General features: G+C 27.9%; 69 protein-coding genes across 77 annotated transcripts in view; 33 read left to right on the top strand and 36 right to left on the bottom strand.

Moving 5' to 3' along the window:
* OCT59_021777 (uncharacterized protein) overlaps positions 1-78 on the bottom strand; it is a gene marked incomplete at both ends in the record, with an annotated part of 1,054 nt that extends 976 nt beyond the window's left edge. Inside the window, one exon of the mRNA XM_066146733.1 lies at positions 1-78. This exon is cut by the window's left edge and continues 324 nt beyond it. Within this exon, the coding sequence (XP_066005841.1) occupies positions 1-78 (78 nt within the window).
* A 4,271-nt stretch (positions 79-4,349) lies between these two features.
* On the bottom strand, positions 4,350-5,829 carry OCT59_021776 (uncharacterized protein; the record flags this gene model as incomplete). Its single annotated transcript, XM_025326022.1, has 3 exons — positions 4,350-4,391; positions 4,483-4,530; positions 4,621-5,829. The coding sequence occupies 3 exons, from the start codon at positions 5,827-5,829 to the stop codon at positions 4,350-4,352; spliced, it is 1,299 nt and encodes a 432-aa protein (XP_025178305.1).
* Positions 5,830-22,666: 16,837 nt separating this feature from the next.
* On the top strand, positions 22,667-22,876 carry OCT59_021775 (uncharacterized protein; the record flags this gene model as incomplete). Its single annotated transcript, XM_066146732.1, has 1 exon — positions 22,667-22,876. One exon carries the CDS (start codon positions 22,667-22,669, stop codon positions 22,874-22,876), a length of 210 nt encoding a protein of 69 aa, XP_066005840.1.
* A 66-nt stretch (positions 22,877-22,942) lies between these two features.
* On the top strand, positions 22,943-23,280 carry OCT59_021774 (uncharacterized protein; the record flags this gene model as incomplete). The annotated part of the gene is made up of 2 exons (XM_066146731.1): positions 22,943-23,102; positions 23,171-23,280. The coding sequence occupies 2 exons, from the start codon at positions 22,943-22,945 to the stop codon at positions 23,278-23,280; spliced, it is 270 nt and encodes an 89-aa protein (XP_066005839.1).
* A 6,259-nt stretch (positions 23,281-29,539) lies between these two features.
* Positions 29,540-33,465, top strand: OCT59_021773 (uncharacterized protein; the record flags this gene model as incomplete). The annotated part of the gene is made up of 11 exons (XM_025317451.2): positions 29,540-29,838; positions 30,110-30,228; positions 30,324-31,655; positions 31,741-31,793; positions 31,871-32,004; positions 32,082-32,237; positions 32,306-32,351; positions 32,448-32,526; positions 32,599-32,678; positions 32,742-32,861; positions 32,934-33,465. The coding sequence occupies 11 exons, from the start codon at positions 29,540-29,542 to the stop codon at positions 33,276-33,278; spliced, it is 2,763 nt and encodes a 920-aa protein (XP_025178299.2). The 3' UTR covers positions 33,279-33,465.
* A 333-nt stretch (positions 33,466-33,798) lies between these two features.
* OCT59_021772 (uncharacterized protein) lies at positions 33,799-37,125 on the bottom strand (the record flags this gene model as incomplete). The annotated part of the gene is made up of 5 exons (XM_025317450.2): positions 33,799-34,999; positions 35,085-35,983; positions 36,099-36,371; positions 36,557-36,649; positions 36,953-37,125. 5 exons carry the CDS (start codon positions 37,123-37,125, stop codon positions 34,551-34,553), a joined length of 1,887 nt encoding a protein of 628 aa, XP_025178298.1. The 3' UTR covers positions 33,799-34,550.
* A 386-nt stretch (positions 37,126-37,511) lies between these two features.
* Positions 37,512-39,139, bottom strand: OCT59_021771 (uncharacterized protein; the record flags this gene model as incomplete). The annotated part of the gene is made up of 5 exons (XM_066146730.1): positions 37,512-38,317; positions 38,401-38,736; positions 38,800-38,937; positions 39,007-39,047; positions 39,137-39,139. 5 exons carry the CDS (start codon positions 39,137-39,139, stop codon positions 38,050-38,052), a joined length of 786 nt encoding a protein of 261 aa, XP_066005838.1. The 3' UTR covers positions 37,512-38,049.
* A 354-nt stretch (positions 39,140-39,493) lies between these two features.
* Positions 39,494-39,974, bottom strand: OCT59_021770 (uncharacterized protein). The gene is made up of 2 exons (XM_066146729.1): positions 39,769-39,974; positions 39,494-39,683 (listed from the first exon to the last, which is right to left on the bottom strand). The coding sequence occupies exons 1-2, from the start codon at positions 39,961-39,963 to the stop codon at positions 39,609-39,611; spliced, it is 270 nt and encodes an 89-aa protein (XP_066005837.1). The 5' UTR covers positions 39,964-39,974; the 3' UTR covers positions 39,494-39,608.
* Positions 39,975-44,274: 4,300 nt separating this feature from the next.
* On the top strand, positions 44,275-46,102 carry OCT59_021769 (uncharacterized protein; the record flags this gene model as incomplete). Its single annotated transcript, XM_066146728.1, has 9 exons — positions 44,275-44,477; positions 44,552-44,575; positions 44,641-44,698; positions 44,778-44,898; positions 44,991-45,184; positions 45,269-45,442; positions 45,528-45,597; positions 45,693-45,947; positions 46,026-46,102. The coding sequence occupies 9 exons, from the start codon at positions 44,275-44,277 to the stop codon at positions 46,100-46,102; spliced, it is 1,176 nt and encodes a 391-aa protein (XP_066005836.1).
* A 1,598-nt stretch (positions 46,103-47,700) lies between these two features.
* Positions 47,701-53,806, top strand: OCT59_021768 (uncharacterized protein). Its single transcript, XM_066146727.1, has 15 exons — positions 47,701-47,836; positions 47,910-48,830; positions 48,898-48,953; positions 49,026-49,099; positions 49,173-49,452; positions 49,520-51,189; positions 51,250-51,378; positions 51,463-51,591; positions 51,673-51,753; positions 51,830-51,961; positions 52,032-52,717; positions 52,784-52,916; positions 53,000-53,182; positions 53,250-53,429; positions 53,503-53,806. Exons 1-15 carry the CDS (start codon positions 47,790-47,792, stop codon positions 53,608-53,610), a joined length of 4,809 nt encoding a protein of 1,602 aa, XP_066005835.1. The 5' UTR covers positions 47,701-47,789; the 3' UTR covers positions 53,611-53,806.
* Positions 53,807-60,410: 6,604 nt separating this feature from the next.
* OCT59_021767 (uncharacterized protein) lies at positions 60,411-60,959 on the top strand (the record flags this gene model as incomplete). Its single annotated transcript, XM_066146726.1, has 2 exons — positions 60,411-60,487; positions 60,662-60,959. 2 exons carry the CDS (start codon positions 60,411-60,413, stop codon positions 60,957-60,959), a joined length of 375 nt encoding a protein of 124 aa, XP_066005834.1.
* Positions 60,960-62,738: 1,779 nt separating this feature from the next.
* On the bottom strand, positions 62,739-63,517 carry OCT59_021766 (uncharacterized protein; the record flags this gene model as incomplete). The annotated part of the gene is made up of 2 exons (XM_025317446.2): positions 62,739-63,208; positions 63,286-63,517. The coding sequence occupies 2 exons, from the start codon at positions 63,515-63,517 to the stop codon at positions 62,889-62,891; spliced, it is 552 nt and encodes a 183-aa protein (XP_025178292.1). The 3' UTR covers positions 62,739-62,888.
* Positions 63,518-76,466: 12,949 nt separating this feature from the next.
* Positions 76,467-76,790, top strand: OCT59_021765 (uncharacterized protein; the record flags this gene model as incomplete). Its single annotated transcript, XM_025330372.2, has 1 exon — positions 76,467-76,790. The coding sequence occupies one exon, from the start codon at positions 76,467-76,469 to the stop codon at positions 76,788-76,790; it is 324 nt and encodes a 107-aa protein (XP_025178291.2).
* A 1,385-nt stretch (positions 76,791-78,175) lies between these two features.
* OCT59_021764 (uncharacterized protein) lies at positions 78,176-81,725 on the top strand (the record flags this gene model as incomplete). The annotated part of the gene is made up of 11 exons (XM_025317445.2): positions 78,176-78,368; positions 78,585-78,718; positions 78,787-79,032; positions 79,098-79,532; positions 79,604-79,756; positions 79,835-79,990; positions 80,073-80,177; positions 80,248-80,377; positions 80,446-81,025; positions 81,107-81,233; positions 81,319-81,725. 11 exons carry the CDS (start codon positions 78,176-78,178, stop codon positions 81,418-81,420), a joined length of 2,361 nt encoding a protein of 786 aa, XP_025178290.1. The 3' UTR covers positions 81,421-81,725.
* Positions 81,478-83,074, bottom strand: OCT59_021763 (uncharacterized protein). Its single transcript, XM_025317444.2, has 4 exons — positions 82,883-83,074; positions 82,502-82,767; positions 82,259-82,431; positions 81,478-82,192 (listed from the first exon to the last, which is right to left on the bottom strand). The coding sequence occupies exons 1-4, from the start codon at positions 82,923-82,925 to the stop codon at positions 81,820-81,822; spliced, it is 855 nt and encodes a 284-aa protein (XP_025178289.1). The 5' UTR covers positions 82,926-83,074; the 3' UTR covers positions 81,478-81,819.
* A 433-nt stretch (positions 83,075-83,507) lies between these two features.
* On the bottom strand, positions 83,508-86,972 carry OCT59_021762 (uncharacterized protein; the record flags this gene model as incomplete). Its single annotated transcript, XM_066146725.1, has 2 exons — positions 83,611-86,972; positions 83,508-83,510 (listed from the first exon to the last, which is right to left on the bottom strand). Exons 1-2 carry the CDS (start codon positions 86,764-86,766, stop codon positions 83,508-83,510), a joined length of 3,159 nt encoding a protein of 1,052 aa, XP_066005833.1. The 5' UTR covers positions 86,767-86,972.
* Positions 86,973-87,058: 86 nt separating this feature from the next.
* On the top strand, positions 87,059-88,165 carry OCT59_021761 (uncharacterized protein; the record flags this gene model as incomplete). The annotated part of the gene is made up of 6 exons (XM_066146724.1): positions 87,059-87,088; positions 87,524-87,551; positions 87,612-87,690; positions 87,851-87,908; positions 87,972-88,059; positions 88,128-88,165. The coding sequence occupies 6 exons, from the start codon at positions 87,059-87,061 to the stop codon at positions 88,163-88,165; spliced, it is 321 nt and encodes a 106-aa protein (XP_066005832.1).
* Positions 88,166-89,576: 1,411 nt separating this feature from the next.
* Positions 89,577-90,454, bottom strand: OCT59_021760 (uncharacterized protein; the record flags this gene model as incomplete). Its single annotated transcript, XM_025329139.1, has 2 exons — positions 89,577-89,647; positions 89,767-90,454. The coding sequence occupies 2 exons, from the start codon at positions 90,452-90,454 to the stop codon at positions 89,577-89,579; spliced, it is 759 nt and encodes a 252-aa protein (XP_025178287.1).
* A 31,873-nt stretch (positions 90,455-122,327) lies between these two features.
* OCT59_021759 (uncharacterized protein) lies at positions 122,328-122,885 on the bottom strand (the record flags this gene model as incomplete). The annotated part of the gene is made up of 1 exon (XM_025310824.1): positions 122,328-122,885. The coding sequence occupies one exon, from the start codon at positions 122,883-122,885 to the stop codon at positions 122,328-122,330; it is 558 nt and encodes a 185-aa protein (XP_025178286.1).
* Positions 122,886-129,831: 6,946 nt separating this feature from the next.
* OCT59_021758 (uncharacterized protein) lies at positions 129,832-131,179 on the bottom strand. 2 transcript variants are annotated; one of them, XM_066146723.1, is made up of 5 exons: positions 131,063-131,179; positions 130,841-130,934; positions 130,469-130,760; positions 130,332-130,399; positions 129,833-130,252 (listed from the first exon to the last, which is right to left on the bottom strand). In XM_066146723.1, the coding sequence occupies exons 1-5, from the start codon at positions 131,079-131,081 to the stop codon at positions 130,159-130,161; spliced, it is 567 nt and encodes a 188-aa protein (XP_066005831.1). In that variant the 5' UTR covers positions 131,082-131,179; the 3' UTR covers positions 129,833-130,158. The 2 variants fall into 2 exon arrangements, with proteins under 2 accessions (XP_066005830.1, XP_066005831.1); XM_066146722.1 differs by having other exon boundaries at positions 129,832-130,252; positions 130,841-131,179.
* An 841-nt stretch (positions 131,180-132,020) lies between these two features.
* On the bottom strand, positions 132,021-133,394 carry OCT59_021757 (uncharacterized protein; the record flags this gene model as incomplete). The annotated part of the gene is made up of 8 exons (XM_025317441.2): positions 132,021-132,103; positions 132,166-132,183; positions 132,257-132,305; positions 132,368-132,729; positions 132,802-132,920; positions 132,996-133,122; positions 133,202-133,281; positions 133,369-133,394. The coding sequence occupies 8 exons, from the start codon at positions 133,392-133,394 to the stop codon at positions 132,021-132,023; spliced, it is 864 nt and encodes a 287-aa protein (XP_025178284.1).
* Positions 133,395-133,618: 224 nt separating this feature from the next.
* Positions 133,619-137,293, top strand: OCT59_021756 (uncharacterized protein; the record flags this gene model as incomplete). Its single annotated transcript, XM_066146721.1, has 16 exons — positions 133,619-133,724; positions 133,818-133,948; positions 134,029-134,114; positions 134,214-134,263; positions 134,338-134,636; positions 134,713-134,760; positions 134,830-134,881; positions 134,955-135,045; positions 135,120-135,288; positions 135,362-135,475; positions 135,547-135,683; positions 135,755-136,030; positions 136,093-136,413; positions 136,485-136,560; positions 136,634-136,902; positions 136,978-137,293. The coding sequence occupies 16 exons, from the start codon at positions 133,619-133,621 to the stop codon at positions 137,078-137,080; spliced, it is 2,328 nt and encodes a 775-aa protein (XP_066005829.1). The 3' UTR covers positions 137,081-137,293.
* Positions 136,735-137,889, bottom strand: OCT59_021755 (H(+)-transporting V0 sector ATPase subunit e). Its single transcript, XM_025317438.2, has 3 exons — positions 137,722-137,889; positions 137,595-137,642; positions 136,735-137,450 (listed from the first exon to the last, which is right to left on the bottom strand). The coding sequence occupies exons 1-3, from the start codon at positions 137,811-137,813 to the stop codon at positions 137,378-137,380; spliced, it is 213 nt and encodes a 70-aa protein (XP_025178281.1). The 5' UTR covers positions 137,814-137,889; the 3' UTR covers positions 136,735-137,377.
* A 93-nt stretch (positions 137,890-137,982) lies between these two features.
* Positions 137,983-139,321, bottom strand: OCT59_021754 (40S ribosomal protein eS8). The gene is made up of 4 exons (XM_025317437.2): positions 139,248-139,321; positions 138,630-139,015; positions 138,326-138,449; positions 137,983-138,246 (listed from the first exon to the last, which is right to left on the bottom strand). The coding sequence occupies exons 1-4, from the start codon at positions 139,249-139,251 to the stop codon at positions 138,143-138,145; spliced, it is 618 nt and encodes a 205-aa protein (XP_025178280.1). The 5' UTR covers positions 139,252-139,321; the 3' UTR covers positions 137,983-138,142.
* Positions 139,322-139,423: 102 nt separating this feature from the next.
* Positions 139,424-144,057, top strand: OCT59_021753 (uncharacterized protein). Its single transcript, XM_025317436.2, has 8 exons — positions 139,424-139,576; positions 139,845-140,059; positions 140,208-140,474; positions 140,558-141,145; positions 141,215-142,051; positions 142,128-142,623; positions 142,695-142,746; positions 142,816-144,057. Exons 1-8 carry the CDS (start codon positions 139,528-139,530, stop codon positions 143,804-143,806), a joined length of 3,495 nt encoding a protein of 1,164 aa, XP_025178279.1. The 5' UTR covers positions 139,424-139,527; the 3' UTR covers positions 143,807-144,057.
* Positions 144,058-144,317: 260 nt separating this feature from the next.
* On the top strand, positions 144,318-146,259 carry OCT59_021752 (uncharacterized protein; the record flags this gene model as incomplete). The annotated part of the gene is made up of 6 exons (XM_025326019.2): positions 144,318-144,386; positions 144,453-144,571; positions 144,657-144,857; positions 144,943-145,571; positions 145,640-145,983; positions 146,049-146,259. The coding sequence occupies 6 exons, from the start codon at positions 144,318-144,320 to the stop codon at positions 146,064-146,066; spliced, it is 1,380 nt and encodes a 459-aa protein (XP_025178278.1). The 3' UTR covers positions 146,067-146,259.
* A 3,386-nt stretch (positions 146,260-149,645) lies between these two features.
* On the top strand, positions 149,646-152,695 carry OCT59_021751 (uncharacterized protein; the record flags this gene model as incomplete). Its single annotated transcript, XM_025317435.2, has 11 exons — positions 149,646-149,761; positions 150,379-150,501; positions 150,571-150,690; positions 150,765-150,956; positions 151,033-151,141; positions 151,206-151,274; positions 151,403-151,486; positions 151,567-151,741; positions 151,824-151,954; positions 152,024-152,150; positions 152,217-152,695. 11 exons carry the CDS (start codon positions 149,646-149,648, stop codon positions 152,456-152,458), a joined length of 1,488 nt encoding a protein of 495 aa, XP_025178277.1. The 3' UTR covers positions 152,459-152,695.
* Positions 152,696-153,163: 468 nt separating this feature from the next.
* OCT59_021750 (uncharacterized protein) lies at positions 153,164-153,812 on the top strand. Its single transcript, XM_066146720.1, has 4 exons — positions 153,164-153,328; positions 153,398-153,472; positions 153,539-153,581; positions 153,644-153,812. The coding sequence occupies exons 1-4, from the start codon at positions 153,203-153,205 to the stop codon at positions 153,751-153,753; spliced, it is 354 nt and encodes a 117-aa protein (XP_066005828.1). The 5' UTR covers positions 153,164-153,202; the 3' UTR covers positions 153,754-153,812.
* On the bottom strand, positions 153,203-154,347 carry OCT59_021749 (uncharacterized protein). Its single transcript, XM_025317433.2, has 2 exons — positions 154,063-154,347; positions 153,203-153,991 (listed from the first exon to the last, which is right to left on the bottom strand). Exons 1-2 carry the CDS (start codon positions 154,309-154,311, stop codon positions 153,827-153,829), a joined length of 414 nt encoding a protein of 137 aa, XP_025178275.1. The 5' UTR covers positions 154,312-154,347; the 3' UTR covers positions 153,203-153,826.
* Positions 154,348-154,448: 101 nt separating this feature from the next.
* OCT59_021748 (uncharacterized protein) lies at positions 154,449-159,185 on the top strand (the record flags this gene model as incomplete). Its single annotated transcript, XM_025317432.2, has 21 exons — positions 154,449-154,562; positions 154,631-154,817; positions 154,892-155,040; positions 155,157-155,318; positions 155,396-155,591; positions 155,663-155,776; positions 155,854-155,935; positions 156,032-156,188; positions 156,269-156,436; positions 156,517-156,714; positions 156,785-156,958; positions 157,035-157,196; positions 157,286-157,447; positions 157,522-157,662; positions 157,737-157,865; positions 157,927-158,048; positions 158,127-158,217; positions 158,282-158,403; positions 158,476-158,593; positions 158,668-158,829; positions 158,896-159,185. The coding sequence occupies 21 exons, from the start codon at positions 154,449-154,451 to the stop codon at positions 159,016-159,018; spliced, it is 3,033 nt and encodes a 1,010-aa protein (XP_025178274.1). The 3' UTR covers positions 159,019-159,185.
* Positions 159,186-172,884: 13,699 nt separating this feature from the next.
* Positions 172,885-174,232, bottom strand: OCT59_021747 (uncharacterized protein). 4 transcript variants are annotated; one of them, XM_066146717.1, is made up of 5 exons: positions 174,084-174,232; positions 173,925-174,007; positions 173,729-173,847; positions 173,170-173,629; positions 172,886-173,087 (listed from the first exon to the last, which is right to left on the bottom strand). In XM_066146717.1, exons 1-5 carry the CDS (start codon positions 174,201-174,203, stop codon positions 173,057-173,059), a joined length of 813 nt encoding a protein of 270 aa, XP_066005825.1. In that variant the 5' UTR covers positions 174,204-174,232; the 3' UTR covers positions 172,886-173,056. The 4 variants fall into 4 exon arrangements, with proteins under 4 accessions (XP_025178272.1, XP_066005827.1, XP_066005825.1 ...); XM_025317430.2 differs by having other exon boundaries at positions 172,885-173,629; XM_066146719.1 differs by having other exon boundaries at positions 172,885-173,629; positions 173,925-174,003.
* A 584-nt stretch (positions 174,233-174,816) lies between these two features.
* OCT59_021746 (uncharacterized protein) lies at positions 174,817-177,129 on the bottom strand (the record flags this gene model as incomplete). 2 transcript variants are annotated; one of them, XM_066146715.1, is made up of 6 exons in its annotated part: positions 174,817-175,036; positions 175,106-175,570; positions 175,658-176,014; positions 176,134-176,810; positions 176,884-176,967; positions 177,042-177,129. In XM_066146715.1, the coding sequence occupies 6 exons, from the start codon at positions 177,127-177,129 to the stop codon at positions 174,938-174,940; spliced, it is 1,770 nt and encodes a 589-aa protein (XP_066005823.1). In that variant the 3' UTR covers positions 174,817-174,937. The 2 variants fall into 2 exon arrangements, with proteins under 2 accessions (XP_066005823.1, XP_066005824.1); XM_066146716.1 differs by having other exon boundaries at positions 175,106-176,014.
* Positions 177,130-177,190: 61 nt separating this feature from the next.
* On the bottom strand, positions 177,191-177,397 carry OCT59_021745 (uncharacterized protein; the record flags this gene model as incomplete). The annotated part of the gene is made up of 1 exon (XM_066146714.1): positions 177,191-177,397. The coding sequence occupies one exon, from the start codon at positions 177,395-177,397 to the stop codon at positions 177,191-177,193; it is 207 nt and encodes a 68-aa protein (XP_066005822.1).
* A 175-nt stretch (positions 177,398-177,572) lies between these two features.
* On the top strand, positions 177,573-178,800 carry OCT59_021744 (dolichyl-phosphate-mannose-protein mannosyltransferase pmt3). Its single transcript, XM_025317429.2, has 4 exons — positions 177,573-177,865; positions 178,055-178,204; positions 178,287-178,335; positions 178,419-178,800. The coding sequence occupies exons 1-4, from the start codon at positions 177,785-177,787 to the stop codon at positions 178,439-178,441; spliced, it is 303 nt and encodes a 100-aa protein (XP_025178270.1). The 5' UTR covers positions 177,573-177,784; the 3' UTR covers positions 178,442-178,800.
* Positions 178,801-186,303: 7,503 nt separating this feature from the next.
* Positions 186,304-187,965, bottom strand: OCT59_021743 (uncharacterized protein; the record flags this gene model as incomplete). Its single annotated transcript, XM_066146713.1, has 4 exons — positions 186,304-186,854; positions 186,999-187,110; positions 187,201-187,578; positions 187,816-187,965. 4 exons carry the CDS (start codon positions 187,963-187,965, stop codon positions 186,304-186,306), a joined length of 1,191 nt encoding a protein of 396 aa, XP_066005821.1.
* Positions 187,966-188,215: 250 nt separating this feature from the next.
* Positions 188,216-188,845, bottom strand: OCT59_021742 (uncharacterized protein; the record flags this gene model as incomplete). The annotated part of the gene is made up of 1 exon (XM_066146712.1): positions 188,216-188,845. One exon carries the CDS (start codon positions 188,843-188,845, stop codon positions 188,216-188,218), a length of 630 nt encoding a protein of 209 aa, XP_066005820.1.
* Positions 188,846-199,568: 10,723 nt separating this feature from the next.
* Positions 199,569-201,691, bottom strand: OCT59_021741 (uncharacterized protein; the record flags this gene model as incomplete). Its single annotated transcript, XM_066146711.1, has 4 exons — positions 199,569-199,775; positions 200,039-200,541; positions 200,643-201,371; positions 201,430-201,691. The coding sequence occupies 4 exons, from the start codon at positions 201,689-201,691 to the stop codon at positions 199,569-199,571; spliced, it is 1,701 nt and encodes a 566-aa protein (XP_066005819.1).
* Positions 201,692-202,549: 858 nt separating this feature from the next.
* OCT59_021740 (uncharacterized protein) lies at positions 202,550-203,294 on the top strand. The gene has a single exon (XM_025317428.2). It carries the CDS (start codon positions 202,681-202,683, stop codon positions 203,275-203,277), a length of 597 nt encoding a protein of 198 aa, XP_025178268.1. The 5' UTR covers positions 202,550-202,680; the 3' UTR covers positions 203,278-203,294.
* A 644-nt stretch (positions 203,295-203,938) lies between these two features.
* Positions 203,939-204,987, bottom strand: OCT59_021739 (uncharacterized protein; the record flags this gene model as incomplete). The annotated part of the gene is made up of 6 exons (XM_025317427.2): positions 203,939-204,077; positions 204,146-204,399; positions 204,472-204,573; positions 204,633-204,711; positions 204,779-204,886; positions 204,956-204,987. 6 exons carry the CDS (start codon positions 204,985-204,987, stop codon positions 203,939-203,941), a joined length of 714 nt encoding a protein of 237 aa, XP_025178267.1.
* Positions 204,988-205,335: 348 nt separating this feature from the next.
* Positions 205,336-206,695, top strand: OCT59_021738 (uncharacterized protein). Its single transcript, XM_025317426.2, has 6 exons — positions 205,336-205,541; positions 205,603-205,722; positions 205,791-205,893; positions 205,970-206,107; positions 206,181-206,263; positions 206,329-206,695. The coding sequence occupies exons 1-6, from the start codon at positions 205,378-205,380 to the stop codon at positions 206,552-206,554; spliced, it is 834 nt and encodes a 277-aa protein (XP_025178266.1). The 5' UTR covers positions 205,336-205,377; the 3' UTR covers positions 206,555-206,695.
* Positions 206,696-207,104: 409 nt separating this feature from the next.
* OCT59_021737 (uncharacterized protein) lies at positions 207,105-208,512 on the top strand (the record flags this gene model as incomplete). The annotated part of the gene is made up of 4 exons (XM_025333696.2): positions 207,105-207,848; positions 207,940-207,993; positions 208,059-208,136; positions 208,222-208,512. The coding sequence occupies 4 exons, from the start codon at positions 207,105-207,107 to the stop codon at positions 208,510-208,512; spliced, it is 1,167 nt and encodes a 388-aa protein (XP_025178265.1).
* Positions 208,199-209,041, bottom strand: OCT59_021736 (uncharacterized protein). Its single transcript, XM_025326018.2, has 3 exons — positions 208,877-209,041; positions 208,692-208,804; positions 208,199-208,619 (listed from the first exon to the last, which is right to left on the bottom strand). The coding sequence occupies exons 1-3, from the start codon at positions 209,026-209,028 to the stop codon at positions 208,516-208,518; spliced, it is 369 nt and encodes a 122-aa protein (XP_025178264.2). The 5' UTR covers positions 209,029-209,041; the 3' UTR covers positions 208,199-208,515.
* Positions 209,042-209,140: 99 nt separating this feature from the next.
* OCT59_021735 (uncharacterized protein) lies at positions 209,141-210,489 on the top strand. The gene is made up of 3 exons (XM_025323282.2): positions 209,141-209,238; positions 209,314-209,535; positions 209,620-210,489. Exons 1-3 carry the CDS (start codon positions 209,192-209,194, stop codon positions 210,368-210,370), a joined length of 1,020 nt encoding a protein of 339 aa, XP_025178263.1. The 5' UTR covers positions 209,141-209,191; the 3' UTR covers positions 210,371-210,489.
* A 167-nt stretch (positions 210,490-210,656) lies between these two features.
* Positions 210,657-211,709, top strand: OCT59_021734 (uncharacterized protein). Of its 2 annotated transcripts, XM_025317425.2 has the most exons (4): positions 210,658-210,769; positions 210,844-210,924; positions 210,994-211,115; positions 211,200-211,709. In XM_025317425.2, the coding sequence occupies exons 1-4, from the start codon at positions 210,700-210,702 to the stop codon at positions 211,545-211,547; spliced, it is 621 nt and encodes a 206-aa protein (XP_025178262.2). In that variant the 5' UTR covers positions 210,658-210,699; the 3' UTR covers positions 211,548-211,709. The 2 variants fall into 2 exon arrangements, with proteins under 2 accessions (XP_066005818.1, XP_025178262.2); XM_066146710.1 differs by having other exon boundaries at positions 210,657-210,769; positions 210,844-211,709.
* Positions 211,698-213,330, bottom strand: OCT59_021733 (uncharacterized protein; the record flags this gene model as incomplete). The annotated part of the gene is made up of 9 exons (XM_066146709.1): positions 211,698-211,957; positions 212,029-212,087; positions 212,160-212,204; positions 212,272-212,299; positions 212,365-212,574; positions 212,650-212,772; positions 212,839-213,051; positions 213,119-213,244; positions 213,328-213,330. The coding sequence occupies 9 exons, from the start codon at positions 213,328-213,330 to the stop codon at positions 211,718-211,720; spliced, it is 1,047 nt and encodes a 348-aa protein (XP_066005817.1). The 3' UTR covers positions 211,698-211,717.
* Positions 213,331-213,456: 126 nt separating this feature from the next.
* OCT59_021732 (uncharacterized protein) lies at positions 213,457-215,087 on the bottom strand. Its single transcript, XM_025317424.2, has 8 exons — positions 214,905-215,087; positions 214,711-214,834; positions 214,538-214,642; positions 214,413-214,464; positions 214,178-214,338; positions 214,037-214,114; positions 213,869-213,952; positions 213,457-213,788 (listed from the first exon to the last, which is right to left on the bottom strand). The coding sequence occupies exons 1-8, from the start codon at positions 215,043-215,045 to the stop codon at positions 213,592-213,594; spliced, it is 942 nt and encodes a 313-aa protein (XP_025178260.1). The 5' UTR covers positions 215,046-215,087; the 3' UTR covers positions 213,457-213,591.
* A 111-nt stretch (positions 215,088-215,198) lies between these two features.
* Positions 215,199-215,767, top strand: OCT59_021731 (uncharacterized protein; the record flags this gene model as incomplete). The annotated part of the gene is made up of 3 exons (XM_066146708.1): positions 215,199-215,447; positions 215,535-215,678; positions 215,763-215,767. Exons 1-3 carry the CDS (start codon positions 215,204-215,206, stop codon positions 215,765-215,767), a joined length of 393 nt encoding a protein of 130 aa, XP_066005816.1. The 5' UTR covers positions 215,199-215,203.
* Positions 215,768-215,827: 60 nt separating this feature from the next.
* OCT59_021730 (chaperone ATPase hsp78) lies at positions 215,828-219,182 on the top strand (the record flags this gene model as incomplete). The annotated part of the gene is made up of 8 exons (XM_025317423.2): positions 215,828-217,173; positions 217,251-217,306; positions 217,397-217,474; positions 217,554-217,618; positions 217,691-217,861; positions 217,948-218,104; positions 218,172-218,239; positions 218,319-219,182. The coding sequence occupies 8 exons, from the start codon at positions 215,828-215,830 to the stop codon at positions 218,457-218,459; spliced, it is 2,082 nt and encodes a 693-aa protein (XP_025178259.2). The 3' UTR covers positions 218,460-219,182.
* A 3,399-nt stretch (positions 219,183-222,581) lies between these two features.
* Positions 222,582-224,334, top strand: OCT59_021729 (NEDD8-conjugating protein ubc12; the record flags this gene model as incomplete). The annotated part of the gene is made up of 8 exons (XM_025326017.2): positions 222,582-222,629; positions 222,767-222,804; positions 222,882-223,024; positions 223,253-223,348; positions 223,419-223,507; positions 223,582-223,729; positions 223,834-223,952; positions 224,281-224,334. The coding sequence occupies 7 exons, from the start codon at positions 222,582-222,584 to the stop codon at positions 223,941-223,943; spliced, it is 672 nt and encodes a 223-aa protein (XP_025178258.2). The 3' UTR covers positions 223,944-223,952; positions 224,281-224,334.
* OCT59_021728 (uncharacterized protein) lies at positions 224,172-225,726 on the bottom strand. The gene is made up of 8 exons (XM_025323281.2): positions 225,647-225,726; positions 225,511-225,586; positions 225,376-225,435; positions 225,215-225,315; positions 224,965-225,143; positions 224,842-224,886; positions 224,630-224,773; positions 224,172-224,559 (listed from the first exon to the last, which is right to left on the bottom strand). Exons 1-8 carry the CDS (start codon positions 225,708-225,710, stop codon positions 224,374-224,376), a joined length of 855 nt encoding a protein of 284 aa, XP_025178257.1. The 5' UTR covers positions 225,711-225,726; the 3' UTR covers positions 224,172-224,373.
* Positions 225,727-225,905: 179 nt separating this feature from the next.
* Positions 225,906-227,592, top strand: OCT59_021727 (uncharacterized protein). The gene is made up of 8 exons (XM_025317422.2): positions 225,906-225,949; positions 226,028-226,136; positions 226,211-226,292; positions 226,360-226,439; positions 226,510-226,750; positions 226,824-226,917; positions 226,987-227,115; positions 227,189-227,592. The coding sequence occupies exons 1-8, from the start codon at positions 225,926-225,928 to the stop codon at positions 227,216-227,218; spliced, it is 789 nt and encodes a 262-aa protein (XP_025178256.1). The 5' UTR covers positions 225,906-225,925; the 3' UTR covers positions 227,219-227,592.
* Positions 227,250-228,558, bottom strand: OCT59_021726 (uncharacterized protein). The gene is made up of 5 exons (XM_025317421.2): positions 228,282-228,558; positions 228,063-228,203; positions 227,880-227,998; positions 227,682-227,808; positions 227,250-227,603 (listed from the first exon to the last, which is right to left on the bottom strand). Exons 1-5 carry the CDS (start codon positions 228,536-228,538, stop codon positions 227,303-227,305), a joined length of 945 nt encoding a protein of 314 aa, XP_025178255.1. The 5' UTR covers positions 228,539-228,558; the 3' UTR covers positions 227,250-227,302.
* A 7,221-nt stretch (positions 228,559-235,779) lies between these two features.
* Positions 235,780-237,754, bottom strand: OCT59_021724 (uncharacterized protein; the record flags this gene model as incomplete). The annotated part of the gene is made up of 3 exons (XM_025333688.2): positions 235,780-237,107; positions 237,201-237,266; positions 237,379-237,754. The coding sequence occupies 3 exons, from the start codon at positions 237,752-237,754 to the stop codon at positions 235,780-235,782; spliced, it is 1,770 nt and encodes a 589-aa protein (XP_025178254.2).
* Positions 237,014-237,668, top strand: OCT59_021725 (uncharacterized protein; the record flags this gene model as incomplete). The annotated part of the gene is made up of 5 exons (XM_066146706.1): positions 237,014-237,065; positions 237,151-237,185; positions 237,276-237,310; positions 237,385-237,464; positions 237,547-237,668. 5 exons carry the CDS (start codon positions 237,014-237,016, stop codon positions 237,666-237,668), a joined length of 324 nt encoding a protein of 107 aa, XP_066005815.1.
* Positions 237,755-240,356: 2,602 nt separating the features above from the next.
* Positions 240,357-242,233, top strand: OCT59_021723 (uncharacterized protein). Its single transcript, XM_025326016.2, has 9 exons — positions 240,357-240,447; positions 240,518-240,684; positions 240,752-240,832; positions 240,938-241,019; positions 241,096-241,269; positions 241,343-241,413; positions 241,485-241,601; positions 241,675-241,718; positions 241,779-242,233. The coding sequence occupies exons 1-9, from the start codon at positions 240,396-240,398 to the stop codon at positions 241,912-241,914; spliced, it is 924 nt and encodes a 307-aa protein (XP_025178253.1). The 5' UTR covers positions 240,357-240,395; the 3' UTR covers positions 241,915-242,233.
* On the bottom strand, positions 242,208-243,588 carry OCT59_021722 (uncharacterized protein; the record flags this gene model as incomplete). The annotated part of the gene is made up of 8 exons (XM_025317420.2): positions 242,208-242,326; positions 242,405-242,720; positions 242,794-242,948; positions 243,033-243,083; positions 243,155-243,241; positions 243,311-243,363; positions 243,431-243,503; positions 243,579-243,588. 8 exons carry the CDS (start codon positions 243,586-243,588, stop codon positions 242,208-242,210), a joined length of 864 nt encoding a protein of 287 aa, XP_025178252.1.
* A 59-nt stretch (positions 243,589-243,647) lies between these two features.
* Positions 243,648-245,779, bottom strand: OCT59_021721 (uncharacterized protein). 2 transcript variants are annotated; one of them, XM_066146705.1, is made up of 9 exons: positions 245,612-245,779; positions 245,421-245,538; positions 245,226-245,323; positions 244,903-245,139; positions 244,650-244,795; positions 244,424-244,566; positions 244,226-244,348; positions 244,058-244,144; positions 243,648-243,997 (listed from the first exon to the last, which is right to left on the bottom strand). In XM_066146705.1, the coding sequence occupies exons 1-8, from the start codon at positions 245,672-245,674 to the stop codon at positions 244,098-244,100; spliced, it is 975 nt and encodes a 324-aa protein (XP_066005814.1). In that variant the 5' UTR covers positions 245,675-245,779; the 3' UTR covers positions 243,648-243,997; positions 244,058-244,097. The 2 variants fall into 2 exon arrangements, with proteins under 2 accessions (XP_066005814.1, XP_025178251.1); XM_025317419.2 differs by having other exon boundaries at positions 245,421-245,779.
* Positions 245,780-245,876: 97 nt separating this feature from the next.
* OCT59_021720 (uncharacterized protein) lies at positions 245,877-248,858 on the bottom strand (the record flags this gene model as incomplete). The annotated part of the gene is made up of 9 exons (XM_066146704.1): positions 245,877-247,083; positions 247,157-247,269; positions 247,350-247,511; positions 247,580-247,601; positions 247,670-247,959; positions 248,054-248,080; positions 248,156-248,365; positions 248,440-248,448; positions 248,543-248,858. 9 exons carry the CDS (start codon positions 248,856-248,858, stop codon positions 246,769-246,771), a joined length of 1,464 nt encoding a protein of 487 aa, XP_066005813.1. The 3' UTR covers positions 245,877-246,768.
* A 310-nt stretch (positions 248,859-249,168) lies between these two features.
* OCT59_021719 (uncharacterized protein) lies at positions 249,169-250,263 on the top strand. The gene is made up of 3 exons (XM_025309296.2): positions 249,169-249,296; positions 249,386-249,706; positions 249,799-250,263. The coding sequence occupies exons 1-3, from the start codon at positions 249,174-249,176 to the stop codon at positions 250,099-250,101; spliced, it is 747 nt and encodes a 248-aa protein (XP_025178249.2). The 5' UTR covers positions 249,169-249,173; the 3' UTR covers positions 250,102-250,263.
* Positions 250,264-250,905: 642 nt separating this feature from the next.
* OCT59_021718 (uncharacterized protein) lies at positions 250,906-252,327 on the top strand. Its single transcript, XM_066146703.1, has 3 exons — positions 250,906-251,419; positions 251,546-251,851; positions 251,988-252,327. The coding sequence occupies exon 1, from the start codon at positions 250,911-250,913 to the stop codon at positions 251,337-251,339; it is 429 nt and encodes a 142-aa protein (XP_066005812.1). The 5' UTR covers positions 250,906-250,910; the 3' UTR covers positions 251,340-251,419; positions 251,546-251,851; positions 251,988-252,327.
* OCT59_021717 (uncharacterized protein) lies at positions 251,467-252,701 on the bottom strand. Its single transcript, XM_066146702.1, has 5 exons — positions 252,543-252,701; positions 252,322-252,468; positions 252,069-252,256; positions 251,686-251,999; positions 251,467-251,600 (listed from the first exon to the last, which is right to left on the bottom strand). The coding sequence occupies exons 1-4, from the start codon at positions 252,694-252,696 to the stop codon at positions 251,700-251,702; spliced, it is 789 nt and encodes a 262-aa protein (XP_066005811.1). The 5' UTR covers positions 252,697-252,701; the 3' UTR covers positions 251,467-251,600; positions 251,686-251,699.
* Positions 252,702-253,292: 591 nt separating this feature from the next.
* On the top strand, positions 253,293-254,170 carry OCT59_021716 (uncharacterized protein). The gene is made up of 4 exons (XM_025317416.2): positions 253,293-253,487; positions 253,570-253,611; positions 253,683-253,781; positions 253,869-254,170. The coding sequence occupies exons 1-4, from the start codon at positions 253,305-253,307 to the stop codon at positions 254,034-254,036; spliced, it is 492 nt and encodes a 163-aa protein (XP_025178247.1). The 5' UTR covers positions 253,293-253,304; the 3' UTR covers positions 254,037-254,170.
* OCT59_021715 (uncharacterized protein) lies at positions 254,137-258,312 on the bottom strand (the record flags this gene model as incomplete). Its single annotated transcript, XM_066146701.1, has 21 exons — positions 254,137-254,446; positions 254,521-254,626; positions 254,687-254,783; positions 254,864-254,906; positions 254,968-255,169; positions 255,230-255,392; positions 255,463-255,584; positions 255,650-255,725; positions 255,797-255,935; positions 256,004-256,120; positions 256,198-256,316; positions 256,398-256,475; positions 256,542-256,601; positions 256,682-256,755; positions 257,032-257,179; positions 257,245-257,430; positions 257,499-257,610; positions 257,677-257,787; positions 257,870-257,987; positions 258,055-258,094; positions 258,169-258,312. 21 exons carry the CDS (start codon positions 258,310-258,312, stop codon positions 254,257-254,259), a joined length of 2,445 nt encoding a protein of 814 aa, XP_066005810.1. The 3' UTR covers positions 254,137-254,256.
* Positions 258,313-260,762: 2,450 nt separating this feature from the next.
* Positions 260,763-262,978, top strand: OCT59_021714 (uncharacterized protein; the record flags this gene model as incomplete). Its single annotated transcript, XM_025317414.2, has 11 exons — positions 260,763-260,805; positions 260,917-261,026; positions 261,109-261,262; positions 261,379-261,473; positions 261,548-261,639; positions 261,718-261,816; positions 261,897-261,965; positions 262,044-262,136; positions 262,225-262,318; positions 262,402-262,539; positions 262,619-262,978. The coding sequence occupies 11 exons, from the start codon at positions 260,763-260,765 to the stop codon at positions 262,796-262,798; spliced, it is 1,167 nt and encodes a 388-aa protein (XP_025178245.1). The 3' UTR covers positions 262,799-262,978.
* On the bottom strand, positions 262,805-263,767 carry OCT59_021713 (uncharacterized protein; the record flags this gene model as incomplete). 2 transcript variants are annotated; one of them, XM_066146699.1, is made up of 3 exons in its annotated part: positions 262,805-263,225; positions 263,295-263,494; positions 263,602-263,767. In XM_066146699.1, 3 exons carry the CDS (start codon positions 263,708-263,710, stop codon positions 263,199-263,201), a joined length of 336 nt encoding a protein of 111 aa, XP_066005808.1. In that variant the 3' UTR covers positions 262,805-263,198. The 2 variants fall into 2 exon arrangements, with proteins under 2 accessions (XP_066005808.1, XP_066005809.1); XM_066146700.1 differs by having other exon boundaries at positions 262,805-263,198; positions 263,602-263,707.
* A 968-nt stretch (positions 263,768-264,735) lies between these two features.
* Positions 264,736-266,310, top strand: OCT59_021712 (uncharacterized protein). Its single transcript, XM_025333944.2, has one exon. It carries the CDS (start codon positions 264,953-264,955, stop codon positions 266,216-266,218), a length of 1,266 nt encoding a protein of 421 aa, XP_025168081.2. The 5' UTR covers positions 264,736-264,952; the 3' UTR covers positions 266,219-266,310.
* Positions 266,311-268,578: 2,268 nt separating this feature from the next.
* Positions 268,579-269,535, top strand: OCT59_021711 (uncharacterized protein; the record flags this gene model as incomplete). The annotated part of the gene is made up of 4 exons (XM_066146698.1): positions 268,579-268,969; positions 269,066-269,077; positions 269,224-269,367; positions 269,521-269,535. Exons 1-4 carry the CDS (start codon positions 268,865-268,867, stop codon positions 269,533-269,535), a joined length of 276 nt encoding a protein of 91 aa, XP_066005807.1. The 5' UTR covers positions 268,579-268,864.
* Positions 269,536-272,288: 2,753 nt separating this feature from the next.
* OCT59_021710 (uncharacterized protein) lies at positions 272,289-273,985 on the bottom strand (the record flags this gene model as incomplete). The annotated part of the gene is made up of 7 exons (XM_025321744.2): positions 272,289-272,449; positions 272,538-272,921; positions 273,038-273,143; positions 273,248-273,366; positions 273,536-273,648; positions 273,764-273,833; positions 273,946-273,985. 7 exons carry the CDS (start codon positions 273,983-273,985, stop codon positions 272,289-272,291), a joined length of 993 nt encoding a protein of 330 aa, XP_025168080.1.
* A 1,279-nt stretch (positions 273,986-275,264) lies between these two features.
* On the bottom strand, positions 275,265-278,775 carry OCT59_021709 (uncharacterized protein; the record flags this gene model as incomplete). Its single annotated transcript, XM_066146697.1, has 6 exons — positions 275,265-275,377; positions 275,460-275,553; positions 275,655-275,951; positions 276,037-277,217; positions 277,904-278,382; positions 278,603-278,775. The coding sequence occupies 6 exons, from the start codon at positions 278,773-278,775 to the stop codon at positions 275,265-275,267; spliced, it is 2,337 nt and encodes a 778-aa protein (XP_066005806.1).
* Positions 278,776-279,548: the final 773 nt, after the last annotated feature.

Below are 279,548 nucleotides of genomic sequence, written 5' to 3'. Positions count from 1 at the left end.
ACTATTAGAACAAAGTAAATCTAGTTCCATATTGTCTTCTTGAAATGTTAAAATTGGGTGCAAATCAAAGATATCCATTGCTAATAAAAGAAAGATTTTTCTTTAAAGAAAGAGCACGAAAAAACAAAAAAAGAAAAATGGCGTTTTTGATTTTACTAGGGTAAATTACACTAAATCACGTGTTATGTAATCAGGTGAATTTCACCAAATGATGAATATCACCATAAAATATTTAATTACGAAATTTTAAATTTTAAATGCAATATGAAAATCATGGTAAAACATACCATATGGTGAAATTCACCACTTGGTGAATTTTACCGACGGTTATTTTCAAATTAATCCTTTATTTTAAATTATATAATTGCAGCTATAATTTTTTTTTATTTTTATAACAATTCAGTTTAATCTATTTTTTTAATAATTTTAAACTTTTTAATTAATTTAATTTATAATTTATATAAGAATCAAAAACTAATTATAAAGCATTTAATTATAATATACTATATATATTATAGTTTTTTAAACTTTCTAAATTACTAGATAAATATAATGTTCTGCACAAATCAATTCATGATATAGTGTGACCTTAATTATTCTTAAAAAATAAAAACGTATTTTGTGAATAACTTTTGATTTAATAGTTTGATTTTAATGATCTTTTTTATTTTGATCAGAATAACAAGAGCTATCGATTAAAAAAAAAATCATTGAAATTGGATCATTAAATCCTAAGATAATTATTTTTGAAAGTCAAATTAAGTTTAAATCAAATTGAATTTTAGAGGAAAAATTTGATTCATATGGATTGCAGAATATTAAATAAATATATATTTATTAAAAAATATAAAATTAATAAAATATAAAAATATAAAAAAAAATATTTTTTACTCAGATAATTTCTTATGTTTCTTTTAAATTTAATATATAAAAATAATATTATACTAATTATTTGCCATTCATTTTTAAAAAAAGAATAATAATTTTTAATGAAAATTTTTTTTTAAAAAAATAAAATTTAATATAATTTTTAAAATTATAATTTATAAGTAATTTAACCTGTTTTACAAATCTATTTAATATTTTAATAAAAAAGGTTATAAATATTAAATACTATTTTTATTAATATTTTTGATAATTTATGATTTAAGAATTAAAAAATATTAATCTTACTTTAGGTAAGAAATAAATTCACTCTATTATTTTAATATTTTTTAAAAGTATAAAAAAAATATTCTATATAAGATAAAAATAGTAAAATATATAAATTTTATTTTTTTATTTTTAATTTTCTAGATTTTACTAATTAAATTTTTCAATTAAATAACAAAAAGATTTCTTGTAAAACTAAAAAAGTTTTTTAATTTTAAAATTTTTTTATGTATTAGATTTCTGGAAAATTTTACTAATATTAATAAAATTTATTAGTTTTAGTTTTATTTCTATTATTTTAAATTTTTCTGAATTTCTTTTGAAATTTTTTAATTTCTTAGAAATTTTTTATAGTATTTTCTTTATATATAAATATTTAATATATATAATAATACTTAATTATTATAATAATAAAAAAGTGGTATAATGTGATCTACTAAATAAAGATATCAGAACTATATATTAAAATAATGCATTTTATATGTTGCCTATCTGATTAGTTATTATGACCACCTAAAAGTGCATATGTAAGATTCTATAGAGAAATAACAAATGGTTTATAAATTAATAATATTAGTATAGTTTATAATTTTTTACCTTTGTATAATTGCTAATATTATACTAATAAATTTGTAAATGTACTGCAATTATCAAAAAAAAAAAAAGTAGTATAAAGTAAAATTAGTGACTAATTCAATATGATTAATCTTAAAAATAACTAATTTAAAATTTGCTAATGATTGTTTAATTAATTTATTTTCTTTCTCATCTTTAACTATAATTATGAGTTTTTAATATAATTTTCATGTTCAAGAAAAAAGCCAGGAATAGAATAAGTTAAAATTTTATTATATCTGTAATATTATTATTTATTATACAGTAAATAATTAAAAATAAAATTATTTAATTTTAAAATTTTAAACTTCTTTTTGTATTATTATTTATTTTAAAAATTTTAAAATATAATTAATTATTAAAAGTAAAAGGGTATTTTTTTCTTTTTTTTAGAAAATTACATTATTTTAGTTATTTTAAAATAATTAGTAAATGTTTTTATATTAATCTTTAATTGATACTATTTTTTAACTTTTTAATAAGCTTTTTTAGTATAAAAAACTTGTTTTTTTTATTTTTATTAAATGATTATTTATTATTATTTAGTCAAATTAAAAAAATAAAGTCTATTTTTAGAATTTTTTTTTTGCATATTAATTAAAATTAATTAAACCAAAATTTCAAATAAAAAATTTCAAATTTTTAGATTATAAATGAAAAAATATAATTTGTATAAATTATTAATAAAATATAATAGACAAATATACAATATATTTTAAATAATAAATAAAATATAACTTATTTGAAAATTTTAATATAATTTTCTTTATTTTGGTTTAATAATATACTGCATTTTTATCATACCTTTTAATATTTATTAATAGAATTAAAAATGAATCTTTAATACTTTTTTACTTTTTCACAAATAATAATTTTTAAGCCAATTAATCTAATTAATTTTGCACCATTTATATTAATAATACTTAATAATATACTTTATTATAAATTTTATTTATTTCTTTAATTATTTTTTTCATGTTTTTTATATAAATCTAACAATTTTTTCATAATTTCATTATAAATTTTTGTATACCAATACTTTTACCAATTATAATTATAATAATATTAGATTTAAATCCTATCATATCAACTTATAAGAACAATTAATGATATTACATGTTATATTAAAAGCTTTTAAACAGATTCAAAGCCAGTATTAGTTAATACAGCTATTCATATTTTTCCAATAATACTTTGCTTCTATTATTTCTATTATTTTTTTATTTATGGATACATTAAATATAAAATTATTTGGAGTAGTATAAGTTAAAATATTATTAATATATTAAAATTATATACCATTTATATTGAATGTTATGATTTAAAATACTTAAAGTATTGAATCATTTTTATCATAAGTTTCAAATATTTCAAATAATCATATATTTTTCCTAAAAAAAATTTTCTAATTCAGTAAAATTCCTAAAAATTAGGAATTTTTTTTAGGAAAAATACATGATTATATTTAGAATTGTGTAGAATTCCTAAAAATTGGGATTTTTTTTTAGGAAAAATACATGATTATATATTTCAATCAATTTAGATAAAAGAAATACTACCTTAGTTATTAAAATTAAATGGCAGTAGGGCACTATGGTAAATACCTTACTCATATAAACTTTATATATAGAATTTAAATAAACTACACAAATAAATAAAGTAATATTCTTAAACATCTAAACATCTTTATTTAAAAATAATTATAAAAAGGATAATTTTTTAACTTTTCTGAAGTGTAATGTTATATTCAAATTTAGTAAAGTTCATATTAGCATTATACCTGTCAAATAATATAAGGATAATATTCTAATTACTGTAATTTGAATTTTAAAATCTCTAATTTTTACGGCAATAAAAGACTACTAATACTTTAAATTCATTTCAAATTACTTTGTTTAAGGATCTAATTATAATAAAGTTTTATTTAACAAAATATTCCCCAATAAAGTAAACATTTCTACAGCGAATTCATTAATTTGCAATATCATTCATTATTGTCAATGTTCCAATATTACGAGTTGACAACCTTTCGAAAGTTTCTTTCATGAAAACACGGTGATGTTGAATACACTGATTTTAGTGAAATGTTTTTTTATTTCTCTTACTTCGATCGTAACGATATTTTCCTATGTCCATGATTTATTCCTTCATAGTAATCTTAACTGTCATTCATTGGCTCGGAAAAAAGAGGTGTTAATTAAACTTCAATTCCGCGTAACCATAGGAATACACCCGCGTTCAACCCTTTGTTTATGATTATATAATTTACCGAGTTTTTTTTTTATTTGTTACACCACTTAATTAAAAGACAAATTTGATAATTTAAACTTATTTTATTAAACTGTTACCGTCTCAGCCTATTATTTCAATTACCGAAACCCGCGGAAAAATTTTTTGTGGCAAGAGTTTATTAACATTTACACTACATAAATCTTTTCTCTCGCGTATTTTATGTATACAGTAACTCGTAATTAATAAAATTTATTCTAAATCTATGTAAATTACTATAATTTATATTTGTATTCAATTATTATTACAATATTTTATATTAAGTGTAAAAATTTAACCTCATTTATCCATGGTCAGCTGTTATTTTTGGAGGGTTTTTTACCATCTAATGGACACTAGAAAAAAGTGAAAAATTTTAGTATATAAATGATTATATATATATATTCTTTTTTTTTAAAAAAAAAAAATAAAAGATTTAATAATTACAAATGGAAGACAAGTAAAACAACCGTCAAGTCCTATACATAAAGTTTGCTATTATCAAGTAAGACAATTACATATTAATAAAAGGTAAAATTAATTATAAAAAAGTATTGAAAATAAATTATAATAATAAAACGTTACCGATTTCCCACAATCTGGAGGAACATTACAATTTTCATTATTTGTTTCATTACTTCCTACAAGTCCGCTGGATCCAATACCCAAATTGTTCAGAGTTAATTTTATTGATACACCAATACTTGAACATGAAAGAATTAATAAAATAATAAAAATTTTGCAAAACCAAAATTTCCAAGTTGGTTTTCCATCATTAACTAAAGGCATATCCCACACTTGTTCTAGACTAGTAAGTTGCGTTAAACTTCTCTCAACTGAAGGAATAGAATGATCAACTTGACCTTGAATTTTATCATCATTTTTTTCATTTTGTTGTGGTGTAATCGGCGAAGGATTCGGTATCGGATTTGGAGACGGATTATGTAGGTTTATTGGTGGATTTGGAGAAAATCTATCGTTAGGATTTAACGTTGTTATTCCTGGCGATGGTGTCACCATTTGATTATATGACGGGGGTTGAATTTTCGATTGCGGGGGTATTTGGTTATTTGGAAAATTTGACGATGGTATTTGATTATATGACGGTGATGGATAATATTTATTTTGTGATGGTTGTGATGGCCTCATTTGCATTTGATTATATGATAGTGGTGGAGAATATTTAGAGAATTCTCCTTTATTTTGTCTTTCATTATTACTTGATGAAGGAAAATTTGACGATGGTTTCAGTTGATTATACGACGGTGGTGGAGGAAATTTAGAGAATTCTCCTTTATTTTGTAATGGTTGGGATGGTCTTTCATTAATCATTTTATTTGTCGGAGGAAAATTTGGTGATGGCATTAAATGATTATATGGTGTTGATGGGGAAATATTTCCGTTAATCGGATAATTTGATGATGGAGGAAATTCATTATAAGGCCTATTCGATGATGGAGGATATTCTTTATAAGGTTTATTTGAGGATGGAGGAAATTGATGATTTTGCATCATATTCATTTGTGATGATTTGTGAATATTATGTTGATCTTGTAACGATGGAGGAGGATAAATTGAGGGTTGATTACCAGGAGAGAGATGAGAAACATAATTATAGACACCATTATTGTTGTTATTGTTTTTATTATTACGTAACTGACTTTCTTGAAACAATTGATGTTCTTTAGATAGATTTGGCCTTTCATACGAATATTGTTGCTGTTGTTGATATCTATTGTCATTTCTTCGACCACTATTCATTCCTCCAGGTGCATAATAATTTGAACCTTCCATCGTGATTGAATTTTTATTATTTTGCGTTTACTCTTTATATGTGTATATATTTTTATATAAATGAATGCAATAAATATAAATAACGCGGAATTTTCTTTAAAAGAAAAAAAAAATTATAAATTTCAATCATATTTATAACCTTTTGTTGTTTATATTAATTAAAAAAAAAAGAAAAAAAGAATAAAATAAAAGAAAATTCTAACAACATGATTCATTTCGCGTAACAAATACATGAGTAACAACATTAAAGTCAGTTTTAAGAATTTAACGTAAGATTGAATAAGCACACTAGATTACTTGTGTAAAATGTTAATTTTTTTTTAGAAGACAAAGAATTTTATCAATCTAGGTTATTAATTTAATTTTTGTTACACCATTGTTAACCACTTATGTTGATCATTTTTCTAAAGATTCACCATATTTGTATAAAAATTATATTATTTATACTAATTGAAAAGAAAGAAAAAAAAGCCAATTATTCAGGAACTTTCTTTTATGTACCTTATTTAAATTATCTATTCAGTTGCATATTAATTGAGATTAAAAAGTCCGATAAATATCGGAATGTGGGTTAGGGTTAGGAGTTAGCCATTTAAGGGGTTAGGTAAATTAAATACAGTACATATATGGACATTGATGATTGGGATGATCAAACTCAATGAAAAATATAATAATTAGGATCAAACTCAAGTGTAACTGCAAGACAAAGAATAAGGATTAGTGTGATGGATTGCGCCATAAATTTCTGCAAATAATATGCAACGTCCATAGTTAACTACTGAATTGTTTTTGATATAAATATTTATTTCATTGTGATAAAGAAAATATTACTACGGAATATAATTTCCACTTTCATTACAAGAAAAACATACCTTTAATAATATGCTCTCATAAGATACTCCTCGTTTCGTTGCTTACGTTTTTTATTATAATTGCCATGTCAAATAATCTTTTTTTTTTTCGGTAATTAATATCTTTGAATTTCTCAGATGGGAATATATATTGAATGATTTCAAATAGTTACATAATGTAATTACATAATGTCAAAGGCACACCCGGATATTTCGGCCACATTATTTATGAAACTGTCATTCCATAAAATAAGTTATATGATCGGTTTCAATTTTTCATGAACAAGGATTAATCATTTAAGAATATTCTAAATAAATTAATTTGTGAAAACTATCATTTTATTCATTTTATTTTAAAAAATTATATAGCTATTTGATTTCTTGTATATATCCCAATTCTCCGATTTCCCATGACATAAACTGATGCTTTAACTCAAAGCAAGGTAAAGGCATCCACAGACCACAGATAAGCCAATACGTTACAACCGATCATTTCAGCATTTTCGGCACGAGTGTTTGTAGGATGTCTGTAATCAAATGATTATTAACTTCCGTAAATTTTGTTGACATATCGGGTTGTTACGCCTCCCCAATTTCACTTTTCCTATTTTGGAAGTAAAGAAATCTAGTTGTAAGTGGCGGAGCAGAAAAAAAACAGTTACAAACGCACATTTGGAAATCATTACTCTTCATAAAAATATATTATGACTCCTATCTACACATAACATTTCATTTTAAGAAAAAAAAAAAATTTTTTTTTTATTTTGATTTGTAGTTTATTCTCGGATGGACATTTATTTTTGCTTACCCGTCCACCTGTGGCTAAGCTAATTAAAATTAGTCATATTCTAACAAAAATATTTAAAGTATTATCTATTTTTATATCTGTTTTTCAATCTTAATATGTTAATTCGTGGCTTAATGAGGCTTTTGCAATTCTTATTGAACATTACCGATTGAAATTTTTTTTATTTAAAATTTACAAATAGGTTAAATTTTTAACATCTTACCTATTTCGCCATGTTTAGTGTAACAGGTTTCATTAGACGTTCTGGATTAGGTAGTATAAGTTGTTTTATAAAAATTAGAACTATTTCGAAATAATATCTTTTTCTTCCTCAAATATTTATCATAACGACATTGCAATTACTCCAGTTTTGAGTAGTAAAGTTTTTATGCAGCATATGATTATTTTGGAGATGTATGGCCTGTATTTGATGGTCTTAGAAATATTTTTACTGTTGAACAGTTTCCTTTTAGTGTTGCGGCTACTTTATATGTAACTCAATCAGAATTAAGAAGTCACTGAATTGATCAATAGCTTCCTTGACGGAAATTATTCTATATCACCAAATATTTTGACATATTAAAGTTATACTCATCATTATAGCTTTCCTTTTGCAATATTAGTTCTCCTTTACATAAAATTTAATTTTAACGTTAATTAGGCTCTTATTGTATATACCATCAACGACGCTTAAAGGCAGGGAGAGTATTTTGTACTAATCAGGGTTTATGACCTCTCAATGAGGAAGTAGAGGCTTGGCAAGGTTATTCTCAATCTATTAGGTAAACACCTATTAGAGGAATGATAAATATTGATAGTTTAATTACTTTAATATAAATAGTCTTAAAATTACTAAATAAAAGGTCCATTGAAGATTTTAGATACAGATCACCTAAAGCTTAAGAATTTTTTTTTATACCACACATGTTGAAAATTTATACCGCCAATTTAGAATTTTTATATTAACAAATACTTCAGCTTTTAATACTAATAATTATACCAATGTTACTTCATACTTTCAAAGGACATATAACATACATTACAATATCCGTTTCTTCTTTGCATTGTCATTCATTTACCAATGGAAGTATGTAATGTAGTTAGGTGTGTAAAACTAATCTTTACTCACTTAAGCTAACAGTTCACAGGGACAACATCATATGCGGCTGAATGATGGAATTTACTCGACAATCATCAATTATACGTGCTTATAAAATTAGACAAGGTATCAATGTTCTTATTTATCAACAAAACGAATATTTGGGTTGCGGATTTCTCGTGAAATGACACATTTCTAAAGAGGACACTTTCATTTCAAAGAATGGTTCATGGAATTTAAAGAATAAAAAAGATGCCAATGGTGCACCCTTGGTTCATATGCTGTTTTTGGAAATAAATTAATTTTCTGATTGTAGCTGTATAATTATTTATTAGAAAATTATTACAATATGTTCAAGATTCTGAAATGAATATTCTAAATAGGAATCCATATACAACACTGTAATCCTCAAAGTGACATTGTAAATTCTTCAAAGCAAGTTTGGCTTAAGACTAGGAAATACGGCTAGAGCACAGCCTCAATCAATTTTATGTATTCTTCCTAATACTGGTGTACCATTGTATGTCGAAATTAAGCGATACAGTAATTGATATCGCTATCAATGTATTCAGAGCAGGCGCATGTATAAGCCCTAATGCTTGTCTTAAACTAAATGTTAAACTTTGTGATACGAATTCATTCATTAATCCAAATCAAATATTCTAATTACACGTTCAACTATAATAATGGGTTACTAGTTCGTCTATCTATTGTTGCTTTACGATATATACATATATATAGTATATGTGCAAAAGAATCTAGATGTGTTGCTTCAATTCGCGTTCAAACTGCCAGTCAGAATACTATTAGTGATTGATTTGACCGAAATGGCTAAGGAACTATTAAAAATTTCTCTGAGACCAGAAAAATCGTATTTTGTTCTATCGAGCTCAAGCCAATTCCCTCAAGTGCTAAATAAATAATGAGGTAAATGCAATGAAAGGTATATTTATATTTTGTAAATAATTGATACTTCAAACACTATTAACATTTTTTAAATAAATATTTAGCTGCGTGGTCATTCGCTTGATGTAAATTACAGATCATTTACTATGAGCTTTTGTAGTTGTACAAAAATGCCATCACGCTCGTTTTTTCCCAATAAATAAAGAAAATTCTGATAAAATAGAAACTGACCTGGTACGGTAGGTGAAACAATAGTAGTGCATCCTTTGAACTTGACTTTTGTCTTCTAAGTCACCCAGGGATTTCACGTCCAACACATTATCACGTGTTATTTGATGAAATGAGTTCACTCACTTCAAATATTAACATACAATTTGTGCTATTCCTTTACTCGTGCTGTTTTTATTTTTCTACCAGTATCTTATACTCATTTAGTTTGTTGTAGGGCAAAACTTCACTTAAATGTTAAAAATTGAAGCGACCCAGTAGTCAATTATGCTGCGGTAAAATCTCAGCTATGTATTTTATATTTTATTTTATATATAAATAAATATATATATTACTTATTAATACTAGTCTAGTTACAGGAAAATCATAAATATGAAAATCTCATTATTATATATTGGGAATCTTTAAAATAATGTTATATAATCCGCAAGTTTAGTTCGTGGCTTAAAAGGCTTTGCGTTTTCTTATCGATTGAATTTTTTAATACTATTTAAACATGCAAATCGATTGAATTTATTTTTTAATATCTTAACCCATTTCCCCAATCGTCCAAATAATGTTTAATGTAACTGAATTCGGCAAACGTCCTGGTTTTGGTCGTTTAGGTCGTCCTATAAGAATTAGAACAAACTATTTCGAAATAACAAATTTTCCTGACTCCAATATTCATCATTACGACATTGTAATTTCCCCAGAAGTTCCTCCAACTTTGAATAGAAAAATTTTTCAAATAGCTACTGAAAATTCTTTTTATGGTATAAAAGCTATATTTGATGGTCGTAGAAATGTTTATACTATCAGACCGTTTCCTTTTGGTGATGCACAAGCATTAGATGTGACTATACCAGAGGATAATGCGAGTAGAAGAATTCCACGTATTTTTAAAATGAAGATTAAGAAAGTCAATGAAATTAATATGGAAGAGGTCTATAGATTTCTTGACGGACGTAGTTCTATATCATCAAATATTTTAACAGGTTAAAATAATTTCTTTTCACAATTAATTGAAATATTTCCTTTACTTAAAATTTATTTTAATGTTAAATAGGCATTATGGTTCTTAATGTATTGATTCATCATAAACCATCAAGGGAGTATTTAAAAGTAGGGAGAGTATTTTACACTAATCAAGGTTCACAATCTCTTAGTGGAGGGGTGGAGGTTTGGCAAGGATATTTTCAATCTATTAGACCAACACCTAGGAAATTGATGATAAATATTGATTTACATGCTACTGCTTTTTATGAAAGTGATAGTTTAGTACAATTAGTTGTAAAAATACTCAATAAGAGGTCCGTTGAAGATCTTAGAGAGATTCAAGAAAGAGATCGTGTAAAGCTTGAAAAATGTTTAAAGAACCTAAAGATTTATGTCACTCATCGTGGTGAAAGTGCTCCGAGACGCCGATTTAAAATTACTAAATTAACTAATACTCCAGCTTCTAGTACTATGTTTGAAGTTAATGGTCAACGTATCGATGTTGTTACTTACTTTAATAATACATATGGTAGAAGTCTACAATATCCGTTCCTTCCTTGCGTTATTGTACGAATGAATTCTTATTTACCAATGGAAATATGTAATGTAGTGGGGGTATGTAAAACTAATATACTAATCAATATGGATTAAAATTATTTTTTAATGTAACTTGTGTAATATTTGTTAGGGACAACGTTATATGCACAAATTGAACAAAAGACAAATAGCGGAAATGATTAAATTTACTCGTCAACCACCTTCATCACGTGCTGATAAAATTAACCAAGGTCTCCAAATTCTTGATTATCGACAAAACGAGTATATGCAACAATTTGATTTTCGGGTATCTACTGAAATGACAATAACTCAAGCAAGGGTATTACCTGCTCCAACATTACATTACCATTCTGCTTCTAAAGAGGATACTTTCATTCCAAAAGATGGCTTATGGAATTTAAGGAATAAGAAAGTTGCCATTGGTGCAACACTTAGTTCATGGGCATGTGCTGTTTTTGGAAGTGAAAGAGATTATCCAATAGGCACTATACAAAATTTCATTAGAGAATTGGTTAACACGTGTCAAGATGCTGGAATGAATATTCCAAATAGAAATCCACCTATATTACACTGTAATCCTCAAGGCGGTATTGAAAATTCTTTAAGACAAGTTTGGGTTAGGGCTGGAAACTCGGCTAAATCTAAGCCTCAATTAATTTTATGTATTCTTCCCAATATTGGTGGTATATTGTATGCCGAAATTAAACGCGTTTGCGATACATTAATTGGGGTTGCTACGCAATGTATTCAGAGCAGACACATAATGCGCGCAATAAGAATATATTGCGCCAATGTTTGTCTTAAAATAAATGTTAAACTTGGTGGCGAGAATTCATTCATTGATCCAAGCCAAATTCCCTTCATTACACAACGTCCAACCATCATAATGGGTGCAGATGTTACTCACCCTGCTCCTGGAGAACAGAATACCCCATCCATTGCTGCTGTGACTGCTTCAATGGACGCAAAAGCATCTCGATATGCTGCTTCAATTCGTATTCGATCTGGCAGACAGGAAGTTATTGGTGATTTAGCAGAAATGGTTAAAGAATTATTAAAAACATTTTATCAGACCTGTGGAAGAAAACCAGAACGTATTTTATTCTATCGAGACGGCGTTTCAGAAGGTCAATTTTCTATAGTATTAAATGAGGAAATCAGGGCAATAAAAGGTATGTATTTATTATTATTATGAATCATTTTATAGTAATATTTCACTTAAATTGTCAACAAACATTTAGACGCATGCATGTCACTTGACGGGAGATATAAACCAACAATAACTTTTGTAGTTGTGCAAAAACGTCATCACACTCGTTTTTTTCCAATTGATACTGGAATAGATGGAGATAGAACAGGAAATTGTCCTTCTGGTACAGTAGTTGATTCAACAATAGTACATCCTTTTGAGTTTGACTTTTATCTTCAAAGCCACCCTAGTTTACAAGGGATTTCACGTCCGGCTCATTATCACGTATTACTCGATGAAAACGGTTTCAATGCAGACTCACTTCAAACATTAACATACAATTTGTGCTATAATTTTGCTCGATGCACTCGTGCAGTTTCTATTGTTCCACCAGTGCATTATGCTAGTTTAGTTTGTCGTAGAGCAAGATTTTATGCAAGTGGTGAAAATTGGAGCAATCCAGATACTCCAGAAGGTGTAGGAAGTGCCAGTTATGGTGTTGTAAAATCTGAATTACTAAAAACTATGTATTTTATATAAAGTTAATAAAGTACTAAAATTATTTATATTTGCAGTACTTATTAATAGTATAGCTGCAAAAGTCTTATAACAATTATAGATGTATTTTAAATACAATTTGACAACATATAAAAAAAATGTTAGTTGAACAATTTGTGGAAATCTTTTAAAAAAAAATACTCATTGTGCCTCAGGGTTTGGTTCGTGGCTTAATAAGGCTTTGCAATTTCTTATCATTGATATTTTAATATTTAAACAATAAACATACCAATTGATTGAATTTTTTTTAATATCTTATTCTTCTGATCGTCTAAATGATGGCTAATATAACTGAATTCGTCAAACGTCCTGGTTTAGGTCGTTTAGGTCGTCCTATAAGAATTAGAACAAACTATTTCGAAATAACAAATCTTCCTGCCTCCAATATTCATCATTACGACATTGATATTTCACCAGAAGTTCCTCCAACTTTGAATAGAAAAATTTTTCAAATAGCGGAAAATTCTTTTTATGGTATAAGAGCTGTATTTGATGGTCGTAGAAATGTTTATACTATCAGACCGTTGGATGTACATACATTAGATGTGACCTTACCAGAGGATAATACGATTAGAAGACCTCCACGTATTTTTAGAATAAGAATTAAGAAAGTCAATGAAATTCATATGGAAGAGATCAATAGATTTCTTAACGGACGTGGTTCTATATCATCAAATATTTTAACAGGTTAATATTTATTTATTATAACATCATTTTTGTAATATCACCTTACTTAATTAAATTTCTAATTAGGCATTATGGCTCTTAATATATTGATCCGTCATGTTCCATCAACGACACTTAATAGTGTAGGGAGAATATTTTATACTAATCAAGATTCACGACCTCTTAGTGGAGGGGTAGAGGCTTTGCAAGGATATTTTCAATCTATTAGACCAACACCTAAGAAATTGATGATAAATGTTGATTTACATGCTACTGCTTTTTACGAAAGTGATAGTTTAGTACAATTAGTTGTAAAAATACTCAATAAGAGGTCCGCTGATGATCTTAGAAGGATTCACGATAGAGACCGTACAAAGCTTGAAAAATGTTTAAAAAATTTAAAAATTTATGCTACTCATGATGAAAATGCTTTAAACCGCCGATTTAGAATTTTTAAAGTAACTAATACTTCAGCTAGTAATACTATATTTGATGATAATGGTAATCAAACTGATGTTGCTTCATACTTCCAAAGAAAATATAATATACAATTATTATATCCATTCTTTCCTTGCATTGTTATTCGAAGTGGAACTTATTTACCAATGGAAGTATGTAATGTAGTTGAGGTATGCATGTAAAACTAATATACTAATCAATATGGAACAAAATTATTTTTTTAACGCATTGTGTATTTGTTAGGGACAACGTTATATGCGCAAATTGAATGAAAGACAAACGGCAAATATGTCTAAACTTACTCGTCCACCTCAATCACATGCTAGTAAAATTAACCAAGGTATCCAAATTCTTAATTACCAACAAAATCAGTATATGCAACAATTTGATTTTCGGGTATCTAATGAGATGGCCATAACTCAAGCAAGAATATTGCCTGCTCCAAAACTACAGTATCATCCTACTTCAAGAGAGAGTATTTTCACTCCAAGAAATGGTTTATGGAATTTGAGGGATAAGAAAGTTGCCACTGGTGCAACGCTTGGTTCATGGGCATGCGCTGTTTTTGGAAATGAAAGAGATTATCCTATGAGCGCTATACAAATATTCATTAGAGAATTGGTTACCACATGTCAAGACACTGGAATGAATATTCCAAATAAGAATCCACCTATTCAACATTGTAACCCTCAGGGTCCAATTGAAACTTCTTTGAGACAAGTTTGGGTTAAGGCTGGAAACTTGGCTAAATCAAAACCTCAGCTGATTCTTTGTATTCTCCCCAACACTGGTGTACCGTTATATGCCGAAATTAAGCGTGTTAGCGATACCGTAATTGGCGTCGCTTCTCAATGTGTTCAGGGAAAACATATGTTTGCAGCAAAGAAACTATATTGTGCCAACGTTTGTCTAAAAATGAACGTTAAACTTGGCGGCATGAATTCATTTATTGACCCAATTCAAGTACCTTTCATCACACAGCGCCCGACTATCCTTATGGGTGCTAGCGTTACTCATCATGCTCCAGGCGCAGAAAATTCGGGTCGTCCATCTATTGCTGCTGTGACCGCTTCAATGGACGCAAAGGCATCTCGATATGCTGCTTCAATTCGTGTTCAAACTGGTAGACAGGAAGTTATTAGTGATTTAGCAGAAATGGTTAAAGAATTATTAAAAACATTTTATATGACCTGTGGAAGAAAACCGGATCGTATTCTATTCTATCGAGACGGCGTTTCAGAAAGCCAATTTTCTATAGTATTAAAGGATGAAATCAAGGCAATAAAAGGTATATATTTATTATTCTTTTAAGTCATTATAATAATATTTTACTTAAATTGTCAATAAATATTTAGAAGCATGCAAGTCTCTTGACGAGAAGTATAAACCAACAATAACTTTTGTAGTTATACAAAAACGTCATCACACTCGTTTTTTCCCAATTAATGCGAGAGATGGCGATAGAATAGGAAATTGTCCTTCTGGTACAGTAGTTGAAACAACAATAGTACATCCTTTTGAATTTGACTTTTATCTTCTAAGTCACCCTAGTTTGCAAGGGACTTCACGTCCGACTCATTATCACGTGTTACTTGATGAAAACGGATTCAATGCAGACTCACTTCAAACATTAACATACAATTTGTGCTATGTTTTTGCTCGATGCACTCGTGCAGTTTCTATTGTTCCACCAGTGTATTATGCTCATTTAGTTTGTGCTAGAGCAAGATTTCATGCAAGTGGTGAAAATTGGAGCGATCCAGATACTTCAGAAGGTGCGGGGGGAGTAGCCAGATATGCTGCTGTAAAAGCTGAATTACTAAAAGTTATGTATTTTATGTAAAGCCAATAAATCACCAAATTAATAATCTATCTACAAAATAAAAATCATAGTTATGAATATCTTACTATTATAATTTGACATAGAAATAAAATAAAATAAATAAATAAATATTATAATTTGACAAACATACATACTGTATATTAACCGATTTGTTAGAAAATTTTTAAAGTACTATTATATAATCCATTGTGCCTCAAGGTTTGGTTTTTGGCTTAAAAAGGCTTTGCAATTTCTTATCTATTGGAACTTTTTGTATTTAACATACGATTGATCGAATTTTTTTGATATCTTAGCTCATTTTTCAATTGTCCAAATAATGGCTAGTATAACAGAATTCGTTAAACGTCCTGATTTTGGTCGTGTAGGTCATCCTATAAGACTTAGAACAAACTATTTCGAAGTAATAGCTTTTCCTTCCTCAAATATTTACCATTACGACATTGTAATTATACCAGAAGTTCCTCCAACTTTGAATAGAAAAATTTTTCAAGTAGCAGAAAATTCTTTTCCCGGTATAAGAGCTGTATTTGATGGTCGTAGAAATGTTTATACCATCAGACCGTTTCCTTTTGGGGATGCACAAGCATTAGATGTGACTATGCCAGAGGATAATGCGGGTGGAAGAACTCCACGTACTTTTAAAATAATGATTAGAAGGGTCGCTGTAATTAATATGGAAGAGATCAACAGATTTCTTAACGGACGTGGGTCTATATCATCAAATATTTTAACAGGTTTAAATTTATTCATTATAATTTTCTTTCTACAATTAGTTGCAATATTTCCTTTACTTAAAATTTATTTTAATGTTAATTAGGCATTATGGTTCTTAATATATTGATTCATAACAAACCATCAAAGGAGCATATAAAAGTAGGGAGAGTATTTTACACTAATCAAGGTTCACGATCTCTTAGTGGAGGGGTAGAGGTTTGGCAAGGATATTTTCAATCTATTAGACCAACACCTAGGAAACTGATGATAAATGTTGATTTACATGCTACTGCTTTTTATGAAAGTGATAGTTTAGTACAATTAGTTGCAAAAAAACTCAATAAGAAGTCCGTTGATGATCTTAGAGGGATTCACAATAGAGATCGTACAAAGCTTGAAAAATGTTTAAAGAATCTAAAAATTTTCGACACTCACCGTGGTGAAGTTGCTTCAAGACGTCGATTTAGAATTTCTAAATTAACTAATACTCCAGCTTCTAGTACTAAATTTGAAGTTAATGGTCAACAAATTGATATCGCTACATACTTTTTTAATACGTATAATAAAAGACTACAATATCCGTTCCTTCCTTGCATTGTCATCCGAAGGGAAACTTATTTACCAATGGAAGTATGTAATGTAGTTGAGGTATGTAAAACTAACTGAATATACTAATCAAATATGAAAAAAAATTATTTTAATGTAACTTGTGTATTATTTGTTAGGGGCAACATTATATGCGCAAATTGAATGAAAGACAAACGGAAAATATGATTAAATTTACTTGTCAGCCCCCTTCATCACGTGCTAATAAAATTAGCCAATGTATCGAAGTTCTTAATTATAGACTAAATGAATATATGCAACAATTTGGTTTCCGAGTATCCAATGAAATGGCCATAATTCAAGCAAGGGTATTACCCACTCCAACATTACATTATCATCCTGCTTCTAAAGAGGATACTTTCATTCCAAAGGATGGTTTATGGAATTTAAGGAATAAAAAATTTGCCACTGGTGCAACGCTTGGTTCATGGTCATGTGCTGTTTTTGGAAGTGAAAGATATTATCCAATGGGTGCTATACAAAAATTCATTAGAGAATTGATTACCACATGTCAAGATACTGGAATGAATATTCCAAATAAGAATCCACCTATTCAACATTGTAACCCTCAAGGCGGTATTGAAACTGCTTTGAGACAAGTTTGGGTTAAGGCTGGAAACTTGGCTAAATCTAAACCTCAATTAATTTTATGTATTCTCCCTAATACTGGTGTATCATTGTATGCCGAAATTAAACGTGTTGGCGATACCGTAATTGGCGTCGCTTCTCAATGTGTTCAGGGAAAACATATGTTTACAGTAAAAAAGCAATATTGTGCTAATGTTTGTCTTAAAATAAATGTTAAACTTGGTGGCATGAATTCATTCATTAATCCAAGCCAAATGCCCTTTATTACACAGCGCCCGACTATCCTTATGGGTGCTAGCGTTACTCATCCTGCTCCAGGTGCAGAGAATATGGGTCGTCCGTCCATTGCTGCTGTGACTGCTTCAATGGACGCAAAAGCATATCGATATGCTGCTTCAATTCGTGTTCAAACTGGCAGACAGGAAGTTATTAGTGATTTAGCAGAAATGGTTAAAGAATTATTAAAAACATTTTATATGACCTGTGGAAGAAAACCGGAACGTATTTTATTTTATCGAGACGGCGTTTCAGAAGGTCAATTTTCTATAGTGTTAAAGGATGAAACCAAGTCAATAAAAGGTATATATTTATTAATATTTTAAGTCATTTTATAATAATATTTCACTTAAATTGTCAATAAATATTTAGAAGCATGTAGGTCTCTTGACGAGAAGTATAAACCAACAATAACTTTTGTAGTTGTACAAAAACGTCATCACACTCGTTTTTTCCCAACTAATGCGAGAGATGGCGATAGAACAGGAAATTGTTCTTCTGGTACAGTAGTTGATTCAACAATAGTACATCCTTTTGAATTTGACTTTTATCTTCAAAGTCACCCTAATTTGCAAGGGACTTCACGTCCGATGCATTATCACGTGTTACTTGATGAAAATGTATTCAATGCAGACTCACTTCAAACATTAACATACAATTTATGCTATAATTTTGCTCGATGTACTCGTGCAGTTTCTATTGTTCCACCAGTGTATTATGCTCATTTAGTTTGCGCTAGAGCAAGATTTCATGCAAGTGGTGAAAATTGGAGCGATCCAGATACTCCAGATACTCCAGAAGGTGCGGGAGTAGCCAGATACGCTGCTGTAAAAACTGAATTACTAAAGACTATGTATTTTATGTAAAGCTAATGAAGCACCAAAATTATTTATAATAGTACTTATTAATAATAGCCTATCCAAAAATTAAAAAATTATAGTTGTGAATATCTTACTAGTATATAGTATATTTTGGCATCAATAAAAAAATTTTATTTTAAACGATTTGTTGGAAATTTTTTTAAAAATACTATTATATAATCCATTGTGCCTCAAGGTTCGGTTCGTGGCTTAATAAGGCTTTGAATTTCTTATTAATACTATCGATTAATATTTTTTAAAAATTGAATTTTTTATCTTAACTCACTTTTATCATTCAATTCATGGATAGTAGTATAGCAGAATTCGTTAGACGTCCTGATTTAGGTCGTGTTGGTCATTCTATAAAAGTTCGAACAAATTATTTCGAAATAACGGATCTTCCTTTTCCAAAAATTTATCATTATGACATTGTAATTATACCAGAAGTTTCTCCAACTTCGAATAGAAGAATTATTCAAGAAGCAGAAAATTCTTTTTCTGGTGTAAAAGCTGTATTTGATGGTCGTAGAAATGTTTATGCCGTCAGACCGTTTCCTTTTGGTGATGCACATAATTTAGAAGTGACTATGCCAGAGAATGATATGAATAATGTGGGTATAATGCTTCCACGTGTTTATAAAGTTATAATTAGGAAAGTCGCTGAAATTGATATGAGAGAGATCAACAGATTTCTTAACGGAGATTGTTCTATATCATCAAATATTTTAACAGGTTAAAATTTATTCATTATAGTTTCTCTTTTTATAATTAGTTAAAATGTTTCCTTAAAATTTATTCTATTGTTAATTAGGCATTATGGCTCTTAATGTATTGATTCATCATAAACCATCAAAGGAGCATATAAAAGTAGGGAGAATATTTTATACTAATCAGGGTTCACAACTCCTTGATGGAGGGATGGAGGTTTGGCAAGGATATTTTCAATCTATTAGACCAAAACCTAGGAAAATGATGATAAATATTGATTTACATGCTACTGCTTTTTATGAAAGAGGCAGCTTAATACAATTAGTTGTAAGAATACTCGGTAAGAGTACCGTTGAAGATCTATGGAGGATTCAAGAAAGAGATCGTACAAAGCTTGAAAAATGTTTAAAGAATCTAAAAATTTTTGTCGTTCTTCGTTTTTCAAGACACCGATTTAGAATTTCTAAATTAACTAATACTTCAGCTTCTAGTACTACATTTGAAGTTAATGGTCAACAAATCGATATTGCTACATACTTTTTTAGTACGTATGGTAGAAGACTACAATATCCGTTCCTTCCTTGCGTTGTTGTACGAAATGAAACTTATTTACCAATAGAAATATGTAATGTAGTTGAGGTATATAAAACTGTCATATGTTCAATTACAGAGTATAAGAAAATTTTTTTTCTTTTTAACCGTATTTTATATTTACTAGGGGCAACGTTATATGCGCAAATTAAATGAAAGACAAATGGCGGATATGATTGAATTTACTTGTCAACCACCTCAAATACGTACTAATACAATTAACCAAGGTATCGAAATTCTTAATTATCGACAAAATGAGTATATATATCAATTTGGTTTTCAGATATCAAATGATATGGTTATAACTCAAGCAAGAGTATTACCTACTCCAACATTATATTACCATCCTGCCTCTAAAGAGGATACTTTCATTCCAAAAGATGGTTTATGGAATTTAAAGAATAAAAAAGTTGCCACTGGTGCAACGCTTGGTTCATGGGCATGTGCTGTTTTTGGAAGTGAAAGAGATTATCCAATAGGCACTATACAAAATTTTATTAGAGAATTGGTTAACACGTGTCAAGTTGCTGGAATGAATATTCCAAATAGAAATCCACCTATTCAACATTGTAACCCTCAAGGCGGTATTGAAAATTCTTTAAAACAAGTTTGGGTTAGGGCTGGAAACTCGGCTAAATCTAACCCTCAATTAATTTTATGTATTCTCCCTAATACTGGTGCACCATTGTATGCCGAAATTAAACGCGTTTGCGATACAGTAATTGGTGTTGCTACTCAGTGTATCCAAGGAAAGCATATGTTTTCAGCAAAAAAGCAATATTGTGCTAATGTTTGTCTTAAAATAAATGTTAAACTTGGTGGTATGAATTCATTCATTGATCCAAGCCAAATGCCCTTTATTACACAACGTCCAACTATCATAATGGGCGCATCTGTTATTCACCCTGCTCCTGGGGAACAGAATACCGGTCGCTCATCTATTGCTGCTGTCACTGCCTCAGTAGATGCAAAAGCATTTCGATATTTTGCCGCAATTCGTATTCAACACGGCAAACAGGTAGTTATTGATGACCTAGCCGAAATTATTAAGGAATTATTAAAAGCATTTTATCAGACTTGTGGAAGAAAACCAGAACGTATCTTATTCTACCGAGATGGTATTTCTGAAAACCAATTTTTAATAGTGCGAGAGAATGTAATCAAGGCAATAAATGGTATATATTCATTTTATATTTGATATTTCAAATACGCTTTACTTAATAAAACTATCTTACTAAATATTCAGCCGCATGCAAGTCACTTGACGAGAAGTATAAACCAACGATAACTTTTGTAGTTGTGCAAAAACGTCATCACACTCGCTTTTTCCCAATTGACACTAGAAGAGATGGCGATAGAACAGGAAACTGTCCTTCTGGTACAGTAGTTGATACAACAGTAGTGCATCCTTTTGAATTTGATTTTTATCTTCTAAGTCACCCTAGTTTACAAGGGATTTCACGTCCGGCTCATTATCACGTGTTATATGATGAAAACGGGTTCAATGCTGACTCACTTCAAACATTAACATATAATTTATGCTATAATTTTGCTCGATGCACTCGTGCAGTTTCTATTGTTCCACCAGTGTATTATGCTCGTTTAGTTTGTCGTAGAGCAAGATTTCATGTAAGTGGTGAAAATTGGAGCAATCGAGATACTTTAGAAGGTATAGGAAGTGCAAGTTATGCCGTTGTAAAGTCTGAATTACTAAATTTTATGTATTTTGCGTAAAGATGACAAAGTATTTTGTGAATATATTTGAATTTAACATAGTTTACTATATCATGTTTTGTAAATTTCAACTTTCTTGACACATACTTTAGTTCAATAAAGTTACAGAATTATAATAAATATTTCGAATTTTCGATTATAAACTTCAGCGTCATACTAAAAATTAGTTAAAAAATAACCAAATACTATAAAATAAGAAAAAAACGAAATTTTTTTATCTAATCTTAGTTAAAATATTTTAATCGCGTTGAAATAATCAAAATAGAATTACTGAGCAAAAAAAAAAAATTTTTGGTTTTTTAAAACTGACGTTTAATTAGGCCAAATCCGGTGACAATATAAAAAGTATGCTTAACTTATTTAAGTAAATAAATGCTGATTCAAGTACACAGTCACAAAAAATTAAAATTCAATATCCTGTTTTCATTCCTTATTTTATGTCAATATCCCAATATTTATTTATGGCTTAGTGAGGCTTTGCTATTTACTATCGAATATAACTGAAACTTTTTGGACGTGAAATTTATAAATTTATAAAATGATTGAATTATCGATGTCTTACTTACTATATTTGTGTTCATAACCATAAAATCTGAATAAATCATATCACGAAACCATTTCGCCAAATCGCTGAACTTATGGAAGTAATATCTTTGTTTACAGAATTTGTTAAACGTCCTGGTTTAGATAAATTAGGACGTCCTATAAGGCTTAGAATAAACTATTTCGAAATAACAGATTTTCCTTTCAATAATGTTTACCATTATGAGATTGTAATTTTACCAGAAGTTCCTCCAACTTTAAATAGAAAAATTTTTCGAGTAGCAGAAGATTCTTTTTTGGGGTAAAAGTTGTATTTGATGGAAATATTTATACTTCTAGACAGTTTACTTTTGGTGATATACATACTCTAGATGTCAGATGTGACTATGCCAGAGGATAATACGAATAATGTGGATAGAAGACCTCCACGTATTTTTAAAATAAGAATTAAGAAAGTCGCTGAAATTCATATGGAAGAGATCAATATGTTTCTTGACAGACGTGGACTTATGACATTAAATGTTTTAACAGGTTAATATTTATAATTTTTCTTTTCACAATTAAAATAGTACTTAAAATTTAATTTTAACGTCAATTAGGTATTATGGCTCTTAATGTATTGATTCATCATATGCCATCAATGATGCTTAAAAGACGGGGTGAATATTTTGTACTAATCAGGGTTCACAATCTCTTAATGAGGGAGTAGAGGCTTGGCAAGGTTATTTTCAATCTATTAGACCAACGGCTAATAGAATATGATGATAAATATTGATTTTCATGCTACCGCTTTTTATGAAAGTAGCAGTTTAACACGGATAGTGAAAAAAGTGCTTAATAAAAGGACCATTGAAGAACTTAGAGATATTTCAGAGAGAGATCGACTAAAGATTGAAAATTTTTTAAAGAATTTAAAAATTTATGCCACTCATGATGAAAATGCTTTAAACCGCCGATTTAGAATTTCTAAAGTAACTAATACTTCAGATAGTAATACTACTACATTTGATGATAATGGTAATCAAACTGATGTTGCTTCATACTTTCAAAGAAAATATAATATGCAATTACAACATCCATTCCTTCCTTGCATTGTCATCCGAGAGGAAACTTATTTACCATTGGAAGTATGTAATGTAGTTGAGGTATGTAAAACAACATATTAATCAATATGGAATAAAATTATTTTTAACGCATTGTGTATTGTTAGGGACAACTTTTTATGCGCAAATTGAATGAAAGACACGGCAAATACAGTATGATTGTCAACCATCTCAATCACGTGCTAATAAAATTAACCAAGGTATCGGAATTCTTAATTATCAACAAAATGAGTACTATATGCAGCGATTTGATTTTCGGGTATCTAATGAGGTGGCTATAACTCAAGCAAGAATATTTCCTGCTCCAAATTACAGTATAACCTTACTTCTAGAGATAGTCCAAGAAATGGTTTATGGAATTTGAGGGATAAGAAAGTTGCCACTGGTGCAACAACTTGGTTCATGGGCATGTACTGTTTTTGGAAGTGAAAATGATTTTCCTATGAGCGCTATACAAAAATTTATTAGAGAATTGGTTACCACATGTCAAGATGCTGGAATGAATATTCTAAATAGGAAACCACCTATATAATACTTTAATCTTCTGGGTGATATTGAAAATTCTTTAAAGCAAGTTTGGCTTAAGGCTGGAAACGATGCTAAAGCACAGCCTCAATTAATTTTATGTATTCTTCCTAACACTGGTGTATCATTATATGATGCCGAAATTAAACGCGTCGGCGATACAGTAACTGGTGTTGTTACTCTATGTATTCAGAGCAGGAATATGTTTGCAATAAAAAAGCAATATTGTGTTAATGTTTATCTTAAAATAAATGCTAAACTTGGTGGTATGAATTCGTTCATTAATCCAAGCCAATTGCTCTTCGTTTCAGAGAGTCCAACCATCATATTGGGTGCATCTGTTATTCACCCTGTTCCTGGTGATACCAGTCGTCCATCTATTGCAGCTGTGGCTGCTTCAATAGATGCAATGGCATCTCGATATGTTGCTTCAATTCGTGTTCAACAAGAAGTTATTAGTCATTTAGCAGACATGACTAAATAATTATTAAAAACATTTTATCAGACTTGTGAAAGAAAAGCGGAACGTATTTTATTTTATCGAAACGGTGTTTCCGAAGGCCAATTCCTTGCAATGCTATAGTATGAAATCAAGGCAATAAAAGGTACAGTATATATTTATTATTTCGTCATTTTATAATGAGATTTCAAATACGCTTTACTTAAATTGTCTTAATAAACATTTAGTTGTATGCAAATCACTTGAAGTGACCTTTGTGGTTGCGCAAAAACGTCATCACACTCGCTTTTTTCCAATTGATAAAAAAGATGGTGACAGAGCAGGCAACTGCCTCCCTGGTACGGTAGTCGAATAAACAATAACTCAAGATTTGATTTTTATCTTCAAAGCCACACTAGTTTGCAAGGGACTTCACGTCCGACTCATTATCGCGTGTTGTTTGATGAAAATGGATTCAGTTCTGATGCACTTCAAATCTTAACATATAATTTGTGCTATTCTTTTGCTCGATGCACTCGTGCAGTTTCTATTGTTCCATCAGTGTATTATGCTCGTTTAGTTTGTCGTAGAACAAGATTTCATTGCAAATGCAAGAGGTACCAGTTATGCTACTGTAAAACCTGAACTACTAAGGGTTATGTATTTTATGTAATAATAACCAGATACTGTATTTCGTGAATATATTCCAGAATTATCATTAGTTTATATCATGTTTATAGAATTCAACTTTTTGTAGCATATATTTTTTCAATAAAGCTGTAGAATTACAAAATTTTTTTCGATTGTAAGATTTTTGATGATATACCGAATAAAAAAAGGTTAAAGAATAATCTCAAAATAATTAGAATAGACTAAAAAATTTGATTAGAAAATTTGCTAAAACTTAACCAATCAAAATTTTACTTATTTTATTTAGTTTTAAGTAAATTTTCTTATCCAAATTATTAATTAGACCGGATCAAATTAAATATTGAAGGGACAACATTTAATAGAGAGAAAAAAAAATGTGAATTCATTATACTTTTTGATTTTCGTTGTCTTAAATCGTAAAAATTCATATCTTATTTTGTGTCAATGCCTCAATGTTTGTTCGTGGATTGACAACTTCGTACTGAATATAACTGAATTATTACAGTTTAATCTTTAAATTTACAAAATGATTGAATTTCAATGACACACATTATGATTATAACCATAAAATTATAATATTTTGAGATGAATTATACATCAAGGAACGAAAAAAATGTCTAATATAATATGTCAGAATTTGTTAAACGTCCTAGTTTAAGTCGTATAGACCGTCCTATAAAAGTTATAATAAATTGTTTCGAAGTAACGGCTCTTCTTTACCCTAAAATTGTATAACTTTGTAGTTATACCACTTGTTTCATTAACTTTAATAGAAAACTTTCAAATAGCAGAAAAATCATTTTATGGCGTAAGAGCTGTATTTGGTGGGCGTTGTAAAGTTATACTGCCAAACAGTTTCCATTCGGTTATACACATACATATTTTAGATGTAATTATTTCAGAGGATGATGCAAATAATGAGTAGAAGATTTCCGCGTTCTTTTAAATTCAATTAAGAAGGTTCGCTGAAAATTTATATAAAAGATATCGTAAGCTTAATTAATGAAAATTGTTCACTAACATAAAAAAACTAGTAAAAAAACATAAAAACTTTTAACAAGTTAAATTAAATTAATATCCCTCTTACTTAAATCTAATTTTGATGTTAATTAGGTATTATGGCTCTTAATGCATTAACCCTATGAAGCTTAAAAGAGTAGGAGAATATTTTGTACTAATCAGGGTTCACGACCTCTTAGTGGAAAGTAGAGGTTTATTTTCAATCTATTAAGCCAACACCTAGGAAAATGATAATAAATATTTATATTCATGATACTGGTTTTTATGAATGTGGTAATTTAATAAATATAGGATTAAAATTGCTCAATAAAAGATCAATTAAAGATCTTAAAATTAAAAGTTTAAAGAATTTAAAAATTTATGTCATACATGATGAAAAGGCTTTAAACCGTTAATTTATTAACTAATACTCCAGTCTCCATATTACATTCGATGATAGTGATTGGTAATCAAACCGATGCTGCTTTATGAACGTATAATGTACAATTACAATATCCATTTCTTCCTTGCATTGTTATCCGAGGAGAGACATATTCACCAATGGAAGTACTATGTAATGTAGTAGAGTATGTAAAACTAATATATAATATATATGTGCAGATTTATCAATTACCTCAATCACGTGCTAATAAAATTGACAATATCATATTTGCAACAATTTGGTTCTCGAGTATCTAATAACTGAAGATGGCTCCAAAATCACATTATCATCCTTCTTCTCCAAGATATTGGTTTCATGAAATTTGAGGGATAAAACAGTTGCCAACTAGTGCAACATTTGTTGCACAGACATGTGTTGTTTTTGGAAATGAAGAAGAAATACAAGAATTCATTAGAGAATTAGCCACCACATGTTAAGATACTAAAATGAATATTTCAAACATACAAAGCAGTAATCCTCAAGGCTCAAGGTTAGACTTGACTAGATCAAAGTCTGTGTTTCCTGGTATTGGTGTGCGTGAACAATACAGTAATTGATGTTGCTACCCAAATAATGTATTCAGGGCAGGCATATGTTTTAATATATATATATATATATATCAGAAAAAAAAAACAATATTTTGCTAATATCCTGAGTGTATCTGTTTCTCACCCTGCTCCTGGTATACTCATCTATTGTTGCTGTGAACTACTTCAATGAATACAAAGCATCTCGGTATGCTGCTTCAATTCGTGTTCAAATTGGTTATTGTTGAAATGATTAAGGAATTATTAAAAACATTTTATCAGACTACTGGAAGAAACCGTATTTATTCTATCGTTGTTTCAGAGAGTAAATTCTAGCAAAATTCTTCAATCCATCATCGGAATGATCAAAATAGAATTATTGAGACGAAAAAATTTGGATAAAAAAAATGACTACTCAAATATTAATCGGCTTTCAGCTTAAATTTTTATATTATTTGTATATCATAATAAATAAATGTTGTGAGTGCATTAAAACATCTGCAATACTCCAATTTAAATACATTCTCAGCTCAAGAAAATTTTGTTATCTCTGATCAAATTGTCAATATAATTATATACGTATGAAACAATTGAATAAAAATTTCTATTGGTCATTTACTTGCTCATGAGTATTTGTTGTTTTCGAAAACCTTAATAATTGATTAAGATATTGGAGTAAATAGAGTAAATACTCTAACTTAATAATCGTCTGCTGCTTAGTTCGTGAATTATATTATATTCAGCTAGCTTACGATTATTACTATTGATACATAATAACTTTTTCCTTTTAAAATAAGAATTTTTATATTGTTTATAGAAAACGGTGATTGATACCATCGTTCTTATTCGAAAAGAATTGAAAATAAGAATGTGAAATTTGGAAATTTTTATTCTCATGTAACATTAATGTAAAGAACTTCTCATCATTATGATCATATAAAAGCAAATATTAGGTCAAAGGTATAAAACAACTATATTATACATTCATCTATTGAATACGGAAAATTGAAAAATTAAATATCGAGGAATGAAAAGGTTTAGAAGAGTTTTCTTTTTGGTGTGAAAAAAAAAGAGTTACAGCACCCAGTATTCCCACGTTGTCCCCAACCGTAGTACTGACTGGGCCATCAGTGGCTTAACTTCGGAGATCGGACGGGTTCCGGTGCTTTTCACTGTGTATGGCCGTAACTTGAAAGTTAATTTAAATTCTAATCATTTAAAAAAATCAAATCTTGAAATTTATTCAAATTTTATTGCGTGATTAATTAATTTTCGAATATTTGATGAGGAGTTAATAACAATTCAATTAAATATATATATTTTTTTTGTATATGTACAGTATATATTTACATATTTATTGAATATTTATACAATTATACATCATTTTTCTACAACGGTTCCTCAATTTATAATATATACATACATATTCGGCCCGGTAATTTGACAGCATTTTGACAGCTACGCTATCTAATCGCACTTGTTTTTATCTATTAATGAGACATTGTGATACGAAAATAGAGAAATCTTCGTCACGTGCCAACAATCCGCTAAACCACCGGTATGCCGTTTAGAGGAATATCCTTTTTTGTTAAAAATCATGATTTTCTTTGTGTTGTTATTAGGAATAGCCGTAATCCAAATTTGTCATTTGAAACGATAGAAGAATGATATTCATCTCAATCTCCTATAATCTTTGAAACCATTTAGCCCATTGAGGGGACTATGGAAACAAAATGTCCTTTAATGATATCATCAATAATAAGGATCGTTGTATAATACTTATTATGTCATTGGGCGTTAATAAATAAATTCTCCCAAATTTTATATTTTTTTGTGGCTTTATTCCGTTTTTTTTATACGTTTTTACACTTGATCTATCTAATAGGTATTAAATTTAAAAAATTTATTATTTCCGAATTAATATAAACATTTCCAAAAACACACTTTCGTTGTGCAAAATTTTTTATGCATTTGGATTTACTTATTGATTCGGTTAATAAAATTAACTAATTTGATCACATGTTACTCATATTAAAAAAAATTTATTATTTCAAAGCCACCCTCAATTTTCATTTATAGAATTGATAATGATAATTATAAAATAAAAAATTTTTTGAAAAAAAAAAGAAATGATGAAAAGTTTGTTAATATCCTTTTTTTTTCTTTTCTTTAAGAAAACCTTTTTTTTTTAACCTAATTTCAAAACCCATATTTTTTTTTATATTTTGTTTTGTTTATTATTAGTATATTACTGGTTACATAATTTACAACAAAAGTTAACAATGTCACCAATACAACCAAATAATAATACTACTCCCTCAATAAAAATTTTTACTCCCCCATCGTCACCAACAACAATGGCAACAACGACAACGACAACGACAACAGGGCAAACGGAAGAATGGGATAGTGTTGACGATTTTTCTGTAGATTCTTTACCTGCTGAAGAATCTTCTTCTTCTTCAACTAATCAAAGCCCTTTTACACCCGGCTCACCACCAGAAGAAATAAATGGGGAAGAAATAAATGAATATGATATGCCAAAGAATAATTCTTCTGCAGAACTTTTACAAAAAGTTGGGTTAGTTGATAATGATTTGATTCGACCTTTTATATATCTGAAATATTAGAAAAAAATTTTTTAAGGTTTGACTTGATTCCTAAAACGGAAAATTAAACAATAGATACGGATAATAATTAAAAAAAAATTTTTTTTTCTTTCCAAAAATTATTAATTGTGTTAATATAATAAAAAAAAAAAAAAAAAAAAAGATTCGGAAAAATTTCTCATTTGCTGTTTTATTCACCGTTATGCATTTTTTTTCCATTCATTTATATATATATATGAAAAGTCATTGGTTCTATAATTCGCGATTAATTCAATACATGAAATCAGATGAAAGATCTAGAGTGAAACATAATTATTCGACGGAATCAATATGGATGCTTGGAGTAGAATATAAATTTACAGGTAAAATTAAAGATCTCCTGATATAATGTTCCCAATTCTTGACTTTATGTATAATTGGATCAAGTCAATTCTGTAAATGCGTGTGTGCCACTTAGAGGACGGTGGAACGGTTAACCTCCCGAAACCCGATAGGGGAGAACATGCTCGAGGCGGACGGGCATCATCCTTATTGAATTATATGTTTGGTTCATCGGAAGAAGATGAGGATTATAATGATATACAGAGTAATCATGAACGCCATCATAGCGATGATTTTATACGTACTCATAAATTGGGCAAGTCGCGTTCTTTTTCACAAGCTCCTCATGAAATTGATTTTCAGCAACAACAACAGCAGCAGCAGCAACAACAAATAGGATTATTTTTATTACCAAAACCAAAACCTAATTCACCCCCTGGAGTGATTAGACGGTTAAGATCGCTTTCACTTTCTCGTAGATCACCACCACCAGATCAAAAATCACAAACTCCAGAATCTTCACCTCCAAAAAATGATAGTCGTATTTTACCTGGTAAAAAAATAAGGTCATTGTCTTCTAATAGAAAACAAGATATATCTGATTCATTAAATTACGAAATAAGATCATCATCATCATCATCCAATTTGCAAAAGGAGATATTTTCAGAGTCACTAACGAACAATTCTGATCAATCGAAACGATTATCTCTGGGTCCAAATCTTTTACGTAAATATTCTTCATATGATAATCAAGAATTTTTGGGATCTAATTCTCAAGATAAAAAGCCTCGAAGAAGGACTTTTAGCATCTTTTCTGGTAGAGAGAAACCTAAATCTTCACCTTCAACACGACTTTATCCACACATGGAAACAGAAACAGATTATGATCCAAAGTATCTACATGATGATTCAAAACGATCAAGTTTTGGAGATATATGTTTTAGTTCAGAAGATGAAAATGAAAGTAACAGTAGTGATACAATATCGAGACCTTCTGAAGACATAGATGTAGGAGGTCTATCCGGTGATAATATATCTGCTGAAACTGTGACACGTGAATCGACGAATTCATCGGATTATCCTGGAGTTTCTATTCCCAAAAATAACTTTCCTAAGGACATTGAAGTTTCTAATTATTCTAATGATAAACAAAAAGATCGATCAATAATATCGATTCAAACAGATATGTGGGTTCCTCAAAAAACAACGGAAACAGGTTCAGTAAGGTCTTTACCCCCAACTCCAACAAGTTTATATTGGCCTGATTCACTTGGACAATTAAATTCCAATCAACAAAAACTGTTGGATTTTTTATTGGATTTTCAGTCAAGGATATTTTGTTGCTATCGAAAAGAATTTCCTCCAATTGAACCTGCATTTCACACTACAGATACAGGATGGGGCTGTATGCATAGAACAGGTCAAAGTTTATTAGCACAAGGATTTTTATGGGTATTGCTAGGAAGAGGTAAATAGTCGTTTGATGATTAAATAAATTATTTGTGTATATATTATTAAAGTTATTTTTTTTAAAAAAAAAAAAATTATTTTAGATTGGCGGTTACATAAGTTACAAACGGAACATGATGTATTAATATATAGAAAGGTATTTGGAAAGGAGGAATTAACTTAGCTATTATTCTCCTTTTAAATTTAACGAGAAATATGATTGATTTCTATTAGATTTTGCGTTGGTTTATGGACGGGCCTGAGCCAGAACAGTATTATTCAATCCATAATATTGCCCGTGTAGGAATGTCATTGGATAAGAAAATTGGCGATTGGTTTGGACCGGCTACTGTTGCTCATGCATTGAAGTGAGTTTCTGATCTTCTATGCGTGATTGATTTAAAAGTGATTTAATTAATTTATTATTACTTTCTTTATTTGTTAGGCGATTGTCGTTGACTCATAAAGAATGTCCTTTAGCCATTTATGTACCAACAGACAATACTATTTACCGTAGTGAAATAATCGATGCTGCAACAGGAGAACATGATATCGGTGATCAGAAACCATGGAAGCCGGTTCTTATTTTACTTTCTGTGAGGTTGGTTTAAATATTTATAATTGGCAACAAAAAAAAAAATTCTTATTAATGTATTTATTACAAAATAGGTTGGGCACAGATAAGCTTAATCCAAGTTATTCAGATAACTTAAAGGTATAATTTTAATGACCATATACGAGTTGAAAATAGATGAAAAAGGAAGTTTGAAATTTATAATGAACGATCTTTCATTTTTGAAAAAATTAATAGGCATTGTTTACTTTCCCTCAATTTTTGGGGATTGCTGGCGGTAGACCTGGTAGATCATTATATTTTGTAGCGGTTCAGGGTAAGCTATCATATTGTAATATTGAACTTTGGTAATTTTTATATTTACACGGGTTCATTCCTTCTATTCAAGATGACGATCTACTGTATCTTGATCCTCACTTCGTACGGCCGGCTATAAATCTCAGTAAAACTCCGGAATTTCCGATTGAGGTAAATATCAAAAATATATAAAAATCTGTTAGTATATTAAAATATTTTTTTTTCATTTTACAGGACTACCACTCTACTATTGTTAGGATGATGGATATATCAGAAATGGACCCTTCTATGTTGTTGGGATTCTTATGTCAAAGCTCTCAAGATTTTGATAATTTTTGCATTCGAATTGAAAAAGTAGATATAAAAATTTTTAAGTTACGATTAAAATTTTTAAAACATATATTTACATTTTTTTTTCCCTTCTAGTTAAATTCACAATTTCCGTTGTTCACTATATTGAACGCGTGTCCTATCCCAAAATTATGGCCAAGGAAAAAATCCTTTAGTGATGTTTCACTTAGTGAATTTAGTGATAGATCGCCATCTATAATTATTGAGACAGTTGATGATGTGGATGATGATGATTTAGAAGACTTAGAAGATATTGTAACACATGAAGAAGATGAGGATGATTGTTTTATAAGTACTAAAGGAGATGATGATGAGATCCTTGGCAATGATGATAATATTAACATAATTAATAAAAACGAAACTAATAATAATAATAATAGATCATCACATGTAGTAGTTGAAAATTTTGAACTTTTGTAAATTTACTTATATATAATTCAATTACATACAATACATTTACAATTATTACACAAAAAATTCGATTTGTTTAAAAATTTGCTTGTATTTTTACTATATATTGCCATATAGCTTATCATTTTGAAATTTGTAATTTCACTAATAATATGATACAAATACTAATAATTGATTTGTATTTTTTATGAAATTTAAAATAATTTGAGCAGTTAATGTAATACAAAAAATTTTGCATATAATAATATAATTTCTATATTATTTTAAAATAATTATTAATATATTATATATACCAAAAGTTTGCTAATAAACTAATAGTAAACCTATATATATATTATGTAATATTTCTCTAATATATATTATAATCAATAATTTACTTTCAATAAGTTATTTTTTTATTTAACAAATTATATTAATTTTTTATATTTTAAATTTAATGGTGAACAAATTTTTTTACCTGGTAATACCATTTTAATATTTTGGGAAATCCTAATTTTTGATATAAAATATGTAAAATATGTAAAAAAAATAGGTTTAAAATAACATATTATTACTTTATTTTTATATATTTATAGTTTAATAAGATGGTTAAAACGAGAATCAGATTTTAATAATTTGCGATAAATTTTTTAAGATGAATAAATATAATTTTATATATCCTTTTTTTTTCTTAGATCGTTGATTGACACTTAAAAAGAATACTAGAAACTTAAACTAAATGCCTAAGAAAAAAAACTAATCAAATGGTTAATATATCGTAATATATAATAATAATAAAAAAAGGATAAATAATATAATAATAATTAAAAAAGATTGGAAAAGAGATTATTTATATGATAATGCAAAAAAAAGAAGTGTTGAAAAAATCTTAACAAAACAATTTCTTTCTTTTTTTTTATAATTTTTTCTATCTCTAATTGAAAAAGCGCACGAATCCCAAACCCCTTTATTTCTAAAACCCAAAATATAAACATATTCGATTTATGAATATTTTTTTTTTTTAAAGCCGGCCTTTCATAAATCAACTTTACATTGTAGAGTTTCATCACTCCACAACAGGACCTGATTTCAGATCCAATTAAAAAACATCATTCATAAACAGACAAGTAATCATCAAACAATCGATTCAACAAAAACAAAAAAAAAAAAAGAAATAGTAAGATATAATCACTCTAGATCTTAAAGAATCGAGATAAAGATAAGTAAGCAAATCACTATTCAATATACTCATATACTCATTCTTTTTATGTCATTTTATCTTCATCCATCCTCTCGTTACAATTATTTTGATCTTGCATTGGACTTTGCGGTATTTTCTCCATTCATTGATACAGGTGACTTAGAATCTCTATCATTCATACTTGTATTGTTGGTTTGGATATTCTTATCACCACCATTTACCTGTGAACTAGATTGGTTTTGTTGAGCATTCTCAGAATTTTGTTCAGTATCATCCTTTTGTTTATTTGATCCATTGCGTTCATTATCTGAATGATAACCTCCACTATGTGTGGTAGTTGCATGTGCATTGTTGTTGTTATACATTCCAAAACTTTCCACATACTCCTGAGAATGAAAAACTGGAGATGTGAGTGGATGATTCGTATGATGAGATGATTGCGGAATCTCGATTTTCATATATGGTTTTGCACCACTCGCTGCAGGAGAATTTGAAGCTGACGATCGTGCCTCAAAATTTGTAAATGTTGTAGGTGCCGCTGATGTAGATACTAAAAAATAAAATAAATTTAATATCAGATAAGAAAATAATGCATTTCATTAACGAAAAAATTTCACCTGAATAATAATACGAACCTTCTAAGTTATTTGGGTCCATATTATTATTATACATTTCTGGATTGGGAGTTTCTCCCGTTTCTGGAATATTTTGAACCATATAATGTGGAGGATGTTGTGGGGGATAGTGAGAAGCTGTAGGATTTGGCGCGCCAGTCGACATCATTAAGGATATAGCATCATTGCGCATTGGACCGTTAGGGGGATATCCTTGGAATGGAGGATACTGGCCATAAGGTCCCGGGAAAGGAGCACCATTGAAATCAGGTGGCATCATACCGGGAGCACCATTTGGTCCAGGAAAAGTAATATGTTGACGATTATCGTTGGGAAATGCTGGATGCATTCCAATCGGATTAAAGCGCTCGTGACTATCAGCATAATGTCCGGGACTACGCCCACGAACTACCAAGGGCGCTGATGTTGCTGTCGCGACTCTATAAGGTTCACCATTTTCAACATGGCCATATAAGTCTACCATAACTACATAATATTGTTGAGCAGCACGACGTTTACCATTATTTGCAGTAGCTGTTTTAAACTGAATACGTTCAAAAGTAACAATATTTGTATTTGCTCCCACAGAACTAAGATTTAGGTTACCACCCGCTCGAATAGGTTTTGGTGTAGGAGTCATCTGTGGCCCTTTGTCGCGTTTCGGAGTATGTTGCACCAACTCGATTTTTTTATCGCTGTTGGAAACACGAGCAGAAATTCCTAACGTGAATTGAGTAACTGTATGAAATTGACCTTCTACTTCTATCAAACACGGTATTTCCGGTTCATTAACAGGATGATTTGTTCCTGTTAAAGAAAACGCACTACTAATTTGGAAATAATTTCTTCGATAACACGTCCAATCATTTTCAGCCAAGAAGAATCCACGGTCAACTTTTGAATTGATACGAAGTTTATAACTGTTAAATCACGAATAACAGAATATTCAAAGGAAAGAATAATAAATTTAGAAAAATAAGTTTGTAAAGAACTTAAATAAATCAATGACTTTACTTATTGGCAAATTTATCGCACCTATTAGTTCTATCCATATTATACAAATTATAATGCTGTTGTGTTTGGGAGAAGAATGGACCAGCATCTGGAGGAAACCCTAATGAGTTGTCTCTACGTTTCCTAATAGCTTGTTGTTGAAATGGTGTGGCGTGAAATGAGTTTGTTGTAAACGTTGGCCTGTTATCATTTTTACGTTCTGGTGGTGCGGAAACAGGTGTTATAGGTGTACCATTTGGAGAAGTATTCTGACGGGGAGTAGTAGGAGTCACAGGAGCAGACATTGAAACAAAACTAAACAATCACCAATTAATAAATTAAATGTTTAGTAATAGCATGTATTCATACGATAAATTAAATGTAAATTTTGCCATCAACTAAATCAAATCAACATCATATTGATCGAATGAAAGATTAAAACCATAATACACTACAACATTTTAATATATACTCTTATTAAAATCTTAAATGATAATTACTTTTGATATTGGCTTTGCGATCTATTTGGCGTCGTATCAATCTCTTGTTTTGGTGGTATGAACATTGCACCGTTGTTACCGTCATGGACAGGCCTACGATATCAATATTAAATTAGTTTAGTGTATATATATGATATCAAAAAATTAAGTCAAGGACACGTTAGAAATGTTCAACAAGAGAAGAGACGCAGTTTCGAAAAAAATAAACGAGTGTGTGTAAGGTAACACGCGGCGACAAGAAACATCAACTTGCATAACCAAAACCAGTTTGTACGAAGCACAAAATAAAACGCGGGTTCTATGTGGAAACTGATAACTGAAAAACGTGCGCGGCACAAAACTACGAGTGTTTTATTTTTTTTTATTTTAAGAGGTTTAGATATTAACATAACTTACATTTGTTGATGAATTTGACCTTGAGGTGCTTGACCGTCATATGTGAAAGATTGAATAAAGTTTTCAGTTTGCATACCGTTCATTTGCGGAGACAAATCGGAGTGTGGATGGTGAGGAGAAGGGGGGACTTGAGATGATTGATGAATAGGCCACTTATCCTCGGTAATATTCATAGTATTGCTAAAAAGCTAATACCGTGAGAATCCTTATGAAAAACGTTAAAAAGAGTTTATAAACCGAGATGAACTGAAAGAATCTCCAAGTATTCAGGTATATTAACTGTTCAGTATATATATTGATGGTAGAAGTCGTCCCAAGTAGTTGGGTTTTTTGAAAAAAAAACTACTGGGTAAAAAAAGTTTACAAAAAAAGTTTCTAAGGCCAGTTGAAATTATCAAAAACAAAATGAATGCGTCAAGTGAGAATTCCTACCCTGTGTATTTTTAGTAATATTTTTATTGATTGATCACGTGGATAGCTTAGTTTTAAAATCTGGCATAATATTAAATTTCCTGATTGTGGAACTTAAAAGGACGAACTTTTCCCTATTTTATAGAATGAAAAATTTCACAACTTTAACTTCATAAAAAAACAGAGCTATAAAGTAACATATTACATGAAATTTTGCAAATGCTCGAACTTTTCCGTAAAATAAACGTGGCTTGAAATATTAACGAATCATGGCAATTATAATAATGTTATTTGTTATGTTTATCCTATCAAATTTAATTTTTTTCATTCCAAAATACCTTGAAGTTATCTTAATGATCATATTTTATATACTTACGAATTTTTAAAAATTGAAGAATCGTACTAAAATAAAGTAAAATTACTTAGTTGCTAATCCTTTCAATCTTGATCCAATTTGAACGATTTATTAATGAGCTGAAGAGACTCTGATTATGGGGAACTTGCTATAATTATTTTATTTATTATAAATAAATATTTTTATTAGAAATATTTAAAAGTACAAACTATATTAAATTAATTAATAAATACTTAACATTCAAGGAAATTTATATTATAATACTTCATTTTTACATCAAACTGTTTACGCCAACTCCCTGAATTAGGATTTCATCTCCTTGACTATTTAGTCAAAATAATTTACTCATTTTCTCTACTACACAGTCAAAACCTACCTGAGCGCATTTTCTACCAGCTAATTCGCAAGCAAATTTTAAACACCCTTCAGTTGTCATACCTTGAGTTAGTCCATAAATTACTCCTGCTGTAAATGTATCACCCGCTCCGACTGTATCAACTACACTTGGTATTGGTAATGCTGGTTCCGTAGATAATTTACGCGTTTGATTATTATAACACATAGCTCCTGAACTTCCCCATGTACAAAAAAGAAGTGCTCTTAAATATCCCAATAAAAAAATTATTTTTTTTAGCGAGAATTTTTTTTTTTTTTTTAAAAAAAAAACCTGATAATTACTTACGTATTTTTACAATGTGGACTCATAATTTGTAAGAAATCGCCAGCGTGATTGTATCCTTTACCTTCAGCAAATACTTTAGAAAAGAATACAACATCAGCTCTACTCATCAAAGTTTCTAATCCTCTACGATAAGGTTTTTCTAATTCAACACTAATCTTAGTTCTAGGACGCCAAACTTTTGTACCAATATAATCTATCATTTTCGCTACTTCTACAACATTACGTCCTTCAAAATGTATCCAATTAAATGGTAAATCGTTATTTAATGTATCTACTTCTTCTACACATGCTGCTTCGAATTTACGTTTAAACTCTTCAAACGTTAATTCATCTATACTATAATCAGGAATCATTAATTTCATAATTTATTTCATATATAAAATTAAATTAGATATTTACCTATTGTAATTTATAATTGTTCGTGAACTTGTATTATCGGCATATATAATATAAGCTACTGGTGCAAGTTCAGCATTGGATCTAAATATACACGTCGAGGTCTTTATATTATGAGTCTCAAAATCATGGAGTAAAAATCTGTAAATGGTTATCACGTTACGATTAGTTCTTTTCGAGATTGTGAATTTTTAAGAAAAGCACACTTACGCCGAAGCATCTTTAGAGGCCATAGAAGCCATGAAATATCCCTGAGTTAGAGGGAATTGAGATAAAACAGTTAAAGTATTTCCCGCATTTCCACCTCTCCTTTTTTCAACTCTTTGTGCTCTTTGTTTACCATCTTCAGGCGGAAACTTATCAACATAAAGGATCGTGTCTTCATATGCCGATCCTATAGCAAGGACTTTTAAAGGTACCTGTTGGTGATTCCCTGGAATTGTACTTTTTTCTTGTGACATAAAGAAACAAAAATCAAAATTATTTTTATATAAGAAATTGAACCAAGATTTTTTTATCAACCATTATGCAGATTTGTTGTGTTCGTGGTAATGTGAATGTATTAATGTATTACGAGTTTGATCAAAATTTCTTATTATGTAAATCCATTAAAATCACTCGCGTTTTTATGTCAATATTCTCTCAAATCTCGAAATCTCGAGTTATAAAATTTGACAAGCAAAGTAGTAATTATTTTAAAAACGTTCTTTGGTCGATATTCTTTTATTGTAACGCGTTGATACACTATTAATGAATATAATAAATCAATCCATCAAATATTTTTGCATTTTTGAACTTTAGTTAATAAAAACTCATCTTTCTGATGATTCTGTAATTTGTATATTATTTATTGTTTTAGAGCTAGTAACAAGTCTAACATATGGAACCTATAAGATACCAACACAATTAACACAATTAGTTTATTTAACTACTTCGTTTAAGTGATCCAAAAAAAGTTTCCTTTATATTTACCTCTACATCATCATTATGATCGTTTACAACCATCTCTAAAGTTAAAGTTTTAACATATGGCAGAATAGGTTTCTTAACAATCGATTTCATTAATTCTGATAATCTATACGTATTGAGATCAAATAATTCCATAAACATTATATATAAGAACGGATGTGATATATTATTACGCTCTCTCTCGCAGAAAGAATACATATAACATACTTGCACTGCATGATAACATTGTCACTTCCAGTAATCCAAGAATTCTTGAAGTCTTCAATATCAAATCTCCCTTCTATTTCGTAATTCAGATAATAAATTAGGTTTAATAGAATATATAAAATGGTAAAAAAAAGCTAAATCTACAAAACTAAAATAAGTTTAAATTCTAAACATACTAACCCAGTTACCAATGATGTAGTTTACCGGCAATGAATTTAGTCTCGTGACGATCCGCTGGTTGTTCAAAGCAGCGATGAAATCAATATGAAAATGTGTATCATCAACTTTTTTCGAATTCCACAGGATTCAATCAAAATTCAGGAAATTGATGCTGGGTCGAATAACTTAAAATAATATCATATAACTTTTTCCCATAAGATAACTGCGTTTTTACACCAGAATTTGGATGAAATTCAGGTACAATATCTTTACTAACAAATTTTAATGTAGATAAGTAAAATCCCTCGAATATATTACAATAAATTTTATATGCTCATTTTAGTAAAAATTTGATTGTTAATAATTGAAGATGTAGTATATTAAATATATACATACATTATTATACATTATTAACACCAAAGACAATTAATTGGTCAGGTGCTCTCTTTTAGCCAGACCAGTGGACGTAACCTAAGTAAAAAAAGCAGACCATGGACTTCATTACATATGACAACAGATTCAACCATCCGTTTGTGACTGGGTAAGATAATTCTTTAATATATGACTTAATAAACATAGTAAATAACTATTTGGTTGTGGCAATTTATTGTATCTTTTGGGTAACTAAATAGCAGCTGTTGGATGTTATTGTTAAAATTCTTCAAATTTCATAAATTTCATGCACTATTCGAACGTTAATAATTACCCATTGCTTTGTTGTTGCTTAAATAAGAATTGGAGTTGACATATGATTTACCTTTCAATTCACGTGCACATTAGATTTTCGGGTGGATCTTGAGATGATGAATAGAATTCAGGAATAGCAACTTGTGTATTACCTTTGTGCCTATACTCTAATATTTGCCATAATTAAAATTCTCAACATCACATCCTAATAAGCTGCTTACGAGCATCATGCATTGGATACTACATTCCAAATTTTCAAAGAAATAATCATTATAGATATTTAGTTTCTACACCAACACGATCTTGATGAGCAATAAATTTTAGTATAGTTGAGTGTTTTTTGATGAAAATTTTTATCCCATTAAATTAATATACATCAACGGGAATAAGAATAATTTATTTTTTTTTTCAATTGTATCCATATCTGTAACATGCATGGATCAGTACCCAATCCCATCATAGCACGGTTCTTTTAGCGTTTTTATTTTAGCATCAACCTAACCAAAAAAAAGTATTAATTATAAAAAAAATTAATTATATAGTAATTCTCGTTATAATGGACAAATAACTGAACAGTATTTGGCAAAGATTTTCAACATAAAATTAAAATCAAAAATTGTTTAAGAGGCTTATCATTATAAATAATAAATATTTATTATACAAATATTATTATGTTAATAATGATTTGAACTGATTCATTTGATAATCAGATTAAGTAATATTAAAAAAAAACCTGATTTTTTTTTAAAAAAGGTAAAATTATATATAATAAAATATTTAGTCTAATATTTTTTTTAACTTTACCCTTATAGGAAGTAGTAAAAATTTATTTTTCTATTTTTATAATAATATATAGGATTTTATTTTTTATTGCACTTATAAAATATTGCATTCCACATATAAAAGTCAAAAACAGTATTCTAAATTCTTTTTGATATATTAAATAAAATTGTAAAGCAAGCAAAAATATCCATACTATATAGATTTTAAAAGTGGTACAATAAGTACATAAAGGTTTACACCAAAAATGTAAAAAAATCAAAAAAAATTGAGAATTAGAAAATTTGGTAAAGATTAGCAAATTATTATATAAAATTTGCTGTGATATATTACATATGCAAAAAATATTAAATCCTATTAAATATAATAACTAACATATACTAATATTTAAACTATATTATTATTATTTAACTAGTATTTTAATAAAGTAGAATTCTAACCCATTTACTTTATAACAAATTTTGATTAAAAAACTTTTTAATAGAGTATTATACTAATTTTATCATAAAAAATCTTATTATATCAAAAATTACTAATAAAATACTATATATTATTTAATAAAATAAATTTTTCTGTAAAAAAAGTCAATCCATTTTTTATATTCCATTTTTTTTCTGTAAAAAGCTTAAATTTTTAGAATTAATACTATATATTATTTATATTTTTCATAAATAAAATTGTAAAAAGCTTGAGTTTTTTGCAGAAATAATAGATAGAATTTATATAAACCAGTAGATATAAAATACATATAAAATAATTTTATTATAATAAATTTTCATATTATATTAAATTTTATTATAACAAAGATCTGATTAACTAAATTATCTATTTTATTATAAAACAAATAAACTGCATATATAAATTACATTTAAAGTTTATTTATTAATTATATAAAATTTTCCAAAAATTAATATTTATTTTAAAAGTATTTTTAAAAAATTTTAAACTATATACTTCTATTTTAATCTATAACTAATAATTTAAATTCAATAAAATTTATACCTTTAATAAAAGAAATCTAATAATTTTTCTAAATTTAATATTTACTGAAATATAATACAAAGTAATTTTTTATTCAATATAAATAAAAAATATTTAAAATCTTTTAAAGTCTTAAAATTTAAATTTTTTTAAATTTTTTATTATTTTAATTTGTTAAAATTAAATTTTAGTTTAATACAATATTACAATTTATAAAATATATTTTAATAGTAATTTAAACTAAAAAACTGTGTAATATTAATTATAAAAATACAATATTAAAATAATTAAATTAATTGAAATTTAAAAAATGTAATATAAATAAATTACTTTTATATTCAAATTAATTATACTTTACTAATTACTTTTTATTATTATATTTAATAAAATATCAATTCATTTAAGTAATATTAAAGATATATTTGCTTAATGTATTTAGTGATAAAGGTTTTTAATAATAAAATGTAAAAAAATATTTTTCTTAAAATTTTATTAATATAAAATAACTTAAAATTAAATTAAAAGCTATATTTATTTATTTGAATTACAAAAAGTGCAATTGGAATTTGCAATTTTGTTTATGCAATAATAAAAACTTACTATTATTTGTTTGTTGTTAAGAAAATTGAAATCAAAATTTATTTATCATAATGGTTGAAAAAATTCAAATTCAAATTTAAATTATTGAAATCTTATTATAAATATTTTAGTGTTTATAAAATATGCCAAATCAAATTTACTGAAAATTTGATGGCAGCCAGGTTTATTTTTAGAATAAAAAACAAAAAGCCTAAAATTTTTTATATATCATAACATCCATATATTTAACAACAAAAATTGCAAAATCTGAAGCAATCCAGATCACCGGTTTTTTGTTTTTTGCTGTATCTCTGGAATCTAGAACGTAAGTCTAAAGATTGCTTAATTGTTATTAATAAAGATGAAGATTGAATTACAGTAGGTGAAGAGCAAAAAATAGTGAACTTCATACAATAGCAAAATATAAAAAAACCCTATAAAATTCTAGAGGTCGTAGAAGAGGGAGGTAGAATTAAAATAAAGAGAGCAAAATGAATCGACCATCAAATTTAATTACAAAACAACATTCTTTCAATCATCTTCTAACCTCATTATAAAAATATTAATACTATAAATTATACTTTACATAATATTTGTTGGTAAGGAAAAAAGCGAGAACGAAATAATAAATAATCAGCTTTATTAATTGCAATATTAATTATAAAAAAAAGACCGTTTTCAATAAAGGATTACAAATTTAGACATTTCTCAGCACGTATATATAAACTACTAACCAAATTTAACAATACATCTTTATTAACGACTCATCGTAAAAAACTTTTGGGAAGAATTATTATCAGGAGTATTTCAGTTTAAAGGTCAAAAGTCGTATAAAAGCGTTATGTAAAATATAGAATATTATTGAAAGTTCATATTCATAATAAAAAATTAGCCTATAAGAAGATAGGCTAATTTACGTAGTACAAAATTTTTAATTAGTAATTGGCGTTGCGTTGAAATGTCCCAGTGACTGTTATACTAAAACAAGCAATAAGAGAGCTCCATGTAAATTTAACAATATACTAGATCAAGTAAAACAGAAAGTAAAAAAATTTTCTTTTAATTATATTGTTCATTTTCCCGGAACGTACCTTTTTGCAGTAATCAATATTAAGAATGGCTAACTTAAACCCCGCGGCATATGCTAACGGGGGTATTACTATTCCAAACGGCTTGGTTGGTATGCCAAATAACCCTAGAGCGATGCACTTGGCAATGACACAAAACCCAATTGGGTTTCCTACTATGTTAACAGCAAATATGAATAACCAAAGACTACAACAAATGCCAATGGGTCAAAATCCTTCCCCCCCGATCACGTAAATATGCCTTTATTTTGTGCTCTTTTGAAAACTTTCACTTTGCAAGTTTAATTTACACTATTTTTTTTTAGTCGGAATCCAGTCTCTTACCTGAGGTTAGTTCATAAAAAAATATTTCTTTCATTTTTTTCCAAATTTAACAAAAAAGCTACAAAAGCAGGCCATCTGGAAGAAGCATTTTACGAGTGTTATTGTTTGGTGAATATTTGGCTGGCGAGGTATAGCTTTACCATTTTTTTACTGACACTTTTTATATTTAAAACAAATTAATTTTGATTTTCTATTTAAATATCATAGAATGCAGTAAACAAGAAGGACATAGCTTATTGGAAAAGAATAGTAATGGAATTCTTTTCAGAAGAAGGAAGAATGATATATGGATTATGGAATCCTGAGGCTGGAGGAAGTAGAAGTTTTGGTTAGAATTACTTATTATTTTCTTCCATTATCTTTTTTAAATTCAAAATTTGTTAAATTTGTTATATTAATTAATATTTTTCGTAATAAAAGATATACCGAATCCTGTAATTTCAAGGTTTTTCCAAGTAAATTTTGAATCAGGCGTTACGTCAATACAACTAACAATGAATAGCATAAAGGAGAATTTTACTACTCCCGTTAGTATAGCAAATAATTGCATGGCATATAATAGTACAGTTGAAGCAAAAGCTTCATTGATATATAATTATGAAGATGGATCAAGGGTATAATAAATTACTTTGTAATAATTATTTACAGTTTCGATTTATTATACAATCATTAATATGTTATAACTTTTGTTATGTCAGGTTGTAGCGTCAGGGCGATTAAAGGTCAGACTAAATCATCATTTAAAAATAGACTGTTTTGAATTTAATACAGAGAAGCATATGGAATATGTTCCTCGACAACAACAAACGATGTTACCTGAGAGTCCTATTGGACCGATGGGTATACCAATAAAAACTTTAAGATGCTTAGAGGTATGTATAAAATAAGTCAATTTAACAGAATATAAAACTGGTAATTAACGTAATTAACGTATGATTAATATTAACTTTATCATAGTTAGCAGAAGGTGTAGTGACATTGCACGACTTAATAGAAAAAAGTATATCTTCAAATAAGGGTCCACTTTGTAAGTAATATTTTTTATTACTTATTTATTTATTTATTTTTAATTAAACTAATTATAATTATAATTTTCAATTTTATACGTGTAAATACATATAGTAACTTTATATGCCTTAGCAAACCCTGAACAGCAATCACAGACAATTATAAATCAATCAAATCATACTCCCCCAACACCAGGTCCTTCTCCACCTGAACCTCCTGCTAAAACACCTAAAGAGAAAAACGAAAATTTAAATATGGAACAACAGCATTATACTGATATTCCAGCACCATCGCCATCAACATCCAATGCTAATATAAAAGATTCACCGACGTCAAAAACCTCTGTTAAATCATCTCCTGTATTTAGCAGTATGTAGTTATTAAATATTTCCTATATAAAAAAGTTTTTGTATGTTTGATTTCATTTATTGATAATTTGCATCATAGAAATGGATACGCCTAAGCAAAAAAGGCGAAAACCACAATATACAAGAAAAAATAGTCGTCAGGAAACAGGTTCATGAAATTAGATATTTTGTATTTATATAATTTAACCTACCATATCCTTTTAAGTTATATATATTTTTTATACTTTTTCCTTGCATTTAAATTGTATTCAGTATTATCCTTGTACCACCAAATTTATTTCTATTTGATTTTACTATATTGTTTTCAAAGAGAAAAAAAAAAAAAAAAAAAAAAAAAAAAAAAAAAAAAAAAAAAAAGAAAAAAAAAAAGTTTATCATAACATTTAAATCAGAAACCGACCCTTATGTTAATTCAAAGAAATATTAGAGGTTGGTTGATTTTTCGGGTTATAAATTTTTATGATATATTTTATTATTTTGAATATTGAATTGAAATATTGGAATAGAGTATACTATGATTTCTCTAATTATTTGGTATGTGATAAAAATAAAAGAGGTGTGTTTGTGGTATGCTGTATGTGGATTCAAATTTACTGTGACATCGACGTCATTCAATAGCATTAGTACTAATTGTATATAAGATACAACCGCACATCTATCATTCTATCTAATTGCTTATTAATATTATTTATTAGTTAATTATTAATATTTCTCTTTTCTTTTTAATTTTAATTTTTTAATTTAGAAATAAATCTTATTTAAAGAATTTAATTATCTTTTTAAATAAAAAAGTTTAGACAATCATTATTTACGTTTCTTTGAAGCTTTAATAAAGAACTATGTAGAACTATGAAAGTAAAAAATTTATCAATCAAAAATATTATAACTGGTAATGTTCTTTGATTGATCCAAAATATTTACTAAGCAAAAATGGATGGCTTGAATCAAATTTAAATGCACAACTTTAAATATCACATAATTCGGGCGTAATTACAAAAAAAAAACGAGACAATGCAATTAAAAATTGTATGTAATCAGGGTAGAGTTAAAGATTTTCCGCACTAGATAATGATCGTAAATATTCTGGCCCACATTATGACGGTATTATATCTTGGGTATAATTTAAAAATTAGTTTGGGCAGAGGAAATTATTGTCTAAATTTTTGAGCTTTAAAAGCATCTCCATGTCCATAAAACTTTCGCATATGCCTAAATTATCTATCTTTGTTTGTTAATTATTTATAATATGATTTGATCGTAATTAGACATTCTTAAAAACTAAATCATACTGTAATTTTCACTTATTAATTCGCAAGGAGACGTATTGCTACTATTGCTTGCTTTGAATAAAATTCATTGAGTATAAAAACAATGAGAAAAGTACAACTTGGGTTTCTTTTAATATCTCTCATTAATGGATACATCCACTATAAATGTTTGATGTTTCAATATTTCAATCTTCTTTGTATATTAATCTCAAATAATAATCACATCATCTGTTTTACTCATAAAGTGATGGAACAAAAAACTTCCAAGGTAAAAAAAAATAAGTAAGTAACTGGTAATGACCGAATAGACACGATCAACACTTTTCATATTTGTAATTTTTGTAGATAAACATAAAAATATTTTTTCTTTTACATCATTTCCTATACGAACTAGTTGATAGCTACAATTGCGCTTCATTATATTAGTAATTAATGTTACACAAAATTATTCAATTTTTTGTCCAATAAAATTTGAAATCATTTATGTATAACATCTTTTGAGATCCTTTTTTTCAATTCTTGATCGTGCCGTTGATATTGATTTTTGCGTCTGACGAAGTTCTTTGAATATAACAATGGCTAAAAAGGACAAGAAAGGAAAAAAGAAGGCCGACGATAATCGGTTTGTACAAGACAGCGCGAGTGAGAATTTGTTAGTTTCTTGTATTTAATACTAAAGAAATTTGCTATCTCAGGGAAGATCAAACCAAATCGGAGTCTCTACCAGAGTCTCTACCAGAGCCTACCAAGAAAGATGACGCTGCTGATGTAACTGAACTGCAAGATCCAAAAGACGAGGATTATGGAGATTTAATGTCGCAGATCTCTAAAGTCTCAAAAAAAAATAAGAAAAAGAAAAATAAAAATGCTGTAACGGATGATGATTATGCCGATTCTCAAATATTAGGAGAAGAAGGGGCTTCTTCAGAGGCGACCCCCGTTGTTTTAACTGAAGTTCAAGCAGTTCAACCTGATGATTGGGCTGAAGAAGAATTTGGCGCGTCTAATAAAGATAAAAAGAAGAAAAAAGGTGGAAAGAACAATAGAACCGAAAGCCTTGTTAAAAATGATGAATCAATAGAAAAAGAGAAACAAGATGAAGATGCGATCCCTGTTGTTTCAACTGAAGTTCAAGCAGTTCAACCTGATGATTGGGCTGAAGAAGAATTTGGCGCGTCCAATAAAGACAAAAAGAAGAAAAAGGGTGGAAAGGACAATAAGGCTGAAAACCTTGTTAAAAATGATGAATCAATAGAAAAGGAGAAACAAAATGAAGATAGCGGAGAGATAAAAATATTAAGTAAAAAAGAAAAGGAAAAATTAAAGAAGCAGAAAGAAAGAGAAAAGAAAAAAGCTGATGCGGAAAAGAAAAAGACTCAAAAAACCGAAGAAGTAGATAAGCAAGAAGGAATTATAGAAGTGAAGGAGGAATCTAAATCAACACCTTCTGAAGAACCGCCAGAGATAGCAGAAGATGATGAAGATGATACGAAAGATGATACAAAATCAAAAAGTAAAAAGAAGAAGAAAAAGAAGCCGGCAGAGGAAGAAAAAAAACCTGCTGGTAAAAAGAAACCACCAGTAGCTGCGCTTAGAAAAATGCTGGAGGCTCAACGGTTTGTATCTAGTAATTTTTTATTTACATAGAACTCGTTCTTTTTAACATTATTGATTTCCATTTAGTGCCGAGGAAGAAGCGAGAAAAAGAGAGGAAGAAGAGCTACAAAGGAAACTTGAAGGTAGGATAAGTTAAATTAAATAATAACCTGAAGTTAATATCTGTAATTTTTAACTTATGAAATGTTGTTTAGAGGAACGTAAACGTATTGAAGAAGAAGAGCAGCAGAAGGAAGAAGCGAAGAGAAAGAAGAAAGAAAAAGAAAAGGCAAGTACTAACAAATATTATGGGGATCTCTTATCCATTGTATTAAATAAAATATCCGGTGTTTCTCTGATAGGCGAAGAAAGAACAGGCGAAAAAAGAAGGAAAATTATTGACCAAAGCTCAAAAAATTAGGAAACAACAAGATCAGCTACGGTTACAACAGATGGTTGAAGCTGGCCACCTTAAGATCGAAGGTCTCAGTCAATATAGTGAACAAAGACCAAAGAGAGTTGTATATTCTAACAAAAAGAAACAGCCAAATAAACAACGAATGGCACAAACTGAAGTTGAACGGTCAGCCACCGAAGTGAAAGATTCCATCGAGCCTGTGGAAGAAAAATTAGAAATTAAAGGTCTGTCTTGAGTAATTAATTACTATATTAAGGTGTTCAATTTGTTAAATTATTTAATCTCTTGTAGAAAAAGAAAGCGAGGAACAAGGATCAGAGTCAGAAAAGGTGGAAATTGCCACAAAAGTTAAAGAAAGATGGGAAGAGAGTGATGATGAAGAAATTCAGAATAAAGAAGAAAAGGAGTCTGTTAAAGACCAATGGGATGAAAGTACGGAAGATGAAGCTCCGTCAACTCCAGTTAAGAAACAAGAACAAGTTAAGAAGTCTGATGAAACAACAACGAAAGTTGATAAAACAACGACTAAGGCTAAACCTCTTGTTGAATCCCCTGTTAAAAAACCTGCAAAAGAGGAAGAATCTGAAGAGGAATCTGAAGAGGAGTCTGAAGAAACTGAAACAGGAAGCGAAGAAGATAGTGAAGATGCTACAGAAAGTGAAGAAGAATTAACTGAACATAAAAAGCAGCAGCTAAAACGTAAACAAGAAGCTGCTGAACGTCGAAGGAAACGTCATGAAGAAGCTCTTGCTTCTCGAAGTAAAGATGATCTTCGTTCTCCAATATGTTGTATTTTAGGACATGTCGATACTGGTAAATGTTTCGGAAAAGGTACTCCTATCTTGATGTATGATGGCAGCGTTCATGCTGTTGAAACAATTCAGACGGGTGATCAGGTAATGGGTGATGATAGTACTCCTCGAAACGTTAGTGGTGTTACAAGCGGGAAGGGATTACTTTACAAGATTATTCCAATAAACAATTCTTCCGCTCAACCATTTGTGTGTAATGATGCACATATTCTTGTTCTTAGGATTACATCATCACCATATATACAGCATCAAAAAAGAAAGGGCCAATTTTGTCTTAATTATTTTATTTACAACAATAATACAAATTTAGTTAAAAAAACAAATATATTTTATAAATATCCGACAAGTCAATTTCAAACCAAATATCATGCAAAAAGGGCTGCAATTAAGAGCTTAGAAATGTTAAATTCAGATAAGATTCCGAATCTATTTTATCAAAGTGTTAATAGTAATGCAGATTTGAAAATTATTCGCGGAGATTTCATTTGGCAACCTTCTGTTACACAATTCTTAAATTGTTCTTCAGAAGTTCAATCTGCTGCCAACATGTTCACACCAAATAAAGTCCGCTTTTCGGTTCGGGAAGGAACATTTGCAAAAATTATTGAACGTATTATTGGATCACCTATAACTAATAATATCATCAAATTTTATGCCTGGTTAATTGGTTATTGGATTGGTACAGACTTTGTTATGTCTAATGATAATCATGATATTGTGGCTTCCTTATTTGGTGAACTTGGAATTTTACGAAGGAAGGATATTCCTGAGATTATGATGTATGAAGATATTGATTTAGTTCGCCTTCCATTGTTAGCTGGCATAATTGATAGTAAAGGATTATGTATTCCCCAGGAAGATGTTATAGAGTTGACACTAACGGATGTTTGCAATGCCAAAAACTTTGTTAAAATCTCTCGCTCATGTGGATTGCAAGCTAGCATTTCTGATCCTCAAAATAAATGCATTTTACATAAAGCTTCTATTATTCCTTCAGTTTTATTTCGATCGAATTGTAAAATAAATGATCATAAACATGACCAGCTTTGGGGATTTCAAATTAAAGAGCTTGGCGTTGGGGAATATTTTGGTTTTGTAGTTGATGGGAACCATCGCTTTTTACTAGGTGATTTTACGGTAACACATAATGTAAGTACAAATGATTTTTCGGTTTATATTATTATTTACTTATTCTAAAATTTTATGCAGACCAAATTATTGGATAAAATCCGGCAGACAAATGTTCAGGAAGGAGAAGCTGGTGGTATTACGCAACAGATTGGTGCAACATATTTTCCTATGGAAACTATCAAAACTAAAACTGCACCTTTAAATAAGGTATTTAAATAATAGAATTATTTGTTGGAAGAGTATTATTATGGATAATCCTTAATTGATCAAATTTATTAATTGCTTTTTTAGGATGGTAAACAAGAATACAAACTTCCAGGTCTGTTAATTATCGACACACCTGGTCACGAGTCATTCACAAATTTACGTTCTAGGGGTTCCTCATTATGTAATATAGCTATTCTTGTTGTTGATATTATGGTAAATGAATATATTTAAATCTTATTAATGTTGACTATTTTAATTGAATATTTTCTATATTAATGAATATTTTATTAACAGCATGGTTTAGAACCACAGACATTAGAATCGTTAAGATTATTGCGAGATCGTAAAACTCCGTTTATAGTAGCATTAAATAAGGTTAGTCAAATTGATCAAATTTTTTTTTAAAAAAAAGAATTATTTAACTATTTACATAATTATTTCTTTTGATTAGATTGACCGTATGTATGATTGGAAGCCTATACCGGATAATTCTTTCCTTGACTCTCTTTCAAAACAATCAGAAAGCGTCAAACGTGAATTCCAAGATCGTGTTGAACAAACTATATTGGCTTTTGCTGAACAGGTAACTTAAACACATCAATGTCTTTTAACATCAATTCGCGTTATTTAAAAATTTTTTTTTATTGTAATAGGGACTTAACTCCGTTTTGTATTATGAGAATAAGAATTTTGCCAAATACGTTTCTCTTGTTCCCACATCAGCTATTACCGGAGAGGGTATTCCTGATATGCTCATGTTACTTGTCAATTTAACACAATCAAGAATGAGCGATGCGTTAATGTATTTATCAGAACTAGAGTGTACTGTGCTAGAAGTCAAAGTTATTGAAGGTCTTGGTACGACAATTGATGTTGTCTTATCAAATGGTGTATTAAATGAGGGAGATAAGATCGTATTATGCGGTCTAAATGGTCCCATAGTTACAACAGTCCGTGCTTTATTAACACCACAACCACTGAAAGAACTTCGAATCAAGTCTGCTTATATTCATAATAAAAGTGTTAAAGCAGCTCTTGGGGTTAAGATCTCTGCCCAAGATCTTGAAAAAGCAATTGCCGGTTCACGTCTTATGGTAGTTGGACCAGATGATGACGAAGACGACCTCAAAGATGAGATTATGTCTGACTTGAAGAGCTTATTAAGTTCTATTGATAAGTCTGGTAAAGGTGTATGTGTACAGGCTTCTACTTTGGGTTCCCTGGAAGCTCTTTTAGAATTCTTGAGAACATCTAAGATTCCAGTATCTGGAATTAATATTGGACCAGTACACAAAAAGGATATTATGCGAGCTGGTATTATGTTGGAAAAGGCAAAAGAGTAAGTGATTTTCAATACATTCATTAATTATATATTAGGTTAACTAATTTTATTGATTATGTATAGGTTTGCTGTTATTTTATGTTTTGATGTTAAAGTAGACAAAGAGGCACAAGATTTAGCTGATGATTTAGGTATCAAAATTTTTAAGGCTGATATTATTTATCATTTGTTTGATCAATTTATCGCTTACAATAAGGTAATGTTCTTTTTCGATATATTTTTTTTTTCATTGGTGATAGAATATGTTGATGATTAAGTGTCTTTAAATTTTAATAATAGGAAATCGTTGAGCAGAAACGTAAAGATCAAGCACCTCAAGCAATATTTCCTTGTATTTTAAAAATAGTTCCTGGTGCTATATTCAACAAGAAAGAACCTATTATTATTGGTGTAGATGTTGTTGAAGGAATTTTACGAACTGGAACACCACTATGTGTTGTTAAGACAGATCCCGTAACTAATGTAAAATAAAATTTTATTGTTTTTTTTGGTATTTATTATATATAATAACTAATTTATATTTTTATAGCAACGTGAGATAATTACTCTTGGCAAAGTGACCAGTATGGAACAAAATCATAAAGCAACTGAAATTGCAAAAAAAGGTCATACCGGTGCAGGTATTGCCATTAAAATTGAATGTGCTGTTTATGAAAGCTCAAAAACGTTTGGAAGACATTTTGTAGAAACTGATGAATTATATAGCAAGGTAATGTGACATTGTTTATTTTTTACTTTTTTTCTAATGTTTGCTTTATTCATTTTCTATTATTTTCTGTTAGATTTCACGTGTTTCTATTGATGTATTGAAAGAATCATTTAGGGATGATTTAAGCAAAGATGAATGGCAATTAATTATCAAATTGAAGAAAATTTTAGATATTAATTAAACATAAAAAGTTATAAATTATAAACTTTTTTATTTATAAAAAAAAAACTTTATTTCTATTTAATTATGATTCTTTTAAATTTTCAAAAATAAATTTTTAAAATATTTTCTTTTAAATAATTTTCATCTTTAATTGACATTATATATTAATTAAATTTACTAATAAAAAAATTATATTGAAATTAGATGCATTATATAAAATTTAATTTAAAAGAATTTGAAAATGAAATCAAAAAGAAGAGAAAAAAAATCATAAAAGAATAATAATTACATTTTTGTATTTTTTTTCAAATTTGATTTTTGCAAATATTTTACAATCTAATAGTATAAATAAATTACTACTATGGGTAAACCTATTATTATAAGAACTATTTAAATCTAAACTAAATTTTGCAAGCTTATTTGCTGTATTATTTCTAATGTTTCCACTTTGTAAAAAAAGTCAATCTGTTTTTTTATTTCAATTTTTTTCTGTAAAAGGCTCATATTTCTGGAATTAATAACTTTATATTACAGAATTTATCAAATTATTTGCATTTTTCATAAATGGATTTGTGAAAAGCTCATTTTCATAGAGTTTTTATAGAAATAATAGATAAAATTTTTTATATTTAATTATTATTATTTTATATAAATAACATAATTAAGAAAATTTCTTAATTTACATTAGGTATTTATACATATATTATGTAACTTTATTAGAAAGTTATAAAAAAAAATTTTTTAATAAATATAATTTTTAAAAAAATATACAATATGTATTTTTATTTATTCTGCAAATTATTTAAAATATCAAAATTAATTCTAAAAAATTTTTATTTTTTATTTTTTGTTAAATTTAATTCTACCCAACATTAAATAATTAATATAAAAAATTTACTTTTTTAGAAATTCATATTTGAATATCTATGTATAGATAGAAATCATTTATAATTAATAATTATAATACAGTCAACTCTCTATAAATGCATCCCCCTTAAAACTAGATAAAAATATGTGGTGATTATCAAGTATAGACTTCTGATACTATAAAAAAACTTTTTCTGCCTATTTTTAGAGTGACTGAATAATTTAATTAAAGTAACTTCTTTAATTTAAACTATAATTTTCATGAAAACACACTATTATTATACTATTATAGCATAGTGGATATCCTCATTTTATCACAATTTTGATAATTATTTATCAATCATTTATTCAATCTTATCACATAGAATAATGCATGCTGTTATTTATAAATTTTACATAATAATACATGCTTAAATTTTGCAAATAAACTTACTTTTAATACACAAGTTTGTGTATTATTATTTAATATTTTTTAGATTTAAATTTATATTCAACAAATAAAGCTCTACACAAGTCAGCTCACAAGCTAAAAGTACTTTAAAAATATATTAGCTTGCGAGCCAGCTTGTGAGCCAATATATTTTTAAAAGTACTTTTATTTCATGAAGGAGTTCATATAGAACTTTATTAACAAACATAAATTAATAGTATGGTGCAAGTAAACTATACTCAACAATAAAATTGTAGTATTAAAAAATTTTATAAAATTTTAAAAAATAAATTTTAAAGAAAATAAACTGGTAATTTTATTCTTCAAGACAAGTACTATCAAATTACCGGTCAGATATTTGAAAAAATATCTGTATAAAAAGTTATAGGCAATTAAAACTAACTGATTTTTATATGATCAGCCTAAATTTAAAACAAATTGAATCACACGTGCCCTATCTTATTGGTCAAAAATTTTTATAATTCAGGCCAAAATTATGATATTTCAATACTGGTCTGAATTATCACATTCATTTGATCATGAGAAAATTCCTTTAACGATGAAAAAACCTTCTGATTCATAAGAAAATCATCACACGTGAATGAGAAAATTTTGATCTGGCTTTACTGATGCCACGTAAAACAAAATGATAACAAGTTAGTAAGATACCTAGGAAAAAAGGTCACTATATATTACAATACCATATAAAGAGTTTCAATGAATAAATTTTTCATTTTATTATGTACAAAACAGTGTAACTAAGGTTGCTTGTCTAAACCTCTTCAAAATCCTACGATTAGTTTCGTTAAAATTTTACTATAGATTTATTATAGTTTCGGTAGAGTTTTGGCAGTTTCGGCATTTATAATAAGTTTCGGCAGTTTCACCTTTCTCCAAAGTTTCACCAGTTTTTTAATATAACTTTAATATAGTTTCGGCAGAATTTCGCTTTTCGGCGAAACGCCATCTTGCCTAAACCCCTAGGTTTCGGCAAGCAACCTTAAGTGTAACATATAAAAATTCTTATTTTTTATTGGACAATGTCTGATCACGTGATATGAAACTTGCACCAGAAAATTGAAACATCATTATGTGATTGTCAAATATAGTTTACTTGCATTATAGTATATATTTATTAAATTTTATGCATTTATGATATTGATTTAATTTTGTGGTTTAAGCTTTGTGGTATTTATTTAATTTCATAGCATTAGATAATTAAATTTTGTGGCATTAAATCATTAAAGTTTGTGATATTACTGATAAAATTTCTGCATTATGGGTTATATAATTGCATTATTTTTGTTATAAATTATACATAATATAAAAAGTAATTTTGCAAATTTTTAATTTTCTGTCATGAATATTCACCTTCTGCCATCAATTTTAAGTTGATAATTCCAAATAATTACAAATCAATAATCTATAACGTAAAAATTAAAAAATGATGCAAATCGTCATATAATTCAAAGCTATATAACAATATGACGCTTTTCATTTTGTCTAGTTATTTATTTTGTCATATTTCTTTTAAAAATTAAGTTTTTTTAACAAAATACAAATATATGATTGATAAATGATTGGTAAGATGATATAAGAATGTCCACTATACTTACTATCACAGGTCGAAAAGTGAAAAATCAGGCACCAATCGGAAATGTATCGATGATCGCCAATCAGGTGACTGATTGATGTCTGATTTTTTACTTTTTGACCTGTGTATTATAGTATTAAATATCAGTAGTATAATTTAGTAAAGTTAAAAATTAATATTAAAAATTTTAAATTTTAAATTATAAAATTATAAATTTAAGTAGGGTATTGCTAAATATCACCAGTGGTGATCATCACCATACCACTTAATTCTAGCCGAAAATTATAATTTTGGTCAGAGTTAAAAAACACATCATAAATTTTTTTTCAAAAATTTCAATTTAAATAATAAATGTGTAAAATAAACCTGAGTAGATACTAATCATACTAAAATTTTGAAATTTTGACTAAAAAAAATCTTTTTTAAAACAAAAAATTATATTTTGCTTATAAAATCAAACTTTCCTATTTTTCTCAAAAACTATCTAAATAACAATAATCTAAGGTAAACTTGTTCTACCTATAAATTTACATATAATAATGATATTTATATTATAATTAGAATAATATCACAGTTAAAAATTTTTGAAAATTTAAAAAATATTTTACATATGATGACGATCACCACTGGTGATATTTAACAATATCCATTTAAGTAATATAAATAATTTATAATAATTTATTTGACTATAACTATTTATATTTAATTATTAATATTAAAAATATGTGAATCCTAATATAAAAAATAGACTTTTAGGTTAAAAATAATTCATTCTAAATGATATATATAATATCTACTTATTAAGTCAAATTTTTAACAATACATATGTAAAGTACAATTATATATAATAAATAGTTTGTAATTTAATAATATTAGATAATCTTTATAAATAATTATTTTATTTGATATATATTTCTTTTACATTTAATAAAATTGCAAATGCACTGCAAAATAAAAAAAAATATTATTAAAAATGTAATTTATTATTATTAAACTAACCATTAACCTATTATTTTGCATATATAATTCATTATTTCATTATAAAAAAGCATAATGTAATTAAGCTATATATAATAGGTAATACTAGAGTTACGATCTGAAGATCATCTGTCATCTGTCATCTGACCAGATTTTATTTGCCATCTGATCTTGTCAGATGATGGATGATAGATTATCTAACCAGATGATCTGTTCATCTGACAGATTAACTTTTTTGAATTTTTAGTTTGGAACTAGTTTATTAATTCTGGTCAGTATAATATAACTCTGGCCACCATTAAAACTTGTCCAGAATTAACATTTGCGAAACATAATTCCGGCTGGCATTAAAATTTGACCAGAATTAACTTATTTAAATCTAACTAAATTCCATGAAATTTCTACACTTAACCCAAGTTCAGATGATTCAGATTATCTGTTTCATTTGCAGATAAATCTGTTATCTGATCTGTCAAATCAGATCCATCTGATTCATCCGACAGATGACAGATATCTGATCCATCTAACAGATGACAGATATGACAGATATCTGACTCATCTAACAGATGACGGATGATAGATCATAACTCTAGGTAATACAAGTAATACAATACAAAAATATTTATACAAATTAGTCTAAATGTTATAATTACTGTCAACTCTTGTTATAACGATCCCTAGGTTCCAGACCTCAACTTCGCTATAGGGCTATAGTGAAGATTTTAAGAGATTTGATTGGTTAATTCATTATAGCAAGGGGAAATTTATTATAGTTGTCTGAAAAATTCACTATATCAAGAGTTCGCTATATTAAGGTTTGACTGTATATACAAAAATAATTATTATATAAAAAGATTTTTTTTTAATATACTATACATAATAATATATATTTTATCAAAATTTAACTATTAAATATTTATAAAAAAAACAATATAATTTTATATTATTATATAAAATAAAATATTACTAATTTTTATCAGTAGTAATTATCACTATCTGTGATTATTATTATTTAATTTAGCCAAAATTATAGTTTAACTAAAATTTAAAATACTAATTTATAATTTAATCAAAGTTAAAAATATTAATCACAAAAGTTTTAACTTAAATAATAAATATTTTAATAAATATTAATTTGATATTAACTATAACAAAATTTTAAAATTTTGTCAATAAAAATTTTATTAAAGTAAAAAAATTAAAAAATTAAAATTTTGTAATTTTCTTAAAAATTATTTAAAAACCTTTTAATCTTAAATAAATCTCTTCTTTTTATAAATTTACATATAAAATAATTATTTAATATATATAATTAATTATTGTCTAATGCAAAGCAAAAAACTATATATATTTATGAATATTAACTACATATTGAATTATATGGAATCTTTGCAGTAGAAAAGGATAAAATTACTAAAAAAAATAAAAATGAATTAATACCAAATTTGGATTTATTTGAGTTTAAAAATTATAATTGACATATAAATATAAATTTGATTTTTTCTGACAAATTTTATTTAAAACATTCTATTTATATTATATCCCTATAAAGTAATGAAATTTTTCTAAAAGGTCATCACATTTATTGCTAATTTTATTGGTTTAAAATTATAGATTATCATGTATTTCAGTAAATTGAATCATTTTTTTTATAACTGATTTGTTATTTATTTTATTATAACTATTATTAAGATTTTACTAATAAATTCTAAAAGTTCTGATATAAATGATATAAAAACAGGTTCAGTTTATTAAATAAAATTTCACTGTATATATGAAACTAGCATTTTTATAGTTATTGAAATGTAAAAATTAATTTTAGCAGGCAACTTTACTTATAACCTATAATTTATATATTAAAGAAAAGATTCCATTTTTTTTACCAGAATAAACTAAAACATATAAAATAATGATTTAATAGACCATTTTAATTTGTAATAGTAGTTCTTTAAAAATAATAAATTTTAAATTTATTATTATTATTATTATTGTTTATAAAAAACTTTGTAATATATTTAATACTTTTAAAATAAAATTGCTATGTATAAGAAATTCATTTACAATAAAAGAATAATTAGAAATTATGCAAATCAAGAAGTTTTTGCCTTTGAAATTTTACCAAGCTTGTACAAATATTAATTTTTAGTTTGAAAAAGAATTATCAACTGTCAAATCTAAAGAAAGTGATAATAACAAATCAACATTACTTTTTAAATCTACAATATCACGATATCACGCTACTAATTAATCAATTGGCAATGCATGACGGAGATTTTCCCCATTATAGATTTTGAAATATACTATTTTCGTAAATTATATAAACTGAAAAGTGTAGAATAATTTATCTTTATTTATTTGCAAGAAAAGATAGCTTTAATACTACATAATAACGAATGCAATGAATAATGTAATTAAAGATCCTTTTTTTTCGTTACATTTGTGTTATAGAAAGTAAAAATCTCCCAAATCCCTAACTATTACAATTTTACCATAATTACGCCATACAGAAATTTAAATTATTAGAATAAATATTTGTTATTTTGAAAAAAAAACAAAATTAAAGATTTGAAGGAAGCAATGATAACAATTTTTTTAAACCGCACTTTATAACTTGATCCTATCGGAGGTAGGTTTATTAGAAAAGGAATGGAACAAGATCATTTATCATCATTAATTTCTTTCTTTTAATCCACGTTTATTTCCATAGTTTGATGTCAGCAATTTTTTTAACGATCCATCTATCATAATTCTACTCCACAGGGAATTAGTTAACCTAAAATAGCCATTTTTGAACTCCACAAAAGTGGTGCAATATCAATCTGCATAATTTACTCGAGATTATCTTTGATGGCGTTACATTTAATGCATTTTAAATGAAGCAAAGTTTCACTCTTTAGAATTATTCTTTTCGATAATAAGAATAAAAAGTCAATATATAAAATTATCAAAAATGGCTTTACCAGACTTAACTCGTAGCCGTCGACTTCAATCTTTGTCTTTGAGTGACGCTGAACTTGTTGAAATTAGGTATGCTATTAAATATTAATTTTTGAATAAACGAAACAGAAAATTAATGTTATAATCACTTTTCACTCATAACATTTATAATCCGATTTTAATAGAGGTAAGAATCAAAAGTTACTAAATAATTATTATTACATTTTTAATAATAATCTCTCTGTTATAAAAAGCACGACAAAGAACATTCGAAGGGGCATATTGGAGAACATGTCTATCATCTTTCGGGTTCGCCCTAATTATTTTACGGATATTTGAGAAAGATTTTTATGGTATTGGACTTGTTTTTGTGGCATTTGGAGGAGCAATGTTAACCATTTCAGCTTTGAGAAGACGAAATAATCTAGACATTTTTGATAAAAATAAGCCATTTGTTACAAGCGGAGGTTATGTTGTATTAACCAGTGTTATAGCTTTGATTACATATTTGGCTTTATTGATAATGGTTTTCAGGTTGGGCGAACCTAAAATCAAATCATAAGAAAGGAAATTATATATTATTATATTATTACCACTTACAATTTCGTTCCACTCAATTTGTAATTTTTCATCAATTGTCTTATTTAAACAATGATTCATGAGTCATAACAAGAACATTAAGAAATATTATATAATATTTTGCAGATTTCAATAATTTAGTAATTTAAACCATTAACCAATATAATGCATTGCCAAGTTAATTCTCTACAATTTGGATAATTTGGATTTACTATTTACTGACTTTTTTTTTTCCAAATATCATACTTTCTAAAATAAGATTACTAAAAAAGTGCATGCAATATTAAATAAAAAATGTAGAGTCTTTAATTAAAATATTAATTCTATTGTTTTTTTAATATATAATTATTTGAAAAGTTAACAGAAATAGAAATAAATAATTATTCAGATATTATAACAAATAAAAATATTTTTTTTAAAGATCTTAATTATAAGAAAATACTATTTATCTATCCAGCCAGCTAAATATAATATTAATAATTATAAAAGAAAAAATTATTAATAACTTTTATATAAATAATTAATACATTAATTTTAAATATATACAGTACTTTAATATTTTATTAATATATTTAATTAAAAATTTAATTTAATACAATTTTAAAAATTTTAATTTTATGCTTAAATTTTATGGTTTTTTTTTTATTTTTGCAAATTATTTAATATAACAGATGACCTTAAAATTTATATTATAATTTTAATTAATTATAGATTATTAAAACCAATCAATTAATTGATTAAGATTTTTTTTTTATTTTTTTTATTAGATGCTAATACAAGGTAAATAAAGGAAAAAAGAGTTTTTTTTATTAGAAAAATGTTTTTAATGAAACATATCTTTCTTTTTCCTTTATAAAAATACAATTAATATAAATACAAGATAAATGGAAAAGAAAAAATATTTTTAATAAACCATTTTTTCTTCTTTTTATAAACATACTGGCTTATTTAAATATAGATATAATTTATAATATACTGAAATTGCTAAAACTATACTAAATATATTGTTTTTCTTATATTTTATTATACCTTTTAATCTTTTAATTCTTGGTGATTTATTTTCACAGTGATATTTTTTGTTTCATTTTATTGATATTAATTATAGTGTTAATAAAATTTTAAACTCATGTAAAGTAAAAAAATTAACATTAAAATAATTAAAATATAATAAGATGTCTTTAAAGCAATACAGTAATCAAGGGAAATAGCCAATCAAAACTAACTAAAATCGCGTAATCATTGATTGAGTCAAAAGCATATTAAATCGGTATGTTCAATTATTCCAGAGAAAAAACAATTCTACTGATAATTTTAATGTAGATTTTATCTGTCTATTCTATTTATATTTATTGGCACCATCTTTTAAATAATAATCACACAAGATTATAAAATTACTTGAAACTGGAAGTGTGAGAAATGGGAAACAATAAATATTACTTTAAAAACTAATTTTACAAGAAAAAGGTTTTAAGCATATTATCCCAGAGATCCGGATTACCCGTTATTCCGTTAATAGGATATCCGAATATTATTAATAGATTTATTCCGTTAGTAAGATCTCCTCAGAAAGACTTTATCATTAAAGTATATCTTTTTAAAGAGATAATACCAAAGTACAAACAATCGATACAATCATTTGATTCTCTTATGAAATCATATTTGTTACAGGGATATGTAAAATAAACAATACTCTTTTACATATACCTGGGTATAGAAATATTCTTTGACGATTCATTGTGATACCCCTGAAGTTATTAATATGAATGAATTTAATTTATTTATTAATAATGTAACATATGAAAAATAAATAAAAAATTTGACAATGAAAAAAAGGAAATAAAAAATGTATGTATTGAAATAATCTATATGTACAATATATTATAATTTCGTGAAAAAAAATATTCCAAGGGGGTTAACAAATGACACATCTGGATTCAAATAAAGATTCCAACCAAGATAAATTAGGTTTATGACCAAATTCCACGTATAGACAACCAACAGTTGGCTTATTTGGAATACATCGAAACTGATATTTTTCCATAAGATGCTCAATTGCAGGTTTTAATTTTGCGATACCATTTAAAGAATGTTTACCGCGACCTACAATAATTACTAAATGATCAATTTTATTTTCTTTACAATATTGTATTCTTGATTCAGTTTTTAATAAAGCTTCTTTAACATATAATCCATGAAGATCAAGTTCATTAAGTGGTCTGTTTTTATTATTTTCTAAGAAAAATGGAAATGCATAAGAAATTATTTTTATTATTAAAAAAAAAAATAATTTTTTAAGATATAATAAATACCTTTAAAGATTACTTCGACAGCTTTCATATTATATTGTTCCATCTTCTTTGTATGTTCTTTACCTTTCTGTGATAATTCCTTGGCTTCTTTACCTCGACGAGATTTATATGCAATTTGTGATTGAGCAAAACAATCATTACGAAGTTGTGCTTCTTCACTAGCAAGTTTTCGATATTTTTGATAAGTTGTTTCTGCATCTTCAGTAGGTAAATAAGATACTTGCTGTCCCATTATTAAAAAATATTATTCCAATTTTTTTTATAACAAAAAAACGATGAATTTTTGTAAAAAAGATGAATTTTTGTAAGAAAAAACGATGAATTTTTTATAAGAAAATTTTTGTAAAAACGATGTAAAAAAAAAGACGATGAATTTTTTGTAAAAAAAAAGACGATGATGTATTTTTTTGTTTGAATTTTTGTAAAAAAACGTTTTTTTTTCTCAAAAAAAAAACGAAAATTTTGTTTTAACGAAATATTTTTTTTAAAAAAAAAGGAAGATAATTTTTTTTTTTTTTTTTGAAAAAAGAAGTCTCAGTTTTTTTTTGTTTTTTTTTATCAAAATATTAACTAATGTATTTATTATTTATATTTTTTTTTTACTCCCCCGCCATCATACCTTTTTTATCAATAATTATTATATTTTAAAACCTGTATTTCATTACATATATACTTATTCACATTATGAACTATAAATAAAATACTCCAACGTCTCGGATTTCTGAAACTTGAAATTTTTTTAATTTTTTTATTGTTTTCTCTACAAGGAAATGATGATTTTCTCACTAGGAAAAAACAAATCACACCTGGATTAACGATAATTGTTAATCCTTATCATTACGCAAGCATTAAGGTGAGATCATAATCCTAAACTGAAGAAAGTTTAATTAAATCAAATATAGAAAATTAATACTTGACACAAAAATATGTGTGTTCGCACAGATGCCTCCTGTTCGGTCGTCGGTTTTGTACTACCGATGTATTACCGAAATTCGGCTATTCATGTTTTCGTATAGCATCATTTCGTATCGTGTTTGTTTTTTTTAAAGCAACCTCTTTTTAAAAGATTTTTTTTAAAAAATATCCTTAAAAAGATGTTTAATTTACGTATTATGTAATTTTGCAGTTTTTGATTGGTGTATATGCATTTCATTGTTCAAATATGACTGTCATATGAAGTATGAATCATAAGTCATAACATCAACTTTTTAAAACACAAAACACAAAGAATCAACTTTAAATAAAAAATGGGCAAAAAACCTCTTCTATGATTTCGTTGAAAATCACTTCATTGATCCTCATTTTGAACCCTGTTTCATGTTTCATCTATGAATCTTTATTTTTTTCGTTGTGAACTGAAATTATCTAAATTAAAACAAACTTGTAACGCGGAAACCTTAATACCAAAATTATCATTTACCCATTTAAAATCGTTACAGAATGAAAGTAAATAAAGGGGTTTTAATTTATTTTTTCTTTATCAGTTATAGCAAACAAAGAATATATTTATTACAAAAGGCTTGGCTATTTATCCAATTATATTGTACGGATTGGCAGATTAGCATTTAGCAGTATGTATTAGGTATGTCGATCTTTATTTTATTTGATCACGCGAAAAAAAATTACGGGGGGAGGGTTTAATTATACATCCTTATTTAGGCTTGTATTGTAGTATATGGAATTAGAATATAAAATTAAAATATACAATCTTATTAAACAACGATTTTCAGACAGGATTTTTAGTTTTAATCAATCTTTTATTTCTAATTGATAATCTGACTTTTTAATTATATTTTAAATATTACTAAACTTTACTACATTAATATTTTTTAAAATCTTTAAGTAAAAATACAATTTAATCCTTTTATTTTAAATCAATTAAAAAACAAATTTTTAAAAATTTAAAAATATTACTGTTAATTGGCACTCATTAGGCTCTACAATTTAAAGGAAAAATTGGACTACTAAATGCTGAAAAATTGCAAAAAACAATTTTTTAAGTTTTAATAAAAAGAGGTAATACTAAGATATGTAATAAAATGTATTTTTTTTAATTTTAAAAAAATGTTTTCAAATGAACTCTTAAAAACTTCACAAACAAAAAAATTTTTATTAAAAAATATTTCAAATGTTATTTAAAACAAATAAAAAAACTCTTTATTAAAAGTATCTTAAAAATTTTTTAAATAAAATAAAAAACTTTAAAAATTTCAAATATTTTAAATATATATAAAAAAAAAATCTAATATAAAATGAAAATCTTATAGTAAAAATTATTATTATTATTAGGGATGTCAAAAGTTCGGTTATAACCGATTATAACCAGTTTTTATTGGTTCGGTTACGGTTCAGTTTCAGTCCACAGACCGACCGGTTAACCGTCGGTTTTATATATAAAAAAACCCGACAAAAAAACTGATCAGTTGATCATATATTCTAAAAGAAAAAAATGTTTCTTTCGTTAATTATATTGAGAATACTATTAAAAATTATGATTTTGGTGTTTATTTATATATATAGTATTCTTATTTTTGAAATAATAAGAAAATTTTTTATGCGTCGATCACGTGATTTTTTGTTCTGCTGAAAAAAATCGCAAAATTGACATTATTATCGTAAAAAAAAAATTATAATTTTAAGGAATATTATCAAATAAAATTATAATTAACACTTTCTAACATTAGTTCATTCAATTTTGCAGTAATTTTGCAATCGGTTTTGCAATTCGGTTTTATCGGTCGGTTTTGCAGTCAGTTCGGTTTCAGCTGAAAACTGCAGTTTTAAAACCGAAACCGAACCAAACTGACCGTTGGCATCCCTAATTATTATACAAATAAAAATCTGACTTTTTACATAACTGCTATTTAATTATACAATTTTAATTATATAATATATTAAGAAATTATATAATAAATTTATATAAAATTGGATTCCAGTATTATATATATTCTTCAGAATTCTATAAAATCATATTCTATCTAAAAAAATAGAAGAATTTAAATAATCTAATGAATAGAAAGTTTAATATTAAAAATAAGTTATATAATTGATATATATATTGTCCAAATTATTCTAGACTGCTATAATTATAAGTAAAATCCCAAATTTAATTATGGCATTCCAAATTATTTTGGCACTTTATATAGTAAATTACATATAAACTGAATGAATTATGGCATCTCAAATTATAATTATGGCATTTCAAAATAATTTGGGCAGTATGTATAAATTGATATTATTACATTTCCTTAAAATTCAACAAAAGATCTAAGAATAAAGCAAGAATAATAACACTTTCAAAAGTTTTGTGAAATTCTCCAAGAAGAATCTTAGTATTACAGATGTTAATTAAATTTCTTTAAATATATGCAAATAAGATATAAAATGTAAAATAAAAAAAATAATAGTACAAGAAGACCTTTCAATCAGAAAGTTAAATAAATAAAAAGAAGAACTTTTAGTGAAAATTGTACCAAAATTAATGGACAGATTATAAACAATCAGAAAACTGTTAGTTTGATTAAATTAAAAGTTTAATTTCTTTTATTTTATTTTATTTTTATTTATAATAGTAGATAGAAATTTAGTTTTTAGAATTTTTCTTTACTTATTAATTAGTTTTTTTTTACAGAGTTTTTTGTTGCTAAAAATTCTTTATAGCCAAAATATTACCTAAATCTTAAGATAATTAAATAGGACCCCGGATATCTCCAAAACAAGTCATAAGTCACACTTTCGGCAGATTGGCCCATTTTTCAGGGGCTCAAAAAATCGTTTTTTGTAAATATCTCGGCATCCAGTGGTCCAATTTTGATGAACTTTTTTTTAAATTGTAGAGCTAAATGAGGGCTACAAAATAATAAAAAAAAGTTCATTAAAATTGAATTACTGGATGCTGAGATATTTACAAAAAACGATTTTTTGAGTTTCAGCAAAAAGGGGTGTTTTTGGCCAAAAGTCCATTATGACCTTTATATTAGATATCCGGGGTCCTAATTAAATATTTAAATTTGGATCTATTTGAAAGGGATATTATAGATAACAATTTTGCAGATATTATTTCTTGAACATAAGCTTATATTCAGTAATAATTGTTAAAATCATCTTTTCTAATACATATTGCTGAAATTTAAGTTTATTAATAGACTTGCTAAACTTATTACTACCACTATTTGGATTCTTTGAAGTGATGTTATTTTGTAATCATTTATGTCTAATAGGAATAGGCAAATTAAGCTGGCTATCTTCAGGTATTCATAGCAAAAGTTATCATGTAGTTCTTTTCTTTTGAAATAAATAGTATAGCCTTATTTTGTTTGTATTTTAACAAACTTATTCTGTAATTAATGCGTGTTATTTTCAAAAATTTCCATATTGATTGGAAATGAATATGAAGAAACTAATTTCTAATTAGCTAAATTTATTGACATATTGGAGTTAGGTGACTTTTTTTTTAAAGTTATAAATTTCTTACTTAAAAAAAGTCTAAGAATTCTAGCAAAATAAATATAAAGTTTATATATTTGTCACCATTGGTAAGTCTCAATTTTACATGTCTATTTTCAAATTTACTATAAAGACTTATATTAAAGTGTTTTAGTATCTCTAATTTCAAAACGTTCTGCTAAAGTCTGATATATATTTATTATAATTGACTTTTTAAAATTTTAGAACCAATTTCTATTAAACTAAAAAACTTTTTTTCTGGTAATAATTTCTTGTATTTTTTTCAAATTTATTTGAGTGTTGTTATTATCATTATAAGCCATATTTTTTAAAAAAAATAAAATTTTTTCTTTTATAAAAAAATGTTTTATATAATCAGTAATCAGAGTTTCCAATTTGAAAGGTTATATATATATATATATATATAATATAAAATAAATATATTATCCCTTAAACGGTAAAATATTGCAAGCAAATTTATCTGCAATTTTACTGAAAATTCAGTTCTCATCTAATTTTATGAAAAATAAAGCTATTTTAATAAAATTTTTTTTCGCAAAGAGCTTAAATTATAATTTATGTGACAATAATCATTATTTATTAATTACATATTATAAGATTGAAGATTGACCATTGGTCAAAAGTTGTATTTTTTAAATGACAAAAAATTTTGAAAAATTTTGCATTTAACTTTGACAATCTTATTGGAATTTGATTGCAGCTATATTAAAGTTTAATAGAATATGTAAAATTTTCTATGAAGAACAACTTTTGTTATGATGATTTTTAATGTTTAGAAGTGGCATTTTGACTTTACATAGAACTCTAAAAATAGAATTATTTTTGTGAACTTGTAAAAAATACATAAAATTAAATTTTATCATCACTATTTTGTTCATTAAAGTATGAAGTTTCATAATAAAAATAAAAAAATATATTAAAATGCTTTGTAATGAAGCAGAATATTATGTTAAAGAAAATCAATTTATTATATAAAAATTCTGATATTATTTTTTTGAGATTAATTTGTAACTAATTTTGGTGATTAGCGGTCATTAACCACCTATCAAAACTATACAATTGATACTAAAAATGTAGATCAATATAGCTGCAAAATTATAGGATAATCCAAATCATATTGACAAACTTTATATTTGGATATAAATTTATTTTAAAAAATTGCAGGCAAATTTGCTGGCAAAACTATTTAAGGGATAAACATTTGTATAACTCATTTTTTTTTGATTGATCCAAAAAAAAAAATTTACTTATTTTTTGTGTTATAATACTTAAAATTTCTTAACTTTTAAAAAAATAATTAAATTTTAAAAGCTTCAGAACTATTTAAAGTAAAAATTATAAACTTATAATAAATAGATATTATATAATAAATATTACAGCCTTTATTTAAATTAAAAAATTAAAAATCTAAATGAATAATTTATATAATCCTTTTGATAATCATCTTATATAAATTTATTTTGAATGTTATTTAATTAATACCAATTAAATACCTTTTATAATATAATAATATTATATAAATAAATAAAAAAAGCAATAAAAAAGTAATAGTTAAAATTTATATTACACTTAATAAAATTATGTAATTTATAAATATAATAATTTAATTGGTGGTTAAATCTAATAGAAAAAAAATAGCTTATATTAAATATAATATAATATATATTATTACCTATAATATATATTAAACTAATTGCAAAATAATCTATTTGTTTATTTATTTTCTAATAATAATAAATGCAATATTATTGAAAATATATCACTATTTTTATATTTATATTTAAAAAAATCTATAAAAATTTAATAGGTATTAAAATTAAGTAAAAAATACTAATTATTTTATAAGAAATTTTTATATATTTAAAATAGTTTATTTGTAAATAATTTTTATTACTATTAAATACAAGAAAATTTCTTAAAATACACTAGTGTGCGAAACACGGGTCACGTGACTTTAATCTGTCACCCATGTCACACCCTTCTAGTTTTCCATTTTTACTATTTATTTTAGGGACTTGAATTTTTTCAGTAAGAAAAACCTTATTTGTCACATATTATATGTCGCGCCCTATAATTTCGGCCAAATTTATAATTCCAGCCAAAATTTACCCGAATTTCCATTTTTGGATACTGGAGTAACGTTACACAACCCAAAAAAGGCAATTTTGATTCTCAGTAAAAATGAAAATTCGTTACACAAAATTCCAAAAAAGGAAATTTTATGTAGATCACCGGAAAAGTATGATAAACACGTGATCCGTGTTTCGCACACTAGTGTACAAATAGTCTAAATACAATTATTTAAAAATATTTATAAACTTAAGAATATTAATAGAATCTTAAATAATAGTTATTAAATATAGATAATATTAGTATCAAATTAAATCTTTATAATAGATATTTAAAATATATAAAAAGTTAAAGTTATAAATTAATTAATTAAAAAAAATATTAGTAGTACTTTTTTATTATATAATTTATATCATATTTGCCAATCTGCAGAATTAACAAAATTGATAATAATTTAATAAAAATTAGGTAAATTAAGTTTTGCAAAAGTAATTACACTTGTACTACATGATCATATGACAGATATTAAAAAATTATTTCAACAAAAAGTAGCATTAAAAATTTTTTTTTCTTTCGTAAACTTCCTATTAAACTTTTCATCAACTCCCCCATCAACTTTTCAAACAGTTTTTACATCAAGTAAATTGAGAATTTTTGCGAGTATATTTGTAATTATTTTATATTAGATACAACTTGGAGCTGTTTTTTTTTTTATAGTTTATAGAAAAAATTTATTTAGAAAGCAAAATTATTCAAAAAAATCTTTCAATAAATAAATAACTCTAAATATTAATAATGATAATGTTTTAGCGAATTTAGATTATATATTGATTAGTTGTTTAATTAAAATCTATTTGATATTTATTATTAATTATTTTTCAGTTATTTTTTTTTCATTAAATCATTAAATATTCTGAATTTTGTAAAGTTTTTCTTTTGTTTTTTTAATAAACTAACTTTTATAATATTTTTTTCCTTTTTTTTCTAGAAACTCCTTCTACAGTCCCCTCTCGATATAATGAACCCTAGGTTCCAGCTGATCAGTACTTCGTTATAAGCAACTTTGTTAACACTATAACGAATTATTCGGTATTGTATAATGAATTCTTCGGTATAGGAATATCGGTTATACAGATCATGTGACTTGTTGATCTGATTACCGATAATTTAACATTTTTTTTAATCTTTTTTTTATAGGGGTGCTTTCTAAACTTCAAAATAGATGCCTAGAATGAGAAGTAAGTGGGAACTGGGGGTTTTTTATATTAATTTCGTTTAAAAACATTTACTAACGTTCTTTTTTTATTTTTTTATTGTAGAAAACTTCCTGGACTTCGAAATGGACGCTTGAGACAAGAAGTAAGTGGGGAACTCGATTTTTTTTATTAATTTCGTTTAAGAACATTTACTAATGTTCTTTTTTATTTTTTTTATTGTAGGAAACTTCCTGGACTTCGAAATGGACGGCTCGAGATGAAGTAAGTGGGGAACTCGATTTTTTTTATTAATTTCGTTTAAGAACATTTACTAATGTTCTTTTTTATTTTTTTTATTGTAGGGACTTCGAAATGACGCTTGGGAATGAAGTAAGTGGGACAACTCAATTTTTTTCTTTTAATTTCGTTTAAAAACATTTACTAATGTTCTTTTTTATTTTTTTATTGTATTCGAAATGGATGCTTGATAATGGAAGTAAGTGGGACAACTCAATTTTTTTCTTTTAATTTCGTTTAAGAACATTTACTAATATTCTTTTTTATTTTTTTTTATTGTAGGGACTTGAAATGAACGAACGTCGAAGTAAGTGGGACAACTCAATTTTTTCTTTTAATTTCGTTTAAGAACATTTACTAATGTTCTTTTTTTATTTTTTTATTATAGTAACGTCTTCCCGGTTGTTCTATATAAAAATGTTTATTATAATTCCTTATAGCTCGCGTTTAACAATAACTGACTATATAATAAATAAATTATTAATGATATATTAATTTAACTAGAAAGTGTCCTTACCCCCTGCGATAAATATAAATTAATAACAATTCACATCGAATCCTAATACAACCGAATTAATGTAAATTAATGTAATTCTGCCTAAATATTAAATAAAATAGCCAGAATTATTAATCCCGATACGATCCCGATACAATCCCTGATCCATAATTTAAATATAAAACACAGGGGTGATATTTAATGTCATAATGCATCAATATTTATTAATAATTACATTTAATTATAAAGAAATTCTTCGTTATAACTGAAAAAAATTCGTTATAAAAAAAATCCGTTATATTGAGAGGCATTTTTATATAAGAAATTCACACACTTTACTTCATACTACGTTATACGGTAAATAAATAGTAAACTTCGTTATATCAAGGTTTTTTTCATATTTAAAATCGGTACCACACTGTATGATCCGTTATATCATGTTATTCGCTATATCGAGGTTCGCTGTAGAGAGGGGTGTACTGTTTCTAGCATTGAGAAGAATATTTTGGGGAGTGTCTTAAAAGTTTTTTTATATATTTTTTGACATTTTTTCTTATGTAGGAACAGGTTTTGATTGATTTTAATCAGTACTGCGCCACATAACTGATGATTGGCAAATTCCACAAATCGGCAGATATGTATATAAATTCAAAAGTTATTAATAACTGAAATAATAAAATATAATATATTTAATATAAGGTTTTTACTTCAAATCACCAGAGGTGATCATCACTGTTGGCCAGAATTATCAAATTTTATCAGCACTATATTTTTTTAATACTGGCCGATTGTAATAATTTCAGTTACTGGTAATCATCACCCCTGGTGATGGTTAGAAAAATTCTTAATATAATATATATTTTCAAAATTTTTAATAAATCAAATTAAAATTATTAAAAATATTAAAGATTTTGGCAAATTGCATTGGTGAGATGCTAAAATAGTTAAAGTTTTATTGGAAAGTTGATAAAAACTTTAAGAAAGTAAAATTTAATAAAATCTATTATAATTGCTAAAATTACTAAAATTTTACTGAAACTATAATAAAACCATAATAAAATTTTAATAAAATTAAATATAGAATTCTGAAGAAATTTAGATAAGTAACTTTAAATCAAATACTATTAATTATTAAATTTATATAATATTATTAAACTAATAAAAAAATATTTAACTTTAATTTATAAATATTTTTATATACATTTCATTAGTTTAATAATAACAAATATTGTTATTTTTTTTATTATATTATATTAAAACTATTTTTAAAAATTTAATTAAAATAATTAAAATATTAAATTATAATTTAATTTAAAAGTTTATTTTTTATTGTATTTACATTATATCACATCCTTATAATATATTATATATAAAATCAAAAATGATATTCTAAATCTTTTTTGATATATTAAGAAAATTTGTAAAGCAGTTAAAAATATGTATAGTATAAAAGTTTCTTATAATATATAATAAATACATAAAGTCTCATACCAGGATTTTTTAAAAAATGAAAAATTTTAATGAAATAAATGCATCATCTATCAATAAGTTTAAGGCAAGCATTATTTTTGTTTATATTAATAAAGTTTTATTCTTATTTATATAATTTATTTTTTTTAAAAAAAAATTTGTATTATAATTTTTTAAATAAACATAAAAACTTACTATATTTGCATTTATAAATCATACAAAATAAAGTTCAACTCTTTAACTAAACCAATTACAGTAAAATAAATACAAAATTCTAATAGTTTAGCTAACAATAAAATTATATTTCAAATTTCATGAAAATTGAGTTAGTAGTTATCAAGAAATTTAATAATTAAAGATCAACAATTTATATATATGAAAATTATTATTTATGCTAGATCTTATATATAAAAAAACTTATATAAATAGAAATAAAACTTTATTAATATAAATAAGAATAAGGTAGTCCTAAACTTATTGTGCAGAAGTATATAATCAAAAATAATTGATATAATTAATATATAAAAATTACCAAAAAAGAAAAATATAATACATTGCAGATGTAAAAAAAAATATATTTAGTGTTGTTAATGATTTAATTTAGTCTGATTTAAAGTTAAAGTCAAACTAAACTAATTGATTTAAACCTTCAAGTCAAACTGATGGAATCATTAATATTGGTCTCATCAACTTTTTATCAGTTCTATTAACTTGCTTATTAATTCTATCAACTTTATATATGCTGTCCAAATTATTTTGAAATGTTATAATTATAATTTGAAATGTTATAAATGCTATAATTCATTCAGTTTATATGTAATTTACTATGTAAAGTGCCAAAATAATTTGGAGTGCTATAATTAAATTTGGAATTTTACTTATAATTATAGCAGCCTAAAATAATTTGAGCAATATGTATAATCAATCCTATCAGTTTGATTCCATCAATTTAATAGTTAAGTTGAATTGAATCAGATCATGATTTAAAAATCTTTTAGTCAAATCAAATTGATCTTATCAGTTCAATTTGGTTTGACTTGTATTTAATAATACTAAATATATTTTTTATATTATTAGTTTTATTAATTAAATTAAAAATAAAATTTATGTGTAATTATATATATGCATACTTTTTCATTTTTAGTAATTTTTATATAGTAAATTTATTGATTATTAATTATTATATAATTTTATTAAAATTCTGTTTTTTTTAAATATTTATATCACAATTCTTATATATTATAGAGTCTTAAAATTATTTATTATATATATTTTTACCTATTTTATAACTTTATGCGTTTTGCAGTAAAAAAGGATAAAACTGCTGAAAAAATTTAAATTTTCTTTTATATGCCAAAAATATTCTAAATGCTATAATTTGTTCAAACTTTATATATGTTTTATTGATATTAAGTTTATATACCATACAAACAAACTATTATTAATATATTAATTTATATTAATTATTTATTTATTTAACTAGTAAATATATAGTATATATTAAAAAATTTATTTATTTAATGAAATTTAATGTAATTTTTATTAAATTAATAAAATAGTAAAATATTATTAAAGGTTGATCACCCTTGGTTTATTATTTAGTTTATGAATCCTCTCGTAAAGTCTAATTATGATAAGGATACAAGTTCAATTCTGGTTGATCACAGAATCTGCACTGAATTTTATTGCATATGAACATACCATATCATTGAAATGGAGTCATAGGATTAATATGAATTGTATCATGGTATATTAGTATGTACAGTTAAGCTATACATTTTAATAGAGAATCACAGTGTTCTCTGTTCTGAGATTGAAGTAATGGTAAGCCAATTGTTCTATCTAGGTAGTCATTGCTTGTATATTACTTGAGTGGATTTTTGTCTTAGTGATCACTCTACGATACCACTAAAGGTGTATTGAACTTTACTGTGAGATTCGCATACTAGATGGAGTTCATAAATAGTAAAGTCTTAGGTGCAATGTCTTTACAGTAATTTATCTTCTAATAGATTTAGGCTGACTATGATGTTTATTGGCTTACAGATATATAAGGTTCTGAAGTGAGGTTCGATTCCTTAACATATTTGGTATATTGGCTGATAAATCTTGTGTGACTAAGGTAAGTCACTTATAATAAAGGGAGATTCTATACCCTTAGAGCTTACTGTTCCAATAGTCACTACTATATTATTAGTAGGGAGTTGACAATTATAATAGGCTGAAATGATAATCGTGGTCTGTAGTAAGCTTTAAATGAGATTATACCAGTTAAAACTACTATAAAAGGTCTTTTAGATGTTTGTACCATTATATTTGCCTGTATAGACTGATTGTCCTTGAACTAAAAATAGTTTAGACCCTTACTGTACTTGATGTATTGTACTGAAATGTTTAATTAAAATGACTAAGATGCATCTAATCTAGTATGGTATTATGGGAGTATGGGAGATGGTCATTTCATTTAGACTCTTAGAGTGGGTTAAATGCTATAAACTGTGCCTTAGTGGGTCCTTTAGTAAACTGCCATAAGGTAGTTGAAAATTTGCTACTTAGTACACTTTGTGTATTTAGAAAGCACTTCTAAAAAGTATAAAAAATAATAATAATAATAATAATAAAATATTATTATAAAAATAAGAAGAAAAATTAATCAGTAAGGAATTAATATTAATGCTAATAATGAATTGACTTAAAATTATGTAATTCTACTTAGTTAATTTTTCTTTTAGTTTAATATATGTAATTATATTTTTATTATAATTAGTGTTTTAATTCCTTATCTGATAATATTTACATAAGGCTATTAAGTTAGAAAGAAAAATATATAGACAGATTGTCTATTGAATTTATTTAGTAGTTTCACACCATTCCATATTTGATTATATTTACATATGGCAAATTTTATTTGAAAGAAAAATATATAGACTTCTTTTAGTAGTTTTAAAGAATTAATTATAAAAATCGTTTCATCATTCTGTATTCGATAGTATGTACATACAGCTTTTTTAATAAAGAAAGAATCATACATGCACGTTATTTATGACGTGTAGTGATTAAAAATTTTTTTAGCTAAAATTATACAGGAGTATTCAAGAGATGATATAGATACACAAGAATTAAAAGGTAAAATTAATGAGCTTGGTATGTGGGATATTGGATGTTTATATAATTTTACATTTTTAATGAAGAATCAAGTCAGTTGTCAGTTAATAGAATTATTAAGGTGCTATAAAATAACTGAAGAAAAATTGTTGTATAAGGTACTGAAACAAATAACTGGGAGAGTTTTATTAGAATTCAAAGTGTTTATTTGGGAACCAAGGAACGAGTTACAAATAAAGAAAGAAAAGTGGGGTGGTATTAGCAGTAAAGATAAAAAAGCTAAGTCACATAGTAAACGCACTGAAGTGGGTGTTAAAGATGTTGGCTGTAAGATGTTAGAAAGTAATTGGAATAAATGGAATGATTTGGCATTCCATCGAGGCGGTCATTGGGCAAATTTTTAGGTAGATCATGACAGTCACCTTTGAATTTGAGGTCGCATCATGGTTTTTAACAATGATGTGATCGTTTAGGTGACAGGTCGACTTGTTCTTTATGAAAAGTAGTCTTGTTTCATAATGCTTAATTCTTATATGTATTTGTTTATCTTATATTTTGTAAGTTTATATATGTAAGTAAGCGTGATTATAATAGGATATGATCGCATCTATAATAAAGTATTAAAAAAAAAAAAAAAATTTTATAATTAGTGTTTTATATAAATTAATTTATAATATTTAAAAAACAAAAATTTTGAAGTTTATTTTAATTACTGTATTTTATCAAAATTAAGCACCCCCATTTTGCAAGAGTTTTGGATGAAAATTTGGGGTAGTGCTTATTTTTGATATTATTTTTATCAGAAATATATATAACTTTTGCATAAAAAATTTTGAAAAGTTTAATTTTTGAGGGTACTTAATTTCAATAAAATATGGTAAAAAGTTATAATGTATATATAATTAGTAATTACATTTAATTAATAAAATAAATATATTTTAAGAAATCAAAAATAGAAATAATATAATATAAAAAATAATTTTTAAAAAAGAAAATAAAGGTGATTTTTGTAAAAAAATATTTTGCTAAGAATAAACAAAATTTATCTTTAGAAATATAATTCCTGCTTTGCTTTAAATAAATGATATTTTTATTATATAAATATTATTTTTAAATATATTATTTGTAATTTATCATAATTATAAATTCTAATAAACTAATGAATGTGCTGCAGATAACAATAATATATATTGGATTTTATAGATTTAGATTAAATCTTACTAATGTAATTAAATTATTGGGTTGACTTTTTTTTAAAGTATTTAAAGTATAGGCCCTTGGAGTAGTATTACTAGCATCACTTAACGTCTAGGGTTATAATTCGGGCCAAAATTATAAATCACGTGAAGTGAAAAGTTGCGGATACTAATATACTATGCGCGGATTTTGGAGATATATTAAGTCTAACCCAACTTCCCAGGTAATTTTATAAGTATTTCATATAGTCAAATGAGATGCGTCAAATCGGCTAGTCAAAAAATGAATAATCTGTATATGTCCAACAATTAGTTAAAACTGTACGACTGTTCTTTTTTTTTGAAACTCTGAAAGTAATAAGACGTTATTTCTATAAAAGGGGATGCCGCGAAATTCGTATTATTAGAATGTTGAATATTATAGAAGTTACTTTCAAAAAATTTCAGATACGATTCCTTTTCCCAACCTTTCATCAGCGAAAATAACTTGCACTAAAAATTATACGAGCATTGTAGTGCACTTCAAAAGAGCTATTTAAAGAACTCATAGGAATATAAGAGGATAGCAAACAATAAATACTAAAGGCCGACAAATGGAACGTCAAAGCATTTTAGCAAGTTTTGGAATTCCCATCTCACCAGGTTCACGTCCCCTAAATAGAAATGCTCAACGAAGAGACACAACAGGATCTCTTGCTGGCCGTTCCAGCACGAGATATTCTGTAACAGCACTATACTCTATGGCTGCAGAACAGGACATAGAGGTTGAAGATGATTTAGCGAAAGGTAGAATATTGACTTCAAATTATGTGTATTTCTACGCGTGATACGATTACCTTAGTGGAGAATTGAATATTCGTCAATTTATCATGAAATTATAATCATTTATTTAGAAAATTATTACGTGTTTTATATAGGAATTGTGAATGGAAATATATTTAATTACGCGAAAAAATACAGTACAAATTGCAATTCTTATGCAAAAATTTTTTCTTATTTTAGCACAAAAACGATTACGAGATTTAAAAGGCCGAATTTCAGCACAATCCAAAAAAAATTTCGTTCTGGAACGAGATGTTCGCTATTTGGATTCACGAATTGCCTTATTAATCGCAAACAGAATGGCATTAGATGAGGTTGTTTAATTTAATTGATTTTTAAAATTTTTTAAAAAAAATTAAATTTGTATTTATCTACAATATAGAAACAAGAAGTAGAAAGTCATTTTGAAGAATCAGATCAACAAGTTTTTGCTTTCCCAGATCATCGTAAAATGAATCAATATGGAAATCTTTTTTTCCTCCTTCAAACCGAACCGCGACATATTGCAAATTTATGTCGTCTAGTAAGTTTAACAGAGATTGATACTTTGCTTCAAACTGTAATGTTTACACTGTATGGGAATCAATATGAAAGCAGAGAAGAACATTTATTATTAACAATGTTTCAGGTGAGTTTTTATGTCTACAGTGAAAAAGATACGAAATTTTATATTGAATTTTTCTTTTCATGTAGTCTGTTCTATCAGCACAATTTGAAACCACAAATGATTTCAATTCTCTCCTTCGAGCAAATACGCCTGTATCACGTATGATGACAACATATACTCGTAGAGGCCCTGGGCAGGGTTATCTGAAAGCTGTGCTTTCGGAACGAATAAATAGTCTGATAGAATGTAAGGACTTAAATTTAGAAATTAATCCACTAAAAGTATATGAACAGATGGTAAAAAAAATCGAGGAAGATAATGGTTCATTACCGCCCGAACTTCCACGCGCTGTTACACCTGATGTTGCCGCGGCCAATGCCGATGTTCAAGCTATTATAGCACCTCGCATAAAAATGTTAATAGACATTGCGAACTCTTTCATCACAACTATAATACAGTCTATCGAACAAGTGCCGTATGGTATTCGATGGATTTGTAAACAAATTAAATCGTTAACGAAGGTAAGTTTTACATTTCAACTTAACCTATTTTACGAATATCTTATACACTAATTATTTTTAACACATTGTAGCGAAAATATCCTGATGCAACAGAATTTATGATATGTACATTAATCGGTGGATTTTTCTTCTTGAGATTTGTCAATCCAGCCATTGTCACACCACAAACATATATGTTAGTTGATGGAAATCCAGGCAAACATCCAATACGAACATTGACTCTGGTATTTTATGGATTTTTATTTAATAATATATATTTAAGCGCATTTTATTTATGATTATTTCTTTCTCTTTATTGATAGATTGCCAAGATGATACAAAATTTGGCAAATAAGCCTTCTTATTCAAAGGAAGAATTTATGATGTTGTTGAATCCTTTTATTGAGAGTAATAAACAGAGAATAAATAAATTTTTATTGGAATTGTGCGAAGTGGGCGATTTTTATGAGAGTTTAGAAGTACGTTCTATTGAAAATCATAATTTTTAGAGTTATAAATAATATTGATTTATTTATTAATTATGTTATGTATATTCTTTAGATGGATCAATATGTGGCTCTTTCAAAAAAGGACTTAATGTTACAAATAACGTTGAATGAGATATACAACACACATGCATTATTGTTACAACATTTGGAAGTTTTGGTATATATAATCTCTTTAAATTTGATATTTATTCTTTTAGGGGAATATTTATTTGAACTTCTTTATGTAGGCACCATCAGACAAGAATCATTTACGCATAATTTTGGAAGAAATTGGTACAGCCCCAGCTCAGGTTCCTAGAAAAGAAAATAAAATTGTTGAGCTGCCATTATTTAGTCGTTGGGAGACACCTATACAAGGTTTGCGATAATTTGTGATTATTTGTGATGTTTTGACAATATTATTTACACAACACTCAACCTTATAGATATCGCCACAGCACTTATGTCCGACAATAACGTGACACAAAATGATATTTTATATATGGAAACGAAATCAATTTTTGTGCAAATTATTCGATCTATACCGCGAGTCGCTAATAAACAAAATATTGATTTGGCTGCGGTAGCTGAAATGGCAGCAACTGCAAAAGATGCCACTCTTGTTCGCAAAGGAATTAAAGTTAAAGAAATGCTTCGAGAACTTGAAGAAGCTCATGTGATTAACCGAAGAGACGGATATAAACTTATGACCGAAGAAGTTGCACAAGAATTAGTTCATCTTGGCAATCTTCGAGAAAAGGTCAACGAAGAAATAAAATCTCTTGAGACTGTTTATAAAACAATCTGTGATCATAATAATTATCTAAGAAGTCAATTGGATAGTTATAAAGCATATTTACTGAATGTTAGACAACAAGATGCCAAAGGAGGACCTGGTGCAAGTGTGGTAAAATTGGGCGGTAAAGAAAAAAGTCAAAAGATAAAGGTTTTGGGTCCGTACAAATTTACACACACCAATTTAGAAAAAGATGGAATTATAGTTGAAACGAGTGTACCTGAGAATAGGTGGGTTACTCAATTTTTATAAAGATAAAACTTTTTAATTTCATGTTTCATATATCCTTAACTTCATTTTTAAAAAATTAGGCGACAAAATATTTTTTTCAATATCACATCACCTGTTCCTGGAACATTTATTATTGCATTGCATTATAAGGGACGTGATGCTCCAATTTTAGAGATGGACCTTAAATTAGACGATCTCCTAGAAAAGGTACATAGATTTTTTTATTAAGAATTACTTTAAATAAAAATACATGATAAAGCATTAACCCTTTTATTATTGTGCTTATTTTTAGCAACAAGATAACATACTATCTCTTGATCTTGAATATGTTCAACTTAATGTTTCCAAGCTATTACAATTGTTGAACAAAACATTCTCTAAAAGAAAGGCATAAAATTTAACTATTTAGTATTATGTTTTGACTCATTTCCCATTAATATTTAATTTTTTTTTATATTATAATTTTTATTGTATTATTAATTTTATGTAGAATTTCTCACAATCATTAATCTCATATTACTTGAACAAAAAATATTTTCATTTTTCATTTTTGCACTTATTTCTGCAAATTTCACATCGCTAATATCATTTTTAATGTTCTTATAGCCAACATTATTTCACTTAATTATCATTTCTTTATTGTCATCTAATATCATTTCCTAATATTAAAAATACATTTTGTTTATATTTAAAATATTTAAAATTTAATATCGTGCAATATTGTGTAAAAAGTTTCGAATGAATCTTATTTCAGAGAGGCATACATTTTAACACGTTTATTGTAATAAGATAACTATAAGTTTGGGTTTACGCTAGCACCAGAACCAAAACCAAAAGCACTCATACTTAAACCAGCTACATATTGTGTGTGCAATTTTGTTCCTTGTTCATCCCCAGCAGCACCTACTGCAATATGTAAAGGGACTAAATGGTCGTCTGTTGGATGAGCTTGTCTTAATAAAGGATGATTAATTAGATCAATCAATTTTTGATCACGTTCTTTTCCAGTGGATTTTGTACAAAATTCTTCGATATCCTTGTCAAATGGTTCAACGTACGAAGCCACATAATCTTCAAATGTATTCGTTTCTTTGTTATATGCAGAGAATGTTTCTTTTAAGTTATGAACCAAGCTTCCTGAACCGACAATAAGAACTCCTTCATCTCTTAAAAAATGAAAAACAAAATTAATGTTTTAAATAATAATTAATCTTTTTTCAAATTTTACTTACCTAAGAGAAGCCAATACGTGACCAACTTTAATATTATATTCATAGGATGCTTTACGAGTAAGAGATATTTGTATAATAGGCAAATCACCAGGTTCAGGGATTGCTATTTTCATTGGTATCCAACAACCATGGTCGAATCCTCTCTTATCATTCAATTCCACTTCGAATCCAGCCTAATGAATTAAACAAAAGCTATGTGATGACAATGTTGATAAATAATTTTATTGCCTGAATAAACTTTACCTGAGTTAATAACTCAACAGCTTTCTTTGCTACTTCTGGAGAACCTTTGCAATCATATGTTTGTTGATAGAGTATTTGTGGGAATCCGTAGAAATCATATATAATTGGTGTTTTGTTTGAAAAATTCGTTACTTTGATGTTGGTTGTTTCCCAGTGAGCGGAAATGACGGCTATAGCTTTTGGCCTAATTTCTTCGATAATTAATTTTCCCCATCGTTTAAGCCATTGATGGGTTATATCCTCTTCCTCAATCAATATTGATGGACCTTAAAGTAATGATATGAATTGATGTGATATAAGTTTACTAACAATTCTGGCTGCTAAATATGGTAATGCAAGTCAACCCTCGGGATACTCTAGCCCGCGATATAAAGTACTTACCTCCATGAGAAATATAATAACAAGGCAACCTAGCAGTAGACATTTTTTTTTTCGTTAGCGCTTCAAATTTAAAGAAAGAAAATCAATGCCCGTTTTATAGATTTCGAATCTATTTAATTTTATTATTACAAATACAATTTCTTTGATTATTAATATGACATGCGTTTGCTAATTTTCTCTTGTAATATCCATAGAAAATTAAGCGATCGACATCTCTTTGATTTGTAATGTAGATCAGCAAAAGGTCGATTTACCTAAAATGGGATAAAATATGTGTTAATAATGTTAATTAAATTACCATATCAATGAAAAAATGGTTTGACGGTTCTTACTAATCTCATTCCTAAATTGCTTAAGCGTTACACGAATTGTGAAAAACACCGTCACTTTTTCACCTGCGTGATCTTGACCGGCATTATAAAGTGCTCGGCCTGCATTAGTAAATTACGATTTTGAAACGACAGCAATTTACATTACGAGTATTATTTATTAAATGGATAAATATAATTACTGTAAATTTAAGACGCGAAATTTATATCGATCTACCTGCATTGTAAAACATAATGATCACGTATTACATTATTTATAAAATTAAGATACTCCAACAGCACTTAAACCCTAAAGATTACTAAATTAAGAAAATAAAGTTAATTAATCAACTTTGAATTTAAAATATAGTCATAATTTTGCGGAGAACACAAAAATGTGGAAGAACGATTAATATCAACCAAGTCTAGATTTCCATGGCATTTTGATTTTTCGCCTCTATCACGATAACATTTCTTTGTATGTCTTTCTTGGGTTTGTTGTTCATTATCTTCTTGATCTGCAGTTCTGGGCAACAAAGATTCTCGGTTTGCTGGATAGGCAACTTGGTTAATTAGTGACAACGGTTGAACTTCCGAAATAGGTCTTTTGCTTTCCTGAACGACTTGAGTTGCTAATGCAGATTTTCGTCCTATCGAACAAACATAAGTATTTGTCATATTTGTCGCCATTTGTGATATTTTAATCTCTTTATTTGTTTCAAGCCGAATTTTTTTTGAACCTTTATCAGGTTCATTTGTATAAACGTCCGCTTTGCGTTTATTTTTCGAGCCTAATAAGCTATAAAGTTCATATCGCTGATCTTTTTCGTCAGTATAGCGTTTATTTTGTGAGCCTGATAAATTTCGTGGATCATAATCTTCATTTGTAAGTTCGTTTGTGAAAAATAAAACGTTTGAAACATTATGAGATGAAGTTTCCTTTGAGCTAGGATCAGCACTATATCTTTGATTGAAAAAACTGGCTAATTCAGCTGCCGAGTATTTATCGGATTTGTCACTATTATCGTTATTCTCCGCTTCAATGACAGTTGAATCAAAATGAATGTTTATAATATTCTGAGTATATTCATCATCCAATATAGTTATTGGTTCTTTTTGAGAATCTCTGTTTTCAATACAATTCTTGAAAGGTTCTAGCGAAACTAAAGCCTTGTTGTCATTTAATTCAAAAAATGTGGGATCTGTAGTGGTATCAACTTTAATTGAATTACTATAATCATTATTATCTATTATAGCTTTACCATCGTCCTCTAAAGCAAACGATAAATTTTTAGTTTTCGCATCACCATGGTCAAAATTTAGATCTAAATCCTTATCAAAATCCCAATCGAGATTATCAGCCATAATATCGAAAATAGTTGGAAATTCTACTGAATTTGTTGCCATAATTTCTACTTTATCACCTAATACAGGCTTTTTAGAAGAACCAATATCGAAATCCCAGTTGAGATTATCAGCCATCTCATCGAAAATGGTGCAAGCCTTTAAGCAACCTTTATCTCGATTATTATCAGCTTTCTCAGCGGTAATTTCCTGATCTTTCGTGGGATTGTCGTCGATTATTTCTTCATTGGGATTCGTAAAAAAATTTCTGATATCTTGAGTATTAAGTTCATTACCGCACCGACTTGACATTTCTTTGCCGAGCGCTTCAATCATCCAATGGTCTTCCTCGCTAATTTCGTCCAAGGAGACATTATCTTCGTTATCAAAGATTATACCAAGTACCTTTGATTTCTTCTTTAACATATGCCATTGAACCATATCCAAGGTGTCTTTAGAGAGTATATACTTTATTTCTACGTCGCCGACTCTACCGATACGGTGTGCGCGATTTTCTCCTTGTGCAATTGTTGACGGATTCCAGCTTAATTCCGCAAATATAACTCCATCAGCAGCTTGAAAATTCAGACCAGTACTCGCCGCGGTAAGGGACAAAATCGCGAACTTGACTTCTCTTTCATCTTGAAACTTGTCAACAAAGTCTTGTCTTATTTTAACATCGGTTTGACCGTCAATCCTTATAAATCTGATTTGTTCCCTACGCAAGACATAGCAAATCTGATCCATTACGTCTTTATGGTGAGCAAATACGATGTATTTCTTGTTGTCATCTTTAAGACTAAGGAGATAATCTTGAATGGCAGGAACCTTCGCTCTACCTGATTCCTCGTACAACTTCAAGAAATTAGGTTTATCTACCCCCTTTTTTTTTTTCATTTCTTGCAACTCTCTTTTGGAAGTTGCGGGAATCTCAATATGAATTATCTGTCGAGTCTTTGAAGGTAAACCTAAGTTTACGTCCTCCTTCTTCCTTCGGATCAAAATGGTCGAATTTAGAAGCCAGTGGAGCTCTTCTGTATTTGTCGCCCCTTTTGTATCAATATATCTCTTTCCATCTTTATTCATCCTCCTTTCGCCACCGCAGAATCGCTTTATATATTCGTCATAATTCGAAAATAGCACCGGAGCAACAATATTGATCTGAGCAAAAAGTTCGGCTGGTCTTGATTCTGCCGGTGTACCTGAAAGAAGGACTACTCTCTTTGTTTTTTTCATGAGAGGAGCAAGCTTCTTCGTTCGATCTGATTGGCGATCTTTAAGGAAGTGCGACTCATCGGCAATAATGATTTGAAATCGCCCTGTCCAACCTTCGCGTTTTTTCGCTATTTCATAGGAGGCGATTGTATATTGCGCTTGATCTTGATTCGCCTCCTTTCCGGTTTTTACGATCCAAATTTCTTCATCTTTTGCACCCAACCATTTCTTGATCTCACTCTCCCAGTTCCCCGAAACTGAGGCGGGGCATATAACGAGGACCTTACCATCGTCTTTGTAATATTCTGCGATAGCAAGAGCCTGGATTGTTTTTCCAAGGCCCATATCGTCTCCGAGTAAAACTCGTCCATTCCGAGCAATGACTTCTTTCACTCCTTCTTTTTGGTGAGAGAGTAACGCTTCCCAGAGGCTTCCAATTTTTTCTTTAATTTGACATTCTTCAATGTGAGGTTTTGCAGCCTTAAATTTGATAGCTTTTTCTACATACCCAGAAACCCCTATAATTTCCATTGGTATTTTTTTGTACTTTGTTAATTCCCTGAAAGAATTTTCATATTCTGTCATGGGAATTACCCATCCCTTTCTGGTCGCGTCATAAATGGCACCTCTTCGTGATTTCCAATACTCTGTGAGGATATGATGATACCCTCTTACTATAAAATGTTCATCATTGTCTACACTAAACGTCACTTTAATGGGATAATTATATTTTTTTTCCAACTCGGCATCCGATGGTGACGCGTTAAATAGCTCTTCGATGCCAATACTTCCAGTCCGAGCCGACGTGGCATGGGAGTTCGAATTCGACTGGGTCTTCTGTGAGCCCGTTGATCTTCCCGGATATGGGTCCACCCACTCAAAATGTTCGCAAGACCTCCTCGGGCAACCCCAGTATCTATCCCTGTGTCTTGGGTGATTCTTCTTCACAAAATAGCATAAGCGGACGGGATTACCGCATGCACAAAATGGGTGATCTGGTCGCGATTTCGGAGCCATGTTTACGCGTTAACACTCAGATATAATAATATAAGTTCTTTACGCGTAAATATAGTTTTTTATATCGAATATTATGTAATTAACGCTTCACCAATTGTCCAATTGTTGAACACTAGATTATAATTTAAAAAGACACAAGAAACGTTATCACTAAATTTATATTTCGTATAGCGTGTAAGATTTGGTTTTTCAAAAACTTTCAATAATAAAAAAGCTCGTAGCGTGCAAATTTTCCTTTTTAAGTAGTCCGCCTAGTAAATCTTATTACGTAAGTTAATTGCATTTTTTAAATATGAAATCTATGAATCAAATTTATCCTGAGGTAATGCCAGTGCGACATAAAAACCTTTATTAACGCCCAATACTTTCCTTGCCGAACAGAAATAAATTTTTATCTCACTCCGGAACGTAACACTATTTTTTTATCCGAGCCAACTACTTATAAAAAGCGCTATGTCTACCTCAACAGCTGAACACGACTCTTACTTTGGGATACAGAAACCCTTATCGATTTTTTGAAAGAACAAAACCTCAAGCTCGACGATGACGACTTCAGTATTCTTCGCAAAGAAAAAATTACCGGCCTCTCCTTTCTTGACCTGAACGAAGAAAATTTTCGTAGTGTTGGATTTGTGTTGGAACCAGCAACACTTCTCGCAAAAGAGGTCTAGACCCTCAAAGACAATACGAAGCGCCCATTCTCCTCGTACCGCAGTTTAAGTGAGATATTGGCGAAATATGACATTAATAGTGATAGCATAACAAGCATACCTCAGTTGCTCTAGGTAAGTTATATGCATGCCAACTTTTTTAACAAATTTCAGACTTACAAATTCCATTTATAGACCCCCACCCTATAGAGAAAAATTCTCCGGAGTTTAAGCTTTGCATTGATGACATTCTTCGCAAAATAAAAAAATATGGGTCCAGTTGTTGACAGCAACGAGGCTATGCGCTGTGAATATATTTCAACAATCCTTCACACAGCTGTCAGTCTTCTTAAAGATTTGCTTATCTTACCTTGGATTATGCAATCAAAAAATCATAGACGGTCTATTCGAAGAAATAATTTGCATAACTGAAGGGAAGCAAAAAACCAGCCGGTGGCTCAAAATTTTATGCAATGTAAAAGTTCATGTGATGTAAGTAATGTAGATTTTTTATTTCTCGCTCTGTACATGTGCTAACTGATATTATCGATATAGATGAACTTAAACATGCTCAAGAAAAAGCGGAAGTCCGACGAGGCATTCGGTTCCGAGTATGAATATGTCTATGGTATCGTCACAACAGGTGAGAAAATGACTCTAGTGAAGGTTTCTGTTTCGCTTTTGCATCATTAACTCGTTTCACAATTTCAGACGCCATCAAAATCCAACCGAATTACGCAAGAATGTGAAGAGGGTTTTGGAAGTTATAGTGGGTTTGTTAAAAGATAGAATATCAGCTAGTGAAGAACCCACAAATAAGAAGTGCCATGTAGAAGAGATAATCAAAGAAAAAGTAATTGTATAGGACACTAGCAGTCTAGCATAGAAACGTCATGATGTATCCCGGGCAAAGTCCCAAAACATTTGTATTTATTTTTCGCATGTATTAATAAGAAATTTTTCTTGGCAATTTTCCGAGACCGCGCGGTCCCGCAAAATTTTTTATTTGAATGCTTATATGCAGTGTGTTAGTTATATATAGATCACGTTATCCGAGCTTGAAGTATTGAAACAGTGTATCACTGAACTTGAGGCTGAGAATGCTGAGCTTAAGACTAAGAAAGCCGAGTTTAAGGCGAATTTCTAAAATCTACCAAAAAACATTACACAGATTTTGAGGGTTATATAGTAAAATTAAAACATCTTAGTTCGCAATACCCAGACCATCTTGAGAGTATTGAGGCTTTAATTCTTGAGACCAAGGCTCAGAACTGGAATCCAAGAAAAATCGCAATTTCCAGACCAGATGCATCCAGATAGCTAAGGAAATTCTTAATGAGGAATCTATGATCGAATATTGCCCTCCTTTCATGAATGGATTAGAACTTGATGCCTTTTTCCAAAAATATTGAATTGCATTGGAGGTGCAAGGGGCTCAGTATCGGTTTCATAGCACTAGCTGGTATAAAGATGTCAAAAAACTCGAAGACATTGTTAATCATGATCAGCAAAAAAGATGCATTTGTCTGGATAGTGGAATCTTTCTTTTCGAAGTATGGTATGATCAAAACCTGGAAATTGTTATTCCGGAAAGGATACAAGCATCCAAAAGCTTCGATCTTCTATAATTAATATATGTAACTCCACATTTAAATTTTAGATAAATTTTCACATGATTACGGGCAGATGCAAAATGATTCGATACTTTTGGTATCCAGTTCAACAAGAAAGCCTTAGGTAAAAGTCTTGAGGCATATCAAAATATTGTGTCATGGTATGAAAAGGTTTTGGGTACAATTGTTGGTTTATAAAGTATAGCGTGTTCAAAACTGATTTAGCTGGCTTATAAGTAATAATTATTAATTTCAGTTCGCTCGGTTCAGGAATCACTGCTAATGTCAGGATATTATATGGTTTAAATGCGTACGAAAAGTAGATCACAATAAACTTTTCTGAATTGTATATTTCAATTATCAAGCTTTATTTGATAATTTGAATAGGGGAATTAAATTATATATTTAGCAATTACAAGCAGATATTATATTATTTTTGTTTTGGATATAGAATTATTACAATGTAAAATAGCAGATATTATTTAATATTATTTTTGTTTCTAATCTTCTGATCATATCTTTTTTTATAAAGTCATCTTTAATTCCATTATTTTTTTTTCTTTTTCTTCCTTGAGTGATTGTTTTTTATACCTTTAACTGAACTTGGTTTTAAAGAATCTAAAAAGAAGAAAGTTAATTAAAAAGAAAATCCCACATCTTTACTCCTATTATTAAATCACAGCCAAGAAATAATAGTATTAATTTTAAATAAAAAATAACAATGCCTATGGATATACCTTTAGATTCTTCATATACAACACCATCTTCTACAGTCCATATGACAAGATCTTTATATGGCTTCATATCTTCCAATGAATCCCCTACTGGCCATAATACCTGTTCCATATCCTCCCATTGAAAAACCCGTCCGTAGCAATCAATAAAGAGCAACCCATATAACATTTCTCCAATTACAATAATATGGTTAAATCCAAATTCTGCGATGCATTTATAGTAACAGCCAAGCTTTTCTGGATCAGCACTATTGGTAGGTAAATCACACAAAATAGAAGATGCTAAATTGCGACGGACAGATTCGTCAACAAACGTATCAACTACCATATACAAACTACCGTTCAGCCCTTCCAATCCAACTTGTTCACTAGCTGTTGGCAATATGCATATGGATCTTTTACAAACATTGTTTTCATTGCCATGCATTGCAAGTACATAATTACATATTTTTGCTCTGAATTCTTCTTCTGCCTGCTTAGCATCTCTCAAGACACATACTCTATGCAATTCTCCAAAGGATGCTTGCATCTCCTTAATTCTTTGTCTGTTAGTACAAAATTTGGAGAAGATGCCAGTATCTTTATACTTTTCATTCTCATGTTGATTGCATATTTGTTCTTCAATTCCAGTTTGCAACGAACTGATGCACTGAACATATATCTGAAAATCTTCCCTCTCCTGATAATGCATATTAAATTTAATGCAAAAGGCTGGTATTTCTTGTTCAGTTGTATTATTTTAATTGTAATTACTAAATATCTCAAGTTTTTTTCAAAATATGCAATCTGTCTTTGAAGAGTCCATCTTTTGAACAGATAATAATTATATATATCAAATCCAACTAATCATTACAATAATTTTATAATGTTTAATCTTCTTAGACTAATTATGATTACTGGTCAAAATTAAAACTTCTGGTCATGTAACAAATCAGCAAAAATTCAGCAAATCTGTTATACATTTTGGCTTAATTTTAGAAGTTATTAAAAATTGGCCAATTATCATCCAAATTTTAACATATATAATTTATAGTCAATTTATAAAATATTACTGATCAAAATCAGCTTATAATATATTAAACCGTAGTTACAGTAAATTTAATCAGATTTATTAATTAGTTGATTAATTAGGGTGCTGTCAGATATGTATTACTTATATCCTGGCTAATTAGGAATAAGTAAAATTTTACTAGGATCGGATAAATGATCGGCCGATAGGCCGATCATGTTCCGATTCTAAAGTAAAATTTTACTATTCCAATTAGCCAGGATATAATTGATTTATCCCCCCTGTCATTTACGTAATCAAAGCTTACTAATAGTCTAATAGTCTAATATTGTATAAAAAGCCCCAAATTTAATTTTAAAAGCTTATTTCTCCTTTTCTCTATATTAACATGGCTAGTTTTATGAAAGCTTCCGAATTATTGATTTCAAAAAATAATACTGTTATTTTAGACGAACTAAAAGAAAAGTTAAGTCATATAGAAAATGCACAACTTTCTGAAATATACAAAGAACCTTCAAAATCATCCACTTTTAAAGAAACATATAACCGTCCTTGTATAGAAACTTTACAAAAGTATGCTACAGTTGCAAAACCTAAAAATACTCAACAAAATACACGTTTATGGTTTTCTAGATTTGACGAATTTGTAAAAAATACACAACCTGCTATAGATTTACTTACTCTTTATGATAAAAAGGTTATTGCACTACTTTTATGTGAATTTATAATAGTTATAAAAACAAGGAAGAATAAAGAATACAAAGCAAACTCTTTATACAATGGGATATGTGCTATAAATAGGTTCTATCAGGAAATATTTAAAACTAATGAATCATTTAATATACATGAAGATCATGAGTTTAGATCTGTACGTGATACTTTACATGCTAGAATGATTGAATTAGAAGAAATTAATAATGGCGATTATAATGGAGCTGATCCTCTTACTAATGAAGAAATGATCCAAATATTTGAACATCCTGATATGTCAAATAATATGCCAGATGGACTATTAAGAAGGGTCTTTTTATGGGTTGGATGTTGTACAGCACGGAGAGGTGGATCTTACCATAATATTATGGCTGAACATTTTAAAGAACGAGATGATGGTGGATTTAATGTTATAACAATTCACGATAAAACTCATCAAGGCGGGTATTACCATAAAACAAATTCTAATCAACATCCTATACATATTATTCCACCAGATGAAATAGGGGTACATGGCGCATGCTGTGATATCAAGAAATATTTAAAATTGCGTCCAAGAAATGCTGAAGCAAATTTTTTTCTTCGCATAAATAAAGATCCTAAAGGTATTAATTTATTTCCTAAATTACACATTTAATAAAACTAGTAATCATTGATTAAAAATTATATTTATTGTTTAGAAATTGAAAATGGAAACTGGTATACTACTTCTCATATGGGTCGAGACAAATTATCTGAAATGTTAAAAGAGATCTGCAATATTACAGGAATTGATTGTACAAATAAAAGAATTGTAAATCATTCATTACGAAAATATACTGCTCAGAAATTAAATGACGAGGGATTAGATTCACAAGCAATAATGAACGTAACATTACATCGATCTTTAGCAGGATTAAATGCGTAAGTAACTATTAATTTATTAATTTTATGTTGCTACCAAATTATTAATTTGTCTTGCTTATTAGATATCGAAAACAGAATGAAAAACAAAAGCTAACTATCGCTAAGCTTAACCCTCCCAAGTGTTTCTTTAAGGTATATTGACTATATTGTTATTAACCATTGAAATAATTTTATTTAAATATTATTAATTATTTTGTATATTTTATTTACAAGGATGTGCCAGAAAATTTTAATACAACAGAAAATTCAAACGCGAAAAAATCCAATGCAAAAGAAAACCTTAATGAAGCAGCAATTTCTAATGCCTGAGGAAATTGATATATCATCTGAAACAGAAAGGGAACCACTATCTGAAATCCAAAATACAGTTCCTTCAAAACGTAAAAATGACTTACTTTTTAACAATAGTAAACTTAAATTTATTAAATGTAAAAACATTACTATTAATATCACAAAATAAATTATAGTTATTATATGTACTGGAAATGCATAAATAAATATATATGAATTGATCGTCTAGTAGGCATAAATCACTTGCATAACCACGTAAATGATGTCGATCAGGGGATAATACCTAATAATATCTGACAGTGCCCTTACTGAATTTAAACTTTATTATAAAATATAAACTATAAATTTCAAAATTTTAACTTTTTTCTTTTTAAAAATATTAAAATTTTAAAGTTAATTTCAAGATGAATTTTTTTTAAAAAAAAAATTAATTTTTGTAGAAACTCCAGCCTTACAAACCAATTTTGAAGTATAAGATAAATAAAATTAGTAAGTTCATCTAACTTTAAAGTTTTCTAGTTAAAAATAGATTTTTTTATTTTTTTTTATTTTTAATTTCTAAATGAAATAGTTTTAAACATTTCAAATTTTTTTTTTATTTAATTTTTATCAGAACATTAACTAATATTCCAATTTTTAATATTTTTTAATGTTTCATTTAATTTTTTTTACATTTTCAATTAAAACATTAACTAATATTCTGATTTTTAATTTTTTTTTTGTGAAACTATTACTTTAAAAAAAATAGTTTCTAATATTTTTTTATACTTCAGTTTTATAAAAATTCAATTTTAGTGTAAATATTTCAAGTAATGTTTTGAAATTTTTTTTGAAACTTTATAAAAAAAGCATTTTGTTATAAAAAATGTTTTTTTATTATAAGCTTTAAACAGTTCAATTCAGTTCCATTTTTTGATTTTTTTCTAATTGATTAAAATTTGTTTTGCATAATAACTTGCTATCTAGTGATCGTAAAAAGCCAATCAATAGCTCGTTGGAATTGTCTCATCAAAATGATTTGAATAATACTAAAATTATCTTTCTAGTATTGATAAATAGTGAGTTGATTTTGCCAAATTTCAAAAAATAATCTGTCATCTATCGATACTAGAAAGATGATTTTAGTACTATTTGAACCATCTTGATAAAACAATTCCAATGAGCTATTGATCAGCTTTCTATGATTACTGAACGGCGAGTTATTGTGCAAAATGGATTTTAATCAATTAAAAAAAAACTGAAAAATAGAACTGAACTGAACTGTTCGTAGCTTTATTAAGGATCCTGCTTACACTCCAAAAAAAAAAACTAGGCAAACATAGCTTGAGCTTGAATTTTATTAATTAATGCCGAAGTGACTTTAGAGAACACAGAGTGATCTATAAAGTACCGCAACAAGTGCAGAACTAATAGAAAACAAAGAACAAATAATCTTCCGAAATTACAAATAAAAAGAAAAGCTAAGATTATAAAACCCCACCCTCTCTATATAAATAACTACAGCTACTCCCCCCAAATCTATTTCAAAATGGGTAAAGTCGACTATGCTATACGTAACCCATCCAGCGCCGTACCCACTCCTAGAATCGGTAAAGAACCTCCGAGCTACCATTAGCACTATCAGAAATACATAAAATTCAATTTCCCCTATTTGACTACATACTATGGATAACAAACCTATTTCACAAAGACCTCCGGGAACTTTTTAGTGTCGTGCAGTCCAGCCGATGGGAAACTTTTTAGTGTCGTGCGAATTCCGAGAAGCACGCCTCATTGCGAATGATCCCAAACGGAGGACACCCACCTCATTGCGAACGATCCATCGACCTAAGATCTACCTAGATAAGTCAATCCAATGATAGTCCAACATGATGACCAGCCATGATCGGCATACTACAAAAACAAAACGTACCCAACCTGTCACCCTTGTCACCCTAATGATGATCGATTTTGAAAATTGTAACACTAAGCCACCATGACGATCAAATTTTCCAGTATCCCCCCCACCCTCCAAAGAAAATAAGGTTACACCGAAAAAAGCGACCAAGAAAAACAAAAAGCAAAAAAATAAAGACATAAACCTCAGGAAAACTCGAAGTGCAATGAGAAAAATCTGAGTAAAATTCACCAAACATACACCTCAACTCCGTCTCCTTATTTTAGAAGACTAACTCCCCAGTTAACAATATCAACTAACAAGAAATACGTTAGTCAGGAGCTCCTTCCAAGAAATACCGGTCCGGCCTGCGAACCACTTGGCCAGTTAGACTTTAAAGGCGTAGGAACCCAAGACGCACTACTTTTCAACCTTTCAGAAAGCCCAGGGAACGTTCATATGGAACTGCCATCTTACAGTATTATTGGTAATTCCAAGACTCATGATAACGGTCCTAACTCAATATAAGCCATAAGGAGTTCGGGCGAAACTAAAGACCTCGGTAATAACTTCATATAACGTCGAAAAGTCCTTTTACTATCACTCAAGGCAAAAAATCCTCATATTTTTCATCCATAACTTCATGGGAAAAAATGGGCAGAACCCAACGGGGGAGAAAGTACGATCATCATTACTGGTCAAAAACTAATATATCGGGTAGCAGATATGTATCAGATATGTACCTGATATGTGTAGTATTAATGTTGAAAATTGGGTACCCGATATATGTAAGATATGTGTAAATATATATATCGTCTATATATCATTTACATATCATATACATATCGGTGCGATATGTATATGATATATCGGAGCATACAGTAGATAATGTTTAAAATTGGGGCACTGATATACGTAGCATATGTGTAAATATATATATCGTCTATATATCATTTACATATCATATACATATCGGTACCCGATATGTATATGATATATATATTTACACATATCTTACACATATCGGGTACCTGATTTTTAGCATTAATACTACATATATCAGGTACATATCTGATACATATCTGCTACCCGATATATTAGTTTTTGACCAGTCCTGAATTTTTCAAAAACGAAAATTCTGACGAAAATTATTTTTTATTATTTTTAATAAATAATACAAACTACTAATAAAATTTTATATTTTATATATTCCCAACTCAAAGCCCTCTACTATGTCTGGTAACTATGCCAAGAGAGGCCGTGGAAGTCATAACCCTAACAGTAGGAAAACTTCCCGTCAAGAACGAAAAAATAATAATAACTCTGATAACTCAAGCTCCGATGGTGAAAACACTGTCCAGCAGAAACGTAATCGCACGATTACCGAAAATTCTATGGAAGAAGACTACGTTGCCGATGACCAGACGGCTGACGTTGGAGTAGATGGACCTTCCTCTTCTCCTCAACAAAATACCTCTGGCGAAAATACTTTGACCTCCTCCCCGAAAAAATCTGCTGCGCCAACTGCGCCCAGTCACGTCGCGTCTTCTGGAAATGTGGACGCGTCCATGCATGCACCTTCTAACAAAGACTTGCAACAACCCCCTAACTCGTCGCCCAATTTGGATACCAACGGTGCTCCAGATGACGATCAAACTCCTGATCCAGTGGTGACCCTCGCCATAACCAGAGATGATTTTCAGGCTGCGGCTGCGCCGAATGCTGCCCCTGAATCTCTTAAGAAATTCCCTACTAACAAAGCCCTTATTGAGGCTGTTAATAACCTTTTTTTAGAAACTTACGAGTCATTTACTGGAAAAGCACGTATGACTGGCTCTGGTGAAGCCAAACGCCTCGTTATCCACTTCCATACCGCTGAAGCACGCGATTTGTGCGTTGGTTCCACCCATCCTGAGTTCTCTGACTTAATCTTTCATGCACATGACCCTCGCCAACTCCGATCCAATGAAGATCTCCAGGCTATCCAAGTTACCGATATCCCTTTCTTCATTAAAAAAGACAACCTCATGGCTTATTTTAAGAAATTTGGTAATATCACCTCTTGCCGCCTTTTCTCCAGGCCTAATGCCAAAGTTCAGCAAGCCCGCATTGTTTATGATCACGCCGATTCTATTGCCCGTTTTACCGACCAATGGGCTGTGTACTGTTTCTCCACCTGCCTCAGAATTACTCCATGTTCTTATACTGTGGACCAAAAGGCTGCGCGTCATCAATACGTTGCCACCCTCACCCAACTTCCCCCCAATGTTAAGGATATCAATTTGGCTCCCCTTACTCGTAGTCTTGGCGCTAAAGCTGTCAATGTACCGCTTTCTCTAAACTCTTATAAGCCCAAAAGATGGGCTTATGTCACCTTCAATTCCCAAGAAACCATGGATGCTGCTATGGAACAAACTGTCAGCTTCCAAGGAAAGGTACTTTTCTGGTCCTCCCCAGATAATACCAACAAGCTTTGTCACAGATGTGGCAAATTAGGTTGCGCTCCAAATTTTTGCCCACTAAAACAATCCAGAGGTAGAAGTCGCACTCGCGACCCCTGTAGCAAAACTCAAAAAACGATTTAATGTCAATCAACCTCGCCGCTCCAATTCTAATGCTGCTAATACACGTTCTCGCTCCCGATCTCGCTCAAAATCCAAAGATCGATCTACTCATAATTCCGGACGTGATAATAACAGTTCTCATGACCGCAATAACAATGTTAATAATCATAACAAGCACAATCCCAATACCTTCCAACGTGCCCAGCATAATAGTAAAGAACGATCGGTCTCTTTTTCTTCCTCTTCTCGTTCTACCGCACGTCCTTTGCCCCGACAAACTCCTAACTCTGCATTATCCCCTGATGATGCTAATAACATTCTAAACCTTTTGCGTGAATTACAATGTGAAGTAGCCAACTTTCACAAACGCATCTCCGCTCTTGAACTTGCTGACCAACGGATGACTCGTATTGAATCACACCTTGGCCTCGATCCACTTCCTATGCCCAATGAGCCTGAACCGGATCTCATGCAAGAAGATGCCCCTGTTACTCATGTTCCGCTTAATATTCAGTCTTCCGCTAAATTTTCTTCACCTCCCAAAAGCATTTTAACGCGACCTTCGCCTACAATTACTATTGTTCCTAACATGTCGCTTCCTCCTTCTCACCTTTCCCCAAATGCTCCTCCTTTTACACCTATCTCCTCCACGCAAGAAGAAATAAACGATCTCAAAAATAGTAGAGTCGTTATTGAAAGTAAATTGGACCAACTCACTGGTCATATCAAACAATTCATTAGCTCCATTGGTGGTGCTTCCCTGGAACAAGCTGATTCAGCTTCTTCTGTTTAATTTTCTTCTTTTAATTCAAACTCCCCGACTGATTTTATCATTGTGCTTTAATGTCGGACAATAATTTTAATTATGATACCTTTGTACGAAACCCTCCCAACCCCGATAATGTTACGGAAATTTTTTCGCATGAATCGTTATTTTCTTCCTCTAGTAACACTTCTCCTATCCCCAATTCATTCAATATTTCCTCCTTTAATGTTAACGGCCTTAAAATGCATGGTCAGACTAAATTAGATGAAATTTCTACTTTCTTTTCCTTGAAACATATTTCTTTTGGTGGTATCGTTGATACTCATCTTCACCCTAAACAAATGAAGTTTTTATCCAAGCGCATTTCTAATTATACTGTGTTCTCTTCTAATTTGGATACTTCTAAACAAATTCTTTCCTCTGGTGGTGTTTCTTTTTTCATAGAAAATTCCCTTGCTTCACATGTACAAGATTTTCAATCCCATTCTTCACGTTTGCTTTCTGTTGATTTATATTTTAAAGGCAATGTTAAATTGCGTATATTTGTTATTTATATCCCTCCCCCTGCTGAAAGTGTTTTGCGCACTGACACTATTGATTTGCTTATTCAACAACTTACCCTTACTAAACAAGCTGGTTTTTACCATGCTGTTTGTGGCGATTTTAATATGCATTTAGATAAATATTATCCTATTTACTTTAATCAACCTCAAATTGCTTCAAAACATATTCACCGATTATTTTTTCATCTCCTTTCTCATGGATATGAAGACTATACTCCTATTAATCTTTCCAACTCCTTAGGTACCTTTCATCGCAATGACCACATTACTCGTGTTGATTATGTATGGTCCTGCCCTCTTCTTAAAGGATTTGCTCTTACTGCTTGTATTTTTAATGCTCAAGACATCTGCACATCTGACCACAACCCTGTCATCACATATTATGATATGTCTTTACTTTTTGCCTCTACCAAATTGGCTCGCGCTCGTCAACTTAAGCGCCAAACCCGTCGCGTTTTCAAATTTGATTCTGTAACTGATACTCAATGGACGGAATTTGCTGATAAAGCTGATGCCTTATGTGATGTTTCACCCTCAACCTTTTCCTCCTGGCATATCAATCAGATGTGCGAATATCTTCAATCGCGAATCCTTAAATCCGCCAACGCTACTTTACCTTCTTCTACTGTTGGCAATAATTATACTCCTAAGGTTCCTAGAGATCTGGAAATTTTAACTCAAAATTATCGGTTTTTAAATCGCCTAATGCATTCGATACGTCTATTGCGCAAATATCCTTTAACTTATTCTGCTGCTCATGAACATAAGTGGTCTATACACTTGCATCGACTTCAAAACATTCTTCAATTGTATAAGAAAGTTTTTACTTTCATTCCTACTTTGCCCTTTTCTCTTTCATCATGTCGACAAGATAATTTCAAGTCACTTCTTGATGATTTATCCAATATTTCAAAATCCTTACGGGGATTTCATTTACTTCAAGAAAAAGAATTCCAAGACTCCTCCATCCGTGCTCACTTGGACGATAGAAATAATAATTTTGAAACTGACCTTTCCTCCTTTATTGATTCAGCGCTTTCTCGCACCCGTCGCCGTATCACTTTGGACCGTGTCTTCATCGACCATCCTACTCAACCTCAGTTGTTAACTGCTCCTAAGGACATTGATGATGCTGTTGTTAACCATTTCCAAAACTTTGTACCTATAAAGTCCACTCCTCCTGTATCTATTGATACACTACCTGATAGATGGTCTTCTGCCTATCACCCTATGGATGATGTGTCCTCCTCCATCTATGATTCTTTAATGAATCCCCCTACCCTTGATGAATGGTTATCCACCGTTTCTTCCACTCCTAACGGTAAAGCCTCTGGTCCTTCCATGATTACTTATGAAATGCTTAAACATCTCGGATCTCGTACCTCGGCTTTACTCCTCATTTTAATTCAAGCATGTCTTTCCAAAGCTGATATTCCCGATTTATGGTGACAAGCAATGGTTTTTCCTATCCCTAAACCTCACGAATGGAAATGTCAATTAAAAAATACTCGCCCTATTACCTTACTTGAAGTGATTAGGAAATCTCTTGTCAAACTTTTCTATAATCGCCTGTCTATTATTATGGCTTCACATGATGTTCTAAAAGGTGGTAACTTCGCTGGTCTTCCTGGTGGTTCTTGCCGCGACCCTATCATTACTCTAGAATCTATTATCCATGATGCTGATGTCAACAAAAACCCGCTTTGGATTCTTTCCCAAGATATCTCTAAAGCTTTTGACTCGGTCGATCTGACAATGTTACGTTTTGCTTTAGAGCGTATACGTCTTCCAGCTTCCGCTGTTAAGTTTATTTTATCGCTTTTTATGAAACGCACTAATCGCGTTTTCACCGCTCATGGATCTACGCCTGCTTATAGGGTTCGCATTGGTATTGACCAAGGCGAAGTTATCTCTCCTCTTTTATGGGTTATTTATATTGATCCTTTACTTACTGTTTTGAAAAATGAAATGATGGACCCCTATGTTCTTTCTACATCATCTTTGATCGATTCTTCAAATTCTCCTGACTTGAAGATTAATAATTTAGTATTTATGGATGACTTTACTCTTATTTCCTCGTCTAAAGCTGGCATGGAATTTATGTTATCCATTACAGAAGAATTTTACCAGATTAATAACACTTCTGCCAATCATAACAAATATGTATTAATTACTAATTCGTTGCCTTTGACTTCGAATTCCACTTTACCTCCTATCACTTTTAATTTGGATTTATCCTCTTTAAATAGTGTTCCCTCTATTACTATTACCCCAATTTCCATGACAACTTCTTTTCGTTTTTTAGGCGTCTGGTTCAACATTAAAAGCTCCCGGGATTTTATCAAAAAGCAACTCAAACGTGAATGCTGCTTATTCGCAGCGACTATTCGCCCCGCAAAGCTCTCTTCCAAACAAGTTGTGTATTTACATAATGCTGTCCTTATACCGAAACTTGAATACCGGATGCAAGTTACTCACTTATCTGAATCTGACTGTCACCTAATAACGAGAAGTATACGTTCTGTTGTGAAGCATAAAGCAAATTTTTCTCGTTCTTTACCCAATCCTATTTTATTTTTATCTCAAGCCTTGGGCTTGATTAATTTGTTTGCTCATCAACGACAATGTCATATTACCAATTTATTTTTAATGGCTAATTCTTCTTCTTCTTTTATTCAATCTCTTTTTATTTATAGATTGTGTTTGATTCAATATAATTTTTTGATTCCTATTTCTCCCCTTTTAATTAAGGATTGGTCTATATGGTCTTCTTTATTTTCTTTTAAGAAAGATTATATCGCTTGCACTATTGCTCTCTTAACTTCTACTCCCTTTCGTTTGCTTCATACTCAACTTTCGAAGCTTCCGAACTTATCCTTGTTAGATGGTCGTGTTCCTTTATTTGAATGCATGACACCTAAGGCCTTTAAAGCCTATTTGCCCATTTTGTGAAAATGGCAACTGTTTTATCTATCTCAGCTTGTCACTCCTCAAGGATCTCATTTAATTTCCTGGAAGGCTTATTATGACAATTTGGTTGGACGACGTGGCCCTGGCCGTATCCCTTTTTGGTACAAAGATATTCAACAATTTACCACTGTACCTGACTCCAACAATCGTCTGCTGGATCGTTTTGTTATTACACATACGAATGACTCTCCATTTTATGAACTGGCCTCTTGTCTATCCTCTCCTCCCACTACAAAAAATTGGATTGTCACATTGGACGATTACGGTTCTCCCATGTTCGGCAAACAACTTTTGGTCCAAGCAAGTCGTGGTACTTGTTCTATTGTTCACTGGATTTCTCCTGAATGTGAATCTTCGCCTGGTGATCTCATTAGACTTTCTCCTTGCCCTGGTTGCGCTGCTCATACTCCTTTGCCTCCTTCTAAAAACGGAATGCTGATTTAACCATTTGTACGCCCACGATCTCTCTCCAACATTCGCTTATTCTGCCCACTACCAATGAGCGAATTAGACGTACTACTTCTGAAGTGACTTCCCTTTTACTTGGGCTGATATAGAAGATGGTGTCCGTCTTTATTATAGTAGATTGGATTTTGATTTTGATTCCCCTTCTACAGATACCCTCATCGCTCCTGCTACTCCTGTCACTATTGAATCCTCAGCTGCTGCTGTTTTTGTAAATTCCCCGTTGGTCAAGTCTACGGATTCGCGTTACATCTTTTTCACTGATGGATCTCTTATTAATTTAGGCGCTCCTGATGTTTCTATGGGCTGGTCCTGGATGCAAATTGTTCCTGATGCAGGTTTTCCTAACTCCATTGCCACTTATGCTCATGGCCTTATTCGAGATAATCCCTCTTCTTCTCGAGCTGAAGCTGCCGCTATTTACGCAGTTTTAACCATCTCTCCTCGCGACTCAGAAGTTACTATTTATACTGACTCGCAAACTGCCATTGACGGTCTTCGAAGTTGTTCTTCCTATGTGTACTCGAATAGCCGCCTTTACTACAAAACAACAAATTTTGAACTTTGGGCTATCATTGAACGAACCATCCTTTCCAAGAATTTGACAGTTTTTCCTGTCAAAGTCAAAGCTCACTCTGGCAACTATTTAAACGATTTTGCTGATTGCTAACATCGCTTCATACTGCGTCATCCAGTATCTTGATTTCTGGAATGGACCTGGTCTCTGCTCATGACTTTGTCTTAACTTATGACAATGATGTTGTCTGTGAATCTAATCCACGACACCTTCTCAAACAATATTATCAAACGCAGTTAATGCGTGATTTGTTAAATTTAACGCGTTTTCATTTTACCTTTTTATTATCATCTAATATAGATTATATTGTCGACTGGGAACTTACTTGGTTCACTTTGAATTTCAAGCCTTCTCATGATGCATCTTTTACCTCTGAGCATGCTTCAAGACACCTAACCTTTAAATTCAAACTTTTCCTGGATGATTTGCCTACATTGGAAAAGCTTAAACGGACCCGACCAGACTTATACATGGACGAATTAACTTGCCGTTCTTGTATCGACCGCATGGAAGACCTGATGCACCTTTTTATGTGCAAAAGACGCCGTCTGCCTATGCAACAAATTCTCCAATCTTATCAAAATCATTTGATTTCCAAAATTCTGGAAGCGAGCAATTTGGCTGATATTGATCCTACCCCATTTATAGCTAAACTTACTTCTCTTTCATGCTGGTCCTTTTCTTCTACAAACTGGTCCTCCTTCGCCCTTATCCGTGGTTGCTTACCCAAACTCTTCATCGACTTATTTGTTGATTTATCCATTCCAAGATCTTCTGCGATTAAAGTTATCGCTGCTATTCATAACAATTTTGTTCAAAAGTTCAGAAAACGAATTTGGAATCCGCGTTCTTATGAGAAAAGTAGATGGGAAAACGCGATGAACATTACTTATAAGTTGAAAACTACTCCGAAGCCATCTAATTTGCCATTGTCAACGTACATACCTTACTCATCCTTACCACCTCCGACTCTACACGATTCACGTGACTCCGGAACCGATTGGTTGAAGAACTCGATGAAATATGGTTTGCCTTGGTTTAATCACTTTTCGGGTTTTATGGGTCGTCTAACGGTGCTACTTAATAACAGCTTTTGCAGGATGGAGTGTCGATTTTTATAGTGGGCGCGCTATTCGTTATTTTGTTAGCATATAGTTGCTTCTACTTTGGTTGGAATATATCAAAGGGGAAGATCTGGGGAAATTTAGTGTAATGCGATTTTTCTTTTTTTTAGATTAATTTTTTACTTTATTTTTTCTTAGGAGACTATATAGCTTTGTTTTTAGTTTGTTTTATTTTATATTTTTCTTTTTATTTTTTTGTAAATTGTAAAGTTCGAATTAATTCAATAAAGATAAAGGCTACTATGCCACGTTTGCCTAGTTTTTGACCAGTGACCAGTAGTAGTAACTCTCTCCTGAATTTTTCAAAAACGAAAATTTCTGACGAAAATAATTTTTTTATTATTTTTAAAAAAATAATACAAGCTACTAATAAAATTTTATATTTTATATATTCCCAACTCAAAGCCCTCTACTATGTCTGGTAACTATGCCAAGAGAGGCCGTGGAAGTCATAACCCTAACAGTAGGAAAGCTTCCCGTCAAGAACGAAAAAATAATAATAACTCTGATAACTCAAGCTCCGATATTGAAAATACTGTCCAGTAGAAACATAATCGTACAATTACCGAAAATTCTATGGAAGAAGACTACGTTGCCGATGACCAGACGGCTGACGTTGGAGTAGATGGACTTTCCTCTTCTCCTCAACAAAATATCTCTGGCGAAAATACTTTGACCTCCTCCCCGAAAAAATCTGCTGCGCCAACTGCGCCCAGTCACGTCACGTCTTCTGGAAATGTGGACGCGTCCATGCATGCACCTTTAAACAAAGACTTGCAACAACCCCCTAACGCGTCGCCCAATTTGGATACCAATGGTACTCCAGATGACGATCATACTCCAGATCCAGTGGTGACCCTCGCCATAACCAGAGAAGATTTTCAGGCTGCGGCTGCGCCGAATGCTGCCCCTGAATCTCTTAAGAAATTCCCTACCAACAAAGCCCTTATTGAGGCTGTTAATAACCTTTTTTTAGAAACTTACGAGTCGTTTACTGGAAAAGCACGTATGACTGGCTCTGGTGAAGCCAAACGCCTCGTTATCCACTTCCATACTGCTGAAGCACGCGATTTGTGCGTTGGTTCCACCCATCCTGAGTTCCCTGACTTAATCTTTCATGCACATGACCCTCGCCAACTCCGATCCAATGAAGATCTCTGGGCTATCCAAGTTACCGATATCCCTTTCTTCATTAAAAAAGACAACCTCATGGCTTATTTTAAGAAATTTGGTAATATCACCTCTTGCCGCCTTTTCTCCAGGCCTAATGCCAAAGTTCAGCAAGCCCGCATTGTTTATGATCACGCCGATTCTATTGCTCGTTTTACCGACCAATGGGCTGTGTACTGTTTCTCCACCTGCCTCAGAATTACTCCATGTTGTTATACTGTGGATCAAAAGGCTGCGCGCCGTCAATACGTTGCCACCCTCACCCAACTTCCCCCCAATGTTAAGGATATCAATTTGGCTCCCCTTACTCGTAGCCTTGGCGCTAAAGCTGTCAATGTACTGCTTTCTCTAAACTCTTACAAGCCCAAAAGATGGGCTTATGTCACCTTCAATTCCCAAGAAACCATGGATGCTGCTATGGAACAAACTGTCAGCTTCCAAGGAAAGGTACTTTTCTGGTCCTCCCCAGATAATACCAACAAGCTTTGTCGCAGATGTGGCAAATTAGGTTGTGCTCCAAATTTTTGCCCACTAAAACAATCCAGAGGTAGAAGTCGCACTCGCGACCCTGTAGCAAAACTCAAAGAACGATTTAATGTCAATCAACCTCGCCGCTCCAATTCTAATGCTGCTAACACACGTTCTCGCTCCCGATCTCGCTCAAAATCCAAAGATCGATCTACTCATAATTCCGGACGTGATAAAAACATTTCCCATGACCGCACTAATAATAATAAAAATCATAACAAACCAAATCCCAATCCTTCTCAACGTGCCCGCCATAATAGTAAAGAAAGATCGGTCTCGTTTTCTTCCTCCTCTCGTTCTACAACACGTCCTTTGCCCCGACAAACCCCCAACTCAGCATTATCTCCTGATGATGCTAACAATATTTTAAACCTCTTGCGCGAATTGCAATGTGAAGTTGCTAATTTTCACAAACGCATTTCCGCTCTTGAACTTGCTGACCAACGGATGACTCGTATCGAATCACACCTTGGTCTTGACCCGCTTCCTAGTCCTAATGAATCTGACTTGGATCTCATGCAAAAGGATGCCCCTGTATTCCATGTTCCACTTAACATTCAGCCTTCCACTACATCTCTCTTACCCCCCAGAAGTATTTTATCGCGACCTCCACCTCCTACTATTCTTGTTCCCAACATGTCGCTTCCTCCTTCTCACCTCTCCCCCAACGCTCCTTCTTTTACCACTATTTCCTCCACGCAAGAAGAAATTAACGATCTCAAAAATAGTAGAGTCGTTATTGAAAGTAAATTGGACCAACTTACTGGTCATATCAAACAATTCATTAGCTCCATTGGTGGTGCTCCCCTGGAACAAGCTGATTCAGCTTCTTCTGTTTAAATTTCTTCTTCAAATCTTATCTCCCCGACTGTTTTTATCATTGCGTTTTAATGTCGACAATAATTTTAATTATGACACCTTTGTACGAAACCCTCCCAACCCCGATAATGTTACTGAACTTTTTTCACATGAATCATTATTTTCTTCTCCTAGTAATACTTCTCCTATCCCCAATTCATTTAATATTTCCTCTTTTAATGTCAATGGCCTTAAAATGCATGGTCAGACTAAATTAGAAGAGATTTCTACCTTCTTTTCTCTAAAACATATTTCCTTTGGCGGTATTGTTGATACTCATATCCACCCTAAACAAATGAAGTTTTTATCCAAACGACTTTCTAATTATACTGTGTTTTCTTCGAATTTGGATACTTCTAAACAAATTCTTTCTTCTGGTGGTGTTTCCTTATTTATAGAAAATTCTCTTGCATCACATGTACAAGATTTTAAATCCCATTCTTCACGACTGCTTTCTGTTGATTTATATTTCAAAGGCAATGTTAAATTGCGTATATTTGTTATTTATATCCCTCCCCCTGCTGAAAGTGTTCTGCGCACTGACACTATTGATTTGCTTATTCAACAACTTATCCTTACTAAACAAGCTGGTTTTTATCATGCTGTTTGTGGCGATTTTAATATGCATTTAGATAAATATTATCCTATTTATTTTAATCAACCCCAAATTGCTTCAAAACATATACACCGATTACTTTTTCATCTCCTTTCTCACGGTTATGAAGATTTTACACCCATTAATCTTTCCGACTCTTTAGGTACCTTTCATCGCAATGACCACATTACTCGTGTTGATTATGTATGGTCCTGCCCTCTTCTCAAAGGATTTGCTCTTACTGCTTGTATTTTTAATGCTCAAGACATCTGCACATCTGATCACAACCCTGTCATCACATATTATGATATGTCTTTACTTTTTGCCTCTACCAAATTGGCTCGCGCTCGTCAACTTAAGCGCCAAACCCGTCGCGTTTTCAAATTTGATTCTGTAACTGATACTCAATGGACGGAATTTGCTGACAAAGCTGATGCCTTATGTGATGTTTCACCATCAACCTTTTCCTCCTGGCATATCAATCAGATGTGCGAATATCTTCAATCACGAATCCTTAAATCCGCCAACGCTACTTTACCTTCTTCTACTGTTGGCAATAATTATACTCCTAAGGTTCCTAAAGATCTGGAAATTTTAACTCAAAATTATCGGTTTTTAAATCGCCTAATGCATTCGATACGTCTATTGCGCAAATATCCTTTAACTTATTTTGCTGCTCATGAACATAAGTGGTCTATACATTTGCATCGACTTCACAACATTCTACAATTATATAAGAAAGTTTTTACTTTCATTCCTACTCTGCCCTTTTCTCTTTCATCATGTCGACAAGATAATTTCAAGTCACTTCTTGATGATTTATCCAATATTTCAAAATCCTTACGGGGATTTCATTTACTTCAAGAAAAAGAATTCCAAGACTCCTCCATCCGTGCTCACTTGGACGATAGGAATAATAATTTTGAAACTGACCTTTCCTCCTTTATTGATTCAGCGCTTTCTCGTACTCGTCGCCGTATCACTTTGGACTGTGTCTTCATCGACCATCCTTCTCAACCTCAGTTGTTAACTGCTCCTAAGGACATAGATGATGCTGTTGTTAACCATTTCCAAAACTTTGTACCTATAAAGTCCACTCCTCCTGTATCTATTGATACACTACCTGATAGATGGTCTTCTGCCTATCAACCTATGGATGATGTGTCTTCCTCCATCTATGATTCTTTAATGAATCCCCCTACCCTTGATGAATGGTTATCCACCGTTTCTTCTACTCCTAACGGTAAAGCCTCTGGTCCTTCCATGATTACCTATGAAATGCTCAAACATCTCGGATCTCGTACCTCGGCTTTACTCCTCATTTTGATTCAAGCATGCCTTTCCAACGCTGATATTCCTGACTTATGGCGACAAGCAATGGTTTTTCCCATTCCCAAACCTCACGAATGGAAGTGTCAATTAAAAAATACTCGCCCTATTACCCTACTTGAAGTGATTAGGAAATCTCTTGTCAAACTTTTTTATAATCGCCTTTCTACCATTATGGCTTCACATGATGTCCTTAAAGGTGGTAACTTCGCTGGTCTTCCTGGAGGTTCTTGCCGCGACCCTATTATTACTTTAGAATCTATTATCCATGATGCTGATATCAACAAAAACCCGCTTTGGATTCTTTCCCAAGATATTTCTAAAGCTTTTGATTCAGTTGATCTAACGATGTTACGTTTCACTTTAGAACGTATACGTCTTCCAGCCTCCGCTGTTAAGTTCATCCTTTCACTTTTTATGAAACGCACTAATCACGTTTTCACTGCTCATGGATCTACGCCTGCCTATAGGGTTCGCATTGGCATTGACCAAGGCGAAGTTATTTCTCCTCTCTTATGGGTCATTTATATTGATCCCTTACTTACTATTCTGAAGAATGAGATGATGGACCCTTATGTTCTTTCTACACCGTCTTTAATTGATTCTTCAAGTCCTTCTCTTGATTTGAAGATTAATAATTTAGTATTTATGGATGACTCTACTCTTATTTCCTCATCAAAAGCTGGCATGGAATTTATGTTATCCATTACTGAAGAATTTTATCAGATCAATAACACTTCCGCCAATCATAACAAATATGTGTTAATTACTAATTCGTTGCCCTTGACTTCGAATTCCGTTATATCCCCTATTACTTTTAATTTGGATTTATCCTCTTTAAATAGTGTTCCTTCCATTATTATTACCCCAATTTCCATGACAACTTCTTTTCGTTTTTTAGGTGTCTGGTTCAACATTAAAAGCTCCCGGGATTTTGTCAAAAAGCAACTCAAACGTGAATGCTGCTTATTCGCAGTGACTATTCACCCCGCAAAGCTCTCTTCCAAACAAGTTGTGTATTTACATAATGCCGTCCTTATACCGAAACTTGAATACCGGATGCAAGTTACTCACTTATCTGAATCTGACTGTCACCTAATAACGAGAAGTATACGATCTGTTGTAAAGCATAAAGCAAACTTTTCTCGTTCTTTACCCAATTCCATTTTATTTTTGTCTCATGCCTTGGGCTTGATTAATTTGTTTGCTCATCAATGACAATGTCATATTACTAATTTATTTTTAATGGCTAATTCTTCTTCTGTTTTTATTCAATCTCTTTTTATTTATAGATTGAAGTTAATTCAATATAATTTTTTGATTCCTATTTCTCCCCTTTTAATTAAAGATTGGCCTATATGGTCTTCTCTATTTTCTTTCAAGAAAGATTATATTGCATGCACTATTGCTCTCTTGTCTTCTACTCCTTTTTGTTTGCTTCACACTCAATTATCGAAGCTTCCGAATTTGTCCTTGTTAGATGGACGTGTTCCTTTATTTGATTGCATGACGCCTAAAGCCTTTAAAGCCTATCTTCCCATCCTGCGTAAATGACAACTGTTTTATTTATCTCAGCTTGTTACTCCCCAAGGAACTCATTTAATTTCCTGGAAGGCTTACTATGACAATTTGGTTGGACGACGTGGCCCTGGCCGTATCCCTTATTGGTACAAAGATATTCAACAAGCTACCACTATTCCTGACTCCAATAATCGTTTGCTGGATCAGTTTAATTTTACGCCTACGATTGACTCTTCCTTTTATGATTTGACTCCTTGTTTATCTTCTCCTCCTACTACAAAAAATTGGATTGTCACGTTGGACGATTATGGTTCTCCCTTTTTTGGCAAACAACTTCTAGTCCAAGCTAGTCGTGGTACTTGTTCTATCATTCACTGGATTTCTCCTGATTGTGAATCTTCACCTGGTGATCTCATCAGACTCTCTCCTTGTCCTGGTTGCGTTGCTCACATTCCTTTGCCTCCTTCCAAAAAACGGAATGCTGATTTAACCCTTTGTACACCTACGGTCTCTCTACAACATTCGCTTATTCTGCCCACTACCAACGAGCGGATTAAACGTACTACTTCTGAAGTGACTTCCCCTTTTACTTGGGCTGATATAGAAGATGGTGTCCGTCTTTATTATAGTAGATTGGAATTTGACATTGTTTCTTCTCCAGCAACTACCACTGTAGCTTCTGTTACTCCTGTTACTATTGAATCATCGGCTACTGCTGTTTTTGCTAACTCCCCGTTGGTCATTTCTTCAGACTCGCGTTACATCTTTTTCACTGATGGGTCTCTTATTAATTTAGGCACTCCTGATGTTTCTATGGGCTGGTCTTGGATGCAAATAGTCCCTGATGCAGGCTTTCCCAACTCCATCGCCACTTATGCTCACGGTCTTATTCGTGATAACCCTTCTTCTTCTCGAGCTGAAGCTGCTGCTATTTACGCTGTTTTAACTATCTCTCCTCGCGACTCTGAAGTTACTATTTATACTGACTCACAAACTGCCATTGATAGTCTTCAAAGTTGTTTTTCCTCTATCTACTCAAATAGTCGTTTGTACTATAAAACTACAAATTTTGAACTTTGGGCTATTATCGAGCGAACCATCTTCTCTAAAAATTTGACTGTCCTTCCCGTCAAAGTTAAAGCTCATTCTGGCAATTATTTAAACGATTTTGCTGATTCCTTAGCCAATACTGCTCATACCGCGTCATCCAGTATTTTGATCTCTGGAATGGACCTGGCCTCTGCCCATGATTTTGTCTTAATATATGACAATGATGTTGTCCGTGAATCTAATCCGTGACACCTTCTAAAACAATACTATCAAACGCAGTTAATGCGCGATTTGTTAAACTTAACTCGATTTCACTTTATTTCTTTATTATCAACTAATATAGATTATATTGTTGACTGGGAAGCTAACTTGGTTCGCTAAATTTCAAGCCCTACATGACGCGTCGCTTTACTATGAAGCACGTTTCAAGACACCTAACCTTTAAATTCAAACTTTTCTTGGATGATTTGCCTACATTGGAAAAGCTTAAACGGACCCGACCAGACTTATACATGGACGAATTAACTTGCCGTTCTTGTATCGACCGCTTGGAAGACCTGATGCACCTTTTTATGTGCAAAAAGCGACGTCTACCTATGCAACAAATTCTCCAATCTTATCAAAATTATTTGATTTCCAAACTTCTGGAAGCGAGCAATTTGGCTGATATTGATCCTACTCCATTTATAGCTAAACTTACTTCTCTTTCATGCTGGTCCTTTTTTTCTACAAATTGGTCCTCCTTTGCCCTTATCCGTGGGTTGCTTACCCAAACTCTTCATCGACTTATTTGTTGATCTATCCATTCCAAGAACTTCTGCGATTAAAGTTATCGCTGCTATTCATAACAATTTTGTCCAGAAATTCAGAAGACGAATCTGGAATCCGCGTTCTTATGAGAAAAGTAGATGGGAAAACGCGATGAACATTACCTATAAGTTGAAAACTACTCCGAAGCCATCTAATCTGCCATTGTCGATGTACATACCTTACTCATCTTTACCACCTCTGACCCTACACGTTTCACGTGACTCCGAAACCGATTGGTTGAAGAACTCGATGAAATATGGTTTGCCTTGGTTTAATCACTTTTCGGGTTTTATGGGTCGTCTAACGGTGCTACTTAATAACAGCTTTTGCAGGATGGAGTGTCGATTTTTATAGTGGGCGCGCTATTTGTTATTTTGTTAGCATAGTTACTTCTACTTTGGTTGGAATATATCAAGGGGGAAGATCTGGGGAAATTTAGTGTAATGCGATTTTTCTTTTTTTAGATTAATTTTTTACTTTATTTTTTCTTAGGAGACTATATAGCTTTGTTTTTAGTTAGTTTTATTTTTATATCTTTCTTTTTATTTTTGTAAATTGTAAAAGTTCGAATAATTTTAATAAAGATAAAGGCTACTATGCCACGTTTGCCTAGTTTTTGACCAGTAGTGTAGGATCATCGTACTTTCTCTCCCGTCGGGCTCTGCCCATTTTTTCCCTAGAAGACATGGATGAAAAATATGAGGATTTTTTGCCTTGAGTGATAGTAAAAGGACTTTTTGACGTTATATGAAGTTATTACCGAGGTCTTTAGTTTCGCTCAAACTCCTTACAGCTTATATTGAGTTAAGACCGTTATCATGAGTCTTGGAGTTACCAATAATACTGTAAGATGGCAGTTCCATACGAACGTTCCCCTAAGCTTTCTGAAAGGTTGAAAAGTAGTGCGTCTTAGTTCCTACACCTTTAAAGTCTAACTGGCCAAGTGGTTCACAGGCCGGACTGGTATTTCTTGGAAAGAGTTCCTGATCAACGTATTTCTTGCTAGTTAATGTTGTTAATGGGGAGTTAGTCTTCTAAAATAAAGAGATGGAGTTGAGGTGTATGTTTGGTGTTTTTTACTCAGGTTTTTCTCATTGCACTTCGAGTTTTCCTGAAGTTTATGTTTTTATTTTTTGCTTTTTGTTTTTCTTGGTCATTTTTTTTGATGTAATCTTATTTTCTTTGGGGGTGGAAGATACTGGAAAATTTGATCGTCATGGTGGCTTGGTGTTACAATTTCAAAATCGATGATCACTTGAGTGATAAGGGGTGACAGGTTGGGTACTGCAGTTTTTGTAGTATGCCGATCAAGGTGGTCACATGTTGGGCTATTATTGGATTGACTTATCTAGGTAGATCATAGGTCGAAGGATTGTTCGCAATGAGATGGGTGTCCTCTGTTTGGGATCGTTCGCAATGAGATGAATGTCCCTTTGGGAATTGCATGACACTAAAAAGTTCCCCATCAGCTGGACTGCACGACACTAAAAAGTTCTCAGAGGTCTTTGTGAAATAGGTTTGTTATCCATAGTATGTAGTCAAATAGGGGAAATTAAATTTTATACGTTTCTGATGGTGCTAATGGTAGCTCAGAGGTTCTTTACCGATTCTAGGAATGGGTACAGCGCTGGATAAGTTACGTATAGCATAGTCGACTTTACCTATTTTGAAATAAATTTGGGGGGAGTAGCCGTAGTTATTTATATATAGAGGGTGGGGTTTTATAATCTTAGCTTTTCTTTTATTTGTAATTTTGGAAGATTATTTGTTCTTTGTTTTTTATTAGTTCTGCACTTGTTGCGGTACTTTATAGATCACTCTGTGTTCTCTAAAGTCACTTCGGCAATAATTAATAAAATTCAAGCTCAAGCTATGTTTGCCTAGTTTTTGACTAGTGTTACTTACTATAAGATAGGTTACTTACTAGTCAAAATAGTCCAAATCGGCCAAAATTCAGCCAGCCGATTTTAGGCTGATTTATGGTCTAATGCTGGTCGAACTTTAGCAGATTTTTTGGCCGCAATTCGCTGCCACTTGCCTAAAGTTCGGCTTGAAATTTTGGCCAAAATTCAGTTAACATTCGGAACAATTTCAGATAGCAAATTTTGGTGAATAGTTTTCTGAATGTTAATTTATATTGCAAATTTGTACTAAATTTATTTACTAATATTCAGCCACAACTCATTTTATTTGATATTCGCAATAAAATCACAACTTTATTTATAAATGCATATTACAAATAAGTATTGCTAATTTACAATTCCACAATCACATTATTCATGTATTCGTATATACTTATGAATCTTGATCTTTTGGAAATCTACCAAAACTATAAAAAAAAGAAAAGAACGGTTAGTAACTGTTCCATAATATTAAAAAAAAGCAAAAAAACCCAAGATTCTACTTACGAATCTTTGGTTTTTTCTGTTTATCGGAATCCACTCGAGACACCAAACCTATAAAAAGAAAAAAAAAGAGCGGTTATTAATAACCGTTCATAATAATATTAAAAAAATAAAAAATAAACCAAGATTCGTACTCGTATTTACGAATCTTGGTTCCACTTTTTCTAAAGATCTCGAAACCTACAAAAGAAAAGAACGGTTATTAGTAAACCGTTCGTAGTAATAAAAAATAAAAATAAAATAAAAAAAAGAACCAAGATTCGTACTTACTTACGAATCTTGGTTTTCCGTTGTTCTTCGGAAGCCCACTGAACTAAAAAAATAAAATAAAAACAGTTGTCAGTAACCGTTCGTTAATATTATAAAAAAAAATAAAAATAAAACCAAGATTCGTACTTACGAATCTTGGTTTTTTCCATTCTTCAGAAGACACTGACCTAAAAAAAAGAAAAAGAACGGTTAGAAACCGCTCGTAATAATAAACAAAAATAAAAAAATAAAGATTTATACTGAATCTTTAGTTTTTTCCATTCCTTGGAAAGACAGAAATCCACCTGAACCTATAAAAAAAAAATCAAAGGAACGGTTAGTAACCGTTCCATAACATTAAAAAAAAGATTCGTAAGTATATTACTTACGAATCTTAAAAGTTCTCCTTTTTCCGTTCTTCGGAAGTCCACCTGAACCTATAAAAAAAGAAAAGAACGGTTATTAGTAACTGTTCATTAATAAAATTAAAAAAAAAAATTATAAAGTAAAGATTTGTACTTACGAATCTTTACCTTTGGATTTTCATTCTTCGGAAGCCCACCCGAACCTAAAAAATAAAGAAAAGAACGGTTATTAGTAACCGTTTGTAATAAAGAAAAAACAAAAAAAATTATAAAGAAAAGATTCGTACTTATGAATCTTTATCTTTGGGTTTTTGTTCTTCAGAAGCCCACCCGAACCTAAAAATAAAGAAAAAAACGGTTTTAGTAACCGTTCGTAATAAAGAAAAAACAAAAAAAAAATTATAAAGTAAAGATTCGTACTAATCTTTACCTTTAGGTTTTCATTTTTCGGAAGTCCACCTGAACCTAAAAAATAAAGAAAAGAACGGTTATTAGTAACCGTTCGTAATAAAAAAAGAAAAAAACAAAAAAAAAATTATAAAGAAAAGATTCGTAACTTACAAATCTTTATCTTTGGGTTTTCATTTTTCAGAAGCCCACCTGAACCTAAAAAATAAAGAAAGGAACAGTTATTAGTAACCGTTCATTAATAAAATTAAAAAAAACAAAAAAAATTAAAACTAAGATTACTTACAAATCTTGGTTTTTTTCGTTTCTCAGAACTCGGAAATCCTACCCGAGACGCTGAACCTATAAAAAATAAAAGAAAAAGAACGGTTAATAACCGTTCATAATATTAAAAAAAAATAAACCAAGTTCCGAACTTATGAAACTTGGTTTTTTCCATTCTTCAGAAGTCACCCGAACGGCCAAACCTAAAAAAAAAAGAAAAAAAAAGAACAGTTAAGTAACCGTTCATATTACAAAAAAATAAAATAAACTCCAAAGTATTCGTACTTACGAATCTTTGGAGTTTCTGTATTTCAGAAGTCACCCGAACGGCCAAACCTAAAAAAAAGAAAGAAAAAAGAACGGTTAGTAACCGTTCGTATTAAAAAAAAATAAAATAAACTCCAAAGTATTCATACTTACGAATCTTTGGAGTTTCTGACTTTCTGTACTTCAGAAGCCCACCTGAACGGCCGAACCTAAAAAAAAAAAAGAAAAAAGAACGGTTAGTAACTGTTCGTATTAAAAAAAATAAAATAAACTCCAAAGTATTCATACTTACGAATCTTTGGAGTTTCTGTACTTCAGAAGCCCACCCGAAAGCCGAACCTATAAAAAAAAAGTAAAAAAAGTGAAAGGGGGAAGGGGAAGGAAGAAAAAAGGAAGGAAGGGAAAGGAGAATGAAGGAAGGGAAAAGGGAAGAAAGGGGAAACAGGGAAGGGGAACGAAGGAAAGGAAAGGAAAGGGAAAAAAAAATTAAAAAAAGTTTAAAAAAGGATGATCCTTTTTTAAACTTTTAATACGCGTAATGCGTAATGTATAACGTTTGATTAAATAATTCAATAAATCAACCATAAATCATATATATTGAAATTTAGCCGATTTTTAATAATTTCCGAAATTTGGCCAAAATGTGTGACAAATCAGCCAATTTGTCACATGACCAAAAGTTTTTATTTCGACCAGTGACTTCAGGCATAAGGTAAAAATCATATATAAAATTCTTTACAGATCCTACTATAAAAAGAAATTTTATGTTATATTGTTATAATTTTTTTTTTTTAGCTAATTAACAGGACTCCGAAAAATACATATGAAGGTCATAAATGATCGGCAAGATTTTGGCCTAAAATAAGCAACTTTTCAGAGCCAGAATTATGATAATGCTGGCCTGTATCAAAACAAACAATAAAATTTAGGCCGGCACTATCTAAAAAAGGCAAGATTTTTATGAAAATTTAGGTTCTTTTTAAGCAAACTCAAATGTGATTTTTTTATGTATTTTTTGGGATCCTTAATTAACCAATAAAAATAAGGTAAAAATTATTAGTAAAAGGCCAATTTTCTATAATAACTTTTATTATAAGTAAGTAGATTTCTGGATACTGATATTTCAAGTAAAATTTTAAAAAAAAATTTTTAAATTTTCTTTAATAAAACATTTTTAATACTAAAAACATTTTTTTATTTTTTATATAGAAATTCAATTCTAACGTAAATACTGATATTTCAGGTAAAGTTTTAAAAAAAATTTTCAAACCTTTATAAAAAAAAGTGTTTTTTAATAAAAAATATTTTTTTATAATTTTTTGTATAGAATAGAGTTCTGAATAGATCAGGTTAGAACAGATAATCTGACAGGTTAATCCAAAAAATTTGGGTCAAGTAGCAAATTTAATAATCTGATTTTGAGTAAGGTTCTAGGTGAAATTTAGAAGTTTAGACAGTTGTCGAAATTAAAATTAAATGAAACATTTTTTTAAAAGTTAAAAAATTATGAAATTGCAAACTGAAACTGTAAAATTGTGAAAGTTTTAGACATATTTTTATATAGTAATTATTAATTTATTATAGTAAAGTATGATTTAATATATATTATATATATTAGTATATCTTTTTCTATAAAAGTTAGAATTTAGAATAATTAAAAATTTCTCACATTTTATTTTTTTTATTAGATTTTTTTAATTAATCAAAAAAAAAAATGTATAAATATTTTTTTTTTATTCACTAAATTTACAACTCACAAGTTTAAAATAACTTTATTAGTATTTACAAATTATTTCATTAATTTTCATTTATACATTCATTTAATAAGTTATTAACATTATAATTCAATATATCTCTACTATTTGTATCATCAACAGTTTCATTATCTGTTAAAATAATATTTTTATTATTGTTTTTCTTATTATCAATAAAATTATCATCTAAATCCTTAATTATATTAGGATCCCAGAAACTCTATAGACAGGTTACCGTTAAAATAGGTAAAGCTATAAGGAAAATTTTTTGAAGATCTTGCTATATTTAGTTAAATTAAATACATAAAAGGAATGTCACACCAATTTTATTATGAATTTTTTCCTTTTTTGATCAGTTAGCCAATAGGATTCTGGGTAAAGTTCATATAAAATTTTTGGTTTTTTAAAACAACCTTTATATATAGTTTTCGGGATCCTGTTATATTACCGATATTTTTTAAAATTAAATCATTTGATAAATCAATTTTATTTTCAATTCAAACATTTTCGATTAAAATAATTACATTATTATAGAATTCCCAGACATCTCTTATAGAACTCATAACTGACTTTTTGCCAAAAAAGATCTAATTTGCTCTTTTTTTATTTTCCATTTTTTGCAATTATCTTAGTATCCAGTTATCTGATTTATGCAGATTTTTTTTATTTTGTAGAGCTCGATAAGAGCTACAAAACAAAAAAAAGTTTGTATAAATTGAACCACTAATTGCTGAAATAATCGCAAAAAACTGATTTTTTTTTGTGAAATTTAGGTCAATCTGCAAAAAAGTTATCCTCTAAGTTGTATATGTAATGTCTGGAGTCCTGTTATTATTTGAAATAATTTTATCATTTATTGTTCTTGTATAGGTTTTTCTATACATAAGGCCATTTCAACTTGATTATTTGTTTAACGTTCACCACCCCCCTCAATTTTTTTAAAAATTTGAAATCTAATAAACACATATTATTAAATACCCCCTCTATTTTTGAAAAAATTTAAAAGCTAATAAACATATAATGATAAATAATCCCTTCTAAAATTTTCAAATTTTCCTATGTTTATTTATTTAATTTGTTTAACTTAAGCCTCCCTCTTCCCTAATTTTTTCAAAAGGCCTGGACATTAAACAAACAATTAAGTTGCAACAGTCTAATTTAGATTTATCAAATGAATTGTCTTCATATTCATCATCTTTTTCTTTCTCTGCATTATCAGTTTCAGTCAAAACTTCGGTAACTTTCTAAATTAATTCAATATCATTTAATTTTGATTTGTTTTTACTTCTTAACTAAAATACCAAATTTTTTTTTTGCATTAGATTTTCAATAAGTAATCATTTTACACATAGATTCTAAAGTCTCAATACCTAATTGTAAATGATGCTTATTGGTAAGCCAACCTAAATTAGAAAAACCTTTCTCATAGGACGTGGAATTTGGACAGATTGAAAAAAAGATGTAAAGCAACTATAAATAAAGATTCTAGATCAGAATTAATTTCAATTAAATTCTACTAATGATTAATTAGTTCTTGAAATCCATTACCAAATTTTAAATCAAATGGTGGTTCTTTTTTCCTATATTAGTTCAATTGTGAACATAATGTGTGTGATTATTCAAAATCAAATTCTAAATTTTGACTAATAAATAGAGTTGTTTTAGTTAATCTTGCATAAATATCACTTTTTAAAGGAACGTCTAATAAAGTATTTGTTAATATAAGTAAATTTCAATCTTGAACTTTAAATTAATTATTATTATTACCTTGAAATAAAGGATGTAAATAGAAACAAAAAAGATATTTATCATTGTTAAATTCCTCAAATCGCTTATTCATTACATCATAATAATAGTTATGAAAGTTATAATAAAAACTTTGTGGCAAATTTTTAAGAACTGCTCCAAGTTGAGTTAAATTTAAATAACAGTTTGCTAATAAAGTTGCACTGCTGAATTCTAAAAAAAGAATAGCCTTTTGTAATGGGTTTAATACAAAGACCAAAATTTCAGGATCTGAAAAAAAAATTGCATTCTTAAATAATTAGCTTTATACAATTATTAGTTAAAATATTCCTATACTTATTTGCTATTTAAAAGTGTAATAATATTTTTTTTTTTTGCTGCAGTTCATATAATTCTTTATTAAGATTTTGAGAAAACAAGTTTTAATATAATACACGTAGAACAAATCAAGAATTTTAATTAAACACTAAGAACTAATAAACATCCTGCTAATTCATGATGAAGTAATCATATGTGCACTGTCAGTGAAGGATTTAGACTAGAGGAGTAAGTACACCTTGAAGGCATCCTTTCTTAAAAGGGATTTCCTCCTCCTAGTCTACATCATGAATACTCTAAAGACTCACTGCTATTGCAGACGAAACTTGAACTCAAACAAAAAAAAAAAAGAAAAAAAGGAGTAATAACAGAAAAGTCAGAGTAAAAAAAAAAATTAAAAAAGGTTTAAAAAAAAAATATTAATATTCTACAAATACAAAGTCACTATAATGTCTCTCACATTTTACTTATAGCCATCAAAACAAAAAAGTGTAATAATATTAAATTAAAATTTAATTAATTTATACATTAAATATTTTCAATAATTAAATATTTTATTACTTTTTCAAGAACTGGATTTAAATTTAAAACATAATAATCATCATACTAATTTTTATACATGATTAGCTAACCGGGAATTTTGCGTTCACTTATTCCCCGGTTTCAATATCATAGACAGCCGAGAAATTGCTATTTTTAAGAACTGTTTAAAACGTCTTATAATAACTTAATAATACCAAATAACATGTTTTATTTGAAATTTTATTTGATTAATATTTGACTAATATTTCCATTCTATTTTATAAAAAAATATAATTTCTAATAAAAAACTATTAGTCGCATTTAAAAGTAATATTAATGTTAATATTACTACAATTTTCTACAGAAATCTTTGGAATTTTTGGTTTTTGACACTTTGAATCATCATCCAACTCATTTTTTTCAACATAGCTAGTATTGCTATATTGTTCAATCAAATTAGAAGCTTTAGTAAATCCTAGCAAAAAGAAAAATATTATGGTTAGTTCTGAACAATTATGACTATTAAACTTACGAATTGTTTAACAAAATAATAGATATTTATATATATACTTAATTGCTTTGCATAATTAGTTGAATCCTTTAATGCCACATCTTTGGTAGGAATTAGAAGAGAAGCATTATCTCATTTACGCTTGATAGATTGATGCTGATAGGCAGATACACCTGCAATTAAGGTTGCTTATCGAAACCTAAAAGTTTAGGCAAGATGGCGTTTCGCCGAAAAGCGAAATTCTGCCGAAACTATATTAAAGTTATATTAAAAAACTGGCGAAACTTTGGAGAAAGGTGAAACTGCCGAAACTTATTATAAATGCCGAAACTGCCGAAACTCTGCCGAAACTATAATAAATCTATAGTAAAATTTTGATGAAACTAATTGTAGGATTTTGAAGAGGTTTAGACAAGCAACTTTACCTGCAATTGTTTTATGTCGTGAGAAGGTCATTTGCTCATCAAGTGTAACACCGGACTCAACAAGATTGTAAATGCCCGTTGATCGCATTGAATGATTGGTAATGCTACGATCTTTAAAATTCAAACCAGAATTAATACATATACTACGCATCATTGTGTCATGTGATCCTTTTCCTAGCTTTGTTGATAAATACCATTCACCATGATTTATATTTTTGGGTGTATTGATTGATACAAAGAAATAATCACCCTCAACATTATTAGAACGTTTAGTTAAATATTTTTTGATATCTGCAACAGGAGTATACAAGGACCCCGAATAATACTAATATAACTCACAAATGATCGGCATGCATTTACTATTAACTCTACGCAACTTTTTTTTCATAGTAACGCTACGCAAATCCAAATCTTAGTTCAAAAAAATTTTTGTTACTAATATAATTCATTTCACATTTTTTCTATTAAAATATTAATAAAATCATGCAAACCTCACCATTTTATATTAAAATAGTGTGTTTCACACTTTTTTCTATTAAAATATTAATAAAATGGTGCGAAAATTACCATTTATTTGTTAAAATGGTGTGTTTCGCACTTTTTCTATTAAAATATTAATAATATCATGCGAAACTCACCATTTATTTGTTAAAATAGTGCGTTTCGCACTTTTTTATAATAAAATATTAATAAAATGGTGCGAAACTCTCCATTTATTTGTCAAAATGGTGCGTTTCGCACTTTTTTATATTAAAATATTAATAAAATGGTGCGATACTCTCCATTTATTTGTCAACATAGTGCGTTTCGCACTTTTGTATATTAAAATATTAATAAAATGGTGCGAAACTCTCCATTTTTTTGTTAAAATGGTGTGTTTCGCACTTTTTTATATTAAAATATTAATAAAATGTGCGAAACTCCCGATTTTTTTGTTAAAATGGTGTATTTCGCACTTTTCTATTAAATTATTAATAAAATAGTGCGTTTCGCACTTTTTCTATTAAAATATTAATAAAATGGTAGGTTTCGCACTTTTTTATATTAAAATATTAATTAAATGGTGCGAAACTCACCAATTATTTATTAAAATTGTGCATTTCGCACTTTTTTCTATTAAAATGTTAATAAAATGGTGCGAAATTCACCATTTTTTGTTAAAGTAGTGCATTTCGCACTTTTTTTTTATTAAAAAATATTAAAATAATGCGAAATGCATTACTTTTTGTTACTATATACAATTAATTACCAAAATCCGTAATATTGCAAATTTCATAAATATATTACGGACCCATCCTTAATGGTTTTGCGCAACTTAATTTTTATCAATATTATACAATTGATCAACATATAATGCAATATATTTATAAACTCTACGCAAACGTGATATGTGAGTTATCCCAAAATTGACTGATCTACGCAAACTCAATTTATGGGTTTAAAAAGTAATTTCATATAAACTCTACGCAAACCTGTTTGTGAGTTATATCAGTATTATTCATTCCCAATAGATATATAAATGCTTTTCGATGTATCAGGTGGTATAAAACTAGTACCAGATACTGCATATGGATCTTTAATTCCTCCTGCGTGGTTCTTTTCTTTGGGTAATTCAAGCTTTATTCCACCATCATCCATCTCAATAATTTAAGAAGCTTTCAATCGTTTGGCATCACCACCTCTTAAACAGCACAATAAAGTTAACCATATCCACACTCTTCGCAGAAGACCTTTAGGAGTATCTGTTTTAGTGACAGGTGAGTTAAGTATAAATTTAATTTCATCAATTTCCAATGGATCTGATTGTTTTCGATTATTCTTCCCTTGATCAGCAATTGATTTCATACGACCATCTAAAGTTTTATGTAAACTTTTAAATTGAGAAATATCAAATAAATTCACAACTCTAATTTTCTCAAATATTTCAGATATTCCTCGTGCCAAGGCACAAAATCCAGTATAAAGAGATGATGCTTTATATTCATGGCCATTAGATTGTTGTATCTCAACTAAAAATTGTTCCAACTGATCAGATAATGTTTTATTATCCAGCTCAATAATTTCAATTGAATAACCACGAGCTTCACGAAATTTAATAAATAAACTCATCCACACATTGTTAGATTTGTCTGTATTTATATTTCTTGATGCGTTCTGAAATTCTAAAATCGTCTCTTTAGTTGATGAAACAAATCGGTTTGCCATTGTTTTTGCTTAAAACAAAGAAAAAGTTGAGTCATAAGAAAGGGAAAGTAAATAATATAAAAAATAAATTTAATAATGTAGCAGGAGAAGGATGAGTTGAATAATATCAGATATGGAAGAAAAAGAGAAGTGTGGGAAGAAAAATAGAAGCGTGAGAAGAAAATAAGACAAAAAAAGTTTAAAATAGTTAAAATAGTTAAATCACGTGCTATTTGATGAGTAACACGCTCCAGGGGATTACCCATTTATTTTATGGTGTGGAACATCATGGTTTTTTTCTCTTCGGGAAAAAAACCATAATATTCCCATCACCCTATGAAATAAATAATACGAATTTACTGATTCACTTGAAGTAATCCATCTAGTTATACAATACGATTTAAGACTACTACCGTCTTTAATGCCAGATTCTTTAATTAATTTTTAAAATTTACCATTTATAATTTAATATTTAAATATTTAATATTGAAATAAAAATTATTTGCAAGATTAATAATATCTCTTATTAGTCACGCATATGTGAAGTGCAAAAAAAGGTGGTTAATATATTTATTCTACGAAGTAGTCTATCAGTCAAATTGTGGCTGACTATATATCACATGCAATTAAATTAATACAATGTAATATATACTGAAGACCCCGAAAAATACATATGGAGGTCATAAATGATCAGAAAGATTTTGGCCTAAAATAAGCAACTTTTCAGAACCGGAATTATGATAATGCTGGCCTGTATCAAAACAGACAATAAAATTAGGCTGGCACTATCTAAAAAAGGTAAGATTTTCATGAAAATTTAGGTTCTTTTTAAGCAAACTCAAATGTGACCTTTTTATGTATTTTTCGGGGTCTTATGTATTGAACACTTTTAATTTTTAGATATTTTTATTAATAATCACTCTTACTTTTTTAATCTTAGCTGCATTATTTGATACTATTGTAGAAATCCAATCAGGTCCTATTTTTTCAATGATCTCTTCAATTTTTGAAGCTAAATACTTAGCGGTATGTGAATCCAATGATAAATCTGAGATATTCGTGATGAAATAAGAAGAATAAAATTTCAAATGGACTGATGATGTTTAGAAATAGTCAGAAGTCCATTTATCCAGAATTTTAACGATAAAAAAAATAAGAAATTTACAGTTAATATTATAATATAGTAGAAAAATAAAATAATATAAGTAATTACTTACTAAGAAGTCAAATTGTGCTGATTCATAATATCCTCATTCATCTTTACATAATTCAGTTTCAAGTAAATATCCAGATAAGTATTTCTGTATTGAAGGATCATATCCAGTATTTAGTTCTTTTAAAAGATTAATAAAAAAAGGGCTTTACAATTCTATATACCATTTCATGATAATTTCACAATAGCATGGTTGATTCAATTTATTTTTGCTTCTGAAAGGTTAGTTGAATTATAAAAAGCCATTATAGTAATTTAACTGACTATAGACTTATTATCAACCTTTCTTTTTTTGTTAGAGGTATTTTTCACAAATTCTAACTTTTTCCATATACAGTTAGACCTCTATATAATCACCTAATCAGTTCCGCAAAAATCAGTGACTACATAGAAGCTTTTACTATGATGTGATTATACAAAGGTTTTTTTATATAGTAATTATATATATTGGTATTTCCCAAAGGTGTGATTATATAGAAGAATTTTATATGATGTGACTATATGGGATGTGATTATATAGAGGTTTGACTGTATTCATGTAAAATAAAGTTGCAATACATTTAAATAATGATTTGCAAAATATTCCTCTAAGATAGGTGTTTCATTATGTTTTCATGTTTTTGAATAATATTTATACTCAGCTTCAAATTTTTCAGAAGAAACTGCAATTTTTTTAATGAAGTACTGCCAGAACCCGAACATTACTAAAACAACTCAGATCTTGTATAACTAAAATTTAAAAATGTGATATTTTGGTCAATATTATATCTAAAAAGATGAATAATATATCAAAATGTTCGTCTTGTTGAAACGAATCTAATATATCAAAGATACTTAAAATCCAATCACTGAATTCTGAGATAGCAAAATTTGAGGCTAAATTTACATATAACTTTATATATTTAGAACAGAAATTAATTATAAGGTTTATACAAATTCAGATCTGAATTTTTTTAGTAATATTCAGGTCCTGTACTGCCATATTAGTTCTAGAGATCATCTATCTGTGTATTTTTCCTTTTCAATTTTTTGAATTTCTAGATTGATAAGTATTATTAGATCCATTTAAAGAAATAATTTGTAAGAAAAATTAAAATATAAAAAAAAATATAAAAAAAATTTTTTTTAATAAAATAATTTTGCGTACTTTCTATTTATTATAAATAAATTTATATTTTTACAAATATATGTCATGCTAAGATTTGATCTGAATAATGCAAATAATATATTAATATATACTGAATATTAATAAATTTAATATAAAAAAACATATTTATTTAAAAATATAAATGTATAATATAACGAACCTGCTATTGTATTAAATAACGTAGTTTTTGCTCAGAAATTATTTTTGTTTAACTGCAAAGTCTATATGCAAATAGTTTTGACTGGTAGTCTGATATATTAAATAAAGTTAACATATACTGTATGTGTTGGCATTTGGCAGTGTTGCTAATGTAATGTATTGCTTAAGCAATATGAGCAATATTCCATTAAATTTAAAAGTATATTCAATAAATTTTTATATCAGATATTTAATATCCTGATTATATATCAAGATTATTAAGATTATCAAGATCATTGCATTTTTATTGGCTAAACATGTTACTACAGTTTCGCTATTTTGCATAGTTTCAACATTTTGATGTTGTTAAAATATTTTGTCACTAATTTAAACATTACTAAGTAAAGTTTGATATTTCGTGAAATTTCAAATGAGTTTTGCCTGGTAACTTTATAATGTCTGAAATTCTGTCTTTATAATATTACTTTATTACTATTATTTCTAATTGATGATTCTTCAGTAAATGAAATAATACTAATTAAAAATTTAATAAAAGAATTTCAAAACAAAGAGGAAATTTTAACAGAAATTGCTGAAACACACTGGTCGAAATCAAAACTTTCGACCGTTAAGAGCTTTCGGCATAATTTTTGCCGATTGGTCATGTGATTCGTCACATTTTTTGACCAATGGCAAAAATCGGTAAAATCAATGAAAAAAAATCGACCAATAACTTTTTGGTCGATATTTTGTAATTATGTATCACGTGCATTACACAATACTACTATATATTAATATTATTTAAACTTTTTTTTTCTCACACTTTCGTCTCCCCCCTTTCCACTCACTTTACTTTTCCACACACTCCTTCGTCACCCTTTCGTCTTCCCCCTTTCTACTCACTCTTTCGTCTCCCTTTCCCTCTCACTTTTTCGTCTTTCCCTTTCTTCTTTCTTTCGTCTATTCCCTCTTCCTTCTTTTTAGGTGACGCCTCAGCTCTTTGGATACGGTATTTCGGTAAGTTTTTAATTTTTTTTATTTCCCTTGTTTTCGCCTTAATAAACTAATTTCAAATTTTTTTTTTTTAGTTATTCGGCTTTTAGACGCGTGGGTACTTCGGTAGGAGAGTTAGATTTTTTTAAAAATTTTATTTAACGAAACGTTTACTAACGTTTTCATTCTTTTTTTTATAGGTTCAAGACGCCCTCGAAGTATAATAGATATTAGGGTTTAGGGCATAAATTGGTCGATGGTCCAATAAAGAATCATAGATTGAAGCATCTACCGAATCCAAAGGGGCATAAGCATTAGCAACGCTCAGGTAAAGAAGAAGATTCACTGGTGAAAGGCAGGTTAATAGGATCATAATTTTGAAAATGGTTAACAGCTTCAGACATAATGTCTTTCGCATCAGTGACCAAACGTGGTCGAGTAGGGTGATCAATAAATACACGATCTAAAACAATACATTTCTGGGTTCTAGAAAGGGATGAGTCAATAAAGGAAGAGATATCTGACTCAAAGTTCTCATTACATCTATCAATATGTGCAGTAATGGATATTTCTTGAAATTCACGTTCTTTCAAAACATGCAAACCACGCAACGTTTTAGAAATGTGAGAGAGAGAAGAAAATAAAGAGGCAAAGGAATCCGAGGTGCAAAAAGCTAGCAAATTCGGTAAAGGAGGAGCGTCCACAAAAATACTTTTGTATCGAGCAAGGATAGCGGCAAGTCTTGGAAGATAATGCGACCATTTGGATTCGTGCACAAAGGAAAAATCATCAGGTCGTCGAGTAAGAGACCGTATGGTGGCAGTAACTTTCGTAACAAAGCGATAATCTTGAGTAAGCAAATCCAAGTCCTTTGGGACCTTGGGAGTGAATTGATTTGAGACATGACTATTAGGGAGAATCTTGATCGCAGCCTTAACAATCCGAGAATGAAGAAATTCACATTTTCGATTCAGATGCCAAGACTTAAAATCATCAAGAGAAACATCACAAAAGGAGTCTAATAGAGTGGAAAAATCATCCCATTGAGAAGCAGACACAAAATCCAGCGTGAAAACTCTACGACGATTTCGGTTGAGCTGTTTAGCACGAGCGCGCTTGGTGAAAGAAAAGATTAAGGATGCATCAAAATAAGAGATGACCGGTAAATTTCGAAGTTGGGTTAATTTTGAAACTTTAAAAAAAATGATTTACTAATCGTTTCTTTCTTCTTTTTGTAGTCTTTCACTTCAGGCTGATGGATCAGGTAAGTTTCGAAATATTTCAAAACTTTTTGAGATTTTTTTTTATAAAAGAATCGGTTTGCTAACTGTTTCTTTATTTTTTTTGTAGATTCTTCTTCGTACTATTATTGAGAAATAGACGTGTAAGTTTCGATGTGTGTTTCAAAACTTTATTTTTTATTATTATTAAAGAAACGGACTAACCGTTTTCTTTATTTTTTTTTTTGTAGGTTTTCATTAACGAATTGGGGGTAAGGGGGTAAGTTTCGAATATATTTTGAAACTTTGTGATTTTTTTTATCGAAGAAACATTAAACTAATTGTTTCTTCTTTTTTTTTATAGATTTCCCACTTCGGACTTTATTGGATGGGCGGGTAAGTTTCGAATTTTTCGAAACTTCAAGTTTTTATTAAAGAAACGAACTAACCGTTTCTTTTTTTTATTTGTAGGTTTCCATTAACGAATTGGGGGTAAGTTTCGATATTTCGAAACTTTATTTTTTTTTATCGAAGAAACATTAAACTAATTGTTTCTTCTTTTTTTTTGTAGATTTCCCCTTCGGACTTTTTATTGGATGGGTAAGTTTCAAATTTTTTGAAACTTCATTTTTTATTATTATTAAAGAAACGAACTAACCGTTTCTTTTTTTTTGTAGGTTTCCATTATCGATTTGGGGGTAAGTTTCGATATTTCGAAACTTTATTTTTTTTTATCGAAGAAACATTAAACTAATTGTTTCTTCTTTTTTGTGATTTCCTCTTGGACTTTATTGGATTGTGTAAGTTTCAAATTTTTCAAAACTTCAGTTTTTATTATTATTAAAGAAATGAATCTTACCGTTTTCTTTTACTTTTTTTGTAGGTTTCCCTTCAGATTTTATCAAATCGGGTAAGTTTCTTTTGAAACTTCAATTTTTTTATTTAAAAAATAGGTTACTAACCGTTTCCTCCTTTTTTTTGTAGGGTTTCTACGGATTTTTATCAGGTTAGGTGAGGATGATGGGTGGATGGTGGATGGTGGATGGTGTATATAGATGATAGATAGCTATATATTAATTTAATATGTAATTTTTAATAAAACGAATTAATAAAATTTAATTAATAAATTATTATAAAATTAAAATCAGTAATCAGTTAAATGTACAAAAATCGTTAATAAATTATTAGGTTTATTAACAATCGTCAATTTGATTTTACCGATTTGTTGCCAATTTTACTGATCGATTTGTTGACAAGTGGCAGGCGTTACGGTGCAAATCGTTTATAAAATTAGTTGCCGATTTTTTTGGTACTAATCGGCTAAGATCAGACCAAATTTCGTCTAACATTCGGCAATTTAAAATTTTGCCAAAATGGACTATTCCGACCAGTGACAATATATAGAAAATATTGCAAGTTTAAATTTATAAAATAATATGAATAAGGATTTATTAATAGATGCTTGTAAATAAATAACAAATTTATTTAATTATATATATTTATAATAGCAGGTTTATCTTAATATATTAGATAACAATGGTAAAATAATTTTTAATTTATTATTTAAACATTGAAAATATCACAAGACTTATAGTCTTATACTTTGAAAAAAATGGTCTGGTTACAATTTTAAGAAAGAGACTATAATTTATTAAAATTAATCTATCTATTACTAGTAAAATAGTTGTATAAGAAAACTAAAACTAATTGGTAATAAACTGAAATTTTGGCAAAAAGAATTTAGGACAAGTATTACTATTGAGCTTTATAATTTAAAAAGTTTATTAAAATTGAATTACTGAATGTTAAAAAAATAAATTGCAAAAAATAATTTTAAATTTTAGTAAAAAGGTATGATTTTAATAAAAAATACTTTATAACTATATATTAGATTTTTAAAATCTTTATTTAAATAAATCAAATTTATATAATATAATCTATTGGTTTTTTGTTTTATTTATCAAGATTATATAAAAAATCATATAATTGTATTATTTTAGAATTTGGATTACTTTTATTTTTTATTTACTTCTTTAGTATAACTACAAATCACCTATCTATCTTTAACTATAAAGTCTATAAATTAAGAATATACCAATTAAATATGTAATTAGTAATAAATAAATAGTTCACTAACAGATAGAATATGTATGGGATTTCTTAAAATAATAAATAGTATAGAATTTAAAAAAATAATAATGTAGAAAATATATTCAATTGTTTGTTTTTTTTATTTCTAATGAATTTCATATATTTTGCAAAAAATAATAATATACAAAAGATTTTATTAATAATGATAACTATTTAAATTATTCTAATTTACCTTTTTTTAAAAGTAATGTAATTAATGATATTGATTTAAGTATAAATTTTTATAATTTGTGAGATATATACTACTATTATAAAAAATAATCTTTTGGGTTCAAATTACATTTCTTTACATTAAATACTGATGCTTATTTTTAATATTATTTAACCCATATATGATAATAATTTAATATAACAGCCTATTTTTACTATTGATGTTTAATAAGACAACTAGCCAATTCGTATATATTAATTAATATAATAATTAATACTTATTCATAAATAATCATCATCATTATCTGAATTTAATGAATCATATGATTCTTCAGATATATAATTCTCTAATTCTTCTATAGGATGATTAATTGTTCTAGTTATAAAGGTTTTAAATTAGTTAAATTAGTGCAAAATGAGATAAATCAATGAACTAATTATATCGATAAACTTACCTAATTGTTTCCTTTTTATCTACAGTCATTTGTTCAAATTTTTCAGATAACGTGTGTATTTGAAATTTCTAACATTTAAAATATATTAGAAATGTTTATAAAATGAATATTCCAAACATAATCAAGACAAATAAAACCTGTCGTAGCTTCTCTTGATGCTTTTGCAACTTAATTGATTCTTCAATTGAGATTTGATTTGTTTTGACACTTGAACTGTAATATCGACCATTCTTTTTATTTACAAGTGAGGCTGGAGTTATCGCATAAGATTTTTTGTTATTATCATCAATGCTCATCTTGCTTACTAAATCTTCCAATTCATTAATAGGATTTGAAAGCATTGATTTATGTTTCTCAAGTAATTCGTTTATAAGAATATTTCTTTCCCGAAGTTTCTGTCCTTTATCTGGCAGCTTTGAAATAATATCCCTGTAAATAGTAAAATGAAAGTATAAAATCATAAATATTCTAAAAAAAAAAATCAAACTAATAAAAAAAAGGTATATTACTCATTTTCAAGCAATTTGTTGTTTTTATCTAACTTTTCTCTCAGCTCCTTTGGTGTACAAGCTGTAAGTTCTTTTATATCATTAGCATTTTTGGCTTTTGTATTAAATATAGATCGTTGTGTTGAAGACGATCCCTTATTGTATGAGATAGATTTCGGAACTTCTACCATTTCAAAAGAGATTTGAGCTAAGTATTTTTTTTGTGACTAATTTAAACCATACCTTTCTTCGGCGGTGACATTTTCGAAAAGGGGTGTATTTATTTAGAACGGAGGAAAATTATATATATATAACAGACAAAGGATTATGTAATCGAACGAAAGATCGACAACAATTGCTAATTCGATTTTGAAATGTATTTATTATGAACTAAATAGGTATTTTTTGACGCAATTTAGATGCGTTTTATATGATCACGTGAAATTTATTGTTTACAGTAGGATCGGCAAACGGGAGCTGCTTAAATTATCACATAATAATTTTTATAGGTTTTATTTACGCATCCAAGAACTATTAGGCTACTAACCAACTACAAAATTTAACTATTTGTCAACTGTTTTTCATATAATTTTTCTTGTTTTTCTGTTTGCCATATTTGATACTTCAAAAGATAAAATAATGATAGCATCTTTTTAGCGATGGCTTTTCTATATAATATTTATTTTGCAAATATATAATTTTTTTTACTATGTATATGTATCAAGTTTTTTTGGCTTTTATATTCTTTAATTTTTATTTAATTTATTCCTTCCTTTTATTGTATTTGGAAGTTAATTTATAAATTTGTTTCTTTGTACCTCTAATTTGTCTATATAACTAATATAAGTATAAAAATAAATAGTAATACATTCAATGTTATCTTTATTTTTCAACTTCTTTTATAAAAGAATACTGTATAAATAGTATTTAAACTAGAACTCTAAATCTGATCCAATGAGTTAAATAACCTAACAGGTTAGTCCACTAATATTAACCTCAAATGAATTTAATACATTATTTGATTTTGCAATATTAATTAATGAAAATCAGACTATAATGTTAGAAAAAAACAATGTTTTACATGAATATTATAAAATTTGAGAAAAAAAAATGAATTTATATTGCTATTTTATTCAACCTGTTAATAATTGATATTATATCAACAGTTATCAATTTTCAAAAAATACATGCCTGAAATAAATCATTGTTTCTTTAAGTAAGGGTGGAGTGATTTTACTTTCAACTTGCGTGACAAACCTAAAGTAGGTGCTTTACTTAAGGGTCCTTTGGAAACCATTTGGTTAACAAATATAAATAGAAAACAAGATATCTAAACTATTACTAACCAGAAAAAGGCTTTGAATCTAAATAATTAAAAAGTAATTATTATTTTTTCTTTTTTTAATATTTGATGTATTTGCGTATCACTTTTCTTACCAGAAGTAAACTTTGGTGTTAGAGGATTTGATTTCCCTATTGCTTTCCTCTGTTGTAAAGGAGAAATTCAATAAAATTTCAATTATTTAGATTCATTAGGCATTTACTTACCTTTAATCCTCCCAAGGCGTTTTTAGTTTGAAGTGGTGTAGAAATATTTGTTGTTTTCATTGTTGAGACAATTTGTTTCTTGTCCTTGCGTTTTTTAGCTCCGTCATTTTCTTTTGCCGGTGCCGACTTTTCTTTTCTTCCCGTATTTAGACTCTTCTTTTTTGATTTACTTTTACAACCTTCTTCATAATCACTTCCATCATCAGTATCATCAAAAGCAAATGTATCATCGTCTGTATCATCATTTAGTTTTACAGCCGGCGTTTTTTTGTTTTGTTTGTCTTGAAGTTTAAAGTTGTTATCACTTTCTAAGTTCTTGTCTAAATCGGGAGGATCGCTTAATTCGCCATCGTCAAATAAATCTGCCAGATCAATAGGACATATTAATAGAAATTTACCGTAAATAGGATAAATTATACGAAAATGGTAATTACCGTCGCCTTTAACACTATCAATAGTAGGCGTTTTTTCTACAATAACTACCATATTTACTTCTTGGGCCCCTTCATATCTCTCATTAAGTTCACTTTCTTTATTATCTTTGTTTGATGTTCTAACGTTAATGAAATAAGGATATGAAATAATTCTGTGGTAATTAATAATAATTATTATTAATTATTATACTTGCCCAGATTTATTTTTACCCAAACTTAGTTTTTTCTTTTTCTTCGTTTGGGCATGTTCCAATGAAGCCACGTTCTCGCCATTACGAGGCGTTTTTTGGGTGGACATACGTGGTGAACCTTGTAAAGAGTCTTATATATTATATAAGTTAAAACCGCGTCGTAAACTAGTTTGGCGTATTTATACACGTATTTTCTCCATTCTACTTACTATAATCTGGAGAATTTAAGTTATTAACAGCGCCAGTTGGGGTAACGTAGTTGTCGTTGTAATCAACACATTTCCGTTTTCTTTAAAATAACAAGGAAAATGTATAAACACGTCGAGTAGGAACATTTGGATTAAAAAGAAAGAATACATAAATACATTTCTGCTACCTTGTTGATCTTCTGACTGACTCCATATCTTGTAAATATGAAAATAAAGCACGAAGGTTTTAGAGTAGTTTGAGTAATACTCGTGTCAACTTGATATTAAAGCAACTTTACGCGTTCTTTGATGACTATTCCTGTGTATCACATATGCAGGTCGAAAGTGACACAGATAAAAGTTGATTTATTTAAAGCATTAGGTATATGACGCGTTTGTAGCAAACTTTACGCGTTTTTCTCATAAAACAATAAAGGTATGTCTTCTCTGTCTATTGAAATAGCTTTAAAGGGGATGGAAGCTTTTAGGCACATTCTTCAGCTAAATTCGCGGCTGAATTATGAGCAAGGTTCGAATAAGAATGGTACGCACGTATTGTTTAATATTTCTCTCAACGAAAATATAAAATAAAATTTGGGATTATAGTATGATGACAATTCGATATTTAATTGTTTAGGCCAATTTTCAGACAGTTTCGTTGGTGGTTTTACGGAAATTTTATTTAATGGAAAAGAGCCTATTAAAGCAGCTAAAATTAGATATGACGATTATGATAGAAATCTTAAAAAAGTGGATTGTAAGATCGATGTATGAATTAAAATAACTTTCTCTTAAACAATAGTCATGTATTTGTTGATAGATATTTATTTTGTCGTATTTTCTTTTAGAATTTTCATTTTCAAATGAATGAATTTACTGTAAATGACCTTTATAATTTTATTGAAGATACATATGACGAAGACGATACTTATCAGTAAGGTTTCTTTTAATAGATCCAAAAGCTTTGGTTTTGCGTATAAATAAAAAAATGATAAAAAGTGCAGACAGTTCAAAATATTTCTTTTAATAACAGATTCTTGAAATCACGCATATCAGGGTTGCCAACGGCTTTAGTCTTTGGAGGCATATATAGCATTTATTTGTTTAGTTTTATTAGTAAACTCAAATCGATATGCTAATTTATTTTTTTTAAATAGGCTCACATGAAAATTTTTTTGAAAGTTTCGCTCGTGATTTATCTGGAAATCATCAAATTCGAGCCGTGTTGATCGATTCAACGCGCGTTTTAAAACTAGAAGACCTATTAACTTACACAATTAGACGTTTTCGATATGAAAATGGATATTCTTCTATAGATGGTTGTGAAAACAATAATGAAATAAATTATAATGATGATGAAGAAACAGTTAAAGATGAGGAAGAAATAATAGAAGATTTCATTGATGAAAATCAATATGACAAAAATATTGATGATGATAATATGTATTTAGAAGAGGTTAGAAACTGATAAATATCTTTTCTTTAACAAAATAATGTACGTCGTTTACGTTTTGTTCTTATCGAAAATCAAGGAAATTGGCGGAAGTAATGATGACACTCCTCTTTCAATCGAAAATGTAGTAAGTATACTTTACATGCTTGAGATAGTTTGCTTTGAATGATGACCAATGGATTTCCTTTTGTTTCAGATTGATATTGAATCTTTGGTACAATGGTACGATAGTAATGCCAAAATATCCGGTAAATGTTGTTATCATTTTATCTGTGTGTCATTAAATATTCCGATTTTCAAGAAAATATTTTTTCGTCATAGGTCTTAGATCTTTACCGAAGTTGGTTATCGTGATTTACAATTTCGATTTATTAGATCCCGTGATAATGGAAAAATATATTTATATCCTCAAGTAAATAAATCGTATTTATTTTGCGTTATATTTTTATTTAATATGAAATCTTAATGTTTAACTTATTTATATAGTGAATATAAAGATCGAATTCCTATTGTATTACTATTGGGAATTTCCTCAGTATATAGAGGCGTTGATGCTATTCATGAGAGATATTCGTATTCTGTGGAACGCTTGCTTAAGTTCAAAGAGTTTTATTTGTCAGATAGTATACACGATTTTGATGAACTCATAACTAGGGTGAAGTTAAAATATATTTCTATTTATTTCGCATTAATCTTTTTATGTTCTAATCAACTCTTTTCATTTATAGTTCTTCATCTGTAATCATTTTGGGGTCAAAGTCGGTATAAAAGTATATAATTTTCTAAATGATATATATGGACGACTCAAAATTTCACTTAAATATTTTGAACTTTCTATCAAGGTATATTATAATCATTCATTATTCGATATTTATTTTTTGAGTTAAATTATTAATTATTAATTCGATTTTAGCATATTATAAATTACTATTTCTACTCGAACCCCTTAAGTATACTTACAACTATCGATCTGGAAAATATTTCACCAAGAATTAGCTTATTGAATGAATATCATGTGGAAATGATACGTGTGCAACTTTCATTCAGAAGGTAGTTCTCATTTTATCGAATTTTATGTTATAATATTATCGTTATTAATTAATTATTTATTTGGATTATAGATTTGTGGAGAATTTCATTAACGAGCACGATCAGCCAGAGATCGCACGTTGTTTACTTGAAGATGATAATTTTGTCAAATCTATATTACCAGTCATTTTGCGAGACATGAGAAATTATCATCAAAATTTCGCCGTAGCATTTGAAATTGTTCATAGTTTGCAGAGATATGTTGATCCAAAATTAATTAAAGCAAAGTATGAATTATATTCTTACGCGTTAAAACATCCTGGTTTGGGCGAACACAAGCATGTTCAGTATTTGCTATACGAATTTAAGTAAGTGCTTTAATTTTTAACTTGTGAACGAATATAGATTAGAATTAACTATTTTATAACAGAAAACTGAAGTCACAAGAGCTTAAACACTTCCTCAACCATTTTCAAAACGTTCTTGAACAAAATCTTGAAAAGGCAGAATGTGCAAGGTCAGAAATTCAAAAATTACGTGAATTTCATGAACGATTAGAACAGATTGAGGCTTTATCACAACATTCGATAAGATCACCAAAGAAAATTAAAAAGCAAAAAAGCTCTACTTCTGAAATATACAACACTTCCATACCAAAATCGGATATATCATCTTCATCTTCACAAGAATTTACCGATCAATTTACTAAATTGATTACTAGCATCTTCGAATATTTACAAGTTTTTTTCAAGTAAAGTTTATAAAATCTTTCGATTTCTTTTTAAATCCAATTGTCGCCAATTTATTAATATTTTATAATAGGGTAAAACTTCGTCATTATTCAACAAATACCCTTTATGAAATTTTTTACTGGGAAGAATCTCATTCTCTTGAAAGTGTAAGTAATTTTTTAAATAAAGAGCTTGAAGATCAAAACCCATTAGTAATTCGGATTATGATTTTTGGTTTAGTTATTTCTCCCAGAAATTCGTAAATCGATTGTTACGGCGCTTAGAAGACCAAAACAATATCTCAATTGTAAATGTTGTCCTGATGAGTCTGATGACGATGACGATGAAATAGACCCTGCAGGAAAAATTTTATATACTCAAGATGATAGATGTATATTATATAAATTACTTGTAGGGTTCGGTAAATTTATTCATACAGATGACTTGTTAGAAAGTTTTGAAAATATTATAAAGAAAGAGAACAGAGATATTACAAATGATGAAACAAAGTAAGTTATTATTACTTATTATTTTATAAAAAAAAAAAGAAATAACGTATACTATTTGTGTTTATGTTATATTAGGGAAAGATTTTACAAAGCTACTGAAACGCTTAAAATTATTGGAGTAATTGCTGATGCTGGAAAGAAAGGTTACATAAGAAAAATGATTTGGGGAAATTTTTGAACAAGACGAAAACTAAATTTGTCTTAAATATGTCTATTAAACACAAATGTATAAAAATTGAGGATTTAAAATTAAACATGATCCTAATTCATTTAATACAATATTAAAATTATTAAACAAAAATAAAGTATCGATAATTAAATCCGGACAATTGAAAACCCAACTCAGAAAAGCCCATTATATTGATAATCTATACTTTGTAAAATTCAAAAAAAAAAAATAAATATTTCTTTTAGTGCATAATTATATATCATACTGCTCATCGTAATAATAAATGAAGCCAATATTTTAAATATCTCAATGTTCTTCTGCTGCACTCTTTTTAGGAACTATTAGAGGATGAAGCTGAGACAAATAAGTAATTGCCCACCTATAAATTTAATCAAAAGTCGGAATTTTTAGCAATTTTCAAATAGTAAATTACAAACTAAAGAAACAAACAGGATCTCGTCGATAACTTTCTTTTTAATCTGAGATTTTAAAATGTAGAGTTAAAATGTATAAATAAACTTACATCAAATAAATACAAATTAAAGTTAATATGATAGATGTTCGAATCGTCCTATTGTAAAAACAGATAAATGCGCTTACTATTAAATTTTGAAAGTAATACACAACTATAAAAATTAAAGAATATGTACGTTTGGTTTGGTCCTTTGGGAACAACAATGTAAGAAATGGCAACAAGACCTGCAATAGCACAACCGACCCAAACGATGTTAAAACCGCTCATTGTTGTTAATCCTAAATAAACTAATAAACTTTTTCGTGTATAAAAAAAGATTGTTTTATTTAGTGTTCGAATGTTTTTATTTAGTGCTAGATATCTGGGCTATTTATCTGAAAATTGTTGATCAAATCTCACAATATCAGCTGTAGATTATCAAAAACGCCCGACTATATGTTATTTCATTAAAACATTTAATAGTGCAGAAAATTTATTTTAAAATTTGGAATAAAAATTTTATATAGGATACAATATATATATATATATATTTTTAATATAGAGATTTTTAATATAGAGATGAAAAATAAAATATTCTTTCAAACAAAATATACTTTTTATTTCTTTGATTTAATCTTTCTCACATAAAATTCAAGCTCTTTTCCTTCAAGAATATACCCATCAGCACGACCGCTTTGACCTGGTCGAGAAGATATTATAGCTAAAAAATAAAATAAAGTTGATTTATGCTTATAATTAAATATACACTTCGAAATCAACATCTAGCAAATTATACATACCGTATAAACGACCAGTAACAAACTGATCCTCCAAAGCACCATCAACTTTAGCTTCCTCCTTACGAGAATCTACCTTTCGTTGGACATGATTGGACCGCTTTTTATTCAATTCATCTGATTCAATCTGTTTATAAATAATTTATTATATTAACGAACGTAACTAACGAATTAAATGAAATGTTTTTCATGTACAATTGGAGCATCCGATAAATATGGATAACTTTAGCATCTAATTGTAATTCATTAAGAAAAATAAAAAAGCATTTTGTAAAGAAATTAAATAATAATAATAATAAATTCTCACTTGGCCTTCTTTCTTCTTTTTGCGACCGATAGGTTGAGCATAATGAGCTTCATACCATTGTCTAAAAGGAGTAGCATCAATTTGAATAACGGCTCCTTTCACGAGAGTATTGGTTCGAACCAATTCGTTGTTTGAAGAGTTATAAACAACAGCCAGGAGTCTTGTTTTTTTGGAAATACTCTCCGATCCCCAAGAAAAGCTTCCAGAATCCAGACGAAGAGCACGAAACTTTTTGTTCCCGCCACGAACACGAACTTCATGGATGCGTTTAGGACCAAGCTTTGTATTACCAGGTTGACGACCCAATTCAAATTTTCTTTTTTTACGATACTGAGCTCGCTTAGCACCGGTATGCGAACGCTTGTGGCGGGAGTCTCTGCTGATACCTATTCAGGTGTTATAATCGGATCACGCAAATAATTAGGGTATTTCCTTACAACTATTTTCAAACTATAAATAGTTCAAATATATTATAATTATTTGTCTTTCGATAATCGTAATAGAAAATTACATAAACTACATAAACTTCAATGTGTTGTATCGAAAGTTAAGAAATATTCGATACATCCAAATATAACTTTGGATATAATCAATATGGATGGATAAAGGATAACTAACCCATGTTGCCTAATTTTCAAATTTGCGAAGAGGGAGAACTATTGATCAGAAAGATATGATCTTTAAAATTTTTTTAATGAACCCGATAAGAATTTCTACCCGATTTCTAAGTGTCCGGTAAATCATCCGTCGATCAGAAGCAAATTCTAAAAGTCGTCATAACAAAAAAATCTTTTATATAGGCCATCCATCTTCAAATACGGGATATAAGTGGAAGCCATTTTTTCGCTTTCGTTCAGCGCAGGAAGTTTAATTTTCCCCTGCTTGGCCGTTCTTAGCCATGGCTCCATTTTATCAACGTCCCGAAAATGCTCTTAAAAGAGCAGAAGGTATTTATCTTTATAAACACGATCTAATTAGTTTTCGGGTTTTTCTTTTATTGGTCAATTTCGCATTTAATTGCTGAAATAAAGCACTGTCATAATTGAGAGTGTGGGCTTGATTAAGTGTGATTATTTAGATAAATCTTTTGTTTGGTGAATAAATCACCCAAGATCAATGAAAACAAAGATAAATTAAAATATCTTCATTTATTAACGTATCTTTTTATAATCGAATTATTTTTCATTGTAAAATCAATGGATTAAATTATAATAGAGTTAATTGCGGTTGGTCAAAATGTGGCCGCTCTCCAATCTCTTCACGAAATTGTTATTTCCAAGCGGTCACGCAACACGCCTCTCGTTGCATTAGAGCCAATAATGCTCCGATTCGTAGAACTATGCGTAAATTTGAGGAAAGGAAAAACTGCCAAAGAAGGCTTACATCAATACAAAAATATCTCGCAAAATACCAGTGTTGCAACTATTGAGGTAAGTGGATTGCAAGACTTGTTTCTCCTTATTAATTATTCGTTTGAAATTAACTATATTACAAATGTTGATAATACTGTATTAAATAAATATAAATCTTTTTCATCTATTTTTTCTTTGCCATAATTTTAAAAAATTTTTCGTGTAGCTTGTTATTAAAAAATTTATTGAACTTTCTGAGGAGAAGGTGACTGCAGCTCAAGCAAAAGCTGATCAGATTACTTTAGATGCTATTGATGACCTTGAGGCATCTGAAACCCCAGAGTCAATTATGTTAAGTACAGTGAGTGGTGAACAGAGTAAGGATAGGACGGATAGGGCCGTTGTCACTCCTTGGCTAAAGTTTTTGTGGGAAGCATACAGGACTGTTTTAGATATTTTAAGAAATAATGCCCGCTTGGAGATATTATATCAAGTATGTGAACTTATGACCTTTATTACATTAAATATTGCAACTTATTATACTATTTACAAATTTAAATTTACATTTATAAATAGCAAACGGCACATCAAGCATTCCAATTTTGCCTTAAGTATACTCGAAAAACTGAATTTCGTCGTCTTTGCGATCTTCTTCGTAATCATCTTCAGAATATTGCAAAATACGCACATCAACAACATTCCATAAATCTGAATGAGCCCGAAAGTCTTCAACGTCACTTGGATACTAGGTTTAATCAATTGAACGCAGCTGTTGAACTAGAATTATGGCAAGAAGCATTTAGATCCGTTGAAGATATTCATAATTTATTATCAATGTCAAAAAGGCCAGCAAAGCCTGTTATGATGGCTAATTATTATGACAAATTGACAAAGATATTTTTGGTTAGCGAAAATTATTTGTTCCACGCTGCTGCTTGGAACAGATATTATACTTTAGTTAGAGCTCAGAATAAAGCTTTAACCGATGAAGAAAATACTCGAATGGCTTCTTTTGTCTTATTATCCGCTCTTGCTATTCCTGTTATTACCAGTTCAAAGACTCGTTTACTTGAAATTGACGATAATAAAAGTAAAACTCATAAACTTGCCGCTTTATTAGGAATGAGTCGTTCACCAACTAGATCTGGATTATTAAAAGAAGCTGTGAGTATTTAACTCATTTGTGCTTAAAATTTCTGAATTCTGGCATTATTAATTAATTTTATTATATAGCTCAACAAAAATATTCTGCGACGTGTGCGTCCTGAATTAAAAGACCTCTACAACATCTTAGAAGTCCAATTTCATCCTTTATCAATTTGTAAAAAGATTGAACCAATTATGACTCATCTTGCTCAAGATTCCGAGATGGCCAAATATGTGAAGCCTTTACATCAGGTCATTTTGACTCGTCTCTTCCAACAACTTTCTCAAGTTTATGATACTGTTAAACTTGAGTTTGTTATCAATCTCGCTTCTTTTGCACCTCCTTATAATTATGATGCCGCTACTATTGAAAAATTTATTATGAATGGTTGTAAGAAAGGAGAGCTTTCGATTAGAATTGATCATTCTACAAAAAGTTTGACATTCGAAACCGATCTTTTTGCGGCTTCTAAAAATGCTGATGCAGACGGTGCTAAGTTACAAGCTTCACCTGCTGATAGAATGCGGGATCAACTTTCAAAGCTTGCAAAATGTTTTTATACTACTGTTCATATGATAGACCCTACCATAATTCAAACCAAAAAAGAAGCAAGGGCTCAAGCTATATCACGTGCTTTAGCTGGTATGGAGGAGGAACATAATAATGCTCTTGCACGTAAAGCTATTATTGAGCGCAGAAGGGAACTAGTAGAGACATTATTAGTACGTAAAGAAAAGGAAGAACAAAGAGAACGAGCTATTCGTAAAAAGCAAAGGGATGAAGAATTAAAACAACGACAAATGGAGGATGCTAAGAGACGTGAAATAGAGAGGAAAAAACGTGAAATTGATGCTATTCATAAGGAGGAAGCTCGTAAAATAGCAGAGTCTCTGAAGGCTAAAAATTTTAATATTCAGATTGAAGTAAATCAAAATAGCTTCTTTTTATTCAAACATGTTTGTTTGTTTTACTTATTTATTTTTATCTTATTTATTAAAGGATTTGGAGAATTTGGACACAGACAGTTTGGTTCAACTCCAAGTTGCACAGCTTGAAAAGGAAAAACGAGAGCTAAATGAACGGCTTAGAGCTACTGCTAAACGCATGGACCATCTTGAACGCGCTTACCGTAAAGAAGAAATTCCTCTACTTGAAAAAGATTATGAGCGACAGATGAAAGCAGACAAAGCTTATCATGAGGCTGCTCGTAAATTACAACTTGAAATGTCTGCTACTAAGCATATCGAGGATCTAAAGGTGAAAGCGAGATTAATGAGAATCTTGCCAGATTATCAAAAACATCGTAATGAAATTGAAAGCAAACGATCTGAAGAGTTTGAACAACGTAGAAGTACTGCTCAAGCCAAAATTGAAGAAGAAAAAGAGAGACGACGACAATTATATAGAACTAAAAAAGAGGAAGAAAGAAAAAGAAAAGAAGCGGAAGAGGAGACAAAGAAAAGGGAAGAAGAAGAAGAGCTGCGTCAAAAAGAAGGTATATGAATCTGTAAAATGATTATTACGCAAATTAATTTATAAATTCACTTTCGCCCTCGTAATTTTTAGCCGAAGAACGTGCTGCACAAGAACGTATTGCAGATGAAGAGGCCAGGCAGAAGTAACGATTAATTAATGTCAAACTTTTTTTTTTTTCATAAAACATTTGACCAACTTTATAAATTAATAGGAAACTTGATGAACAAGCTGCCAAACAGCGTGAAGCAGAACGTTTGGCCGAAGAAAAAATAAAACAGCGTGATCGTGAAGCAGAACAAAGAAGAATTGAAGAGAGAGAACGTGAAAGAGAACGAGAAAAAGAGCGAGATGAAATCGCTCGACGGGGAACGGGTGGTGGCTATGTTCCTCCGAATAAACGCACTACATCTACTACATCTACTACATCTACTACATCTGAAACTACAAGTTGGCGTCGTCCTACTGAACAAACTAGTCGTGAAGAGAGTAGTGCCTGGTCAAGTTCGTGGCGTCGAAGCGGATCAGGGCGAGGTACTGTTCCTGAAGATGGATCACGACCAGAATGGCGTAGATCTGATTCTGGGCGTGTCGTTAATGAAGACAGTGAAAAGCGAAGAATCGAGCCTTCACGACGTACTACGGCCGAAGAAACGGAATGGCGTCGGTCAGATTCGGGGCGAGGTTCAACAAGTGAAGAAAAATCTTGGCGTCGGTCGTACCGTGAGGAATCCAGTTCTAAACAAGAAGGTTCATGGAGACGTGGTGGTCCGCTACCATCAGATCGTGGAGAACGTTCAACAAAGAGCCGTGAAGATTCTTGGAGAAAAGACACTGATGATTCAGAAACATCCCCCTCATCATCTCGGGGGCCAACACGTATTTTGAAATCAGAGGGTAGCTGGAGGTCACGTGCTAAACAAACAGAATCTTCAGGAATGGAAAGCACTGCATCTGGGCTTTGGACAACTACCTTACAGGAACAAAAATTAGATGATCAAGATGATCAATATCATGATGAGCCCGAAGAGGATCAAACGATGTCTCCTGAGCGTGATGAATCATTGGCTAGATCTGAAAACAATTCTAAAACACCAGTTTCATCGGGTAAACCCATTGAACCGGATGATGATGACGGTTTTATCCCGGTTAAAAGCAAGCGACGTGGTAAAAATCAAACTGGGTCCGGGCAAGATTTGGAATAAAAAGACTTCGATGATTCAATAGCAGTTGTAAAAAGTTTTTTCTTTTTTTATTCTCATTTATTTTTATATTTTATTTTTTATTTTATTGGAATTCGTGTTAGCGGTATAGCAATTTAAAAAATGAACGAAAATATATGTATATATTTATATTAAAAAGCTGAAAATTTTCCTCCATACAATATAATAGCAAAATTATCCTTCTGTAATTTGGCAGTCTTTGAATAATAAAAATATCATTTTATAATTTGAAATGGTCTTTTTTCTAATATAAAATTTATCAGTTTAAACTTTCGGACAGATAGAACAGATAGAGATACTGAATTTGGTTCTAAGTTTATATTAAAACTTTTAAATTTTTGGCTAATACTTAAAATCTTGTTGGCCAATAGTAGACTTCCACTTAGCCATAAAATACCCTAGAATTTTTCCCAAAATATTTGTTACTTGCAGGGGTATATAAATTGTATTGTCAGAAAAATCTTTGCATATACCGATATAAAAGATCTATAACATGTCAGAACCAACTAAAGCTCAAATCGATGAAATATTCAAAAAATTAATTTCGGATAGGGCGAATAAAGTACAATTCACTTTAAATAATAACATACACTTATGTAAGCATAATTAATATTGATCCCACTTTTAGGTGTGTTTCGATTGTCAGGCCAAAAATCCTTCCTGGTCAAGTGTTAGCTTTGGGATATATCTCTGCTTGGATTGTTCTTCGGTACATAGAAACCTTGGGGTTCACATCAGTTTTGTGAGGTATGATATAGATTTGGGTAATTTTTAATGCGTACGACATTATTTGTTACATTTCAATTAACGATTTTAATTATAAATTAATCAGATCAATTTCGTTAGATTCATGGACATGGGATCAGTTACGAATTATGAAAGTTGGAGGCAATCAAGCATTTAAGGAATATATTATTCATACTGCTAAACGTCCTGAATTATTGAATAAGGATGCAAAATCAAGATATAGTTCTGATGTTGCAAGTAAGTACAAGAAAGTAGTTGAAGCCCGAGCTAAGGATGATGCTTTGAAGTAAGTCGCAGATTCAGTTAATTATTGTTTAATCCTGTCTATATATAGTTTAATACATTATTTATTATACAACTTTCCTACGCAGAAATCCCGTTTTTACTATCGAACATCATGAATGGGAACAGACTAATAATGTAAAAAAAGAGGATAACTTTTTTGATTCTTTTGTTCAAGAAAACGATGAAAAACCATCATCACCAGAAAATCTCACCAGTGCCAATATTAAAACAACTACTTCAAATGGGCCTATTTTAGTAAAATCAAAGGCAACTACAAGATCTAATATTTCAGCTCGTGGGAAAGGACCCAAAAAATCAAAAATGGGTTTGGGTGCGGTAAAACTTCAAAAAGTTGATATTGAAGAAGCTGAGCAAAAAGCCAAAGAAGAGGAAGAATTGATTAATTCTTTAGCAAGAAGTGAAGAAGAAATTGATACTGGATCAAACCGCAAATCAGAAGATCGATGGTCTTTTAGTTCCCGTTTAATGTACAATGATAGTACACAATCTACATCAGGAGTTGGATTAGATACTGATGATAAAAGAAAAAGTGAAGATATTGAGAGACTCGGTATGGGTTTCTCAAGACTAGGATTTGGTACTGTTCCGAGTAGTTCCAAATCATCATCTACAAAGATTGAAGAATCTACTAATTCACGATATGTTGGATTTGGCTCTATTAATACGAATGATTCAAGTAGTCAAGTTCAAAATGGTAAATTTTCTTTATTTTCTTCCTTATTGACTTCTATAGCTTATGTGCCTTGTCCTATATATTATTAGATTCTATGGATAATAGTTATGCTCGTCAAAAATTTGGAAATCAAAAATCTATTTCTTCAGATCAATATTTTGGTCGTAATAGTTATGATCCAGATGCTTTACCAGCTGCCTCAGATCGTTTAAGACAATTTGAAGGTGCTAGTTCTATATCTTCTAACCAATATTTTGGTCGAGAAGATAACGAAGTTTCTCAAAGAGAGAGCCTCGATCTAACTGGAATAGAAGTAAATGCAAGAGATTTTGCACGTAAATTTATTGGACAAGCTACTTCTGATTATGAGAGTATTAAAGGTGTTGTTGAAAAAGGTAGTGAAAAATTGAAAGATTATTTATCTGATATACAGGTTAGTAAATTATAATTTATTAATTATTTAAACTATAACGTTCTAATTTTAAATTTAATTTTTAGAATCGTGTTAATTATTAGATTATGTAATAAATTCTTTATGATTCTCACATAGATAATTAGTGTGTATTTTTTAGTATAATTTGATCGTTTTAGTTTTGAGATTTGTCTTCTGCTTACTATGTTCTTTATGGACATTTATTTATCAAAAAGGCGATAGACATTTTAATATTTTATGAGTTAATAAATTTTTAGATTAATATATTTTTAACATAAATTGATAAACTAATGTGCTTGATTTATAGTGAGAAATATAGTATCTTAAGCTTGTACTTGCAAAGGAAATTGATATACAGTATATACCAAACTCAGCTAGGCGAGTAAAAGAAATTCCCAAGATATCGGAAGACCCGGAAACTTATATGCGAACTCGAACTCCCCGGTAAGCCTAAGGGTATTTATGTCCAGTTTTTAAGATAATCTTATATGCAAACCATCTAATGCATTTTTCGCGAAAGTAAAAATGAAATCAAAAGCTATAATCAAGACTAAAAAAAATAAAGGAAAATCAAAAGAGATTAGCAACTTTGAATTACCAACGAAAAAAACGAAATTTTGACTTAGTAAAATCTTTTAGACCTTCCCTTTATTAGAATAAAAATTCAAATAAAAGCTATATTAAAGAAGTTATTTGTAGTGGTTCTAATTTCGAGCATATAGGGATAAAAACTTTGATTATTCATGTAAAAAAGTAATACTGAGTTGTCAAGCTAGCCAAGTTTATAGCGTACTAAAATATTTTTCAAAAACAATTAGCAAGGAAATTATTTCCGAACAAATTTCAGTCATAAAAATTTATTAAATGCTTTAGAAGTAGCATTAATTTTATTTATTTATTTTTTGTAAGAAATCAAAATTATTATCTACTTAAAATACTTTTATTTATAGAAACTTTCAACAACTCAAAACACTGGCCACTTTGGTAAATGAAAATAAGATTTATATGGTTTAGTTAACAGAATGTGATCAAAAAGTCTTTAAAGAATTAGCTGAATTAATGTTACAAATAAAGGCTTAGAAGCGAGAGGCAAACGCAAAAGGGGTAGAGCACTTATATACCTTTTTGATTTATTATTTGAATGCAGCCGTGAATACCAAATTTTTAAAAATAGCGAAATTGATTAAGACATTGGTCGAATGATGAAGAAATTGGAGATGCAATTAGAATAGTACATAAGTACATTCAAATGCATTATCTTTTATGAAGTATCTTGAGATTAGGCAACAACAGAAAAAAATACCAATAACAAATATTATCCTTGATTCAAATTATGACTAGGAGTATTAATTGCGAATTCATAATTTTGAAGGTACTATTTCTGAAGTTACAAGGCTATGTAATTAGACGAAACTTTAAAGTAATGTTTAGTAATGATCAAAAGAGTCGTTGCATCTTTCCAAAAACATCAAAATGTCATTTATGCCAGTACTGCAGATACCAGCTTTAGAAGTTTAGTTCAACAAGAGGGACAAGTACAAATGCAAGTTCTGTTTTCAGCTACGTAAGTAGATATGTGCAATAATGCTAATTATCGAAACTTATGGTGGGACAAGGGAGATTTTAATGAAAAAGCGAAATGGAACGAAGTAACGTAAGTTTACTCGTTTGATATTGATATTTTTGCGCCAGTTGCTGATATAAATTGTTCATATTAATCCTACCATATGTATTTGCTATCGGCATCACCACAGAGGATTATGAAAAGCGCACAGAAGAGTTTAACATTCATGGATGTTAGGAATGGTTGGATGGAAATGTCATTATCTATCATCTATGAATTCGCCTCTGCGCCACACGAAGTTTGGCTTATACCGAATCATTAAGTCACGTTAATGAGGTATTAATATACTGGTTATATTTTAATAGTGCCCATGATTGTATTATTTTAAAAATCGATACAGTTCCACAAGGCCAAGTACCCCTGTATGAGAGTAAGTTATATTTATACACTGTAGCAACCATATTATTTGAATAATATTCTAAAGATTAGGCTTGGCATTATTGTGTAAATAATAGAATGACTAGAAAAAATAATTACAGGTAAAGTTAAACTACGGTGATTACTTTTCTGTCAACATATTAAACCTCTCTAATGTATATATAATGATTATTAGTATGAATTTGGAACACAAGATGGCAAGGGAGCTCCAATAACACTTGCACCAGGTACACACATCATTGATATTAGGCAAATGTATCGTTCCGGCTTATATGATCCCGTACAATTTTCTTATACGATCAAATTATGCAATATATATCCTTTTTATGTAAAATAGTTTGAAATAAGAATTAAAATTAAAAATTAAAAAATAAAATAACGAAAAATTATAAAAAAATCATGGAGATTAATTAAATTATGAATATTATGAAAATTATAAAACTTTTGAAAAAAAATTATAATTTCAGTGCATAAAATTATGGATGATTTATAATATACTACTCAGCAACACGGCCAAAAGGTACATTTACTGAATTATATTGAATTAAATTTTCAAACCCTTCCATAATAAAAGTTTTAACTTTAACTATTATTATGAAAACCTAAAGGTGAAAGTTTTATAAACAAAATATAAAAGTGATAACAAGTTTCTGTTTGAATTAAACAAGGAAATATAAGTTTCATTTGAAATGAAAAATTAAATAACAAATATAAAAGTGATTAAATGCATTTTTAGTAAAATATCAGCATATCTGATCATACAAGAAAATAAGATACATAAAAAGGTATGCATATTGTTTCATAATTTGATTATATAGTATAAGAAAATAGCATATGATATTTATCTATTTATTTATTTATTAAAGTGGAAGAGCAAACAATAATACAGTCCCTATATATCAAAAAGAAAGAAGACACCCCTATATAAGCCCACTCATAAACGAACCAGGGATCGCGCGTGATTTTCACGATTTTTCGCAAATTCGCGATTGGCTGAAATTAACGTAATTTCGGCCTAATTTCTAAAGCCGTAAGGCGCCATAATTTTAGCCGGAATTATTTTGGCCAGAATTTCAGCAAAATCATCCAATCAAATTTAAATATCGTGAAAATAGTGAAATTTTATCAAAAATCGATAAAATTGGGATCAACCCACCCTGGACACCCTAAATTAAATTTCATATATCTCAATTAAAGATAATGGCTTACATTATAAGTATACGCGTTAACACGTTGTTATTTTTTCTTATTTTCATATTTTTTCAAGTTACAGATTAATATTTAATGCCAAAAAAAATAATACAGTACTTATTTTTTTATCATTAATGATAAAATAATTTTATGTGAGTTTGACTAATTATTTCTTTTAAAAGTATCTATCTATAAAAAATATTAAAAGAGTGTTATTTTTGTTAAACTTTCAATATATAACAGTCTAATGACACCGCTAGTTAATAAGGGTCTTAAACAGTCACATGATTTTTTACAATTTTATCCAATCAAATTCATCAATAAGAGTTGTTCAATTCTAGGACAAACTAGTATCTTTATTCTCGGCCTATTAACATTTTATGTTACACAAGCCAAAACATTGATGCAGTCATTTGTCAAATTGAAAATTGAAAAGGGTCTTATTATCCAACTCGATCGTTAAAGAAAAATGCCAACAGCGGTAACACATTTTAAAACAAATATCTATGAATGTCTTGAAGCTTTACCTAAACCTACACTTGACCAACTTTATAAAGAACCGGCTACTTGTTTGGCTATCTTCAGGTCTGGTTTTATTTTTTTGAATTTTGATCAGTTTTGCGGTGAATAGTGTAGTACTATAAAGGTTTAGGTATTTCTGAAAGAAAATTTAGTTTACGATTTAATAGCTTGATGCGTGTAGTTGTATTATCGTTGTTGTTGTGCCGTGTTAATTAGGAAAAGAAATAGATTTTGGGTGTGATAGGGTGGTTTGCACCTCAACAACAATAATACTTAAATTTTCATAACTGGTGATTAATACATTTCAGAACCTTGTTGTTAACTTTTTTTTTATTTCGTGTTTTATGAGAATTATTTATTCTTGGAGGGAATATTAATTCATTGAGCGTTGAACAAGTTGAGAGTGGGGGGATGTATTTTATTTATTTATTTACTTTCAAAAGCCAACTTTAGTTTTTCTTGCTGACTTGATTTCTTTTTTTTTCTTTTTTTCCATCACTCCTCTACCCAATAATATTCGATTTGGAATTTGATTGAATAAAAATTGTACCTTTAATAAAAAATAATAAAATATTTTATTCTCACATATCAACTTTATTATTTGTTTATATATTTCAAATCATTCATATCAATACAATTTACCGGAATTACTTATTTAATAATTTATTAATTAAAAAAAGACTTTTACCACCATTGGCGAGACAGCTTGTAATGTCATTATTATTCACACAACCAATTAGTCCTGTTAATTTGACACAATCAGATTTAAGATTATGGGTGAAAAACGAAGAGGAAGCTTTAGCGTATGCATTAAAGAATAATTTTTTTATATTATTTATAGTATTATTAATCTTATTTTTTATACAAAAAAGTAAATTTCACGAAGCGCTGGATAAATTATCAAAATTAAGTATAATGACAACAGATAGCTCTGGATATATACAAATAAATAGTTCATTCCGAGAACGTTTTCAAGATTGTTTAACAGGAGGGTAAATAATAACACTACGTATTAATTTTTAAATAATTATTCTAAACAAAAAATTATTTTTTTAAAAAAATTAAGGGGAGACCACCAGAGTTTTGGAGTATCATGTGAAAGACCAGCAAAAGATAAACCGGACATAGCATTCTTGGATAGACATGCAATGAAACAATGGGAAGAAATTTTACATTTTATGGTTGGAACTGAAAGTACAAGACAACCTAGTGCAGCTGTACTTAAAGTTGTTACGAGAGCTAAATTAATGAAAGAAGGGTAAAAAATAATCAAAAAAAAAAAGTCTTTTTATCTAAAGGTCTATTTCAAATTAACGATTGAATTTTTTTGATAGGAAAGATAAACAACTTATGATTACGAATAAAGGATTTCAATTTTTATTACAAGATGTTAATACTCAAGTATGGGCGTTTTTAATTCAATATTTAGATATTGCTGATGAGGTATGATAAATTATATTTCTTAAAGAATTTTGAAATTGAAAATATTAATTGTATTTTTATTTAGTTATTACACATGAATGTTGTTGAAGTATTAAATTTTTTTTTCATGTTGGGAAGTCTAGAACTAGGAATGGTAAACATACAATCATTTATGCATGCTAATTCATCATCATTCCCCTTTGACAAGAAGGAATAATTCATGATATTTCCTTTATTCTAATCCTTCGGAACGATTTTTATTTTATATTTTATGTTATTTAGGATTATTCAGTTGAAGCGTTAACTCCAACTCAAAAACAATTACTTGATGATTTGGCTAATTTTGGTCTGGCATACCGCAGGAAGGTATAGGTTATACAATCATAACTTTTGATCTTACATACGTGTTCCTTTTATAATTTTATTACTCTTTAACGATAATTTAGAAAGGATCATCAAGGTATTATCCAACTAGACTTGCAACTACATTAACATCCGGCAATTCAGCTGTAGTATCATCAGCAGTATCATCTAGTACAAGTACGACAACTGGTGATGATGGAGCTACTGAACAAGGATTTATTATAGTTGAAACTAATTATAAACTTTACGCGTATACAGGTAAATTAAAGAAAGATTAAATAAGGACTTTCCATGAATAACGTAGTTTGTTTAACAAAGCTTAGAATTATTTTTTTTATAGAATCAAAATTACAGATTTCAGTGCTGAGATTATTTTGTGAACTTCAAACCAGATTTGCAAATATGGTTTATGCCTTGATTACACGTGATAGTGTTAGAAAAGCGTTAAAGCATGGCATCACTGCTAATCAGGTGCTGAAAAATTTGTTTCTCACTTTTATTCTGAAGATAGTATATATTTTAATTGATTTTTCTTATTAGATCATTTCATACTTAACAAGCCACGCACATCCTCAAATGAAGAAACAAACTCCTTTATTACCGCCAACAGTTGTAGATCAAATTCGATTATGGGAAATGGAACGTAACCGATTGGTAGCAACCGAATGTGAGTCTAATATATTTATAAATAAAAAATTTTTGATTATTCTTTTAACATTTCTTTCTATTCAAGGTCACTTGTATAAAGAATTTCGAAATCAAGGAGATTATGAGATGGTATTAAGACATGCAACAAATTTAGGATTTGTAATTTGGTCTAATGCAAAGAAGCGGATGTTTAGTGTAACAGAAGAAGGACATGAACATGTTAGAAATTACATAAAGAAGAAAATTGCTCAAAGAAAAACTAATGGTGGCGGTGAAGCTGGTAGTGGTATTGGTACCCCTAATAATGGTAGCCCTTCTGTACGTTAGTCTAGTAATCCGCACCGCAAAATAAAAAAATAAATATATACTACTCCATAGTTTTCGTGATTGATCATAATGAAAATATAGTAACAATTCTCGTTTTCCTCAATTTCAAGAAAGCTCTTTAGTCCAATAGTTTAATTGTGAAGGTCAAAGGAAATTTTTCTCATGTATCCGAAAAAATAATTACTTTTCAAAATTTAAACTTTAGATAAACATAATAAATTTTTATTTTTATTTATTACTTGTCATTCTTTTATTTATTTATTTCATAATTTGAATATTTTATCTTACATTTACTAAGTATCTATCACATAATTATCACAATGTATTATATCTAAAATTACATAGAATAACAGCTCGATCTACATAGAACTTTGATGCTGGTTTTATAATCAAGTTGTAAAATTGCATATCTAACCTCATTTATTCTCAAACAATAGCTTTATTTTAATTAATTTGAAGAACTCATAATAATTTTATTATAAGATATTTTGTACATGATACGAAGCCTGTAGATGCGTTCTTTAAAAATATATAAAAAAAAATCTATTTCTCATCTAAAACAAGGGTGAAATAAAATAAGCAGTACATTATTTCAATATAATCCTACTATAACTGAGATCAGAACAACTAGATTATACCAAAAACTATTGGCTAATGAGATGAAAATTTATTTATTGGATGATCGGATGAATCAATTAATAGTGTAATTTAGATTTCCAAAATTTTATTTAGTACAGTTTGAAAATGACAAGTATAGCAAAAAAACTATTAAAAAAATCTGGCTATCCAATTATAAGAGATTCAAATAAACCTAAAAATTTATTTGAATTATTAAACGTCTTTCCAAATTATGGTGTTGGACTTAAAGTGGTATGTTAAATAAATATAAATATTGAATTTAAAAAGATTTTAAATTTATTAACCTATGCGGAATTTTAGGCACCAGATCATTGGGTCAAGAAAGGAATTCTTGAAAGCTATTATGAAATAACAAAAGTTGCTCCAAAATTAAAGGTGAGATGGACTTTAATTCAATTTTTAATATAATTTCCTAAAACATGTTATGCTCTTTGTGTGTAGGATATAAATCATGGAAAAGTATTTGGTATTAAGGTTTGGAAAGGTGAGACTAGAATTATTTAAATTAGACAAAAGAAAATTTTGAAATAATTTTTTTTTTCTTAGGTAAAATATTATACGAAGGCAAGCCAATGCGAATTAGTGGAACACTGAAATGGAATTGGCATAGATGGCCAATTATGAAAAAAAGAATTAGCCTTAATGATAATTCATAATTATTATTTTGTATCCAAAATTAAATTACAAAATTTTTTATAATGTTCATTCTCAGTATCTAAAAAGTTTATGTTAAAGCTCTTTGTAATGACCCAAACCGAAAAGTCTTCTCCACCATGAAGGTGGCGTTGAATCATCTATTTGTTTTTGTTTAGCAGCTTTATCTAATTCTGCAAGAAGTCCAAAATAATATCTAGGATTTGCTGCCGGCCTATACATTTTATCCGAAAGAGGATACTAAAATATAAAAAGTCAAGTTTTATCTTTTCTTCCAAAAAAAAAGAGAAATAACCTTAATAAAAACTTACTTTCTCCTTAAATTCATTTTCTTCCAATACTCTTAAAGCATTCAATTCTTTTTCAGCGTTTGAAACCAAACTATTATATATGTGTGGAGATTTTACAACCGTGTTTTGCCTAAACCCTTCTGTGACACGTAAATATAATACATGTTTTAAATTCCGGTTCGGTCGTAAATAATCATTTGGCCAATTCTCAATAATACGAAGAAAACCACGATAAAGTGATAAAATTTCTGCTTTCGATGAAGTTGGCATATAGATAATTTCGAGGAAAAAGATAAATTGATCGACTGTGATCGACAAGTGATTGATTGATCATCATCATATCGATCACACGTGAAAAAATAAAACTATCAATCAACTCGATTTTATTAAAATAACCCAATTTTATAATGTCTCTAATTGACGATTTTATTGAAAATTCCAACGATGCATTACAATCATATACTGCCAATAATAATAGTTTCTTGGATGCGGAGGGTTTTGAGCAAACTGATCCAGTTATGGTAAATATTTTATTTATAATATGTACATTCATAGAAATTTGCACTTACTCATTCATAAATTTGTTTAGTTAGAAACAGGGTTTGTTAGTACTGGTTTAGCTAAGGACGACTCAGAGATATTTTCTCTTGATCTTGTTCAATTTCAATTTCCTGCTCCTTTAGTAGCAATGTCGGTATCCAATGAAATTCTTGTAATGGCGTTGGAAACGAATCATATATTGAGAATTGATTTGCAGCAAGCTCATGATGTAGAAGGTAATTGACAGGAAATTATTTTTAACCTTAATAAGGTCATTTTGCTAATACTTTAATTGTATAATGCCCGTCAGATATTGAAATCCCACGAAAATCGGAAGTGAAGATTTATAAAATATTCTTTGACCCAACCGGTCGACATTTACTCATAACAACGGAACAAGGAGAAAATTTTTATTTATTTGAAAAGTGGAAAAAGGCTAAAGTTCTCTCTAAATTTAAGGTAGGTATCATATCTTAAGCATAATGTGCTTGATTTAATAAATTTATAGTAAAATCTATTTACTTATAATTTTCGACGAAAATTTCTAATTCATCTTTTTTTTTGTTGATAATAAGGGCATAATAATTGAGTCCGTTGGGTGGAACAGATTTAACGGATCTTCATCGGATACTTCTACAAAGAAAATTCTTATTGGAAGCCGTAATGGGATGATATTTGAAGCTGAGATTGAGCCAACGGATGAATTTTTTAAAAAAGAAGAGAAATTTTGCAAACAGGTTTATAAATATATTCATGCATATTATCCTAGAATAATTTCTATAAATTATCTATGTTTTACGTAAAAATTTTTTAGGTTTATTCATTAAATAGGAATGTTCCTATTACCGGCCTTCGCATCGAACAATTTCCTGCAACAACACGAAAATATTTAATAGTAGCTGCAACGCCAACTAGACTATACCAATTTATAGGAAATGCAACTCCATCAAAAGATGATGAGGTAGCTTCGATGTTTGAGAACTTATTTGCTAGCTATGCAATAAATCCAGGTAAAAATGCACTATTCTTTTCGCGTAAGATAATCTTCATTAACATTAAATCATTTATTTTATTTTATCAGTATTTCAGGAGCTTCCCGGAGATCTTACTTACAGTGAATTACAGTTTTATTCTCAATATCAATATCAAGATTTACATTATCAAGGAACAGCCAAAAATTTTGCTTGGTTAACAGGTCAGTCAAAATATCAAATTATATAATGTTAATTCAGCATTTTAACGAACCATAAATTATTTCTTCGTGCTTAACAGGCCCAGGTATCTATCACGGAAGTCTTGTATTTGGTTCACAAGATACTGGCGATAGTGTCATCGATAGCGCAAAACTACTTCCGTATGTATTCGTTTATTTATTTAATCACTTTATTATTATTATTATTATTATTATTATTTTTAAAAAAAAGAAAAAATGTATTTATATATTTGCTAGATATCCATCTACAGCAAATAATGATTCAACTGCGGTAGCTGAATTTCCCTTATCAAGTGCTCTTACCGAGTTCCACTTTATTTTGTTATATAAGGAACGTGTAAAAGCAATATGTCAACTCAATGATCAAGTCGTTTTTGATGATGTTATTCCACTTGTGAGTACATTAGAAAAATTTTGATTAAACATCCTCGATTAAGTATTGTATTTTATTTATTTATTTATTTATTTTGATAGAAACCAGGGGAAGAAGTTCGAACTATGACTGTGGATCATGTAAAAAACACGTTTTGGATTTACACCGATTCTTCTATATTTGAACTTATTGTTTCCAAGGAAGATCGAGATGTATGGAAGTTATATTTGGAAAAACAACAGTTTGATACGGCATTACAATACTGCAAAGTAGGTTGACAAATGTAATTTTAGATGATTGTGCATAAACCATTTTTCGACTCTGAAATTTAAATATTCAATTCTTCTAGAATCCAGCACAACGTGACAAGGTTCTTACAACTCAAGCCGAACATTATTTTTCACAAAAACGTTATCTATTATCAGCTTCATATTATGCAGAATCGACCGTGCCTTTTGAGGAAGTTGCACTTAAATTTGTTGAGCGAGACGAGAGAGATGCTTTAAAAAAATACTTATTGAACAAACTTGATAAACTTCGAAGACAGGTAAATTACAATTACACGTGAAATTGTAAGATCCAAATTAATATCTTTTTAATTTTTATGCTTTTTCTAGGATAAAACTCAAAAGACTATGATTGCTACTTGGCTAGTTGAAATATATCTAAGCAAAATTAATACATTGGAAGATCTGGCAGCATCAAGTGCTGGCTCTGATGATATAGACAATTTTAAAGCAGAACAAAAGGACTTAGAAGATGAATTCAAAGGATTTCTTGAACAATACAAGGTTATAAATTGATCGCGTCTATAACAGCTAATACATTTGATATGATTGTAACTTAATCTTTTTCGGAATAACTTAGGCCGATTTAGATAAGAAGACAACGTATAATTTAATTTCCAGCCATGGGCGCACAGATGAATTATTATGCTACGCATCATTGATAGGTGACTACGAGAAAGTAATATCACATTGGATTCAAGAAGGAAATTATAAACAAGCACTGGATGTTCTTAGTAAACAGGTATATTGTTAATATTTTTATTTAGGAAAAAAAAAACCAAATTTCCTTTACATTTTTTTACAATTCCTTCCTAATATATTGAATTTTAGGCTTCTGTTGATACGTTCTATAAATTTGCTCTTGTATTGATGGAAAATGCACCTAGTGATACTGTTGTTGTTTGGATGCGACAACCGAACCTCAATCCAAGAAACTTGATGCCTGCCTTATTAAAGTATGATCATTCAAAAGCTCCAGAAAACACTACACAAGTATGTTAAAATATTCATTCATTATATTTATAATTGAGAAAAATTAAGTAAAATTTAAATTATTATAATTTCAGAATCAAGCAATAAGATATTTACAGTACGTAGTGCAACAACAAAAAAATACAGATCCAGCTATTCACAATTTTCTTCTCACGTTGTATGCAACACAATCTACAAATGATGAGTCTGCTTTACTTCAATTTTTGGCATCGGAAGTATGTCTATTTTCTTGTTTTATACACACTTTCTAAGTGTCATGGTTTAAGTATATTTGAAATCCTTTATGTAGGGACGAGAACCATACTATAATTTGGATTATGCGCTTCGACTTTGTAGCCAAAATAGAAGAACGCAAAGTTGTGTACATATATATAGCAACATGGGACTTTATGAAGAGGCTGTTGATTTGGCATTGAAGGTAAATTTTTGCGTATTGTTTTATTATAGGTGATTATATTAAATATCTATACATTTATTAGCATGATGACCTGGAACTTGCAAGAATTAATGCTGACAAACCAGAGGATGATGACGCGTTACGTAAGAAACTTTGGTTGAAAATTGCGCGTCATGTAGTTGAAAAGAAACAAGAAATAAAAACGTAATTTTCATATAAAAATTAAGATGGTTGTTGCTTTAATAAATAATTCGTTTTAATATTGTAATTAAATATATTTAGAGCCATGGATTATCTCCAGCATTGCGACTTGCTTAAAATTGAAGATATTTTACCATTCTTCCCCGATTTTGTTCTTATAGATGATTTTAAGGTAATTCCTTATGATAATCGCAGCTAATTAATAAATTATCAATTAATTAGTTATCCTATTATAGGATGAGATATGTGCGGCTCTTGAGGAATATAATTTAAATATCGAAGAATTAAAATCAGAAATGGATGAGGCAACCAAAAGTGCTGAGAGCATTCGGCTTGATATACGAGAGTTAAGATGCCGGTAAATACCGAATCAACTTATATTTGGTCCGATTTAGTTATTATTTAATTCTAATTTTTCAAAATGACGCAGGTTTGCAGTCGTGACAACAGGGGAAAGGTGTTCAATATGCGATTTATCATTATTAACAAGACCATTTTATATTTTCCCTTGTCAACATGCTTTTCATGCTGAATGTATGATCAACCGAGTAAGCTAATTTTTATTCAATTAAACTCAGTATTGATATGTAAAATACTCTAATTTGACAATTATCATTATTAGGTGACTAATTATCTTAGTATGGGGCAATTACTTCATCTTTCGGATTTACAACAAAAAATATCAAAGGAATTGAATAATGTTAATCATCCACCTGATCCAGCAGCTGCCACATATAATGAAGATGATGTTGCTGTTTTTGTTCCAAAAATTGATCAATTAAAGGTAATTTGTTGAATAGTATTTACAAATTATTAATTTTTCTAATTAAAATATTTTTTTTCTTCTAAGGATGAGCTTGATGATTTAGTTGCATCAGAATGTATACTTTGTGGGGATATGATGATCAAAACTATTGAACAGCCATTTATAAATGATGATGAAAATGATTTATTGAAATCATGGGAAATATGATTTAAAGTATTACATTATTAATTTATATCTTTTTGTATAATAAGAATAAAGTGTTTTATTTATTTATTTATTGGATTTATGCCATTTTCTGATTAAATGCATAATAAAGTTACTTAATTAGCAATTAAAATGGATTAGTAAAAAATTATTACTTATTATATATTATTAAGCCGTATGAAATTTGAATCAAGTTTAAAAGAAGTAAATTAACTAAATTTTTAAATAAATATATATATATATATATAATTATTATATAATTGATATTTTAAATTACTAATAAATATAGGATAATAGTGGTATTTTATGTAATTTAAATCTAAAACAATAATTCCATATATATATATAATCAAGATTTATATAAATAATAGTTATAATACTAAAAAGAATTCAAATCTGATTTATATAAACTTAATAATAAATTCTAATTTCAAATGCATAAAATTATTAGCTAATATTAATCAAAATATTTCATTTGAAATTTTTGTTACATAAGATTTGAATTATTTTAGTATAGTTTAAAATTCTATATTATAAATATCTATTTATTCTTTTTAAAAGGTTTTTTACTAATCTTTTAAAAAGTAGTTTTTAGTAAAATTAATAAGACATTTATTAAAATTTGTTAAAAATATTAAAAATCAGTTTAAATTTCTAATAAAAAAATAAATTTTATATTAAAAACATTTATTAATATTTTTATTTTTATTTTTTTTATAAAATTCTTATTTTTAATAAAAATCACCATAAAATTTTTATATATAAATTTATTTTATTTTTTATTGCAATTTTATCAAATAATAAATCTTATAGATCCCATTGTGTAGAAAGAGAGGCGTTTGCTAAGAAAACCTGTTTCAAACATATCTTACTTTCTGAGCGTAATTTCCACCCAATAGTACACATATAAGGTATTTTTATAATATGACAAGTAGTTTGTTAATTAATAATGTTAGGTTTTTAATATATAGTATTATACATTTATGTAATTATATATTTTTTTTTACTTAATAAACTAATGAATATGCTGCAGTTAAAAAAAAAAAAATTTCATCAAATAATTTTAGTTTAATTTAAATTAAACTTAAGTATTTACTAAAAATAACATCAAGTTTTATTTAAGTTATAAAAAAATATTAAAATCTCTAATTATATCTTTTATTTTTAAAGTTTATTATAAAATAATATCTCATTAATTTTATAATTTTTAAAATTTTACTGTTCTATATATTCTTATTTTTAAAAGTGAATTTTAATAAAATTATATTATTGGATTTATCTTAATGAAAGAATCTAGTAGTAATAAAATCATATTTCTAATATTAATATTAATAAAAATGCATTTTATTATATATTATTTGTAAATTAAATGAAAAATATTTAAACTTTTATAATTATTGCCATTTTCTTTTTAATGATTTAGCTAAAATAATAATTAAAAAAAATGAATTTTAGAAATCTGTGATTACTGAAATTTTATTGTATTTTTAGGTAGAAAAGGTGCAAATACAAATTAAAAATGCAATAAAATTTTAGTAATTATAAGTTTTAAAATAAGTTTACTTATAAATGACTTCTTAAAAATTTGTGTAATATTTATACTTTAAAAGTTACTTATAGGTAAATTTACTTTAAACTTATGATTACTAAAATTTTATTGCATTTTCAGCTTGTATTTGCATTTTCTTTACCTGAAAATACAATAACATTTTAGTAATCATAGGTTTCTAAAATTCATTTTTTTTATTAGTTATTATCTTAACTAGATTACACTAAAAAAAATGTTAGTAATTACATATATAAAACTAAAGCAGGATTCAGAAATATATATATAGGGATATATATAGCTAGATGCATTGCCATCATAATAAAATTAGACAAAGTAAAGTTTTAATTTGCATACAATTTTAAAATTTTTCATCTATAGTTAAATTATCAAGATTGCATATTTTTTATCAAAATTTTTATATATAAAAAATTAGTTTATGTATTTTTAGTCTAAATTTGACTAATTTTACATATATATATAATATATTTACTATATGTACTTATTTAATTAACCATATTGTAATATTTAGTATTAATTGAATGAAATTTCTAAGAGTTAAAAAGTGAAATTTTAGAAAAATATTATTGAAAAAATGGTAAATTCTATTTTTTTACATTAGTATTTGGTTTTATAAATAATATAGAAGCCATAATAAAATAATTAATATAAATTAATATCTGAAATTTTATTTGCATATTTTTGCAGGATTTTTAATATCAGGTGTTAATTATATGTACTACTCATATAAAAAGTCTTTACATATAGTTCATAGTAAAAAAATTTTTTACCATCTGACTTTATATATATATTTTTGAGTCCTACTAAAGCTATTTAAACTTTTTAATATATAAATTAAAATTTAAGTCTTATTTCTAAAAAATAAAAATAAAAGGAATGTTAATAACTGATAATATTTTCAAATTAAAAAAATGGTAATTTCATTTTTTTTAATTTATTTTTAATATTCCAATTCAAAATTCAAGTCTAAAAACTATTTTTAAATAAAAGAAATATTAATAATATTTTAAAATCAAAAAAGTAGCAATTTTTTTTTTAATTTACTTTTAATATTTCAATTTAAACAATTCCAGAAACTATTTTTTTTAAAAAGAAATATTAATTTATAATTCTAAGAAATTAACTATTAATAGAACAGAATTTAAAATATGAAAGTATAATGTAAAAACTAAAACATTATAAAACATTAGTATAAAATTATACTATTTAGCCAATTTTTTATGGTAAAATTTTGGTTATTAGAAACAACTTTTTTATAAACTAAAAAAAAAATGCTTTTTCTTTATATATTGCAATTAATAGAATTTTTTTTTAAATTTTTAAAAAAATTATTTTTAATAATCACAAAATTTACTGGATTTTTAATAAAAAATTGGCTAAATAGTATAATATTATACCAATATTTTTAGCTTTTATATTATATTTCAAAAATTAGTACTTTAATTTACCACATCTTTAAATTCTGTAATCTGTATTACTATATATTACTATATATCTTTACTTTTTATACAAATCACAAATTAATAATATTTTTAAATTAAAAAAAAAGTAATTTTACCTATATTTTGGATTTTCAATTTATATATTCCAATTTAAAATTTAAATTTAAAAGCTGTTTTTAAAGAAAAACTAAAAAAAAATATTATTTAATAAATTTTCAATTTAAAATGAAAAAAAAATTATTTTAAAAAAAAACTAAAAAAATAAAATTCTGAAAAATACATATATAAGTTAGAATTTTTCTAACTATCACTGGGGGTGATGATCACCAGTGACTGAAATTATTACAATCGACCAGCATTAAAAAAATATAGTACCGGTAAAAATTGATAATTCTGGCCAACGGTAATGATCACTCCCGATGATTTGAAGTAAAAACCTATAAGTTATATTTAATTTAGATAAATTATTTAAATTTGGCTTAAAGTTCAATTTAAATTTTTAACTATTATAGATTTATTAACAAAATTTTATTATAAAGTATAACTTTAAAATAAATTATAAAAAGCTATATACTTATTATTAATATAAATTAGTAAAAGTAATTAATATATATTACATATTGAAAAACTATTATTATAAATCAAATTCTTAATGTTAAGCAATTTTCAAACAAATTTATTAAAATTTTTTTAAAATAAATATATTAGAAATGTTTTAAATTTAAAAGTATGTTAAAACATTTGTATTTCATAATTAAGTGATTTTAACATCATATATGATTTTAAAAGCTAAAATTTAGCATTGCTAAAGAAAGAAAATTTTAATTAATGATATTATGTAAAATTTATTGTTAAACTTTAATTTTATAGATTTTTTACTATTATTTACCTAACTTTCAGTTTTATATCTTTAGATAGTTTATACTTAGTTATAATTTTAAATTTAACTCTAGTAATTTATTACCAATTATAATTATTAATAATAATATTAAATTATACATAGTTATAAATCTTAGCAAATGCTCTAATTTTTTTATAAAATTATGCATTTTATAACGATATTACATTGAATAAATTTAGTAAATTTTACAAGTAAATGATAATATAAAATATCATTATTCTAAACATTATACCATAATGTCGAGTGATAATAATATAAAATAAAATGGATATATAAAACTATAAAATGTTTATCTAAGATATAACATTTTCAAGTTTAAAAAGTAATTATTATTTTGTTAAAAATGGAATGGTTATTAGTATGTGACATTTCTTCTTTAGTGTATACAGCCTAAATATCTCTATATATTTGACGTTCTTATACAAATCAAAAAGAATACATTTGCGTAATATTTGTGTAAAGTAAGAACTTTAAAGTTTAAGCCAATTCTGACTGGTAATTTACAAAATAACAAACACATTTTTTAAAAAAAAATTCTGAATCAGAATACTTTTCCGATTTCCATTTTCAATTCTGCAAAAAATTGAAAAGTTCAGGTGATAATTTAAGAAATATCCACCTATAAAGAGACTAAGCAATTATCAGATTGATCAAGTTCATGTAATACCAAATTTAGTAAATTGTTTGATTAAATGATCACGTATATTATAAGACTATAAGGCCTATTAATTTCTAAAAAGTCAATTTAACCACTATTTTATTTAAGACTGAGTTCGATTGCTTGATGGGGACCACAGGTAATTGACTTGACTCGATTCTCTAAAGTAGTTTGGACGACTTGGCGACTGTCCCCGAATATCACAGTCAATTCTATACCCAACCCAACCTATCACCCAATATATTTTGGACAAAAAACGTTTCAGCGTTTTTTATATATCGAAAAAATGCTGAATGTTTTTTTTTTACAATTATTTTATGGAAAAGTATGTTTTGGCACTTTTTATTATGCCAAAACGTATTTTTTTTGTTTCTTCTAATGAAAAACGTCAGACCCGACATTTTTAAATTAAAGAAACTTTTTTTTGTTTTTTTAAATGAAAAAATGTCAGGTTCAACGTTTTTAAATTAAAAAAACAATTTTTTTTTATTTCTTTTAATAAAAAACGTCAGGTTCAACGTTTTTTAATTAAAGAAATGTTTTCTTTTGTTTATTTTAATAAAAAATGTCAGGTTTGACATTTTTTAATTAAAGAAACGTTTTCTTTTGTTTCTTTTAATAAAAAACATCAGGTTTGACGTTTTTTAATAAAAAAACATGTTTTTTGTTTCTTTTAATAAAAAACGTCGAGTTCAACGTTTTTTAATTAAAGAAACGTTTTCTTTTGTTTCTTTTAATAAAAAATGGCAGGTTCGACATTTTTTGATAAAAAAACATTTTTTTTTGTTTCTTTTAATAAAAAATTCAGGTTCGACGTTTTTTAATTAAAGAAACATTTTTTTTGTTTCTTTTAATGAAAAAATGTCAAACCTGACATTTTTTAATTAAAGAAACATTTTTTTGTTTCTTTTAATAAATAAAAAACGTCAGGTTAGACATTTTTTAATTAAAGAAATGGTTTTTTTTGTTTCTTTTAATAAAAAATGTCAGGTTCGACATTTTTTAATAAAAAAAACATTTTTTTTTGTTTCTTTAATTGAACCTAATGTTTTTAATAAAAAAAGACGTTTTTGTAATTATTTTTAATAAAAAAATGTCAGATTCAGATCAGTTTGGTATTTTTTATATATATAAAATGCTGAAATGTCTTATTTTTGACCAAAATATGTTGGGTTAATGGGTCAGGTCGATCTTCGACTGTGGTAGTATGACCCAAAGAAACCAGGGTCATTAAATCTGCTACCTGACCTGAATTTTTCAGGTCAACCTGTCAGATTACCCGATCTGTCGGGTCAAATTCAGAGCTCTATTTAAGACTATTTATTTTGTACATTTTTTTTTTTAAAAAAAAAAAACTTTCTTTTTGAAAAGTAGAGTTTGTCTCCTATACTGTTTGCCATCATGTATAGTGTGTTATAGAAAAAGGCGGACTTGTTTTATTGATTATATAGGTACAGTTTACCCTTCCTATAGCGAATTTTAATATAACAAATCACATGACGTTTGGCCAATAAAATATATCAATTTTCTTTCGCTATAATGAAGTAACCAATCAAATTTTTCAAATTCTTTGTTAATTTGCTATAACGAATTTGAGATGTAGAACGGCTTCTTCGCTATATCAAAGGTAGACTGTATAAGCTTATATTATATAAGCGTAAAATTTATATAATCAGTTTGATAATGCAACAAAAATCCTTTAATCAAGGGTTAAAATAGGTATGATAGGATATTCTCATATATCATAAGCTCTGTTTGTTTGAAATGTCATTTTATATATAATTAAGTAGGCTTAAGTTGTAAGTAACTTTTTTATAACATTGATTATTGGAGAATTAAGTGGCAAAAATAATTTTTAGTTTGTAAGACTTTAACTCTATACCAACTTGTGTATGTTTAGCGTATAATTGATTTCCTAACCCTTAAACCTACTCGTGGGTTAGGTAAGTTGCTTTGCACTTCTTGCAGCCTATTTTATAATGGGTTTTAGGACCACGTTTGCCTATTTAAAATTTATTAAACAGGTTGTCATTTGTCCAAACACATTGCAACGTTTATTGATAAAGCTATAGTTGTCTAATAAAAATTCGCTTTACCTGGCAATTTATGGTGGATTCAATGGATCAAATTACAAATAACAATAATTTAGTCATATGAGAATTTCAGGCCAAAGAATAAGGATGCATTGTCAAAATTAAGAATATATTTGTATTTTTTTTTTAAAGCCGTCATTCTCATGAACTTTTTCATTGTATTCCTAAGTTCAATGATTTTGGTAATGATGAAACTGCAGTTATTTATAAGGGTTTTTCACCAAACTTCTAAAATGAATTCATGTTTGATATTTTCAAATATACTTATCTTTTTTACAAGAGAGTCATAATGAGTCTTCTTAAAGCGTACCTGTGACATCCTATCCAACTTGGGCAGTATCGCTGAATCTAAAGCAAGGTACCCAGTTAATCCTTAACTTTGGGTTGATGAATTATGATTCTTGAGTATTAAAGCATAATGTTTTGACTTACAATCATTAATTTTTTAGATTCCTATTGTATTTAACTCATGCTTTTAATTTATTGAATTAGTTTATTATAGAATTATTGATCTGTTGTATAATATTCAGTTTGAACTAATACATACTTTATTTGTATCTAATTAAAATTGTTATTGTAATAAATAATAATAACTTTGATTTATTTAAATTAACTTTTAAATTAAGTTACATATTATTAAAATATTATAAAATTGAATTTAACGATATTAATATTTTAAAAGTAATAATATCTTTATGATATTTTTTTGATACTAAATTAATATTGAAATGATATTATATCAATATATAAAATTTATACTACATTTTTAAAAATTTATTATTTTAACAATATCAAAATGATATTGATTCGCTATTTTGTCGATATCGATAAGATATCGATTAGATCATAATTATAAAGTGATATCTTTACGATATTGTTTTGATACTGAATTAATGTTAAAATAATATTATATTGATATTGCATTTATTAAAAAATTTATTATTATTTTAACAATATCAAAATGACGTCGATTCATTATTTTGTCAATGTCGATATAATGTCGATTAGATAATTATAAAGTGATATCTTTATGATGTCGTATTGATATTGAATTAATATTGAAATGATATCTTATTAATATTGTATTTATTTTCTATTTTTCAAAAAAATTATTGTTGTTATAATAATATCGAGATGATATTGATTTGATATCTCTTGACGAATATCTTTATGATATCGTTTTGATATATTAAATTAATATCGAAATGATATCTCTTCAAGCAAATATCTTTATGATATCATTTTGATATATTAAATTAATATCAAAATGATATCATTGCAATATCATAATGATATCATTTGCAAATCGATATCATTACGATATATATTTAACATCATTATTATATTAATTCGATATTGTTCAAAAATTTAAGGTTTCTGTAAAGTAATTGGATTTTCATAATTTTTGGCTCATTTATAATAACTAAATATTAATTAATAGAATAGACAATTGCATTTATTAATAATATTATTTATGATATTTTCTTAATCTAAAAAAATATAGATTTATTATACTACTTAAAATTCAGAAAATACATCATCTTAATTAAAAATGAATAAATAATACAAATTTATCTGAAAGAATAGTATATAAATAGCTTTATTAAAAAATATTTCTGTAAAATAGTTTCCAGCCATTTAATTTTTTTACAAATTAAAAAGAAAAAGAAAAATTTCTTAAACTTAATATTTATGACTTTCTTTTACAATAACTGATAATTTCACTATATTTAGTCAAAGTTATTATCACATTAAGAAAGTGCAAACTTATAGTTTACTACTAGTTTACTTGAAAAAGTAAAAAGATTTAAATAATTTAATTGATAAAAAAATTTGAGATTGATAGACTTAGTTTTAATTATTAGTACTACTACTAATATTTTCTTTTAATTTAATCAGATATCTAAAACTAAATTAACAATTTTAAAGATATTAAAAAAGTCTCTAAAAAAAATCTTAATCTTATGAATAAAATTACAAGTATTAATAAAATTCTTCTAAAATATAATTATATAAAAGTTGTGAATTCAAGAAAGAAAATATTGTTAAAGAATCTTTTAATTAAAAATGTAAGTCAAATGATAAGAATAATAAGGCAAAGAAAAGCTTCAAGATCAGAACTAAAAGAGATTCTGAAAAGTTAACAGATAGGTTATAAAATGAACTGATAATAAAATAATTTATTAATCATATTCTATAATAGGTTTTTAGCTTTTTAATTTTTTTTATTTATTTTTATAAATAGAAATTTATTTTCTTTCAGAAATTTTTATTACAGTTAATTAATTCTTTTTTTCAAAAGAGTTTTTTGAACTCTAAAAATTACTAAAACAATTCCTATACAGTCATCCTCCCATATAGTCACCCCCTGTATAATCACAACTCCCTTATAAGCACATTTACATTAATCTCAAGTTACTAATAAACTTATTAAAAAAACCTTCACTTTAATCACATCATATATAATTTTTATAGTCACACCATTTTTTTTTTTGGTCTGAAGGGTGTGATTATATGGGAGGATAACTGTATAATTAAAATTTAAAAATACAATATCTCAACAATTAATATAGGATCCCACTTACTTATAATAAAAGTCTTCAGAAAAAATTTCAAATTTACTAGTAATTTTACTTTACTTCAATTCTTAATATTATTGGTTAATTGATTTAAAAGGAAAAAAATTATAATAATACAATGTAACATTTCTTTTTTTAGATATAATTTATCTATTTATAATAGGATCATTAAAATTTTTTTCTTAATAATTTTACCTTAGAGTTATAGTGACCTTTATTATAAGTAAGTGGAGTTCTATCAATATATATAAATTATATATCAAAATATTCATCTCATTAAGACAAATCTAACAAGCTAAAGATCATTAAAATCTGATTACTAAATCCTGAAATAGTAAAATTTGATATAGATTTAATAATAACTTTATACATTTGAAATAGAAATTAATTATAAAGTTTATATAAATTCAGATTTAAATTTTTTAGTAATCTTTAGATTTTTCAATTCCTTTTTACATTTATAGAGACTAGTTAGATTAATCTTTAAATGTAAAGTTTTATTATAGATAGTCTAATTAGTAATATTATATAATTTGTAAAAAATGCTTTTTTTGCTTCAATTTAGTTTGATTAATAAAAAAGTTAGCAGTTTGTATTTTAACTATAATGTTTTTGTTCTTCTTACATTTTCTTTTAATTTGGTATTAAATAGAATAGATTTAGAAGTTGTACTAATTTTGATTAATAAAATAGACTATTAGAAATTATTATAATTATTTAGTAAATTTGAGTTATTATTAGACAGATTTATGTTATTTTAATTTAATGTAAAGCTTATATTAGCAATAACATCTATTAGTTCTATTTATATATTATTCTAATTCTTTGTAAAAAGTTCTAATAAACTTCTTTAGATATACACTATCTAGACAAAAATAGCGGACATCATATATATATTATTTACTTAAAATTGTACATAATAACAATACTTGAATTTTTAATATGTGATAATATAGATTTTAAAGAGCATATATTTAAAATTTTATGCTTCTAGTCTTCATGCATCTGTATTAATTAAAAAAATTCCAATAAAGAATTTTTAATGATTGAACAAATATAATGGGCAATCTATTTTTATTATTTGCTTAGAATTATACATAATAATAATACTTGAAATTTTAATATGTTATAACACATATCCTAAAGAGTATGTATTCAAATTTTCATGCTTTTAATTTTCGTACAGCTATACTAATTGAAAAAAGTCTAAAAAATTCCTAATAGAAAAAAAATTAATATTTTGGATAACATCTCATTTTTTTTTTATTAGAAAAGGTGAAGACATATAAATTTGCACATTTACTTCTCAAAATAATAGCTTTCATATAATGTAAAATTTAAAATAATTTTATTTATGTAAAGTATATAGAAAATGTGAAATACTGATGAATTTTATAATTTTTAAAGAATAATCAATTTTGCAAATTTTTTTTTACAATACTTATAGCTAACTATAGGAAATTTTGAATATATTGATAAGGATTCATGCTATTACATATTAAAATTTCAAATATTATTAATATACACGAATAACATGATTATAAATAAATTGGCAGCTTATCTGTCATATTAGTAGTATGATTATCATTAAAAATTTGTTTATTCTTTTTTAGGATTTTAATTAAAACAGATGTATAAAAGCTAGAAACATGAAATTTCAAATATATATACTTTAGAATTTATTTTATCATATATTAAAATTTCAAGTATTATTATTATGTATAATTTTAAGTAAATAATACATATATGGTGTCCGCTAATTTTGTCTAGGTAGTGTATATTAAAAGTTGCAAAAGAGTATATTTAAAATTATTCTGAAAAAACTTCAGTAAAATCTCTATAATAATACTTTCTTTTTTTGCTAACTTTAGAAGTAAATGAGGTTTTAAAGTATAAGTTTAAGTAAAAAATATAATCCTAGTAATATTTGAAGCTTTGTCTCTAAAAGTTTGGTGTCTTTTTATAAAATAATACATGACAGTGTTTTATTTGTTTATCTAAAAATTCAGCAAAAACTTATCAGTTACCATGTTTCTTTTGCATTTATTTTTATATATATTTCTTGTAAAATTTTTTAAAATAAGTGTTATTTTATACTTGTATCTAATTATTTTAAACTTTTCTTTTAAAAAATTTCTTTTATTTTTTATAAAAAATTATGGATTAAAGGCTTATAGAAAAGAGTTTTTATAAAATTTTACTAATTTATATATATATATTATTTTTAAAGAAATTAGATTTATATATATTTTTAAAAATATTTATATTATAAAATATATATAATTACTTAATAGTATTATTAATAAATTTTTAATTTTTAATTTTTAAAGTATTAAAAAGAAAATTATTATTAGTAATTATTATTATACTAAAATTAACAAATATTAGTAAATAGAATTTTATAATATTTTTATTAGAATTTTCTAACTATTACTAGAGTGATAAAGTGATAATTACTGATAATTAAAATAATAACGATTGACTAACATTAAAAAAATATAGTACCGTAAAAATTGATAATTCTGACCAAAGTAATAATTATTTCCAGTAATTGAAGTAAAAAACTTTTTATTAATTTAATAATACTTATTTAAAAAATAAAAAATATATTACTGTAAAGTTCCAAATATAAGTATCTCAGATTTTTATATTATTTAAAAATAAGTACTTTTGATCAACACTATAATAATTTTGGCTAATACAATATACCAAATATATAAATTTATCCAAATATAAGTATCCTTATATAGTATATATATAAATATAATTCTAAATATTTAAAAAGAAAATAATTGAAATTTAAGATTAGTAGTTTTAATATTTTAATAATTTAATAATTTAAAATTTAGTAAAATAATTTTAATTTTTATAAAAGGAAATAATAATTTTATGCAAATGCATTGCAACACACTCCTCCTTTTTGAAAATTATTAAATATTAAATTTGCTGATTATAACGTAATTATAAATGATTAACAAATTTACTATTTAAAAATTTCCAAAAAAAGGGATGCATTAGGATTCCAATTACTTATAAGATAGGTTATCGGAAATCTAAGGTAAAATTTATAATTGAGAATTTTTGAAGATCCTATTATATATAGATAAATTATACTTAAAAAAGAAAATATTATACTAATTGTTATAATTTCCTTTTTAGATCAATTAACCAATAGATTCGCTGGTAAAATTATTAGTAAATTTGAATTTTTCCCAAAGACCTCTATTAGAAGTAAGCAGGGTTCTGGTATGTTCTTCAAATTTTAAACTTTTTATAAAAATAAGTAAAATAATTATATATAAATATATTTTAACTAACTTGATTGGCATTTCAAATTATAATTACAGTATTCTAAAATAATTTGAATAGTATATATATATACCTAAATAATTTAACTTACTAGTAAATTTTATGTAATTATATAATTTTATAAAAAGAAATGATTACAATCAAAAATATAAGAAATGTTATAAAAAATATAAAAAAACTTAATTATTATACTTTATAATATCTAAATAAATAAAATCTGTATAAAGTGAAATGAATAATAGCACAAATAATTTTTTTATTTTTAATTTAGATTATTTAATCTAAAAAGCAAGTTAGCAAAACTCTATATCTCATATAATTTTATTAATAATATATTTTTTTTATAAAAGAAATGTAAATATAATTATATTTGTATTATAAGTTTATTTAAAGATATAAATAAAAAAACCAAATTCTAAATATAGTATTGAATATTCTATAAATATTATTTATTTAAAATTCAAATTTCAAACTAGTAATTTTATTTTTAAAATCTAATTAAATTATATAAAATTAAAAATTTTAATTAGAAAATAATAAATAATAAATAAATAAACTGCATTACAATTAATAAACAAATAATTCAGATAATAAGAAAATATATTTTCATAATTATTTATATCATAGAAGTTTGAGGTTCACAATCATCATAATATAAGTATTATCTGAATATTAACTTGTATACTTACAATTAAACTAATTGTTTTTGATCAAAATTCCATAAATTACCTAGATATAATATAATTCTAGCAGAAAAGGAATCCGCTTCATAAACGGATCTATAGTGATATCCTTTTAGTTAAAAAACAAGTCCCTACCTTCAAATTGGATCTGGGTAGTGTTATTAAGGACCTCGATCATTTGCATTAATTCATTTCCGAAGGCAATACAATTAGACAAGTTATTTAGACGAAATCGGCGAAATCATTTCCTATAATGATAAATTTTGGAAAATATCCTTATAATTAAACTTTTCTATATTTATTATTATTCTCAATATCGAGTGCAAGTAATAAGAGCATTGTTTGACACTTACTTTCTTGGAAGTATATACACCGTATTAGTCATCGTGTCCAGTGATACTTGGAACTGAGAGGACAATAATCGTTTAATCTGTGAATAGATTAGCTGACGTGATGATTTTTTTATTGTAAATTATTTTCGATCCTGGATTCTTACCTCGCGAGGAAGTGATACCCACGCTTTTACGATTTATTTTATGTTACTTGTCAATTTATATTTTTTTATTCTTAAATTGCAAATGAGCAACGTCAAATACCATTAATGCTTCTATCAAATTTTTTCTGACGCAAAAATGTTAAAGGGATGAGTCTAATTCAATACTTTTTATTCCATTCCTTTACCTATCTTAGTACAAGTTTATGATATATCCGCGTTAAAGGAGGACAACATTATTAAGTTGATTAAATAGTAACAAATAAATTTACGTAGTTAAGAAACACAAAATGTAGTCTTCACTTTACGGACTTATTCAAGTCTCTTTTGTACTTCTCCGGTTTCTTCTATAAATATAGTATTATACAGTATATAGGACATAAGAAGAACAGATGTTATTCATTAATTAAGTTGTTATGAATTACTTACTCGGCTTCATTTGTCCCTTCATCATTACTTGAATCTATATTACTTGTCAAATCACTACCATCATCTAACAAATCTTTTTTTTTTATATTGTTGTTCTTTTGTGTAGTTTCATCACTTTCCTGTTTCTGTTGTCCATTTATATTTGTATCGCTTTGTGATAAAATATTACTCCTATTATTTTCTATATTAACAGAAACAACCTCTCTAAATATTTTGGAACGTTTAGAATGTTTTCGTTTTCCTCTAGATCCGATTCCCTCACTATTAATATCAGTCTCAATTTCATCGTTATCACTATGTGATATATCGTTCATAATACCATTATGTGATGGTATTTCAACAATAATTCCATTTCCGGGTGAAGAATTGACAACTGCGGATGAAGTTGGTCCTGATAATTCTTCATCAACTGATTGTATTACTTTATCAAATTTTTTGTTTCTTTGTCCAGCTTGGAACACTAGAGAAAAAAATCAATTTAGAAAACAGTTCGTACTAAAATAATTTTTTTTTTTTACAGAACGAAACAAGAAGGTAAAGGTTTCGTGAACGTACGTACAACTCAATTCTTCTTTTAATCTCGGTAAAAACTCTTCAAAATCACCATCCTCTAGAGCTTTAAATACGTCCCCAGGTTGTATGTTTTTACGGTTTTTACTTTTTGCCATGCGATTAGCGCTGTTAGTTAATTGAATTAAGGAACCGATTTTTATATAAATGATGGTAAAAATACGAAAACATGAAAAAAGGGATACACAGAGGTAATATGACTAATAAATACAGTCGTTGATCTTATCACAGCTAGTTTCGCATCATCTTGTATTGTGTTATTACCTAGCTTTTTTGTTAATACAGAATGTATCTATCTTAAGGTTATATAAATAAATACGCGTGAAAAAAACTATTTAACTTACAGCGTTATTTATAAGTTTTGTTATTATTGAATTTGGCATATCCAAATCTTCTATCTCTTTTACTACTTTATCATAGTCAACTTCACCTTCTGAACTAAAATCCTCTTCCGAACTTATCATTTTTATAAAATGAATAAAAGTAGTTTGATAAGAAATTAGCAAAGAGTTTAAACAAAATCGAATTAAAATTATTGTTTTGTTGTACAAAAATTTAGCCAATAGCGTTGACTAGAGAAACTCTCACAAATTTGTTAATATTTATTATTTTCATATGATGTTTAGATTTATATATGGATCATAAATTTTCAATTGAATGGTAGTTTATATTGATGTATGAGCCAGGACGAATTAAACCGTAATGAATCAATCTTATTGATCTTATCTTGTTTGAATAGGAGTATTTGTGATGCGAAAATTTTAATAGATTAAATAAATTGAAAGATAGCACTTATCCTTACACTATTTGTTTAGAAACCACTGCTATAAATATAATATTTGAGGATACTATTAAAGTTCAACAATTTTAATTATTAACAGTTAATATTTGTACTTGCTTAACAAAATAGCTCTTATCATTTCTTAATATTATTGTTGTCCGCAGTAAGTAGGTCAGTTACACAAATAACTCCTACTGGATTTTTCGTACCACAACTCATTTAGTAATTCTAATAATGAGAAGCAAATCTTTAAAACAAACATGCAGTGTAACGATGTTAAAGTATGCTTGCGAATTTAATATTATTACATATAAGGTAAATTTTCTATTTTATTTTAGCATAGTAAAAATCAGATTATACTGTAACAAATTCTTTCTAGATTCTAATATTCTTATACCTAACTTAACCATTCTCCGTTTAAACAGCTGGTAGAGCGGCTTCCATGTTCCTTAAACTTTTAATTAAAGGACGCATTCTTTGTTCTACAAGCTGTTCCATCCCAGAATATTCAATTACCTGGAGAGATAATTTGCATAAATAAATAATTCATCATTTTATAATGTTATTGCAAAATAAATATCTTACCCTATTAACAAACTTCACCACAAATTCAGAATACATATATAAAAAGTTAGCAGGACCAGTAACACTATTAATTTTTGGTTTAGTGATATGTTCACATAATCTTAATCCTGCTTCAACTAAACTCCCAGAAAAATTTTCAGTAATCTTTAAATTTTGTTGTAATTCAAATTGAGAGAATAATCCTTGATTATCACCGTGATTATACACCATATAAGAATCTTGTCCATCAACATCTTGTATAATACGCAAATGGTGTAAAATATGATTAATATTATCACAAATATGCATCAATCTAACTTCAGCACTTCGCGCTTTATTTTCTATTTTGTCAATTTGTGATAAACCCCAATTAATATATGAAGTCGCAAGAACAATACTGGATAAAGTGAGTTTGTTGTTAGGACTTCCTATTAATTGAATTATTTGACTTGTGATTTTTATACACATCCTTACATTGTCCATGAGCTTTTTGTTTAATTTAATATAAATATAAGTAGTGTAAGTACGTGCGATTTATAAATACATTTTTGGAATTATTATTAACTTGAATACCTCGGCAATTTTCGTGTCATCCACAGAAAATAATTGATCATACTTGTTTAATTCATTATTCATCATCGCTGAACAATGAAAAGCTAACCCGAATAACCATTGTTTAATCGCATAAATCCAAGTCTCTTCTATTGGAAATCCGAAGACTTTCCATGCTAACCCAGATTGTTGTAAAATCTCTCCATATAAAGATTTCTTAAATTCCAAAACTTCTTGAATTCGTTTCAAATCTGAACCAATGTTCTCACTTTTAGGGTATTCAGAATTCACAGTAGCTTTCATATCTTCAATTATCTCAACATATTGAACAATATTTTCTAAATTCCTTTCCAAAGTTTGCCATTGTGGAAAGATTTGCTATTAAAAAAATATATTATCAGATTTTGTTTATTATAAGATCAACAATTTCGACTAAAATGATCTGTCTGTATTAATTCATTTAATAACTATGAATCATTTGAGTTTAGCTGACTTACTATAAATGGTTTGCAATAATCACACCTTAGCCAATCAGCATTCAACAAGAATCTGTCAATTAAAACTTGGATATCATTATAATTGTTTGGAATCGAATTATGAAGTATATTGAGAGATGTTTCCACATCATGGCATCTCTCTTGAAATTGGGTTTGAAAATCCATCAATGGAATATTCTTTTTCTGAGCTTGTAATTTAATCCAATCAGTCATTGAAACATCCCAATAATTTTCATTACTAGAATGTGATAATATACGACGCAACATTTGCATCCTAGCAGGCTCATGAACTAATTTATCTCTCCCGCCTGATAAATCACTCATGAAATTATCGGTTATTTCCATATCAGAAGTGCTGCAGCTAGTTATAGCCGATTGTTTAATGCACTTGCCACCAAAAATTCGACGAGAACAATGTTTGTAATTACGATTAGATAAGCTTGATGAATTTATTGACGGGACAAATGTAAAGTCTAAAGAACTTTGCTGCGTGTTTGATGATTCTCCATCATTCAATTCATCTTCTGCAAAGGAAAGACATCTAGCTAGTTTCGAAGATAAAGAATTTGAAATCTTTTGTGCTTTGATTTTACGTTGATTATCCTCCTCACGTTTTCGTTTAAGAGGTGACAAGTTACCATAAGGAATTTCGAAGTTCTCTACCGGCATTGAATTTACTGTCAAAATTAAGACATTAAAAGAGAATTGAATATTTTATATGCTAAAGGAATGAATGGCAAATTTACATACAGTTTGTTCTTCTCTCGGCATTCTCGTCCACTTCAGTGCTACTCAACTTTAAAGGCATTCCGCTCTCATCTAATAAAATATTCTCTAATTTGTTAAAAAAAAAAATGTGTCAGATATTACGTATAAGGAATAATGAAACGAATAACTGAAAATTATACCGAGCGCAGTAAGCAAGGTGTTTATGGCATTCTCCCAAATTTTTTTGAAAGTAAGTGTTAAAACCGTGTTTTCCTTTTCAAACTTCATTGTAGAGATTTGTACCACAGGGTTTGCAACTTTAATAGAATCAGAATCAACAAAGGGTTTTTTAGTCATCGCCATCTTCGTCTTCCAAAAATATATCGTCGTCGTCTTGAAAATCAACTAAGACAACACAAGTAACAAACAAGCCGATGCTAACGGCAAAGATGAGTAAAAGAAATTGAGGCTGGAGAAGTTTTTTGCTTGCTTTTAAGTAAAGTTTTGGATACGAAGTACGCGGCACAGATGGTGGAGTGGAAAGCGACAGGACCATGACTATCGAGTCAGAGAAAATATTTTTGGATCCATGACTTTATATAGAAATATTTTTACGTAATTTTTGGGTAATATTGATGTCCTGCTTGCGCTTTATAAGATTATAAGATTTCAATTTTTCAAATTACCGGAAATTTATGCGGGGAATGTCATAGCATCAATTCCGAAATTACGTTACGCAAGCCACATTTGCCGCAGTTGCCAAACTTCATATAAGAAGGAAGACGGCTTCATTTATAATCACACTTTTATTGACCAGTGCTCTCTGTCACGTTATTCAAATAAAAGAAAATAATTCATAATTTTAAAGTTCAAAAAACCCATAACTTGCTTTTCTGAAAAGATCTGAAGAAAATTCAGAAGACTCTATATTATAATTTCTACAATGTCTGAACAACCAAATCCCACACCACCTGCTGGAGACGAAAAGAAAGATGAACACATTAATTTGAAAGTGGTTGGAAACGTAAGTTTTATGCTTTATTTGAGCAAAAAAGCGGAGAAAATATTGCGCGTCTAGAAACTGTGGGCGTTCTTTAATGGAGAACTAATACAAATAAATGCGCGTTTGATAAAACTTTATTAATTAAAACTTTTACAACGAATTTGAAAGGACGCGTTAGGTAATTAATTTTATTTATGTTTGCGTTCTTAGGATCACAATGAAGTGTTTTTCAAAATCAAGCGGACAACACAACTGAAAAAATTAATGGATGCTTATTGTGAAAGACAAGGAAAGTCGTTAAATTCACTCCGGTTCCTTTATGATGGTGAACGTGTACAAAGCCACAACACACCTGCAGAGGTAAATTTAAATCACTCAATTTGTCTTATTTCTATCACTTTATATTTCTTTTTTTTTTGATTAATTCTTTTAATAACAACAGCTTGAAATGGAAGATGGAGATGCAATTGACGTAATGGTGGAACAAATAGGTTAATAAAAGATTCAATTCTTTCATTTGTTCTTTTTATTTTTAATTAATATTGAATGAAATATTCTTTTTTCTTTCCTTTAGGTGGTCAAATTAGCTATATGTGAACCCTTTACATGTGATCTAACGATAAAAACTAGATCTTTTTCAATCTCACTTGTATTCATTTTTTTGTTACACAAGAAAAATTGAAACAAAAACTACTCATTTCGACCATTTGAAACAAATTTCGTTTATTGTTTATATTTTCAATTTTCCTTCTTGCTAGCTTTAAAGTGTTTTGTTACTTTTATCATCCATTTGGGCATTTTGTTTAGTTATAATTTTCAATGAAAAATTTCTAGATAATAGTCATAAATAATATAAGAAAATGAATGACAAATATTTCGGATGACTTGCATTTAATTGATTTTAAATTTAGATGTCCAATAAAATTTTCATTAAACCACATAAGTCTGATTTCTAATTGAGGATTTAAGTTTATTTTGAACAGAGAAAAGATGAAGATCTTAATGTAAACAAGGTTTTGGTTTGCAATTATAATATTTTATTTATTTATAAAAAAGTGAGGGTCAAATCTTTCATATAAATAGCCATAAAAATGAAGTGGTGATAAAGTTGCTTAAATATGGGCCATAAAAGCTGGATGTCGTTTTAGAGTAATTAAAATAATTCAAATTCTTTGATTTACATAGTTTCTTGTGAAATATCAATAGTAGAATTTGGAATGATCCATCTGAATATATATAAAGATCGTTACTTACATTCATTGCACAGTTTATCACAAAAACTAAGTAACTTGATTTGAGAATCTTTTACGAAATAAAATTCGAATTTTTCAAGGATATGATAAAGTTTAATCAAAAACATATTACAACTTTAGCAGCGTTTTCAATGGCAATTTTATTAGAAATATATGCTTAATATGGTATTTCAGTAATGATTAGGAGACAAAGAGGCTGGGTAGTTATAATGAAAGAAGATAATACAAATGGATCAGACAAATGAGAGAGATAAATTTGAAGTGAAGGATTAAAGCTAAAGGTGAATTAATTCTTTTAAACGACAAATTAGAACAATTTATGGGAAATTATGAGGACCTGGAAACAGGTGTGAATTCTGTTGGTAGAAGGAGTTAAGAAAATTATAAATCAGAAGTATTTTCTTCCTTTTAAGAATATTTTAAAAAATTAGATAAAATTAAGTAATAAATGCTTTAAAATCAACTGATCCGGAAATTATGTAGACAAACAAAGTGTCAAATTTAAAATTGAGGACTTACGGAATGCTTTGTTTTAAAATGGATGCCTTAGAACCAAGATTTAAAATTCGATAGTGGAAAAAACCTATATTTGTAAATTCTCACACTAAAATTAAAACTTATATTGACAACAGTAAAAAATAATGGGATAAATGAAACTGATGAAAAAAAAAAATGAGGAAGATTTCGATCACAACCTATTCTTATGATAGTACTAAATTGCCAAAGATGCTGCTAATTCAGATAAACAATGAAGTGAATCCATTAAAGAATCGAAAGTAGTCATCGGAACAATTTTAAACTTTGATTACGAATCCGGCGATGTTGTTAGGCATAAGTAAGAAAAGCCAAAACAGATGCCATGGTATTGATGATAAAAAGAATTAGTGGATGGCGAAGCTTGTAACCAGAAAGATATTACTAAATATCTTTACCAGAAAGAGAAAGGTCAAATCCTGATTCAAATTCAGGAAATACAGTCGCAGTTGGCACGGTAATTTTCTGATGTCGGCCGCGGCACGTGAAGACGTGAAGCACATTTGCCTAATACGACAACATTCTCTATACAATAAACATTGAAGTACTTTTGCAAAAAATAAAAACTGTTCTAAATCATTTCAATTATTTTAAGATTTTAAGAATATTTACAATTTAATATTTGTATATTTTAATATAAATTTTAAAATTATATAATATAAAAAAATATAAAAAATATAAATTTTACTTTATTAATTACATTACATTTGAAAAATAAATTAATTTTAATAAAGTTAATTCTTCTTATAATGAATTTTGATATAATGAATTTTATAATATAATAGATCTTTAGTATGATACAGATTTTAATATAAAAAAAATTTCATTATACTGAATTTTACTAATTAAATGATGTATATTATTTAATGAAATAAATTTTATAAACTGTATATAAAAATTAATCCTTTTAATAATAAATTTTCTTTTATAATAACTTTTTTTTAATATAACAAAGATATTTTGTATAACTTATGTTTTACATTATATAAATACAATTATTTATTATTATATAACAATATAGTTTTTCTTATTATATTTATAATGAATATTTCTATATTTTATAATAAAGACTTAATTAAATATTCTACACCTAACAGTATTTATATATAAGAGGGTTTTGGCAAGTTGGTAAAATGCTAGAATAGTGAAACTTTGCCAAAACCATATAAAAATCTTATTAAAAAGTTAGAAGAAAAGCAAAACCTAATAAACTTATTGTAAATACTGAAACTGCTAAAATCTTGCTGAAACTATAATAAAATTATAGTAAAATCTTAAAGAAACTAATTGTAAGATTTTGGAAAGGTTTAGACAAGCAACCTTATTTACATATAGTTAGCTTTTAGTTAAAAAGAACTTTAATTAAAAATACATTAATCAAATTTTTAGGCAATATAATCACATAGGTAATATATCAACTTTTTTTTTAAAAAAAAATAGTTATATCTTATCATGCTTATTTTTAGATTTTACTATCTCTGAGTTGCTGACATTAAATTAAATGATTATCATCTTTATTTTCTTTAAGATATATCCTACACTTTACATTTCCATATAGATCATACCTTCTTTCTTTTATAATCTCTACCCTATAAAAAGTATTATACTTAAAGTATATTTAAAATATATTTAAAATATATTTAAAATATACTAGTAAGCGTGATTATAATAGGACATGATCGCATCTATAATAAAGTTTTCAAAAAAAAAAAAAAAATATTTAAAATATACTTAATTGACGATCTGCAAGTCAACTGTAGAAATTACATATAAAATTTAATGCAAATCATATACTAATTTGTCGTATTACGCCGACTTTAATGATTTCTGATGTAACAAAAACTATAAGTATAGTTTACTAAAAATAACACAAACAATAAAGTAAATGTCACACTTTTATTTTTCAAAGCTACAAAGTGTAAAACTTTTTTTTGATGAAGTTTACCTTGGAAGCACGTAGCATTTACTATGTTATTAGGTAAACTAAGGTTTTAAAAGTACAAATTATGGAAATTTTTTTATATTTCACCAAACTTTCATGTATATTGCTTTATTTTTGATATATTTTATTAGTAAACTATGCTATAATAACTTCTAACTCGAAAAATTCAAGACTTTTTTACACTCATTATACAAGTGATATGGTATGATAAAACTAGTTTTTATCTTTCGAATCTCAGATCTCTTAGAAATTGAACTTTTTTCCAATGTTACATTATGGTTTTTTTTGCATGAAATTGGTGGGAAACCTGTGGAAAACTATTTCATTAAAGCAAAATGGCATTATTTAAACATTTGGCTAGAGAAATTCATAAACAACCCCACATTCAGAAATGCGGCTTTTAATTAATAAATTTCTGTTAAATTTTATTATCGTTTTCATTACTTGACTCATGGATCACCAATTAATTTAAAAAGTGCAAAATACTTATAATATATTTTTAATATATCTAAAATATACTTAAAATTATCTTAAAATATATTATAAGTATATTTTAGATACATAAAAAATATACTTATAATAGTCTTATAATATACTTAAATTTTAATTTAAATATAATTTAAATATATTTTAAGTATATGGACAAAAATTAAATATATTAGAAATATATTTTAAGATAATTTTAAATATATTTTAAGTATATTATAAGTATTTCACAATTTTTAAATTAAATATATTTTAAAAAGTTTTTAATTATATTTTAAATATAAATACTTTTTATAGAGCAACATATGGATCTGTTCAAGTATTTTTTCTGTATTTGTTTATTTATGGTAATTTTGATATGTCAATAGCAATGACAACAACTCCAGCATAAAGTTGAATAAATCCAGCTGAAAAAATAATATCAATTTTAAATTTTGGTTTACAAGGTATGGTTCTCCTTAGAGATTAGATAAATAGTGAAATGGAAGATTTATTTTCTAGAAAAAATATACTAGAAGAAATTCGTTTAGTTGCTAAAAACAATTCACAATTAGAAAGTGAACTTAGAAATTCAATTAAATTTATTCAACAGCTTCTAAATAAATGAACAGAAAGATTGGTATTAGATAATAAAAATTTTATATGTAAAAGTCTTGCGGATAATGAAGAAATTGCACAATTTTTTAAAGTAATTTCAGAATTAAATAATTTTTTTGTTGAACTCAAATAGCTTATTATAATCTTTTATTATAGACAATTATTTCAATTAATTTAACTTTACGTTGTGATGAGACTATATATACAATCAATACTTCAGCAACATTCTGATTTATAAAACTTTATTTAAACATATTGCCAAATTCATTTTAAGTATGTATTTATAGTTCAAAATTTACAATAATTGATTTTAGTTTTAATTAATATTAATTCATTAAAATTCATTAACTTGAGTAGCATACTAAAATACATTGTTTTAGTAAATAAAAAAATGTAGCAATATTGAATGTGAAATTTGGATTATGTTATGAATACTACAAGAAGTTTTTGAATCTCTTGATTTTCTTCTAGACCCAACACTGGCAAGTACAATTCAATTTGATTTCAATATTACCAAATCAGAATATTAAACTAATAATATATATAGTAGCTTACCCTATGAAAAGTCTTTATACTTAAAATATATTTAAAATTTTATTAAAATATACTTATTATAAGTATCAATTTTAATTCACGATATACTTATAATATACCTAAATATACTTAAAATACTCTTATAATATACTTTTAATGTACTTGTTTTTTTCCCAAGTACTTAAATTATACTTAAATTGAATTTTAAGCACATTTTAAGAATATTTAAGCATGTAAAAAATATACTTATATTGTACTTAAATTCTAGTTTAAGTATATTTTAAATATAATTTACTTGTGCAAATAACAAAAATATTAAAACTATATTTTAAGAGTATTTTAGGCATATTTTAGGTATATTATAAGTATATCGCAAATTAAAATTAATACTTCATCAGGAAATTTTATAGTGCAAAAAATTGCGTAAGTTTACGATTTTGTAAATTTACGAAAGTTTATGGCATAATATTTTGAAAAATTTCAAAATATTACGTAAGTTTACAATTTCGTAAGATTTATGTGATATTACGGTTAAAATATTACACAAGTTTTCAATATCGTAAGATTTACGCAATATTACAGTCAAAATATTCTGCAAATTTATGAAACTGTAAACCTGTGTAATATTACGGTTGAAATATTTCAAAAATTTACGAAATTGTAAACCTGCGTAATATTACAGTTAAAATATTTCAAAAATTTATGAGACTGTAAACCTGCGTAATATTACGGTTAAAATATTTTGAAAATTTACGAGACTGTAAACCTGCGTAATATTATGGTTAAAATATTTTGAAAATTTACGAGATTATAAATCTGTATAATATTACTATTCGATCGTTAAAACTGCATATGCAGTAGAACGTATACAAGAGGCATGTAATACTATTGAATAATCAAAAATAATATAAACACCTTTTTTTTTAAGTTTGGGAAAGCAAATTTATTTTTATTTACGAATTTTTTATTATTTACAATTTTTATGTTAAAAATTAAAGTAAATTCTAATTTTTATTATAACTTAATAAAAAAATACACATTTGATACTTGTTCGCTACTATTTTATAAAATAGTATCTAGGCTGTATGACATGGACGTCAGTATCAGTCACAGCCCAAAAAAAACGTAAGTCTCCAACCGATATTTAGTACAGACTGGGCCTAGCTACTCACTTAATAAATAATAAAAAATAAAAATAATTATCTTCTACGATACGTAGATAAGTTTCTCCTTACCCTACGATCATCACGTGTGACTAAAATTGATCAAATTTATCAAATTTAAAACATGAACGTAAATATTAATTATAAATTTTATTATAGTATAATTACCCGGCCTCTCCCAAAATTTCGTTCTAAATTCACGATAATATCTTTAGCCGGTACGCATCCACAGCCACCGCCTAGGGTTACCATTATGATAAAGAACATAGTTCTAAATATCAAAATCAGTTTGAATATTCAATAAATACATTTAATTTATATGAATGTAATTTTATTTATTTACTTATATAGTAATCCCTGACGAGGTTCCTCCACTTTTGGCTGTACTGTTGCCTAGAAACTCTCATTCGAAATATTCTATTTATTCTGATTCAATTAAATGGATTGGTTAATTTGAATTTAAATTCTTTCTTAAAGAAATTATAGATATTAGTCATATGAACCTATTGGCAACAGAGTCCCAAAAATCATGGTGGCTTCTACCATTAATATTGTGGTAGGCACAGTTTCTGTCTCGACGTATGTCAACAAGTTCGTCCATCATAGCCCAATTCCAATGAACATTATAGTGGGAATGACATGAACGTGTGTGGCGAGGCATTATTAAATTAGATTTGATTTTTATAATTTGATTTTGGGATGAATGAAAATTTAAGTAGAAAGAAAGTCGTAAAATGTCACTTTAAATAAAATTTGAACAATATCTCTTTGGTTTGATTTTATTTCTCGTTTTAATTAAAATTTAATTTATTACACTTTTCACCATTAAACATATTAATTAAATCTCATGCGGATATGGATTATCTAAATATAAATATCATAATTAAATCAAAAAATAAAAAAAATCTTAGTTTGATTTCAGTTTAAAATAATTGAAAATCATGTACATGTTTAATTGTTTTAAATATAAATATCAATATATCATATTTAAAAATAGGGTTTAATTTTTATACGCTCCCGCGTTGCAACGCACCCTCTGATCACGTGATTTCATAAGGTTGATAGCCGATAAATTTTTAGGCAGATAGTATACAACTATACATACTAAACGCTAACACAGATAATGTGTTAATGGCGTCATTATGAGTTCTCTTTTTACACACTAAACGCTAAAACTATTTTTAGACAGACAATAAGTGTTAATAGAGTCATTATGAGTTCTCTTTTTACACACTAAGCGCTAAAACTCTTTTTAGACAGACAGTGAGTGTTAATGGAGTACATACTAATCGCTAACACTTTGGTTTGTTTTTCAGTTTCTTGTGGGCGTATTCCTGGATTTAGTAAGTGTTGGTGGTAGTATGCGAATACGCGTTTCTTTTTACACATTTAATGTTAATGTAGACTCTTGAACCTAGTAAGTGTTGGTGATTGTCGTGCGTTTTCTTTTACATATTTAACATTTCTTTTTTGTAGACTAGGAAGTTGAGTGGGAAATTTTCGATTAGTTTCAGTGCTGTTTCTAACCATTTTTTACGGCTAAACAGTGATCTTTCTTCTATGATATATCATGCAATTCTTGAGTTCGTATCGTCAATATGGTAAGGGTTCTGTAATAACGTAAATTTTCATCAATGTATAAGTTCTAACATAAATCTTTGCCGTGAATTTTGTAGTCCTGGGATGTTACGCATTTTTTTATACATCATCTTTTTATCTAGGTAAGTGTATCAGAAAAGTTACATGCATCTGTAATATAAATAAGAAATCGGGTGTAACTGATTAGATACAATTATCTAAAAAGAAACTTTTGATGTATTTTTATGCTTTCTTTTCTAAACTTTTATAAAACTTTTTTTTGCATTAGTTTTTTATTGTTTATTAAAGATTGATTCATTTATTTTCACGTACATTTATCAAAAGACTAGCAACTAATATAAAATTACTGAGTTATTTTTGATTTTGTGTACACGTGCTTGAATAATGTCCGGCTTGTCTACAAATTTTGCAATGCCGTTGACTCTTGTTAGATTTTGGAGGCTCCATGGCACTTTTAATTCTTGTTGTTCCTTTTGGTCGACCTTTTCTAGGTTTCTTAATTGGATTTTGAAGCTGCAAGCTATTTTCATTAGCTTCATCATCGGTATCTATTTCACTATTAAGCTCATCCTCAAAATCATTAAGTTCATCAAGATAGCGTTGAAAAATCTCAAAAATTCGCTCATCCTTTTTTTCAACCGCCTTAAGAGTAACTTTTTTAGCCATTCCCATCACTTTTCCAAAGAAAAGTTTTTCATCTAAAGTAGATTTACTTATCTGCTCCCATTTATCAACATTGTTTTGTATTAAAGCCGTTAGATAAAAAATTTCTTGATTTATTTCTGGTTGCTTTAACAATTCAGTGTCCTGAAATTTAGCTGCAAATACGAAAGGTTCATGTTTTCCATCCAAGTCTCGATTTTTATACCAACGTGGTCTAATAAGTTGAATGTGAAACATTGCTGTATGTGTATGCATCATAAGACTAAAATAATGTCGGCAAACAATTCCCCTTGTAACTGTTGCTAAACATGAACGTAAATGGGCCGAATTGTTCATTAAAAGGATAAAATGTTTGAATTTTTGGGTATTTTGAACCGAAATACCCCAAATTTCTTTAATTTCTCTTTGGTTAACATGATAAAAAATTGATTTGATACATGCTTTACGCTCATCAGGTAAATCTTCCAAAAAACCTGTATCAATCACTTCAGAAATCTTAAATAATTTAAAATTTTGTTAATCATTGCTGCATTTCGCTTACTATTCTTACTATTACTACCCTTCTATAAAAAATTATTAACATACCTGTTCAAACATGTCAATTTGGTTTAATTCAAATTGTTCACACTTGTAATAAACACTTTGATTGATTTCTTGAACTTGAAGATTATATAATGGAGTTGTTAAGTATTTTTTTATTAATGCTTCGATTGCAGGAAAAAGGAAACTTGCTGTTTGTAAAAATAACACACAAGGAATGACTGTTTTCCAAAAAGCAAATTCCTTTTGTTTTTCTTCTTCTTTATGACGACGATGTATTACTTCAGCAAGTTGCAATAGAGAGGTGTTGGAATTAAGAATTTCACGTTTTAAAACTGCATTCATGCCCTCTACACGTGAAGTAGATTGTACTGCCGCGGTGAAAATTGTTGAAGTAAAACAAAGTGCCCAATATGTTTTAGTCTTATACAAATTTCTCAAATATTCAGCAGCTTGTTCATATTTTTCAATCAATATGGTAAATAACTGTTCAAATCTTTCTTGACTTAAGCTATTTCTAGCATTATAAAACTCGCTCAAAAATTCTGAATATTTATTGCCCAACAATTTTGAAAACTTTTTATGAAGGTTTTGACTGATATGAAATATACAATGCATTGTGTAACAATTCTGGTAAATTTTAATACATGCGGCATCTACCGCCGGATCTGCATCTGTCATAAAAACCAAAGGAACTAACCCTCCACTTATAGTTTCATTTGACTGTTTTTTACCACCTGTTGCAAGTAGTGTACACTCAAAAATCCAACGTAGGGCTTCTGCTGTTTCGTCGTAATAAGCGCTTGACATACTAATCGTGAATTATTGTGATTATCAATAGCGACAAATAATGATAACGCCATATCGTATCTATTTGTTTTACAAGTAACATCGTTAATAATAACGTCATGATATTGAATCCACAGCTCCACTTGATTAGGAGACATCCAAAGCAATCTCCTTAAAACCTTTGTTTTATCAAAATTGACAAAAATTTGCCATTTAATATCATCTTCTTTTAATTTAAGAAGATGTTCATAGAGATTTAACGCATCTCTATTTAACTCTTTTGCTGATGGCCGGTATTTTTGTATTTCGTAACGAAGGATATCAGATTGAATTTTTCGCTCGTATACTTTTTTTCAAGATATACTCTTTGCTGTGTTATAGTAAGACGAACTTGTAATGTTAAAAACTTAATATCCTCTATCATTTCTCTCGTTAATGCTGTCTCTTTTGTGTAATTTATAAGTTGAGAATTAAGTTCGTGACAATGTTCATTTACAATTGTTGTAACAAATACATATTGATTGACATTATTTTTTTCCGGTCTTGATAGGTTGATATGAGCTTTACAACCTAATCGAATAGTTTTACTAACTTTTGCTATCGTCTTATGATTTTCTTTAATATTATTGTTCAAAGATAATTCAGCTAACGGCTTTTTATATTTACCAGAGTGTTGACAAACAATAGCTAATTTCCTATATTCACCTGCTGGCATATTATTGTTACGATCAGATCTATCTAATCGTGATTGAAACCCTTGAAAATTACACCATTCTGAAACGTAAGCTATAGCAGATGGCCATGAAATACAATGCTGTCCAACATAAAGCTCGGATTGTTGAGAATTACTAGTTAAAGTTTCTATTGCTTCAATAATACTTTTTTCTTGTGAAACCGCCATTTTATACTAAAAAAGGAAAGTTCGTTCCTAAATATAAAACAAAAAAGGTAAGTTTGTCTTTAACTATAAAACAAAAAAGGCAAGTTTACCAAAAAAGCTATGATATGTTATTTTATTCTATCGCTATACAATTTCTTTATTGTAAACGTACTAAACAAAGAAACAAAACAAATATAGAAAGATTTACCTGCTGTAGTAAAATAAAAGAAGAAAGCTTCACCAAGTTGTAAAACAAAAAAAGAAAAAAGATTTACTAGTAATGAAACAAAAAAAGAGACTTTTGCCAACTGTAAAACAAAAAAAGAAAGAGTTTTTTTGATTACAAAAACAAAAAAGGAAGGTTCGCGTAAAAAATTTACGAGAATAATAAAAAAATCTTGGCATATCATTATTGGTGTATATGTACAGCCAATCAAAATTTAATTATTATCACGTGATTTAAAAGGATGCGTTGCTACGCAGGGGCGTAAAATTATTATTTCCTTAAAAATAAAACAATTATATTCTGATTAAATATTTTGCGTACATTTCTTAAAAAAATCATAAAAAAAATCTTGTACATCATACATGCAATTACTAAATACCATCTCCTTGTGATAAATAAAAAATTACGCAACACAAATTCAACACAAATTTAACAAATTTAACGAAATTTGGTCAAAATTAATAATTTTTTACCAGAATTATCAACACAAATTGAACACAAATTGAACACAAATTTCAGTCATGATTTATTTATGTCACGTCCGCTGTATGATATACATGATTTTTTAAAATGCGGATTTCTGTAATTTTACGATATCATATTTTCTGGCCAATCAAAATTAGGCTGATCCTTGCATGTGATTTAATCATTTAATCATGCACGCGTTTTTGTCTTATTTATTTTTGTCTCTTATTTCTTTATTCTTTTGTTCAATATTTTTATTTTTTTGTCTCTTCTTTCTATTATTTCTTTAATTATATATAATATATTTACATATATTTCATAATTTATTGCTTTACATATCAGAAGCATACCATATTACATATACATTTACGCTAAATGCACGTACATAGGACCCCAGACATCACATATATAACTTACATTTGAGTTTTAGCAAATTCAATCAAAATTAGGTTAAACTCATAATTTTAGAAAAAGCAAATTGATTGAAAATTAATTAATAGTCATAATTATGAGTTTTAGCAAATTGTATTGATTTTACAATGTCATATTTTATATTTGAGCAAATTGGTACTTTTTTTTAAATTTAACTTATTCTTTGTTTTTAACTTTATAAATAATATTTTTAAAAATATTAGTTTCGGGGTTTGTGTCATATTTTGGCCAAAATTAAGTATAATTCCGGCTAAAATTAAGCATAATGTGAGCCAAAAACTGTCCGTTTAGTTTCGCAATATTTTATTTTTTAATATTATTTATTTAATTTATTATTTTTATTAATTATTATTTTATTTATAATTTACATATTTTAATTATAAAAATTGGCAGTTTAATTTATATTAATCATTTATTTTTTTATTGATAATAAAAAAAAAGATTATTAACTTATCAATCACTGCGCATATAATAAAATTTAAGGGCAAATTTTTCTTATTATGATAGCCATATTAAAAATTATGGTGCCGTATAGTTATTAATTATATAATTTATGTATGTAGATCAAAATCGGCTAAAATAAATTTTATTGGTTAAAATTGATGATTTTCGAATCCATAATTCTGGCCAAATTTTGCTTAATTCCGGCCAATTTTATAATGCCAGCCTAAATTTTATAAAAATTGAAAAATGCAGTTCAAATGTAACATTACATTTATATAAAATAACTTTCAAACTAAATATAGAAAATAATACTTCTTGACAACATCTAAGAGTGTGTTGAAAAATTTTTTCAAATACTTTTTGTTTTTTAAGGTGGATCTTAACTAGAAATTGGTACATTTTATTTGCTAAAAATAAGGAATAATGAGAAAAACTTGAAATTTGTCAAATATAGTAAATAATTTAAAACTCCAAATTAAGATAGAAAGTATTTTATATAATTTTATAACAAAAAAAAAGCTTAAAAAAATATTAACTCTAATAAATTTTCAAATAAACCCAGAATCTATAAAGAAAAATTTCACTTTTTTTCATTATATTTGTATAATAGTATTATAAATTCTTTATTATTTCAATGGTTTTAATTACAAAACAAACTATTTTCTAATTTAAAAAACAATTTGAATATTAAAATAAAAAAATTTTGTGATGAAATAAATAGGAATCTAATATTAAAACATGATTGGACAAAGGTGGATTTACTAAAAATAATGAAAATTTTGTAGTTTTTTTTTAATTTAAAAAAAAATATATTATTCAAAAATAAATCTAATAATACTCTTCCCTTCCTTTTTCCTATAATAAATAAAATTTTATCATTATTTCATATTAAAAAATAGAGAAAATTTGATAAATTCAATAATAAACAAAAATCTTATTGGGTGACCGACCTTATTAACTTAATAAAAGCTGTTTTCTTTTGAAAAGTTACACCTAAAAATAAAATATTTATTATTAGTTAAAGGATTCTCATTAAAATTTATTGAAGTAAAAATTCTTTTTTTTATTAAAAAATCAATTTTTTTGTGTTTATACAAAAACTACCTGAATAACTACCATTAAATCCTTAGAAAATCTTTTTTCTCTTGTAAAATTACATATATTTTTGCTATTAAAACTATATATTTATTCAAACTTTTAAAAGGATCTCAAAAAAAGTTCATTTTTTAACGTAAACTTCTTGTATATGCGAAGAGAAAAAAAAATTTCAAAAATGGAAAATTAACTTCGAGACTAGTAAAGCACATGATGTTCTATCAAATTACTTAATTTGTATGGGAGTTACATATTAAAATTGACGGTTTATCATAAAATGAAGTAACTCAAATATGGTTACATGAATTTTTTTTAATATGAAAATGATTTGCATATTACATGCGCGGTGATTGTTATATTTTGAGTTTTAGCAAATTAGTATAGATTTGAAATGTGATAATTTGATTTTTAGCAAATTAGGTCTATTTTAGCAGGAGCAAAAAGTACTTAAATTCATGCAGATCAGTTATGAGTTATATATGCGATGTCCAGGATCCTATGTACATTGCAATTAGTACTCGAAAAATCTGATCTGTCGGATTCGGATCGAATCGAATAAATTTAATCTGCAGTTCGAATTCGAGATCGAAAAAAATTTGATGCGAACAAAATCAGGTAGCTTCGAATCCGTCAGATCGAATCGAGATCAGATTCAGATTAGGCTTATTCAAAATCTGAATCTGATCAGATTGAATCTGACAGATTTAATTCAGATTTCAGATTTGATTTTACTAATAATTTCAGCCGAATTCATAATGCCGGCTGGAATTAATTCCTAATTTTTAACTCCAGCCAAAACTGATATGTCGATCATTTCCTTTTTTGGCGATAGCCGTTCCACAAAAATCGATTTTCAAGTTGGATTTTGTGTAACCTAAATTTCCTTTTTGGGAAATTCAATAATCTACCAGAGTTAAGTGCATAATTCTGGCCAAATTACATATTTACAAATTATAGCTTTAGAATTTATAATATATTTATTCGGATTCAAATCAGATTCAAATCAGATCAGATCAGATCCAGATCAAATCAGATTTAATCAGTTTTGAATCAAATCAGATCAGATTTGAATCTAATTAAATCTGATCTGATTCAGATTAAATTTAAACCGATTTGATTCAGATCAGATCAGATCAGATTTAATTAATTTCAGATCAGATTGAATCTAAGTAAAATCTGATCTGATCTGATCTGTTAGGAGCACTAATTGCAATATTTATTCTTTTTAATGTACAAGTAATATTTAACATTAATGAACATTATTAATGAAATTTTTATTATGATGTGCAGCATTTAATAATAAATATTCAATGTACATATCTTTGCTATAATAAAAATATAATTACTAACTAGTAAATTTCAGTTAGTATTGATCAGTATCACGTGATCAGTTTGCCGATCGATCTTTTTTTTTTTGACTAATAAAAAACTTTAAACTTTTTTTTCCCTTTCTTTCACTTCCCTTTATCCCCTCGTCCTTTCGTCCTTCTCCTATATCCTTCCCTTTCCTTTCGTCCTTCACTTCCCTTTCGTTCTCCCCCTTTTCTTACACCTGTAAGTTTTGTTACTTTTTTTTTAATCTATTTTTTTTTTATTTTATTTTTTTATTTTTATTTTTTTTTTCGTTCTTTTCATTATTTTATTTTTTGTAGGACGTTTACTAGGGGACGCCGGTTTGAATACTACAAAACTGGATTTTAAGGTAGTAAGAAACTGGAAAGGGGAAGATTTTTTGTTATTTTTAATTTAAGAAACGAACTAACGTTTCTCTTCATTATTTTATTTTTTATAAAACGTTTACTAGGGAACGCCAGCTTGAATACTACGAAACCGGACTTTAAGGTAGTAAGAAACTGGAAAGGGGAAGATTTTTTGTTATTTTTAATTCAAGAAACGATCTAACGTTTCTTTTTCATTATTTTTTTTTGTAGAACGCCGGCTTATTCACGAAACCAGATTTTAAAATAAAAACTGGGAAAGGGGATGATGGAAGGGGATTTCACAAAGAGAAACCAAGATTCGTAAGAATCTTAGTTTTTATTTATTTTTGTTATTATTATGGAACGGTTTACTAACCGTTCCTTTCTTTTTTTTATAAGTTCGGTATCTCAAAAGGGCTTCCGAAAAATGGAAAATGGAGAACTAAGGTTTGTAAGTATTATATTACGAACCTTAGATTTATTTTTTTTAATACTATAGATGGTTCTAACCGTTCTTTTTATTTTATTTTTTATAGGTTCTGTCAGGTAGTCTTCTGAAGAACGGAAAATGGAGAACTAAGGTTCGTAAGTATTATATTACGAACCTTAGATTTATTTTTTTTTAATACTATGAATGGTTCTAACCGTTCTTTTTATTTTATTTTTAGGTCTTGGATTTCTCAGGTGTCTTCCAAAAAACGGAAAAAACCAAAATTCATAAGTACGAATCTTTAGTTTATTTTTATTTATTTTATTATTATAAACGGTTTCTAACCGTTCTTTTCTTTTATTTTTAGGTTTCAGATGGGCTTCCGAAGAATAGAAAACCCAAAGATTTGTAAGAACAATACGAATCTTTAATTTTTTTAATTTTTTTTGTTATTTCTAATTCTTTTTCTTCTTTTAAATCTTGGATGGGTTTCTGAAGAATGGAAAAAGAAGACAAATCTTAACGGATTGGTAAGTTTCAAAGTTTCAATTCACTTTAAAACTTGGATTTTTTTTATTTTTCTTTTAGAAATGTAAACTAACGTTTCTTGTTTGCTTTTTTTTTGTAAGATCTGAGATCACTCAGTTATATGGAATTTCGAAGGTATATACAGTATCTTCAAATTTTTATTTTTTCTAACAAAACGTTTTTACTAACAGTTTCATTTTTTTTTCTTTTGTAAATTCAAGATGCGACTGGATCCTATTTCGAAGGTATATATATCCCTTCAAATTTTACTTTTTTTTATTTTTAACGAAAAGTTTTATTAACATTTTCATTTTTTTCTTTGTAGGTTTATTTTGGAAATCAATTTTTATCTAGTATTTAACATATTATATAGATTTAAAATAGCCATAGATATTATATTAATTAGTTAATAATACATTTGTATAGTATAATGATAGTATAATAATAAATAACGCATGTATTTTAATATCATTAATAAATGTGTTAATTAATCGTAATGTATAGGTAATGAACATCTTTGATTTGGCGATGAACATCAAATGTTGTGCATCGGTAGTACATTGCAGGATCTGATGTTCAGCGTTTCTTTATGATGTACATCAAGTGACTGATGTACATTTGATGAACATTTTTCTCGTGACTTCCTGATGCAGGTATAGAAATATTTGTTTATTAATACTAATTATTTTAATATTAACGCATTTTTTTTTACCTTTTTATTACTTTGTATCATAATACTAATAATAATATCCATGTTTCCTTTATTTTTTTTTACTTGTACTTTAATACTAACAATACTAACAATACTAACAACATGTTTATTTTTTTCTTTCTCTTTATTTTTTTATTCTTTTGTTCAATTACTTTGCAGGTATAGAAATATTTATTTATTAATACTAATTATTTTAATATTAACGCGTTTTTTTTTACCTTTTTGTTACTTTATGTTATAATACTAACAATACTATCTACGTTTCCTTTATTCCTTTTTACTTGTACTTTAATACTAACGATAATATCCATGTTTCTTTTACTCCTTTTACTGTTTCTTTAACTCTTTTTACCTTAATACTAACAATAATAATAATATTTCTTTTATCTTTATATCTAATACTAATGTTACTATAGCTGTTTCTCTTCTTTTTATATCTAATAATATTGTTACTCTTTACTTTTTCTTTTTTTTACTTTTATGTATTCTGTATATATTAATAAATACTTGTAATTTTTTATGGTCTAATGAAATTATATCTAATAAAACATATACAGTCAACTCTCTTTATAGTCACACATTTGGGACAGTCCATATTTGGTGATTATGAGCAAACAGTCTTATGACTTTATCTTTTATTATTAATTTTAAACGAAAAGTACAACAAACAAATCGAACAATATTACAAATATCAAATATAGAAAATAATATTTGGTGATTATAAAGAGATGTGACTATATAAAAAATTTCTTATATTTGTATATCATAATTCCGGCCAAAAATTAACCTAATTTTAGCCAGAATTATACTTAAAACTTTATTGTATCGTAACTTCGCCAATATTAATCGTAGAGAGATGATCTTACCGCCATTCGATTCGTCTTGATGAGACGGTTCTAATGGTATAAAATACGTCGAAATCCAATCACTAGATTAATTTCCGAAATTAAAAAAATATTAATGGTTTTTGTGTAATAACTCTGTCAATATTGATCCTAGAAAGACGATCTTACTACCATTCGATTCGTCTTGATGAGACGAATCTAATGGTATAAGATACATCGAAATCCAATCACTAGATCAATTTCCGAAATTAAAAAATATTAAATGGTTTTTAAGTAATAACTCTGTCAATATTGATCACAAAGAGATGAGCTTACCACCATTCGATTCGTCTCGATGAGGCGATTCCAACGAGCTATAAATCGTCTTTTTACAATCACTAGGTACCGAGAAATCTAGCAAAATGTTAAATGGCGCAGTAAACGTAAATCAAGAAATATTATAATGCCGATGTTTAACATTTTGTTGAATAACTCGTTAGCCAGTGATCAGAAAAGGATAAAACTACCACCATTCGATTCGTCTCAGTGATACGATTCTAACAAGCTATGATACATCTTTGTACGATTATTAGATGCCAAGTTATTTAATATATTCTTTATATAACTGTGATTATAAACGGTTCTTTTTAATATAAGATTTTTGAGGATAGGTGTGATAGTGACTATAGATAGATTGTGACTATATAGGATAGATTTTAATAATAAAGTGTTTTGAACATTCAACTGGTGTGACTATATAGTAGAATGTGACTATAACGGGAGTGACTATAGAGGGAGTTGACTGTATTATATAAACTTATAGTATAGAAAATGAAGTATTATTTATCAAAATATTTTGAAACATTACAAAATATTACGTTGTGTAAAATCACAGAATATTATGATATGGAGCATTACGCATTATAGAATTTTGAAATATTTTAAAAAGTTATAAAATATTACGCTTACACAAATTTGCAGTAGGTTTGAAAACTTACGAAATATTATGTAAAATTACAAAATATTGCAAACCGCAAAATTACAGAATATTACAAATCGTAAAATTATGAAGCTTTGCATATTATAATATTTCAAAATATTTTAAAAAGTTACAAAATATTAAGCTTACGCAAACTTGCGGCAGGTCTGAAAACTTACGAAATATTATGATGTGTAAACTTGTGTAACTTTTCACACTATATAATTTTCTGATGTTATTTTAAGTATATTTTAATAAAATTTTAAATATATTTTAAGTATAAAAACTTTTCATAGGGTTATAATTCTGATCATTATGCCAATTTTTCTATGGTGTATAATAAACCAGGACCCCAGACATCACATATATAACTCATAACTGATCTGCATGAATTTAAGTACTTTTTACTCCTGCTAAAATAGACCTAATTTGCTAAAAATCAAATTATCACATTTCAAATCTATACTAATTTGCTAAAACTCAAAATATGAGTTAATAATCTTTTTTTTTATTATCAATAAAAAAATAAATGATTAATATAAATTAAACTGCCAATTTTTATAATTAAAATATGTAGATTATAGATAAAATAATAATTAATAAAAATAATAAATTAAATAAATAATTATTAAAAAATAAAATATAGTGAAACTAAACGGACAGTTTTTGGCCCGTATTATGCTTAATTTTAGCCAGAATTATACTTAATTTTGGCCAAAATATGACCTGGACCCCGAAACTAATATTTTTAAAAATATTATTTATAAAGTTAAAAACAAAGGATAAGTTAAATTTAAAAAAAAGTACCAATTTGCTCAAATATAAAATATGACTTTGTAAAATCAATACAATTAGCTAAAACTCATAATTATGACTATTAATTAATTTTCAATCAATTTGCTCTTTCTAAAATTATGAGTTTAACCTAATTTTGATTGAATTTGCTAAAACAAATGTGAGTTATATATGTGATATCCGGGGTCCTAATAAACCTATAACTGATAAACATCAACCATTTAAAAAATTGCTGTTACTGGTACATAAAGAGGATCATCAAAATTGTATATTAATATCAAGATTTGTGAATTCATAACTTGCAATGAATGTTCAAAAGTATGTTGCTTATTTAGTGGAAGGCAGCTTATTGAACAAGATGATTTTGAGATTTAACATGCTATAAAGAACTGACCTTATACATATAGATCTACCATTTTTTCGTTTGATAAAATGTTTGTTCAAAAGAAAATTTGTTGTAAAATACTAATGGAATTTACTTACTATTTTTATCAAAAAGTCCATTCTGATCAGTACTACCATTGTGGATCAACAGATGATTTACAGGATAAGCCGAATTCACTAATAGAAAAATATAAATTAATACTTTCTTTATGTATAGGTTGTCAAGATAAAGAGTTGGATTTTTTTTGTTGAATGCCAATATAAACTAAAAAACAAAAGCATGACCAATAAATATTTTATTATAATTACAGTGATTATAACATATGCTGTAACTGTATTAATAATATTAATAATTTTGGTGGCAACTATAATTATATATATTATATTTAAAGGATAAATCTAATTGTAACAGCCTGTTACACGTCTTATTTGTAACAACCCCAATTTTATCCAATTAAAATTTAAGATCAGGCGTAATATAAACAAAAACAAAAGATCAGTCGTATAACTAAGACAAAAGAATTTTTTAAAAAATTTCAAGAAACTGCTTATTACTTAAAATTTTGTCTATGAAACTGTCTTAAGTACATTAAGTAAAAGTTTTCCAAATTAAATTTTGCATATAAAAATTTATTTGTAAAACACATATTAAATTTATTATTAAAAAAAAATAAAAAAAGGATGTTACAAATAAGATATGTAACAGGCTGTTACAAATACATTTTTTCTTTAATAAAAAATGATTTCTCATTTATATAAGTAAACATTATTATAATGCTGACTGGTATTATAATTATATGCTCTTTAGTATAATTTTTTTTAGTCCTCCCCTCTCTTTTTTGATTAATATATATTATAAGAAATAGATAATTAACTTGACCTGATCTTATTTGATAAAATTTTTTTTTCAAAATTTAATTCTAGGTAAAATTAAATAATCAGCATAAAAAATATTCTTTTTTGAAATAAGATGAAATTTAAGCATTATATATAAAAGTTAAATTTAAGTTTACCTTATATTATTAATTAAATACAAAATTTTAATAATTTATTAATATATTACTATATTAATCCAAAGGGAAACTTTTTTGCTAACATTTATATTCATAATATTTTGAAAATGAAAAATTTTTATTTTATTTTTAAGCCTTCTTTTTTTTATACACTTTATATATTATTTAGTTTTATTTTTGTTTTCTTTCTTTTTTATGCTAATATGGTGCGGCGCACCTATACTCATCAATTAGTCCGAAATTCAAATTATAATAAAGTCACGTGAAATTCACGTGAAATGGTTTTTATTGGTCGTTAAGCAATCAGTTTTTAATTTCGCGGCGTAAAACATAAACTAATCAAATTTAATTTGGTTTAATTCTTCTATAACTTCGTCCGGAATTCTTCTATGAGATCTATATTTTTTAACTGCATATTCAGCTAATTTTCCACCAATTCCTTTTTGATATAAACTCATATAACGCCAAGCTTTTCTTGCAAATCTTCTAATTGTAATTAATGAAACTGATTCGAAGACTTTGGGGTACAATTTGTTTTAATTCTACCCATGAATAATTACAGTTTTCTCTTGCATGCCTCTTTGCAGCCCCCCAATAACGCTCAATAAAGTTAAGTTCGCAATGAAATTTTGGGTAAAAAATACATTTGTGACCTGCCTTTTCAATTATTTCAGCAATTGCACCCTTTTGAGCAAGAAAATCTGGTTCTAAGCGACATTACTCGTGCGCACAACAATTAATTCGATTTTCATCATCATTTTTTTCTTTGCATTCTTTGCATTCCAACATCAATCCACCATTAGGCCATTTTTTTCGTTCTTGTAATATTTGTCTCAGTCCCTTAGGCTGACCTCGAAGCTTTTCATTTGGATGGTCATCAGAAAATACCATTGATTGCAACTGGTTATCAGGACCCCAGTAACACTGGTAAAAAAATGATTTATCCTACACATATCTTACACATATTGGGTACTTAAAATGTAGAAAATCATACACAAATAATACACATATCATACACATATCGGGTACTAATATATATATCATACATATATCAGTATGTATAGGTAGGTATACTATATATATAAGTACCCGATATGTGTATGATATGTGTATTATTTGTGTATGATTTTCTACATTTTGAGTACCCGATATGTGTAAGATATGTGTAGGATATGTGTAGGATAGACCATTTTTTTACCAGTGTAAGTATCACGCATTTTTGGTTGCAAACCACCAGGTTTTAAGTTCATTTTTTTTGCCACTAATGCATCTTTTGCAAATATTGCATGATTTGAACTGTTATCAAATGCAAAAATGCCGATACAATTTGGATAAAGAACTTCAAATATAGGAATTGCTTTAATCTTTATCTGTTCAATGACATTTTCTGCCGTCCAATAACCTTCACGATCTTTACCTGGCTCTAAATATTCACGAGCTTCTACTGGAACATTAGGGTATTGTTCAATATTTTCTGGTTTCAATTTCAAACATCCATCAACTTCTGTTAAAAACTCGCTAATCATAATTGATTTACCATTACCTTTTTTCCGTAAAGGCAATTCACCATTTTTGGCCCATACACCACGTAATCCATCATTAGAATAAAAAATACATTCATCATGCGTTACCAAAATGTGCTCTTTTTCACCTTCTGCTAAATCAGGTAAGATCCGATCCATATTTTCACCTTCATAACGTGACATAAGCCTCTCATATTCAAAAATTTGTTTTAAAAAATCATTCTATATTGAACCACATCCGCACGTTCATGTCCATCATAAAATATACCTTGCTTTTGTCTTTGCTTTGTATATCCAAGAATATGAAGCCAGCGGACTGCAGTTGAAATATTTATAGTTTTTTTCTTATTAATTCCCAACTTAGCTAATAGATTGTGTTCTATAAACTCTTTGAATTTTATAGGCATGACTTTGTAATTTTGATCTCGAATCCAAGCATGACATTCTTTAGCAACATCTTCATCATCAATTAATCGAATGGTTTTTTGATGCTTTCCTTGATATGATATAGGAAGTGCATTATGAAGAAGCCAATAATTAGCCCAATTTCGTATTTGACGAGCTTTCCAAACTCCACCATCAACAAAAACCATACGTGCAACATTTAAACTTGCTTCCATTTTCCCACCACCATTTTCATCCGATAGTTTCAAATACTCAAATATTGCTCGTTTCTTATTGTATTCATTAACCTTCATTTTATTGTGCTGACTTCCTAATTCTTCTTTCAAAGCCTTCATTCTTGCATCAATATTAGTCACTTTACATATGTTTTCTTCCTCTGATCCACTTTGTTCACTTTCATTTTCAATATTATGATCGGTATTAGATTGAGCTTTATATACGGGAAAAAAACTTGTGATCTTTGAGGTGCCAAATGCCGCTTTGGTAAATGAGCCACTTGGTCCCCACTTATCATAATATGTTGATTTTGGTGTCTTACATGCACTATATGGACCTCGTTTCTTTTTTTCAAATTCGTTATTTACATCCCACTCTAAAAACACAATAAATAAATAAAAAATTATTCTGAAATAATTGCTTTTATTTCTTACCTAACTCAATCATCATCAATTTTGATTGAGTATTTTTTTCCTTTTCTAAATCAAACTCATCCTCCCATCCACTGTCATCATCATCTCCCCATTCCTCTGCAGAAAATTCTAACTCAAGAGTGACGTCATCGGTCCCTTCTCTAATATTCAATTCATATTGTGTTGGATGGTTGTTATTGCTCCTTTTTTTTGTTCCAAACCTACCATCTGATGTCCGAAACTGTTGCTTGTAAAGTTTTTGTCGTTTCTTGACGGGCGGCATTTTTAATTTAATGATAACAACGCGTGGGAAAATGAAGATTCTCAATATCTTCGTTACTGCGATTCATTATTTATACATGAAGATCAAAATTACATCATAAATCCATGTGAAATTTATCATTTCAGTTTTTCTGAATTTTTGATATTTACTAATAAAGACATATGATTTTACGCATTTTAAAACTTTAATAGTCCACCAAAAAATCATGTAATCTCAAATTAAAACCGATAGATTGAAAGAGAATAACCTAATCTATCATTCTATCGGTGTTAATTTTATAAATTACACAAAATGTAGAACTAGATAGATTTGGCAGTTACACGAAATTTTTGATGAGTATAGATGCGCCGCACCATAGTATTTTTTTTTTTTTTTTGCAAGGTAGTGCAATTCATGAGTTTATTAGTTATATGGAATTACAGATTTTTCTGCTATAAGCATAACTAATCTATTAAATTAGTATTTTTTTTTAAATATAAACTTTAAGTAAAAACTATAAGAATTACAAAGAAAAATTTTATTTTTATAAAACTTTAGCCTTAATAGTTTGATAAAAATACACTATAATATCTATCAATATAAAGAGGATTTACTTATCATTTTTGTTTTGCTTGTATTATTCTGTTTACTGTAAATTATACTTGATGAGCTCTTGATTATAATCGAGATACTTGATATATAATTATAAAAGAAAATCAATTAAAAAAGAGAAAGTAAATTACATTAGATAATAGTGAATTTGTAACTTCATATGAGATTTTTTGTACAGTACGTTAAACCCCTAAATTTCAGATAAATTTGTACGCGAAAGTAACATTGATGATAAATCTGTACATGGAGATAATCTTTTGTATATTTCGTACATACAAAACAAATGTTTATTTTTAAATATCCGTATAAAAAGATTTTTAAATCAGATTTTTGAGTAGCTCTATCTATATCTAAAATTATATTGGTTTTGGAAACTTACTGTTATAAAATAACACATTATGGATATAAGTAAAGTGATTAAAAATTCCCTTATTGTTGCATTATTTTTTACTGTTCTTAGTGCAGCCGCATTTAAGCCCGGCTGTAGAATGTTAAGTAGTTACCTTGGAAAAAATAATTTCCTTTGTGTATTTGAGATTATTTTTTTAGTCGTTGGAAGCATTGCCTGGGCAACTTTTTCATTTGGTATCTTTATGCTTGGATTTCAACAGTTTAAACAAAGAGAAATAATTAATAACATTCCTTCTGAATTGACAAACTTACAAGATCAAAATAGAAATTTACAAAGACACATAAATCAATCTACAATTGATCAAAGAAGGCAACTGAGAGAACTGAAAGAGCAAAAAGATAGGCAACTACAACAACAAAAAAATAGGATTACTGAATTAGAGGCCGAATTGTCTATGGAAAGAGAAGAAGTAAAAAAATTTCAAGATAAAAGTGTTGAATATCAAAAACAAAGAGAAAACAAAATAAAAGAATTGGAAACAAAAATTGCTCAATTAACAAATAGTAGTGAAGAACAATCAGATCAGATAACAATATCCTTGGAGAATATAAGTAATATTGACGATAGAGGGGGAGGGAACTAGTCAGAATCCTTGTTAAACAAAGAACAGATTTCTATGTGCAGAAAAGCACTGTGAGCTAAATAATCCGTGCTGCATATAGTACCCCGAGTCTTATTCAAGAAAGGAAAAATCCGAGCTATAGACATTAGACATGGTAGTACAAGGTCAACCGGGGTACTGTGGCCGGTAGATAAGTATATGATTATTAGGCCGTATTTTAGTTATTGAAGGTCAAATGTCTTCGAAGGGATTAAAGACTTGATAACCTACTTTCTTGTTAGTTCATAACTAGTAAATTTTCGGGGTCGGCAAAGTCTTACTTTCTTTTGTAGTTTCTGTAGGACAAGAGTGGATTTTTCTATTTATTGTATAATTTTAATATTATAATTATATTCTCTATTCTATCAAGCAACGAGAATCGATGTCCTAATCCTATTAAAATTTATTCCTGGGAATAATCCTGATTTTCACTGGAGTTTATTGGTTATAAAGTAGAGAGTAAGAAGTTATGGCGTTTATGCAAAGGGTTTTTAGCTAGGCATTTAATTAAAAAAAATGGAATTGGGCAAAGGAAATGGTTAGGATTATGAAGTAACAATATTGCTACTGTGAAGAGAATTAGAAAAAGCACGAGAGTAATTTAGAGGACGTAGAGTTAGTGGAATTTTTTAATTTATATTTTTTATTTAAATTCTAATAGTATAGCATTCAGAAAATCTTCAGCATCTTGCCAATATACAATCCTTGGCTTTAATTCATTCTTTGATGAAGCTAAAAACTTTTCTAATTTAAATCCTTTTCTTACCAAAAATGTATCATTCCTTAATGATTTAAAAACAATCAGTAAATATATTTTTTAGATAAATTATTTGTTAAAAATCTTGCATACCTCGACATTTTAGTAGCTGGACAAAAATCGTTTAACGAATCACCAACATAAAAAATTTGATTAAATCCATCTGGATGTAAAGACAAATAATTAACCAATTCACGACCTTTACAAATATTTACACTACATTGATTTTCACATTTATGAGGAGAATCTTCCGGAGAAATTAATCTTTTTACATGTAATCGACCATCTTCGTCCCAATTTGCCGGATTGCTTATAATAAAAGATACTAAATCCCTTACTCCATATGCCTAATAATAATCAATCATCTGGAATCTATAAAAAAACTCGAAAACATTACATGAAATAGAAATTTTACTTACTTTTAGTATTATATCAATGAATTCTGTATTAGCATCCGAAAGAATTATAATTTCTCCCTTGCCGCGTTTAATAATTTTCAATGCTTCAATCATGGCCGGGTCCTACAACAATTTAAATTGTTAATTACGAGATTGACCAATATATATTATTAGGTACTTACAAATGGAATTTTTGTTAATGCGTTTTCTATTTGTTGTCTCGTTACACCTTGCTGATGTAATTCATCCAACAACATATGTCTAATAAATTATAAAATATTTAAAATTTTGATCATTCGTTAAATTTGAAATAACATAAATAACATGCATTAAGTCGGTCCATTGAATTTTTTTTCGTAATTCAACAATTTTCTCTGCAAGTTCTTTCGATAATTGTTCAAGTATCCATACATCTGAATTGTTATCTATCAATGACCTATATTGATAAACGGCTCGTATTAAAAACGATTCTTATACTTAAAAGCTGGAACGTTAATTATCATACCAATCAAAATCAAATACGACAAGACGTTTCATCTTTTTTGCGTATTTACCGTTGTAACACCAACAATTTTATAATTAAAATTCTACCCACGTGACTGGTGACATTTAACTGTTAAGGGGATGCGAAAAAAAATAATTTTGGGAAATTAAGTCCCTAAAACCCTAGTCATGGCGAAAAAAAAGTGGCAGACACGTGACTGCATTTTATTCATCACAACCGTCACACCCACCGCGTTTCCACTTTTTATATTTATCTTAGAAACTTAGTTTTTTTCGAGTATGTAAAAAGTTATTCGTCACCCCTTATCCGTCACTGTTTATTTCACGTGGGGTAGAAAATTTTGTTGAGAAGTGCATGCGGATCACATCAAGTTTTTAAATGCAAGGCGCAGCGCTGACTCCTATTAAACACGCATCTTTACTATGGTTAAAGAATTTGAGTCTTCGATTAATGAAAAAGACTTTATATTGCAAGGAATAAAAGAAGGTTTACGTCTTGATAATCGCGATATATATGATTTCAGACAATTAGGTATTACATTTGGTCCAGATTATGGTCGCTCTGAAGTAACGTTAGGAAACACTAGGTAACATATAATATTTAAAGTTATTCTGTTGAGAGTGATTTTGAGATTTTATGTTTGATAGGGTGTTGGCTAAAGTTTCTTGTGAAGTAATGCGACCTTATCAAGATCGCCCTGCTGAAGGCATGATAACTTTGAGTACAGAAATGTCACCAATGGCTTTTCCTTCTGTAGAACCTGGAAGGTAATTTGCTTTGGAGATAATAAATATTAAATTTTGTTTATGTAAGTTCTTTTTTTACTTATAATAAGACCTTCCGAAGAGGAAATTCTTGTAAGTCGCATACTTGAAAAAGCTATAAAAAGAAGTCGAGCTATCGATACTGAAGGATTATGTATTGTTGCTAATGAGAAAGTAAGTTATAAATTATTCGAGAAAATATTTATAAACTATATATTGATTGAATCAGTGATTGGATTTTTATAAATAGGTGTGGTCAATACGCGTTGACATACATTTTCTTGATCACGATGGAAATATAATCGACGCGGCTTGCATTGCTGCGATATCTGCTCTTGCTCATTTTAGAAGACCTGATATTACTGTCATAGGAGAAGAAGTGACAATAGTATTATCAAAAAATCTCCTTTTTGAAATTTACGCGTCTGTTTTACTTGAACTTACTAATATTTATTTATTAGCATTCAATTGAACAAAGAAATCCTGTTCCATTAAGTATACATCATATGCCAATTTGCGTAACATTTGCTTTCTTTGAGAATGGGTAAGTTTAAGGACTAAATAATATTTCTTTCAAGCCTTAACGATAATCAACGTTTCTTCCTTTAGAGAATATGTTGTTGTAGATCCTACTTTACAAGAAGAACAAATTCGTCAAGGAGATATGACAATGACATTAAACATTCATAAAGAAATTTGTGCTTTATCAAAAGCTGGAGGTACACCTTTAAAAATGGAAACGATTATAAATTGCTCTCAAATTGCTACTACAAAAGCAAAGTGGATAACTGAGCAAATTCAAGCTGCTTTAGATGCCGAAAAATCAAAAAAATAAATTGGTTCTTGGTTTATATTGTTCTTTTGTGTTATAGTAATAGCGGTAACAATTTAACCATGAATGAGTTATATTAATGAAATTAGTCTACTTGTAATAATAACTAATGTAATAATAAATTTTATTTAAAATTTTGCTGAAAATTTGGCCCATAATATTCTAATACTTTTCAATAAACCATATCAGACTTGAAATCATAACTAAGAAACTTCGTATCTTGTCAGACACCTTGCATTATTGGTTAAAAGCAAGGAAAAATTCCTGCTAAAATATCTCCTTCTGGTACTTGCTTTTACGGCGAAATTTTGGTAGCAAGTTTCAACCATACTTGAGTATCTAGTAAGAAGACCTTGAATGGCAAAAATATGGACCTCTCAAAAATTGTGGTAATTGACGGATCCAGTTTCGGATATCCGCGGATCATCCGTGATCCGTCGGGTATATAGATCATCGACGAATATATTTCACTATCTTACTTTTATATTTAAAAAATACAACAGGTTGCATCATAACCTTGTTAATTAGGTGGTTGTGATTGGGTAAAAAAGAAATGTCCGTTCTAAGTGATGATTATGTTGACGAAGAAAACTCTTCTCAAATCTTATCTTGTTTTCCTCCTCCTTTTCTTCAATTTCTCGAAACGAACGATATAGACCCGAATATTTATACAATCAAATCATTGCCTCGCTACATCTGTTTAAACACGCACTTTCCTTCCTCGCAACTTCCTTCTCCTTCTGACTTGTCTTTTCAACTTTCTTGTACTCGAATTCAGAAGGTTCCAAATTTTCCACATTTTTTTTCTCTTCCTTCCGTAACAAAAATAGCCAATTCCTCGGCTTATAAACAAGGGAAAATATTTGGTATAGATTTAAGTTCAGCTATAGCAATATATTCACTCGATATTCATCCAAATGATCATATATTAGATTTATGTTGCGCTCCTGGCGCAAAATTGTGTTTAATTTCTAATATATTAGATAATGTTGGAATTGGTACTATTACTGGTGTTGACATTTCTAAGAATAGATTATCTGTTTGTAAAAATTTATGCAAAAAATATAAAATAACTAAAGTTAGATTATTTCTAGAAGATGGAACAAAATTTAATGTTTTGGCTCCTTCATATTTGGAACCTATAAAAAAAATGATTGGTCAATTACATGAATTACACATAAATGAAAATAGGTTAAAAAATCCAGAAGATAAAAGTGATAAAATAACACCTTTTTGGACACCTAAAATATTGAGAAATGATCCACAAAAACGGGATAGCCAATATTTATATGATAAGGTGAATTTATTTGAACCATGAGCTAATTGAGCTATGTATGTATGTATGCCATTTTATACTTATAAAGGTCCGGCATTTTATTTACTATTAGGTTATTGTGGATGCTGAATGTACTCATGATGGTTCGATATCCCACATATTAAAAGTAAGATAAATTTCTTAAATTTTTTCGTTATTGTTTCTTACGCTTATAATAATAATCATTTATAGTACGAGAAATATGGTTGGGAAACATTTGAGAAAAACTTCTTAAATCCGGACCGTCTTAATAGTCTTTGGGATTTACAGGTAAAAGATATCAACCTATTTACCTATTTTTCAAGGAACTTTTTGCACCTCTTGCTAACATTTATTTCTCGATTCACATTTAAAGCGAAATTTATTAAGGAATGGATGGAGTCTGCTTAAGCCCGATGGAATATTAGTTTATAGCACGTGTAGTCTATCAAAAAAACAAAATGAAGATGTAATAGAATGGTTTCTAGCTAATTATAAGAATGCTCGTTTAGAAACAATTCCGAACATTGCTAATCTAAAAACTGCACCTCTAAAAGTGAATGAATATAATAACACAGATTTATTTAAACTTGTAAGATTTGATCCTATACATTCTAACACTTCAGGGTTTTTTGTTGCAAAGATCAGAAAAATAAAAGAAACTTAAAAGTCAAATGAGAATTGCGGGTTTAGCATCCGTAATTTGTATAAACTCTATACATATATCTTCTGACATCTTCTTCGTTAAATCAATTATTTCATCTTTTGAATTATCTTTAGTAGATAATATTAATAAGTAATTGATAAATTAAAATATAGAAAATATTTAAATGTCAATGACTATACCGAATTCTATGGTTAAAGTTGGTTTAACCCCCTTTTCTTTCAAAACGGAAACTTCAATTGGCAATCCAGGGTTATTATAAATTATTCGAGGCAAATTTTCTTTCTTAAAATATCTTAAAAAAAAAAAATTCTTTTTAAATCGAGTAACCCGAAAAAAATATAATACAAATTATTACCATTATTACCTTGCTCCAGCATTATCATTTTTCACACTGTACACCAACGATATTTTTTTTACTACGGGTTTTAATTTGACTGCACCCAAACCCGTACGTAAATCTATTATTTTTCGAGATAAATTGGAAATGGGTATTTTTTTAACTATATTTTTTGACATTGTAAAAGAAGCCGAATAAATGATAATAACTTTACATTCAAAAATAAAAGATAATCACCTGATTGGCTGAAGATCCAGTTACTTTACGCGGCACGCTAATAATCATAGTTCTATCCATAAGATTATTTAGTTCATAAGGATTAAAAGTTTTAACACGAGGAAAATGTCTACTATTTCAAGAGCTAATGTAGCAATAACAGACCTTCCGTGGTAATGTATTCTGTAAAGAACGCGTCTTTAGATGTTATAAATATAAATTCTTTTAACATTATACGCGGTTAATAGGCTCCAAAAATATCGTCCAGCTACATTTGATGACATAGTTGGAAATGAACATTCGATAAATATATTGAAGAATGTTGCTAAAAAAGGAAATATACCAAATTTTTTATTATCGGGACCACCTGGTACTGGTAAAACTAGTAGTATCGTTTGCCTTGCTAACGAACTATACGGAAAAGAGTTAGCTAAAAGAGCTATTCTGGAGCTTAATGCTTCTGATGAAAGGTATGAGTATATATAATTTATTTTAACATCTTTTCTTTTTTTGTTTAATATTATTTCTCTTTGCTGTACGGAAACCACCTGTAGATCTGTTAATGTTATTAGAGACAAGGTTAAGGCATTTGCTCAAACAAAGGTTACACTTCCTCCTGGATTACAAAAATTTGTAATTTTGGATGAAGTTGATAGTATGGTTGATCCAGCGCAAAAAGCACTTCGAGCAATTATGGAGCAATATTCTGATACAACAAGATTTGCTTTAGCATGTAATAATGAAGATAAAATTGATGAAGCAATTATGAGCAGAATAACAAAATTATCTTTTACCAATTTATCACAAGAAGAAGTTGCATTACGACTTTTGTATATAATAAAGCAAGAAAATATTAAATACACTCCTGAAGGTTTACAAGCAATCATATTTACAGCTGATGGAGATATGAGACAAGCTATTAATAACCTTCAATCTACATACTCAGGATTTGGTATGATTGATGAGGAAAATGTTTACAAAGTGTGTGATGTACCAGATCCTAAATATATAATGGAAATGCTTAAACGTTGTATACGTTATGAAGTAAAGAACGTTTTTAATGCTGTTGTTAAATTATATGGTGATGGTTATTCTGCTTTGGATATTGTTCAGACAATGATGAAACTTATGAAATCTGCTTCCGAAAATGAAATTGAAGAAGATTATTATAATGATTTTCTAATGGAAATTGCCAAAACCGAGTTAGTCATTAAATCTGGAACCGACAGTGAACTTCAGGTTATTGGTTTAGTAAGTTCTCTTTGTGATATTGCTAAATCAATTTCAAAAAGAAAGAATGATTAGTGTTTGGAGGACGTAATCAAATTTAGCTATTAAATAAAATTTTTATCTTTCATTTATATATATTGTACGTATGTAATATGAATTTTCTTACCAAATTTATAAAGTTTTATTTATGGAGCAGAGATACTGATAGTAGTGTCATAAATGAAATGCTTATTTTAGATACAAATTGGAGAGAAGGAAGTTTATAATTGTTTATCGGTAACTAATCTAAGAAAATGCCGATCATCTATGAGCATATTTTTTTAATGAATATGATAGGGTTATCTCAGACTGATCATCAATCATTAGTAAAAATTTTTTCACACAAAACTTATTGCATTTATAAAATGATGCCTGAAAAGACCAAAAAAGCTTTCTTAGAAATTGAGGAAAATGATTGCGCTTCTAAAAAAATCGGTTAGTACAATTTAAACTATAAAATGAAAAAAAAAATGAAAAACTTTAAATTAATTGTAATTAGTAAATTTTAGTTGACCTTCTAAATGAAAGTATAACAAGCAAGAACCCAACCAAAAGGGAGCTGAAAACTTTTCCACTTAAACCTCCAGAATGTAATGAGATAAGTTTATTTTTGCTTTAATCATAAAATAAATTATTTAATGCATGATTTAATTTTATAGTGTTATCAAGAATCGCTAATTTTTTACCACAGATAGCATTAGATAATAAAGAACTAGAAAAAAAAGACGTTAAAAGTATTGACATTGAAAATGTTGAAGGTGCAGAAAAAATAATAGAAATGGTAATTTATACGTTAAATAGTTTCGTTTATAAAGTTTACCTATCAAATTGCTTTAACCATATAAACAATGATTATATATTCAAGAATTTAGGATTAGGTATATTCGAACAAATAAAAAAACCTTCAGAGTGTGATATCATAATAAATCCAAAAGAGTCGACCTTTGATAATTCAACTAAACCAAAAATAATTATGAATGATAATGAAACTAAGAATGGGAGAGGAGAATTATCAAACGAAATTTCACAAAAATCAAATTCATATATCATATTTAAAGATGATCTTGATGATGAAAATTTAGAATCTTCTAATATAATAATGGATATTCAATCATCATTAAATTGTAAGAAGAAACCAAAAATTATTGTTCTAGATGATAATCAAAGTAATGAAGTTAAAGAGACGATGAGTTTAGGTTCTAACGCCAAATGATAATGACAGCTTAGGAAAAATTCAAATAAACTTAGTTGTTTAAATTTCTGATTTGGATCGATAAGGATTTCCTCATGAAAATATAAAAGTGTATCATTAAATGTTCTTGTTTCTTTTTAAATGAATTCTTATCCCTTATAATAAAGATATAAAGTTAATTTGAAATTTATTTAATCTAACAATAAATATTTTATTAATTCAGCAACAACTCTAACACTAAGGCTGTTTCCTAAAACACGATATCTTTGTTTTAAGGTAACTTCTTCAGGGAATGAAAAATCCTTCGGAAATCCCATAATTGAAGCAACTTCTCTTTCAGTAAAATATCTTAATTTTAATCTTAAAATTAAATTGATAGTATTTTCCGAAATTGATGAATTTATTTGATTATTGTTGAAGATTTGATCTGACTATGTAAGTAATTGTCATGTGAATAAAGATAAGAGTTGAGATATAAATAATGAATGAAGTTAATATTTACATCTAAAAATTCGTCCAATTGTAAGATTGAACCCGTTGCTTCCACATAATGATGATAACCTATAAAAAACTGGAAATTATTTCTTTCTGCGGAAACTAAAAGGATCACTTATTTATAGAACGTATATTTACCTTTGGTAAAGCAACAACTACGGCGCGAAGATGGTTTTACTATATCTGTAAGCAACATGAGCGTTCATTGTCAAGGTATAGCAAGGTTTAAATAAAACATTTTTTGACTTACCAAACAATTTTCCATATTTTGTCAAGGTCTATAACCAATTAGTAAACAAACAAGCAAAGATAGATAAATAATAAATTACAATATTACGATTACCTTATTGGGAATAGAATATTTCTCATAATCAACATCATCTTGTAGAAAATCACTAATAGGTCTAATATTTATCTTTGAGAGTAATGAATCTGAATCTTCATTATTTAATATCTTTATTATATCATTAGAGCGCTGACTATATCGAGAACAAGGAATATAGTATAAAATTTTTGAATCAGACACTTTGAAGTCAAATGGTTGTTTTTTTGCCTATATTAATAGTGTTTAAGTTTCGTTAATATTGTAAAAGGTACCTCCACATATACGTATTATGTTTATATTTACCAGCAAGTAGTATCTTAACCTTGAATTTGGAATGCCTAATTGTAGCGGTGTAATAAAAAATTCTTGAAAGTTATAGTTACAATTTTTTAATTGAGTTACAAGTGTATTTCTAGTATCAGATTCCTATAAAAACGACGTATTAAATAAATTGCGCTATCTTTATTAATAACATTGTTCGTAATTACTCACTTCGAATCCTTTGACATTTTCAATTAAAATGTAAGTGGGAGGAAAAGACATTTTTGATAACATATCAATTAAATATAGAAAAGATTTTGCTCGTGGATCAGATGAACCTTGATGTAATCCCATTCTAGTATACGGTTGACATGGTGGAGACATTAGCCATATATTGGCATTAAACGAATCATAATAACTTATTGGTAATGATTCTATACTTCTCTAACAAAAAACCGAAAAATTACTATTTCGCAACACTGTAAGTTAAAAGAATAGAAATACCAAGTACCTGCTGAACAATTGATTTTTTCTTTTCTTTTTCGAGATTATGTTTGTATACCGAATTTGCTGTTGTGTTTACATCGAATGCTGCGAGGAATTCGCCAGAGTTGTTTGATAGTTGGAAAGCATAATGCTTTCAAAAGAAAACGAAAAATTCGATATTAAAAAAGAACACACTTATTTTAACAGTTGAAAATATAAACAAATTTTTTTTACCATTCCACCAATGCCTGAATAAAATTCTAATATTCGATGCATTTTGGTACTAAATACTTTTGATTTATAATATTCATTTTTTTTTTTATTAACACAAATAAAAAATTTGACATTTGATTTGATTGGTTAGATAATTTTGATCGGCGACATCAAATTTTGTAATAGTATTGTAATGTATTAGACTTTAAAATTGATATTTTACGTTTATACAAAGCAACAACTTGTTTTTAAACAATAAAAATTGTTCTGCTAATCTAAATGAAATTAGTTATGTAAATAATTTTTTTCCGATACCTTTTGTCTAGCTTTGTAAATGATTTCTTCCAAATCATTATTACGTTCCAAGTCATCATCTTCCTTAGGTGGAGGTTCAAGGTAAGCCATGAAGGTACTCTCAAGAAATTCATCAGCAATCTCGACTGTAGTCTTATATTTAACCTTTGGAGGACTGCGTGGGGTAGCTGTTTGAATTTATTCAGCCAAAGAAACATTAATTATTTTGAGAATAAATTTTAAGCTAAATATTTGTGATGTTACATACCCTTATCCTTACCCTTCGAGGAATTTTTACTTGCTAACTTTACTGTCCGTTTATGTTTTAATAAGTGTGTCGATTGATGTTTATCTACAAAGTACAGGAAAAATTCATTAGAAATTTTCAAGATAAAATTATTGTGTGCTAGCTCACTAAAGCCGTCATCATTATTACCAGGTTTGACAATGTAAATTTGGGTTGGAGTCTGAGGTGTCGGAGGTGATCGTGGCGAAAACTCGAATCTTTTTGTTTCTGAAAAAGAATCGATATATAAAAAAGTCTAATATGCAATCTTTAAATTAAAATAATAATTACGTTGTTGCTTCTTCAAAAAATTCGTCCCCGATTTTTTAATTGAAGCGACGAAAAAAGGATCCTTTTTATGCATATTATCAACCATAACATCATCTTCATTTTCTGTATCAGAACTTGAAGGTTCAGCTGATGAACTTACTGATATAACTGTAGTCTTTTCACTTACAAAAAAAAAAATATGTAAATAAATATCTAGAGAAGTAAACGCTAAACACGATTGTATATTCCATATTACAATTCAGAACCAATCAGCTTCTTATGCCCCAACAATTTATGACGTGGAGGTTCTACAAATATATTATTTACTAACTTTAGTTTAAGCTATTTCCAAATACCATACCACTCATCTATAATATTTACCTGCAAATAACTTTTTATATCCACGAGTGCCTTTGGGCATCTTTTCAGGAGTACGAACATAAGCATCGGACGTCTGAGTCATTTCGTCAACCATTCTCTTTGGGACTATAATTAACCATTCGCTCGAATTCACTTAATTAAAACAGTAAAATGGCAAATGAACCGATACACACACCGGTCTTCAATTGGCACTCCTGAAGACTTTTTATTCTTTTTTTTTCTTCTATATTCTTCATGACTCCACCAATCAGATGGCTGATAATGTCTATTTGGTTCTTGCAGACTTTCAGACTTTTGCTAGACCACAAACGAATATAAATAAACTCGAGTTCCTGAAGTGTATGTGTATTTACAAGAGCTCACTAACCTCTATTTTGCTGACGGCATAAGCCAAAAGTTTCTTTGTAATTTTGCATCTTTCAGAAGGGGGATAACTTGAAAGGTATGAAATTACGTGTGGTGGAAGTTCCTTGAGTGAAATGTGTTCTACAGCGGTTGTTTGTGACATTTGATTTTCAAACAAAGCAAACAAAGGGAACGCGTCAAAACTATATCACTAACTATATCCCCCTGACTTTATTAAAAGATGCTTTTTACTTAATTAGGTAATGATCTACAATTATCTCTGATAAATTTTCTTGATTAATAATAATGATTGAATGAACAATGTCTCGTTTTGTGCAAAAGACAATTTATATTTCACGTCAAGTCAATTATTTGACAAGTACTTCTTTAAAAAATTGTCCTGCTCTATCGAAGCATTCTGCCTTTGCGCAGAGTTCAAGAAATTTTCATAAATATGTAATTAAGAATAAAAAACAAGTTTTTCAAATTTCCAACACCTTGCATGCGAATTTTCGTTCAAAATTTATATTTAAACGATTTTATGACGGAACACATGGAGCACCAGGTATTTAAGAATGTAACTTATTTATCCTAATTATTTATGTGCATACGCAATGACTTGCTGTTTACTGCTTTTTTAATAATTTTGTAGGTGGGATATTTGGTAACCAAGCACCGCCGACACAAAAAGGTTCAGCTTTAGAAGAGTTTGGATATGATTTAACCAAACTTGCAGCAGAAGGTAAATTAGATCCCGTAATCGGCCGTGAAGAAGAAATCAGGCGCACAATACAGGGTTAGCCTTTACGATACTTAAATGTCTTTTTATTGTAACAATTCGAGAAATTTCTTGGCTAATTATTATTTATTCAAAATAAAGTGTAAGTACCCCCATCTTTAGATTTTTTCATTGAAATCAATTCTTTTGAGTGGTTCTAATTAGTAATGATCAGATTGTCCCGACGAACAAAAAACAATCCTGTGTTAATTGGCGAAGCTGGTGTTGGGAAAACTGCGATCGCAGAAGGCCTTGCCCAAAGGATTATAAATGGTGAAGTTCCTGAAAGTATCAAAGACAAAAAAGTTATAGCTTTAGATCTTGGTTCTATCATAGCTGGTTCAAAATTTAGGGGCGAATTTGAAGATCGTCTCAAAACTATATTGCGTGAAGTTCAGGAGTCCGAAGGAAAGCTAATTCTATTTATTGATGAATTACACAATTTACTTGGACTGGGAAAGGCTGAAGGTTCAATAGATGCTGGAAATTTGCTTAAGCCTGCTTTGGCAAGAGGAACCTTAAGATGTTGTGGTGCAACTACCATTGACGAATATCGCAAGTATATCGAGAAGGACCCGGCTTTGGCGCGTAGATTTCAATCAGTTATGGTTGTAGAACCAACCGTTGAAGATACAATTTCAATTCTACGGGGTCTTAAAGAAAGATATGAGGTTCATCATGGAGTCCGCATTGCGGATTCAGCTTTGATTGCCGCTGCCACATATTCTCATCGATATATAACTGATAGGTTCCTTCCTGATAAGGCCATTGATCTAATCGACGAAGCGTGCTCAAAACTTCGTCTTCAACAAGAAAGTAAGCCTGAAGCAATCGAAAATCTTGACAGGCAAATAATTACTCTTCGCATAGAAATGGAATCATTGAGGAAGGAGACAGATCCAATATCTAAAGAGCGTAGAGAGAAACTACAAAAAGAACTGGATGAAAAACAAAAAGAATCAGACAAGCTTAATTTACTTTGGCAGGAAGAAAGAGCTAAGTTGGGTGAAATAAAAAGTATTAAATCTCAATTAGAGCAAGCAAGAATAGAACTAGAAGCATCCCAAAGACAAGGCAATTTCACCCGAGCTAGTGAATTGCGTTACGGCATTATTCCAGACTTAGAGAAAAAGCTTCCTCAAGATCGTGAAGAAGAAGGTTCCGAATCACTAATACATGAACGAGTTACAGCTGATGATATTGGAGCAGTAGTATCTCGAATGACGGGTATTCCCATTCATAACTTGTTACGAAGTGAAAGGGATAGGTTACTTCATATTGAGGAAAAACTTTCACAACGCGTTATTGGGCAGGACGAAGCGATAAAAGCTGTTTCAGAGGCAATAAGACTAAGTCGTGCAGGCTTACAAAGTCCCTCCAGACCAATCGCCTCATTCTTATTTCTGGGACCAACCGGTGTTGGAAAGACGGAGTTATGTAAAGCGATTGCAGAGTTTTTATTTGATACAGAGTCTTCTATTGTGCGCGTAGATATGAGTGAATATATGGAGAAGTGGGTATTATATATTCTACGTGCAGTAACTAGTTTTTTTTTTAAAAAAAAAAGTTAAAAATTGTCGCTTTATTAAGATTTGCAGTATCGAGATTAGTCGGCGCTCCACCTGGCTATGTTGGGTATGAAGAGGGTATTTATTATTTTCCATTTTATAATTTTTTATCTTCCCTCCCGATTTTTGTTAATTTCATGTTTCCTATTTATGCAATTCATGTTACAGGAGGTGAACTTACTGAGGCTATTCGAAGAAAACCATTTGCTGTCGTTCTTCTGGATGAGATGGAAAAGGCACATCGAGGTTGGTTTAAAAATGTAAGATTTCAATATTGTAATTATTTCAAAATCGGGCACTTTACCTTTATTTATTTGATAAATAGACGTCGCCAACCTTTTACTTCAAATTTTGGATGATGGTTTTATTACTGATTCTCAAGGCCGAAAGGTAGTATTTAAGATAATTCATAATAAATATCAAATATTTATTGTTCGTATATTGACTACTCAATTTAAAAAGGTAGATTTTCGAAATACCATTATCATTATGACAAGTAATCTTGGTGCAGATGTTTTGGCAGCATCAGATATCACGGAAGGGGGAAAAGTAAGCGATTTGACTAAATCTGCTGTTTTAGATATTGTTAGAAGGCATTTCCCACCAGAGTTTGTTAATCGAATAGATGATATGGTAAATTTTTTTGTTAAAAATACTCGTTCATTTTACTGCGATGTTAACTAAATAAATAAATAAAAAAATATATTTTTTTAACTTAGGTTGTCTTCAACCGTCTTACTCGTATGGCTTTAAGAGATATCGTTGACGTACGTTTACGAGAAGTTCAAGTGCGTCTAAAGGATAAACATATTAAAGTCGACGTAGATGAACATGCTAAAGCTTGGTTAGCCGAAAAAGGATATGATCCTGTATATGGTACGTTATAAATTTTGAATTCTCATACCGCGCATGTATTATTATACTACTTTTATTTCTTATATAGGTGCAAGACCACTTAACAGATTAATACAGAAGAAAATACTTAATCCATTGGCTATGTGTTTAATAGAGGTAAATTTTAGTTTTTAAGGTTGAATGTATTTTTATGCGTTTTATACGCGGGTAAACTACATTAAATTTTGATATATAGGGATCTATCAAAAATCACGAGCCTGCCCGAATCAGGACAGTGAAAGTAGCTAGTAATGAAGAAGATTTGATTATTGAGAAAAATCACGAAGTATCAACAAACCCATCTAAAAGTGGGATAGACGAGTTTAATGAAGATTAAATAATTATAAATTAAGTTACATAAGCACAACATTTAATAACAAATTTAATAATTTGAAAACCGATTAAGGGCTTTTGAAGTTTATTGATTAACATAAAAAAAGATTTTTATTTTTTTAAAGAAAATATTTTATAGAATTACAAGAGAATTATTCCATTTAGATTTTTGGGAAAAAATTTAATCAGATATTTATATTGTGGTCAGACCTTATAATTGGATCCGCAAAAATCACAAAATAATATTTAGGTTAGTAAAAATAAGTCAGATGTTAATTATATGCAAAATGTAATAATTTCAATAAATAACAGATGGTTGATATTCAATAACAAAAATTTGGTTTGAGATAGTATATTTTTGCTAGGAGTAGCTTATGCTTGCTTATCAATGACTGTTAGTTAGTATTTTTATTTAAAATTTTCAGTAAAGCCATTAGTTAAATGGTATATCTCTTTTGAGTTCAATAAAGCAAAAAAAATAACTGAGTTTTATTCTTTTAAAACTAAAAAAACAATGATTAAAATTCAGAGAAATTTTAAATGAAAGAACTCAAGAAGAAATCAATTTTCCTAATTGAGAATTGCTAAAAGAATTAGAAAAAGTTTTTAGATAGTTTATTTTTTATAGAGTAAATTATGACAATTTATGCAGATTATATAAAAAAATTTTTTAGTTAAGAAGTTAACCTATTTGAACATATTATATTAATAAAAAAATAATTTATAATTTTTTTGGATTTTTTTGAATTCTGTAATTTTTTCTTTCAAATCATTAATATTAACTTTACTGATCATCTTTTATAATACATGAAATTTGCAATTTATTAATACTATAGCTAATAAAAATAAGTTTAGAAGCCTCTCCTATATAAGATCATCTAATTCAATGCTTCTTATATATTTTTCCATTTCAATTAAATTAGCAGTAGTATTACTTCAAAGTATAACGTCCAGGATAACTATACTTTTAGCAATAACATTTAGTTTAGCTTTCTTTTTACATTAATATTCAATAAGTCTATTTGTTTTTTGATAATTAGTTTCTTTATCTTTCTTTTCATCATCAGAACTAAATAAATCTACATTATTATTATCTTCTTTCTTCTCTTCTATTAAAATTTCAATAATATCAAATCCATATATATGATAATACATTTTTTTTTTATTAAAAAGTAAAAAAAATAAATCAAAATAAAAAGCAATATGATTATAATATTACTGCATAGAAATATTTAGTAAAATCTGAAACTTTGAATACATCAGGAAATTTTTTTAGGCATAATTTAGTGTAATATTTCAGAGGTAATGTAAAATTTTGAAATATTACACTAAAAACGTAATATTACAAAAGTTTATGCTTTTAAATTTGAATAATTATAGTAATTTAATAATATTTTGCTATCTACTGATCCAATTAAAACGATCTATAGCTTATTGGAATCAGCTCATCAAGACAAATTAAATGGTAGTAAAATCACATCTTTACATTTGATAGATAACTTTCTATTAATTTAAAACTTTATTGCATACTATAGAGCGTTTTATCAACTGTAAATATGTGATTTTACTACCATTTGATTCATCTTGATGAGTTGATTCCAATAAGCTATAGATTGTCTTGATTGGATCAGTAGATTGCAAGTTATTATTAATTACTATAATTATTCAAATTTAAAAGCGTAAACTTTTGTAATATTACGTTTTTAGTGTAATATTTTGAAATTTTACATTACCTCCAAAATATTACACTAAATTACGCCTAAACAAATTTCCAAATATATGATTACATCAGCTTGAAATAGTTTGTAATCTTCAATATATCCTATGAAAAGTCTTTATACTTAAAATATACTTAAAATTTTACTTAAAATAAGTGTCAATTTTAATTCACGATATACTTATAATATACTTAAAATGTACCTAAAATACTTTTAAAATATACTTTTAATGTACTTATTTTTTGCCCAAGTACTTAAATTATACTTAAAATATACTTAAACTAGAATTTAAGTACAATATAAATGTATTTTTTACATGTTTAAAATATTCTTAAAATATCTTTAAATTAAAATTAAAGTACGATATAAGTGTATTTTTTATATACTTAAAATATCTTAAATTGAATTTTAAGCGCATTTTAAGAATATTTTAAACATGTAAAAAATACATTTATATTGTACTTAAATTCTAGTTTAAGTATATTTTAAATATAATTTAAGTACTTGGGCAAAAAATAAGTACATTAAAAGTATATTTTAAAAGTATTTAGATACATTTTAGGTATATTGTAAGTATATCGTAAATTAAAATTGATACTTATTTTAAGTATATTTTAATAAAATTTTAAGTATATTTTAAGTATAAAAACTTTTCATAGGAATAATAAGATTTATCTTGCAAAAAAATATTAAGAGTCTTAAAACCTGAATCTTTATCAAATTAAGTAAAATCCATTTTAAAATGTTTTAGCAAAATTTTCAGTAAAGTTATTAGAGGATCCCAAAATATATATAGAAAAGTTAGAGGCAGCCAAAAATTTTTTACTAATAGCTGTATGTATTCTTTCAGAGCCAGAATTATGATAATTTTGGTGAGTGACCAGAAAAGAAAATATCTTTTTACTGGGAATTATTTAAAAAAGGAAAGATTCTCATGTTTTTTTTGGCTAGTTGTACGCAAACTCAGATCTGACCTTTTTATGTATATTTTGAAATCCTATTATTAGTTAAATAAACATGTTTTTAAAGTTAATAAATAAAAAGAAGTGCAAGAATAAAGTATAAGTTACTAAAAGAGTAAGGTATAAGTTTTATGAAGATAATTTGATAACTTGAAAATATATATATATTTTATATACTTTTCTGTATATATGCTATCCAAATTATTTTGGAATGCTATAATTATAATTTGGGATGCTGTAATTCATTCAATTTGTTATATAATTTACTATGTAAAATGCCAAAATAATTTGGGATACTATAATTGAATTTTTGATTTTACTTATAATTATGACAACTCAAAATAATTTGGATAATATGTATATTTTTCTGAATATATTATGACCGATAAACTACTTTTAGTGATTTGTTATGATGCAATATAACAAAAAATCAATAAGCATTAGTAAGTAAGCAGAATTCTATTAAAAAAGCTGTTTTTTTAAAAAAAATGCAAAATTTTGATTTTTTCATTTTTTACTTTACTAAAAGTTTTTTTTTTGACAAAAATTTCAAAATTTCAAAATTGTCAAATCAATATTTGTTAATATATTTATTATTAAAGTTAAAATTTTGCAATCAGTATTTTTTAACTCTAGCCAAAATTATAAATCAGCATTTTAAACTAGCCAAATTGTAATTTTTGGCTGGAATTAAGTGGTAACAATCACTGGTGAAATTTAGCAATATCCATAAAAATAAAGTTAATTTTTTATTGGTAGAAATAATACTTTAAGTATATAATTTACTTATAACCTATACTAACTTTGTCTTTCTAATACTATTTATAATAAAATTTTAAATATAAAATATAGAAAACAGTAAATTATTATTAAATTTAGTTTTTAAAGATACTTGTATTCACTAATAGTCAAACTAATAAGCAATTAAATTTGAATAGACATTAAAGCTATACTGTAAGCTTTAATAAAAAAGATTTGTATTTATTTATTGTAGAGCTTCAAAACTGACCTGATAAGTCGGGTTGATCTAAAAAATTTGGGTCGGGTAAACCATCTAACCCGATCTGACTTAAAAGAACGGTACAATATATAGCCAGTTCTTTATTAATAACAAAGATAAGGTGATAAAGCATCTGAATAAAATGGCTATCAAATGATTATATCTAGTAATCAAAGACATAATCAATTAGTTAAAATAAAAAGAAATGCATCTTTTTTGAAGTATTTATCAACTTTTTAGCTTTTAGTTTATATTGTGATTTATCATAAGAGTGTCAACAAATTAAACGAAGTCACGTGAGATGAAAAAAAAGTACAATAAATAATGTTATAAAATTTGAAAGTTAGGTGCATTAGGTGCAGGAATTTTTCAGATCCATACAAAAACCCACCTCACCTTACCACTGAAGACTTTCGCCTTTTGTCACTTAAACGGGCAGAGGTAAAATGGGTACGGTTAATAGAACATTTTTCTTATTGATACCAAATGATGCAGTATATCTCTAACTTCTTGAAAAGGTATCGGTATTAACGTCGTACTTAATTTTAGTAAAACTTGCTTACTAAGCATGGTTACACACGGTAATGCTCGTTATCGTATATAATATAATAATTTTCTTATTAAACAAAAGAATTCTCTATTCTTTGTAATAATAACTCGAATAACTCGGTAAGTATATTTACGGTAGCTCTTTTATATTTCTTATTTATCAAAGTTGAATTAAAGTCAATTTACTCTTACATCAGTTACTATACTAGAGACATTAGACTTTTCACTTTTCAATCACACTTCTCAAACATGATAAAAATCTGGTCGATCAAGAAAGATAATTCTGCAGCTGAAAAAAAGAAGCCTAAAGTCAGCGCGGCTCAAATTCGTGTTCAAAAAGGTAAAATTATTTCTTTAAAGAATTCCGTCTGGTTTCTATTTTGTTTAATTAGTTTTGATGAATCGTTGAGCCCATAGTTTCACGGTCTGTTGACCCTCTATTATCCGCAGCTTAATTTTTTCCGCCCTACTGGCAAGAGGAATTCCTACTTGCTTCAATGTTATTCTTTTTCCTTTCCATAAAATATCCGATAAGGTAACTTTATTTCTATTCTTTTTGACTTTCCAGATTTGACTGAGCTTGCTCTTCCCGACACGATGCATATGAGTTTTCCCGATGAGTCAGATCTTCTTAATTTCAACTTGTCTATAACACCCGACGAAGGTATGATTTGAGTCATTATATATGTTCTTTTAGGTTTATTGTTATTTATTACTAATATTATCTGTAACAGGATTCTATCGAGGTGGCGTGTTTCGATTTACCTTTAATATAAACAATAATTATCCTCATGACCCACCAAAAGTTCGTTGTTCCCAAAAGGTAATAGAAGAAACCAATCCTTTGTCTCTTGTTATCTATCAGTTGTTCTTGCTGAAATTGATTTTACTTTGTAGATCTATCATCCTAATATCGATCTTGAGGGAAATGTATGCCTAAACATCCTCCGCGAAGATTGGAAACCTGTCTTGAATTTGAATTCTGTGTTGGTAGGGTTGCAATATTTGTTCTTGGAACCAAATGCTGATGATCCCCTCAATAAAGGTAATAATTAAAGCTACTTCATAGAGGTGTTCTTTGAGTTAATTTCGGAAGAAAAAGATGGTTGTATAAAAAATAAATTGTTTCTAACCTTGTCTTTTTTTTAGATGCGGCCGAGGATTTGAGAACAAACAGAAAAAACTTTGAATATAATGTCAAACAGTCGATGAGAGGTAAAGATGTCAAAGGTGTTCCTTTTGATAACGTACTGATGTAGAAGATATAGGTATATGTTTTATTTTTAGTTATATTTTCTTATATTCACTTCCAAATTTCTTACGTTAAATTCATCCAAATAACAATTTATTTGTTAAGAAATGAGCTTTTTTAAAATACATTAACAAACTACATACAACTATCAAATTTTACTGATCAAATTTGAAAAAAATGTTTGTGAAACAAAATTTCTTTTCATCTCTCGATTAATAGTGTTTTGCTGTTTCGTGAGTTTAGAGATGACAATTGATTTTTTTTTATTTATTGAAGACAATTTTACAAACAATTTATTTCTTTGAGGAAATTCAGCCAACAATCATGTTTTTTTCAAATTGTAGCATATTGTACTAATTACAAAATAAATTTTTTCGGAAAGAAGAATTAGACATTTATATTTTATATATATATATATATATATTATCTGAATTGTCTCACAATTTAACACCTAATTTCTTTGTTGAGAAATTAGTAGGATCAATTACACTCTCAGGATAAGGTAAAACACCGACTCTCATAAGAGATTCACCCCCATCTACAACAATTATCTGACCAGTTATAAAGCTAGCGGCATCTGACGCTAAAAAAATTGTTGCCTGTTCAATATCTGAAATAGTTCCCTAATGAATAGAAAAAGTAAGAGGATATAATATAATGGGTTATGAAATATTTTCATCTTTCCATATTTACCATTCTTTGAAGCGGAATGCTTCCCGTAACGGATCCAGCGGCAGCTGAAGGTAATAATTTTGCCAGACCTTCTGTTTCTGCGATTATACCAGGAGCAATGCTATTTACACGAATTGAATGAGGTCCCCATTCAGCTGCAAGATTCTTGTAATTTTAAGAAATTGTGTTAAAAATTAAAGTACAAAAAACTTATAATAAATAACATTACCCACCCTACTCAAAGCATCAATCCCCGCTTTTGCAGCTGAAACATGAGACTTTAAAGAATAAAGGAATTAATTTTAATTTACAAATATTGTATATTGACATTGATTAGGAGCGTTAAGCAATATTACCTGATAGATTGTAGACTGATAGTGAAGAATGGCTGAAACATTTATAACACAACCCCTTGATTTCTTTAGATAAGGAAAACAAGCCTTTGTCGTGTTATAAGTTCCAAGTAAATCAATCTCAATTACAGTACGAAAACCTCTATAAGAGAGAGTTTCGACAGGTGCCAAAAAGTTTCCGGCTAAAAAAGATATGTCACGTGATGATACAAATCCGCAAAAAAAAAAAACGCTTATAAATTTGTTCGCATACCTGCTCCATTAACAAGGATATCAATTTTACCGAACCTTTCGATTGCTTTTTCAACTGCATTTATAATTTCTTCTGGTTTACGGACGTCAGCAGCAATTGCGCTAAATATGTGAGTTATGTTAGACGAAAGTAGAAGATAATCATAAAAATAAAATAATTACAGAATTTCTCCTCCTGTTTGTTTACGCATTTCTTCAGCTGCTTTATCGAGTCTTTCTTGACTAGTCGATAAAAATATCAATATCAATGTAATTGGCATTAAAAAGACAATTTATGTAATCATAGGAATACAAAACCTTCGGCTAGTGATAACAGCTTTTGCCCCATGCCTTATCATAGCTTCGGTCATTCCCCTACATATACCACTTCCCCCTAAAAAGCATATTTTAATGAAAATAAATCAATTAAATTCTTTATGACTTAATAAATTACCTCCTGTAACAAAAGCTACTTTGTTTTTTAAGACGTCGTCTCTAAATATTTTGCTTGTTGACATTTTAAACTATCAGATTATTGGAACGTTAGTCAGTGATCAGCGGACTAAACTTTGATTAAAAATATTGATTATGTAATTTAAATCACGATCTTTTGTTGATTACTTTTTTTTTAAAGAAATACATAATGTAAGATTTAAAGGTAAAAACATCTATGTTTCTTATATAATTATTTACGGATTTTAATTCTGACAGGGGACGTTTCGTGCAGCTTGTAATGGGACCTGCAGGGACAGGAAAGGTTAGACAGAAAGTAAAATTTGCTTTTAAACTTCTCTGGAATCAGGAATAATGTTAAAACTTAAATTTTGTCGAATAGTCTACTTATTGTGCTACAATGATAAATCATTGTCAGAATATTGGTCGTTCAGTGCATTTAATGAACCTTGATCCAGCTGCCGAGAAATTTGAGTATAGTCCTTCAATTGGTTCGTATTTTGTGAAATAAAATTTCAAATATTTAAGATTTGGGGAGATTGATCCAAATTATACAAAATTTAAGACATTCGGGATTTAATCACTTTGGAAGATGTTATGGAAGAATTACAATTCGGACCTAACGGAGGATTAATATATTGCCTAGAGTATGTAATCATATAATTTCTCTAATATTGATATTTACAACTAATTTATTTATCTTAAATCGTAAAGATTCTTACTCAATAATATGGATTGGTTAGAAGAAGAATTAGGAGAATACGAAGATGATTATTTAATCATCGATTGCCCAGGTATTCTTACAATATTTATCTTTATTGTTCACAATTCATTTTATCTGATTTTTTTTATTTATTAATAAAGGTCAGATTGAACTTTATACTCACTTTCCAATTATGAGACGTATTTGTGACTGTTTACAGCGAATGCATTTTCGTATTTGTGGGGTATATTTGTTGGAAAGTCAATTTATTGAGGATAATTCAAAATTCTTCGCTGGAGTGATGAGTGCCATGTCAGCAATGATCAGTCTTGAGATACCGCATATAAATGTGTTATCTAAGATGGATTTATTGGGAAAAGTCAAGAAACAGGAGTTAGAAAGGTTTAAAAATCATTCTATTTATTCATTCTATTCTTTGCGTCATTTTTTATTTATAATATTATTCATGATTTAGATATTTCGACCCTGACCCTTTATTACTAACAGATAAAGCAAATGCCTCAATGAGTTCGAGATTTCATGACTTAAATAAGGCAATTGTACAACTAGTTAGTAAAAATTTACAAAATTTCAGATCTTCTTGATGTACTGTTAATTCATAAATTCCTTTTTTGTAGATTGACGACTATAACATGGTCAGTTTTTTACCGTTGAATATTACAGATGAGGATTCTATAACAACGATAATGTCACACGTCGATAATGCACTTCAGTTTGAAGAAGATCAAGAGCCGAAAGAGCCAAAGGTAAATTATTTTGTTATGTGCTAGCTATATATATATTTTTTTAAAAATGAGAAGTTTAATTCTGTTTATTTAGGATACATTTGATGTCGATTACGACGAATAATATTGCAATATTTGTTGTAATAATAATATTTCGTTATTTCAATATTCAGTTAAATTTTTTTATTATTACAAAAATTTCAAAGTTTCATAAGTTCCAAGAAGCACACATAATTAGAGGATAATGAATATCTTTATCATAGTATCCTTGTTCTTCTTTCAAACTTCGTTCATGACATTGCCAGATTTTATCATCATATTTTACCAACAATTCAACACGAAACTCATTGATAGATTCTAACAAAGTGATAAATGCTTGTAAACTATCACCTCGATGTGGTGCACATAAAATAAACAAACTTTCATCTGACTTGTCATTACTGGTTGGCTTCTTTAAGATAGAACGCACAACATGAAGAAGGTGGTGATGTGTCTCTTTATCAAAGGTGCTGTTGAAAAGTTAAAATTAATATTTTATGAACCATTTTCTCTTCAAATCAAGAACATACTGTATATTAGATAACTACCAATCAGCGCATATAACTATATCATATTTAGTGTCATATACCGTATTCTTATTCCAAAGCATTTGCATGGAACATATATCTACATCAAAGAAAAGATCCTTATTCGAATTCAAGATAGTTTGGATATGTGTAAAATAGTATTATTAAGAATAACATAAACAGAAACACATTTGTGCAATCTTTATTTGAAAAGGATATTATTTACGCAATTAGGATTTCCATCTGTTAATGTAACACTTTGAGGATGACATTTCGCAGCTACTATCAAACCAGCTAATGCACACATTCCGCCGCCTAACTCACACACATTTTTATTTCTTAAAAGAAATGGATATATTAGCATTCATACTTATCAATAAAAAGTGAGTTAAAATAACTTACCTAAATAATTTCTCATTTTTCATACAGTAATAACCCAAAACCTCTTCTGCTGGCCAAATACATATATTACCTGTATTCAAAAATCCTGAATATTCAGAAGTAAAAGATGTTTTCAAATCAATTGCCTTAGGAATTTTTATCCTGTTACATAGATGAAATAACGAAGATTCTAAATAAAGTTTACTTTGCAAGTATATAGAAGAATCAATCACAATTTACCGGACATTTAAAGTCAAATGATCATGAAGATCATAAGTGAACCACTCTTCACTCGTTAAGTCTTTTTTTTGGAGAGAAAACAAGTTAAATCCTCGATGTTGTCTTTGTGAAATTTGAGATGTATAAATATCATTAATATCTGATGTTGAATTTATTAAAATTTTCTTATTTTGAGTATTGGATGAAGAAAGAATCACTGATTGGAGAAGTTTCCATCTCGATTGTGCTGCTATTTTTTTAGGATCTCGAGAATTCATTATGAATCGAAAACGTTATCGATCACTAACATAAGGGGCAAATTTTTCTTATCAGTTATAATAAACATATTAAAAATTATATTATTATTTTATACATGTAGGTTAATCGAATTTATAATTCTAACCGAAATTTTCTTGATTCTTGACAAAATCGTAATTCCGGCCTAAATTTTGTTAAAATTGAAAAAATGTAATATAAATTTAATACTTTGTTCATTAGGCATTTTAAAGAATCTTCAGTATTATCAATTTTAACCAATTAGAGTCAAGTTATTCTACAAACAAATTGAATTAAGTTACAAAAACTCTTGACAAAAAATAAAAAATATCACAAGATTTTTATTAAAAGACTCTTTTAAAACAATTAAAGTAACAATTTTTATTAAAAAAAAAGAAAGAATTTTTATTATTTCTGTTTCTTTTTAATTTTCCATTCTAGAAATATTTGAAGATTTTTACATAAAAGAATGAAACAGTAATATAAATACTTTCCTTTTAATTATTTTTAAAAGCTATCACTTATAAAAAAAAGAAATACAATGTTAATATTCCTTTTTAATTACCTTTTAATTATTAGTTTTTTCCTTTTCTTTTAAGTTCAAGGATTACATTTTAAAAAAAAAGTTATATTTTTCTCTTTAGCAAATTTATTGCTAGCTGCATATTATCTTCATTTTATTTAACTTACCTTTTTGTTTTTAAGTCTGGAAAGATTACATTAGCTATTACATTAAAAAAAAAAAAAATATTTTTTTATTGCTTTTTTTTTAACAAACTTACTGTTATATATTTACATAATCTTCATTTTGCCTAACTTATTTTCTTTATTTTTTAGATTTAAAAGTAACAAAATACCAGTTCAAACTGAAATATTTAAAAATTTTTTATATAATAATATCTTAAAAGATTAAATTACTAATAAAATTTAGGGTTATATTAGAATCTGTTTAGATTTCTAAGAAAAATTTCAAATTTACTAGTAATGATCCTATTGGTTAATTAATCTAAAATGGAAAAAATCATAATAACTTAATGTAATATTTCCTTTTTTAGATATACTTTATTTATATATAGTAGAATTTTCAAAAATTCTTAATTATAATTTTAGATTTCCAATAACTTATTTTTATAAGTAAGTGGAATTTTAAATTTAGTAAATCACTGGAATCATTGTTTATTTTAAAATTGTATTAACTTTCTGCACCATTTTTTTCTAAACAGATTTTATAATAAATATACTGGTGATTTTAATAAATATTATTTTATTATAAATTTTATAAATTTTATTATATTTTAGATTTTTTTTTTCTTTTTTTTTTATGTTTTAGAAGCATTCTCATAGCTAAGCACTTATGGCAATATAGTTAAGGTTGCAGGTTAAACTGGTTTTTGAATTTGGCAAAACGTCTAAACTTCAGTTTTGTTAATTTTTTTATAAGAGTTTATTATAGTTTTGTCATTTTATATGATTTTTATAGTCAAGTTTCGCCAAATTTTTATTAATATTTTAATATAGTTTTGTTAAGTTTCGCGTTTACTATGGAGTTTCGCCCGCATCCTTAAACATGGTAAAGATTCTTAACCACTAAAGTAATTGAATGAATATCAAGTTTAACATTAACAGTTAAATCTAATTATTCACATTTATTATTTCTATCTCCACTAGGCAGAAACAAATCAGATTATACCCTTCTGTAATAATTAAGATTGCCTGCCTAAACCTCTCCAAAATTCTACGATTAGTTTCTCCAAAATTTTACTATAGTTTTATTATAGTTTTGGCAAAGTTTTAGCAGTTTTGGCATTTATAATAAGTTTCATCAGGTTTCACTTTTCTCCAGAGTTTTGCCAACTCTTTCATATAGTTTCGGCAAAGTTTTGCCATTTTGGCATTTTGCCAGCTTGCCAAAACCTCCTAGTTTCTCTAGTAACCATAGTAGTAGTAGGGTTAATGATAATAATACTACTTATTAGCACTATCAGAAGTAAGCTTCTTCACTCATATATGGTAGATATACAGTCAAACCTTGATATATCAAACCCTTGATTAGAGATCTTGGGCGAAACCAAAATATTTAGTTATTTGACTAAACTGAACCGAAATAGTTTAGACATTTAAAATTAAAAGTTAAAATGCCGAAATTCAATATTCCATAGTATTTCCATGGATTTTTATAGATTTCCATGGATTTTTAATTATAATAATTACTTATAAAAAAAAATAATAATAAATTTATATTAAAATATAATATTTTTTAAAGGAATTTATAAAACTATTATATATATAATATAATTTTATATATTTTTATAATAAAACTATAATTTTATATAATTAAAATTTAAACTTAAAAATTATTACTATATAGTTTAGTCAATGACGAAACTGAAACTGGTTGGTGACGAAACCAAAATTTTTGGTAAAAAGAGTTTAGCCAGATATCACTACCCTTGATATAGTGAATTTTTCAGACAACTATAATAAATTTCCCCTTGTTATAACGAATTAACCAATCAAATCTCTTAAAATCTTCACTATAGCCCTATAGCGAAGTTAAGGTCTGGAATTTAGAGTTCATTATAACAAGGGTTGGATGCCGAGATAATCGCAAAAAACAGAAAATAAAAAAAGAGCAAATTAGGTCTTTTTTGGCAAAAAGTCAGTTGTAAATTCTATAAGAGATGTCTGGGGTCCTATCATGAATCAAATAACAGTATTTTTATGTTTTTAACATCAACAAATAGTAAATTATCAATAAAAAATTCATAAATCTTTAAACTATTATTACTTGTTGTATATTAATATTATGGACATATAACTAATATTATTGAATGCGTCTTGATAAAATGAATCTAATGAGCTATTTATTATACAATCTTATATGACCACTGGATAATGAAATAATTGGGTATTTCTACATGATAAAATTTTAATATTATTTTTAATATTTTATCTTCAAACTGTTATATATGATAAACTATACTAAATAACCTGCTGTTTTTTTTATTTAACTTAAAAAATATCAGTAATTTTATTGGAAAAATGTTATTTTTTTTTTAACAAATATTTTTCATATTAAAATTTCTAAATTATGTATTTTTTAAAAAATTTCTGAAATTAAACTAGGTATGTACTTATTATAAAGTTGTTAAAATTATATATTACATGTAATTTCATCTTCTCTACAACTTTACTTAATAGTAAAAAGTATATTTAAAATGTCAATTTTTATTTTTATATATGGTATATTTTTCTGATTGGCAAATTTTAAAAATGAATATCATTATTAAATTTGGTTGTATCACTAGTAAATTTCATGATTGGACGTCAAGTTTATTTTTATTAATTAAATATGATTTTGACTTTTAATATAAAAAAAAATTGTACCATCTCAATTATTAATAAGTTTATTTAATAATGAAATATTATTTTTAAAAATTACGTGCAAATTTAGGCATAAAACACTTTAGGATATATCATAAAAATTATCATTTTTATTGATACTTATATAAAATCATATATATAAGTTTAGTACCAGTCTGTACTATTTGATAAATACCAATTGATAAGTTTTGAATTTATTAAACCTGATCAGGAAATAAGTCTGTTATTTTATTTTCTTAATTTTTTTGAATAAACTTTACCAAAATAAATGCATTTTTCAAATTTCAGGATAACATTGCTAATCTAAAGATTTCTATTGCAATTTAGATATAATTAAACTGATCAATCATATTTGATGTAACAATTAAGTCCTTTAAACTGATGATACATTAATCTGTTTGATGTTATTATGGAATTATATACAATAACAAAAAAGGATTTATGAATCTGAAATTTACTATTTTACTATTAGATTTATGGTTTTTTATAATCCTTTTCCAGTTCTTTATATCAGTATTATATGAATATGATATTAAAAAATGGAATTGATCAATTTGGAATTAAGATCATTATTGTTCAAATTATAGAAAGGTGTTTGAATCCTACAATAAATATTATAGTGGCCTAAGTTTTTTTGATTGTAGTTGAACTTGCTTGTCAGTACTTTCAATAAAAAAGATAATGAATATATGAATATATAGAACAAAAAAAGGGGATATCGAAATAAATTAATGCAACAGTTAGAGTTAGGAGTTGATTTACAAGTAGCATTTAGAATTTAAGGGATGGCAAAAAACATATTTTAAAAATGGTTTAAACCATTTAGACAATAGCACTTTTAATACTTTATTTTATTCAATTATTCAATATTATATACTTATTGTATAGTATTTAGGCAGTATTTAAGGTTTTATTGTATAAAAAATCTAATTTTATTAATGTATTTGTTAAATGTAAAATAAAGTGTGTGATCCTATAAGGATATATAATAAAATGCTTATAATATATAATTGCAATAAAATATCTATAAAATTAAATTTCATCAAATTTGATAAATTGCTACAAGTTATTTATACGTTGGATTTTTTTTATCTTTATTTTGATGAACCTTGCTTTCCTGATGGTCCAAATCCAAAACTGTGTTTAATAGTATCTTTAAGCGTAGTCGACTTAATCGTATCGATTTTTAAAACCCATTGTTGAACATGTTTGAGTCTCTTGTCCTTTTTTATGACCCTTCGAAAGTTCCTACTGATCGGATCTTTTACTACGATATGATATCTTGATACCTGTAGCTCTCGTATATATCTTCCGGTACCACAAAGACTAAATAAATTAGGGCATTCACATTCTTTCTATAAGCCGGCATATTTTCAACTATCCTAACTAACTCGGCTTGTTTGATTGGATGATTATTGGACACCGTAACCTGAAAAATCGTATCTGGTGTGTAAAATAGATAGGGATGTTAACGGTTCGGTCCATCCGGTTTTCGGTCCAAAAACTGGTGGTTTGAGTACAAAACCGAACCGTTATAGGTTTAGAACCAGAGTTTGAACCGAAGTTTGGACTGAAGTTTAGACCGAAGTTTAGACCGGATATTTATAGTATTTTATACAAAATTGTGTAATGCAGATCATGAATTTAAATATATCGTATATCGTCAAAAAATTTTTTATTATAAGAAAAAAAATTACCAACAAAATTTCACATAATGTAAAAAAAAAGGAAAAAAAAAAGACATATTGCAAGTATTGATTCAATTTTCCATTCTTTCTTTTTCTGATATCCAATTTTTCATGCATATAATTGCCCTTGCCGTTTCAGGATCTAACCTATTTCTAGTTTTTGAAATAGTTAATCCCGAAATTGAAAATGCCCTTTCTGATGGAACCGACGTTGCTTGGATTGTTAAATAATCCTTAGCTATTTGAGATAGTACTGGGTAATCCTTTTCATAAGTTTTCCACCAAATTAAAGAACCTGTATTACTATCTACTGGAGAATTTAAGTATCGATCTAATTCATCATACGATACTTCTTGACGAATATTATTTGGATTAAGTAAATTAAGAAAATAATCACGAGATGATCGTGCTGGTGCTGATGGTATGGTTTGATTATTTAAGGGTAAATATGACAAATATAATTCTTGTAATTTACTAATAATTTCAGTTATATCATTATGACTAAATAATGTGGTTTTGTAGCGTGAATCTAATATTGAAGAAGTAATGGAAGATTGATTCAAATATTTGTCCCAATAGGCTTTCAATTTATTACAAATTGCTGATGCTATTGCCTTTTGTGTATGGTGATTTCCTCTTTGATAATGATCCAATTTTTTAAACATTCCATTAAAAACCAATCTTATATCACCTTGTGTAGGATTTTTTGATGATGATAATAAATTGGTTGCTTCATACATAGGTTCTAATACCTTTGCTAATTCCTGTAAAAAAAAAAATAATAATTAATAAATATATAATTATAAAATAAAATAAATAATAATTTATAAAATAAAAAATACCTTAATATGTCGCCATTCAGATATTGTTGGAAATAAATCTCCAAGTTCTTCAACATTTGTTGTTGCAAGTAATTCTGAAACACCCTGCATTAAGATTTGTCTATTAATCATAAAATATGTGGAATTCCAGCGAATGTCTATATCTAAAATTGGTTTAAGAAATTTAACTTTTTTAAGGGTACAAATTTCTGATAATTTATCCAAAAATAATGGTGAATTCTTGATTTTAACAACAAATTGACGAAGTTTTTTGATTTCATTTCCAACATGACTCATTCCTGCTTTTACTGCTAAATTTATAATATGTGCAGCACATCTGTAATGAGTAAAAGCCATATTATTAAACTCCTGATCTAATTCAGTTGCTAGTTGATTACCACATGCTATCATGTTGCTTCCATTGTCTGTAGTTAATGCAAGAATATTATTACTGATACTAAACTCTTCAAGAATTTGTAAAAGCTTGCTAGTAATTAACCCAGCTGTATGAGAACCATTTACAGGAATTAAATCAAGTAAGAGATTTTTTAATTCCCAATTGTTGTTAATATAATGCATTGTTACTCCAAGATAACAATCTTTTGAGATTTCTGAAGTCCAAATATCAGTAGTAAGAGAGATTTTTGAGTTAATTTGTGAGACTTCATTAATTAACACATTTTTTCTCATTTTATAATTTTCTATGAATTTTTCCTTTAAGGTTTGTCTGCAAGGTAAAATATAGTGGGGATTCAATTTATTAATTAATAATTTGAATTCAGGATTTTCAACAATGGTAAAAGGTTGCAAATCAGTTGCAACAAAATCAACCAAAGAATCTGTGATAGGTTTAGATTTTGATGGAGAGTAAGGTTTAAAACGTAAAGTAGTTTGGCGGGTTTCAGGTTTTTTATAATGTGATGGATGTTTTTTAGTTAAATGACGTCGAAGTGTAGATGTTGGATTACCAGGTGAATAAAGTTTTGCACACAAAATACACTTATAGTTTGTAATTAACCAACTTTCCTCATCTTGAATTTTTTGAAAAAACTCCCAAACATCTGCTGACAATTTCTTATTTATAATTCTTTCATCATCAGATGCTAAGGAATCATCTGATAAATTATTATCGTCATTTTCAAAAACTCCCGACATAGTTGTAATAATGCAAGGTGATATAAAAAAATGTAAGAATGTAAAATCCGTTATTCTTTTATTGTAAAAAGTTACGCGTGCAGATACACGTAACCGTTAATTGAACCGATCTAAAACCGGTTCACTAAACCGGTTTCTATCGGTTCGGTCTCGGTTTGGTTTGACGTTTGAACTGAACTGAAACCGGTCCTATGATCAAACTGCGGTTCGAACCATCCAATCATAAACTGTTAACATCCCTAAAAATAGATCGGCCGCACCAAAATTTGTTGTGTCTGGAAGGTTAATATTGTTATCATTTTTACTTGCAAGTTCAGCTGCAGTTCGAATATTAGCGGTTACTGGTTTATTTAAAGAAAACTTCTTATGTCCGGGAGTACTTGTTGGCTTAGGGTCTTCAAGCAATTCTCTCATCTGGAATTGTTCATTACAAGACCGGAAAAGGTGTATTACAAACATTTCAAACATAAGTCCTCTAGCAGCGGGATATTCTTTCATCGTTTGGATCTTTTCCAAAAGAGATTTCCATGACTGTTTATCTAGGTTTTTTTCGATCTCATCTTGTATATAACGAGAAGCCCATTGGAGGTGAAAACCAATATAAGAAGAATCAGCCCATCGGTGGACAAGGCGACTGCTATACTGAATAAAATAGGCGTTTTCGGTGAAGCAATTCAAAAGGCCACTAAAGTCTTCAACTAGCAAAAGAGCTTGTTGAACACGTTCAAAAGCTTCGTATATAATCATCTGCCTCTCTACGTCTATTTTTGGATCAGAACCATAATGCAATGAGATTTCAACTCTCCGAAAAACATATCTTGGCACACCGCCCGCCTTGTAATAAAGTTCTTGCATTATGTCTTGCGGCACTTCCGGGAAAACATGTTCTCGACAAAATGATAACTCCCCTAATGTCCAAGGTGACATGTTAAATTTCTTTACAATATCCTTGTCGATTTCTTGAAATTTATCTTTAGCTACGCCTCTTGGCGATAAAGCAATAACTGTTTTTGCCGACACTAACTCGGGAGATATAATACCATCCGCTAGGTACCACGTTTCGGAGGAATTCCAGTGAGTTGAGAAGTCTTTATAACTCCCGGAACTGAGATTAAGATTCTCAAAACAGTAGAAGACTTCTTTATTTTTATGAGACTGAAAAATGATCGGGACATCCTGTTCACACAAATGCAGGATTAAGAAGTAAATCAAGAAGCATGATTTACCAACACCAGACGTGCCGGTCACTAGGAACTTGTGTTTGGTATTCTTAGGACCCCTAGATGCTAGTTCGATCAATCGATAGCGAAGATCCTCGTATGATTCTCTCACATACATTGCTGGCTTCTCAATCACTGCAAGCAGTTTGTCTTCAGGATGTCTAATAATATTGGATGGCGTATTTTTACTCCCCGAAGACACTACTTTAATGTCGTCAACATCGATGTCAATTGCCGTAATAGCCTTATCTTTGCTAGTTCGTAAGTGTTGGACTAATTCACAAATGTTACTAAATTCCTCATCTAATAATAAAAAGTAAAAAAAATAATGATTAATATGTCGTAGCTTTCAGGAATCTGATGACTCATTCTAAATCCCGTGTTAGTAAAGTTTACCTAATTTTTCCTTCTTGGAATCTCTTGTTTCAACAAAAGGCGAAATTGACCTTATTGACCTTTTCCCTGCACAAGTTTGAAGAGAATATTACATATGCCACAATGCCAAGGTAACGATTATCGAAAAAAGAATACGCAAACCAAATTTATTTGAGGTAAACCATTGGGAGACACTTACCAGTAGCGGGCACTTGTACGATGACGTGAATATTTTCCGCATCCTCAGTCTTTATACCTTTTGGAAAATATCTTCTAAACATACGAGTAGGTTTCAACTTCTCGCCATTAAGAATATCTTCAATGTTATTGGCTTCGACATTTTTAAGCTTGCTTTCTTCCTCTTCAGTGATGTTAACCTTCCAAAGCGTCATATTGTCAGGATCATTGATTTCTATCGTATCTCGTTTATTATTCCAAATAAGGAATTTGAGCTCTGAAATATTTAAATCATCAATATCGGTCGAATAATGACGAATTTCGTTACTATCAGCAATTTTAACCACAAAAGCATCATCAAAAGACTGTCCTAAGAGTAAACAATTTAGTTTCACCATTATTTGGGAGATAATCTGTAAAGAGATAAAAAGAATTTTAAAGAAGTGTTTTTTTTTAGGGAGAGAGAATATTTTGAGAAAGTTTGAGGATAATATATATACTTGTAAAACCTTTCATGATTAATAATAAAATAGACTCTTGATCAGTGGCTTATAATGACGATTTAAAAATAGAATTTATCAGTAAAAAATTTATGCGAAAGAATTGATTAATATGATGAGTATTCATCAGTATTATTTTTCGGTCGTACGGCTATTTTTATAATCAACACTAATTGTGGTATTGTACTACCAACTTAATTAATTTTACGGATAATTATTTCCTGTCGAAAATCACGTGATGAGTCTGTGACAGTATTATTAGAATAAATGTATTTTATGTTTTTCATATCTTCCTTCTGTTCTTCCCTTTTTTTTTCCAATCAAGGTGCAACACCCTGTTTCTGTAAAGGGCAGTCGTGTTTTGTTATTCAGTTGTACAAATTGCTTTCGGTCTTAGTATGTAGGACTCGGTAATTTTTACTGTAACTCGGTTCATTTTGTGAATTAAAAATAAAAATAAAAATCGTTTTTTCATATGATCAATAAATCAATGGGACAAATTTACCAGACATTTTATAATTTTTTTGCGTGTATTATTTTTTCTTTATTGTAGCATCATAAATAAATGCGCAGTAATATTATAGTAATATGTCACATGTATTACAGGAACAAGTAATTGCGCGAAATAATTTATTCTCGTTAAAAAAAGCCCTTGATGATCTTTACATATATGTGAAGAAGAGGTGGTTGGTCAGATTTTCGTGATGAGGTCATTTCCCCCAAATTTGATCCTGCAAATTATATAAAAAGGTGATGCCCCGATTAGTAAACAATAATCAAGCGAAAAATCAAACGAAAATTCTAATAAAATTTAAACCCATCATTATTTTGGTCATTGATATTTACAATCTGCATTCCGCAAAAGTAATAATAAGTTTGTAATTTGGATTAGCTTCTTGAAACAATGTCATCGATGTGACCGCGAGGAATTACGACTATTATTATTAAAATATTTGACAGGTAGACAATAAGAATTACATGTGAGAAAAGACAATTTTAATCTACTTTTATTGATGATTTATTACTCTATATGGAAATTAATTATACAATAATTTAAAAAAACCTCAAAAAAAAAAAAAGTACGAGCAAAAAGAATGTAACCAAAAATAGAAATCAAAATTGATTGTTTTTTTTTCATCTAACAACTTTTATGATAGTGTCATAAGTTTTTTCTTACTTAAAAATGCATGGTAAATGTGGGTAGGAAAATTTATTGGTTACGCAAAGTCTATCGTAGGATGATCAAATCCAATTCATAGCTTTTTATTCTTTGAATATAAAGAATAAGCTATTATGACTAGATACTGTAATAAATTCTTCATCATTATCTTTTTTGTATTTCAATTTTCTTATTATTTGTAAATTAGAAGCTTTTTCAATATGTTCCTTGATTGTAGAAAGTTATCAAAAAGAAAAATTCGATTTCTAGTAATCCCAACTGCTGCCAGCTTGATTGTCATTATTTGATTTAAGAGAAGTTCTCAAGTTATTCTTGTTAGTAAGATATTCAATATGTAAACCTAAACATCATGAAATTTTAAATATTCTCTTTAATTGAAACGTTTTTTCCATAATTAAATAATTGCACCCTCCATAATTGCACCCATTATGTATACAGTATACCCTCTCTAAATGCACCCTCTGATTCGGTCTCAAGCTTATATGATCTCTAATTATTTTGCCTTTATAAATGCACACCCTCTCTAAATGCACTATTTTGAAAATCGTGCATATGGTAATTATGGTATGTATCATTACAATTATATTCAATTAATCATATTAACGCTCAGGTCGCTCAGCCCTTTCTCAGAAATAAATTTTTATCTCACTCCGGGTAAACAAAAATGAAACGAAAAATCCATAGGGACAATCAAATTATTAAATGAATTGAATTAAATCAAATTAGGTAAATTTTGAAACTGTTTAAACTTTTAAAATACTTTAAAAATAATAAAAACTTGGAATTGAAGAAGAAAAAAAGGTAAATTTTTTTTTAAATTGGAATATTAATAATAATAAAACTTTACTAATATTTTTATTTTCTTTTTTTTTTATTTTAGAAATTATTAAAATACTTTATTGCCATTTTTGAATTACTGTAAATAGTATACTGTAAATAGGAAAAATAAAATAAAAAAATGAATTTTTTCAAAAATCCACAAAAACAATAAAATTTTATTGCATTTTTGGATAGAGAAGGTGCAATTATAACCTGAAAATGTCCCCTTTGCCATTTCTTAGGTGCTAATCGCATTAGTAGTATATAGCATGTATAAAAAAACCATTCGTATTTTTATTATATTTAAAGTACCAAAAAAAAAATAAAAAAAATTAACTTTTATTAATAATTTTAAAGAATAAATGCCAAAATATATTTATATTGTCATTCAATTTTTTTTTATGATTTGATTGAAAATTTAAATTTTAGATATCAATTAAAGTATCACGTGATGAAGCAGTTGTAGAACAGGATATCTTCGAAATTGCCCTTGCGCTGCTCGCACTCGTCTATTGAATTACTACTACTTACTCAACAGAAATGAATATTGCAATTAAAGGGCTTCGACTTGAATTCGAAAAGGCGCGTACAGGTAAACTTTAATAAACCTTTTCTACGCGTTTTCATGTTTTTCATATGATAATGAATTTGGCCATTTTAAGAACTCGACTTTATTGAGGCTAAAGTTATTTCGGAATTTATTCGAAAATATGAAATTGAACATCATGCTCCAACAAACCCACATAAGGCTTTATCTAAAATAAAAAAATTAAAACAGGATTTGGAGCTTTTGAGAATTGAAAATGATCGAATAATGGTTGCGAAACAGGTAATTAAAAAGCAGGTTTATATTAAAATAACCTTTTCGATTTATTGATATCAACTTTGTAATTTAGGAATTTATTCACGATATGAATGAATTAATAGAGGTAAATAAAGAAATGTATGACAAAATTTTACGTCAAGCTGGTTTGCAGGTAATAAATAATATTCTTATTCGAGATATTTTTTTTTTTTTTTTTTTTTTTTTGAGGTCAAAATTCTAAAATTTATGCGTCAATTTACTTCAAACTTTCAATTAGTATAATTTAGAAACTGAGTTCGTTTTAAATAATTATGAAATTATAGCAAATTCTTGGAAATTGGATATGGATAATTATCAAAGTCCAGACTTTTTTTAATTTATCTAAATTTAATTTTGCGTTTCGTTTTACGTGTCTAATTCCGTACAATTTTATAGGAGGCAGATATAATCTCAAGGAAGCTTCTAATTCGAATCAAACAAATCTAAATATCTCCAATAATAATATAATTTGTAATTCAGTCAAACAACTAGAAGTTGAAGATCGGGAAATGCTAGTGAAGGATCTGGACTTTCATTTGATTAATACTTTATCATTGGACGAGCAACCTAGTACATATTTAATATATAATCATTTAATTAAATTTCAATTAACATTTTAATATAACAAAACATCGAATCTTAGGAAAAGAAGTACAAGAAGAAAAGACTTTTATTGATAAGGAGAATCATGAGCCTGCTGAAGAAACCAAAAAGGTATACACAAAAATATCGTGATTTAAATCAATAATTTTTTTCTGATATTTTTTTTTATGTGACACATATAGACAGAAATTGAGGATCGCAAAATTAGTAAAAAGTTCGTACCGATTACAGATAAAGAGTTTTATTCTGTATCTGAATTGATAAGGACAAGAAAATTGACACTTGAATCTGTGAACAAGGTACCGTATATCATTATCATTATGCATGAATTTAATAATGGATTCTTAAATTTTAATTTTGGTTGTCTTATAGGTTTATCGTTGCATCTGGGACCATTTCAAAAAGAATAAAAAGAGGTAAAATATTTATTTAGTATACTTTTTTAATATATTATTATATATCTAACACTCGTTTAGTCCTCCTTTGACCACTATTCAAATGGTGAATATGGGATTAAAAATCACTGGTGTAACAGGAGAAGCGAATCTGAAAGTTTTAAGATCATTGAAAATTATCAAAATGGAAAAATCTGGCGTAAGTTTAATAAGATGATAGAATAAACTACGAGAAGGAAAAATATTGTAAAGGTATATTTAAAATTCTAGTTATACTATGCATTTATGTCAAATATTGCGGGAAAAAAAAGTTCGTATAAAGAAATTGTAAATTGTAACGTAGAGGATCAAATATATTAACATTGCAAGGATAAATTAATGAAGAAAAATTATGATGTGAAAAAAACACATTAGTTCGACAGAACAGGTAGGTAAGAAAAATAGGAAAATATCTTCAAATCAATTGTTATTTCGGAAATAAAAAATACGAACATCGAATATAATACGAGATTATAGCGATGGTACGTCAACTACCATAACTGCTTCTTCTTTAGATTTCAATGAACGCAGTATAATTGGACGCTTAGGAGATAATATTATAACGCTACTACTTCCAGCAAAACATGAACCTACATTTAACAAAAGAGACTTTTAGTGATGAACGAAATTAGTCGAATATCTAAAATATAATAGAACAAATAACGAACCATTTTCGGTTCCTGTACGATTACATGCAACAAATAATACATTGCGTTTTGGTTCTGAATTTTGCGGAAAAACGTTATAATATTCTTCTGAATCAGTAAAATAAGGTAATAATCGACTACACCAATAATCTATAGTAGAATGGCTTGGTTCATCATTATCATGAGGTTGTGATTCATCACAAGAAGATTGAAGCCATGCCATCGAACATAATATAATATCGGTTTGTTGCCGAAAATGATAATTGGCGAATTCAAAATCTTTAAAACTAGCTTTGAATTGATACGGATTGATATCCATGCAAATACCGAGACCGATCTTTTGAAGAAACTTAAATTTTTAACATTATTTTTGTAATAATGTTACAATTTAACTTGCTAAAGAGACGAACCTTTCCCAGATTAGGAACATTTATTGATTTGAATCCAGGACCTTCTTCAGCCCAACTTTCATCTGTTGAAAACAAGTGAGACTTCTGATATGTTTCAATAAGTTTACCATACGGATCAATAAAACATATACTATTATAGTATCTGTCTGGATTTCCTGTTTAAATTTTGAAATCATACGTTAAAATCATTTGGCTAATATGATATCTATCAATTAAATGAATTTTATCATTTCTGATGCCTTTTACAATTTGTGGATATCCGACTACGACAAATGCACGTAATCTAATAGCTTTGTAGAAAAATTTAGAAATAAATATATTTTCAATGTTTCAATTTTATTAAATATATGTTAAAACTAACCTTGATCTTTGGCCCATTGAACTGAAGTTCCTGTCTCAGAGTCTTCTAAATATGGCTTAATATGGTCCTTATCTTTGAAAACGTAACCTAATATCAATAAATACTGATTTAAATTCGGTAAAGCGAAATAGGTATGAACTATTTGATTATATATACCGGTAAAGGCCATTTCCGAAAGAACTAGAATGTCAATATCACCTGGTTGATATCTGCATTTCAAGTATGATATTAAGAACGGTTCAAAGTTCCTGTTTCAAAATACCAAGGAAAACATACTTTTCCAGCAACTTAGACGCGAAATTTTGATTTCTTTCAACTTCACCGATAATTTGATTAAACTGTAGACATGCTTTGAATTTACATTAAATCACGATTTTTTACTTTTGAATATGAATAATTTATCGAATTTAATGATAATCCCTACCAACTTTCATCTTAGATTTATGGTCTTTGAAAGTCAAGGTAAAGCCGATTGCGTTTCCTGGTAATTTATACTTCTTAAATAAAATTCGTTTATTGAGATAAGATATAAATTAAATTAGTTTAAAGTTTGATCGACATTAGAAAAGGAAATTAGTCTAATACATTATAATATTGGATCAACAGTTATATTATCTAAAATAAAATCACATGTATAGTTATCAATTTATAGTGTTTTTGGTTTGAACTACAGTATTAAGCAATTTTTTTTATTATAAATGATACTTTTTCAATTTCTTATTCTAATTTCCCGAAATCCGTCGGCTTCAACCAACAAAGTCAATCCTCCTTTCTTGTGTACACTTTTTAACCAAACAAATATTGTTGATAATTATATACACACATATTCTATCCATTTCCGATCTAAAAATAAAGAAAATTAGAATAGAATGTACAATAAAGAACCAAATAGTTAAGACATACCCGAAAGATAAAATTTTTTGTGACTGATTTTTTTTTTTTGTTATTGAGCAGCTTGTCTTCTTCTCTTTTCTGTTTGTGCTTTGAAACCTGTTTATAACATGAAAAAGAATTCACGTTAAAGAATTCCATCATTCATAAATACAATGATAATATATGTATGTAAAGTACCTGATTTAATCGCAGAAACTGATCTTGTTGATCCACAACTTTCACATTGTTGGAAGAAAATACGATTTTCTTTGGTAAGAATTGTATCAGGAGACTTACAAGTCTTGCAAGTAACGTACTCGACTGAATAGATGATCATTTTACACATGTTAGCTCATTCTCCTAATTTATAACAACTTTATAAATCCATCTAAATACCTATGTACCGACGCAAAACATTTTCGATCTGTTTTTGCTGAAAACGACCTTTGATGACCAAACGTTGTGAACCGTCGATTGAACCACTTGTACCCAATTCAGTAAATAAGAATTGAATTACGTGTTCAGGTTGTCTGTGCATCCTGTAACGAGTATATATAATATCATATTATCAAATTGAATTCGAAATTATAAAACGAATTTGAAAATTCTTCAATTTTTTAACCTTTTGCAAATATCTGCAACGTTTGCGAATATCGTCTTTTTATTTCCTTCGCGATGAACTGAGGGTGGTACAATTGTATATCTTTTCTTTTCACCAGCAAGCTCGGGATTATTTTGCCGAAGAATTTGAAAGACTCGTCCCAAAAGCTATAATTACAAAATTGATAACGAATTTAAGAAAAACTAATAATATTTTTTTTTTTAATAGAAAACATTTATAATAATTTCTCTCTTAATTAGCAAAAAATACATACTTCTTGATATGTATAATCTCGATCTGAATTAAGCCAGGCTTCTTCAACTTTTGTTTCTTTAACATCTTGCTCACCTTCTCCAACAAATATGTCATCATCTTGTCTATTTTCGACTTCATCACCTTCCTTTAATTGTTTTTCAAATTCCAACATATCTGTCTTCTTCTTCTTCTTTCTCTTGGGTGGTAGATCACCAAATTCAGAAGGTTCTGCGGCTTCTTCTTCTGTCTTTTCTTTCTATTGCAAGGTAAAGGAATAAAACATCAGGACAATTATTCAATAAACCTATTAACACAAAAAAAAAAATCTAGAGGGATATTTACATCAGCTGCTTCCTTCTTTTTCTTTTTCTTTTTCTTCATGTCAGCAAATATTGAAATATCATCATCATCTGCTTTTACTTCTTCTTCATTGGCTTCGGCTGGTGTTATCATAAAGATTAGATCAATGATAGTTGTAACTCCAATATATTTTACTGCATCAGATATTAATTCATCCAATTAATTAATTCATTTTACCTGATTTATCCCCATTTTCTGCTTGATTTTCAGCATCCTCGTCATTTTCTATTTCATCCTCAAAAATTACAGCTTTCTTTTTCTTTTTCTTCTTTTTCAGAGAAGGATCAAACAGCAACTATATAATATAAAAGCAAAATATAAATAACCGAATATATATATATAATCATAAGTACTTCTTCACTCTGTACTTCTTCGCTCTTCTCTTCTTCCAAATTTTGTTTCTCTTGTTGATCGTTTTCAATGTCTGACATGGTTTCAGCTTAGAATTCGAAAAAAATAAATAGATCAAGGGTTATTTTAATTATTAAAGTGTACCCTGAATTATGCCTTATTTATAAGATAATCATTCAAAATTACAATGAGTCATAAAATTACGATGAGTCATAACAACACATCAATCACGTGCAGACTCTCCGATAGTTTATATTAATTTCCGCCACTGAACGACTCACTGAACGTTTTGCCCTAATGCACTAAGACCATGTTTGGAAGTGAAGACTAAAGAACAATTAGATATTTTGTCCGTAAGAAACTTTTAGGGTTAAAGGACCTAAAAACCAAAACTGGTTGATAACTGATTTGCTTATTGACTTTTGGAAAATCTTTCTATGCCTTGTTATAACAATTTTCAACTTCTTTCAAATGTAAGTAAATATTGTAGGGAATAGATTTTGTGTTTTCAGATTTCATTATTTTAGATAACAATAGGTGTGATAGTTGTAGATAGCACTTGTGAGTTTTCGTGAAAGGTTTGTGAAGAAACGTAAATCGCCAGTGAGAGAGATGGAAAAATAACTGTGAAGCTGCTAGTATCAGATCATATATACTGTTCAGGACGAGCTTGGTGTGATTTCACTCATGGTTAATAGATAGTTAAAGGAGAATAATCGAAGTCTGGTTTTGATCTTGCACCTAAATGTAAGAGAACAGTATTAAGGGCACTTTCCAAAATTCACCAACTACATACATCAAAAATAAGACCAAATTTTGTAATAAATCAGGTTTAAAATATTGATGTGAGTAATATGAGTATCTTTTATGTTGAAATGAAATTTAGTTGTGATAGTATGATTTATTCTCCGAAGATTATATATTAAACAATGGCTTCATAAGACTCTATTTTTCATAATAAAATTGTTGATACAAATGAATAAACATACTGTATATGTCTCTATTAAATAAAAAGAGAAATAAAAAAAATTTGTTGCCACTTACAATATAAGTATATAAATGATCTAATTATAATTATTATATAAAATATTCTATGATTTAAATTTTCTATCTCAATAATACTTTTTTTTTTAACATAAATAATTATATTAAAGATTCATAATTCGTTTGTGCTTTAAAAATTTTTATAAATTTTTATTATACTTAAAATGGTACTTAGTATCATTACAGCTATTCCAAACCCAACACATAATACGGCTGGTAGTTTTTTCCTACTCCACCATTTCCCTGACGACAATTTAAGGAAACATACAGGAGGTAAAATATAAGCTAATGCTGTTGCTGAACATCCACCTGTCAATTCTAATACAATGCCTAAATCACTTGTTAACAATGACACTATCATTGCACACACAACGAGTACAGTAGTCGAGATCACGTGTCGTTTCATTGAAAATGGTGCATTTGAGAAATAATATATCTCAATTGACTAAAAATATTAAGATAAACATTAATTTTAACATGCCTAGATAAAATATTTATTGCAATTAAAGCATAAATACCTCTCTGCAAACAAATGCTTCCAATGGTAAAGTTGTAAACATATTGAATCCGAAACAAAATCTTGCTATGTTTATAATAACGTTATCTTTGGGAAAATTGTTTAAAATATTTCCTGAAAGAAAGGAAAAAAGGTGTCAATATAAAGCGTAATAATTTCAATAGCTTCAATGTATTTATTGTATTAGAAATAACCTTCTGTTTTATCAGTAAACACCAGATATCCGACCAAAGCTACCAGTAAACATGCTAGCATTGATATTCCCGTAGATAAGTGTGTTACTGCCGCAAATCGATTCAACGTGGGTTTACGCAATGAATCGAAAATCAACAAACTGTTGTGATGACAAACAAAAGCTACAAATTATAACAATATTTAAGTATATCCATCGCAGTAAAATTTCTGGTTAAGAAAATATATTTACCAAAACTAATTATACCAATTGACTAGTAAGTTAAAAAAAACGATTAGAGAATAATTATTTTCTAAAATTGAATAATTGCGTAAATCCTACCTGAAATATTTGTGGTTGAACAAAAGTCCAAGTTTCCTCACTGCTACCCCTTAATTTTTGATCAACTTGAGGAGCCTCTATTACAACAGATGTTACTATAACAGTCATCGATACTAAAGCCAATCCACTTGCTTTAGACAACTTTGAAATATCTCGGTACAAAGATAATGGATATGATATGAAAATAGTACAAAACATGATAACAAAATAACGATCCGTAAAAAGATTAAGAACCGGGATCTTTATTATGGCGGGAAATAGCGATGCAATGACGTGAGGAATTGTGTCACCTAAAGTATTTATGAATATTGTTTTTCTTTTTCTCATCTTAATATGTACAAAGGAAAAGTTTGGGCAAATTATTATTAACGATTATTTATTTACCTATAACAACACAGAATGCACACATTCCTAAAAATAATTAATTATGATTTAACAAATTTGTTAATGAAAACATTATTCAAAAGACATAAAAATTTTTCTCACCTCCAAATGCAAATACAAATTGAAATCCGGATATTATTATCAGTCCACTCTTTCCAAAACAAAATTGCATAACCTCTTGATATGAGTTTCGTCCTGATAATTTAGCATTATAGATCAAAAGTCGTATCGTCCAATCTACCAAAACCGTGAGTCCTATTAAAAGAATAACACCGGCAAATACACCAGACTCACGAAATGCGAACGGCAGTCCTATAATCAAAAACAGGTTCAAATGGCTACAATTTACGGAATTCATAAAATGAAGTCCGTGAAATGATACTAACCGATAATACCTATAAATAAGAGATAGTTAGTAAATAAATAATAATTTTAATTAATATTTATTTATTGATCTAGTTAGTAAATTAAGAAAATTTTTAATCTTACCAGCTCCTATAATACTATTTGCCATATTTAAAAAGCTTTCAAAAAATGAACCGCCATCCTTTGGCATTCTTAAGGTATCTCCATTTTCTAAAACTAATATACTATTTGAATCTGGTGCTATGGAGTCTCGTGAAGAATTAGATAATAATGGTGCCAAATCACCAGTGTTTGAAGGTTCATTCTCTTCTTCGGGTAAATACTTTTTATGTTTCTGTTTGTGAGAAGTTACTTGAAGAGATATAGACTCTTCAAACTCTTCATTTTCTTCATTATCTAATACAAAAGGTAAGTTATCCTGAGAAGAATTATGAGACATTATTATATTAAAAAAAAATAAGTTGACGATTGATTTTTATTATTTTACTCTATTTACTCTATTAACTAGTAATTCTATTGTTTAGTTATTCTATTTAGTATTCTATTATATAGATAAATGCTAATCACTAAAATTGCGTTTTACTATAATTGATTATCGGCTAACCATAATTATTGACTTCAGTAGATAACTTTAGATATACGTTGGATTGAATTCATTGAGTACAAAGGATTCACGTGGGACATTGGCTTAAAGTTAACATATCCCACTATATAAAGAGTATGTTACGACATAGGGAGATTTTTTTTTTAAACAATGTGGCAAAAATTTTTTTACCCATATTTCGCAAACGTTAATATGGAACAACCAGCTGAACAAGTAGTCGAAAAGATAGAACCTGAATTCCCGAATCATCCATTTTATCCAAGAAATCTTAAGGTATTAAATGAAAAACTAAGAAAACTACTTCGTAATATCATCAATTCGATACTAATTTATTGTGTTTCATGTTCTTTTCTTTTTGAAAGTTACCAACATTTACCGAAAAAACACATTCAATGGAATATTCACTAGGAGTTTTTGCAGGAATAGCGATAATTGTTACTTTAATATCCACATTAATTATTTATCAAAAACAAAATATTAGCAAAGCAAATAAATTCGCATTTGTGTGGTTTATTATAACTGGAAGTATTCATATATTTGTAGAAGGATATTTTGCATACTTTCATGAAACGTTGCAGTCTGATAATTCCTTAATTGGTCAATGGTGGAAAGAATATGCTTTAAGCGATTCAAGATACTTATCATCTGACCCATTCGTGGTGAATATGGAACGAATCACTGCGGTAATAGCAAATTTCAAGAAGTATGTTAATTTTTTTGTATTTTAGTTTGTTCTCACAACTATTCTTTCTTTTTTTACTATGCGGTATATTAGATTTTTTGGGGAACAGGGTCTTATTTAACAGCCATAGGAATACATCAGAGTTGGCCATCACGACATGTTATACAATTGGTAACAAGCTTAGGCCAAATATATGGATTAGTATTATATTATTGGACATCATCATTTGAAGGATTTCCCCATTCACGTCCTGAACCTTTATATTTTTGGGGTTACTTTTTGGGAATTAATTCCATATGGGCTTTTATACCCGGTGCTTTGTTACTACAAAGTTGGTCAAATTTGACCAACGCCGTTAGGGAGAATCAAAAAAGGAAAAATAAGAAAACTGATTAAAAAGGGACCGGATTTTTATAACTTTTATTAATTATTTATTTATGTATTTATTTATTTATTTATTTACTTATTATTTATTATTTATTTATTATTTAATTATTAATATATTCAGTATTTTCCAAGTCATTAATAAATATTATTATTTATTTATGAAAAACAAATTCAAAAGTTAATTATAATAATAACCCTCTAGAGTAAAAGAAGTGAGGATGAAATTGTTATTTTACCAGTAAGTACTACTAAAAGCAGGGATGATACACATGTACAGGCAATCATGAAAAATCGGATCATCCGTTACGTATCATAGTAAAAATTTTCAAAAAAAAATCGATATATCAAGAAATCTAAAATAAATTTAATAGTTTATTATCGTACTATAACTTCAGATATCGAAGATCTGGTTTATCGAGATTGCCTGTATATAATTGAACATCCTTTTTTGGTATGACTAGCATTCAGACTATCGAGTAGACTTCCAAAAGCATTTATTAATTGGAGGTTCCTTGATATTCGAATATTTGATTATAAATCGAGTGAATCTTGGAAAATTCGAGAATTCGAGATACGAATGTGACAGATTCGGATACGTCATGTGACTCAAACACAAATATTTGAAAAATGGCCAATTTTTTATATTTCATTCTTCGAGATGTTCATTTTTAAAAAATTCTATAAGATGATATTATAGTTCGATGGCCTTGTTTTATTTGAGACATTTGTGATTCGAATCATCAATTTCAATGTTACACAAAATCGGTTAAATGTTTGTTTAAATACAAATGATTTCTTTAATTTAAATTGAAAAAAAAATGAATAACAATTCTGTTTCGTTGCCAAATAAATCAATTCGAGAACATAGATATCGTAAAGGATATTTAAAGAAACAAGCTAAAAATCTTGATCGAAAAGAACATGAAAGTAATAAAACGGTATCTTTTAGTCAAATAAATCATGTCGGTTTAACTTATGAAAATTATAATAGGTCAATAAACAAAGAGATAAATTATATAAATAAAAATAATGAGAAAATGAAAGTATGGTTCAGTGGAAGAACTAAAATGAATACGAAATTTAATAAATTTTTGGTATGTATTAAATCAAAATCAACATTAATTTATTACTATTTTCTTTTAAAAGTTTTATTTTACAGATTGAAGACAACAAAAGAAATGGTGAAAATTATAATGGAGATTGCACGGAAGAAATACATTTTTCGTAGCGGCATTTTTACTGCATAAGACTTGATCATTTTTTGAGTTGGTTGTATCAAAAATGTTCTCAGGACTTTCTCTTCTATTTTTGATACTAAAAAAATGATGTAAAGTATTTTAATTTCGTACTTGAAAAAAAAAAATAAGATATATTTTTGATAACCTTTGTTTATTTATTATTGTTCGTATTGGGAATTAGGATTAATTATAATAAAATTGTTCTTTTTTTTTAGATTATATTAAATAAGCTTCGAACGATGATATTAATTTTTACACTTCGCCAAATCACTAAGTATTAATAAGATTACATATATTTGAAGGGTTAATTAAGTTTTAGATTTATTAATTAAATTAAAGTATTACAAACAAAAACCTTTACTTCGGAGATCATTCCTCATCTTCAGACCAATCATTTTCTAAAGGTCTCTTTTTAGATAGGCGAATATTGGCTGTGGAAGATTTTCTAGAAGTTGATTTTGAGAGTAAATCATAGCTATGAGGAGAAGAAACCGCAGACACGACAGTGGAAGAAGTATCAGGTGAATCCGGAATTGAAGATCGATTATGTATTTTTTGCTCTTCTTGATGTTGAACTAATTTATATAAACTTTTTTCCACCAATTTAACTTCTTTTAATTTCATTTCTCTTAATTTTATTGGATTATGGATATTTAGCTTAGGATATACCTTTATTAAATAGTAATTATGTTAGAAAATGTTTTTAACTTGAATAAGACGTGGATAAAGATGACTTACGGGTGTTTTCTTGTAAGAATGTTTAGCAGGAAATGGAGGCATATGGGAAGGAACATATTTTGGACGATATTCATCATCTTCATTTATATCTTCAGGATTATATAATGTCATCGAAGGCGTCTTTGATTGGCTTTCTGATTGTATTGAAGATTTTAAATCAGACGCGAATGTATGATAATTTTCCTTTGCTGTAAACAAAAAAGTTGTTTAATTAACCATTAACAACATACATAATTAAGATCTTATCAATTACCTTTGAGACATTTTTCTATGTGCCCTTCAAGGGCTCCTGTTTTAATATTCCATTCTTTAAAACTTTTTTCGACATCATTAAGATTTATCTGTGACCGACACGCTAATTCTGCATATGCTTGTGATGTTTTAATTATGTTTTCGAAATCTAAATTCGAATTAATCTTATTAGTTTCTGAACGGGTTAAAGCAAATAAATTTATTTAATATATCTTTGATTACATGTCTCCAATACGTTGGCTAATACTTCATTTGCTGAAGAAGTTATACTAGAAAACCCGGTCTCCTTTGCTAAAAATGCTCCTATTCTCTTATTTATTTCATTAACTATTCTTGTATTAATATTATTTGTCTCTAAACTACGAGGTTCATTCATTTTTCAAAAAAAAAAGGAAAAAGGGAGAATTTTTAAAGCTGAGCCAAAATAATCAAATTTGTGATATGACGTTTCTTTCAATTTTGATTGGCCAAAAATTACAATTAAAGCCACGTGCACAACAGAGTCCATTCCAAAGCTTATGCGCTTTGTTTTTGTAAATTATATATGATCCCAACTCCCAAGGGACTGTATTATTAATATTACCGAATTTTCGTCGATTTTTACTAACTTTATCATGCTAACGGAAAATTCTTCAATTGGTAGATCGTATAACACAGTATTATTGAAATTTTGAACCTTAAGCGAAAACATTGATATTATATAACAATTCGCGCAGATTTTCATAGTGGCCGAGAACCGGTGACCGTTTCAGCTTCAAGAAAACCAGACATTAAAATTCTGATAGGATGAGAAAAACGCGTGATTAATTCAGTGAAATTTAAAATTTTTTACGCGTAAACCATTTGTTACATAAATGATAAGAGTTATTAATTTATCCGCAATCCCGCAATCCAGTGATCCGGATTGCGGATCACTCGGTTCTGGCCGATAGATTTTCATCATAAAATAGGGGCTGATCTAAATTTTTTTTCATTTTGTAAAAAATGGCTCGTCGTAAGTCCACAGCTAGAGCTCCTAAACAAAAAAGAACAGCTTCCACTTCTTCAGCGCGTCCTAATCCACCTCCAACAAAACCTGCACAACAAGCAAACGCTAATGTTCCTGCTGTTCCATCTAGACAACCAACTAAGTTAGCCGAACAAAGGTCGCCTGGTTTGTTTGGACAGGTTAGCGCATTCTTTATCGATTTTGTAATTTTTTTTTTATTAATTTATGATAAACATTTATTATAATTAATTTTATAATTAGATGGCTTCAACTGCTGCTGGTGTAGCCGTCGGACATAGCATTGTAAGTAAATTTATGATTTAATTAATTACCTTCTAGTTATTGTTAATAACTTGCACTATAAAAATCAACAGGGTCATGGTATTACTGGCTTGTTTTCGGGCGGTAGTTCATCTGAAACACCAGCTTCACAAGATTCTCAAAGTCAATACACTCCTCAAACTCAAGATGTGGTAAATATATCTTTTATCAATTTACTTTTGATTCTTAACTGTTAATATATTTATTATTTAACTCAAAACCAAACCATTGCTCAATAGCAACCTCAATATCAAGCTTACCAAAATGATAGTTATGGTGGAGCTTCATGTGAAAAGGATGCCAAGGCTTTGACCAAGTGTTTGGAATTAAATAACCATAATATTAGTCTTTGTCAATATTATTTAGAGAATCTCAAAGCTTGTCAACAAATGGCTTCTCAATTTTAATTTATTATTCGACGTCCACGATTTTTTTTTTTTTAAAAAAGAAAATAAATTAACAAAAACATTTGTTTAACATTGATTAATTCAAAATAAAATAATAATTAACTATTTTCAATAACTTGCTTTATTACTACAAAGTTCCTTAATGAAGGAAATAAGATGAATAATATTAGTTACTCTATATCAGATTTAAGTCAGTGTCGATCTATTATTAAACTATTAATTAATTGAATTTTTGTTCATCGTATAAAACGTTTGAGATATCTTTAGGGTTTTTCCTTAGTATTTCAAGATAAGAGTCGCGTAACGCCATTAGAAGCGCTTGCAATTTTTTCGATCGCACAAAATGCATAGAGAGATCTGAACTTTCTTCTACTACTATATTGGCTAAATTAAAACTTTTTTCCAAATTTCTATTATATAAAAAAAACCGAATTATTAAAATTTTTATTTAATATATATCTTATAAAATTTTTAGAATACATACTCTGGAATAATTTCACGTGTTTCGTACAATGCAGTATGATGTCGAAGTACTGCATTAGGAATATAAATATCCATTACTCGTTCCGATTCACGTATCCGATTCTCATCTTAAAAAAATAAATTAGTTCATTATTTTAGATATTTAGACTTAAATCAATTAATGTTACCTTCATCAGTCATCATGTTATTCGACTCTTTTATGTAGTCATAAACATACGATTCTAAAAATTTGTGAAAAAGATTATCCAAAGAATTCGTGACTTCCTAATTTCAGTCAATAAAAAAATCATATAAAAATTAATGTTCACAACCAGATATGTTATAAATATTTTTTTGGTTCATACTTTAATACTTTTATTCCAGTCATCCGTATCTTTCAAATTACTCCTAATTGAAATAAAAGTAAGTAAAGTTGAAATAAAAAGAACCAATTAGAATCATTAATTACTTCTTAGGTTTCGACTTCCATGTTTTCCACCAAATCTCATATCTGTTATAATATTCTATCATATTGTAATAATTTTGATGCTCAACGTATACAGTATCAATCTCACCATCTTCCGATTTCTCATAGCGTATAATTGATAAAGGCGATTTTGAATTTTTCATCTCCATTATAATCATACCCGCTACATTCATCTTCCCCGAGGCTAAAATATAATTGAATCATTAAATTTTAAAAGTAAAAAAAAAAAACTTTGATTAATTACCAAGAAATCTTCTGCATAAAGTATTTCCTAATTTAAGGGCTTCACGATGTTGCTCCTTGTTAAACGTCAGCCATTCCAATGCACGGATTTGAATTATTTCGGTCTGTTTTATAGGTTCTTTCAAAGAAATTATTCTGACATCAAAAACAGCACCATGCTTATCCTATATAATATTGATTCGATTAATAAAATAATTTTTGAAAAAAATTAAATGAAACATTAATATTACATACCGCAGTTTCAATTTCTTGAAATATTAAATCAAAAGTTTTTCGTGCAATGGCGATCACATTTAGACCATACTGTTCTGCCAGAATGAAAAGTTTATGACGCTCTGCATAACTTGCCATTACATCTAATTTTACATGTAAAACATATTAAGTTTTTGTACATTACATAAGATAAATATAAGATAATTACCTTTTAAAAACAAGGCATAAATTTCAATAGATGTATCTCTAGGTAATTTTGAAGCATATAATGCAATAAGCTTATTCTGTTGGTTTAATATTAACCATTAATAATTTTTTTAAAATAATATCAGATTGTAAAATATATAAAATATACCTGTCGATATTCTATTAATAATTCAGTATATAATTTGATAATATGATCCGATTCCTTGTCAGGAGTTGGAAGCATCAAATCACGTAAATACAAAATCAAATGCGTTGCCAGGCGAAGGAAATGAAAATATGCAGTTTCACTAGATAAAATTTATTCAATTAATAATAAATCATATAATATAGCACAATATCTCAAATACTTATTTACTCTTCACGACTTAGCCGTTTATCGATTAATTCCTCCTTTAATTGTTTAACCAATTCCTTTGAATCATTCAAAATAATCAATTTTTGAATGATGTGAAACCTTTCAATATCAGGATCTCTAAAGTCATTAAACAAAGTAAATATTTACGGATGATCTTATGTCAATCCTAAAATACTTAAATTTTAAATGCTTGCCTGTCAATTCTTTTTGATTCCACCATTTCAAAAATTTTATTTGGTGTAGTAGATTTGATATTTATAGGTAAATCGTCGTCTTCATTAACTCCCATATGTCGAACATGCTTACTAAAGTACTTTAAATATATAAATAAGAATACGTATGTCATTGCTAATAAATTTAAAATAAGTGCTTAGAAATTTATTAGAATACACACCTCATCTTGCTGACACTCGATAAGACTATGATAATAAGCCCAAATATGATCTTCCCAGGTCCGACAAACAGGAATGATCTTAAAAATATAGAACATTGTATTACATAATTAATTCCTATTTTAAAATGCACTCAATATATTTACATTTTCATAATCTCCACTAAGAACACCATAAATTGCTCGATCATAAATATAAAGGTTTTCCTACAAACAAACATAAAATATCATGTATCATATAATTATTTTAAATAAATTTGTATAAAATATAAAATATAAACATTTACCTGATTAGCACAATGATAACACGTTGTACGCCATATATGCCGGTTAATATTACCAATTGTTGATATAACATCATCTTTAACGTAGATATTTTAATTAATATTATTAGTATTTAATAAAAACTAAAATTATAATATTCTGAATTATTCAAGGTTGTATTCATTATTCATCCGAAATTCGTAAACCTTCAAATCCATATTCATAATTATGGATTAATAAGAATTTTGTGTTTTACAATTTTATAACTTAATTCGCCATACTTCAAATTCTTATACTATTCTCTACCAAAGAGAAAATTCCATAAAAAACGAATATATGAATATTTCCAAGATTTTATTCTATAAGACATTACCATCAACTTTTTCATTGTATAATATGATCCCACTCATACTGGCAGTTCGCCAAAAATGACCATTTTTATCGCTAATATCCATTGCATCGTCAACCTGACCTCTCCGTAAATACTCAAATATAGACCTCGCAAGCTCTTTTTCGTGTTCCTAAATTAATCATAACATAAAAAATCCAGTAAAAAAGAGAAATTGATTGGATAATTCGAATTTACCTGATCAAGAGAATCTAAAGCTCGTTGGGTTCTGTGAACACCATCTGGATCAAGGTACTTGTATTCTTCTGAATCTCCTTTTTTAAGGTTCAATAGGATTGCATTTTTAGTGAAAGCACGATATTCAGGATTTGTTTCTACAGTAATGAATTCTGGTGCTATCTTCCACAACCATTGACGTACGATCTATAGAATGAATGTGGTTAGTTACCATTATATATCAGAAAATAATTTCAAAATTATTAATAACTCACCCAAGCCTCAGCAAAATCCTTATTGATCGCGAGAAGCTCACATAAAAGTTGCCCATCCGTTTGAAATGGTTTTCTTGCTTCATCAATATTTTTTATAGGTGTGAATCGATATCTGATTGATAAGAATATAACAATATTAGTTACAAACGCACCTTATTAGTGTTCAAACTTTACTTACTGTGATAATAATTTTAATAAATTCCACGTATTCCGTTCAGCCTCCCAGATCTGATATCCTCGGGGATCAGAATTGAACATTCCACTACTTTCTTCACGAAACGTTTTATAACTACGAAAAAATCAGCAACACTAAATTACGCGCTCAATTAAATATTAAGTTGAATGAATGTGATTAATTAATTAGAGCTTACTATTCGTCACACATTTGTTCATATGTCTTAGGGACAGCTGTTATATCTTCCTGAGACCGTGTATTTTCATACACTTCAGCATACTTTAGAATTATATCATTACCAAAGTATATCCCATCTATAATTGTTATTCGCGTTAAATTTAGTTATTCATAAATCATTGACAAATAAATAAAATTCCAGACCATTTAGATTTGTTTCCAAACTGGCAATGGATGAATTTACCTAAAAAAAAGTTAAATCAACCTTTTAATATAAAAAGTATTAACCGAAGTAAGAAAAATGTGCAGAAAACCAACAATACTGGGGACAAACAAATCGGAAGAATAAGATTGTGTAGTGGCATATAACGACGAAGGAGTATAATGTCTTGGCGTTTCTTGAGACCGTGAAACACGCGGCGTGCTAATAGGATCAACATCCATGGAATTGCTTTGATCCATTTTATGTAAAATGTTTTAAACAAGATCGCGTTTTAATTTATTATTTTTCGTACCACCAGATTGGTTGAATTTCTACAGGCGCCGGCGATAATCTCGTCCTTTTTAGGCCGGATACTACATTCTGTGTTACTCTAAAGCTGATTGACCAGAAATGAAATAAAATCACATGATTGGCACAGTATATTGATATAAACGTAATTTCGTATCCGAAAATTTGAATTAATAGGTAGTAAGAAAAATTACAATCCTAATTTTTAAATTTTTAAAATTTAACTATATAAAAAATAAGTTAAATTGCCATATTAAAATTTTGAATTCATTAATAAATAAGTAGAATCTAATAATTTAATTTAATACTTATTTTAAAATCAATATTTTTTAATTTGAAAATCTACCTTTAAGAAAATTTATTTAATTAATAATATTAATTATATTTATAAAGTAGTATATTAATTTGTTGTAAGTTTATTAATTAAATAAAAACAAGTTATACTTATCATATTTAATATATATCTAATTTAATTAATACTTTAAACTGAATTTTCATTTAAATCCTCTTTGCTAATGGATGGAATTGTTTTTTTTTATATATTACATAAATTTCTAATAAACTACTACTTCCAGTAAAATTAAACAAAAAAAAAAATTCTATTTAAAAAATTATTAAATTTCAAATATATTATATATAGTTTACAATTAAGTAAAATTTAATATATTCTTTATTTTAAAAAATTTATTGATTAAATTTTAATAAAATTTATATTATTAATAAAAGAAATCCAATGATAGTAAGATTGCATTTTTAGCATCAATACTAATTAAAAAAAAAATAAGAAATATTTAGTTTTTAAGTTGTATAGATAGATTTAATTATTATTAATATTAATATTTAATATACTCTTTTATACTCTTTTTAATATAAATACAGATTTACTATATATAAATTAGATTAAATCATCCAAAAATAAGTTGATTTAAGTAAAAAAATATATATTATTTAAATTAAAATTAATAATTTCAAATTTCAAATTTCAAATTTTTATAGTTTTAAATTTTAATTTTCAATTTCTAAATTTGTTTTATGATAAATTCAAATTTCAAATTCTAAATTTCCAAATAAAACTTTTAATTATAATAATAGGAATCTTTGTAATAATAATTAATAATATAATATTTACTAAATTTATTAGTAATAAAATAATTAAAATATATAGTTACATATAAATAATTATCTTAATATAATACTTTTATATTTAAAAATCCTTTTAAATTCATCAAATTTCTGATTATTTTGAATTTAAATAGCATATATAAATTAAATAGAATTCTGATATTTTTAAAATAAGTCATAAGTTATTCTTTTGACAAATTAATCTATTAAAAGTTAAAAATTAGGGTTATACAATTTTCTTAACATCTAGTGATCTAATTTCAATGAATTTTTTTTTATTTTTATGGCTCTTATTAAGTTCTATAATTTAAAAAAAAAAAGTTTATCAAAATTGAACTACTAAATACCAAAGATATTTGCAAAAAAATGATTTTTGAATTTTGGCAAAAAAGGGTGATTTTAACTAAAAGTCCATTATAACCTATATATTAGATGTTCAGAATCTTAAATCAAATCAAATTTAAACTTTAATTAAAAAATTTAATAAAATAAGTTAAACCAAATTAAATGATTCTATAGTTAAATTAATTTATATTAATTTTGAAAAATTAATATTAAATTATTTATTTATTTTCATTTAAATTGAAAAAAGAATATTCTCACTAAAGGTTAATTACTCTTACAATCACGTGTTAGAGCATAAATACCGAAAATCACGTGGCAGAACTTTTTTGAAGCTTTCGCAAACTGGCGATTTCATGATCGACATTGTGTCAAGTACAGCATTCCTAGCCCGATGTAAATTAATAATGATCTAGTTGTTAAATTTTACATTTATCATTTGTATCATGTACAAAACATTTATCATTTGTATCATGTACAAATATATTAAACCTTTTTTTTTAATTTCTGCATGAAATGAAAACATCTAATGAACCCCGGTAAAAAAGTTTTTGCGAGGTTACATCTGGCTGTTTTATATTAGAAAGATATGCAAAAGGTTAAACTGCAAATTCTTGCTTATGTCTTTCTTTTAGTAGAGTTCGATAAAAAAAAGCACAATATCTTTTTGGCTTCATCTTTAGGCTTCATCTAAATCATAAAGAATTATCTTCGATTGGTTACTTCAAAGATATTAGCCAACTCATTTTTGGGTGCACAACGATCAGATTTACTAAATCTAGCATTAGCTTTTCGTATATAAATCAGATCTATTAGATCTTCTAGATGTTGATTTTGAACATTAGTACGAAAAAGTGTTACGTTGATTTTTTCTTAATAACCCTAATAACATCACTAGAAAAGACACTGCCCAAAACAATAAATTAGTTTTTCAACAATGTCTTCTAAACACAGACATGACACTTACTGGTTCATTTCTGGTAATTTTTTTTACTTAGTCTAATTTTAGCCTTGATCGTAAATAATCAAAAAAAAAAAATACATATATATATATATTAAAATAAATCATTTTTTTTTTGGCATTTAAACAGTTCCTGCCGAAGGAAATAAATCAGTTGTGTTTGAAAATTTAAAGTCAAAATTATCTGCTCCAGGGCCCGATTATGCTGAAGTATACCAATTCATAATTCCAGAATTTAAGGTAGTGTTAAAATACTAATCATATTACAGTCATTTTTTTTAGTATAATGAATAGTTTATTTTATTAACTTAAAATTCGATAGATTGGAACACTTGATGCACTCGTTGTTATTTCAGACGAACTTATAAAATATGATCAATCCTTTGAATCGACAGCTTTCAAGATTGTTGATATTTTACGCACCCTTTTACAAGGCGATTTAGACCAAGTTGCAGCTAATTTGATCGTTAACGATAGTAAGTTACTTATTACTCAATATTTTATTTTTCTTAAATAATCTGTTAAAGCGATGAATTCTTAAAGTGACACTTATTTATAGGTATTTGACATATTCACCTATTTTTATTAACAGAATCGGTCGAACAATTTTTGAAGACCTTTCAATGGGACACAATGAAATTTCGAGCTGAAAAATCTCTTCAAGAAATAGCCCAAATCCTCAACAAGGTTTGAACTTTTTTTTCAGAGTATTTTAAAAATAAAAAAATATTATCAGTCTCAATAATTTATCATGATAACAGGAAGTGGCATCAATTGACAACATTATGAAGAATAAATCGGGACATTATAATCAGATTAAAGGCAATCTCCAAGCTTTAGAACGAAAGCAAACGTAAAATAATTATATTCTTTATGTTCTCATTTCCTTTTTATTATTTTCCCTCATTAATTTATATTTATTTATTAATAGTGGAAATTTAGCGGTACGTAATGTGGCAGAATTTGCTAAAAAAGAATATTTCATTCTGGATTCAGAATATTTAGAAACCTTGGTTGTAGCAGTTCCCAAGTATGATTTGACTTTTATAAATTCTAATATTATTGTTTTTTTTTTTAATTTTGCTAATTGTAAGCTATATCAAATTTAAGGAATCGTTACAAAGATTGGAATTCCAAATATGAAACTCTCGCGTCAATGATTGTGCCTCGTTCTTCTCAGTAAGTGAAATAAACATTTAATTGTGTTTTTTTCTAATTTGGAAATATCTCTAACGGTGATCTGGAAATATTATATAGAAAAATTGCGGAAGACAATGATTATGGTTTATTCACCGTAACTCTATTTAAGAGAGTAAGCGATGAGTTTGCGAATAAATGCCGAGAAGAAAAGTAATTATATATTTAAATTTTAAATCATTTAATTGAAAAAATTTATTTAAGATATATATTGACTTTTTTTTTTATTGATCTTACAAAGATTCGTCGTAAGAGATTTCAAATATGATGAAAATGATATGGAAAATCAACGTAAAGAATTTGAGGAAGTTGGAGCTGTAGAAAAAGAGTTAGCTGTAAATTTCGATTAATAATATACTACGGGTTTTCTAAGATGCTCTTTATAATTTATTAATTTAAAATCATTTTATATAATTAGGTTGAATTATTAAGACTGGCCACTGCAAATTTTGGTGAAGTATTTTCATCATGGATCCATCTCAAAGCATTGAGAGTTTATGTTGAATCTGTTTTACGTTATGGCTTACCGCCGGATTTCATGTCTGCTGTTATAAGAGTAAGTTATTTTATTAATTCGAATTATGCATCTTTCACCTACACTTACACAAACTAATTTGTAATTTATTTATATTTAGCCAAAATTTAAGATGGATAAAAAAATAAGGGAGATATTAAATAACCTATATGGAAAACTTGATGGTTTAGCATATGGCCGTGATGAGAATGAAAATATTGAAGAATATCAAAACTTTATTGATAAGGATTATTATCCTTATGTATATTTCCATCTTGAATTTGATATTTATAAACGATAGATGATTAATTTAAGAAAATAATTTGGAAGTTTTACTTTTTAGGCTTTTTTTTTTATGTTACATTTTTATTTATTATTATTTATCTATTTACACTATATATTGATTCCGACTTAATAATATTTATATACAACTTGAATAAATTAATCAATGATGCTTTTATGAATGAGATTTCTATTAATTAAATATTATTTATTTTAATAAATAGTATTATTTTTATTTTTAATAAAATGTATTTTTTTTTATTTCATTCTCTTCTCATGTAATATTCAATAGCAGTTGAAAAAGCTGCAAAACCGGCACATCCAATTAAAGTGGCCTGCGGACCAGATCTAGCTGCTAATACAGCACCAGTTATACAACCAGAAGCAACACCATTATATAAATCATTTTTCGCTCGATACTATAATAACACAAAATAAGATATATACTGTTATATTATTAATAATAATTGAGGAATATATTATTATTATTATTATTATTACTATTTTGTACTTACTGTTTCGATAGCACATTCAGTTCCAGAAAATATTGCACCTACTATAGCAAAATTTTTTGCCATAGAAAAAGAACGATGAGCCATATCCTTTGCTGTTGCTTTTAATTGCTGTTTCATTGGTTGTTCATAAATTGCTGGATCTACCGATGCCATCTCAAATGATGACATAAACATTCCAAATAATCCTCCAAACGCAAATCCTATTTTTATGTATTACCAATAAATAAAAATATAAAATAATTATATTATAATAGAGGATCAGGAGATTTTTAAAAAGGTTTTTTTTTCTCCAAAAATAAAATTATACCTCCTACGCTACTAAAACCGATTTTTAATAAACATGATTCTTGTATCATTTGCATATATTTTAATTCATTTGGTATAGTTTCGTTATTATTAGGAAATCCTGCCATCATTTATTATTAATTTTTTACGTGAAAAATTTGTCACGAAAAAAAAAGAGATTTTTTTTTTTTATTTGTGATCCGATCCTATTTATGATAGATGGGAAGTGTAACATTAACAACATAATAGTGATAATATACATTGTGCGTCATGTGATCACGTGAGGTAATATGCATAAATTCGATCCAAAAAATTGATAAACATATTATATAATCTGCAACTAATATAGCTTTTTTTTTTTAACATGCAGGTTAACGTTTACATAGTTGTTTACATAAAATTATTCCAGAAGCATTGGAACTTATTCCGTTAATTACATATAAATCAGGAATATTTATGGAAAAGAATTACGAAGAGAATTTTTTTTTTTTTTTTTTTTAAGAAAAAAAAAAGGAATGAATCAACAATTTCGCGTTTCGAAGTAAAGGTTAAAAATGGTAAAAATAAAATATAAAAGTACATGAACATTATTAAAATATAATACATATAGTAAATAGATACATATATATATATAATCACGTAATATATTACATAAAAGAACAATATTTTGATAACAAAGAATTATGTCAAAAAATAAAATAACACTTTTCTAAGTGATCGGTAAGATTGGCGCATCGTACGGCGTAATACTTTTGCTCAACTTTAATTTTTTTTTCTAACGTTTAAAAAAAATAATAATAATAATTTAAAATAATTTAATACACAATATTAAAATTTTTCACACCTTAATACCTAAAATGTATTATAGTCATGTACATATATATCAATTTGTTATTGTTACATTATGTCTTTATTGTGATATGGAAAACTTCAAAACTTTTCTATAACAAATCAGGAAAATTTTCCGATTACATAAGATATTACTAAATCATAAAAAAAAACAAAAGTAAATCATAACTTATAATGTTATTATTCCGAAAATGATGTACATTGGTTGAATGAATTTTTTATAAATTATCCACCGCATGTCAAAATTGATAAATTGAAAAAAAATATAAATAAAAATAAATAAAGAGGAATATTTAAATACGTACGAATTTTTATAAATTTTTTTTTGTTTTTTTTTAAAAAAACGTTCGAAAAAAAAAAATAAAATAAAATAAAATAAAATAAATAAAAATTCATTCATTTTACTTTTTTATTATAATTAAAATTAAATTATTTATTTATTTATATTTTTTTTTTTTGAAAAATACACAAAAATTATTTCAAATAACTTAAATTTATCCTCTCCCTATTCTCATACTTAAACGATGGCAACAAAATTACCAGATGAATGTCTTTTAGAAATATTTAAATATATTGATGAAAAATCATTATATTCATTATTATTGGTTAATAGAACATGGTGTCGAATAAGTATATCATTATTATGGAAAAAACCATTTAAAGAAAATCAAACGAACGAACATTTTAAAGTGATATTACCATTAATATCATATCTTGATAAAGAAATCAGAAATTCATTAAAAATTGAAGAAAATAATAAAACAAAAACAAATAATATTCAAGAAAAACCAACATTTAATTATGTATCATTCATAAAAGAATTGGATTATACAAATATGTGTTATCAAGCAATAACATGTTTAAAAAAATTAAGAAACAATCCAAAAGATTATTCAATTATGAATGATAATTATTTATATTATGGAATGATGCAAATATTTGAACAAAATTCTTATCATGTTATTAAACATGAAATTGAAAATATTTTGAACGTAAAAAGTACAATAAAACAAGAAGATTCAAATAAATTTATTGAATCAATACTTTTAATTATTTTAAATAATTCAAGAATTGAAACATTAATATTAGATATATTTTATTGGCGTTCAAAAGATATTTTTAATATACTTTTAAAAATACCTGAACAAATAGGGAATAATGGATTTACTGGTTTCTTTTTAAAAAAGTTTCATTGTAAATTATTAGTAAAAGATATTGATATATTATATAATATATTAAAATTATCAAATAATCAAATAAGGGATTTATCATTAAGTTTTTATGATGTATATAATAATGATAATGATAATGATAATAATAATAATAATAATAATAATACGGAATTTAATTCTTATTTAGATTTAATTAATTTAATTAAATCTCAATATTATCTTGAAAAATTACATATTAATTATAATTCTTTATTTATAAAATTAATTTTATTAGAATTACAAAATAATTTTTATTCTATAATGAAATTAAATTTAATCTCTCATAATAATGTTGAAGATTCTGGTTTTTACTTTTTAGATGATGAATGGAGTAATTCTTTAGAATTAACTTTTAATGATTTAAATTTTGTTGATAATTTAAAAGATTTTCCTCTTTTAAACTTAAAATTTTTAAAATTAGATTGGGATACTCTTAATTTTAATCATTTACAATCTCAAGAAAATGAGTTACATCAATCTATAATTAATTTAATTCAATATCATAATATTGATTTGAAACATATTAATTTAAATCCATTATTAAAATTTCATTTTAGAAATATTTTCAAGATAATATAAAAATAAAAAAAAAATTATGATTAAATATAACCAATTAAATTATGTATATATTAATTTATTTAAAGCGAATAAATTTTATTTTTATTTAAAGCAAATAAATTTTATTTATAACGAATATTTATTTAAAGTAATTTATTTATACTATTTTCGATTTTCGCTTATCACAATGACATCGCGATTAAGTAAAGGACTGGATTATCTGGTGACTGGACGCGCTCAATTTTGCAATCTTGCACATCAAAACTACATAATACTTTACACTGCATATTTGTTATATATTTGTTCTTTAAATTCATAAGCATTAGATAAAACGATTTCATAATGATATTTCTGGTCTAGATTCTATAATACTCCGGAATTTTCACTTGAAATTGATGGAATGATGGATTTAATCGACATTCTTCAATTTAAAGTACTATATATATTAGGATCCGTACATTGAATATACTATTATTTAAAATATGTATTTATTGTATGCCTTTTATTGTAAGAAAGTTTGTTTCAAAATTTGTAAAATATTAGATATATTAGATCTATAATTAACTCTATTTTTTCTTTTGAAGACAAGAAAATGACTCATCAATCTTTGTAATAATTTGAAACATAGTAAACATAGTTAAACTGTAATTTAATTATATTAATTAAAACGCGATACCGATCATACTTCTGATACTTTTGATTTTTTTTAAAAAAAGGTTAGTTTTAAGATTTGTAATATAAGTTTTGGATTCGTGTTCTAATTTTGTATTCGAAAAAAAGTATCAATCTTAATATAATTGCGGTATGTTCATTGATAAATAATTTTATTATTGATATATATCAAGAAATATCCCTATGAGGCTGTGATATTAATTAAACGTTATATTCGGTTTCCGGTTAAAATGTCCCGATATTTTTCAAGTATTATATATAATTATATAATCTTGAAATATACTTAAAATGAATAAAAGGTAAATTTGTGTCATTTCAGGGTTTATATTAGTTAATTCATTTTAAAAGAATGACATAATAATTATGTAAGAGTTTGTTTAGCAACTTGCAGAAATTACTATGCAGGTCAAAGATACCACGGATTTTTATTCCGTTATCTTATTCAATTACTGTAAAATAGATGAAAATGATTCGAATTTTTTTTAATCTTGTAATATTTATTTAAAACTAATAATAATAATTCAATTTATCAATTCTCAATTTTTTTTACGAAAATTCGATGTTGAACATCAAAATAATTGTTATTATTATCATATTTTTTTTTGTGATTAATTTTCTTTAATGTTATGATACATGATACAATGATACATGATAAAAATGAGGTCTAGGTCAAAAGACCGACAAAAAAAGACCGACAAACAAAAAGACCGACAATCGAAAGACCGACAAACAAAAAGACCGACAAACGAAAGACCGAACCTAAATGTCACATCTCGTAATGGATACATAACAGTACCCGGCGTGACATATAACATATATTTATCACGTGACATTTTGGGTGATTCCTTACGTAAGGTGGGGTGTAAATTAGGGTGTGCGCTAATATACTGTATAATCAGATGCACTAAATATTTTTCTTTTGGTTCTCTTTTCACTTTGCTGTAAATTTCGTCTTGAAGGTATGTTATTTCTTCTTTATTATAATTTATTTACTGTAATAGTATATTTTATTTTATGATTAACTGAAATATTTTTTTTTCTGAAAAACACGGTGAAGTATCTTTTAATAGAAATTTTATTAGTTTAGCTTATAGAAGCTTTGATTGAAGCTTACAGAGATTTATTAGTATATGTTTTAATAGCAGATAGTAAAAGATATAAATATATATTTTGCATACCATTTATTAGACTGTTAGACTGTATAGCTCAAATTTTTTATTTTTGTAATAAAAAAAACATATAAAAAAAATTGTTAAAATTATTCTATATAAACGCTTCTTCTTTGCTCTTTTTATTATGTAAAACACCGAATAATTTTTTAAATAATATTTTTTGTTGAAAAACATTGCGTAATTTTTTCCCAAGATAAATAAAATAAATGTACATAAAATAAAACTAATCTTACTAAGCTTTAATACCAATAACACGGCCAATAACATTCGCTATATTTTAATCGTACACTCCACCCCCCCGTTTTACGATAAAGAAACGCGTAACACGTATGGCTAATCGCATTTTTCGTTATAACGACGCGACGACGCGTAAATTATGTATATGGAATGTAAGCATGTGATCATGAGATCATGATGAATAATCATGTTGATCGCGATCTCGTTTTTCGTTACAAATAAATAAATAAATCTCGTTTTTCGCACATACTTTGTGGTACCTGATGGTATATATAAGAACAGTATATTTGCCTCAACCTCAATCTTTTTTTTCAAATTCAATACTTTTTTTCCTCATAAAGAAAATCATATTACCCGTCCGTATTTCGTTTCGTTTCTATTTCTCCGTCGTATTTCATTTTTATTTTATTATTATTATGGAAACTTGCTTGTTTTATATTATCTTCACAACGACATTCGACAAACGGACGCCGCAGTTACAATCAACAGATCATTTTTTTTTTTGAGATTTGTAAGAAAAAAAAAAAGTTGTATAAATGACACCAATAGCAAGAAAACGACGACATTCATAAAACCGACAGACCGGATGACGCGGTTACATCAACAGACCTTTGTATTAGAAAGTATTCAAAAAAGAAAATTGACGCTTATCTGCTTCTCTGCTTCTCTTAAGAAAGAGATAGAAACTTTCGTAAGTATTTTTTTTGTTGAGGTTTTACTATGATGACCAGTATGTTATCATTTTATTTAATGACATGATGATTCTTTTCTTTTTTTAACAATCAAGAATGCGAGAAATGTAAAGTCTCGATCTTCTCTCCCTTCTTCGCTCGTTTCCTCCCTTCCTTCCTTCTTCCCTCCTTCTTCGCTCTTTTCCTCCCTTCCCTTCCTCTCCTCCTTCTTTTTCCTCGATCTCTGATGGCTTTTCAAGCAATCCTTTAACAGTACCTCGAATCAAAACTTACTCATGAGACAAATCTTTCTATACTTGACTTGGAATTATCCCGATGGCTTTCAGCTTTATGGGTTACAAGTATGGATTTGATCGTTAAGAAGAAATCGCCTATCGTTGCTCCGGTTAATAAAATGGTGTGTCCTGGTCTCGAAGCATCTCACTTTGGAATTTTTCTCGACTCTTCAATTTAAGAATACATCTTCGACCCCTTTAAGAACGCCTAAGTTGTTACTTTTATTACCGGATTATGCAAAACGTTAGTAATATCACAGTATTTCTATATTTAGATGCGCGGTTTTTGAGGATCACACAGACTACCAAGAAATCCACAAATGATAAAGTTGTTTCTACGAGGAAGTGGCTAATTCCAAGGCAAGTGTAGATATAAAGTGTATATTTGCCTGAATTTTCGCCTTTTCGTGGATAGCTCAAATTCTGAAATTCTTATAGAACATGTTTTAGTTGTAAACTAATAGTATTTCTTTTTTTTTTAAAAAAAACAGTCAAAAAATGCAGAATATTTTTACCATTACCATTATAATTATATATCAAAAAACTGCTTCTGACAAATACAAGAAGTCTTTAATTATAATTATTTCCGATGGGTTTTCAGCTTTGTGGTCTAATTCCAAGTCAAGTTTGGAAAGTTTTGTTTCATGAGTAGAGATCTTGAATTGTGGTGCTGTTAAAAAATTGCTTAAGGCATATCAAATATTGGCTTCAGAAGATTGGGGTAATCGTTGGATAAAGATGAGTCTTCCGGAAATTCATTACTGCTCATGGGGAGGAGTCGTTGGGTAGATGGCTGGGTTTCCATGATAAAATAAAAATGAAATACAACGGAAAAAATAGAAACGAAATACGTACGGATAAAATAATTTCTTTCTGGGGATTTACATCGTTACAGACTAATAATGCGATCTAATGTTAAAGTAATGTAACGATAATTTTATTTTGTGTCATTCATTATATAATCATATAGAAATAAAAATTATATAAAGCTCAATATCGTGACAAAGTTTTTGCTAATATAATATACAAACTAACATAAAATAAATACATATTCTTATATTTTTTAAAAAGGTTTGAATTTATTAATAACTAATTACTGTCAATGAAATTTCGTAATATAATTATATTGCGAATGTGTAAAGAAAATAATATGAAGAAAAATATTTGTGAATTTTAAAAAATCTGCAAATTCAAAAAGCCGGAAAATTAATTAGTTAAATATGCGGATTGATTTGGTGAACTTGACTTTTCAAATTATTGTATCTTAGTTCTTAGACTTTTTGTTCAACTCAATATCTGACTCGAACATGCATTGTGAAGTAATATAACCTGGTTACGGTACATTTCGCCGAAATCGAAACTCATCTCGTAGAAGTCATTTCGCAGAAGGAATGTCTCACCGAAGGGATGTTTCGCCGAAGGACGTTTCACCGAAAGTGAATTTTATCGAATCCATTTCACCGAATCGTCCATTTCGCCGAATGACATTTCGTAGCGATTAACATTTTTATAAAAAACATCGCGCAATGAAAATAAAAAATAAATTATTTTTAGAGATTTTTTTTTTTCCAGGATATTATTATCACTTTAATATTCAAGTAACTAATATTATCATTAATTGTTAAGCAATAAATAAATAACTTTATTTTCCTGAAAACATTTATTCACGAAAAAGTAAGTAAAAAAAAAAAAGATTTTAAAATGTATTATAAACAATGAGATAAATTTAATAAAAATCATCTAATTCAAAAATTTTTCTAAAAAAGGTTTCTTTATGTATTATTTAGTATAGGAACAGTAGAGTAGGTAGGCAAGTGAGTAAATAATTTTTCGGAGGAATGGTTCATTCGGCAAAATATATCCATTCGGTGAAACATCCCTTCGGCGAAATGGCTTCAGCGAAATGAATATTGACGTAAAGTCCCGATACCATATAAAGGTTATGGTAAAAAAATAGGGTTTGTTCGTTAAAAAAAAAAACAATTTATTCCATTTTAATCGAAGCATGCATGAATTTTACTTTGGTCAATAAAATTTGATAAATGGTACACTTATCATAAGGAAGAACTCATATTTGAGAACGAATGAACAAATTAAAATAAGCTGAAAAATTTCTTGTGATGGGAAATCTCTAAAGTCTTATAAAGTCTTATTAAATGTATTTATTATTAATGTAATGAAGTAATGGTCATTAACATATGAAATGAGAGTTCCTCCATTACTACCTAGTGCTAATTCTGCTTCTACAATTTCCGAAATAAAATTTAAACCCCAATTATCACGTACTCTACAATTGTTTATGACATACCAACCTACATAGAAATACGCGAAACTTTTTCAAGATGAAATAATGTCGGATCTATTGTATTATGTAAAATTCCAAAATAAAATTAATACATAAACGGATAAAAAGAAATAAGAAATTATGGTGATAAGCGATTTCACGACTTCACCTTACATTAAAGAGACCGCGATACTGCGCCAAGCTACAAGAATTCGCCATTTTTTTTTAATTATGTAAAGTTTACAATATGACGTGTAAAGTTTGTGTAAAGTTTGTAATATATGTAAAGTTTAAAAAGTTATGTCATATATGTCATATATTAGACTTTGTATGAGGCGCACGAAAATACAATATCATAATACGAGCCGAAATTTATAATCTAACGAAAAATTTTCTGTTTGTTTCGTTATTTCACGTGGTTTAATTAATTAAATTTGTTTGCTCACATTTTGAGATGTAAAAAAAAACGTATTTTTTGTTTAGCCCATACTAATATTTTACTAACGAAAAAAAAAAATAATAATTATAATTAAAAAGAATTAGAATTTAGAAAAGTAATATTATTAAATAATATTAATATTATTCTTGAACTTTCTTGAAAAAAAAAAAAACTTTATAATCATTGATAATTCAAGAGAACATTTCTTTTAATTTCTTTAAAAATAATAATAATAATCTTTACTTGATCTCCGATTTTGCTTGTATTTTTTTTTCCATAATCACTTTTATCCTTATCCTTACTAGACATAGGAACTCCTGTTATAATCCCTTATTATAATATACTTTTCTAATAATTTCACCATTTTTATCTTTTAAATCCCAAAATTGTTGTTCTAATTTCATTGGATCTATCACGGCTTTTTGTGGAAAAGCGGCAATAGCCAATGGTAAAGCAGACATCAATGTTATTGTTATAATCCCTAAAAAAAAAATATATAAAATATATATATACATGAGTTAGTTTTAAAATAATAAATAAATAAATATATATATTATCAATTTTTTTACCAAAATTAAATGGAATTGAAAGTCTCGGATTCTTTTTTAATAAATTTGTTTTTTCAAGTTGAGAAAGTACAAATGGTGGAATCGTTAATACAGGAGCAAGAGTTAAAACACGTGAAATTGCGACTTGACCAACAGCTGATGCACCAGCTTTCTTCGATTTTCCCAAACTAATTCCTTCATCATTATAAACATCAATTCCATTTCTAATTTCTTTCATTCTCATTAAATAAACATTAACAGTACCAGCACTAGCAACAGCTACAAATGGAATTAATCTTGTTAATACACCACGTACAGATGGTTTTAAGAATTTAAGACGTGGTACAGCCTGTGTAAGACCAACCGCTAATCCACATGAAGTTGTCACGGCTGAAATATATGCAACTAATTGAAATGTTGTAAAATGTCGAAAATTTTATAAATGTTAAAAAATGTTTTTTTTTAATTGAATGTTTTAAAATATAAATAATAAAAATAATATACAATCCCCAATCACTTACTTGCAGTCTCTTTTAAACTCATTTCAATTGTCTTATTAGCATTTGAATAATTTATAGCTACATTGATACTTTGATTTGTCCATTGCCAAAATATAATACTACCTATCTAAAATTCTAAAAATGTCAGTTTATTTTAACAAAAAATAATAATAATAAATTTTAAAAAAATAAAGAAAGATTATAAAAAAAAAATTATTTAAATTATCTTACACTAGGATTAGGCATTAGCATACCAGCTACAACAACAAGATTGGTTGGTACGAATGATGACATTCTGAAAGGAAGAAATACTGGTTCTCCTGTATCCGGATGAATTGTTGAATCGACAACTTTTGAAAAATATTAAAAATATTATAGATTGTTAAAATATCTTTTATATATATTTATAATATATATAATATATATATATATATTTATTAAATATTATTATAAAATATATATATATTTTTTATAAAATATATTATAAAATATGTTAATTTTAAATAAATAATTATTCACTTTTTTTTGCATGCCATAATTTTTCTGGATCCACATTTTGAATTTTATCAGAATTATAATCATTAATTAATTTTTTTGCTTCTTCAAGACCTTTACTTGATACAAACAATGTTCTTTAAAAAAAAAATAATAACAATAAGAATGAAATATTAAACTTTTTTTCAATTTTCAAAAAAAAAAAAAAAAAAAATTGATCAATTTAACGAATGTTAATTATTATTATTTTACCTTGGATCAGTAATATCAATAAAATGTTTTACACGACCCCAATACGTAAATTGATCATATCGAGGTTTTGCTACAAAAAAAAAAATATATATATATTTTCATTTTCGATTTTCGATGAATTCAATAATGATCATTATAAATTTTGTTCCTAAAAAAGTTTTGAAAAGGTGAAATAATCTTACATAGATCAATTTTTGAGTTTTTCTCCGTACCATTTGACATTATTTTGGATGATCGAAAAAGAAAATTTTTATTTTAAAAAAGAAGTTAGGGGTTTATATAAAAAATTTAAGGTTACACGTGTAATGCAGATTTGTTTCAAACGTTATTAAGTCACGTACAAATATAATGCTGGTAAAATTAAAAGTTTGTTATCTTGCAATAATGCTGGTAAAATTCAATAATTATTGCAATGATGTATATCGATTTAACGCATCGCATGCTAATTACTGATTGCATGGTCAATATCAATTAAATGTTAACGCCAAGAGCTCTTACGTGCAAATTACAATTTAAAATTTCCAATAATAATGCTTCGCATTTAAACATAATACCGGTAAAATTTAATTATTGCAATGGTGTATGTATCAATTAAACGTTAACGCGTGCAAATTACGAAACACATACTTGTACGGGGCGTCCTTGCAATTTAAAACTTCCAATAATAAAAATAATAAAATAATGCTTCGCAAAAAAATTTATATTTTTATATTAAGGAACATAATTTTTTTTTTATTTTGTCAATAAGTTCATAATTATATAATATAAAAAAATAAAAGAATCATAAAATGTTTTTTTTTAAAAAAAAAAATGTTTTTAAAAGAAACACTTCCCACCACCCTTTTTCTTTATAAACCCAACAAATTAAATTATTCTTTCTTTTTTTTTGTATTTATATCAAAAGAAAAATAACCTCAAATACCACAAATAATACAGTTTACTTAAAAAAAATGAATTTTTTTTTTTAAAGAGAACAAAAAAGTGTTTTTTTTTTTCAAAAAATTAAAATTGGTACAAATAAATTATACAAAAATACAAAGGGACAAAAAAAAGAAAGAATAATTTTTTTTAAAAAAAAAAAAAAATGAAATACAAAAAAATTTTTTTTTTCTTTTTTTTTACAAATTTTGATAAAATAATGTTTTTTTTTCGTTTTGTTACGCATAAATTTTTTTAAAACATAACAATAAAGATATTTTTTTCATAAGTAATAAATTTTTTTTTCGTGAAAACTTTTTTTAAGTTTTCGATAAGAGATAAGCTATAATATATGTTGTTGTATAAAAATATATATATATATATAAATATTTACAAAAAATAGGATATTTTATATTTTTTTTAGAGAAGAAATTTTTTTAAAAATGCAAATTGAAAAAAAAAATAAAATTTTTAAAAGAAAAATGGAATTTTGTAGAGAGATCGACAATTTCGCGATTCTCTCTTTTTTTTTTAACAAAATTGTTAATAATATAACTTTTACCTCAAAAATGGTAATATTGATTTATATATCTTGAATGTTGTTGTTACATTCTTTAGCTAGAGACACCATGTAATCCAAAGCTTTACACAAATCATTATAATCAAAATGCGTTTCTATCGTGTATTTTTTCAAATCTATTCATAAATAAAATGTTAATACTTTATCATAGTCATGGCGTATAAAATCCAAAATTGTGAAATGGTGTATACAATTTACCTTTAAGTAACAGAGAATATCTGGCAACACGTTGTATAGGCATTATCAAATAATCACTAAGGCCAAGTCTAATATTTTCCTTTTTTCGTTGCGCCTATATTAAAAGAATTTGATTAATTTTTACCGAATACATACAATACAATACAAACAATACAAATAATACAAACACAAAAATAAGATTAATAAAATAATTACCGAAACGAATCTACGATAAAATACACTTTGGTTAACTTTTTTGGTAAGTAATTGACGACTTCTTTGAATGTTTTCAGCATATTTTTTGTAAACTTCAAATCCTTCCGCAAAATCAAGAAACACTTGGCCCAATTTAGAATCATAAACTTCATAAGGATCCATTGAAGTTTCAATAGTTTCCACAAACTTATCAGAAAGTTTTATCAAATCATCCAAATGAGCAAAAATGATTCTTATATCATCTTTATTTACAAGTGGAGGTGAGGTTGATGCGTTAATACAAGGATCCATAAAGGTCTAAAAAATTGAGGAAAAAAAAAAAAAGTTAACATCAAAGATTTTTTACAATTACTACACCTTTACATTTTTTACATTTACATACCTTTTTGAGAGTCTTCATGTGACTTAAATAACTTTGTTCGGTAGAATAAATCTCACTGATAATAAACTTTCTCATCTGACGTGATCTTGTAACACCATCAGGTTCTTTTTCCATATCAGCTTGTAAAGCAAATAGATCAACAGGAAATTTTTTTGGTGATGGTTGTTCAACATCAGATGTCGTGGATGACGTGAATATCGTGGGCGTCGTAGGCGTCGTAGGCGTCGTAGGCGGTGTCGTGGGTGTCGTAGGCGTCGTAGGCGTCGTAGGTGTCGTGGATGTCGTAGATGTCGTGGATGTCGTGGATGTCGTGGATGTCGTGGATGTACCTTCTTCATTAACAAGATTCGTTTTTTTAAACTTATGAACATGATTTAAAACCTTAAATTCAGATTCTGTAGCCACTTGTCGATTTGCTCTTTGTGAATTAGTATAAGCGTAAGAATTCCTTCGTTGAACATCACTACTATGCCTATTTCTTCTACTAAATAAACCTTTAAGATGTCGTACTTCAATATGAGACCATGAACGTCTTATATCAAATTCAGTTTGATCATCCATAGAATTTCGAGCTTTTATTTTTGAAGGATGATCATGTGATTCGCGTGATTCCGGGATGATCATATCAGCTACAGTAGTAGTAGTAGTAGGTGACGAACAAGTGATAGAAGAATCTTTTGAGGAAGAATCATTAACAAGTGAAGTTAAAGAAATAGTAGAAGGTAAAATAGGGCAATGATGAATACTATTTGATTTTACGCGTTTTCTTATATTATCATTACAAACACATGGAGAAGATTTCAAAGTGATAGATTTTTTTGTTGATATTGTTATAGTTGAAGAAGAAAATTTTTTATAAGTTGAATGATTTAAATGTTGAGAGGAATTATTGGAATTAACCAAAACATCATCAGAATCACGACTCATTGTGAAAGGACGAAAAGGATAATTATCTTTTAATGTAGAAGGAGGAGTAGCAGTAGCAAAAAATGACAAGCGATTATCACAAGAATTATTAATCACTTCTTCTTCTCCTTGTTCCAGTTCTTCCACTTCTCTATCAGATTTTTTTGAAAGACTAAATGTACGTTTTAAACGTTGAATCTTTGATGGGGATTGTTGTTTACGAAGACAAGGTTGTGAACGATTCTTATCATCAGAAATTATTACGCGATCAATTTCTACAAAATATGAAAATAATTGGGGGGGAATTTGATTAAAAAAAATCCAATATTTTTTTTTTGGGTATTATATAATTTTTTTGAAAATAAATAAATCAAAACTTTTAAAAAAAAAGCAAAAAAGCAAAAAAAAAAATAAGGAAAAATAAATTGAATTAACAAATAAGTAGTAATTGTAATTGGAATAAAAATATTTGTTTGTTTGCTCATAAAAAATATTTAAACAACTAATACAGGTTGAAAAAACTGGATTTTTTTTTATATATATAAAAAAAAACACGGAACGATTAAAAGGGAAAAGGGGGGGAAGGGGAGTTTTTTGGGGGGAGGGTTAAATAGTTAAAGGGAAATATTATATATAGATATAAATTACGTAATAATATACTGTATATAATACATATATAATATATATATGGGGGGGTTATCAAACCAATACTGAAACATCATATTTGTTGATTATTATGAAGAATAATAAGTGGTTATAATATATAAATAAACATAAAAGAGGAAAAGAAAAGGAAAAGAAAAAAGGAAAAAGAAGAAATAAAAAAATAAAAAGAAATAGAAAAAGAAAAAAATAAAATAAAATAAAAAATATATATATTTTATATAAAAACGAAAGTAATAAATAGTTCGTAATTCATTATATTACTAATACAATGAATGAATAGAATAATAATACATACCATTACTTTTAGTCCCATGAAGATTTGCTGAAATTTTATTACTATTTAACGAATTATTGATAATGTTGTTATCGTAAATATTTTGGTTCAAATGAGAGGTTAAAGAATTTTTAACCGTATTTATCGTATTTAAAGATGTCGTCGTTATATGTTGCATACTTAAATAATTAATTATATTGTTAACGTTAGACTCTGGCGAACTAGAAAGAAATGATGAAGAAAATGATGATGATATTGATGATGATAATGATGATGAAGTAGTGTAAATTGAATTTTCATGAATTGAAATTAAATTAGCATTATTTTTAAAATTTAAATTTTCATTGGCGTTTTTTTCTGTCACAATTTTATTTATATTATGATTAGTAAAATTATTATATTGATATGACGATTTATCATCGTCATATGTTCTTTCGTTAAATGTCTCGAAATTGGTGATATATTCAATGTTTCCCATTGAGGAGAAATTTTGCCCATTACTAGAATAAAAAAAATAAAAAAAAAATTAAAAAATTAAAAATGGATATATATATATACATTTTATAATATAAAGTATTATATAAAAAAAAAAAATTTTTTTTCTTTTCGTTTTTGGTTTAGTAAATAAAATAAGTAATTTATTGTGTAATAATAAAGGATTTGCTGGTGATTAAATTAATAAAATAGTTAGGTTAAAAATAAAATAAAATATATACGTACTTTATTAAATTTTTTGTCATATCTATGTCATTATTATTCGTAGTAATAGTAATATTATTATTATCAGTTATATTATTTTCAAACAAGTTTGATGATGTTTTCGAATCTTGAAATTTCTTTGTTGTAACCAAATTTCCTGAAGGTGAAACTGATGTTATTAATACAACAGGCATATTCTATAATTTTTTCTATATATAATAATATATGATGTGTATATATATAATTTTTTTTTTAGTTTTCCTGTTTTCCTTTTTTTAGTTTTTCTTTTCTTTTTTTTTTTTTTTTTTCCTTGAAAAAGTGGAAAAGAAAGAAAAGTTGAAGAAAGAGAGAGAAAGGCTCAGATGAATTATTTACGAAGATTTTTTTTTTGTTTTTAAGTTGATTCAAGCACGTGGAATCAGTTTTCGGTGAAAATGGTCCTAATGGTCCTTTTGCATCACATAAAATTATGATAAGAAATGTTCTGCCCTATCCAGATAACTAAATTTCCTTTTATATATCTTGTAATAGGAATTATAAATTAGGAATCTGAATATATAAATATATATAAAATAATGAATGTTTATTATTTTGGTTTTTTTTTTTTCTAATACAAAGGAAAGAAAAAAAAATTGAATCTATATTTTTTTAAAAAAAAAAATTTTTCTTTTTTTAAAGTGGAAAAAAAAGGAATCTGTGTGAAAAGTGAGAAAGAAGAATATTTTTTTAACGAAAAAAAAAAAAAATCTTTTTTTTTATGATAAAAATAAAGAGGATGATGATAAGAAAAAAAAAAAGGTTAACCGGTATAAGATTTTTTATTTTTTTCTGATTAAATTTTATATTTCATATGATAAGATTTTATTTATCTTTTATTTAAAGTAAAAGAAGAAATAAAAATAAAATAAGAAAGAAAAAAAAAAAAAGAAAAATTTTTAAAAAAAGAATAAAAAATAATTATAGGTCT

Source organism: Rhizophagus irregularis, chromosome 30 (assembly GCF_026210795.1).
Source record: "Rhizophagus irregularis chromosome 30, complete sequence".
In the NCBI taxonomy this organism is placed as follows: domain Eukaryota; kingdom Fungi; phylum Glomeromycota; class Glomeromycetes; order Glomerales; family Glomeraceae; genus Rhizophagus; species Rhizophagus irregularis.
The sequence above is the reverse complement of the archived record's forward strand: the minus strand, read 5'-3'. Positions and strand labels throughout refer to the sequence as shown.

What these genes read in the sequence shown, in the direction of transcription:
- OCT59_021770 (XM_066146729.1), bottom strand. Translation starts at nt 39,963, where the DNA reads ATGTATTCTTTCTGCGAGAGAGAGCGTAATAATATATCACATCCGTTC. An exon ending in ATCATAATGATGATGTAGAG is followed by an intron (nt 39,684 to 39,768) that starts GTAAATATAAAG and finishes GGTATCTTATAG; the next exon opens with GTTCCATATGTTAGACTTGT.
- OCT59_021768 (XM_066146727.1), top strand. Translation starts at nt 47,790, where the DNA reads ATGGCTAAAAAGGACAAGAAAGGAAAAAAGAAGGCCGACGATAATCG. An exon ending in AAGAAGGCCGACGATAATCG is followed by an intron (nt 47,837 to 47,909) that starts GTTTGTACAAGA and finishes TTGCTATCTCAG; the next exon opens with GGAAGATCAAACCAAATCGG. An exon ending in AAAATGCTGGAGGCTCAACG is followed by an intron (nt 48,831 to 48,897) that starts GTTTGTATCTAG and finishes ATTTCCATTTAG; the next exon opens with TGCCGAGGAAGAAGCGAGAA.
- OCT59_021763 (XM_025317444.2), bottom strand. Translation starts at nt 82,925, where the DNA reads ATGTCTACTGCTAGGTTGCCTTGTTATTATATTTCTCATGGAG. An exon ending in TTATTATATTTCTCATGGAG is followed by an intron (nt 82,768 to 82,882) that starts GTAAGTACTTTA and finishes CATTACTTTAAG; the next exon opens with GTCCATCAATATTGATTGAG. An exon ending in CTGTTGAGTTATTAACTCAG is followed by an intron (nt 82,432 to 82,501) that starts GTAAAGTTTATT and finishes TTAATTCATTAG; the next exon opens with GCTGGATTCGAAGTGGAATT.
- OCT59_021758 (XM_066146722.1), bottom strand. Translation starts at nt 131,010, where the DNA reads ATGGTAGAAGTTCCGAAATCTATCTCATACAATAAGGGATCGTCTTCA. An exon ending in AACAAATTGCTTGAAAATGA is followed by an intron (nt 130,761 to 130,840) that starts GTAATATACCTT and finishes TACTATTTACAG; the next exon opens with GGATATTATTTCAAAGCTGC. An exon ending in ATCAAGAGAAGCTACGACAG is followed by an intron (nt 130,400 to 130,468) that starts GTTTTATTTGTC and finishes TTTAAATGTTAG; the next exon opens with AAATTTCAAATACACACGTT.
- OCT59_021755 (XM_025317438.2), bottom strand. Translation starts at nt 137,813, where the DNA reads ATGAGCGGTTTTAACATCGTTTGGGTCGGTTGTGCTATTGCAGGTCTT. An exon ending in CCCAAAGGACCAAACCAAAC is followed by an intron (nt 137,643 to 137,721) that starts GTACATATTCTT and finishes TTTTTACAATAG; the next exon opens with GACGATTCGAACATCTATCA. An exon ending in TTAATTTGTATTTATTTGAT is followed by an intron (nt 137,451 to 137,594) that starts GTAAGTTTATTT and finishes TTAAATTTATAG; the next exon opens with GTGGGCAATTACTTATTTGT.
- OCT59_021754 (XM_025317437.2), bottom strand. An exon ending in AAAAGAAGAAAGAAGGCCAA is followed by an intron (nt 138,450 to 138,629) that starts GTGAGAATTTAT and finishes ATTTATAAACAG; the next exon opens with ATTGAATCAGATGAATTGAA. An exon ending in TGTTACTGGTCGTTTATACG is followed by an intron (nt 138,247 to 138,325) that starts GTATGTATAATT and finishes TTTATTTTTTAG; the next exon opens with CTATAATATCTTCTCGACCA.
- OCT59_021753 (XM_025317436.2), top strand. Translation starts at nt 139,528, where the DNA reads ATGGCTCCATTTTATCAACGTCCCGAAAATGCTCTTAAAAGAGCAGAA. An exon ending in GCTTGGAGATATTATATCAA is followed by an intron (nt 140,475 to 140,557) that starts GTATGTGAACTT and finishes ATTTATAAATAG; the next exon opens with CAAACGGCACATCAAGCATT. An exon ending in CTGGATTATTAAAAGAAGCT is followed by an intron (nt 141,146 to 141,214) that starts GTGAGTATTTAA and finishes TTTATTATATAG; the next exon opens with CTCAACAAAAATATTCTGCG.
- OCT59_021750 (XM_066146720.1), top strand. Translation starts at nt 153,203, where the DNA reads ATGACAAGTATAGCAAAAAAACTATTAAAAAAATCTGGCTATCCAATT. An exon ending in AAGTTGCTCCAAAATTAAAG is followed by an intron (nt 153,473 to 153,538) that starts GTGAGATGGACT and finishes CTTTGTGTGTAG; the next exon opens with GATATAAATCATGGAAAAGT. An exon ending in TGGTATTAAGGTTTGGAAAG is followed by an intron (nt 153,582 to 153,643) that starts GTGAGACTAGAA and finishes TTTTTTTCTTAG; the next exon opens with GTAAAATATTATACGAAGGC.
- OCT59_021749 (XM_025317433.2), bottom strand. Translation starts at nt 154,311, where the DNA reads ATGCCAACTTCATCGAAAGCAGAAATTTTATCACTTTATCGTGGTTTT. An exon ending in AAAATGAATTTAAGGAGAAA is followed by an intron (nt 153,992 to 154,062) that starts GTAAGTTTTTAT and finishes TTTATATTTTAG; the next exon opens with TATCCTCTTTCGGATAAAAT.
- OCT59_021747 (XM_066146717.1), bottom strand. Translation starts at nt 174,203, where the DNA reads ATGATAAGTTCGGAAGAGGATTTTAGTTCAGAAGGTGAAGTTGACTAT. An exon ending in ATTAGTCATATTACCTCTGT is followed by an intron (nt 173,848 to 173,924) that starts GTATCCCTTTTT and finishes ATTAACTAACAG; the next exon opens with CGCTAATCGCATGGCAAAAA. An exon ending in ATTAAAAGAAGAATTGAGTT is followed by an intron (nt 173,630 to 173,728) that starts GTACGTACGTTC and finishes TTTTTTCTCTAG; the next exon opens with TGTTCCAAGCTGGACAAAGA.
- OCT59_021744 (XM_025317429.2), top strand. Translation starts at nt 177,785, where the DNA reads ATGTCTGAACAACCAAATCCCACACCACCTGCTGGAGACGAAAAGAAA. An exon ending in ATTTGAAAGTGGTTGGAAAC is followed by an intron (nt 177,866 to 178,054) that starts GTAAGTTTTATG and finishes TTGCGTTCTTAG; the next exon opens with GATCACAATGAAGTGTTTTT. An exon ending in GCCACAACACACCTGCAGAG is followed by an intron (nt 178,205 to 178,286) that starts GTAAATTTAAAT and finishes TAATAACAACAG; the next exon opens with CTTGAAATGGAAGATGGAGA.
- OCT59_021740 (XM_025317428.2), top strand. Translation starts at nt 202,681, where the DNA reads ATGGATATAAGTAAAGTGATTAAAAATTCCCTTATTGTTGCATTATTT.
- OCT59_021738 (XM_025317426.2), top strand. Translation starts at nt 205,378, where the DNA reads ATGGTTAAAGAATTTGAGTCTTCGATTAATGAAAAAGACTTTATATTG. An exon ending in TAGGAGAAGAAGTGACAATA is followed by an intron (nt 206,108 to 206,180) that starts GTATTATCAAAA and finishes TTTATTTATTAG; the next exon opens with CATTCAATTGAACAAAGAAA. An exon ending in TTTGCTTTCTTTGAGAATGG is followed by an intron (nt 206,264 to 206,328) that starts GTAAGTTTAAGG and finishes TTCTTCCTTTAG; the next exon opens with AGAATATGTTGTTGTAGATC.
- OCT59_021736 (XM_025326018.2), bottom strand. Translation starts at nt 209,028, where the DNA reads ATGTCAAAAAATATAGTTAAAAAAATACCCATTTCCAATTTATCTCGA. An exon ending in AATGATAATGCTGGAGCAAG is followed by an intron (nt 208,805 to 208,876) that starts GTAATAATGGTA and finishes TTTTTTTTTAAG; the next exon opens with ATATTTTAAGAAAGAAAATT. An exon ending in AACTTTAACCATAGAATTCG is followed by an intron (nt 208,620 to 208,691) that starts GTATAGTCATTG and finishes TATCTACTAAAG; the next exon opens with ATAATTCAAAAGATGAAATA.
- OCT59_021735 (XM_025323282.2), top strand. Translation starts at nt 209,192, where the DNA reads ATGTCTACTATTTCAAGAGCTAATGTAGCAATAACAGACCTTCCGTG. An exon ending in GCAATAACAGACCTTCCGTG is followed by an intron (nt 209,239 to 209,313) that starts GTAATGTATTCT and finishes CGCGGTTAATAG; the next exon opens with GCTCCAAAAATATCGTCCAG. An exon ending in CTTAATGCTTCTGATGAAAG is followed by an intron (nt 209,536 to 209,619) that starts GTATGAGTATAT and finishes AACCACCTGTAG; the next exon opens with ATCTGTTAATGTTATTAGAG.
- OCT59_021734 (XM_025317425.2), top strand. Translation starts at nt 210,700, where the DNA reads ATGATGCCTGAAAAGACCAAAAAAGCTTTCTTAGAAATTGAGGAAAAT. An exon ending in TCCACTTAAACCTCCAGAAT is followed by an intron (nt 210,925 to 210,993) that starts GTAATGAGATAA and finishes TTAATTTTATAG; the next exon opens with TGTTATCAAGAATCGCTAAT. An exon ending in CAGAAAAAATAATAGAAATG is followed by an intron (nt 211,116 to 211,199) that starts GTAATTTATACG and finishes TATATATTCAAG; the next exon opens with AATTTAGGATTAGGTATATT.
- OCT59_021732 (XM_025317424.2), bottom strand. Translation starts at nt 215,045, where the DNA reads ATGTCACAAACAACCGCTGTAGAACACATTTCACTCAAGGAACTTCCA. An exon ending in ATGCCGTCAGCAAAATAGAG is followed by an intron (nt 214,835 to 214,904) that starts GTTAGTGAGCTC and finishes TTTGTGGTCTAG; the next exon opens with CAAAAGTCTGAAAGTCTGCA. An exon ending in CTCGAAGGGTAAGGATAAGG is followed by an intron (nt 213,789 to 213,868) that starts GTATGTAACATC and finishes AAATTCAAACAG; the next exon opens with CTACCCCACGCAGTCCTCCA.
- OCT59_021728 (XM_025323281.2), bottom strand. Translation starts at nt 225,710, where the DNA reads ATGTCAACAAGCAAAATATTTAGAGACGACGTCTTAAAAAACAAAGTA. An exon ending in GCTGTTATCACTAGCCGAAG is followed by an intron (nt 225,436 to 225,510) that starts GTTTTGTATTCC and finishes TTTATCGACTAG; the next exon opens with TCAAGAAAGACTCGATAAAG. An exon ending in ATCAGTCTACAATCTATCAG is followed by an intron (nt 224,887 to 224,964) that starts GTAATATTGCTT and finishes TATTCTTTAAAG; the next exon opens with TCTCATGTTTCAGCTGCAAA.
- OCT59_021727 (XM_025317422.2), top strand. Translation starts at nt 225,926, where the DNA reads ATGGGACCTGCAGGGACAGGAAAG. An exon ending in AAGAAACAGGAGTTAGAAAG is followed by an intron (nt 226,751 to 226,823) that starts GTTTAAAAATCA and finishes TTCATGATTTAG; the next exon opens with ATATTTCGACCCTGACCCTT. An exon ending in AAGAGCCGAAAGAGCCAAAG is followed by an intron (nt 227,116 to 227,188) that starts GTAAATTATTTT and finishes CTGTTTATTTAG; the next exon opens with GATACATTTGATGTCGATTA.
- OCT59_021726 (XM_025317421.2), bottom strand. Translation starts at nt 228,538, where the DNA reads ATGAATTCTCGAGATCCTAAAAAAATAGCAGCACAATCGAGATGGAAA. An exon ending in AAATCCTAATTGCGTAAATA is followed by an intron (nt 227,809 to 227,879) that starts ATATCCTTTTCA and finishes ACTATTTTACAC; the next exon opens with ATATCCAAACTATCTTGAAT. An exon ending in ATAGTTATATGCGCTGATTG is followed by an intron (nt 227,604 to 227,681) that starts GTAGTTATCTAA and finishes ACTTTTCAACAG; the next exon opens with CACCTTTGATAAAGAGACAC.
- OCT59_021723 (XM_025326016.2), top strand. Translation starts at nt 240,396, where the DNA reads ATGAATATTGCAATTAAAGGGCTTCGACTTGAATTCGAAAAGGCGCGT. An exon ending in GAATAATGGTTGCGAAACAG is followed by an intron (nt 240,685 to 240,751) that starts GTAATTAAAAAG and finishes TTTGTAATTTAG; the next exon opens with GAATTTATTCACGATATGAA. An exon ending in TACGTCAAGCTGGTTTGCAG is followed by an intron (nt 240,833 to 240,937) that starts GTAATAAATAAT and finishes ACTTTCAATTAG; the next exon opens with TATAATTTAGAAACTGAGTT.
- OCT59_021721 (XM_066146705.1), bottom strand. Translation starts at nt 245,674, where the DNA reads ATGTCAGACATTGAAAACGATCAACAAGAGAAACAAAATTTGGAAGAA. An exon ending in AAGAAGAGAAGAGCGAAGAA is followed by an intron (nt 245,539 to 245,611) that starts GTACAGAGTGAA and finishes TATATTATATAG; the next exon opens with TTGCTGTTTGATCCTTCTCT. An exon ending in AAAAGAAGGAAGCAGCTGAT is followed by an intron (nt 245,140 to 245,225) that starts GTAAATATCCCT and finishes ACCTTGCAATAG; the next exon opens with AAAGAAAAGACAGAAGAAGA.
- OCT59_021719 (XM_025309296.2), top strand. Translation starts at nt 249,174, where the DNA reads ATGTGGCAAAAATTTTTTTACCCATATTTCGCAAACGTTAATATGGAA. An exon ending in TTTATCCAAGAAATCTTAAG is followed by an intron (nt 249,297 to 249,385) that starts GTATTAAATGAA and finishes TCTTTTTGAAAG; the next exon opens with TTACCAACATTTACCGAAAA. An exon ending in ATATGGAACGAATCACTGCG is followed by an intron (nt 249,707 to 249,798) that starts GTAATAGCAAAT and finishes GCGGTATATTAG; the next exon opens with ATTTTTTGGGGAACAGGGTC.
- OCT59_021718 (XM_066146703.1), top strand. Translation starts at nt 250,911, where the DNA reads ATGAATAACAATTCTGTTTCGTTGCCAAATAAATCAATTCGAGAACAT.
- OCT59_021717 (XM_066146702.1), bottom strand. Translation starts at nt 252,696, where the DNA reads ATGAATGAACCTCGTAGTTTAGAGACAAATAATATTAATACAAGAATA. An exon ending in AGCCAACGTATTGGAGACAT is followed by an intron (nt 252,469 to 252,542) that starts GTAATCAAAGAT and finishes ATTCGAATTTAG; the next exon opens with ATTTCGAAAACATAATTAAA. An exon ending in ATTCTTACAAGAAAACACCC is followed by an intron (nt 252,000 to 252,068) that starts GTAAGTCATCTT and finishes TATTTAATAAAG; the next exon opens with GTATATCCTAAGCTAAATAT.
- OCT59_021716 (XM_025317416.2), top strand. Translation starts at nt 253,305, where the DNA reads ATGGCTCGTCGTAAGTCCACAGCTAGAGCTCCTAAACAAAAAAGAACA. An exon ending in CGCCTGGTTTGTTTGGACAG is followed by an intron (nt 253,488 to 253,569) that starts GTTAGCGCATTC and finishes TTTTATAATTAG; the next exon opens with ATGGCTTCAACTGCTGCTGG. An exon ending in TAGCCGTCGGACATAGCATT is followed by an intron (nt 253,612 to 253,682) that starts GTAAGTAAATTT and finishes AAAAATCAACAG; the next exon opens with GGTCATGGTATTACTGGCTT.
- OCT59_021712 (XM_025333944.2), top strand. Translation starts at nt 264,953, where the DNA reads ATGGCAACAAAATTACCAGATGAATGTCTTTTAGAAATATTTAAATAT.